The 288358-nt window shown below is 45.2% G+C and overlaps 2 protein-coding genes across 3 annotated transcripts; both read left to right on the top strand.

Annotated features, from left to right (window-relative positions):
- The first annotated feature begins 101317 nt into the window (after positions 1 to 101317).
- LOC119161465 (sterol O-acyltransferase 1) lies at positions 101318 to 185644 on the top strand. 2 transcript variants are annotated; one of them, XM_037413951.2, is made up of 14 exons: positions 101318 to 101555; positions 137905 to 137999; positions 140993 to 141123; positions 142233 to 142289; positions 143947 to 144054; positions 147549 to 147697; positions 153144 to 153271; positions 158783 to 158858; positions 161462 to 161561; positions 163134 to 163407; positions 170316 to 170414; positions 173369 to 173501; positions 174483 to 174625; positions 185243 to 185644. In XM_037413951.2, the coding sequence occupies exons 2-14, from the start codon at positions 137946 to 137948 to the stop codon at positions 185354 to 185356; spliced, it is 1566 nt and encodes a 521-aa protein (XP_037269848.1). In that variant the 5' UTR covers positions 101318 to 101555; positions 137905 to 137945; the 3' UTR covers positions 185357 to 185644. The 2 variants fall into 2 exon arrangements, with proteins under 2 accessions (XP_037269848.1, XP_037269849.1); XM_037413952.2 differs by lacking the exon at positions 101318 to 101555 and adding an exon at positions 128127 to 128252.
- Positions 185645 to 192585: 6941 nt separating this feature from the next.
- Positions 192586 to 255191, top strand: LOC119162199 (FGFR1 oncogene partner 2 homolog). Its single transcript, XM_075879227.1, has 7 exons — positions 192586 to 193116; positions 200424 to 200474; positions 202005 to 202076; positions 204381 to 204598; positions 225280 to 225397; positions 237944 to 238038; positions 254403 to 255191. The coding sequence occupies exon 7, from the start codon at positions 254448 to 254450 to the stop codon at positions 254997 to 254999; it is 552 nt and encodes a 183-aa protein (XP_075735342.1). The 5' UTR covers positions 192586 to 193116; positions 200424 to 200474; positions 202005 to 202076; positions 204381 to 204598; positions 225280 to 225397; positions 237944 to 238038; positions 254403 to 254447; the 3' UTR covers positions 255000 to 255191.
- The last annotated feature ends 33167 nt before the right edge of the window (positions 255192 to 288358 follow it).

The following is a 288358-nucleotide window of genomic DNA, read 5'->3' as shown; positions in this document are numbered from 1 at the left end:
GGAAGCGTGGCTTCGCCGATGAACCTCCTCACCCCACAGCGGCGGCCGGGCAAGCACTGGAACGTTCTAGAAGGAAAGGGGCGTGTTCGGCCGGGGATTCACTCGCAGGATTTCAAGCTGGACGGTTGTGCCCTCGCGATCTCCGACTTCAGCGTAGCTCCCGCCGACTGGTTCGACCTCCGCGGTCTCCTGACGCCGTGCAGCTCTCGCATTGTGGCACCCCGCCCTTGGACTGCTTCGACCGGATCCCCACTTTCCTATCTCCTTCTTTTTCCTCTCGTTGGCTGTCTTCTTCTGCTTCTATTTTCCTTCTATTCTTTTTATCCCTCCTTCCCCCCACCCCTATAAGGCACTGCGCCGTGTCGCCTGAAGGCAGACAGAAATTAGGTGCCTTTTTCTTCTTCATTGTAACCACTACCACCACCCTGTTCGGCCGGGTTGAGTCATCGGTCGGGGACGGCCCTCGTGCAGTCTCGCGCCTCTCCCCAGCCTTCGTTGCGTATCGCGCCGACGAAATGACGAGAACCTTCTGAAATGTCGCGCGGAAGGTATTTAAGCGAGCAGCGGAGATGAGAGATCAGGAGAAGACGGAAGTTAGCGCCAGAGCGCGTAGGGTATACCGCCGTGTAGTCGGCGAAGGTTTTGTCCGTAGAGACGAAGCGGGAGAAGAAGACGATTTCCACCTGAGGGGTGACGACTCGAGCTACAGGCAAGAGTGTGTGTTTACCGCTATCGAGCGAAGACGCGTGGCGACAGCTGCGTGTGTGAAGCCGACGTGTTCGGGCGAAGAAGTTTGAAGCTTGGAGAGTGGCCAATTGAAGACGCGAGGTTTCCTGGAAGAGAAACTTCGAGGGCGCGGAACGACAACAACGCTGGACTTTGAGTGAGTGATTTTCGGAAGAGTATCATCCAGACTTTTGTTCCAAGAACTTTGGACTGGATAGGTTTTCTATCTCTTTAGTCTTTAAGTGTCTTGGTTGTTCAATGCATGCAACAGCATTGTAGTGCGTATCGTTGTTTGTGCCCGTTGTTTTGAGTGTGGCTGATTGTACTGTGTAGTACGTTGTTTGATTGGTGACGTATTGTATGTAACTATTGTGGAATGTGCATTCTTGTGTATTGTTTTCGATCTGTCATTTTTGAGAATATAATATTTGTTTTGTTTATCAACTCTCGGCTCTGACTTGTTCTTTGGGCCACAGCCGGCGTGGTCCTTTTTGGCGCTGGCGCGCCAAAAAGGACCACTTTGAAATTGTCCACGCTTTCGTGGTGCGTTTCGGGGGGCCGATACTTCGGCCCTTGGAATTAGCCCGGCGATCGCCTCCCTAATTAACGGGACCTGTGTGGCAGCGACTACATAATCTTTGGCGACTGTTGAGAACAAACCTGTACATATGATCTCAGTAAACGAAAAATGTCTCATTATTTCCTAAACCATGTGTGTGCGGAAGTATTGTTTTGTTAATTTTAAGAATATGTTAAGTGAGGGCTTATGACCCTCATATTCATGTATTGTGTCCTGCTGGAGCAAGTACAGTTCTGTCAAATCATTTATATTATTCCCAGATGCACGCATAACTTGCACAGTAAAGCGTAATGTATTTATTGAATTGAAAACGTCCCAATTTTATTTCTGATACTTTGGCGCAGACATGTTCTTATCCCGGAGTCTATGCCTAGTTGTAATCACGTTAATACCAGTTAGAATATTTGCTTAGCACCCATTTCATGGTGTAGGCACTAAAAACAATGAACGTCTTCTCCTGTATCACTATTTTCACAGTAAATGTTTCGTTTGGACGGTAGTCTGCCTATCCAAAGTTAAATTATGAAAACTTCCTACAGCTTCAAAAACTTGCAATAGTTGTGCAATTTCGCATTTTGTATCTTGAGCAATTTGCGTCCTGAAATTGAAGAGTAATCACAGCGTATCGCTAAAGAGCGTGCACATGGTGGGCGCAGTGAAAGACAACAAGCGCCGGCGAAGCAGGCGAGTCCTTGCCGTGACGTCACATCACCGCGATCACAGCAATGTTAGTGTTCGTTCTCGGGGCTAATAGTATAAATAGCCGACAACAAGGGAGATCTGCAGGGATTGGTAGGCAACTGCTATAATGAGGAAGATAGGTTGAACTTGAAATTCAGTGTGGAAAAATCACCAATCATGTTTTAATGATAACGAAGGCAGTCAGCATAAGATACAGGAAGTCACGCTAGAAATAGTCGATAAATACAAATATTTTGGTGCATGAATAAATAACGGGTAAGAGTACCTAAGGGAGCACAAAGTATACGTATATATAATGACTATATAAGGGTAACAGGAATGCAGCTGTAATGCAAAATAGGGCACTGTGGAACTTCAATATGTATGACATTTTGAGAGGGATTTATAAACGGTTCATAGTCCCGGGTTCGACGTTTGGTAATGCGGTCTTGTGCATGAGATCAGACGTTCCAGGAATATTAGAAATAAACAACGTGGCATATGTAGACTTGCTTTGGGAGCACACGGGAATACTCCCAATCAGGGGGTACCGGGTGACGTGGGATGTACATCGTTCAAGCGTAGGGAAGCTAGCAGCAAGATAAAATTTGAGGAGCGATTGAGAAATGTGGGAAAGGAGAGTTGGGCTAGGAAAGTTTTCAGTTACCTGTACATGAAAAATGTTGACACTAATTGACACTAAGGAAAATAAACGAACTTGAAATTTGTCAGACACGTATTGAGAGAACAGCCGAATACCAAGCTTAAAGAAAACATCGGTTAAGAAAAAAGTCAAGGAAACAGAGAAGGACATGTGGAAGATTGAAATGCTTACGAAAGCAGCACTGGATACCTACCGAATTTTTAGGCAGGAAATTGCAAAAAAAGATCTACTATAATTCTTGGGGTAATTCCCTGCTGTTCGAGACCGGAACGAGAGTATTGCGGACCAAGACGTCATGATCATCATGATCATCATCATCATCATCATAATCAGCCTGACTAAGTTCACTGCAGGACAAAGGCCTCTTCCATGTTCCGTCTTTTAACTTGGTTCTGTGCTTGCTGCTGCCAATATATACCCGCAAACTTCTTAATCTTATCTGCCCACCTAACCTTCTGTCTCCCCCTAACCCGCTTGCCTTCTCTGGGAATCCAGTTAGTTACCCTTGATGACCAGCGGTTATCCTGTCTGCGTGCTACATGCCCGGCCCATGTCCATTTACCCTCCTTGATTTTAACGACGATATCATTAACCCCGGTTTGTTCCCTAATCCAATCTGCTCTCTTCTAGTCTCGTAAGGTTACACTTACCATTTTTCTTTCCATTGCTCGCTGCGTCGTCCTCAACTTAAGCTGAACCCTATTTTTAAGTCTCCAGGTTTCTGCTCCGTAGCTGAGTATCGGCAACATGCAACTGTTATATACCTTCCTCTTAAGGGATAGTGGCAATCTACCTGTCATCACATCATTGTCGAGACGCTGAGAGCGCACATTCGGCATTTATCACGGCTACCGTCGCATCATTTAGCGTGTTTGACAGCTCGGAGGCCCCATTCTTCGTACTGCGGTATCGGGACAAAACATCAGGACATACTACCGCCTGGCTTCAAACTTGCCATGCATTCAGCAACTGCGCCATGGAGTCTTCGTCAACCTGACGTGCGCTTATCAGTTCCTGGAATCTTTAAAAAGGCACGCATGTCAACGCTAGCCCTGAAGCAACTGACTTTGCATCTGTTGGACGAAAGGTACTTCGACCGCATACATGTTTACACCGATGGCTCCACTAATTCCAACAGCTCCACAGGAGCAGTGGTTGTTCCATCTGAAAATGTGTTGCTTCAGTACAAGTTTTCTCACACCACGACGTCGACAGCAGCAGAGCTCGCAGCACTTCAAGGTGCAGTAAAGTACATTCTTCACCAGGAACCTAACCAATGGGCCATCTTTTGCGACTCCAGGTCAGCCTTACAGTCACTACGATTTGTTCTGCAGCACGGGCTACATGAACAATCAGTATATCAGATAAGGCACGACTACCACGAAGCGCTCGCGGAAGGTCACGATATTGTATTTCAGTGGTTGCCGATTCATTGCGGAATCGTTGGCAATGACCGCGCAGGTGAAGCTGCTCGATCGGCTCATGACCAAGACCAGCGCACGCCCATACCACTCTTGAGAACGGACGCTGCAAGGCTACTACAATCACTTGCTCGCCGTATATCTCTCCTACAATGGAATACGCAGGGTTTCTCCAACACGCACCTGTATTCGATCGACCCGAACTTGCAACTTCGTTTGCCATCCGGGTTCCCACGATGCGCTGAAACTTTACTGTGTCGTATGAGGTTGGGCGTGGCATTTACGAATTCGTACTCTCGTCTCCTTGTAATGGCGAGCACTTCGGCATGCAACATCTGCGCCTGCGAGGAAACGCTTGAGCACATTCTATGTCATTGCCCGGCATACCAGACCGAACGACGTATTATGGAAGCCAAGCTCTGTCAGCTAGATTCACGGCCGCTTACAGAAGAGAAGATCCTGGGACCTTGGCCAACGGCTTCCCATACGCGCAAAGCCACGAAAGCCCTCTTGTACTTTTTAAGGAACACCAAACTTCACGACCGCTTGTGAAAGAACTGTGCGAGGCCGTGCTGTGTAGTTTCGAGCTGACTATTTATGCTTCTCTTTCTTACTCCTCTTCTTTTCTGTCTCTTTTCGTTCTATTATTCCCCTTTTCCCCCACCCCAAGTGTAGGGTAGCCAACCGAGCCAAGCTTGGTTAACCTCCCTGCCTTTCCTCTCTATTTATCTCTCTCTCTCTCTCTCTACCTGTCATGATTTGAGAGTGCTTGCCAAATGTGCTCCACCGCAATCTTATTCTTCTAGTTACCTCAATCTCGTGGTTTGGCTCCGCGGTTATTGTCTGTCCTAAGTGTACACAGTCTTTTACAACGATCAAGTGCATTATTACCTATCTCGAAACGCTGCTCTCTTCCGAGGTTGTTGTACATAACTTTTGGTTTCTGCACATTAATTTTAGGACCTACCTTCCTGCTCTCTTTGTCTAACTGCGCAATCATGAGTTGCGATTCGTCCCCTGAGTTAAACACCAATGCAATATCATCAGCAAAGTGCAGGTTACTAGGTATTCTGCATTAACTCTTTTACCTAACTGTTCCAATTCTAGGCCTCTGAAAACCTCCTCTGCATAGACAGCACGCGGTAAATAGCATTGGGGAGATTGTGTCCCCCTGCCTTACATCCTTCTTGGTTGATATTCTGTTGCTTTTTTATTAAGCACCATGGTAGCAGTTGATCCCCTGTAGAAGTTTATTCCAGGATGTTTATACATGCTTCGTCGACGTCCTCATTCCGCATTGTCTGCATGACTGCTTATATTTCTGCTGAATCAAACACCTTCTCGTAATCTATGAAGGCTATGTATAGTGGTTGTCGATATTCTGAGCATTTCTTTATTACCTATTGATAGCGTGAATGTGGTTGATAGTTGAGTAGCCTGTTCGAAATCCTGCTTGTTCCTTTGGTTGATTGAATTTTAGTGTTGTCTTTATTCTGTTAGCAATGACCTTTGTAAATAGCTTGTATACTATGGAGAGCAAGCTGATCGGCCTGTATTTCTTCAAGTCCTTGTTATCTCCTTTCTTATGTATTAAGATGATGTTAGCATTCTTCCAACATTCGAACATTTTGGTACTCTTCCCATCAGGAGACACCTCGCAAACAGGCACGCTAGTTTTTCGAACACAATATGTCTTCCATATTTCAGCAGATCTGATGTTACCTGATCCTCACCAGCAGCTTTGCCTCTTTGCATGCTGTCCAAGGCTTTTCCGACTTCCTGTATTATTACTGGTGAGGTGTCATCTGTGTTACCGCTAGTTCTTATATGAAGATCGTGGTTGTTTCAGCTACTGTAATGATCTCTGTAAAACTCCACTGTTAATTTAACAATGCTATCCTTATTTGTAGTTATTTTGCCTTTCTTGTCTCTCAGTGCATACATCCCATTTTCACCTGTCCAAAGTTTTCCCTTCGCTGATTTGACGCTGCCTCCATTCTTCAGAGCTTGTTCCATTCTCTCCATGTTATTCATTCCTACATCAGATACCTTACGCTTATTAATCAACTTAGAAAGCTGTACCAACTCTATTTTGTCTCTTGTACTTGACGCTTTCATGCATTGGCGCTTCTTAATGAGATTCTGTGTCCTGCCCAACTACAGTACCTCCAACTTCCACTGTGCACTCCGCAATGATACTCGTCAGATTATGACTCGCTGTGTCAACGCTAAGGCTGGTTTCCTCGATAAAAGTTGAGTACCTGTTCTGAAGTGAGACTCTAAATTCCTGTACTTTCCCTCCCAGTGCTAGCTTGATTGATATGTGGGGTTTAACGTCCCAAAACCACTATATGATTATGAGAGACGCCGTAGTGGAGGGCTCCGGAAATTTAGACCACCTGGGGTTCTTTAACGTGCACCCAAATCTGAGCACACGGGCCTACAACATTTCCGCCTCTATCGGAAATGCAGCCGCCGCAGCCGGGATTCGAACCCGCGCCCTGCGGGTCAGCAGCCGAGTACCTTAGCCACTAGACCACCGCGGCGGGGCTCCCAGTGCTAGCTCGTTGATTGGCTTTTCGCGTATCAGTTTCTGTCGTTCCTTCTTCGAGTCAAGTCGAATTCGAGACGTATTATTCTATGGCCACTGCACCGTCCACGAGTGTTGAGAATTGGGCGAGTTGGTTCGTCGTACTTGAACTGGTATAGCGCATTACGGGGAAGAAGAAATTCTTCCCGTAACATTCTTCCCCGTAAAGCGCTATACCAGTTCAAGCACTGCATCGTACCTTGCCAAGGATTTCCACATCCTGCGTGATGCCTGGGTGTGCACTCAGTAGAAAGTCTGATTCGTTCTTATTTTCGCCATCAGCGCTCCTTCATGTCCACTTACGGTTCCGTCGCTTTCGGTATAAGGTATTCAAAATCCGTAAATTATGGCATTTTGCAAATTCTACTAATGGCTCCCTTCTGGCATTTCTAGTGCCGATGCCTTAATATCCTACTGCCTGGTTCCCAGCCTGCTTCTTCTCGCCTTTTGCATTAAAGTGTCCCATCAGAATAGTATACTGTGTATACCATACCCATTGCCGATTCCACGGTTTCATAGAAGCTTTCAACTGACGGGTCATCATAGCTGGATGTAGGCACGTAAGCTTGTACCACCTTCATCTTGTATCTTACGACATATAAGTATAATTACGATACCTGCCACCCTTTCATTATTGCTATAGTATTGCTCTATGTTGCCAGCGATGTTTCCATGGATAAGGAACCCCTCTCCCAGTTCTCTTCTGTCAGCCAAGCCCCGATAGCAAAAGACGTACCCATGCTATAGCACTGTATAAGCCTCATATGTCCTTCTAACCTCACTGACCCCTATTATATCCCATTTACCACCCTCTAGCTCCTCGAATAGTACAGCTAGACTTCCCTCACTAGATAAGGTTCTAGCGTTAAATGTTGCCAAGTTCAGGTTCCAATGGCGGCCTGTCCGGATCCAGAGATCTTTAGCACCTTCAGCTGCGTTGGATATCTGACCACCGCCGTGATCAGTTGCTTCGCAGCTGCTGGGGACTGAGGGTCGTGAGTTAATTGACGTATGCATGTGGGAGGTAGTCACCAGATACCGCACCAGGGTGGCCAATCCTTCTCTTGGATATACGTGTTGGGTGACCAAGACGTCATCATCATCATCATCACCATCAGCCTGACTACGTCCACTGCAGGACAAAGGCCTCTCCTATGTTCCGCCAGTTAACCCGGTCCTGTGCTTGCTGCTGCCAATTTATACCCGCAAATGTCTTAATCTCATCTGCCCACCTAACCTTCTGTCTCCTCCTAAGCCGCTTCCCTTCTCTGGGAATCCAGTTAGTTACCCTTAATGACCAGCGGTTATCCTGTCTACGCGCTACATGCCCGGCCCATGTCCATTTCCGCTTCTTTATTTCAACTATGATATCCTTAACCCCCGTTTGTCCCCTAATCCACTCTGCTCTCTTCTTGTCTCTTAAGGTTACACCTACCATTTTTCTTTCCATTGTTCGCTGCATCGTCCTCAATTTAAGCTGAACCCTCTTTGTAAGTCTCCAGGTTTCTGCTCCGTAGCTAAGTACCGGAAAAATACAGCTGTTATATACCTTCCTCTTGAGGGATAGTGGCAATCTACCTGTCATAATTTGAGAGTGCTTGTCGAATGTGCTCCACACCATTCTTACTCTTCTGGTTACTTCAATCTCGTTGTTAGGCTCTGCGGTTATTACCTTCCCTAAGTAGACATGGTCTTTTACAACTTCAAGTGCACTATTACCTATCTCGAAGCGCTGCTCCGTTCCGAGGTTGTTGTACATTACTTTCGTTTTCTGAAGATTAATTTTAAGACCCACCTTTCTGCTCTCCTTGTCTAACTCCTTAATCATGGGTTGCAATTCGTCCCCTGAGTTACTCAGCAATGCAATGTCATCGGCGAAGCGCAGGTTACTAGGTATTCTCCATTGACTCTTATCCTAACTGTTCCGATTCTAGGCTTCTGAAAACTTCCTGTAAGCACGCGGTAAATAGCATTGGGGAGATTGTGTCCCCCTGCCTTACACTCTTCTTGATTGGTATTCTGTTGCTTTCTTTATGAAGCACTATGGTAGCAGTTGATCCCCTGTAGATTTCTTCCAGAATGTTTATATATACTTCATCTACGCCCTGATTCCGCAGTGTCTGCATGACATGACGGCTGATATTTCTACTGAATCAAATGCCTTCTCGTAATCTATGAAGGCTATGTGTAGTGGTTGGTCATGCTATGAGCATTTTTCTATTACCTAATTGATAGTATGGATGTGGTGAATTGTTGAGTAGCCTGTTCGAAATCCTGCTTGTTCGTTTAGTTGATTGAATTCTACTGTTTTCTTTACTCTGTTAGCAATTACCTTTGTAAATAGCTTGTATACTACAGAGAGCAAGCTGATCGGCCTGTAATTCTTCAAGTCCTTGTCATCTCCTTCCTTATGTATTAAGATGATGTTAGCGTTCTTCCAACATTTTGGTACTCTTCCCGTCAGGAGACACCTCGTAAACAGGGTGGCTAGTTTCTCTAACACAATCTGTCCTCCATCTTTCAGCAGATCTGATGTTACCTGATCCTCACCAGCAGCTTTGCCTCTTTACATGCTCTCCAAAGCTTTTCTGACTTCTTCTATCATTACTGGTGGGGTGTCATCTGGGTTACTGCTAGTTCTTATAGTATTAAGGTCGGGGTTGTCTCGGCTACTGTACAGATCTCTGTAAAACTCCTCCGCTATTTTAACTATCCTATCCATATTGGTAGTTATTTTGCCTTCTTTGTCCCTTAGTGCATACATCCGACTTCTGCCTATCCCAAGTTTCCTCTTCACTGCTTTGACGATTCCTCCGTTTTTCAGAGCGTGTTCAATTCTCTCCATGTTATACCTTCGTACATCGCATACCTTACGTCTATTAATCAACTTCGAAAGCTGTGCCAGTTCTATTTTGTCTGTTGTACTTGACACTTTCATTATTTGACGCTTCTTAATTAGGTTCTTCGTTTCCTGGGAAAGCTTGCCAGTGTCCAGTCTAACTACCCTGCCTCCAACTTCCACTGCACACTCCGTAATGATACTCGTCAGATTATTATTCATTGCATCTACGCTAAGGTTGGCTTCCTCACTAAGAGCCGAGTACCTGTTCTGCAGCGACACTCTGAATTCCTGTACTTTCCCTCTCAGGGCTAGCTCATTGATTGGCTTCTTGCGTATCAGTTTCTGTCGTTCCTTCTTCAAGTCTAGGCGAATTCGAGACCGTACCATTCTATGGTCACTGCATTGTACCTTGCCAACCACTTCCACATCCTGCACGATTCCTGGGTGTGCACTCATTATAAAGTCTATTTAGTTCTTATTTTCGCCATTAGGGCTCCTCCATGTCCACTTGCGGTTTTCTCGTTTTCGGTAGAAGGTATTCAAAATCCGTAAATTATTGCGTTCTGCGAATTCTACTAGTAGCTCTCCTTTGGCGTTTCTAGTACCGATGCCATAATCTCCTACTGCTTGGTCTCCAGCCTGCTTCTTCCCTACTTTTGCATTAAAGTCGCCCATCACTATAGTATACTGTGTTTTTACCTTACTCATTGCCAATTCCACGTCTTCATAGAAGCTTTCAACTGAAGCGTCATCGTGGCTGGATGTAGGTGCGTAAACCTGTACTACCTTCATCTTGTATCTTTTATTCAGTTAAATTACGATACCTACTACCCTTTCATTAATGCTATAGTATTCCTCTATGTTGCCATCTATGTTTCTGTGAATTGGGAACCCCACTCCCAGTTCTCTTCTGTCTCCCAAGCCCCGATAGCAAAGGACGTGCCCATTCTGTAGCACCGTATAGGCCTCATCTGTCCTCCTAACCTCACTGAGCCCTATTATATCCCTTTTAACACCCTCTAGCTCCTCGAATAGTACAGCTAGACTTCCCTCACTAGATCACTAGACCAAGACGTATACCGAGCCAAATACAAAGGCACAGACACGTTATGTATAGTGCGTGCGGAGAGGAGGAGAAAACGGCTGAACATTTGATAATGTTCGTTAAGGGCTCCACCCTATGGTTCAAAATAATAGCACGCAATTTTTCAAAGCATTGGGGTTTAGGGACAGTGAAGGCAAATTGACTTTGAACGGGTAGAAATACGCAGGAGGAGGTTAACTGATTGGTGGCTATAATCAAGGCGCGAGTGAAATTCAATCCTTCTACACAGAGTGAATGCACTCAACTTTATCGCTAGGTGGCATGAGCCGCCGACCGATCTAAAGGGCACAGCCGGATACATCCGTCCACCCATACGCGGGTTTTCTGCGCGGTGAACGCCACGTCAAAGCGGCGGGCGTGTGCTACGGTCGTGATATTTCGGCTGCTATTTGCTAGCGTTGAGGTAACGTCGACAAGTTTTATTATTGCGTCATTCCAACCCTATACAGAAGCGACTCACGACACAGATAACGCGTTTCGCAGCTCTGGAGGGGGCATCTTGTATAATTTCTTATAGCTGCTTTGTCACGGCAATCATCCGCACTTACGCGCACGTTAGAGGAGCGCATTTTGCGTGCACTCATCACGAGCGAAGGTACCTAAATTAGTTTCATGTGCAATAACGAATGTAAACGCGCTGAAGAGGGGGATGAGTTGCAGATCGCAAAGAGAACCAATAGATGGTATGATTGATTGATTGATATGTGAGGTTTAACGTCCCAAATCCACCATATGATCATGAGAGACGCCGTAGTGGAGGGCTTCGGAAGTTTCGACCACCTGGGGTTCTTTAATGTGCACCCAAATGTAAGCACATGGGCCTACAACATTTCCGCTTCTATCGGAAATGCAGCCGCCGCAGCCGGGATTTGATCCCGCGACCTGCGGGTTAGCAGCCGAGTACCTTAGCCACTAGACTACCGTGGCAGGACAACGTATATGATGCGGTACGATGTGGGTTCGGTAGCCGTCCGGCCTGTTCTTACCGCGTTCCAAACTGTCTCGCCTGCGCGCGCACCTCCTCCCCCATCCCCCGTTCTTCCTATTCATGTTCCAGTGTTCGGAGCCCTTTCTTCTTACTCTTGTTCCGGTGATCGGCTAATCCTTCGTAGGCTCTCACTGGCTCGCCTTAACGCGCATCTTCACACACTTACATGCACAAATTAAATAGGTATCTCATGGTAACAAGCTTGCACACTTCGTGTAATTTATTTTACTTCGTGCAATCGATTTGCTTAAGGGGCAGCGTTCTGCGCCCTGCTGTTTCAAGCATTTTCGCGTGAAGTGGAATGACTCCGCCGGCATGGCTGCGGCACCAAAATGAAAAGTTAACATGCGTAACTCTCAAGTCTCGTTCACTTGGTAAGGTTCACTTCCTAAATTGATGCGCTAGTGATTCGCATAACGACTGATGATAATAATACGGTGTTTGTCACACACTCACTTCTTTTTCTGCGATACGTGGTATTATCGTTCGTCTCCGCCAGAGATATGAAAACCTGGCGATCAGCAACAACAATCTCAAGATTTAGGACTGCCATACAGATTGGCGAAATAACCACGTATGTAAAGCACACGAAAGAAAAATAAAACTCACAAGGGCCCTAAACTGCATTCGTCTATGATGACTCGACGGCGAAAAACACGTTCATATTTTTCATACGATGCCTTGACCCGCCCCGTACCCCCTCCGAGAGCTTTCTGTAACTAATGTTGTCATGCACAGTCCCCATGATTGAAGGCATTGCAAGGTTTGTGGATGTCACCTAATTTTACATGACCGCCGTGACTGGGCGACGGAGGTAACGCAAAGTGAATGTGAGCTGATGACGTCTTCATATGACACACACTGAATGAAGACTTGATGCCGTCACCAATGTTATCGATCTGAGACGTCATCACGTGATTTTTTCCCGCTACATTCGTGCTGTTGACGCGGGTCACCGGCGATTATACACCCTGTTTGATGAGGCAGCTAAGGATTTTCTCTTAAGAAAAACAAGACTATAGCCAAAGTAACTAAATTGATGACATTGCACCACCCACCATATATACGCCTCAGTTTTGTTAGGAGCGATCTCTGTTAGGAGCGCCATCTTTAGCCATAGCGGTGAGTGTGTAACACCCTTTTATGTGCCTGTGGGGCGTCACCTAGCACGTGAACGTATTACGAGTGGGCAGCTGACCAATAGTTCCTCGTATACAACCTGACGGCACCAAGTCTGCCAGTACGACATCCTCGTTAATGAATAAGGAAAAGAAGTGTATACCTAAGGGCTCGTTTTTCCGTGTTTTGACACAATATTAATGAGATCTAACAGACAATAATGCCAAGGAATGTATAGTGGAAGATATTAGAACCAATGTAATGAAAATAAGAAGACAGAAAAGTGGGTGAAAAAATAACTTGCCATGAGCAAAAATCGACCCTACGACCTTCGAATAACGTGTTCGGTGCTCTAACCACTGAGCTATTGCGGCGGCTATCCCACCAGCCACTTTATTAGGTTTATAGTGAATTTAAACGTGGGAGTGTCAGTCAGCGCCATCTGTAGCCATAGCGGCGAGTGTGGAACACCCTTTTATGAGCCTGTGTGGCGTAACGTAGCACGTGAACTTATTAGCGAGTCACAAGATCTTTGGCTGGTCAGGGATATCTGTAAATTTAAGCCTAGCGTAGAATCACGCCTTCCGGCCGTTCCGCTGTGAAAATAATCATCTTAAACGCAGTCGCTTCTCTCTCATTGTCTATCTCCTCTTCACATACCCTTCGCCCGGTTTTTACTACTGTTCTTGGTAAGATGAATTGTTGAAAGGTCAAACTTTTTTTGTTACGCAGAACCGATTCACAGCTCGAGGCAGTCTCCGCTCATCTGTTCAAATTAATTGCTGTCTGCTTAAACGTGCTTCGTCGATGTCTTTCTTTCGCGAGCAGTAGTTCTGTATGGCACTGGTAAACGAAGAATGTGCAAAATCTTTCCTGAAGCTACACAATGAGTGATTTTAGACTTGTGTCTAACTACGGTTAGAGATTGTCTGTTTTTGTTTGTTTTTTATTCTACCACTTCATTTCTTTCGTTGCGCACAGAGCATCTGATCCAACATATAAAATTTAAAAAAAAACTGGCACTAAGACGTTCTACTTGCTTCATTTTGTTTTGGTGAACCGCACCAGTGAAAAACTTTCATAGCTGCATCCAGTAGCATTGTGGAGTCGGCGAGAAGCAGATGCAGCAGGCGACACTAGGGCGCCGTTGGCGCATGCGCTCTCCTCCCGCGGCAGAAAACGAATTGTTCTGTGCGTCACCGCAAGGATCGCTGTGCACGTGTTTGCCACAGTTTTGGAACCATCTCGATTCTTTGAGTAATAAGACAAGCATCAAACAAGGTTTATAACTACAGTTCGACGGGTCAGACTAGAAAGGGATGAGGCAATAGAATATATAAAAACGATGATGACAGAAAGATTTAAACACAAAGAAAGCGCTGCATGCACCGTACGAGATGAGGATGGACCAATTAGCTCAGTGGCTCCACTGGGACAACGAGAGTGGGAAAGAGCAGAGAAAGGAGTTCCTAATACAACAGGCCCTGACGGCGTCGCAATCATGCTATTATAAAAAAAACTAGGACCAAACTCTAAGCGAACATTAAGAGAGGCAGCGAGCAAAGCAATATTTGATGATTAAGCTCCCAATGGGTGGAAACTAAGCAGGTTGAGCATGATCTATAAAGGAAAGGGGGACAAAGCCGATATAAACAACTACCGTTCTATAACAGCGACATCAGTAGTTTACAGGCTGATGATGCAGATAGTAAAGAAAAGACTACAGACATGGGTGGAGAATGAGGGGGTGCTGGGAGAACTACAAAATGGGTTCCGTAAACGATGGAGGTTCAAGGACAATCTGTTTTCATTGATGCAGTGTATTGAAATAGCGAAAAAAGAACACAGGCCCCTGTGGCTGGACTTTCTAGATATCAAGGGAGCTTACGATAGTGTTATTTAAGAAGACTTGTAGGGAAAACTGCACACACTAGATCTGGAAGACGGAATAACTAACCTTCGGAAGGATATCTATAAAAGTAACAAGGTAATTATCTGAACCTATAGAGATAACCTACATAGAAATATATAACCTACAGAGATATTCTGAACCTATAGAGATAAGTAACAGGTATCTGAACCTATAGAGATACAACCCGGGCTTCGACAGGGATGTACCTTGTCAGCTTTGTTATTTATGCTATATCTCCAGGAACTAGAAGCCAAATTAGAGGGGAGTCGACTCGGATTCAACCTTTCTTTTGCCAAGCAAGGAAAACACATTGAACAGTCATTACCAGCATTGATGTACGCAGATGATATAGTATTAATAGCCGACAACGAGGAAGATCTGCGGGGATTGATAGACATCTGTGGTAATGACGGAGATAGGTTAAATTTAAAGTTCAGCAAAAAAAATTGGCAATCAAGATTTTTATGATAACAAAGGCAGTGAGCATAAGATACAGAAAGTCACGCTAGAAATAGTGGATAAATATAAATACTTGGGCGCATGGATAAATAACGGGACTGAGTATCTAAGGGAGCACGAAATATACGTAATGACTAAGGGCACCAGGAATGCAGCTGTAATGAAAAATATGGTACTGTGGAACTGCAATAGATATGACGTTGTGAGAGGCATTTGGAAAGGTGTCATGGTACCGGGTTTGACGTTCGGCCGGGCGGTCTTGTGCATGAAATCAGAATTTCAAGCAAGATTGCAAATTAAACAACGTATCATAGGTAGATTTACTTTGGGAGCACACGGGAATACCCCAAATCAGGGGGTACAGGGAGACGTGGGATCGACATCGTTTGAGTGCAGAGAAGCTAGCAGCAAGATAGAATTTGAGGAGCGATTGAGAAAAATGAAAGAGGAGCCTTGGGATAGGAAAGTTTTCAGTTACTTGTACATGAAGAATCTCGATACTAAATGGAGGAAACGAACTAGAAAATTGTCAAGCAAGTATTTAGACAAAAGCAGAATACCAAGCCAAAGTGAAACATGGGTTAAGAATAAGGTGAAGGAAACAGAAAGGGACATGTGGAAGATGGGAATGCTTACGAAATGATCACTGGAGACCTACCAAACTTTTAAGCAGGAAATTGTAGGGGAAAAATCTACGATAGTTTTCGGGGTAGTTCTCTGCTGTTCGAGGCCAGAACGGGAGTACTGCGGACCAAAACGTACCGAGTGAAATACGAAGAAGGCACAGGCACGGTATATAGTGCGCGTGAAGAGGAGAAGGAAACGGCTGAACATTTGATAACGTTCTGTAAAGGGCTCCATCCTATAGTCGAAGATAATGGCGCCGAATTTTTCAAAGCATTGGGGTTTAGGGACAATGAAGGCAAAATAGACTTTAAACTGCTAGAAATAACCAAGAGGAGGATAACTGATTGGTGGCTAAATTCGAGACGCGAGTGAAATTCAATCTTTGAATACACAGCGATAGTACTTAACTTTATGGCTAGGCGGCGTGAGCCACCACCCTATATAAAGGGCACAACTGGACCCACCCACCCACCCACCCATCCATCCATCCATCCATCCATCCATCCATCCATCCATCCATCCATCCATCCATCCATCCATCCATCCATCCATCCATCCATCCATCCATCCATCCATCCATCCATCCATCCATCCATCCATCCATCCATCCATCCATCCATCCATCCATCCATCCATCCATCCATCCATCCATCCATCCATCCATCCATCCATCCATCCATCCATCCATCCATCCATCCATCCATCCATCCATCCATCCATCCATCCATCCTTCCGTGCTGCGCGGCAGCAGCCGCGCAGCACGGAAGCTCACCGCAAAAGGCCCACACGGGAGCCGGCGCTTTGGAACTTCCTCTATTCGCACTTCGTTATTTGCGGATGTCATTGACTTGCCGTCTGTCCATCTCTGTGACTAGAAGCGAGGACTTCTCTGTGACATATGACGAGAAGCGAGGGATTAAAGTTTGCTTCTTCGCATCATGCTGTGGTGGCTCGTAGCGAACCAATTTGAAAAATTACCATAGTAGAAGGCTTTTCATTGGGCACGCAAGAACTTCCAGTGCCTAACTGCAAATTATTATGTAACATAGAGAGAGACGCTTGAAAAGTAAGTTAAAGCCGCGTGCACATCACATTTTTTACTCGAAGGTGATGCAGCAGATGGGTTTCAATGTCAAAGAAAACACACCTTCGTTGACACAACACACTTCGTTCTCTTTATAAGCCATATCATTCTGTCATAAGACTTACAAAAAGCAAATTATTAGTAAATTATACCTGATACGAAATTCTAAAATCTTTATTACCATTGCGTGAAGAAGACTGTTTAGTGACTTTCATTTTGAATGTGAGCTTAGCATGAAATGCTTGACATAGGAGCTTTAACCACACGTTAACCGCGATGAATGTATTTCTCATCATAATTATTTTTTATATTTTTACCGCTGTCATTTTTGAGTAATGGCTTAGGACAAACTTTGAAGTGCAGTTCTGTATTTTTTATTGTTTGTCACTTAAAGACATATGACAAATTATCTCATACGGAACACGCATATTCAAGCATACGACGAAGGTATGCTTAGTACACCGTTTATTGTAAACATGCCGACGCCTGTCCCAGGCTTCGCTGTATAAAGTACAACAATATGGCGACCTTTGCTGCCACTCAGTCAACAAGAGCATTCCACGACTGGTCCTCCATGGTTTTTCATTCGTTCTCCAGCTACCCGTGGCTGCCCAGAAAAACCTGCTCTTCCTTTCTCACCGCAGCACTCAGGTTTTCAGGGGGGTTCTTCAGTTCCTTCAGGGCACTGGGCAGCTGTCTGTAGAAGGTGGTCGCCACGTCCTCAGCCATAGACGTCACTTTTTTTTACCCCATCTTTAATTCCCTCTCCTCCTTCCCCTGTAGACGCCGAGACATTCTTCCACTTAGGGCTGCAGAAATGGCGTCTTTTGCACTCCTCCCGCTTCTCTTCTAATCACTCGCAGCATGTCAGCTTTGTCTTTGTTGAGCCTTATAGTGTTTGGAAATATCAATGCTGCTTTTTTTACATGTATAACGGTTTCATACCACGCTCGAAAACAAAATTTGTGCTTGAATAGCGCTCATATGCGCGCCCATTTGGAAAATATGAATTCATATGCACTTACAGGCATTTAGGTACGAACACCGAAAATAGGCATTTAGAGGCACTTTAAAAACACCATAAAAACCCTTCTTAACCTCTAATTCATGCTCATATATCAAAGTGGCCCAATAGGAACGCAAGGAACAAAATAGGTATTTCCCTATAATGTGGTCTCTCATGATGGCATACCACAGAGAAGGAAATGACCCACACCCTAAGGAGCTTCACCCCTAATAAGCTGCTACTTCCTTTTCCTATTCCACTTATAACTTTATTATTATTATTATTATTATTATTATTATTATTATTATTATTATTATTATTATTATTATTATTATTATTATTATTTCGCACCTTCTTTTTTCAGCGCTACTAAAACGTTCGAGAATACAATTTTACGAGAAGATAGAACACACTTGCATAGAACAAAAATAATAAATCAATGAGAAAAAAACTGCAGTTATGAGGCTGCTAGTGTGGTGCTTTAATTAAATATGTTACTTTATCAAATGCAGTAGGGTATATGGACGAAACATACGAGATACTGGACTACATAAACCTAAGTTCCAGTCTTCATCCGGCCTACATCGACGCGAAGCTTCACTTCTCTATCACAATTGGACAAACGCTGCTTTTACAAAAGCATATAACACGTTAATCAGAGTGATTAACATTGCGGCATGAGATGGTTCTTGCAGCACCGGAGAAAACATCTGACAGCAGCTGTGTCACTGTCCTCGATTTTCCTCAGGGAGGCAAGTACTTGCCAACGCATTGCATCGACTGGATGCTTTTTATGCAGGTGCTATATTACAGCACCGTCCAAATCTCTCGACAGCCTGTGGTATTGGGCTTCTTTAGGACGACCGGTTTTGCGTGAACGCCTCTGACTTACGGTGGAGTTCTACACGCTGCAGTGAATTCACTGCCTCTCTCTGTCCCATTTTTTCATTTCCTTCTGTTCTCCCCTCGCTCATTCTATTCCGCTTTCCTAATCCCCCAGTGTAGGGTAACCAACCGGAAGTGTTTCAGGTTTAACCTCCCTGACTTCATTGTCCCTTTCTGTTTGTTTACTTCCTAGATATGTGTGATTTAACGTCCCAAAATCACCATATGATTATGAGAGACGCCGTAGTGGAGGGCCCCGGAAATTTTGACCACCTGGGGTTCTTTAACGTGCACCCAAATCTGAGCACACGGGCCTACAACATTTCTGCCTCCATCGGAAATGCAGCCACCGAAGCCGGGATTTGTTTCCTTCCTCCCTTCCTTCCCTTGAAAACCCTATCGTTGTTTACAAGCACAGGTGCTGGATGGCTTCCGGTTCTGTGCGCCAGCGTAGCCTAGCAGTACTGGTGAGGAACGAAACCCATGAAGTAGTCAGTTCATTTTCAAACGTTTTCTCCCTCCATCTGGTCAAATATTTCAAATACACGTTTTTTAAAGCTAGATACTACGTTAAAGAGTTAGTTCTTGACTTTTAGCACCTCCATTTCACATGAAAGCGGAAAAAGAGCCTTTCCTTACTTTAGCACAACCTAAAACACAAGATTTCTGCTTTGGGTTTAGAACTTGAACGTCGAATATGAGTGCTCCGTAGTCTCTGCGCATGCGCGAGGTGAAAGAGGGAAAAAAAGAAAGGACGGGGAGGAAAAATCTTTTTGCCGGATGTGACGTTGCGTTGCTTATTATCTTCTTTTTCTGGAAAGCGACTACTCTCGAGCTCGGGGTCCCGCCCGGCTTTTTGTGGACTTGGAAGTGTGGCAGCTTAGGCTAGCTGGTATGACATGACGATAGTTATAGCGCGAGAACAAAACGACGACAAAGAGACAAGAAGGATGTGTCTTTCGTGTCCTCCTTGTCTCTTTGTCCTCGTTCTGTTCTCGTGCTAAAACTATAGCTTTATGGACGGCGCGCGGAAAATGGAAATATGGTGGTCACGGACGAGCAAATTCCTTTTCCTTCCTCCATGAGAGCGGTGAAATCTCACGCTGTTGTGGCAATGTGTTCCGTGTTTCTGTCTGCCAAAATATTAAAGCAACTGCGAACGACGACCGCTGGTGTCAGACCTTCAAGTCCTATCGCCCACGGTAAGCCTGGTGCGTCGTTTTCACGCAGCTTGGCAAAAGTGCTTATTCATTTCTGCTGCTCCTCGCCGAATGTTGCTAGTTAACTATCTGCCTACCTTGAAGGCTTCTTTTTTGTCGTCAGATGTCTGGACGTTCAATTTCTACCGCACTTCCTGAGCGCGGCACGCGGAATTCATGGGCAGGTCGGCGCAAACGGTCTTCGTAAGGTAAGCAAGCTACTTCATTGTTTGGTTTCGCTAAATATGCAACGGTAAGACAGCAGCATGTGTGCCGGCCCACGTGCTTCCCCACGTTGGAATTTCTTACCAATATCGCGTCATTTGGTTCCCCTGTCATCGCAGACGAATGCGTAATGTTTCGAAGCTGAACCACTTATGGCGAGCATAAATTTGCCGATGCCCCGAACATTATTCTCACTACAGGCGGCACTCTTTGTTCAGCTGCGTAGTTTTGGTTCCACTGAGTTGTAAGCGTTTCCCGAAATGCGTCGTTTGATTTAAGTGGGGAAGCATGAAGAGCTGATGCACGTAATTGTATACAGTGAAATCAGGCAAACCCGTATTTGGACACTTTGTCTGTAGCATTAAGTATAGAGTTAATGGGAAACGCTTTATTAATTGCGTTTAGGGTGTCAGCCAATAGATAGCTCGCCCACAACATCATAGATGCAGCTTCGGAATGTACTGGCACTCCACGATTGAGCCGGACAGCGAACGAGCGACATTACTGCGAAAAGGATGTGGTCAGAACGTCTGCATGTCCAACGAAGGATGTATGAGATGTTTTGATGGTATTGAAAGGGTCGGGAAACGAAAATGAAGCTGCCCGGCAGTAAATCACCCTGCTTCAATAGGGATGATGCATACATATCCCAAAGTATCTCTCTATAAGTAACCCTGCCCTTTCGAATCTCTCAAGCTCCTAAACATCCACGGGGCCTTGCCTACCACCATAGTCAATGAACATGAGACGTGAGTCGAACGTCATGGCAAGAAAATTTATTAACACAGCGGTAGCCTTCGTTTGCTCCAAAATGACAGATTTTTTAGGAAGCCAGGACATAGCCAAAAAATAACACAGCAATTCTCGTGCTCTCAGCTGTGTATACCATAGAAGTACAGCGAGTGATCTGCTTATTTCTGCTTTCAAATAAATCTGTGCTCTGTCACATGTTGCCTTCACTCGCTTGGTGCCGCATCTAAGTTTTGTTTTTTTGTTTTGGCTGGTTTCGTTGGATTGCGTTCTGCAGCGTATTTTGGGTGGCTTCGTCCTCACTGTGCATACCGCATGCGTCGTCATACGATGCCACACAACTTATCAAAGTGGAAACAACATTCGTGACTACTTTGTGGTGCTGCCATCGAGACGATGTGATGCCGCGAACCTCGGTTAACTGTGGCTGGGTCGCCATGTTTTGTCGACGGCAGAGACTTTTGCCGACCTAAAGCAACGTGAGCTGGGAATTGAATGTAACGATTAAATGAACTTTGTCGAGGTATAGTGTGAATGGACGGCCACGATTCTGAATACACACGCAGTTGAAGCGTTTCGGAAAACGTTTCATACCACCTTTTATTTGAAATGGCAAGTGATGTGTCTTCACATACTTCTGTCTCAACACAGCGGTTTCAGTGACATCAAAGCATGCCATCTATAAGTGCAACCTATTAAACATGCTCACTAGTTGACTGTGGGGAAGCCATGGGCTAATTATACGTTGTGCCTGGCTTACGGCTCAGCTGATAGTATTTTGAATTCCGCGTTTATTAAGACGAAAGCCTTAAGCGCCTCTTGTGAAGCATAAGGTTTGCCTTGAAAATTGTTCTGAGGAGTACGAAAATTCACATGACCTTGGTGAGGTTAATAAAAAGATAATAAATTAGAAAACGCATGGTTCAAGCCAAAATCGAATGCGGGCACTCGAGCATTCTGCAACAAAGCCACTTCAGTGCTTAAAAAGTGCTGCAAGATCCTGTAGAGTATTCATTGAGCTCATCTAGCAGGTGTGTGGCCAGTGAGTGCCCAGACCTGGCCAAAATAGACGTTGTTCAGTGATCTGACTAATGAACTTTAATGTCTTGTTAAATTATGAGGAAATGACAATTCAGAGCAATACACTCAGGCCAAGCACCTTGGTTGTGGTATTAAGATGATGGCACGTGACCACAGTTACGGTCGCTGTGGCACTAGAGCTCCTTTTGGATGACTTTATGTGAATATCTTCTGTACAGTTGTCACACCCAAGTTGTCTCGTTAACAGATGTAATCACGCATGGCAGAATTGCACCTGCCGTCAGGCTACATGATTTTGCTTGGATGCTGAAAACACTTTACAAGAGTGTTGCAAACAAAGGAACTTCTGTGAGAGCAGCATTAACAGTTCAAAGCTTTCGTAGAATACTTACAAGTACTCTGATAAAAACAATAGTTAATGAAGGCAAGGAAGGTACTGGGGAAATTGCCTTCACTGTTTTACCGTTTTAGAGGAGAACTGATGCAAAAATTTTGCAGCTTTTGTTTTTATTTTTTTCCCCGACACAGCAAAACAAGGTTGTTGGCATGAAGCGGGCAGCTGTCATTCAGATGTGCGTTTTAAAGCCTTTATGATCATGTATCCTTAATGGTGAATGTTTACGTTCTTTGCGTTTTGGTTATCATTTGGGGCGCTGCTGCGAAACGTATAGTTTGAAGTGCAGAGTAGACGATTTGCCTGTATCAGTCTGTCTGTCAAGCTGCTGTCTACTTCATTTCTGGTTAGCTGTAATGATTTAGTTTTTTTTAGTTTCGGTATTGAAAATTGCATTTTAATAGCCTTACCTTGAGCGACAAGCTGACAAGGTTGTGCCCCCTGATGAAACTTCTAAAGGCAAAGTTCCTGCAGCACTTTTAGCCGGTGCGTCAGTTGAGTTACGACGAAAGCATGATAGAATATTATGATCGTCATGGCTGCACACACTTAATTCGCGGCATACCTATCTGCTTTGGCTACAAAGTGTACTGCCTGAATGCAAAAAATGGCTACCTTGCAAACTTTGAAGTATACCAAGGAAAATGGGAAGACACTGTAACAAGCACGCCTTATGAAATGGCTTCGGAAAAGTGGCATTGCCTTTCCTTGAAATGGTAGAATTTCTAGTTGGAGTTCGTCAACCGCCATTTCATTTTTATTTCGACAATCTCTTCACCAGCCTGCACTAAGGTGCCTGCAAGAAAAGAACTATGGAGCAGTGGGCACAGTGAGGCAAAATCGTGTGCCGAAAGAACCGTGTGCCCTATCGCTCAGCCTGATTTCATCACGCGCATGACCCATGGATACGAAGAGCATGCACTTTCGGATGATGGGATAATGATCGTACGCTATATGGACAACTCTGTCGTAACAATTGCAAGCAAAGTGCATGGCGTAAAGCCCATGTCCTCTGCAGATAGGTATTCCCGCGCGCAGAAGAAAAGGATCAAGTCCCTCACCCGAAGGTCGTTACTCAGTATAACAGCTTTATGGGAGGCACTTCTCAGATGGACGCAAATGTAGGTACCTACCGAATTGCAATCTGTGGAAAGAAATAGTGGTGGCCTATATTTACTAGGCTCTGCGACGTAGCCATAAGTAATGACTGGATGCTTATCCGCAGCTCAGGATCAAGCATTGCTCAACTTGACTTCCGAAGGCAAATTGCTCAAAGCTACCTGACAAGATGGAACGACAAGCCAAACAAACCTGGTCGTAGAAGAATGTTCACGCTTCGTGACAGTGCTCTTTCTGGCCCACGGTATGACCTAACAGCGCACTTTGAACTGTGCCTGATGGCAAAAGGCGCAGGTGCGCTGAAGACAGCGCAGTGTGCACACAGTACATGAAATGTGACGTCGGCATGTCCATTCTATACTTTTTACCATATCATAGTAAATAAGTGCCCAGCAGCTCAATAATTATATTTTTCACATTGTATCGAATCCAGAAATAAATTTTTTCGGTGTGTGAGGTCCAATTTGCGGCAGTTGTTGGCTTGCAAAAGCCAATGCATCAAAAGTCATTCACACCCGTAAGCCGGAAAGTTCGTGATGCGGCAATGGATGACGTGAGCGCCAATCTTGAGAGGTCGAAAAAGCTCGCAGTGAGAGAACTTAGCAGGGACGACATTTCCCTTATGTATGACGGTATGTGGCACAAACATGGCTGCAAAATAGCATGACACTGGACTTAGTTTGTATTTTGCAGTCTTATGAAACTTCTTCCTAGCTTGCAGTTGCCACAAGGCTCTGCCAGATGGAGCCGAAGTTTGGCAAGCGTTTCATGGCCCTGTCTGTGAGCGAAATGTCTGTGAGGAGTCTGCTCGAAAAAGCAGAGAGGGACAAACTCATGGTGCTGACGTATTTTAGTCGCAGTGGCCACTACAAGAAGGATTGTTCTTTTTGGTGTGAACATTTCATCCTAATGATATCTTTCATAAATAAAAACTTAATTTTAACCTTAAAACTCGTTTTTCTCAAAACACATATTTTGCCATTTTTCCAATGTGCCCCTCCTTTTTCGGGCACTTTTTGTGCTCGAATCTGCATGAAATTTTGTCCATATTTTATCAAAAGTATGACAAATGCAATTATCTAGTTTCAATTTCAATATTTCATTGTATAATAAAAAATTGTATGTGTACCTTTACTAGGTAGGTGAAATATAGACTTTTTATGCCTATTATTTTTCACTCATATTACATATTTTGCATGTGCTTCCTAATTAGTTATTTCCACTCTATACTTTATTTGAAGCATAATGAACTATGAATGGTCAAAAATTACGGAAGTTTAAGGATGTAAAGAGGGGGGGGGAGAGGGCAAAAAGGTTAAGGGTCTCACATTATCTTGCTGCAGAGCTAAAAATGTGTAACTTGCAAGAAAACTAATTATACATTTGAAATCAACATAAAAAGTTTCATAAACAGCTCAAGTTTCATTGCTCTAGGGTGAATATTTAAAAAAAAGTGTCTTCGAGTAGCATCTCCCCTTAAAAACAGTCTTAAGGCAGGAGGACACGTCGACAGGCGAGAAGGGAAGTTGGCACAAGTATTTATCGAGCATCAATTCATACACGCAGTAGGCAAAAGTCTGGAACATGGTTAGTAGGGTAGCAGGAAGACCATGCACATTCACTCCTTGGTAAACACACAGGGGGACAGCTTGAAATATCAGGTGAACTTCCTCGGCGCACTATAAGTGAGGCTTTCCGAAGATACAAAATACAAAAGCAGAAAATAGAACTTAAGTGGGGCACGGGTCTTAGAAGGCCAAAAATCGCAAAAAATTGACTTTTTGAAGCTGACATTTTCGAAATCTGCGCCTATTTTTGCACTTATCTGAGAAGTTTCTAGCTTCTCTCGTCATTACTTCTGGCGCAAAATCAATTTATAACATCCCTGTGAGATGAATGTGAGCGCAAATTGACGCTAAAATCGCGCCTTTTCCGCGCCAAACTGTTGTCGTTACACACGAGCTATTGTGTTCATCTTGGCCTCGTTTGGAAGGGTCTTTGTTCATCTTCAATTTCCCGCCACCGCTGGCTCACCTTGCTCATTGGTTTTTTAGCAAAAACGCGTCATAGAGAAGCACTAGCGCGCGATTCAATTGGCTGCTTGGGGCACGTGACCAAAATTAGGCATCCGATTGGCCAAGGAGCGCTTTCGGCGTCTGCTTCGTTATCGTGACGCGCACGGACATGCGCCATTTTGTCTTGGTGCTACTGACTGCTTGCGGCAGTAAAGAAGTTCCGTGCTACAGTAATTTGTGAAGCGGGTGTGGCGGTGGTTCGTTCGCTGTGAACTTCAGAAAGATCCCCGCTATGGCTCAGGACAACGAGGATAACGAACTCGACGCGGTCAACGGCGGTCGCCGAGTCACCGGTGTAGGCCTAACTCACGTACGAGCCCGTTGGTTGCCGACAACGTTACTGAAAACGACTGTGTTTTGCAGCCTCATCAGTTAGAGGAGGGGAAGTAAAAAGCAGAAGTGAAGCTACCAGGGATATCAATCTTTGTAGTGACGGAACGAAGTGCAGTCTTATCGCTAAACCCGCCGATGTTGTGGTTCCCCCCGCCTGCCGAAAGGACTTTTAACTGCGTGACGGGTCGTCAGAGTGGAGTACGCCACGCATCGACCAACAACAGAAAGTCAATCCGTTCGCAGTGAACATGCTCGCGGCCTTCGCAATGGAGGCTACTGGCAACAGGTAGACTGCTTTTAATGACGTGTTCGCAACGTTGTCGGGATCTCCACTCGAAAATGCGGCAGTCTTACGTGAAAAGGAAACTAACACCTCGGCACTCGTGTAGCCTCGAAATTGATGAGCGAGGGAGCAACTTTGGTTCGCGACACTTACGGGTAATTTAATCTGGACAAGCCGGAACACGTCGCCGCGTTATTCGACGGATCGTGGATGACGCACGTACGTTTGTCGCACATCGCCGTCAGTACAGTCACCGAACTGATAAGCGGCCTCGCGGCAGACGAGCACGCAGCGACAACTTGCTACAGGAGTAGAAGGAACGACACGCTTGTACAAACAATCAGTTCTATTACAGTCCCGGTGCATATTAACTGACTAAAAGTATGCGTGCCATGATATTTCTCCCTCGGAACGGCGAAATTAAGTTTTAACAGCATTATTCTCGAAGCACAGATTTTGACCACTTTCTTTTGGTTGTTGGGTAAAAGTTGGCCTAGGACAGCTAGAGCTTTAATTGTTTTTGCACAATGTAGCTAAATGTGCACAAAAAAACAATGCTGGGAGCCTATTGTTAATGGGCAGCTTCATTTTTTTATTTTAATATAAAAGTTTCTGTATTTGGTTAGATGCAATGAACTTTACTTTGCTGTAATTCGAGAAGTACTCGTTCAATTTTCAGTCAGCTTGCAGCATTGCACTCCTTAGGCTTTCCAGCATTTATTTATATGTGAATAGCTATGTAATGATAAGTGCATACATTTTTACTGTTAAAAATGTTAGAATTCTTTGTTTTTTTCATTTTCTCAAAGTGGCAATTTCGTAAACCCTGCGTGAAAATTACTGAAATATATCTGAAACTATTACAGATAGCAGAATATTTTATTTTACAGCATCAAGCTATATATTTGGAGCACACAACATAGGAAGCAGATTTTCATTTTTCTTGATGCAAGTTTTTCAAACTAGTCTTTTGTGTGACCACACAATGGCCACATTCAAGGCTGTGAAGTTTAGTGTACTGTAAAGTAAGAAATAATGACCCATACAAAAAAGTGCTTCTTATGTTGCATGTCTTATGCTTTCTACTGTCAATCCCTATGTTAGTTAGAATTTTTGACAGGTGGTTATTTTTCTATTATGATAAGAACAATAGAAATTGTTATCTTGATTATTTCATTAACTAATGAAACTACAGAAAAAATAACTACACTTTTTAGAATCCGGGGAACAAAGTAAGCATGCCAACTTTTGTCACACTTGGTTCAATAATAAATGAGAGAGCCCTAAAAACCATGTCCCCCTTAAATGTATAGAATACGAGGCCTACAGCCAACCTCTCAGCTTAGCTGAGCTGCTAACAACACTAAACGCTGCAGTAATTCTCCCCCCGGTTCCAAATGTTGAAAAACCTACCCCTTGAAACACAAATAACCTTACTCTCCTTGCACAATGCTATCTGGTTGTCTGGCACATATCCTTACTTGGAAAGAGGTTACTGTTATTTCCATTTTGAAAGAGGGCAAGAACCTTTCCTCCTTTACGAGTTATAGGATCATCACGGCACTTGCTAGCTGCCTCTGTAAACTTTTCGAAAAAATGATAAACCGCTGACTTGTACCTATTCTTCAAACAAACAATCTGCTCAACCAATTTCAGTGCTGGTTTCGAGAGGGTACATCCATCATCGACGACCTGATATGTAGAGAAGCACAAATCCGAGAAACTGTCGTCCACAAACAGTACTTTCTGTGTACCTCGATATCGAAAAGGCTTAAAGCACAACATGGTGCTTTGGAATATTAGGAGACTTGTCTCCCCGTGATGTGCGTGGCAGAATGTTTATTATTATGAAAAGTTACTTGTCCAGTCGGACATTTCGTGTCCGAGTTGGCAGCATTCTTTTCCAAACATTTGTCCAAGCGGGAGTGCTGCAAGGTGGTACACTTTTCATTATAAAAATGAATTCCTTGCGCTTGTCTATCCTCAGCAATACATTTTACTGCACGTATGGTGATAATGTCCAGATTGGCTTTGTCTTGTAACCTGTTAATGTGCGAGTGGGAGATTCAGCTTGGTTTGAACAAGGTCTCAGAATCAGCAGAGGAAAACTGGTTCCAACTGAATCCACAAAAAAAAGCATGTCTGCTTTGTTTTCAAAAAAAAAAAACCATTCATTCCTAACCTGAAATTCAAGTGCGTGGTCAACGTCTCCTAATGCCAAAAACAAATTAATAGGCCTTATCTTGACACCAAGCAAACCCTCGTACCACACATCAAGTACAGTCGACTCATGTTAATTCAAACTCAAACGCACCTCTGAATTTTGTTTACTTATCTAAAGTTCTCAGATGTACAACTTCAGGTGAGGTGACACCACACATTATAATTAGACATAGAACTTGAACCCTAACTGCATGCAATGAACAGAAAGCAGAGATGTAGGGTCCACAAGTTTATTGGCCATTTACTGCTGACCAGACCTTTTTCAGTCATCGTGAATTGCCAACTGCTTTTTCACGATTTACCATGCGTGTGCTTCATTTCAAACATTTGTTTACTAGCAAAGCCCGTTTCCTTGAAGGCGTGAGGTGCTTATTTTTCATTTTTACACTGTTATCATTTGCATGCATAAGCATGTAAGTTTTAAAATAGTAGTGGCAAAGCAGCAAATTTTTTTCTAGTATAGAACCTCAAAAAGTATTAATTAAACGAATGGTGGGTTGAAAGAATAGAGGGCTGACCAAAAAATTGAACTTTATTTTAATTAACTGAAAGAGTGAATTATAAAGAGTTTGAATTATCGAGAGCCTACTGTATTCAAGAAACAGGTGCATAAAAGCCGTGAATGTTCCGTAAGTGTTGTCACGCGCTACGTGGGGTAGTGACAAGAAGTGTCTGATGAACTTGTATCGCAGCCTGAAACGGACTCGCCTATACTAAGGGACCATAAGGTATCGGCCTGCGACACCTACTGCCCTAAAGATTCTTGACCTTTTACATCATTTAAGCATTCACCTCTCTATGGGTGCTTCTCGCACTTGCCCCATTGAAATCCTGTTTGTGGAATCCGAGTGGTCGCTCCTATGCAGAGATATTACATGTCCTTTCTATATAAGTGAGTGCAGACAAGGAATGCCCTTCACATTTTACAATTTCTGACATGTCCAGTTTTGCTCGGTTTGAAAACTGGCCTTCGTTGAGACAACCTTAGTTACTTCGTTTGAGGCGCCGAGAAGAGGAAACCGGTGTGCCACTTGAACACCGTTTGATGGCTCCTGCAGTGTGTCTGCCACCATGGAAGTGGCAGATGATAGATTGCCACGTGTCCATTGTACATATATCTACACATACTCTCGGGGACTGTACCGAATATCTATCGCCAGGACGGTGGCCAGAATAACGCAACTTCAAATAAGAAAAATTATGTGCTACTTACTGCTAAGCAATCTACGTGGTCGCTGGCAACGCCGGCACACGCTTCCAGCTTTAGTTACTAACAAGCCACAGCCGTGTTTTCAGGCTGAGAAATTTACATTTCCGGCGAAGCGTTGGTGGCTATAGGAATGCATTTCTGTCTTGAAGTTTGTCGTCCCGCCGATAGCGCAGCGATCAGCGACCGATGGGCGGCCAGCGTTACTTTATCTGGTCGATCGCGTCTTACGAGTGTAGGGCGGGTGTCTAGAATATTTCAAGTATATTCTAGGCATATAGTTAGGGTCTAGGCGCTCTGACTGATGGCGCAAACTGCACGTAGCTTGAGTTTTTCGCTGAAGTTAGTGCACCTGACAAAACTGAGGCTGGCTGAGCATTTTGGCACAGTGTGGCACAACAATTGGGAATTGTATCAAATCGGCGCAGCTGTCGCACCCATGCTCTTGCCATTATTTTTTAATTAGTTATGAAAATTGTTTTTGATCACAATTTGGCTGTACAGATCCTGCTGAATGAAGTTATTCTACAGCTAGCAAAGAGGGTAAAATGCAAGTTTTATGGCTCTAGCTTTCCTACAACAAAGGTTTTTTTTATTTTATTGTTAATAAATATTTGTGTTGTCCTATAGTTGCATATGGCACTTTCTTACACTCGCTAAACAATCCCAGCTGTGGCTGCTGCACTTTCAATGTAGGCGAAAATGCTGTACGCCCGTGTGCTTAGATTTGGGTGCACGTTAAAGAACTCCAGGTGGGTGAAATTTCAAGAGCCCTCCACTACGTCGTCTCTCATCATATTGTAGCGGTACTACAGCACAGAGGCTTATGAAAACAAATTTATTAGGGCAAACTTGTGCCTTCGAGTTGACTCTGAGAAAACTGCGAGTCCGTCGAACACCAAGAAAATTTTGGAACGCCTCTTCTTTTCCTTCACCAGAACCCCGAGTGCGTGACGCACGCGAGCTTGGTCTGGCCAGGTGCTCATGCTGCCACGGTCTGTGTGCGGCACGGTGAAGGGTGGTCTATTTGAATGTGATCAATATATCGCAGCACTATGGTGATTTTGGGACTTTACACAATACACATCAATCAGTACACTCGCTGAACATCCAGCCTTTGAACAAGGCAAAAATTATTAAAATTTAGTGTACCAAAGCTGAGAAGTGCTTGACAGAAAATGACAGGTGGCCAAAAAACAAACTGAGAAAATGACGAAAAGAAATCTGTTTTAAGAAAATGTACACAAATGAAAATGCTTCACTTTGCATATAAGTGCCTCAGAAAACACCAGGGGAGTAGTCTGGATATGCAACTGGTCCCACTGTACGTCCCGCATTTAGCAGTCCTTTCAAGCAGCTTGTTATTTAATCATAGGGTAGTCGTGCATGAAGCCTCCTACGGGTCTGAGTCATTGCGTACTGTCGCGAGCTTTCGCAGCTTGCACTAGCTCGTCGATAAGATGCAGATCTTGTCATCACTCACTTCCTGCTGTTGCACATGATTGGCGTTCATCAAAAAGGTTGTGTCTATCCTTGTGCCGTGCTGCCTATCGCCGACGTCGTCCGAGGCGGCCAGAGAAACGGGCAGCGGAGATGTCGGCATTTCGACCGACAGATCGTGTCCCATCACCGCACCTGCTTCCCCCTCAAGCCGCAACTTGGTCATTGGCCACCAGTATCAAAATCATGACGCACAGAAGTAAGACTTGCGAGGCTAACAACAGGTCGAATTCACACTAAACATTCATACCTTTTGTCTGGTGGCAATCTAACATTGTGCGAGAGATATAGTGAAGCACTAACAGTGCTTAACATTTCAATCTAATACAAGGTGTCGGACACGCCCAGAAGAAAATACTTTCCATTACCCTACTGACAACAGATACCACTTCAGCCAGCAATGTTCGTTGGTTGGGAATCACTTTTAATGTCACATACCCAGGCATTCTGTAGCAAAAACTCTGAGAGGTCGCTGCTGTGGTGGCTATATAAACGAAGCCCTCGGACGCAAGAGCATTCATAAGGCCCTTGCACTAATGCCATATATCTCAACCATGGTTTTATTATCACGACCTTTTGCCATGCATTATCATAATCAATGTTCCTCTTGTCTCCTCCCTGCCTTCCCTCTCTATTTCTCTTTCTCTCTCTTGTCTCATGACATGGCACTCTTCGGCCATAAAATTGCCCTTGCACCACAAAACACCAAACATCAACATGCTGGTAACTTACATTTGGGGGTCATCACAATGCAGGAATAGATCAAATGATGATTGTGTGTCAACATTGTGACTATGAGGTTGTCAAACTCACACGCTGGGCAATGTGGAAGTAGTGTGTGGCACAATTCAAAACAGGTCGAGACAGGTCAACTGTTTGGTTGTATGTACACATTCGCTATTACTAAATAAATTCTCCATGAGACATTATTGTTGTGTTCATTAAGATGTGTGTGGCGTGTGCTCTACTATTTTGGTAAAATTAGGTCAATCTCGGACATAATTCAGCTAATAGCTCTTGTATAGCGAGTTTTGGAAGCCTGCATGTTTTGGCTTTCTGTGATTTTTTTATTCCAACTGGCTGCAAAGGCTGTCAATCTTTTTTGTTCCAGGTTTTGAAGGCTGAAAGCAATATGGAGCAAAGATTTCCCGAGGCCTGTGGACAACATTGTTTCAACCGACTTAAAAAGTTGAAGCACAAGTGAATAGATTATATTTTATATGTTTATTTCACCCATTCTTTGACTTCCAGTCACTAAGAGCACATGTACATTTCAATGTGTCAATTCAGTGGAGGTATAACATATGTTGGCAGTAGCCATGTCTTTGTAACAGTTCACAACTGCAAATCTTGCTGTTCCAACATTTTTACGATTGTTGGTAATGAATACATTTAATTAACTGAGCTGTGCTCTTGAAGACGATGTATGTAAGCCAAACAAAAAGGGAGTGCAACTGATATCAGCAGCCAAAACAATAGTGCTTCTACGGCAGCATGATGTCTAGAATCGGAGGTTGGCATAGTCTACACTCCTTTGCGAAAGTCGGGCTTTTTTATTTTTCTTATAAAACACCTAGATTACAGTACATCAAATGTTTGAATAGCTTGTGTGCTGCAGGTTTGCTCATTACAAACACTACCAAACAGCTGAAGCAATTAAAGTGCTAGTTTTGGTTGGGTTAAGGTGATGAGATACTGTACCAGTGATGTTTTCTGCTGAAGAATTGGTACCAAATGTTGGGAAATGCTGTCAGGGAAGGCAGAGAATTAGATGCAGTGAGGAAATTAAGAATTTTGCAGGGATAAAATGAAATCGGCGTGCACAGGATAGGGTAAACTGAAGATCCTTGGAAAACGCCTTTGTCTAAGCACTGAACTAGAACAGGCTCAGAATGATAACTGAAACAAACTAGAGAAATTGCAGCCAACATGTCAGTGGTAACGCTTGAGTGGTGAAACATACAACTGTCGCAAATATATCATACACAAAAGAGATTATATAAATGTGTATACCGTGTGCATGTTTAGCCTTGCATCTAACACACAAATTCCTGCAAAAGAAAGCTTTTTGAATGCCTCGTTTTTTTTGTCCCCCTCCCTCTAAAGGCTGCCATCAGTTCACCAAGCAGTTGAAGAGACACTAATGACTGCCGCAAAGCAGTATTCAAGCTGAAGTACCAAAGGAGCGGGCTACTTCAGCACACTGTGCCGACCTACAACAACCACTTCGAGATACTTTTTTGTTGTGGCTGGAGCCAACACTAACAAAACAAGATATTCACACTAACAAGAGACAAGGCGGGAGCTACATATATCTAAATTTATTTAATGTTTTGCCCACAAATATATACATAAATTGTTTGACAATTCATTTTAGTGTGTGTGCATGCGTTTTCCTGAAGACGTTTATGGGCGAAGCCTCAAATAATATTAGATGATAGTTGCGCCCGTTCTCTATCCTGTTGTGAATGTTTTGTGAGAGTGCGCTTCTGCGTGCATGTTTGTGCGTGCATTCGCTTGCGTTTTTGGGTTTGGCTGCATTCGTATATGTGTGAGTCAGGAAGCTGCGAGTCATAAAACTGTTTTTAAGAAAATATGTGTTTTTCATTTTTACTTGCTTTCACAAGTTTGGGTTCTCCATACTTTGCAACAAAAACTGAATATTGCCAATAAGGTAGGTTAAGAGCACTTTTAAAGAGCACGAGGTGGCTACTAAAGAATTGGCCTCGCACCTACTTGTTCGACTGCAAATGTCATTGAAAGACGACAGTCTTCTGTATGGAGAGAGTGAATAGAATAAAATATTGTGAGCGCTGACTATGATGTTTTGCGTGAGAACATCGGTGAATGGGATTCTAAAGGCTTTGTGTGAGACATGATTGCCATCTGGCGGTAATCGCAGAAAACGAAAGGATGGCCTTCATTATAGTGAGCACACACAATCTTGGAGGCTATATTTTGTAGATTTCAAGGTTGGTAGCAGCACTGTATTGTTTTAGCAAAAAGCAGGAAACTCTCCTTTTCATGCATAGCGTCCCATTGTCGGTGCAGCGTAATAAACACTAAAGTTCTTAGAATTACTTATCTATACCTTTTTCTAGTGTAAAGAAACACACCGCATAATATTAGCGTGTTGATATTGTGCCGCAGATATGCACAATATTTGCTTTTCGATCGACAATCGCACAAGTATGAATGCAGAAACCTGAGCAATATTGGTGAGCGCTGTGAATGTGGTTGTACACGAGCCACAGACAGACCAAAATTTTTGCGTTAAAGTATCTCAAGGAAGACTATCGCCCTAAACAAAAAAGTGCTCAATATCTAGAGCCCTCTGGAAATGCTCACCTGGCTGCTAGCCATTGCATTTTGCACGAGGGCTTCACTAAAGCTCTCATGATGAAAGAAGTCATCTAAAAAAAAACATATTTTCTGTAAATGAGCTTTCACTTATAATCCGTTGCACAAGTGGAAGCGCTGGCTTGGGAGCAAAAGTGGCTTGACGGGTGACGACTACGGCAGTCAGTGACATAAGTCTTACATGGCTTGACAATGTACTATCAGCGTCAAATGAAACCCGAACACCGGCAAGCTTTCACGATGGTATAGCGCACGCTGTCCACTTATCACTAAGAACAGTCAAACATATATGTGCAAAGCTGCTGAACAGGATGCGCGCACCTGTCATGGTGATAACTGGATGGCACGCACTACACCATCGCAAAGGCTTGCCGCTGTTCCGGTTTCATTGGACGCTGATAGTACATTGGCGTCAGTGGTAGGTGTTTTCAAGTGTTGGAACGCCATAAGCTATGAGAACTGGAAAGTTATGTATATAGTTTAATGTGACGGTAACGTGAAAAAAAGTTATCAAGACACCTAGACTCGATAATATCGATTCTGTTTCTGTGAAGACAGCCTAGGAGACTGAATGAGTTGCTGCTGTTTTATGAAATAGAATATCAAGGAATCTGTTAAATCTCCGGGCATACCAGATACTCGGCCGATGGCATTTTCTGCAATTGTTCTAGATTTATCAGGACAACAGCTAGAGCGAAATGTTGGTGTTGAAAGTAGCTTGCACGAGGGAACAATTTTGGAAAGGTGCGCCTTGTTTAGTTCTTTGTAATGTGGTGTATCTCGGAACATATGCCAGTAGGTTTGCTCGTTCACAGTTTCTTCTTGTGCCGATAAAGTACTAAAGTATTTCGACGTGTTCAACGGGCAGTTGACAGTAGCTAATTTCTTATGTATAGTGTGGTTACAACATCCCTGTATCCAGTTGATATTAAAAGAAGTGAGTTTGAATTTACCTATGGATCATTTAATAAACAGGGTCAATTTCAAGTGTTGCTTCAGAATTGTTATTACATATTGTAAATGAGCCTATCATACAGCTAGATCGAAAATGAATAACCTCTAGTGGCTTTGTTCTTCAATTTTTTGTGAGTACACATGTACGGTTCTGAGTATTGGTTGGTCTGAAATGTCATCTTAACAAAAAATCAAGTACTGAATTAGTAGTTCTATGTGTTGTTCGTCATCACTGTGCTGGCGTGAGAAAAGTTGTTTTAGGGAAACAACTTTCTTGTGTAGTGGGTTATTTTAATGAGTGAGGAAGAACGATGACAACTACGAAATTGCGAGGCAAGGCGCATGGGATTGCAAGCTAGCTGTGCGCGAATCGGCTGATGACTAGTGGTGGTCCATAGAGGTGGCGTACCACGATTGGGCCACCTATGAGGATTATGTGGCGAAAAGCTTTGTGGCTGGGGACTAGCCGAAGCAGCTGCAGACTCAAGACAGCGGGCCAATGCGTCAGACGCTGGCGATCTAGGTTCCGGCCAGGGAAACTGGCTGTCCACGTTACTGCCGTCCGACCACCGAGCTGGGGCGGCGTTGCCAGCACGAGTACTGCATCTAGGGGCGCGGCCAGGCCTGCTGCTCTGTTCCTTGCCGAGAGCATCGCGGATCTCGGCAAGGCGTTTCCATGGTCAGTCGTTCCACACAGCGACGGACGTGGCCTGACCAATGGTCACTGTTGGGCCAAGCATCGTGTCTCGACGCAAGCTGTTCTCTGGACAGGCTAGCCATTCTCTGCCTGGAGCATTGCATCTCCGATGCAGGCTGACTACTCTGTAGTCGAACCCAAGCCGTCAAGCGTCATCGTCGCCACTGCGTCGCACATCGAGACAAATTCCGCTCCACATCGCCCGCTGCCGCCTTCTGCCCAGCACCTCAGCGTTTGTCTGGCCTTTTATCTGATCGCGAGGTTATGAAAATTTCTGCATTAAGCTCGCATTTGTTCATTTCCTCATTCAGTCAGACAGTCTTGTTACTCAATTGATTTAACGCTTTTGCTGGTTCTGTGTTGTAGGTTTCTATTCTGTGTTTATCATGAATGTCGGTGTGTTTTAACACATCGTCTCAGAGCCCATTTCTCTTCAAACAGCTTGGAAAATGAGCGTTTGTGAACAGAGTCAGAGGCCTCAAGCATTCTGCATATACCGAAACACAGCCACCTTAGCTGAGACTCTTTCCCCACAACCAGATAAATTTAAGGGCGCTCTCATAGAAAAAGTATGGCACTAAGGGCATGAAAAAATTAGCAGGTTTCTTAGGCTAGGTTGATGTGATATTGCCTCATCAAGAATGAAGCAAAACAGAAGCAGAGTTGTATTTGTGTACAAGATTTGGTGCGGCCTACCTGTTGTCTACAGCACTTTACACCTGAAAGGCCAAGATGCCGTTTCCTCAGCCTCTCCGTCTGTTAAAACTTCTGTGGAAGCCCAACTGCGGCGGACAAGGATTAGCTCTTTTCAATTCCTTCATTCTTAATATGCTTCGTAGGCATCAATATATAAGGACATCTGAAATTCTGGATGCTAAAAGTCTTTAGCACTGATTTTTTTATTACTTTCTGGCCATATTTTAGGTCTAAAACAGCATTATTTGAGCTCCCAATTTCGCCACATCAATTATTTCATTGTTGGAACCAGCAGTTTTTATTCAATTATTCAATATATTTATGATTGTAGCAGAGCTTGAAAGGCCGCTTTGCCGCAATACGAGGTGATCTGAGGTGAATGGTATTAGAAATAGGGCCACTGCAAATCGGACGACGACTTTGTCTTTGCGATGTCTAAATAGTTTCGAATAGGAAAATTCCAGTGCAAATTGAATTTAATAGCAAGCACATTAGAACCATATTTGAAGTTTTAAATATTCACACATCCCTACTAGACACCTTTATTCAGGGGAGCGTTTCAACCAAAGCTTACGTATAGTTGGGGGTGTGTTTGTATGTGTATGCATTATACACATTAAAAACTGAATATGGGGGAAAGGGGCCCACTGGCTCCAGCGCAGCAAAAGCACAATGCTGACTATGATATCACGATTTAGCTGAGCATCTTGGAGCTCGGTTGCAATGGTATCCATCACAGGACTTGGCAGTCAGTCGCCTTCAGCTCACTTCTTATGGTGTCAGTGTCGTCATGTGCAGTGAATAGCACAAGATAGGGCACACAATCTTTAAAATGCATGTAAATTACCTTACATGCAGTATTTGCTGTTCAGATTTTGTAGATTATATGCATGTTTGATATACGCAATTACACATCCCACAGGCTAGCTATAAAAGTTCGTGTCAGTGCCCTTCAACACTGTGCATGGGCACTTCCCTCAAAAAGTAGAGTACAAAGCTTTTAACAATACGGCGTGCACAAGCATGTACATTCAAATGCACAAGTGGCTTAGTTTTTTCTCTGTGCAACTGCACATTAGAACTACGAAAGACACCTGAATAAATTGAATGCAAGAAAATCTGAATCATCAAACTCACGATTTTTTTAAACAAACAAACTTCTCTCAATACCTCCTTTTTTAGGCGTTTTCGAATAGCAGTAGGAGCATAGAGTGCTCAAATTCTGTGCACAGTCATGAAGTCATATGGGCTTTCAGCAAACGGCGATGTACAATGCCAAATAGCCGAGGTCAGACTCGTCTACAACAATAGCCAAAGAGGAACAGTCACACAACTTTAGAAGTATGAACAACACAGTCCATAGTTGTAAAATAATGTATTGTGCAGTTTTGCTATGAAGTTCATGTGCTTGTCTAAAAAAAAAATCCTCCCCGAATTCAGTCCTTCCTCGAGTCCTTGGTTGGTGATTCTTCCATGGCCCATTCGCACATGAATTCAGTGTGTCTCGGTTCACAAGGCAACATAGTTTGCCTAAGTAGTGGTAACTTACTGCATGGCCAACAAAGAAATAATTGTTTACACCAGTCCTCCCCCACATTCTCATGTCAGAGGCTTGCTTCGCTGTAACACAAGTACTAAAATTTTACAATCATAGCTGCATGGTTACTAGTGCAATACTTGTCGTGAGAACTACCGCACTTACTCACATAATTTGCGCACTTGTTTTGCTATTTTGAAACTCTGCGAAGGGGGTGCGCAAATCACGCAGGGACTTTACGGAGCACATCAGAAATAACATGCATAACGAAATAATTCAGTAAAACCTCGTTAATTCGAAATCCCACTTCATTCGAAGTATTTTCACGGTCCCGTATTTTGCAATGTAAGTTTGAGTGGGTAATTTAAAGCGGCGGTCACCAATAGTCCGGTTAATTGGAAAATTTTGGGTGCAGTGCGCCAATTCTTGATTGCGATTTCGCCGCAAATCCGTGGAAATGACCGCCCTTAAGAGCCACTAGGCAATGTACTTTAGCGATACTAATTAGTGGTGGCTGAAGCACTCTTGCCTTGCTACTGCGAGCCCGAAAAGTAAAATAAAAAAAAACGTTCTTGTAAAAACAAAACACACTTGGGGAAAAAAAAGACGTGCTTCACTGCGATACATAAATGACATGCGGGCAGCGTGTTCCATGTTTCTCGCAACGTCAGTGCGTCCCGATTTATTCTTTCTTTCTGGAATTTAAAGAAATTGATAAAGGATAGTCTTCGGAAATTGGCAATGTATGGGAACCTCCGATTTCCGGTTGCTCCAGCAGCTTGCACGCTTGCACTGCTGGAGGAGTTCTTGCCTGCAACGTCTACTTCGAAAACTTGGGCCGGAAGCTTCAATGGTGGTATTTTCCAGCCAAAACACATGCCGAATTTCGTCACACCGTCCGTTAATAAATTCTTTATTTTACCAAAAAGAATGAGCGAATGGTTCCATCAGTATGTGCTGACGCAGCGAGGGACAGGCAACATGCTGTCGTCGTTTTTTGTCCTCGCGCTATAACTATCGTCATTCCACCGTCGACCTCCGCGGTGCCGCCGTGGCGTGCACTCGTGTCGTGGCCGGCCCAGCCGAACTTGTGGCACCGCCCGCGTGGTGCCCAGACGAACGCACGGCACGGCACGAGTGCACAGAAAACGCCACTGGTGCCGCCAGCCGAAGATGTCATATATATATATATATAATGTGAGTGTGTTTGCATACAGGTATATTACTAAATGAAAACAGGCAACCCTCAAAAAAAAGTAATTTCCGACGTCGGGGATTGAACCTAGCCCTTCTGGGTGAAAACTAGAATTCTTAGACGCTAGACCACGGCTGAACCTGTTGTGCTACGTTTTGTAAGAGGTACAGAAAGAGGCTCACAGAGGAAATGTCTTGGCTGCTTTTGTTTTTTTAATGCCATATTCTCTTGTTTTTGTTTCTTTTTACTCTTTTTTTCTTCCCACCGGCGGCCACGTACGTATATCAGCCCGTCTCCTGACAACTACGCTGTTATTTCAACCCTGCTTTCTTTCTTCCTTTCTTCTTTTCTTTCTTTCTTTTTTGGCAGCGTCTCCTGAGTCCTGCGCCGCGCGGCTAGAGTGTAGCGCGGCGCAGCAGTTAGTCCCACACAAAAGTGGCTCCGGTGCTGCACAGAAGCGAAGTCACTTTAAAATAATTACTCACAGCTATTTAAATGTGTAAATTATTAAAATATAACACGTTAAACGTATAAAAATGATACTAAAAATGTTTGACGAGTCAATTAGCCTATAATTGTTAATTAACCATAGACAACAAGCGTTTTAACTATAGGGAGCGCTATGCGCGCTGCGCCTGCGAAAGGTAAACAGTGCGAGATGGTAGCTGACTGCGATGTTTGTTGGTGGTGACAACCTTAATGAAAACTCCGGCGAAATTGTGGTAGAGTGTACTAAAACAAGGGGAGTGCCCAGACCGAGCTCCAAAAAGTGAAGCCCAAAGAGGGTCAATCCGCTTGTGGCACTGCGATCGGTAGTGTGTAATGTGTCATCGTTTCAAGTGGTCGAGGGGTAGAATGCTCGCTTCCCGTTCAAAAGACCCAGGTTTGAATCTTACTTGTGGACAATAATTTTTTTTAATTTTATTTGCAAAGGTGCCTTGGTTGGCTTTTATTTTTTTAAAATCCAGTTTCAGTTGCTACATATTGCTACAAAAAATTCCACAAAATATGAAGTAAAAATAAACTTGACAGCGAAAGCATTTATTTTTAGCGCTACCATACGAGATTCAACGAAAACTTAAAAGCATGGCTTCCGATATTTTAGCGAATAAGAGAGACTGTGTGCTGTCACTCGCCAGCGGTCGTCGCCCACTGGCTCACTTAGAAAAAATAACTGAAAGTAAACGATCTTCGGTCAGCGGGAAATTGCGAAGGTTTGAATACTGGTAAAGCAGCGACGGTCTGTCTGAGTTTTCAGTGTTCCTTCTGACCCAAAAGACAAAAGCTATTGGCGTGTAACATTAATTACAGCGATCACGAGTTGATAACGTCGTCTAGACGTACCGCTAGACACTCCGACTATTCAAACGAAGCGCTTAATCAAAAAAGTGCATGACGTCAGTTCCGTGTGGCACAGCTGCCATTTTTGGGAGGAGGTGGATCACGCACGGCGCAGCAGTTTCTGCTTTTTTTTTTCTTCGCTGAGCTTGCGAGATAGACGATATATTGCGTGAAGATTTGGAGCGAAGAAAGCAAACATGAGCTTCGACTCCGAGTAGCTAAATGGAGTTCATAACCAACGAAACGCACAATGATAGTGTTTGTTTTGTTTCGTCTGTTTTGTTTTATTTTCGTTGTAATATACTGGTCAATGGTCACAGTATATCCATTGTTGCAGCCAATCACCGCTCACAAAAACTAATTGCAACCAGACTCACCAAAAATATCTGTTCTGCTACTCGACCAGTCTGTCTGTATGATAACGTGCCAACGATTACGCAGAGATATATGCACTTATCACGCCCCTCTTCCCGATAAAGCATCGATGGTATGACCCCCTCCTCCTTTTTTTTTTTTTTGACAGCCAAGCTTACTCTATGAGGCTGTCAGCAGCTCCCGCAGATTTCTTCAGAGTGCGGGAAATCCGATGAAGTAATCTAAATAAACAAGAAAATAACATCGAAGGGGTAGTGGAGCAAAGGAAAACATTTGCGTATCTGTGTTACGTTGGAAATTCAAACGCGCTGGCATCTTACATTATTCGAGCGCGGCCAGCATTACTGCTGACGTCATCGATTGTGATCGACGCTACTATGACTAAAGCTCCTAGAAAAGTTTTAGGGGCTTCAACTACGACAGCCTGTGACGCTAGAGGATGTCTGAAGCGATGCAAAACGAGCAGAGACCGCGTGCGGGCCTGTTTTAGGGGCGAAGCTCCTTACGCCGTGTGCCGTATATATGCCCCGTGTCGTCTAGGTCGTCGTAGTAGCCAGTTGCATTGCATTGCATGTCAACAAAAACGGTGTCTCAGCATATTTACGGAGTTAATGAAGATAAGTGGGGCGAAGCGTCCGTCAGTTCGTCCATCCGTCCGTCCACTTCGCCCCACTCGTCGTCATTCACCTCGTGAATGTGCTGTGATTTCTCCCTCTTTCTTCTTCTAGTTTTGCTAGTCTTCCAATCTGCCACGCATACTAGATGACAGTCTTAATCGTGGGCGGCTAAAGTACCTTTGGGTGGCACAGTACGATTGCGAGCGCGAGGGTCAAGACAAAGTCAGATGTCAGAGATGTTATCAAGGCGGGCTGCAGATGGAATAGTCGCAGCTGCGCCGGCTACGTATGCAGTAAGACAAATCATTCTCGTTTACTGCGCGTATAGGGGTGCATAGTGCGCGGCCAAAGAGAGAGAGAGAGAGAGATAGAATAACACAGAGGAGGTGCTGAACAATTTTTCCTTCATCGAATATATCGCTTTGAAAGAGGGATCGGCCGAGAGATGACAAAGAAGAAGGAGTGAAGCTCTGGACGCACAACCAGTTAACAAAGAGCTGAGAAATGCTTGTCGGTGATACGCCCAAATGAATCTGAACACACGTATACGCTTCTCAGCGGAGTGCGGTGCAAATACGTTTGGAAGATGAGTAATTGTTGGCGCGTTTACTGTTATTATTTCTTTGGCTATTTCTGCCCCTAACACTCTTACGTCATACGATACGCGAATAGGCCTTGAAACACGCCCTCTATAAAGCAGCGCAGAAAATATCGCCGCTTCCTGTCCGCAGTTGCTCGTTCATTACACGCGATCGGGACTCACTTACGTCGCTTATCACGCGTCTATATACACACTGTTTCAATTCATTAGCAACACTGTCCTTTATGTTCTAGATTATTCTTGCTCCACCCCCTCCCTTTCCTAATTATCGGAGGTGCAGGTGTACTCACTGAGCCAGGCGCAGTTATTTGCGCCGCGTTGGGTGCATCATTACATTCAGGTATACACTCCGAGTATAATGCGGTTCATACTTCCACCGCAGACGAGTATGGGACCTCAGCTTGCACTGCCCGGTGTCCAGCTCTGCGTGCGTCTGGCAAAGCAAGATAGGGAACGCGTCCGACGGACGCACTCGCGTCCACGCACTGCGCGCCAGCTGCCATGACTTTCTGCGTTTCGGCTCATCCAGACTGAGCATTGATGTCTACGTTATTATTATTATTATTATTATTATTATTATTATTATTATTATTATTATTATTATTATTATTATTATTATTGTCGTTGCTGCTGCTGCCGCTGCCGCTGCTGCCACTGCCGCTGCTGCTGCTGCTGCTGCTACTGCTGCTGCTGTGGCGGGTGTGTTCTTTGGACGGGTACCCGGTTGTATCCACGCCGGAGGTGGTGCCGACCCTCTGTAACCCAGCGTCTGGGGGCGAGGTACCTCAAAAGAATGAAGATCACACGAATGGACACTGGTCCACTCTGCCGTGGTGTGTTCCCAAGGAAGGCCAAGGAACACCATAGCTCACTTTGCGAACAGAACACTGCCGGAATGTCTGGGAGATTGGTAAGCTGCTGTAATCTGAAGACTCAGAAGCGCTGACATCAGGAACGCATTTCTTGAGACAGGACCTGACAGACTAGGCAGCTTTGGCAGGAGGTGCTTGCGTCCCTCTGTAATCCAGCGTATGTGCATGCAGCGGCCACGGAGTCGGTCCTTGCACGCCAGGCAGAGAAGTTTCCGGTCCGTTCCATGATCCAGGTGCCTGGACGGTATGGGTGGCGGTGCGCCTACGTATTCCAGCCTAGTTGGAGCCGCGACCTCGGATCATGCCGTCCCCCTCTCCTAGAGGTCCGCCACGGGCAACGTGTGAGTGGAGTCGGATGCTCACACGGCTAAAAGGGGGGGGAACAGCGGGTAGTCCACCTCACCTCCACGGTTCTCGTGTAAAGGTTCCCGCTGGTGTGGCGTTGCTATGCTGCCGGTGGCACCCTGAGTCGCTTTTCTTTGTTGGCGTCAGTGCACGGAGCACGGCGCTGGGCTTGCGACCCAAAAGGCTTGGCTATTTGATATTGGAACTTTCGAAGAAAACAGCAAAAGCAGCAGCAGCTGCTGCTGCTGCTGCTGCTGAGAAGTTTGGGAGATGAGATGGTATATTCGGTGGTTTGATGTGTTCGGTGGTTGTCATCTGCAAGCAGTGCTATGGGCGGTGAAGTTGCTCCAGTGTTGTGCCGCATTCTAACCGAAAAACCGCAATAATGGTTGCATAGCACAAAAAAATAGGAAGAAGCAGAGTGAACAGGGGGGGAGGGGCAAGCAAGGGCAGCGCTAACTGTTGGTTACTAAGTAATAACCAACCAGCCAACCAACGGTTGGTTGTATTCATACGACTAGCTTTTTTTTCTATTTTTGTTTCATGCTAATTCTTCACTTTTGGGTGGGGACGGAAGGGGGGGGGGACGGCAAAGTAGCTGTAATTTGAATTTCGATCATTCGATCTGTATAAACCAACTAGCTGCAGCAAAAAGGGCTGTACTACTCAGTTGTGTCGTATATGCTAGAAAAAAATTAAATACTGCTAGAAAGGCTTTTTAAAGATGCTTTCGGGGTACGCAGTGTCCGATATGCTTTGATCGTATGACTTTCCTGCCTGCTGACGTGGAACGGAAACGTGCAGCATGTGCTATATGATGGTAGGTAGCAGTATAGACCGAAGCACTCCATTGCTCTTAGCAAGGAGGTGAAGCCTAAATTTCACAGTGCACATGCCGCTAAAGTAGTAATACATATTTATTTTGAGAGTATGGCTATGTATGCGTGCTCAAGCATAATAATAAGTTGGGGTTGAGAAGTGTGGAAAAAAATTTGGGATACTGAAGTTTAGGTGGTGGAGTCTTTAACTCTGTAGCTGACTATGGATATTGCCCCGACATTTACAGCTGTCCAGCAGAATGTAAAATAAGCGATAAATATTGACTAAATAATTGATTATGTAAATTGTGTTCCATGTCCCTTCTATACTACGGTTACTCTGCGTTAAGGAATCTGTGTTCCTCGGGAGGCCAGCTATAAAGACATGGCACCTTGTTTCTTTCTTCGCCTTTAATTTTTCTACTCTCTTTTTTTGTCTAGGAATAGATGGGAGGGAAGCCAGATGTTGCGAAGCAGGCGAATCATCGCCCCCCCCCCCTTTTTTTTCCCTGCGTGTCTTCGAGTAACGAGGAAAAGGGGCAAAATGAGTTGAGGGAATTGCTTAATTGTCCCTCTCGAACACGTGCGTTGGTGAGTGCGTCGGTGGCGCGCCTTTACAAGCGTGGAAATTTCGGAAAAAAAATTACTCACAAAAAAATTACCCACCTTTGGTTGTGTTTTCAGTGGTTTTTGAAGCGCTCGTGGAAAGAAAACAAAAAAAGTTGCACATGAAGTAACTGCATATCTTCCGCGTTTGTCGTGGCCTTATAAAGATGCGCACCGCTTGCATAAACGTGCTTTGCGCGAGACGAGGTGAGCATTCTTTTTGGTTGTGACGCGAGCTGTGCACACTATGAATTGCACGTTCTGATTGCGTTAACAAACATGACCACGCGGCCACTTTCATTTCTTCAATCTTGCTTTTCTTTTCTTGTTTTTCGCTCGCACTCGCAAGTTCATAGACGGGCGCAATTATGCAAACGCCGCTTAGATTAGCGCGGGACGTTGAGTGTCCGTAAACAGGGGCGTCTGGTCTCAATTATTCAAGGCGCCAAGCAAAAAAAAAAAGTCTTCACACGTGCGCAGTCACTGCACGTACTACACTGAATACGTAATACGGGCATTGGTATGCGCACAGGCGGGCTTAACGGGAACCAAGATTCACCACAACCCCCCCCCCCCCCCCTAATTGGCCTGGTTGTCGAATCTAGAAGAAAACAGGCCTTGCAGTGTGCGGTCGCGAAAAATCAAAATCAGGAGATCACGTGCGTCTCACAACTGCGTATACCCTTAATACCAGGCTTTGCAGGCTCAAATACGGGAAGTGCATGCTCCCAGTGGAATGGAATGTGAGAAGACCTCGGTCGCCGTGATGGCCAGGTAGCCATACCCCCGAACGACAATCAACCGCGGCACATGTATGTACGGCTGTGCAAAGGTATACATGGGGCACCCACATTTAGGTGATCAAGGGGCATTGTGGCCCCCTCCTGCCACCCTTCTGCGCCCCCCTATGCGCATGCAAGTAGCACACATTGCTGCTTCCACAGAAACGCCGCGTGAATTTAATTTTCTTCTGTTCAGTCGCGCCTTAAAAACAAATCCCCGTTGTTGCAGTAAACATAACGGTTCAAAGAACAATAACGTATGTCGCTGTTTAAGTCGTCAAAAATATTTGAGACACAAAAGGTGACGTCGCGCAAATAGAGGAAACATTAAATTCCGTAATTTATTAACGCGCATGTTATGAATTTACATCATCATCATCATCATCATCATCATCATCATCATCATCATCAGCCTGACTACGCCCTCTGTAGTGAAAAGCAAAGGTTTTTCTCATGATCCGTCAATCTACCCGGTCTTGTGCTTTCTGCGGCCACCTTATACCTGCGACCTTTTTAATATCATTGGCCCACCTAACTTTCTATCTCAACTTTGTGTGTTTGCCTTCTCTGGGAATCCAGTGAGTTACCCTTAAAGAGCAGTGGTTATCATGCCCACGTGCTACGTGCCCGGCCCATGTCCATTTCTTCTTGATTTCACCTATGATATACCTGACCCAATCTGCTCTCTTCTTGTCTCTTAATGTTACACCTATTATTTTCCTTTCCATCACTCGCAGCGTCATCCTCAATTGACGCGGAACCCTCTTTGTAAGCCTCCACGTTTCAGCTCCGTACACATAGGTACCGGCAAGATACAGCTGTCATATACCTGTCTCTTGATGGTTAGTGGCAGATTACCATTCACGATTTGGGAATGCTTTGTTTCGGCTACGACGTTACTACCTGTCCGAAGTAGACCTATTCCTTGAACACTTCCAGCGTCCTCCACCTGTCGCAAAGTGCTGTTTTCTGTCGAGACTTTTGCACATCACTTAATTTTTGTGTATATTAATTTTCAGGCCTACCCTTCTGCTTCCCGTGTCCAGTTCAGTAATCATGAGTTGTAATTCGTCCCTCGAATCACTCATGAAGGCAATGTCATCAGTTAAGCGCAGGTTACTAGGATACTCTTCTTTTTTTATATTTTTTGCAATATACTGCAGGCCATGTGGCCCAAGAAAGAGTATCAAAGTACAGAATTAATGAAAGTACAATGCATAATTGAAAGTCTCAAACGAAAACGGCTAACAAGCAACTATAGATCGAATATTATTAGGAAACAGTTATCATGTAGTCCTGTATTGATTAAGATAAGTCCACATGATGAAAAGGTATTAGGTTCCACTCTTCAGTAGATCGGGGAAAGAAAGAATATTTAAAGAGTTCAGTTCTGGCAAGATAAAGAGAGCGTGCGAGGGAGTTTGAATGACGAGTTTTTCTATAGTCTCAGAAATAGTTACCTTAGGTTTAGGATCCACGAAAAATTTATCATTGAAGAAAGAATGGAGAAACTTCAGTCGGGCGATCTTACTCCTCATTTGTAGAATTTCAAGTCCGTTGGAGTGTAAAAGTTTAGTAACAGAGTCATTGTGGCTGTATTTAGAAAAAAATCAATCGCATGGCATTTCTCTGCATTCTTTCGAGAGCATCAATGCTGGTTTTGGTGAAGGGATGCCAAATGATGCTGTCGTATTCTAATTTGGGTCTGATGAGAGTCGTATACGCTAAAGTTTTCACGTCAAGGGGTGCATGCTTAAGCTTGTGGCGAAGAAGGCACAATTTTTCTAAAAGCTGAAGAGGCGATGATAGAAATGTGGGTGCTCCAAGTAAGGTTGTTAGTAATGGCAACTCCAAGATACTTGTACTTGTTAACTTCAGTCAAAGGGTCTTGGCCAATAGAGTATGAAAATTTCAGCGGCACCGTTTTACTGGATATGCGCAGGAGCACATACTTAGAAGAGTTAAACTTCATGCCCTATTTATTCCTTCACTTAAAATACCGTTTAATGCTGAACTAAGCAACAACTGATATTTAACTGTATTGTTATCATTAAAAGTAACGCAGTCGTCTGCGAAAATAGGAATATTCACAGGAGCTTGTATGGCATCTACTATGTCGTTACAATAAATAAGGCATAATAGAGAGCGAAGCACACTACCTCGGAGAACCCCACAGGTCACCGAGGAAGAATCAGATTGCTGTCCGTCAATCAAAACCCGCTATTCACGATGCATTAAGTAAGCAGTTATCCACGACAAGATGAAGCTAGGAAGTCCAAGGAAATGCAATTTGCAGATTAATTTGTCAATGAGGGACAACATCAAAATTCTTTTGAAAATCTTGAACTATGACGTCCATTTGGCCACCTTTGTCAGGACATAAGCGAATAAATAAATGACTGTACTCAACTGGGTAACTGTCGATAGTCTCTTCCTGAAGCCGTGTTGAAAGGGAGTTAGAATTTTAACTCTTATACCTAAGGCTTCCTGGTCAACAGCTTTAAAAATTTCCTGTAAACACGCGGTGAATAGTGGAGGAGTGGACGTGTATTCCTGCCTTACACACTTTTTTACTGGGATTCTGTCACTCTCTTTACAGAAAACTATGGTGGCTATGAAGCCACAGTAGGTTTTTTCCAATATGTTTATGCAGGGTTCGTCGATGCCCTGATTCCGTAGTGCCTGCTTCACTGCTGATATCTCGACTGAGTCAAACGCCTTCTCGCAATATATAAAAGCTATGTATAGGGGTTGGTTGTATTCAGCGCATTGTTCTATTACTTGATTGATAGCATGACTGTGGTATATTGTGGAATAGACTGTACGAAATTTCGCTTGGTCCTTTAGTTGATATAACTCTATGTCGTCTTAATTATATTAGCCATTATTATTGTAAATAGCTTAAAGAGAACAGACAGTAAGATGATTGGCCTGTAGTTTTTCAAGTTCTTGACGTCTGCTTACTTATGGACTAATATGAAGCTGGCGTTCTTCCAAGACTCTGGTACCCTACCCGTGAAGAGACACTTCTTATATAAGGTGGTCAGTTTTTCTAACACAATTTCTCTGCCATATTTCAGCAGGTCCGTTGTTACCTCATCCTTCCCAGCCACTTTGCCTCTTTTCATTCCTTTTAGGACTTTGATTACTTCCCCTGTCATTACTAGTAGGATGTGTCAAATTCCTCTGGGCTAATAATGCTTCTTACGATATCATCCTAGTTGTTTCGGCTTCTGTACACCTCTCTCCAACCACTTTCACTATCATATTCATATTAGTTATGACATTGCCTTCCTTGTCCCTTAATACATACATCCGATTTTTGCTGGTTGGTCGGGATAGTCAAGACCAACGAGACAACCACACTGAATAACACGTGGAAGTTTTGTAATGAACTGGAGGGCTAGAGAAAAGAACTTCACAAGTTAAGTGTGAGAACAGGTGGTCACATTTCATCCAGCGATTTAAAAAAAACGAAGAGGGCTCGTTGGTCTGCATGGTCAGACTAAAGTGCCTGCCACACTGGGCAACACATTTATTTGATAATTTATTATTTAATTTTTTATTTATTTATTTATTTATTTATTTTTATTTATTTATTTATTTATTTATTTATTTATTTATTTATTTATTTATTTATTTATTAGTATATTCTCAAGACCTACAGAGGGTTACAGAGGAGGTGGGTACAATATGAACGCGGCAAAAATGATGACAGCAGTGAAGGAAATACATCGCAATTGTTTAAAAAAAAGAAGAAAAACAAACAAAAAAGATGAATATAAAAAAGCAAATAACAGTAGCTGGCAGTCACACCATACCATGCTCCGCAACTACCGACTTGAACAGCACTTGGTCCTTAGTGGCAGCAATAAAGGGGGGAAGATGGTTCCAGTCTCGCTTGTCTTCAGAAAAAAAAAAGATTGCAAAAAGTGGTTTGTGCAGCAGAAAGGAATAATTACCTTATTCGTGTGGTCAACACGGGACGAGAAGTATGCAGGTTTCGAGAATAATTCCTCTCGAAGTATTTGCTATGGAAAAAATTTTGTGAAAGAGCGACAGACAAAATTTTTTTTCCTAATGGCCAGATCATGAAATTGTAGAGTAGATTTCATAAATGTCACGCTGGCAGTACGAGCGTAGTTGTTATGAATGAAACGGGCGGAGCGCTTTTGGACAGCTTCTAGAGCTTCAGTTGACGATGATTGAGCTGGGTTGCAAATGACAGACGCGTACTCTAATTTTTGTCGGACTAACGTTTGCTATAGAGTTGTAATTTGAGGTGTGATGGTGCTTGACGAAAAAGTCTGCGGACGTAATCAAAAAAAACAATTTACGTCGTTATTAATGTAGGTGATGTGAGAATGCCATGATAAATCATTTGTTCTCCCACCAGAGTATTTGTATATACTAACTGGGCTAATTTAGTTACATTTATGTGTAGTTGAAAAGTTACGAAGTTGTCTAATGGCAGTTGTCGAATGAACTGGAAGGCTAGCGAAAAGTACTTTGCAAAATAAAAGTGTGAGAAATACGAAGCAATGGTCACATATTATCCACCAATTAAAAAATAGAAGGCTTATCCATGATTGAAACCAGTGACCTCTAGCACTTTAAGCTAAAATATACCCTTAAGCTAACGAGTCAACATGTAGCCCTCAAACAATTCGACTTTTTTCTTTATTGCTTGCTAAAGAAACACAGAACAAGTCAATGTAACATTACCGTGCAGTGTCACGTGTATGAGTGCTGCAACATCTTCCAGTACATAGGGATTAAAAAGGCAGACGCTTTAGGCCGAATATTTCATCCCAGCATGGGAACTATATACCTTGGCTTACCTCGTTCCTCGTATGCTGTCATCAAATATTCTATACTTTCGATGAAGTACTCTCGAGTGGGCCGGGCTTTCACGTCTATTTTTTACACTGCCATCCATGTTCTACACACACTGTAAACAAACAATAGCATGAACATATTGTTGGCACACCGGCTACGTTTATGACAGGCAGAAAACGGATGCCATACTGTGTAACTGGCAGTTCTTTCTTCAAAGTCCTTTGAAGGATGTCCCAGAGAAACCTGAGACAAATTCCGCGTGATGTGGAGCGCCATCGGCGCGTGGGTCTGGATGGTCAGACTGACGTGCCGACCACACTGGACAACACATGGAAGTTGTCTAATGAACTGGGGGCTAGAGAAAAGAACTGCGCAAAATCAAAGTGCGACAAATATGAAGCAATGGTCGCATAGATCCTCCAATTAAAAAAAAAAAGGAGAGCTCGTTCGTGATTTCAACCCGGTACTTGTCGCACCTTGGGCCAGGATCATGCCCTATAGCAGATTTTTCGCAGTGGCGCACGGGCGTTACCAGGTTTCATAATGTGACCCTGACTGGTCTCCTCCAAGCCAGTTGCCCCAGCCAACACATTGGGCCAGTGAAGCGGCCGTGGCCGTAGCTATGGTTAGAAGCCAACGTGGCAACACCCATTCAAAGGTGACCACCCTCTTCGATCCAAACTCGCGCTGGCTACGCAGCATTGTCGTCACAGCAATAAATAAATATTGAAACCGGCCCACTCAGGCCGGAGGTTAAAAAAATATAGACCATCTCCCCGAAGGCAACCCTGATGGGATGCGAAGCAGCAGCGGTGCGCACGGTGTTCACCCAATTGAAACAGGCGTCGACGCGGGTGCTGGAAGAACGGTTTGAAGCGAAACTTGGTGTAGCATTTACTCGAGTAAACGTTTGTTTGAAACGCAAAGACACGGGAGACGGGACGCGTTGAAGACGCTTGCGCTCGGCTTCCTTAGCTCGCGTCTCGGTGTTACCCACGTGATGTATTATCGAACGCGATTAGCGTTTTTCACTCGCACCTCGTCGGTGTCACTGGTCTTCCACTGCTGACGCTTGCGTTCGGCTTTCCTGGCTGCGCATCGTCGGTGTGAACGTCGCCATTTGCGAACGCGTTCGACTTCTCTAACCCTCGCAACGCCGGCTGCAGCCAGGAAAAGTACGCACAGACTAGCGGGAAGCATTACGCGACGGCGTCCCGCCCGTCCGCGCGATCGCGCGGCAAGCAGCGGCGCGCTGTCCACATTGTCAGCGCCACGAGATTCTCGAGGCGTGCGCAGCGCGCGCACTCGCCGGCATAGAGTTTCTTAAATATACACTAGAGGGAACTCTGGCGCTAGTGTATATAGGAGCTGCGACGCACGGTGCTTCAGCGAGCATGGAAATGATTGGTAGTACATGGATTTGTCTAATTTTTGTACTTCTGGCTCTGCGTGTGTTCTCGTAGCTTGGAGCTGTTTTTTTTTTCCACAAAACAAAAATCAGCAAATTTTCAGCGGTGACGCTTCACCACCTTTTTATTTTAGGCTTAACATTTAAAATCGGGTTACCAAGTTCAAAAGGGTTCGTTCTTTTCTACGAAACAAAACCGAAATACAGCAATAAACGAAGCCACAAGTGCGATTCACCCGCAAGTTGCCCGCAAGTATGAAGACTAGGCAAATCCGCGTATTACCAATCATTCTCGTGCCATCATTACTATGGTCGCTGAACGATCGCAGCGCCAGAGTACCCTCCAGTTAATTTTACAAAACCCTATGCCCGCTGGCTCGCGGCTTTTTCTTGCCGACTGATGGCGAGAGGTGGCGCGGGTGAGATGATGACCACGTGAGGAGTGGGCTCGATTGTTGCGACTGGTGGAGAGGGTGAAGCGATGGAACGTTGCGGGCCTTGGGGAAGGTGAAGCGAGTATGATGACACGCGGCTAGTGGCGACGGGCTAGCGAGAGAGTGGTGTCAACGCGCACGCACTGCGAGGGAAAGCGTGACCTACTTGGTGCCACCCCAACACCTGTGGGCAAGAAAGCGTGGTGCGGACGGAGAGACAGCGTTACACAGGCTCGTCAAAGAGCTGCTTCGCATCTAAAACTTATTGTTTAACCGAGACTACTGAAATGTGTCACAAGCCCTGACGTTTTATCACATGTTGGACCGACATGGTGGGCTTCACTAGCGGGCCCTCCTTTCTTTTTCATTTCTCCATGGTAGCGCCCGAGCGCCGCTTCTATGGCCGCTGCGGAAAATCGTGTACACCTCGCGACAACTTTTTTGCCGCAGCACAGCCAAGGCTACAAAGTCGAAGCACGCACTTTTTACTGGGCTTCTGCATTAAGTCCACCAACGCTAATAATAATATATTATGTAGCATCAATGAATTCACAAAAACAAAATATATAATTATTATGGTGAAGAACGTTCGCATTATAATGAAGAAAGAATATTTTGTCTGTTGTTTTCATTATTTGCTGTTTGTAGATTTCTGGTTTTCTGGTGCCATTTCACTTTTTTTTCTGCTCCACAAAACAACGATGGCGTCGCTCGCCGGAAGAACGGTTGCAGCAAGTTCCTGTCGAAGCTAGTGAACGAGCATGAATACGTGTTTGTTGGGTGATCTTCATTGATCGAGCTGAGAGAAACAAAGATCACCCAGAAAGAACATGTGTGTGAGTGATACCATGTGGAGGATAAAAGAACAGCGCAAGTGGGTCTCTCAACCCGAAAAAGATGAGCCAGATGCTTTAAAGCCAAAATATGATTGCAAACTTTACGTAACGACAATGGCCCTTTTCATGAATTGTGTTCCATACGTGATCGACATTCCGGTTGCTTCTTTACTATATCGCTGATAGAATCACGCTGAAGATCGCAAGGTGTAACAGCATAGGCGCCAGCGTCTACAGTGTGAGCGTCTCTTGGCGCTTTGCCATGACAGCAATTATCGAGAGCAAAATCACCAGTGTAAAGCTATAGTATGCGTACGACTGGGCAACAGGCGTGTTCATCTCTATTATGTGATTGACTGGGGCGAAACAGCGTTCTTGAGCGAGAAAAGAGTGTGTTTCTGTATACACGCTTGCATTTACGAATGTGAGACGCCCGCTCCATTCCCGCTCGGGACCAGTAGTGGCCAAGATATCTGTGACCGATGCCTTCATGGCCACAAACAAGACGTGAGCGTCGCAAAAAGGTTATTGCGTCTCCAAAAGAAATAAAACGATGATAACGACCCTGTATTCACCAAACCATTTTGACATCATCAACCAACTATTTTAATTATGTAGCAAGGAACCGCTGGTTTGATGGCCGATCTCACATGATGGGTAGCGCCAGGCTAAAGGGGCAATCGATAAATCAATCAGTTTAGGACATGGTTTTTTGCATCGCGTTGCATTTTATATCACACAGTTCCTGCTCGATCATGCCCTCTTATAACGCGATAGCGTAAAAAAGCTCGTTTCGCCGAAATTCTGGCGTCTGCGTCGGTGTAGTTGGTTGTGACTGAAAAATCATTATCTTATGCGTGACCGAAAAATAGAGAACGATACAAGTAAAGTAAATAAATGATAAAGAATTCTGGAGCAACGTTTGGATCGAAATATGGTTATTTGAGACTAAGTGGGGATCGAACCCTGGTCCTTTGCGTGGCAAGCGCATGTTTTAACACACGGCTACGGCCATGCCTCCGCTTATGAAAACGGTGAAAATAACTTCCTATGTTTGAAAAGGCAGTGAAAGTATCTTTCATGCTTCACAACCACACGCGTCCTGTATACATGCTTCGCAACGCAACACGAAATATTGTAGTAATAATGCGTGGTACAAGCGTCCATTGCCAACGGGCGTCAGAATATACGATTATTATAATGAATCCGTGGTTGAAAGCCGGTACCCTACTACAAAAAGGCACACACTCTACTGTGCCTATTCCTTAAGGCCACGTAGTGGGTGCATATCAAATTCAAAAAGACTTAATGCACCAAGTGTTTGAAGTACACACTAGGATGTCGCTATCGCGTTCATCTCTTAAATGTGAAGCTTTAGGGTCCCCTAATAATTTTTTCAGAAATAATTCTTACCACTTCGGCAAACTTGCTTGATGGGTTAATTCAATTAAGAATATTTTCTTGTTTTTCATAAAACGAATGCAAGCATTGCTGTATGCTGCTCGCTTTGCACGCGGGCTAGAACTGCTGGCAGATTACCGTTTTAATGGAATGTATAAACGAGAATAACAACAATTCCAGGTGGTTTTCCTTCGCTGGTGCATCCATGAATATCTCAAGGCTTGTGATATCTTTCGATTAATGTTACATATGACCAATCTTTTTAAACACTGTTCGAAAATTGCATTGGATGCTCGTGCGCATAACAGTACACTGGTTGAACCGAAATCGCATGCAAACGCACTACTTGGCGTCTTAACAGATGTGCAGGAGCTCTGCCCACGTAGCATTGCCTTTGCAGCCACAGAAAGTTGTCGTGAGGAACAGACCAACAAACCAACACACAGTCCTGAGTCAAATTTTACGCGGTAGGGAGCGTTCTTGGCTCGTTGGTCTAGATGGTCAGACCAATCAGTTTCACACACACCACAACACATGGCAGTTGTCTCCAATTGTCTAAACTGGAAGGTTAGAAAAAGGAACTTTACAAAAATAAAGGTGTTATGAACACGAACATTCGGTCACCTTTTTCCCCCGACTAGAAAAAAAAAGGCTTCTCCGAGATTGTTATCTACAAGCACTGCTGACTGGGCAAGTTGGTGCATGATAATATGATGCTTTAGCGCTGCTTATTTTCGAGCGGGAAGCAAAAATGCTTTGCAGTAAAGAAGTGCAATGTTTATTGCGTACCTTTGCCCCACCACGGTGGTCTAGTGACTAAGGTACTCGGCTGCTGACCCGCATGTCGCGGCATCGAAACCCGGCTGTGGCGGCTGCATTTCCGATGGAAGCGGAAATGTTGTAGGCTCGTATACTAAAATTTGGGTGCACGTTGAGGAACCCCAGGTGGTCAAAATTTTCGGAGCTCTCCACTACGGCGTCTCTCATATTCAAATGGTGGTTTTAGGACGTTAAACCCCACAACTCAATCAATCAAATTAATATTGCGTACCCTTACAACATATTATATAGCTCGTTCCACGTCACGCCACACACTTAACAAAACCGTACACGTGTGGTACAGCACACGCTACCAAGAAAACTTTGTTGTGATCTGATCACAAATTAACAATCCTATATCAATTCTTCACAGCAAACGCTCCAGAAAATTTAGCTCTTTTTGAGGTAAGGCCAAAGACGGCGTACTCACTCACAGCTTCAACCATATTGTGATGGCGTTCGTCTCAATAATTTCCCCCGTCAACTGGTTACGACTGCGGCCCAGGATGACACACTGGTCACAGATTAGATGGAATCCACACATCTTGCAATGTATAGCCAGGAAACCACCAGAAGAAATCTTGTTTTTTACAATGCAAGAGTACTCGCGCAAGCAGTCATCAACAAACCTACCAGTCTTATGTAAACCGCCCCACCCTACAACAAAAACATTTAGACAACAGCTAGGGTGCATTCTACAAACTTAGTTACAAGCTTCTTTCCACAGGTGAATTGCATCGCCTTCTTGGGGCTCGTAAGCTTACATATACGGCTTTTTTTGTCTGGAGCAGAGAACACAACGCGGACATTTCCTCTGAAAGCTATCTTTTTCAAATGGTGTGAAATTTGATTTAAGTACGGAATGACACTGGTTTTTTCAGCATCGGGCTCACCATTTGTCTGCGGTCGTCCCCGCATACGTGGATCATGCAACAGACACTGAGCTACCGACACTTGCACCAACACTGCATGGTAGCCTGCTAAGAATTATCGCTTGCTTTGTCTTGCGAAACTAGTGGCCATAGTGTGATGGCATGACTTCAACAGGGCATTTCTAAAACATAACCTAGCGATTCCTCATTTTATAAGCTTTGAATGCGCCAAATTGTATTGCAAGAAAGGCTTTTCTGACTATGGTTCATAGCACCAGCAATTGCGTTCAAACGAACAAGACAGACGAAGGTCCAGAAAGCGAATTGTGCCTTGTGGTATTTCGAACGTCACTTCAAGTGGTACAAGACACTCGTTAATTATTGGCAGGCTTTCTGCGTCCTGCAACTCAATGCAAATTGAAGTATACTCAATAAAAGCAAGAAACCGTCCACATACCGAAAAACATTGCGCACCTTCGTCTGAGCGAGCTTATCGGACAGAACAACATCAAGGCGGGCGAGAAAAAGATCGCCCAGTATGGGTGCAATGCACGATCTTATGCATACCCTCGTTTTCTGTAGTTAAACAGCATCGTCCCATTTGATAAACGTTGACACGAGATAAAGATGTGAAAGCTCTAAAAAATCAATACTAGATATAAAGGCGTCATTCTGGAACGTTACGGCACCATATTATTCAATGGACTGTTCCACTACTTAGAGCAGGTCTTTATGATAAATCGAGTAACAACGATTATTGATGTCAATGGAATATGCTTGGTAACCTTTGTCAGCGTTAGTTTGTTAAAAATGATTATTTCATCCAAGTTTCTTATCTGGAAGGGATCTTAATGGAGAAACACTTGAGCTGGGCTTGCAAAAACAGGGCTACTGGCTTCTGCCAGGAGCCATATTCTGACACAATAACCGTTAGAGCAACGGCAACTTTATGATTTTTTGCGCTGAATTGAACCAACATGTGGTTCTATTTGCTATTTGCTAAGGGCTGCTCTAATTTACCGAGGTTGAAGTTCTTGCACTGCTTAATAGCTAAGGACTTTACCTTGCTCAGTGACAAGTCATCGCACCGCTTCAAGACTTTGGCAACGGCACTGCTGGCTTTTTCACAAAACAACCCCGTAGGAAGCACACAGATAAGATCACAACTAGGTTGCCTTGGTAGCGTGTGCTGTGCCACACGTGTACTGTTTTGTCATGTGTCTGGTCGCTGCTCACGTAGTCGCTTTGCACGCCTTCTAAATGCAGCGAGAGCTTTTTGTTTGTGGCGTAATAGATGCGAAGCTGTTGCAATAGGTCATCGTCGTCGTGCTCTTTTTTCCTCTGAACTTCGAACGGTTCTGTCAGAGGAATTGTTCTTCCTTGGGGAGGAAGAATTTCTACGACAATGCTCGTGCCACTTCCTGTCGGTAGTTGATGGACGTGCTCGGTTAGTTTTCCACCGTTCCTGTGGGTATTGTTAAGTTTGGCCTGGAAATTCATCTGGGCAGACGCCATGGGGCGTAAGCCGGTCCACTGGAGAGGCTCTTAATCCCTTCGGCGCCCAGTCTGACAGACGCTGCCAAGTATTTGAGCGATTATCCAGACCAGGTGGCGGGCAGAGGCGAGTTCCCGTCCTTCAAGTGCGGACTCTTTTGTCGTCCCTTCAAGCAGCAGCGTTACTAATGGACTCGGCGACTCATCGGGCAACGGAAAAGCTGGCGTGACCGGCGACAGAGCTGACGGCGGAGCGGCGCTTCTTTAATCCTCCGTCAAGTAGCCGACCGGCCGACTGCCTATGCCCGCCAGGCATTGTCCCTGCTGGCCGGGGGACGAGACGTGGTGTCGCCAAGACGCCGCGACGCCACAGAGAGGACAACAGGGACGGCGTCTTCCTGGGGGAGATCGCGGCGGCTGCCGCGGATAACCCCGCTAATTGAGCGAACAAAATCGGCGGACCCTTTGAAGTATGCGGCCAGGATCGTGGGCACTCTCGACTAAAGGCACACACACGACGAGGAAGAGCCCTGCTGGCGCCACCACAGTGCAGTGTTCACGTGGACCTTGCATGCTCGCCCCCCCCCCTCACCTGTGTGTGCGTGATTGGTGTTCGACTCGGAGAGGAGGAGCCCGACTGGGCATAAAACGACGCGGCAGAGTGCTGGACGTCGCTCTGAACTATGTAACGTTCAACCACCACGCTCGTGGTTTGTGAAACCACTATCCCTTCTTTTCTGTAAATATGTGTAAATAATGTCATAAAACCCCATGTTTGTTTTCCGTATCCTCTTGTCAGCGTTCAGTTCCTCCACCCGGTTACATCACCTGGAACTTCTTCATCAACCTTTACAGTATGCATGTGGGTTCTTGTACATATTCACTCCATTATAACACTGCAATTAAGTTATGTAAATTACACACACCTTGATACCTGTTGTATATATTTGCCAACAATCTCATCATTTTTATTGTAAATTCTTTACATATATCATCATGTACACTGTGCCTATTGTGATCGGTGTATGTATGTAGTGTAGGTAGTCATTAGTAAAATGTATTAAGGACCCCCTATGGACATGGACACTTTTGTTTAAAGGTGCCATGTGTGTTGTGCTTTGTCATGTGTTTCTTATTGTGCATGTTGAGCACACTGGTTCCAAGGGTTTGTAGCGTCCCACAGTAAAATAATTATTTTTCTAAACAGAACGCTTCCGTGGCCACACTTTACGATAGTATTTTTGTCTATGTCAAATATGACTCGCTGGGCATGCCATGAATAATGTCACAATCCTGTCACGTATGTCAGCAAACCCTTTTCACTGGACACGTGTGGACATATTCAAATACCACGGCGGGAAATTTACCCGGGAAGGACGAGAAATGACACGGCAAATCTTAACACGGGAGCTTTAATAAAAAGCTGACATCGGCAGCATTGACCCGACAAACGCAAAAACAAAAAATTACATCATCTCTCGCTGAAGGGAATCATGTGTAGATGCGAAGGAGCGGGTGCTTACAATTTTAGCTCGTTCACACTGAGCATTCCAGCCGCCGAAAGCGCACCGAATCCGACTGAACGGCGGCAATATCCGCCGAAAGGGCCCTCTGCGTGCCGACCTCTCCCGAACCGATTCTTGTGGTGTCTGCCTACGGATCGACTCACCACGAACCAAAAGAGGGCTAGCTAAGGAATTTGCAAAAAAATTATGGCATATTTACGGGGTGAATGATGATGAATGGGCGAAGCTCCGGAGGGATTCATCGGTAAACTGTGAATCTTCCGTGTAATTCGCCCAGTCGATCATCATGTAAAGACGTGAGAAACGCTGTGTGTGTATATACACAAATCAACTTTTATTTGTTCTTAGACGATGGATGGCTTGCGATGTCCCTTGCCTCGCGCGCTCGCACATCGGGATTCTGTCTGCGAGCGCGCGCTGCTGCCGCTCTCCGCTGTGCAGCCTTATCCATCCGGCGACTCCGAGCGCGCGCCAACAGCGAACGGATTTTATTACAACGCTCCCCCTAGCGTACGTCGCCGCACTAAATCGAACGATTGCCTTCAACCAATGGCACGCGCCATATGTGACATCATTCCTATTTTATAAGATCTCGCGTCTTTCATCAACTACAAGTACCGCTTTCTAGTTTATAACATCTTGCATCTTTTCATCATCAGCTACAAGTACCACCATCTAGTAAACACTACAAGAACTAAACGAGAGGTGGCTACATACAGGAGACGTTACCGCCATCTAGTGAACACTGCAAGAACTAAACTAGAGGTGGCTACATACAGGGGACGGTACCGCCATCTAGTGAACACTGCAAGAACTAAACTAGAGGTGGCTACATACAGGCTACAGGGGACGCACAGCCCACGCCCTAAGGAGCTTCGCCCCTAAAAAATGGTGGCCATGTCCAACTCGCTCGTCATGTAACAGTCAGGTATCGTGAACCCAACAGAAATGATCATTTAATTGGTGCGCAACCACCCTGTCCTATACGACAAACACCACCCCAAGCACAAGGACAGTTTGCTAAAGGACGACTTGTGGAATAATAGAGGAAACGAGCTCGGATTGACTGTAAGTACGAGTTCATGTGCCTATGTTGGTTTGTTCGTTAAATTGCGAGCACCTTGTGATGCAGTTGCCTTTCTCGTCAAAGTTGCAACGAGCGGTGAAACGTGCAAAACAAAAATATCTAACTCTTCATGGGTGCACTGTAGTTGCGAGCCACTGACAACAACCAGGGAACAGCGCGTCCATCTCATGCTCACCCCGTAGTTGATTGTTCACTCTGCAGATGGCGTGCTATGACTATTCGGCAAATTTGGTGGTGCGGTGTGAGTCTAGTGCAGACGACACTGCGTTTCGGCGACAGGATAATTTCTCTCGCTGTATAAAGCGGATGCTTCAGTGTGAACTAGAGATCCATTCGTATCACCTGCACTTCGTCAACCGGTTCACGGACGTGAAGCACTTCGACCATGAGTTCTACATGGCGGCAGCGCCACCGTAGTATTCATTTCGAAAACGTGCAGCTGTCGTGCAAGGCTAGTTCATGAAATCTCTGCAGCTGCTCGTGAGATAGTGCCGAGTCCGTGCAGCACAAGATGGCTGCAGCTGCAGCAGATGACTCAACCGATGGCATTCATGTCTGTTTTAGCGACGTACAACAAGTACGAATGAAACGTTTTCCACACATGCCAAGCAACTTAAGCGGCGTGGTCTTTTACGAATCACTGCCTCCACAACCCTCGAAACAGTTGACGAGTAGCATAGGGCTTGCGTGACATCTGCACTCCCGTATACGTTTGCTCGTCTCTTCGATGATGCACTTGCTGAAACGTTACCTGCACGAAGAGAACACCCAGAAGGCACCGCCGTGAGCTAGTTCTGGAAGTGCAGAGCGAATAGAATTAACCTTAAGGGTTACACTGGTGGTGGTGTTAACACTGACGCTCATGGCGGCGTTGCGCAGGAGAAAAACATGGGGAGGCGCAAAGCAGTGATGTACAGGTGTTTTCTACTGAAACATGCCAATCGCTGCTAATGGGTAATGAGAAAAAGACACTGATTGGAAACAGAGACGTATGCAGTCCGCTTTTAGTTAGCGCATGCATGCTCAGAATTTTTATTCAAGAACGCACCACAGAAATGTCCCACCGGCACTACCTTGGAGATCAAGATGCAGTACCTATATATACGAGTTCGCCAGTGCATGGTTGTGCAGCTTGATCAGTCGGTTTCGTTTTGTTTTTATTTAAACCAAGAAACTCGCTAGGAGACGCTGTCTGCATCGGTTTTGCGAGGGGAGAAAGGGATGAGTGCAGGAGTTGAGAAACGGGAGGAAACCTACATGCGCAATGGGGATGTAAACACCGCGGGATGGTTGCCTAGACTGAAGAAATGGGAAGCGAGCGTAGACTGGCAGACGCTGCCTGCGTCGGCGTTGCGAAACCAGAAAGCGTGGGGTATAGGAGAGAGAGAGGGATTGGACACGCATGCGCCGTGGAGTACGGACGCCACCGGATAAAGCTCGCTCATAGGATTCTTCGCATCTAACATGCCAGGGTTCCAGCAGGAATCGAACCCCAGCATTATGCAGGACAATCAAGTATTCTCCCGCACAGCCGCGCCAGGTCTTCGAACTACTTTTCGAATAGACCCTAATGTTCGAGAAATGTCCATTGTGGGTGGCTATCCAATTTTTTAAACATTACATATGTACTCTCTTATGATACTGCCTCACGTCGGGTTAACGTTAATTGTGGTTAGGCGCCATCTACTGAAGTTGATTTATGTAGAACGTAGAGTTTATATATTACCTCTGTGATGTAGCAGTGTCCAGAGCTACCATACTCGCGAGCACCGGCGCCTTGTTTAGACGCATGCACGCGCGAGAGAAACAGACACGACCGCGCGGCGTGGATCCCAAACACCCACTGGTTTTATTCGGTCTCTCTGGAGGTTCCGGAAAGCAGTAGAGGGTGGCGCTACCTGGTGGCTTCGCTTGGCTGCTGCCGCAGCACTTCCCACTTTGGTGATAGGGTGATTCTATGGAGTACCTTGTCACTCTATCTATCCTACTTCTAGCCGCCCTACTACACTCGGCGACAACTTTTCTTGGCACTGAAGGGAGAGCTACGGAGGTGGAGCTTGTGCACATGTAAAGTCGTGCGTTTTGGCGCACGTCTCGTAACGCTGTGGAAAGTGACGGGGGCGCACCATCAGCGTTTCATGTAAACGCAGATGCCGCTTAACGTTTGAGGTGCACGCAAAAGGTGGGACTTTCTCACACATTCAAAAACACGAACTCACAAGAGATAAATTAAAGGAAATACAAATATCTCACTGGTGTGAGCTGCGTCCTGTCCCCACGCAGAAAATAAAGGAGGAATAATCATATTTCTCGTGGAAAATACGGGCGCTACTTTGGAACTACATCCGCTGCCGGTGGGATGCACACTATTTGGCTCCATAGCTTTCCCTTCAGTGCGAAGAAAAGTTGTCACCGAGTATAGTGAGTTGCCGAACGGAGTTGCAGGTCGAGGTGAGTGGGTGCTTTTGATAGCCACCCGCTGTGCGTCAGCCGGGAGGGTACTTCGGCAACTTGGGCTCGCATTGGAGCTGGGGTCCTGGCGATAATTCTCTTATTGGAAGTAACACGGTCACGGTCCATGTGTGCTGGCTTGGCGTGGTCCAACGGCACAACCTTCTTACGGCTGTTTTTCTTGGTTGTGAATTGTTTGTTGCCACGGTGGAGGCCTTGAAAGGGTCCATCATAGGGTGGCTCAATGGGTCATCGGACCGGGTCGTGTCGTACGAACACATATGGGCATGATGTGAGCTGTGGGTAGACGTGCACCACACGTGACCCGGGGGGCCGTGGAGGTACCGCGCGCAGTTTGCTCATGACGTTGCGTAGGCGAAGTTCACGGTCGCTGCAAGCTATGGAGGCCTCCTATGAGCCGCGCGCTAAGAGCTTTCCCGGCAGCCTGTGTGTTGTGCCGTAGACCAGCTCAGCGGCACTGCAGTCAATGTCCACTTCAGGGTGGACCTTATACACAAGAGAACGAGTGGGAGCCCTCAGTTGTGCTCCTCGGTTGCCATGAGCGCAGCCTTCGGCTGGTGGTGAAAGCGCTCCACCATCGGGGTGGTACGCCATCGTGCGTATGCGTGATGTGGCCATGAGCTGATTGATGGCGGCGAAAGTGGCTGATTCAAACTGTCGGCCATGGTCTGTTAACGTGGAGGGCACCCCGAAGCGGGCTACGCAGTGGTACAGGAAAGTAGTCGCAACCGTCTCGGCAGTGAAGTCCGCGATAAGGATGGCCGCCGTCCAGTGGGTGAACCTGTCGACACAGGTCAGCATGAAAGATTTTCCGTGGTAGGGTGGCAGTGGACCAACGATGTCCAGGTGAACATGATCAAAGCAAGAACCCGGAGTGGGGAGCGTTCCCAGCGCTGTCGAGCTATGACGTCATATCTTAGAGCACTGGAAAGATACACAGTCACCTGCCCAGCGTCGGACGTCCCGATCTATGCCCGGCCACACAAATCTTGCCGTCACCAATCCTAGTGACTCTAATCCCCGGATGAGACAGTCTGTGCAAGGACTTGAACACCTGGCAACGGAGGCTCTCGGGCAGGAACTGGTAAGTTTTACTGGCCCTCGTGTCACAACAAACCCTGTCCTTGGATCCGGGAACTGGGATCTACTCAAGATACAGGGCAGTGGTTGTGGTCAGCAGGTGTTTCAGTTAATAATCGTCCCGTTGAGTGACTGCCAAAGAGGGAAAAGCAACGAAAAGTGTGGGCATGACGGTGTTCAAGGGATTCCGTGAGAGGGCGACCGCTGCCTCGTTGTCGCCGCCTTTGGCGTGGTTTATATGAGTTGTGAACTCTGATATATAGGACATTTGGTGCCATTCACGTGCTGTGGGCGTTACACCGTCAGAGCTTAGCGAGCGCACTGCATAATAAGCGGCTTGTGGTCGGTGAGGACGAAAAAAAAAGAACTATGGACCATCTCCCCGAAGGGAACCCTGATGGGATGCGAAGCAGCAGCGGTGCGCACGGCGTTCACCCGATTGAAACGGGCGTCGACGCGGGTGCTAGAAAAAAGGTTTGATGCGAAACTCGGTGTAGCATTTACTCGAGTAAACGTTTGTTTGAAACGCAAAGATACGGCAGGCGGGACGTGTTGAAGACGCTTGCGCTCGGGTTCCTTGGCTCGCGTCTAGATAGTGCTGACGTCGCCATTCGCGAACGCGATCGGCTTCAACAGTATAGCCTTTTTGGGCTTCGCTAAGCCTCGAAACGCCAGCGACAGCCGAGAAAGGTGCACGCACACCAGCGGGAAGCTTGGCGCGACGACGTCCCACTCGTCGGCGCAATCGCGCTGCAAGCAGCGGCGCTACACTGTGCTAGAGATTCTAGTACACTCTAGCGGCGCGCTGTCCCCATTGTCGGCGCCACGAGATTCTCGAGGCGCGCGCTCCCGCCGGCTCGCGGCTTCTTCTCGCCGACAGATTGTGAAAGGTGGCACGGGTGAGTAAAGGCTTTAAGGGTGAGATGATGCCAACATGAGGAGTGGGCTCCAGCGTTGCGATCGCTGGAGGGGGTGAAGCGAGAGAGAGCTTACACGCGGTGAGCGCGCGGCAGGCGAAGGAAAGAGACGTCACCGCGCACTACTAGGAGGTTGGTAGTGGCGTACCTCATGCTTCGCTGCGGCTCTGGCTGGCGGCTGCCTCGTCAACTCTGGAAAACCCTGCAGAATGCAAGTAAAATGTTCTGCACCGGATGGCTCGCGCAAAGTAGGGCTCAGCGGAGAGTGTTTAAAGGCTTGCCTTGCACAGTAGCCTGCGACACGGGACCTTGAAGGTAGCGGTTGCACACGTTGACGAGAAGGCCGAAATGCCGAAGAAAATCTGCATCCAAGATGACCAACTTCACTGCTGCCACGATGAAAATCCGCTGTATTTGATGGCCAAATCGAGTGGCGCGTATAGGTGATGATGGTTGTGTTGACCACCTGAAGGGGGGACCCTCTGGCGACACGGTGATTAGGGGCCCTCAACCGGCAATACGCTCACCTACCCACCGGTGTACACCAGGAATCGAAGGCCACTGACGCGTTCGGTGAAGAAAAACATTGATGGACGACGTACGTTCGGGGGCGTATGAGACACTGGTCATCCGCAGTGCCGGCCGCTCCCGTTTCCGCACATAGTCGCAAGGAGGAATGCATTTGCGAGCAGCATATTGCCATGCTTCCTGTCATACCGGCAGATTCTCTGTTGCGCCTCTGGGCGCTGGTGCTCTTCGGGGAGTGCTGCGGGTCTGCATCGCTGCATTAGGTATCGGCGAGGCGGAGTATCTGCTCCCAGATGGCATACAATACGGTCATAGGCGTGCGGCCGGCGATGTCAGGCTGTAGCGTCGCAACGGATGACGGAGCAACCGCCAGCACTGAGTCCGTGAGCTCAGCGAGTCGAGGGAGACGTTTGTCGGCCGCCGAGGCGTGGACCACGCGCACGTTCACCGAAAGTTGCTGTATGAACAGCTCGCGAAGCAGTCTGCTGTCGGCATCAGCGGTGGTTGCGCCGGTCGTGTGCAACAGCAGCCTCATGTGGCGCAACATGACGTCCAGTTCCCGATCTCGGTGTCGTGTAGTAGCTGCTGCAGTAGCTGCTGCAGTCGCTGAGGCTCCGACGGCGTGAGGTGGCTGATGAGCAGCTGTCTGAGCGTTGTGTACGCGTTCTCTGCAGGTGGAGTGACCAGCAAATCGCGTATTTCACTCACCATTTCCGGTGGGAAGCTAGCGACCACGTGGTGGTACTTTGTAGCTCAGCGGCAATACGACGAGTGGTGAATTGGGACTCCATCTGCAGGAGGCGGAAGACCATAGCTGTGGGTCCGCTGTCTAAAACAGTGGGAGCCTGATGTCGACGGCGCAGATTGTCGGCGCGTCAAACGAAATCTCCATGGGGTTGATCACTTGAAAAAAGTCACAGCTTCTCAGGAAAGGCAAAGCTATGAATGCGATAGCAACAAATAGAAAAATCACGCGCAGACTGGCAAGCAGATCGAAACGTGCCCCGCGGTTCTCACGCACAAATGACAGACAAAACGCACTGACACCCAAGGGGGCATGGCCAGTAGCCAACGGTCGGTTAAGGCTCGGCAACCAGTCGGTGGCCAGGTTAGTCGACGAGACAACCAAAAAAAGTGGTCGGCCCGTGAGTGGTCATTGACCAGGTCGGCAGTAGGTCGGCCAGTGTGCTTGGCCCGACGTCGTAGGTTCAGCATTTGCCGACGCCACTTAGCCAGGTAGGCAGTAGATCGGCCACCGTGATTGGCTCGACGTCGTAGATTTACCATCAGCCAACGCCATTTGGTCAGGTCGGCAGTAGTTCGGTCAATGTGCTTGGCCCAACGTCGCAGGTTTACCTTGGGCCGACCTCTTTTTTAGGTCTGTCGCAATTACAAGCGCAGGTGGTCACGCTTGTCAATTTGCCCGTCGTGTAAGCAGGAACACAGGTCAATTCTACGTTTTTTTTCAATTTGGGCAGTGACATTTCTTTAATTTTGGTGTAATTGAAGTGTAAGTGACACATTAAGGCCGTCTATGGTGCAATATTGTAGCTAAAAATTCGTTCTTACACATAAATTTCAAACACGTGTACCAAGAAAAGGTAACAGAATTGTTCCACATAATTGTATTTATTTTTTCACATTTCTAAAATACGCTATGACGGCCTAGATGAAGATACGCATCTGTGGAATAGCACTTGCGGCTGCAATCACTTGGACAGCTCATTTGACAGGAGACAACCGTCAACGTGCGAACAGCGTGGTTCCAAGTTCAGTGAGTATATATGCCCCGATTCTTCGTAAAATGACTATTAGGATGACTGAGAAAGCGCCATGTCGTGTCCTTTGAACGGTGTTATACATCCATAACCCCCTAAGAAGCTCTTCCGCCTCCCGTGCAGTAATAATGTGAGGCTTAGAGGTGTAAGGCTTAAAGAATGGAATGTAGCAAAATATTTGTTAACAAGAAAGGTTACAATATTCCGCCCATATTTTTGTTCTATTTGCTGCTAATGAGTGGTGCAAGTTTGGTCCTATAATGCTCTCACTGAATAGAGAACTGCGCAGTTTGATTATCGACACCCTGACACCAACGTCGTGGGGTGCTCTGAAGAGAAGCACAGTATTTGTGTCGCAGTATCTGAGTACATTGCTACACTATTCGAGCTATAGCAATAGCATGCCATGGTTTGCGAAACTTGTACAACTGCACGCAAAGCTAAATTTGAACACTACACTTTGATGAGGTTGAAAATATTGCTGTGCCGTGTCACTAAACTAAGAGCTTTGTTTCTTATAGCGAGTAGAGCATACTGACGGAAAGCGCTCATTTTTTCAACCAATTCAGCTCCTTTCAGCGTAAGTCATAGTGTTCACACTACTGTTTTTTAAAAAAAAGTAAATAGTTTCACCTATGTTTTGCTTGGTTAAATTGTCTGTTGGTTTAATTTGTTTCAGGAAAGAAATGAGTCTCTCAAAATACTATTCACCTTCTGTCGTACTTATAGCTTGGAAGCATGTCAAATTCTTTTCCAAGAATGCTTGGAGTGGAGCTTCAAAGCCTTCTTGGCTTATATCATCAAGGACTTTTCTCGTATATATTAACTTTTTTTGTATTTGCCGGCTCTTTCATGGTAAATCCTGTTGGTGCATCAATACAGGACGTCTGCAATGTCGTCAAAAATGCTTGGTTGAAACCCAAGACAAGGAAGGCGGCTGATCGTGCAGGCGTCACGGAGACACTATCCACGATTCGCCGTAAGTGTTTGCGCGAATAATTTCTGTATATAAAAAGATTTTAGGCCCCTGTACTTGTGATGTGAGCGTCATTGATGCTCCTATAGTTCATAGTATCTATGAACTACAGTGCCTGCTACTGGCGTGACCTGAATTTTTTTTTTTTGTGAAGGGTGGTGGGGTGCAATAATACTTTATGTAAGTTCGTGAGTGGTTTTGTAGGCTTGCATGTGTATGTATACAATACAGTGCAGATGCAAATTAAAAAAATCAAGAAGGGATTAACTCCCTCCCCCGGGCTACGCCCTAGTGGCCGTCAGCTAGCCACGTGCCAATTTTCACGGGGCCAGACGTGGCTCTACGGAGGTTGGCACTCGGCCAGGTCGGCCAATGTGGTCGGCCCTACGCCGGTGGTCATAACGTCGGCCAACGTGAGGTCAGTGTTAATCCCGATGCGTTGGCAGACCTCGACAGCTGACCTATGGCCATCGTCAGCCAGGTTGGCCAACGACCTTGGGCCAGCGTTGCACTGAGCACTTTTGTACCGTTGCGCAGGTAAAGATGAGCGTGAATAAGAGTCTCAGTTGTTTCTTCCCTGTGTCTGAAAAGCGTCCTTTTCGCAAACTAAGACTGTGCAACGATTGCACTGACCATTGTGCGCCTGGTAACTACAACAGAATCGTTCCTGTAAAAGTCCAAAGCCAGCCCTGACGTATATTTCTCCCCACCGTGATATAAGGGCGTGTGAGTGAGCGAATAACCACCTCCTCTCCGCGAGGCAAAGTACGCGTGGTTGATGAGAACGCCGACTGGTTGTGCCCTCGTGATCTCCGACGACAGTGCAGCTCTGGCCGACTGGGTTGGTCCTACGCCACCTCCTGACGCTGGTCCTCGACGACGATGACAGCGTAGCTCTGGCCGACTGGATTAGCCCTACGCCATCTCCTGTTGCCGAAAAGAGCTCTCAACAGTGGTGCCCCGTCCTCGGACTCCTGCAACCATGTCCATCTTTCCTGTTTTCTCGTTACTTCCGTCGTTCGCTGTCCCTCCGCCTCGCTCTCTCCTTCCTATATCTCTATTTTTCTACCTTTTAGTTGTATTCTTTTAATCTCTTCTCTACCCCCCCCCCCCCCCCCATCCCTCGTGAGCTAGTGTTCAGTGGTCCTCCCCTTGAGATACAGTTACGGGACTCACTTTTCTCTTCTTTTCATTTAAAATCACTCCCCCCACCCCGACGCCGGTGACAAAATCCAGCCGAGAGTGTCCATACAGACGGTTTCGCCGAAGCCTGCCGCTCTCTGGCAACATTGGCGTTCATCAGAAAATCACCCCTGAAAACTTCCGGTTTAGCTTGTTTTTGCGTGCTTTTAGCGTTTGTTGCTAGCCACGGCTGCTTGTGTTCGGATGCTTCATGCGAATAAAATTATTCTGATGAAGCGCTGGCAACTCGAGCACAGCCGTGTCAAGCGAGTATACAGTCCACATGCTTGAATTATTTTATATGCTAATCAAACGAAATCTGGATATGCTAATATCCAGATTTCGTGGATATGCTAAACGTGGATATGCTAATCAAAACGTTCCGTTTTCTGACCGATGACAATAGAAAGACGCCGGCGCGGCAGCGATCACTCGATTGAACTGGATTCCCCCTAAGAGCGCGTAGGTTTGTTCATCAAAGGGGCACAGAGGCAATACTCAGACGTTAGACTAGTCGAAGGTCCCCAGTTACCGGGAACATATCAGTCACTGTCGTCTTCCATCCGTGGCAGATAAGTGTAATGACGCCTGAAATAGGTAGCAAAACGTGAAAGCTAACACTGAAAATCCATCTTGAAGGTGTTTTCTTTTATAGTTTGGGCGATATCAATGATGTGTACAGTTCAAAAAACACGGGACACAATGTAGCCGCGCTTAACATGAATCTCCACACAGTGTACGTCGTGGTGTCCACATTTCCAAGTCGTTGCATTTGATTTTTTTTAAAGTGACGCCGGCAAGTGGCTTTCGTCTTTGCGAGCAAATGACTCAACGCCAGTCTTTCTGCCACTAATGAACGTCGCCGCCTTCTAGCTAACTTATCTTCAGAGTGTGAACAGGGCCTGTAGGTTTAAGTAGGCTCAACTTGAAAGTTTGATTCGTGAATAGCTTGCTCGAGAGTAAACCGCAATAGTTCGCGTGAGCCTGCAGCCGCAGTTGACGTCGTAAAATCAGTAAGTTTTATAATTTCTTATTCTAGTACTTCGGATCGCGAGAGATTCCAACTACTGCTGATTTCTTTAAAAAATGCCCTTAAAAAGGTTGTGTGCTTAGACGAAAACACAAATATGTTCGCAGTTTCACAGAAGGAAGGTTTTCAGTTCTAGTCGAAAAGCTGAATAGAACAACTTCACTATGAATCGATCTACTTTTCTCCTGCATGTCGAGGAAGTGGGTGTGCTTAGAAGACGCGGACAGGAAAAAGAAAAACAGGTGTACGCTGTCAATTCCTGGTCCGAATCTTGAAAATGCATCAACATAGTCGACATGCAGAACCAGCTGGCCCAATTAAGTTCACTGACAAACTTCTCGTGCAATTCATCCATATTCTGGTTACATAGAATCGACCACTATCAGAAGTAGCAAAGAAACCGCGCTCATCGGAACGCCACGACGGATATTTTGAGCAGCCCCCGTCGACCACGCAAGCCGTGTTACCTGCAGCAGTTGCCGCGCCTGCACCTGCCGTGTGCTACGTCGAGCCCCTTCATTTAGCCGCTAGACGTTGCTCCAAACACATCTTAAGGAATGCGCCAGAAATAACAGAGCAGCAAACTCAAACAAACCATGAAACACTGCTTTAATCATTGAAAAAGCATTGCCGGAAGTGCCACACCAGAAGTCTACTGGGGTAGGCCGTTCAACGTGAGCCAGTTTGTTTACAAACAACGAAACGGTTTAAAATTGATATCGCAAGAAAAAAGGCACCACTGTTTGGACGTGTGAACGCGTGGGAGAAGCAGACACGACCGCGCGGCGTGGATCCCAAACATCAACCGTTTTTTTTTTTCGGTTTCTCCGGAAGTTCTGGAGAGCAGCGGAAGGTGGCGCTGCCTGGCGGCTTGGCGTAGAGTTACTTTATATGCTACATTTAGGTAGCAGTCAATTGACATATGAATGTGGGAGGTAGGGGCCAGATACTGCACCAGGGTGGCATATCCTTCTCTGGTGAGGGAGTGTGTTACCGGCGGTGGTCAACGGTGCGGCCGCACCCCAAGCCTCTTAAATCAGAGTCTCGCTTCAGAACAGGTACTCGGCTCTTATTGAGGAAAACAGCCTTAGCGGTGACGCAATGAATGATGATCTGACGAGTATCATCGCGTAGTGTGCAGTGAAATTTGGAGGTGCTGTAGTTGCACAGGACACTGGCAAGCCGTCCCAAGAAACGAAGAATCTCATTAAGAAGCGCCAAAGCATGAAGGCCTCAAGTACAACAGACAAAATAGAGGTGGTAGAGCTTTCGAAGTTGATTAACAAGCGTAAGCTATCCGATGTAAATGGGTATAACATTAATAGAATTGAACACGCTCTGAAGAACGGAGGAAGCGTCAAAGCAGCGAAGAGAAAACTTGGGACAGGCAAAAACCAGATGTATGCTCTAAGGGACAAGAAAGGCAAAGTAACTACCAATATGTATAGGATAGTAAAATTAGCGGAGTAGTTTTACAGAGATCTGTACAGTAGCCAGCACAACCACGACCTTAATATAATAACTAACAGTAACCCAGATGAGATCCCACCAGTAATGATAGAAGAAGTCAGAAAAGCCTTGGAGAGCATGCAAAGAGGCAGAGTTGGTGGTGAGGATCAGGTAATATCAGATCTGTTGAAAGATGGAGGACACATTGTGTTAGAAAAACTAGCGATCCTATTTACGAGGTATCTCCTGGCGAGAAGAGTACCGGAATCTTGGAAGAATGCTAACATCATCTTAATACATAAGAAAGGAGATAACATTTTGACTTGAAGAATTACAGGCTGATCAGCTTTCTCTCCGTAGTACACAAGCTATTTACAAAGGTAATTGCTAACAGAATTAACACACCATCAGAATTCAATCAACCAAAGGAAAAGGCAGGATTTCGAACAGGCTGCTCCACAATCGACCACATTCATACTATCAATCAGGTAATAGAGAAATCCTCAGAATATAGCCAACCACTATACATAGCTTTCATAGATTACAAGAAAGCGTTTGATTCAGCAGAATATCAGCAGCCATGCAGGCACTACGGAATCAGGGCGTTGACGAAGCATATATAAACATCCTGGAATAAACTTCTACAGGAGATCAACTGCTACCATGGTGCTTCATAAAGAAAGCAACACAATACCAATCAAGAAGGGTGTAAGGCAGGGGGGATACAATTTCCCCAATACTATTTACCGCGTGCTTATAGGAGGTTTTCAGTGGCCTAGAATGGCAACAGTTAGGGATATATAAGAGTTAATGGAGAGAACTTTAGTAATCTGCGCTTCGCCGATGACATTGCATTGCTGAGTAACTCAGCGACGAATTGCAACTCATGATTACGGAGTTACACAAGGAGAGCAGAAAAGTAGTTCTTAAAATTAATCTACAGAAAACGAAAGGAATGTACAACAAACTCGGAAGAGAACAGCGCTTTGAGATAGGTAATAGTGCTCTTGAAGTTGTAAAAGACTATGTCTACTTATGACAGGTAATAACCGCGGAGCCGAACCACGAGACTGAAGTAAGTAGAAGAATAAGAATGAGCTGAAGTACATTCGGCAAGCTCTCTCAAATCATGACAGGTGGATCGCACCTATCCGTCAAGAGAAAGGTATATAACAGCTGCATCTTGCCGGTACTTAGCTACGGAGCAGACACCTGGACACTTACAAAGAGGGTTCAGCTTAAATTGAGGATGACGCAGCGAGTAATGGAAAGGAAAATGGTAGGTGTAACCTTAAGAGACAAGAAGAGAGCAGAGTGTATTAGGGAACACACCAGGGTTAAGGATATCGCAGTTGAAATCAAGAAGAGGAAATGGATATGGGCCGGGCATGTAGCACGTATGCAATATAACCGCTGGTCATTAAGGGTAACTAACTGGATTTCTAGAGAAGGCAAGCGGGTTAGGGAGAGACAGAAGTTTGGGTGGGCAGATGAGATTTAGAAGTTTGCAGGTATAAATTGGCAGCAGCAAGCACAGGACCGAGTTGACTGGCGGAACACGGGAGAGGCCTTTGTCCTGCAGTAGAGGTAGTCAGGCTGCTGCTGCTGCTGATGATGATGACGATGATGATTAGGTAACAGAGTTGCGCCATTGATAGAACTCGCCGCTCGCACCCCTATTCGCCCAGCGCGTTTACGTGCGCAAAAAGCGTCTATTTTAGGGAAAGCCAGCTTTACGGCCACGTGGGTTTGGGTGACCACCTCACCCCTGGCACCACCCCCACCGCTGCCCGAGCAGACCGGCGAAGAGATACCGCTGAGTACGAGTTCGTTGGTGTTTTTATTATGTCTTGTGTTGTCCATTTTTAGTTGACGTCCGTGTTAGACGTGTCTGCGGAGCGCCGTGACTCAGTGCTGCGTAGTTGCGTGCACGCTCACGGGATGCCACAACTACGTATGCTCAATATTCTTGCTTGCGTGTGCTACTTGTAAAACACGAAAGGACAGTTCTAGCAATTCTTTTATCGAGCCACCTGCTTAATTGTTTAGAGTGGCGGAAAACTACGTGAAACGAGCGATTTGCACAACTTAAGTTGTCACAAATCGTGTACACAATTCTTGACGATATATGTCAAGGCTTTCTTGCGGGCTATTTCAAACAAAAATATCTCCCTATGGTGACTTCCATCAAACAAGCTGTAGTACTAGTAATATCTAAGACCAGTATTTATTAGAGTTCTCCTTTTTTTTCGAAGTGAATGTCATTGCACCAGCGACAGGGTAGGAAGGAGCGAGAAAACGCAAGGAGCCGCTTGAGCTGAGTCGGCTCCTACATTCGGAAGGCGTCAGCAATGTCCGAAATGATTGGTTGAGGCAAGGTTCAATTGAAAAACGTAAACTACATTATACCGAAGTTACAAGTGAATCCGTGGTCTTTACACGTAGAAGGAAACGTGGTTTGGTGCAGGAGCTCGCTCGAATGCGTCCGAGGCCACTGGTGTCTCGGCTCGCTCTCCTCTTTCTGGCGACGCGTTGCTACGCGTTCCCGGCTCACTTTTCTTCTTTTTTTAATATTCGTTGATTGAACGCCGCCTGACAACAGAGCGAACGGACGCGCTCTGGGCTCACGTGGCGTTTTTTTCTACGGACGCCGAGATGCTGCCGGTGAACGCGGCCGTGTGAACGCGAGTTCTGCTGACAAAAGGGGTGGCTTTCCTGCATGACATGGACGTCTCAGTGAGCAAGATGGCGGACCTATGCGCAACTTTGCTACCTAAAGGTAGCATATGCAGTAACTCTAGCTTGGCTTTGCTGCCACCAGCTTACCACTTCTGGTGTTGCTGTTGGCATCGTTACGCGACACTGAACGAATGGTTATGTAAAACATAAGTGGCTCTTTGACGTATGTCTATGCGTGAGTTATCAGATACCTTTAACCCCATTTTCTAACATTAGTTCAACAAAAAATTACAACACAGTCACCTTCCACCCGCAAGCTTCGCATAAAGTGGATTCCCAAGGTACGTGGGATCACCCGAGTTTTTTTATCGCAACGATCTTGCACAATTCTATTTTCAAAACAGAGAGAAAGCACAAAAGGGAAAAAAAGGGAGGGGGTGAAAGTGTTGCCCGTTTGTTAACTAGTCGAGCGCGCCTGGTCCCCGTGCATGCTATGGGTGCATGTTCATATTGATGATGCTGCTGATGACGATCCTTTTTTTTTTCGCAGAGTCACAAAGCGTCTATGGAAAATAAACGACGAACTCGGTAGTATTATTCGAGAAATAATATAATGATAACAAGAAAGCAAACAGCGTAAATGAAAGCATCAATGAAGTGCCAACGAAAATACAGCAGTGCGTAACAGCAGTTAGTCAGTCTTGCAAGAATTTAATGGCTTGATGAATGGTTGATTATTTTAAATAGGCAAAAATATTATTGAATACCTTGAAAAACATCAATAAAACCAAGAAAGCAAACAAACATACGGATATCTTTCCTGACATAAATTAAAGCGTGGTATCATATGAGGCCTATACACCAGAACACAGTGAGCTCAGTGCTTGCTGCCATATTGAAAAGCGTGTGGCGCCGTCTGTGGCAAGCGCGGCGAAGCAACACCTTCAACTGCCAGGCGAGCAGACGCTCTGCAAATCAAACGCTAAACTTCACAACTCGAGTCCGGCTGTAAGCATGTTTGCACTGTTCCTGTGCTGGAATTTTATGCTGATTTCGTGTGAAACATCGAGGCGACGTTCCTCGACAGGAAGATTTTAAACGACAACAAGATTTTAAAATACTACGGTGACGCCTGCCGAAAGCACGCGTGAATTCCCCTAGTGACAGTCAAGGCATGTCGCAGTTCGACTGAGTCGAAAGTCATGCTTTCCGTGGTGTTCACGCATCGCGATAATAGGCCGTTGCAGTTGTACTAAACATGCGCGGTGCGTGCATCCATGCGTGAGTCATAATACGTATATCCCATTATTGACATGCGGCCTGCGAAAGAGTACGTCAATAGTTTTGTGCCTCATACTACAGGCATACTGCACGCAAACCGCTGCTGTAAAGAGGAACAGCTGGAGTCGCGCTTGAATAAACACAATAAGTATACTTACTTGTACGCTTCACTGGGCTCGTAGTTTTCCCTGCTGATTGCGATTATATCCTAAGGTTGTGGAGCTCGGCGTTTTTATTTGTGGACGAAAATCTGTGCAATCGAAAAACACCGCCACGGCACAATTCCCGCGATGCGCCGTGAACTTCACAGGCAGTGCTCAGCAATCTCTTCCTCTTGCGCTGGTTCTTATCGCATCAGGTGACAGCGCAGTGATACCCAGATTGCATTTTATAAGCGGGCGCAACGCGAACAGGGGCTTTTTCGCATTTTAAACTCCCAGAGCCACTGCATTCCATGCAAGCGAAGCGCCTTGGCAGTTGCAAACAAACTATGGCGTCTCTGGCAACCAGGGTATACCACAGAAGGCGCCTGGGGGCGATATAGGCTAGCTCTCGTCTATAGCACCGTAAGCTAGAATATGCTTCAGTCAAATGCGCATGTTCTAATTATTTTTTGTTACCATTTCGCACTGTGAATACGAAATTATCGTTCTATAGAAAAGATAGTAATGTCAAAAGTTCGTCACTTAGCGCATTGATTCTGTTTTTTTTTATTTTGATGAGTGTTTGTACTCGTTTTATGCAGCACAAGCTTCGAATTTATGATCTACGTACCCTTCGAATATGTACGTCCGCATGCCTAACCTTCATTCACACCCGCCACAGGCTGTGTTAACCTAACAACAAAAAAGTCATAGCTTAAATTTGCCGCAAAAACGAAGCAATGAACGCGATAGCAACAAATTGGAAGGTCACGCGCAAAATAGCAAGCAGATATAAACGTGCCGCACGTTTCTCACACACAAATGACGCACGAAACGTACTCACAGGTACAGATGAACGCGAATAAGGGGCTCAGTCTCGTTACTTCGCTCTGTTGGAAAAGCCAGCCCTTTTCGCGAACGGAGACTGTGCAACAATTGCACTGACCTCTGTGCGCCCGGTAACTACAACATAATCGTTCCGGCGAAATACCAAGTCTAGCCAACACGTACGATCCTCCCCACTGCCAGATAAGGGCACGTGATCGAGCGTACACCCGCTTATTCTTTACGCGGGCCAAAGTATACGCGTGAGAGATGAGAGCAGCGGCGTGCTCCCTGCGCCATCTTGCTGATAATTCTGAACGCACAATTGTTCCTCCGTGAGATCGCTGCAAACAGCGGTAGTAATAGACATGAATAGCTTGCCGTTTGAACGTCAAAGGAGGTGCCCCACGTTGGCGCAGTGTTTAAAGCCTCGAATTCACGACGCAGAGGTACCACATCTGATTCCGCGCACCGGAGTTTTTTTTTTCAGCATTTTTTTTTATTTTTTGCGTTTTCATATATATAGATACGTATACATATACGGCGCATGACGTCGACAACGACACCCACGCCGGCGGCGAAATCAAGCCGAAGAGTTCATGTAATTGCTATCGCAATAAAACATAGTCGCCTAATACTCATCCGATGTTTTCTGTAGGAGTTAACACAGATTTCACAATCAAACTAATGCAAATGTCACAATCAGAACAATAACCAAAAGATTTCTTTATTTATTTATAAATAATAAATAAATAAAGATGTAACTAAGCGTATGAAATACACCCATACAATACGAAAGTGGGTAGCATATTCAAGCAACCTCGCACGAACAGGAACAAATACAAATAACTATGAAATACCAGAAACATTAGTTATCCTAGCATACTTGAATAAAAAAAATTCATCAAAAAGGTGAAAGCATACCAACAGCTGCATAAGAAAACGGGTTCGTCCGGGATTTGAACCCGGGACCTCTCGCACCCGAAGCGTGAACCATACCCCTAAACTACGGTGTAGAAGTAAGTGCCCTGGAACAACGAGCCAGACATGCAACGGCTACACATACACTAAAGTAATGATGAAGGTGCCCCGTTTCTTTACATTTATATTGCAATTACTACTAATGACATCATATATCTTCCGTGGCATTGTTGTTTGTTAGTTCTTATTAATATTATGCCACAACCATGGTACTGCCTTCAATAAAATCAATCGTCTATTTCTGCCTCTGTTCGGCTTCCTTCCTCGTGTCCCATTGCGAGGTTGTGCCACTCGACCAATTGATTGGTCGACTGGTCGATCGTCGAGATATCTAAAGAGCACAATCACGGAACTTCTGATTGCATAAACGTCCTGAGTGACGCCATTGTTAGAGTGGCACATCACTGTTGACACTGGTTCAGGCAGTACTGATGCCGGGAAAATAGTGCGGACCGCGAAGCGACACGGCTTAAGATACTACGCCGTGGTGATTGAACGTTTGATATTATTGCATAATGGCAGTCCCTCTCACAGCAGCATTAAAAAAAGAATATCTAACCCCCCCCCCCTCCCCTCTATTCACAAACGCTCCTCGACTCGACTTTCACCCTTGACTTGACAGAGTTGAGCACTGCGCCGCTGCTCAGCTGAAAATAACGCTGCGCTACTCAAGAATCGCAACGTGTAATCGTTGATATGCAGTCGCTTGCCCTGTTTAGAGGCAACGCTCCCATCGGCTTTCTCAAGTGAAGGTGAAGCATGGAGTGCAGGGGCGTTCTAGAATACGGGGGTAAATGTGCTAGAGTTGCAAAAGCATTCAGCTATACATTAGATGCGCAGCAGCTTATGGCGGAGCGGAGATGAATACGGTGGTGTGCGGCGTGACCACACTTACTGTGCATGCGCGACAGCTAGCCCAAGCACTGCCAGAATGCACTGTCACGCGCTAGCGCATCAGGGCCGGCGTAAATGGCTGGGTAAGCCGCTGTGGCCTCTCCCCCTTATGCTCTCTCAGCAATCACGTGATGGCGTCGGAGAACGGGATTCTGCAGACGTGCGATGAACCCACGTGCCCTCGTGTGGCGTTCTCCAGCAACAGTTCAGGATGAGTAGCAGCAATACAAACTACAGTGAATTCGTGATGTGCTCCACTTGCAAGGACGCGTTACCATCGGGCACCCGTGATAAACGGAACTTTAAGTTGACCCATGCGCTTCTTCGCAAGTTACTCATGGTTCCCGTTAGTGGGAGATGGTGTAATTTATTGCTTAATACGTGATATCTGGGACTTGGAGAAGGTGGTATACATTGATGAATTTGTGCTAAAGTGGTTGTGCAGAAGGTTATGTGAGTGAAATTTCTCAAGAAACTCATTCCAGAAACTACTTATCGATGTTCGTCCCTTAAACTCATAGAAGTCGTAGAGGTATCTCCAATACCCCTGCGCTAACACAGGTAGCAGTTTTTTTTTTTTCGTTTTCATCATCGTCTTCTTTGGAACACTGCAAAGTGTAAAGCAAAGCAAATGGTGGGAGATGAAAAAGACGACAAATGCCCCAATCGAATGTTTGAAAGAATTTTATTTATTGACTATTTATTCTGTAGCTATCATAATTTTTGTGTTGTTTTCAAAATTTGGAATTGTTTATTTACGCCTTTTTTTTACTTTACGTGTCTGCCGAAGCAACGCGCCTTCTTTATGTCCTATAGTTGTATGACACCAGAGCTCGGTGGTTGTCGGAATTCTGACACTAATAGGAATGTAGAAGATAATGACGCTGAAGTGCAGTTCTGTCAGGTCTGGTCAGGTGCTTTCTCTCCTTTGCTTTTACTGTCAAAAGCCAGAAAACATCGATCACTTTTTTTTACTTACTTGCCGCCGTTTCACAAGCCACAGGATGAAAGATTCAGAAACTATATTCAGAAAATAAACATTGCCCTTGATTCTGAAAGTATCTTTTCCCTTAGGGCTTCTTCCCTGGGCCACAGCAACAGGAGCATCTGCGAAGCAGTTTGTGAATTTCTCATAGGCACAAGAAAGTTTGCTTGTTAATATTTTTAATACTGAAATTCTAGTTCATCTTTGGAATTACCATTCAATTATTCCTTTCAATTATTAGTTATTTACCTACTTTATTCGTATGTCACCTTATGACTATCCACTGTTATATTCCCTACATGACTGAATAATTATTTTCTTGATTAAAGAATTTAAAAATTCATCTTTTCTCTATTACACAATAAACGTCGATTTAAGGACCAATCCCCCACAGTGGGTATGAGCCAAGACATATAGGAACAAGCAAGCAAGCAAGCTTGCCCTTGCAGATAGCCCCGCCTCGGTAGTCTAGTGGCTAAGGCACTTGGCTGCTGACCCGCAGGTCACGGGATCAAATCCCGGCTGTGGTGGCTGCATTTCCGATGGAAGCGGAAATGTTGTAGGCTGGTGTGCTCAGATTTAGGTGCACGTTAAAGAACTCCAGGTGCTCGAAATTTCCGGAGCCCTCCACTACGGCGTCTCCCATAACCATATGGTAGTTTTGCGACGTTGAATACAACATATCAAATCAATAAATCAATGCTCTTGAAGGTATGAGCGAAAGTAGTTTTGGCGCAGTTAACGAGCTTTCAGCAACCTATTTTGATATTATGTCAAGGTGTTGAATAAGTAGACGTATAGTCTATTCAATTGTAAAAAATCGTTCTCTAGATGAATGCTAAAACTTGCTTTTGAATCTTTCAAACGCACTTATATCTATGGCTGTTATCGTGCTGTTTTTGCAGCATTTATAAGTGGTAGCATCGATATTCACGATATCTCTCTTTACATCCACTAATCCCTATAGTGTCCTATATATGAGACATAATGCCATTTTTTCTATGTACTCATGGGGCGCTCAGAAAGCATCAATTTCGTGCTCTTGAAAAGACAGAAAAGCAAAATAAACTAATGTTAACACGTCACACGGAGTCTGTTTCAGTCACGTTGCGTCTCTCTCTCTCTCTCTGTCTCGCTGTTCTTCATATAGACAGCATGATTATAGAAATCTAATGAACACGTAGCAACTTTCAACACGTTTATTAAGTCTGAGAACTTTTGTTCTACGGCCTAATTTCTGATTACACACTTCCAGCACGGGCCGAGTTTGCGGGTTGCCTAAAGCGTCAGGCGGCAGGCATCAACAGGGCGCCGGCTGAATTCGAAAGGAAGCTAAAGTTCATCGTGCTGCTGGGTGGTAGGCATGCTTCTAACACGCATTCAACGTTAGCCGTGTATGCAGTGCCAATGTATATATTGTTTATCGTCCTATGGAAGTCGCCGATCAAACTTTCTAATCGCCCGTTCCCGGCTCATTAAAAACAAAAAAAACGATTTGCTTCCGGTTGTGACATCCGCCATTGCCGATGGCAATTCTAGAAAGGCGTTATCATACTCTGACCTTACCCCCCCCCCCCCTTTTTTTTTTCATGAGTGCATACGAGGAAAAGGGCACCAGTTCGAGCAAACTGAGCTTTTCCCCGTAGTGATTACGCTTATTTAGCACTCGTGGTTTTGCGTTGGTCTTATCGCTTCACACACTTCGCCCAACGAACAACGCTTGGCGCCCACACGCACCAGTGTCATTTTCAAGTGTTGCGCTTCGCAGCCCTCGTCCGTATGCGCGGCACAATCTACATCATTGTCAGCATCATCCTTCATATTCATTGTAATTACGCCGATGCGGGACGAATGCTTCTAGCAGCAATGCCCAAACATACATCGCTATAGCGCGAGCCGATGCCAAGTCTCCTGCTTTCGAGCTTCCCAATTTCATCCCCCCTTGACATCCTCAAGTGCGCTTTCTTTCTTTTGATACCACCCTGTATGTAACTCTTAACAGACCGCCCCTTATCTGCTTTACGCACTGCATGGACTTCCCAGCTCCATTTCCTCTTTTTTTACTGAGCGTTTGCCGCATCTGTTTTTGCTCTATCTGCACCGATCTACTCTCGCATCTTGAGGATACGCCGAAAATCCTGCGTTGCATCGCTATCTGCGTGGTTCCTCAAGATCCTAGCTTGAACATGCTGTGCAGTGTGTTCAAATTAAAGCAAGTGGTTACATGAATAATTGAATCCCGATAGTAGACTTTGAAAATTGTGTCTTATATGGATAAAATATAAGTTTCTTTACTAACGTAAATGTAATGCAATGTATTGCTATTTAGAAAAAAAAAAAAACTCGGCAGATCCCACGTACCTTGGAATCGACGTTATGCGAGGCATACAGAGGGAAGGTGACCGTGTTGCAATTTTATTATTGGGCGACACGTCATGAAATCACGCTAAATATATGTACAAATGTTGCACGCACAGAGATATGTTGAAGAGTTGTAGACATTTATATAAGAAATTGTTTGCTTTTGCGCAATAGTGCTAACTGGAACATGCATGTGTAATAGCAGAAGCTGATATGAAGCCCTGATGCTCACGAAGATGCTGGCCCTGGACACTGCTACATAAATAAACTTCAGCGCATGACAACTAACCACTATTGACGTTAACCCGACGTGACGACTATATCAAAGGAGTACATATGTAATGTTTATAAAATAGGTTACCAGTAATATAGGCAATCGCACAGAACTGTGGGATACGACGGCTTCCGGTTCGACGACCACGTGGATTAGCAGCGGCACGCGCGCATTTTTGTACCACTCCGTTGAAAAAAGCGCCTCTTAGTGCAATGTCAGTTCTTTATAAGTTGGTTTCTTGTTTCTGCTTACCTTGACTGCGACGATGACAAGCTGCGATAGCCATGAATGGTAAAGAAACTTATTATCACACCAAAATGGTGTGCAATGCTTTTATGCTGCTCGGGGGTACTGTCAGTTTGACAGGCCTGATCGGTCGATACAGAAGACAGTTTTCATTGTATGATACGTTGCTGCAGATAAAAGTTTTAAAGTTCTCAGGGGATGGGGATGACTGTATAGCAGTGTGCTAACAGTTCATTTTGGAATCGCTGCTTCGGTCGACATCATCGGTTGATCGTCATGAAGCGCAGCACGTATTGAGCTCAATACTTATTAAGCTATATATATATATATATATATATATATATATATATATATATATATATATATATATATATATATATATAGTGGGAGTAATAATTCAATGGGCCAGTTTGTCTGTCTTCGTGAAGGTATGGGATATGGCACAACGGAGGCGTCCTCCCTTCATCAGGGGATGAGTTATACTGATCCCCTGATGAATGGAGGACCCCTCCCGAAACTGTATATATATATATATATATATATATATATATATATATATATATATATATATATATATATATATATATATATATATATATATATATATATATATATATATATATATATATATAGTGGGAGTAATAATTCAATGGGCCAGTTTGTCTGTCTTCGTGAAGGTATGGGATATGGCACAACGGAGGCGTCCTCCCTTCATCAGGGGATGAGTTATACTGATCCCCTGATGAATGGAGGACCCCTCCCGAAACTGTATATATATGTATATATATATATATATATATATATATATATATATATATATATATATATATATATATATATATATATATATATATATATATAAGGGAAAGAAGTGTATACCTAAGGGCCCGTTTTTCCGTGTTTTAACACAATATTAATGAGATCTAACAGACAGTAATGCCAAGGAATGTACAGGGGAAGTTATTAGAACCAATGGAATGTAAATAAGAAGAAAGAAGAAAGAAAAGTGGATGAAAAAATTACCAGCCGTGAGCATTCTATTGGTTCTAATAACTTCCCCTGTACATTCCTTGGCATTACGGTCTGTTAGATCTCATTAATATATATATATATATATATATATATATATATATATATATATATATATATATATATATATATATATATATATATATATATATATATATATATATATATATATATATATATATATATATATATATATATATATACTTCACCGCATAGAATAGAGAGGGCGCTAGTGTAAGTTCAACATGGCTGTCGTTTGGGGGCTCGTGCAGCCGGCGGCCGCCACCGGTGTGCCCGGCACTTCGAACTGCTGCGTAGTATTTTCGGTTGCTGCCATTGTGGCTTTGCTTAAAAGGTCATTGACTCTAGCATGTATTACACTTGGTGTTGAGAAATGCGTGTACGGTATATTATTGAAGGAAAAGAAGTTTTGAATGACGGGCACATTTTTTGCTAAGGAAATACACGCACGAGCCACGCGGGGTTCGAATTCAGGAGCAACGAAACGATGAAAGTAAGTTCACGTACTGCACTGACTCATTTACTTTAGTGAGGGGGGGGGGGGTATCTTTTTTTTACATGGTATTCTCGCCGGCTTTGCGTGTGTGAGCGCCTCCTATGGGATTGCAGTTACTTTTTCTTTACCCGCAGGTAGTACAGAAGCACCTGTTGCTTATTAGGCTTGAACGCTACGCACAAATGAAGCGCTTGCAGCTGAAGCGCGTGGCGCAGAATATGCGAACACAGTCGTTCACTCTTCTAGGTCACGCGAGTGGAAGGCTGCGCTCTTCAGAGGCTTACCCCTGTATTCAGAAACGCTACTCGACTCGAATTTCATCCCTCACTTGACCGAATTGAGCACTGTGACGCTACTCGGCTGAAATTGACGCTGCGCTTCTAAAGAATCGCTGCAGACTATTGCCGATATGCAGTGACTTGGTCTGCCATAAGACGGCGCTCCCATCGACTTTTTTAAGTCAAAGTGAAGCATTGAGTGAAGGGACGTTCTAGAATACGGTGGTTAGTATGTCCGAGGCATCTCGCACAGAAGCAAAAGTGGCCCTAGTAGCACAAGAATGCGTCCCATAAACAGTGATAAACTAAAGGGGTGGGACACTTCAGCGAGCCTTTGTGCCCACCTGAAGGAGAACACTGCGCGCTCTTACATTGCTTCCACTGAAATGCCGCGAGTACAAATTCTTTTCTTTTTTTCTTTCCCCTCTTGCAGGGTTACTGCTCGTGCAAAGCGGGAAACCTCGTCTCTGACTACACGTCATGTGCACAGCGGCACCCAGCACATCTCGTGATTCTTCTACCTGTAGCTCACAGTGAGCAAACAATAAACAGTAAACCATTGCTGCTATAACTCGCAGTACCTGTCCGACTTCGGTATTTCACTACCGAATTCAGCATAACCTTAGTAAAAATTTTCAGCAAGAAAATATAAAGCACCAGCAAACCATCAAAGTAAGACCGACTGAACCGCTGGCTGCACGGGCATCCCTCAAACGACAGTTACGACGGCTGCCGCATCGTAGCGCCACCATGCGTTTCTTAGCCGAAGCCAGATACTTATTTGAACGCTAATCTTGACCAAGCGGAGCGGCACGGCGCCACGTGAGCAATACAGTCAGACATACACGGCGCTGAATAATCAAACGCTGCGCTTGTTTAACCCATAGAGTTTCTCAAAATTAACTAGAGCGCATTTTGGCGCTGCTATCGTTCAGCGACCATGGGAATGATGGGTAGTACACACATATGCCTAGTCTTCGTACTTTCGGGCGGCGAATCGTACTTGCAGCTTCGTTAATTGTTGTTTCGATTTTGTTTTGAAAGAAAGTTTCAACCCTTTTGAATTTCGTGACCCTATTCGGAAAGGTAATTCGAAAAAAATAGGGTGGTGAAGCACAATTGCTGAACATTTGCTAATTTTCGTTTCGTGAGAAAACAGCTTCAAGCCACACGAACACACATGGAGCCAAAAGCAGGCCAGAAGTATGAAGTTTAAACAAATGTGTGCACTACCCATCATTCCCATGCTCGCTGTAGCACCGTGTGTTGCAGCTCCCATAGGCACTAGCGCCAGAGTTCCCTCTAGTGTATATTGGGAAACTCTATGGTTTAACCCACTTCTTTCTTTGTGTGCCGTCCTGGCGCACAGTTTGACCAAGACAAACGCAAACGGACTTGTCCAGCGCTTCATTTAATTGATTGATATGTAGGGTTTAACCTCCCAAAACCACCATATGATTATGAGAGACGCCGTAGTGGAGGGCTCCGGAAATTTCGACCACCTGGGGCTTTTTAACGTGCACCCAAATCTGATTGATTTGTGGGGTTTAACGTCCCAAAGCCACCATATGATTATGAGAGACGCCGTAGTGGAGGGCTCCAGAAATTTTGACCACCTGGGGTTCTTTAACGTGCACCCAAATCTGAGTACACGGGCCTACAACATTTCCGCCTCCATCGGAAATGCAGCCGCCACAGCCGGGATTCGAACCCGCGACCTGCGGTGTGCACCCAAATCTGAGCACACCAGTGCTTCATGTTAACTTACTCTTGAGTGAATCTTTCCTGTTTTTTTTTTTTGTCATATATATGGGTGCAATGGCCGGTGCTCATCTCGTATGGCTGGTAGATGTTGAACGCGCGTTCCCACAATATCTTTGCTAGGCGCGCCTATGCGATTTCTCTCTCGATATAATATTCGCGGCAAATTCATGCGCAAGCGTTTTAGTAGTGCATAATACACACGTACGTGTGATAGAATGGTCTTCGCACACTGTTGCGCTAACGTTCGGTACCCAAAGGCTACCTGTCGCTGTGCTCTTTTCACCACCGCGGCCCACCTCATTTTTCTTTCTTCGTGGGAATTGCGGTGGAAGAATACTTGATGAAAATCGATACATGCGCTTGCCTTTCACGCTCAATTCGGAGCAGCCAACGGCTGAACAACCGACCATGGTTTAGCAGGATGCAGATAAGCGGGCCACCGCGTGCGCGCATCGCGAATAATCTGAGTTTTACGGTGGAGTGGTTCGCCGTCGTTTACTTTCCCGAACCGGAAGCCAGCAGCAGGTGGTGCATGCCACAATCCCTCACTCCTTTACTGGTCACCTATTGGGTAGGCAGCACCGCAACCACCATGGACGTTTCACGAAGATTAGCGTGTATTTCAAAAGTAGTACCGAGACCTGGCGTAGCTCTGTGGTAAAATGCTTCATTGTCACGCAGAATGCTTGGGTTCGATTCTAGGTGGGACCCTTAACGCTGGCGCTTTAAAATTGCCCATGTGTGTTCTCGTCGTTCCTGGGTAGATGCTAAGTGTCAAACACCTGTGGCACATACCCGCATACCAGCGGCACATGCCCACCCGTGGGTATGTGCCACTGTGTAGCGGGAAGTGTTTGACGACGTACGTGACGGGATTGTGACATTCATGTCTTGACCAGCGCGTCATATTTATCAAACCATCTTACCCTCCCATGCTAATTTTGGTTCACGCCAAGCTAAGGAGATGACCACATGAACACCCAAACGTAAGCGGCTAGATAGATAGATACCCTCAAAGTCGCCGAAGTTTGCTAAGAAATGCTTCGCGTTTAACATCGCCCAAGCTCTCTATCAGATGGTTAATCAGTTAAGCTGAAACATGAGGCACCAGTGTTAATCACTGCGCTAACCTCGGCGGTGTAACTGAATTGTTTCTGAATTTACTATTTATTTATCTATTTATTTATTTCAAACATCTTCAGCGCACAAACGAAAAGAAGGGAAGGGCAAAAGTTAACGCATCATAACAATTTGATTGTAGATACAAAATACACATATAAAATGTCACGATTTTACTTTTAACGAATTTTAGTTACAAGAACGGAGGCAAAAGCATACACACAATCAAAACACGTAATTGTCCCGGACGTGATAGAAAAAGAGATCGTTGAATACACTGCCAAGACAGATACAATGGAAAAGCATATAGCGCAAAAAGTAACTAATTCGTAACACGAAATCACAGGAAGCATAGCGAAAACATGCAGAACAATCAAAGATGTAAAACAAACACTGAACGATGTTCACTTTGAATTAAACTGCGAAGTGGGATCATGAAGTTATTAGTATTATTTATGCTTGTGAGTGATGCAGGTAGTTTGTTCCAACCGCTGGTCGTTGTGGGGAGATAATAATCTGCAAGACTGACGGTGTCGCTGTCTGGGATGTTCAATTTTTCGGTGATGGTCGATGCGAGATGAAATGAATATCGAATGTAAATATGAGTTGGGGCAGTAGGCTTTATAGAAAAGACGTAGTCGAGATAGCTTTCCGCGGTGTGATAGCGGTGGAAGGTGTTGTATTTCATGTTAGAAAACACTCGCAGTTATTCGGTAATTGTCTGGCATGAAACAGACTGAGCAATTTTGTATTTTTTGTGTGATTTTATGTGGTTCTTATATGTGGTGTCACATACTGACGATGCACGCTTCGGATTAATAAAAGTTGTGTACAGTGGCAGTTTTAACAATGATGGTTGCATGTGTGAGACACCTCCGCTGAAAGTATTTTAATGTGCCAGTGCATGGTCTTGGTGGCTATGTGATCAACGAGTTTTTTATGAAAGATTACTGGTAATACGAATACCCGAATATTTGTATGATGTCGCACATTCTGTTGGGATTGCCTTCTTCATTTCTAGTAGACCAGTGCCGAGTAATCAAATGTTCCCAATTTCCGCATATACGTTTTTGTTCCGCGTGCTATACTTCTACGTTTCTAGTGCAACAGCGAGGATTAGGGACCCTGGCCCTATTTTTGTGGCACACACAGTTCGTGATGACAGTTTTTTGTTTTCTTTTTTTGGTTGATTGATTGATTGATTTCTGGGGTTTAACGTCCCAAAACCACCATTTGATTATGAGAGACGCCGTAGTGGAGGGCTCCGGAAATTTTGACCATCTGGGGTTCTTTAACGTGCACCCAATTTTTTTTTTTTGTGCAGATATTGAATTGTTGTATTATCCTTTCGTCTATAGCCATATAAAGCTGCACTTCAAATGTAATCGCAAAAACAGAACTGTAACATGAGCGAATGCTCACATGTCTACAAAAGAAAGTTGGACGACGGACGTATGTTTGTGAATAAGTATCTCGCATCAGAAGACAGTGAGAATTTCAGCTAATGCGCTGTTTCGAGTTGGTGCGCTTTTTCAGAATCGGGGAAGCTCTATACGTAATGGTTAGAATGATGATATCTCTTCGCTTTTCTTTCCTCCTTTTTTTCTCGTTTTGCTCTCAACTTCACTTAGAGTTCCTAACCTGGAAACTTGCATCTGGTTGATTTACTCGTCTTTTGCTGTGTCTCCGTCACTATTGCAATAGAACCTTGGGCTGATAATCATGAAAGGTGCTAATTAGTAGAATCTATGGATAACTATCGTTTTTTAAATTATATTCATACATCTTAATTATAGAATGACGTGAGAGTTCCACCTTTTTTCCCTGCTGCTCCTCGACCCACTCGCTCGACTCTGCAAGAAAAACGCTTCTGTCACCTCGAGCAACGAATCGAACTAACGGGGGGCCACTGCCCTTGGCCCCGCTTAGTACAATACGTGCACTGTATTAGCGCGGCTTCGTGCACTAAAGTCGTTAGGCTTATAGGTTGGAGGCAAAGCGCGCGCGCCATACCTTTCGCATGGCGGAGGCCTTTTGAAACCAGAATGGGAGTGAATTTCGCCTCCCCGACACCGTAGACGTAACGACATGCGGATTGTATTCTTACGTGAATGATTGTTGCTAAACTATACCAACCATTCGTCAGTCGCATCGAAGCAGAATATACAAAACTTGCGATTTCCGCATTCGCTTACACAACATTCTCGCGATTTATTTTTCACCCTCCCACCATCGCGGTCTTTGGTTTGTGAATAGCGTGCACGGCTGCTGGATGCAAAAAAGCTTTTCATACAGCAGCCGTGCCGTGCGTATGAAGCCATGACTCATGGCATTATATATGCACCACGTCGTCCACAGCTATGGTGAATTCAGGAGTACGATATGACGCAATAACTGCGTTCGTCCTTTGTCCTGCCTGCCACTCATACCTGAGAACTTTAACGATCATGAAAAAAAAAGTCAGGCGGGCAAACACAGCCTCAAGATAAGTGAGCGGCGTTTATGTCGCATGATTCTGCAATGTTCTCTTGTGGCAGCGCTTGCTTGCCTTATTTTCTCGGTCCCTCTATTCGCCTAACTTTCGGTTGTTTGAAACTTCAACGGCATATACGGTGCATTGAATATCTGTTCCTGAAACATCGCGCCAGTGTACCGTGGTTTGCTGAATATGTCATCAAGATAAACAAAACAATGCGCTATTTGCAATAGACCGCCACCCTCACCCCCCCCCCCCCCTTCATTTCCGTTACGTTTTTCAGCGTGTACGTACAGGCACAGAAACACCATGGCCAAATTTGCGTGACAGCGCTCATGGATCTAGTGTTGAGTGTCCAAAGCGGTTCAGGTTACAGTCACAGCGGAAAATTAACAATAAATAATCAGGAAAGATAAGGAGACACAATGTTATAACCCTGCACTGAGGAAATCAGCAGGAAGTTATCTTACACGTTTAACATGAACAAAAGTGAAACAAAGGAAGAGTGCTAAAACAATTGCATATAGTGCAGCACCTCATTAACTGCGTCTGATGAGACATTTGAAGTGCCCCTAAATGAAAGGCACGAATTGGCTGCGTAAGAGATTCTGCCAATAATGCGTCACAAACGGGCGAGTGCACGCTCAAAGTGCAGTAGTCACAGCCAGGTACAGCTTGATTGGCGAGCAAAAGAACTTCATGATTTCCCAGCTCACAAATGTTAATGTTTATAAAGGCATCGTTTATATAAACATCAGGTCTGCACGGTGTAGCCGCAGCACAGTCACAGCGAAAGCTAGAAGAGCGACCTCTCAGAGCCTTTTCTAAACACTCTTTGAGTAACTCCTAAACAAACACACAGCTGGGTACCCACTACGCCATAAATATTCATAATTTCTGTGCAGTAGGTCAATATTCACCATGCTATCCTTCGTCATTTTTTGGAGAAGCCTTACATCCGCTTGTGATGTGTGGTGCGCGTTCAAAGTGCGCGCCTTCGAAAAGTGCGCGTCACGAAAAAAAAAAAAAACAAAAGGAGAAATACCAGAGTGCACGTGCGGGGCTGCTTAAACAAGAATGACGACGTTAAAGAGCGTCGAGCACGAGGATGCGTGGCAGGACGTGAAGTAAACAAAAGGTAAAACATCCAATGGGCAGCGAACACGGAGATTTCAAGGCCCAATGGCTTGACACCACGAGACAGCAGTATCTCCAATGAGAACGAGACAAGTGGGCCAGAGCTGAAGCAGGAGCCTGAGCAGACCAGAGCAAGGGGAATTCGAGGCAGGCAGTGCAAGCGGAAGGTCGTCACCGGACCGGGCGCTGAAGATGGGCCGTTGGGTTCCGGACCCGAGCCTACAGGACTTCCACCGGCCGGGGCCTCCTGCTGTCGGGTTCCCGCTCCAAAGGACCGTGGCCATCCGGTCCTGAACTCCTTTCCAGGGCCTGCGGACTTTGGTTCCGGCAGGCGAGCTACAGCCGTCGGGCTCCGGGCCCGAGCTGTGCGCCCAGCTGCTTGACTAGGTCGACCCTGGTTCTCTGACGCGTCACCACCAGCCTGCGTTCTCTCGTCACAGACGGGTCCACACTCCTAAAGCCAGAGCCACCACGTTCCGGCCTGGTCTCTCGACGTGTCGTCAGCAGCCAGCGTTCCTTCATCCCCGTCCTGCCCGCGTCCTGAAGCCGGAATCACCGCGTTCCGGTTTGCTCATCGTCGGCGGAATTCAGCGTGTGGGTGAGACCGAACAGATATCTTGCGCTACTCCCATCACTCAGCCCCTTTCGAACGTTAGGTTTAGTTACTGACTTTGAACGTTTTTGTTGGGTGTTTACAGATGTGTTTCGTCATGTCCAGTCAACTGTTTATTAAGTGTTTTGTTTTGTGAGGAATCTTTGTCTTTTTACTTTTCAATTAAACTTTTTGTGTGTTTCTTGGAAACCGAACGGCTTTGTCCTTATTAACAAAACTCTCTGAGGCTCAGCCCGGGAGAAAAACAAATCAGCAACAAGAACCCTGCATCACAAATTGGCGTCCGCGACAGGACAAAGTCGTTTGTTTTTCATGTAGATTTTTCGACGCGATGAAAGCCATGAAAAGCACTTCGGAATTATTAGATCTGGCGGAGAGTATAAGTCTCAAGGGAGCGGAGTTCAAGGAGTGGTACGACAAGCAAATGGCGCAAGCGCAAGAGGAACGGGCTGCGATATGTGACGCTAAAAAGCAGCAGATTGCATTGCAAACACACGCTAAGAGAGAGGAGTTCGAGCGAGAAACACGGGCTAGGAGAGAGAAGCTCGAGCGAGAGACACGCGCTAAGAAGGAGCAGCTTGAGCTAGAAATGCGTGAAAAGAAAAGGCTGCTCGAGATAGAGATGCGCGAAAAGAAGAGACTGTTGGAACTAGAATATGAGGATTTGCAGCAGTGGCTTGAGAGGGAAAACGCTGAATATACGTGGTCTGAGAGCCAGAGTAGTCAACCAGTGGATGAGGTGTGCTCTGAAAGCAGTTACATCGGGAGCGATTTGAATTTACGTGAGACTGACCCTGTACCTCGTCATGACCTTTCGCTAGAGAAAGAAACTCTGAAAGAGTATGACAGGGAGGTAAACAGTCAAAAGACTAGGAGACTCGATAAGCTTATTGAAGCGCAGGAATGCTTCGTGAGCATGGAACAAGAACGTTCCATTCAGAGTAAAGGGTATTTTGAAACCTGTGAGAGGTCAAGCGCACTTTATTCAGAGGTAGGATTGCCTCTGAATAGCTCCGCTGAAGGAGCAATAAAAGGTCTCCTAGGTAATGCCGGCGAATGCCATAATGAAAGCTCTGATGTAGCAGCTACCTATTGTTTTGGGCCACTGGAGATAGCAACAGACGCTACGGACATGGTTTTTCACCATGATTATAACTTGCCCATACAGAGAGATGGCTTGTGTTCTCGGGAAATTGTAGATGATGCTTTTAGAAGAATATTGGAGCAAAATGCAAAAGCACTTGTTGAAGAACAGAGAGTAGAGTTGCAATGTAGGTCAGCTATATGTGACAATGAGGGTAATCACGATGACCCAGGCAGAAGGGTTGAAAGTATTGATGAACAAGCAATACAGAAAGCTGAAGGGATGGAAAGTGAACCAGAAGGCAGTAATGGTCCAGCAGGTTATTGTACGAGGAAGGACGCCGACTGGTGCTCTTTGGCATCTTCGGTTGAAGAGGTCGCTTCTGTTAAGATGTCTCAACGATTAGCGGCTTACGAGCTCAAGCAAGGCGTTCGTGGGAAGGATGAAATGATTCAGGCGTGGTTGTACTGGTGCGCCTGGAGGCAACGCCTCCGACTGGCATACAGACATTCCAGCGTGTATGCTTGTGATTTCGAGGTTGGGAACCTGGTGATACACAGCTTTAGGTTCATACGAGCTTACGGTCGAGAATTCTTCCACTGGCTTCCGATTCCTTACTCTTGTCAAATGGTTAGAGCAGTTAAACGTCTTGTATGGGACGCTATAACTTAAGCGTCAAATTCGATTTCCCGCTGGTTTCTTTTGGATCTTGCTTGCGGACCATGGAAGGGTGTTGCTTGTAAATATTTGAAGAAGTTACATGCAATGTAACATTAACATGATGTATAGTTTTTGAGATGATAGGGTATATATGATAAAAAAAAAAAAAGGGGTGGTGTACTACTAATTTGGGGATTTTCACAATCCGCTAGATGTGTCCATACTTTTTCTCACTTCTTGCGTATTTTGAGGTTAGTGAATGTGGACCTTTGGGCAATGCAGTGAACTGTGTGGCGGACATATGTGGGTAAATTGTGGTGCAGTGCGAAACGTGCACTCAACGGCAGTTTTTTTTTTCTTCTCGAAAAAAAAAAAAACTTTTCTTATTGTTGTTGGTTGAATGTTACGTTCTGTGGACTCGGTGTTTCGACGTGAGACATGTCAACGAAGAAGCAGTGTGGTGCCATCGGTGTGATGTGTTGAACTGCGTGGTGCAAATATGTGGTGTAATTGTGACGTAGTGCAGAACGCGCACTCATCGGCAGTTTTTTTTTCTAAAAAAAAAACTTGAATGAAAGGGGGGCGTATGTGATGTGTGGTGCGCGTTCAAAGTGCGCGCCTTCGAAAAGTGCGCGTCACGAAAAAAAAAAAAAACAAAAGGAGAAATACCAGAGTGCACGTGCGGGGCTGCTTAAACAAGAATGACGACGTTAAAGAGCGTCGAGCACGAGGATGCGTGGCAGGACGTGAAGTAAACAAAAGGTAAAACATCCAATGGGCAGCGAACACGGAGATTTCAAGGCCCAATGGCTTGACACCACGAGACAGCAGTATCTCCAATGAGAACGAGACAAGTGGGCCAGAGCTGAAGCAGGAGCCTGAGCAGACCAGAGCAAGGGGAATTCGAGGCAGGCAGTGCAAGCGGAAGGTCGTCACCGGACCGGGCGCTGAAGGTGGGCCGTTGGGTTCCGGACCCGAGCCTACAGGACTTCCACCGGCCGGGGCCTCCTGCTGTCGGGTTCCCGCTCCAAAGGACCGTGGCCATCCGGTCCTGAACTCCTTTCCAGGGCCTGCGGACTTTGGTTCCGGCAGGCGAGCTACAGCCGTCGGGCTCCGGGCCCGAGCTGTGCGCCCAGCTGCTTGACTAGGTCGACCCTGGTTCTCTGACGCGTCACCACCAGCCTGCGTTCTCTCGTCACAGACGGGTCCACACTCCTAAAGCCAGAGCCACCACGTTCCGGCCTGGTCTCTCGACGTGTCGTCAGCAGCCAGCGTTCCTTCATCCCCGTCCTGCCCGCGTCCTGAAGCCGGAATCACCGCGTTCCGGTTTGCTCATCGTCGGCGGAATTCAGCGTGTGGGTGAGACCGAACAGATATCTTGCGCTACTCCCATCACTCAGCCCCTTTCGAACGTTAGGTTTAGTTACTGACTTTGAACGTTTTTGTTGGGTGTTTACAGATGTGTTTCGTCATGTCCAGTCAACTGTTTATTAAGTGTTTTGTTTTGTGAGGAATCTTTGTCTTTTTACTTTTCAATTAAACTTTTTGTGTGTTTCTTGGAAACCGAACGGCTTTGTCCTTATTAGTCGGCTTTGTCGATAAGCTTCAATAAGCTTATCGAGTCTCCTAGTCTTTTGACTGTTTACCTCCCGTCTCCGATTTCTGGGGCTTAATTTTGAGTCCTGCTTCTCGAATCCTATTCATCAGTTCACTCAGAGTCTGCATGTGTTCCTCCCAGGTTGTCGTAGCGACGAGAACATCATCGATATAATGAACGACGTTCGGGATGCCCTGAAGGAGACGTCTCATTAGCCGGGTAAACACTGCGGACGCTGTTTTGATACCGAATGGCATATAGAGGAAATGGTAGTGTCCCGATTGGGTGGAGAATGCCGTTTTTAGCCGGGATTCTTTGTCCAAGGGCACCTGCCAGTATCCTTTCGTAAGGTCAAACTTGGAAAAGAATTTTCTAGTGCCGATCTCTGTAAACAATACATCCGTTCTCGGAATTGGTTCTGCGTCGGAGACCAACACATCATTGATGCGACGGAAGTCGATGCAAGTACGGTAACTCTTATCGGGCTTCTTCACCAGCACCAATGGTGTGTTGTGATAGCTTGTGTGGTGCGCATCGAACGACAGTTTTTCAACGGGAAAAACTTCTTCGAAAGGGGGCCATTGTGATGCGATGGTGATGCGACTGGTGCGCGTAATTGTGAATGATTGAAAAGTGCGCGAAATTAAAGGATGACCGAGTGCACGTGCTGGGTCGCCTGAACAACGACGACGCCGAGGACCGGTACACGTGAGAGCGTGGAACGCAAGCATCCAAGACCATAAAGCAAACAAGGGCCAATGGCTGATCACCACGGAGTTTTGTTAATAAGGACAAAGCCGTTCGGTTTCCAAGAAACACACAAAAAGTTTAATTGAAAAGTAAAAAGACAAAGATTCCTCACAAAACAAAACACTTAATAAACAGTTGACTGGACATGACGAAACACATCTGTAAACACCCAACAAAAACGTTCAAAGTCAGTAACTAAACCTAACGTTCGAAAGGGGCTGAGTGATGGGAGTAGCGCAAGATATCTGTTCGGTCTCACCCACACGCTGAATTCCGCCGACGATGAGCAAACCGGAACGCGGTGATTCCGGCTTCAGGACGCGGGCAGGACGGGGATGAAGGAACGCTGGCTGCTGACGACACGTCGAGAGACCAGGCCGGAACGTGGTGGCTCTGGCTTTAGGAGTGTGGACCCGTCTGTGACGAGAGAACGCAGGCTGGTGGTGACGCGTCAGAGAACCAGGGTCGACCTAGTCAAGCAGCTGGGCGCACAGCTCGGGCCCGGAGCCCGACGGCTGTAGCTCGCCTGCCGGAACCAAAGTCCGCAGGCCCTGGAAAGGAGTTCAGGACCGGATGGCCACGGTCCTTTGGAGCGGGAACCCGACAGCAGGAGGCCCCGGCCGGTGGAAGTCCTGTAGGCTCGGGTCCGGAACCCAACGGCCCATCTTCAGCGCCCGGTCCGGTGACGACCTTCCGCTTGCACTGCCTGCCTCGAATTCCCCTTGCTCTGGTCTGCTCAGGCTCCTGCTTCAGCTCTGGCCCACTTGTCTCGTTCTCATTGGAGATACTGCTGTCTCGTGGTGTCAAGCCATTGGGCCTTGAAATCTCCGTGTTCGCTGCCCATTGGATGTTTTACCTTTTGTTTACTTCACGTCCTGCCACGCATCCTCGTGCTCGACGCTCTTTAACGTCGTCATTCTTGTTTAAGCAGCCCCGCACGTGCACTCTGGTATTTCTCCTTTTGTTTTTTTTTTTTTCGTGACGCGCACTTTTCGAAGGCGCGCACTTTGAACGCGCACCACACATCACACCGCTACACACTTGTTAGGAATTGTGCGCCAATTGTTCACGCAGTGGCTGACGACGATGAAGAAATATGCCTGAAGTGGGTATGCGCCATAATTAATAGGTGATCAAGAACACGTTTTCTGTAGTTACGCACATTGTGTGACGTCTGGCTGTTCCTTTGATGGTATAAAACGCTTTATTACCTATATTAACGCGATTTTTTTCTCAACATCAAGCCTGCCTAAGGCCAATTTAAAAACGAGTTTCAAGCAGTGGCGTGGCTCAGTGGTAGAATACTGGGCTGCCCCGCTACGGGCCAGGGGTTGTACCCCACTGTGTCATTTTCTTTCGATACAGGTTACGGACACCGGCGGCGGCCAATTACTGCGCCGCGCGTGACCCGTGTTTTGATCTTAACAGCTTTCGCCGTAAAAGTAATAGCTTCTGCGCACTTTACAAGCCAAGACCATGGCAAGATTAGGAGGCACAGCGTACCGGAGGGCTCCTGGTTGAGTTTGACCAGCTGGGGTTCTTTAACCTGCACCCAAAACTAGGCACACGGAAGTTCCCGCACTTCGGCGCCAATTGAACCCTTGTCATCGAGCTTAGAAGCGCGACACAGCTAAACTTCCAAGGCGGGTGAAATAGTGTAAATTTACAGGTACAATCGGCTGATGTCAGTTTATAGATTCGTAATATTAGTGAGACGATTGTGCTTACAGTGAACATTTTTGCGATAAATAAATAAATAAATAAATAAATACTGCATATCCAATAAAGGCCGAAATGTATAGGCCCGTGTGCTCAGATTTGGGTGCACGTTAAAGAACCCCAGGTGGTCAAAATTTCCGCAGCCCTCCACTACGACGTCTATAATTATCATAGCGTGGTTCGGGACGTTATACCCCACAAATAAATAAATGAATAGATAAATAAATAAATAAGAATAGCAGTTCAATACAAAGAAGCAAGCAAAAAGGACGTTTGTCAAACATATAGTTATAATTGCCAGCATTTTTACGTGCAAAACCACCCTATAATTACGAGGGACGCCGTATGGGAAGGCTCTGAAAGTTTCGACCATCTGGTGTTCGTTGATGTACGCAGCCCCGCAACCGTGGTGTAAGGTACTCGGCTGCTGACCTGCACGTCACGGGATCAAATCCTGGCTGCGGCGGCTTCATTTCCAATGGAGGCGGAAATGCTTTAGTCCCGTGTGCTCCGATTCGGGCACACGTTAAAGAACCCCAGGTGGTCTCTCATAATCGTATGGTGGTTTAGGGACGTTAAACCCAACACATCAACATTTGATGCACACATAAATTTGTAGTTACTACACGGGCCTCAAGCATTTGGCCTGCACCGAAATGTGGCCGCCGTGGTCGACATTCGAACCAGCAATCTTCGCGTCAGCAGTGGAGCATCGTAATTACTAGACCACCGGGTGAGGGTGGCTAACCAAGATGGGCTGCTGGAGAAGCTAACCAGCTCAAGACGTACAGATAGAGGCAACACAGAATGGAATATACGCCTACGATGAAAAGCTTCCTTTCCCGCGTCAATTCGCACTTCAATATCTTTAGTACTTGACTATCTGTTAGCCAATTTCTTCATACGTGCGATTTCAACACAACGTCTGTATTACAGGTGCACATATGTATACATAACTGCTTCTGTAATTTTCGAAACGCCCAGAAAGCTTTATATCAGCTTTATTTGCTCGATATATTGTTATGTCATAAGTCTTGCGGAGACATAGAGCAGTATGCGTGTCTTGCATCAGAAGCATGTATGTATACATATCATAAGTATATGAATTTAATTCATGGAAAAGCTGTTATCTCGGTATGCTCTCGCACAGCAATCACGGAATATTATGCAGGTGACTTCAGCTGACAGGGGTCTATCGCTGCATAAAGGTCGCTTTTTAGGCGCGAGACTGGTATGGTATTATGCTTAGCCTTTGTTTTCTGATAGAGCGAAGTGACCTGCTGCTGCAGCAGTGCTCAGGAATATCCGCGCATGCGCAAGAGGTTGCTGCGTTTGTGCCTATCTTTCTACGCATTTCCATAAAAAATTGATTGATTGATATGTGGGGTTTAACGTCCCAAAACCACCATATGATTGTTAGAGACGCCGTAGAGGAGGGCTCCGGAAACTTCTACCACCTGGGGTTCTTCAACGTGCGTCCAAATCTGAGCACACGGGTCTACAACATTTCCGCCTGCATCGGAAATGCAGCCACTGCAGTCGGGATACGATCCCGCGATCCTCGGGTCAGCAGCCAAGTGCCTTAGCCACTAGACCACCGTGGCGGGGCTAAGAAATTAAAAGATGGAAAACGAAATGGCAGTGCAAGTTTTGCATGTGAATTTTGTACTGACATGCATCGCGATGTCGGAAACTGCTATACCAAGAAACCACACGACTACATATTGGAGGTGAAAGAATTATGCAGATTTTAGGTTCGCACAGCAAATCAGGGATTCTTCGAGCGCCGCTCGCTGTAAACGCATCAAGCACTGCTTTCCAAACGCATACAGCAAAATGCAGTGTAAGCTTTGTACACGTGGCATGTCTGTAAGACGTCTAGAGGGCACATTCCTTGGGTTATTAACTGTGGAAGCAGTTTGCGAAATAGGGGTTTAAGCTCAGACACACTCAAGGAAAAAAAAAACGTCGTCCTGAAGATCCAAATTTCAGTTGTCCACAATTGTCATTTGTTTTTCTCCTCGGATGTTTGCTTCTAATGGATTTTGATAAGACGCATTCCGGCCTTTTCCGTCTGTTAATGCAAAACACACACATGAACAAAAAAAACTTTGTGCACGTGCAGCAGCTTTACAGTTACTGAGGTTTCAGTTCATTAAGCCGGCACATCGATTGCGCGAGTGCCAGTACGTACTAATACCCCACTGTGTTTGTTACTTAATGACCCTGAAAGTCTATTTCTTGGGAAATGCTGCCACGTGCTTACTGTTGGCAATCTTTGAGTTACACCATATCGCATACTAGCTGTTTCGTTCTTAAAGCCGGGACAGTCTGAAATGCTCAATTGACAGGGCGTGCTCACTCACGGTTCCCCATCAGGGGGGGGGGGGGGGGGAGGTTTGTCGCAGCGCCCCCTCCATACTATGTGAATGTATGGGGCAGACTTTGCGCCCCCCCCCTCCCCCGAGTCACAAAGCCCCTCTCTATATTACGCCAATGGGTAGGGTTGACTTCTGTGCCCCCCCCCCCCTTTTTGGATGACACGGTGGGGGGAGGGGCGCTCCCTCTGCCCCATGCGCACGCCCATGGTAAGAGCTAAAGCGTAGGAATTCCGAGCGATTGGTTCAGAACTTGAAAGAGAGAAACATCGCACAAGAGATGAGAGCGTTTGCAAGGCGCCATTGTCTGTCACCTTTCCTACCCGTTCCTGTTCTTTCGCGCTGTGTTTTGATTGAGGGTGAGCGCGTTGTATTCGTACATGCCAAATGCATCGGCGCTACCGTATCAAGCAGACACTTCTCTTCCCAGACTTCCTCGTCTGACGCTGCTGTCTCGAAGACCGGTTACAACTTCTACAACAATAGGCATCCCCGACGGCTACACAGCCTTCGATCGCGCAGCCGCTTTGTGGCAATGATCAGACGTTTCTGTTTGATCCCTTCGTCGCCAAAGTGCATTCCTGCGAAACTTATTAGGAAAGCATATATATATATATATATATATATATATATATATATATATATATATATATATATATATATATATATATATATATATATATATATATATATATATATATATATATATATATATATATATATATATATATATATATATATATATATATATATATATATATATATGCCTGTTCTAGTAAAAGACGCACATGCAGAATATATATGTGCTTTTGTGTTGTTATGGTGCCCCAAATATGCGCAATAATTGCTTTTTAATTGGCAATCGCACACGTATGAACACTTAATCTTGAGCGACATACCCAATTTGTGGTAATGGTGGACAAACAAACAAACAAACGTACAGACAGACAGACCAGAGTTTTTGCGTCGAAGGGCCCCAAGAAAGACTATCGTCTCTTAAAGTGGAAAATTGTGACGCTTAGCAGGAATTGAACAGCAGCTGCTGCTCCGGAAATGTAACTCAGAAGTGTGGCCGCTTCGGCTAGTTGGTATGGCATGACGATAGTTATAGAGCGAGAACAAAACGACGACACCGAGACAAGAACACAGTGTCCTTCGTGTCTTTCTTGCCTCTGTGTCGTCGTTTTGTTCTCGCGCTATAACTATCGTCATGCTCCCGAAAATTCCGTCGCTCACTCTCTGCCATCGTCTGGGGTTATCCTTCGGGCTGAGTGGATGTTGCTGCTTGTTAGAACGGGGCGGAGGTCGGGGGAAGGTGGTCGACCGCTGGGAGAGGAGGCGAGAGAAACCGTTGTCGATCCGCCGGAGCCTTGCCACCGATCGGCAATCGGTGATGTGGGTGAGAGTGGCCCCCTGGGGGAGTGGGTGCGGGCGTTTAGTTGTGCCTCCGCCGAGTGCATGTGCACCGGCGGGCGTCTAGTCATCCTTCGTACGCCGAAGGGACGCGCGTCAGTTCCGCCATCCGCCGCACCGAAGGGGAGCACCCCGAGGCATCCGCGTTTGCTCGCTCGTCGGGGCGTTCGCACCGGCCACTTCAGCACTGACGGCTGCCGCAGGCGCACGCTCGCTCCACAACCCGCACGGACGCACGCCGGTGCTCAAGAGAGAGGGACGACGCAGCCGGGCACACGACTCGGACGAATCAGTGTGTCACTTCTGCTTCCTCCCACATTAACCTAACCGAGGGACACCCCGAGTCACAGTGCCGACGGTCGCAAGCGAATCGGCAAGTTTTCATCCCAGGTACGTTGTTATACAACCGCAACGTCATTCGCGCAGCGGTTGCATCATGCGAGTCAATTAACACTGTTTGTAACGTTATTTACAGCTGTCCCGCCTTGAAAACTGTTAGCACTAATAGGACTTAGTTTTCTCTTTCAGTTTTTTTTTTCTTTTTTGTGTGTGTGTGGGTGTGCGTGCTTCTGATCAGCGAATTCGAGCGCCTTGTGCTAGCAGCGCGCAACGCGTTTTTCGTTTACAACACGCTTACGCACCGATCCCCGGTGAAAGGAATCATTTTTTTTTAACTCTCGGTCAATGTGAACGACCTAGCGGTTCCTTTTCCTGATTTCACTTCATTTTTCCTCGAGTGCTATAAGACCTGAGTCCGCTGCCTTCGCTCGCTACATTATACTGTCGCGTAGCAGCCTGTTGTGTTGCGTATCTGTGTTCCCTATTTTTTTTTTAAGTTGGACTCTCCTCACCCGAGCAGGGAGGCAGCTGTATGAAATCTGAGCCTGTAGTGAAACGACTTCACGTGCCTCTGTTTTAACGGATGACGGCATCGTCTTACGCGTTTTCCACTGTACAACGCAAGATGCCAGTCTTCTATTTTATCCAAACTATTCCACAAATGGCAGATATCTTATGACACGTATGATTGCCCCGTCACGGTGGTCTAGTGGCTAAGGTACTCGGCTGCCCGCAGGTCGCGGGATCAAATCCCGGCTGTGGCGGCTGCATTTCCGATGGAGGCGGAAATGTTGTAGGCCCGTGTACTCAGATTTGGGTGCACGTTAAAGAACTCCAGCTGGTCGAAATTTCCGGAGCCCTCCACTACGGCGTCTCTCATAATCATATGGTGGTTTTGGGACGTTAAACCCCACAAATCAATCATGACACGTATGATTGCTTTCTTTACCGCAATAATTGTTAGTTAGTTTATCAGAAGTCACGTGCGTGCTCATTGGTAGTCATCTGTGCGTGTGTTTTCCGTTTTGCTGGTTAATAAATTTTTCGACAGACGGTTGTCGTCGAGTTCCAACCCGGCGACAACCCGTCTGCGATCGGATGTGTTGTTTTTCGATCTCTGACCTGTCACCGGTCAGTAAGAGCTCCGGCATGCTACTGGAGCCCTTCTCGGGGCCTCCCGAAGCAGTCCGTGCTGAAGACACAAGGCCATGTCGCAGTACACGCTCTTAGATTGGTAGCTAAGCCATGCGCAAGCAAATATAGTCATGTAACTAAAACACCAAATAAACCGAATCAAGAAAATATTGACCTATCCTTGGCGTGTTTGCACTATTTCAATTGCTTCTGAGAGCTAAAGCGGAAGATATTGCGCTTACTGCAAGACTGCTGAAAAAAAGAATGACAGCAGCCGTGTCCCGGTGATTCTCTTGAACTTGCTCGCAATCGCCTTTTAAAGGAGAAAAACAAACTGTCCCCCGCACATTTATCAACAGACGATGAGATTTGGCTTTGCTTCTCGCACAAGAAAGATTGAATGTGTCGTGAAGAGGTCTTCCTGCCATGCTACTCCGCATTTGTCAGCTGAGAAGCGAAATTATACGCGCAATGCACGGCACAGATAACACTCAAGCGCTCCAGAGGCAAATCGCCTCTCTACTTCCAAGACAGCAGTGAGACAGGAAGAAAGTTTCCACCGGGCTCTTATAGCAAGCACAAAGGGCGATAAGACAGATGCGATTGTCGCTGCAAGAGAACTCTTCCACATCCCTGAATGCTCTCTTGCGAATTTATCTCTTCCTGGAAGCTCCGAGGGTGCCATTCGAAAAAGGCGCCAATGTTCTCGCATCACTGTTCGTTTTGGCGCTCGCAAAGACGTGATCCAATGACACACAATGTAAAAAGTTTCATGAAGGCGCAGCGGGAAACGAGGATTTTCGCAAGCCGTAACGCTTCCGTAAATAATATTAATAATGATGGCGATATCATCGTGATTTTTCATTGTATAGTTGGCTTTAAACTTTTCGCCCATGGTTATTGGAGGGGCGTTCATTTGCTACTCGTATCAGCTAACTGCAGCAACGGCACCGAATAATTTGGGCAAAGAGCATCAAGAAAGCAAGAGGCGAAAGCAATGTTTTTTTTTTTTTGTAATCAAACAAAATTATCGCGCTTGCGTGCCTTTCTTTGCACGCTTAATTTGCGAGAAGCAACATTTTACTTTTTATATCTTTGTAACGCAGGTTTGGACACGTCCTTGTGAAGCGGTGATTGATTCGGCTAAAATATTTTCAATACAACGTGAACCATAAGCGCTGGCGTAACTGGGCCGAGCAAAGCGCGAACGTATGTAAATCACTGCTTCTTAGCTATTGTTGTCACTGGACTTGGGTGCAATGTACTATAGCTCAAGTGACACTCTGGCAAGTAGTATACATTGCACTAGCTGAGTGGCATATATCGATGTCTGCTTTAACGCGAGATCGTTAAAGAGCTTGTTTCGCAGAAATTCCGGCGTCGGCGTAGTTGGTTGTGAGCGAAAAATCATTTTATGCGTGACTAAAAAATCGAGATCCATGCAAAAAAAAAATGAAATAATAAAAGAATCCTGGGTCCAAGTGTGGATGAAGCCCGGGTCATTTGCGTAGAAAGCGGAGGTTCTACCATCGTCTGCTTGTGAATTCAGTTAAAGTAACTTCCACGCTTTACAAACACACGCGCTAAGCTTTAGGGTCCCCTATTTTTTATTCAGAGGATTTGACCCAGCGACAGCTACAAACATTTATTGGAATGAATGCGCAGGACGAAGCACACGTAAAGCGATAGTCGATTGAACCTGTGAACTTAACAAGATTTCATTTCGTCTGCACTCTGTTTTGCGCAGTGTTCTGACTGCTCGCTTTCTATAACTGGGTGCCAAAGCAATCGTCTACCATGCGGATGAGCATTTAAAATCCTTTCGAAGCGATACTTTGTTTGCCGAGACTGACTGGCCAAGTACTTCTAGTGCCAGTGAAGAGTCCAACCTCTGTTATGCATAATCGACAAAGAAACCCCGGCATAAAAAAACTGCACTTATGTCAGTATAAATAAGGTGTTAAAACAAAATTTTCTAGCACACTGGCATGAATAATACCCGAAGCCTCTGTAATAAAATGATATTTGATGGTTCCTTCTATTTTGGTGCATTCCAGTTGCTTCATTTATATGCTATTGTCCGAGCACGTTCATTTCTGGCCGCTCTTCCCAGAATGGCGCATGCCATTGTGACATGAGTGTATGCGTAAGCCGGATGCACGCTCTCAGCATCTTCTAGACTAGAAATTTATTTTTAAAACAATTTCAACGTCTGCGAGCATACAGCTGAACTGGTGCACTTGCGAATGGACAGAGCTCGTGATCAACACAGTGCCTCAATTTTTCGCTCGCTGCATAATGTTATGACCTGTGCTCTAGATCAACATTGCGTCACATGGATCACTTTAAGTTGAAGACATATACAAAGTGCTTCGCATGTACGTCAACGTGCATGTTGAAGGTCGCTTGGCAAGGGAAAATGTAAAGTCAGGAGCTTTCCCAATATTGGAATGATAGACGCAAGCACAGCTTTGCGTCTGCCTGGCCGACATATTATTTTCCTGCTTTCCATCACATTACGCAATTCTCTCTCCTCTATTTTTTCCTTCCAGCATGTCAGGAATCGACCTTTACGCGCGTGCTTAGCAGCGCAACACTCCAACTGCTACAGGACACAATTAAATGTGGCAGCTTGAAACAAGCCACTACGATGAAACATCAGATTACCATATCAGAAACTGCTGATCACCGATAATTCCACGATCAAAAAGGGGTCTATTATTGGAAAACCACGCATACCAACACGTATGACACCGGCAAGCCTTTGAGGGTCGCGATTCTTTGGACTCGCGGATGCCTTTTCTTATACGACGTTGTAGTTGGCACGTTAAGCTTCACTCAACAGAGATTCATTTTGACTCGTCTGAAGTTGCTATGCGCGCCGGTCTGTTTTTAAAGTAAAAGGCGGCTGTGTGGTATGCGGTCGTGTGGGCGAGGTACGTCTGCACCGAATCACGCGGCGATAACTGCCTGTCATACGTATATTGCGCCTCGATAAGGCTTCCACGAGTTTGAAGGACGCCCCTAACGGTGATTTCGATAGCGTACGATCAGATACTACACTACGCCTCATCGCCGTTAAGCAACTGCGCATGCGCGTCGAATCACGCCCACTATAGGGACCCCCAGCGCGGTGGGACGGGCGGTGCGTGTTCAGCAGAAGAGCTGAAAACAAAGAAAAGCGGTGGCAAAGCGTCACTGTTCTGTCATCTTTTCATTGTCTTTGCAGTCAGACATCGTGCACGATAATGCGCACTATATTACTGATATGTGGGGTTTAACTTCCCGAAACCACGATACGATTATGAAAGACGCTGTACGGGAGAGCTCCGGAAATTTCGACCACCTGGGGTTCTCTAACGTGCACCCAAGTCTGAGCACACGGGCCTACACCATTTACGCCTCCATCGGAAGTGCAGCCGGGATTCGATCCCGCGACCTGCGGGTCAGCAGCCGAGTATTTTAGCCATTAGACCACTGCGGCGGGGCAGAGCGCAGTATATATGATGAAGTGCGATTATCCCCTTTAGCTGTCCTATTTTCGGAATTTAACTGCAGAAAATGCACGATACGCTTGCTGTTTGCTCAAGTTGAATGCCTAAACACTATGCATTGGGTATATCGACCTCCTTGTAGCACCTGATACCCGCAGTGGCGAACACTATCGACGCGTATAATTTAAGCCATCCACACCCGTATCTCCATGTATAACAAACCATTTTATTCAATATGATCTTGGTGAACCGTGCGAACTGAAACGCATTTTTAATTTTTTTCTTACAAGCAGTCGATATTGCACCTGTTACGAAAGGACATCTTTGAGGCGCATTCTTTATATCATAGCAGTCGTGCGACTCGGTTCACCTTTATTTTCCTCTCGCTCTCCGACCTATAACATACAAGGCCGATCTGAAGGGGATGTAGCAGCGCTTTGGCGTTTTCCACGAAATGGAGCGTCGAGAAATCGAAGCGGTGGTGGTCGCCCTTCACTGTATCTGCAGTTCTGTGAATGGGCAAAACTTCTGTCCCCTTAGCGTTGCGGAGACTTTGTTTATACGTTTGCTCGCTTCTCACATACGTATACGCTGTTTCATCGCGCGTTGTTCATCGTGTGCACTGTTCCAGGTTATGCTCGTACGATTGGTCTTTTACCGGGGCTCGGTGTGCCTGTTTTTGTGATTTAAGTGGATAACGCTTAAATCTCGTAACACAAAACAAGGAATATAGGCTTACAGCCAAAATGTGCAACAAAACGAAAAGAGGTGGACTTGTAGGATGATTGAGCTTCGCCTTCAAAGCTGGAATGTGATAGCGTAGTAAGGCCCCGTTCCCATCGCCTTCTCAACGACTCGCGCCCTGGATTTTGTGCCGGCCAGTTGTGCCCCCGTAATCTCCGGCGACAGCGCAGCTCTGGCCATCTGGCTCGCCCTACGCCATCCCCTGCCGCCGACAAGAGCTCTACCCGAGTGGTGCCCCGTTTTCGGACTCTTTCGACCACGTCCATTTTTCCTAATATGGTTGAGTTGGTGATATATTATTGTTTCGAAATGAGAGCGCACTACTTAGACGCGGACAGAAATTTGAGTTTTCCGAATAAGTTTTCAGTTGGTAGTAAGCGCTTGTCCCTGTATAACTGTTCTCGTCTAAGTAGTGCGCTCTCATTTCAAAACAACCATCTTTCCTATCTATTCCTTATTTCTGTACGTGGTTCGCTCTGTCCCTGCCCCTCTCTCTATACCTATACCTTTTATTTCTCCCTGTCCTTTTATTCCCTCCTTACCCCCACCCCTCGTGAGCTACTGTCGAGGTGCCCTCCTCCTGAGAGACAGTTACGGGGTCACTTTTTTTTTCATTTAAAATCACCCCCCTCCCTTCTCAATTGCTAACCACGACTTCCGTTCTCGGTACATGCTTCAACCGAGTCGTAAGGAAATGTACCCATTGCGCGCGGAACGTTGCTCATGTCAAACTATCCTTGAATGGGTACTGCCAGTACAGATAAGTGCCCATTACGCCGTAATTCCTCCATTTGCCAATCAACGGAAGGCTGACTACGTGACGCACCCGTAAAACAAACACATTATGTCGTAGTGGGCACTTAGCAACTGAGCTTGCAGTGGGCATTTAATGATACAACATTGAAACGGACAATGTTACGCGCACCGTCGTTCATTTCCTTACAGCTCAGACATTCACCGAGTTCAGAAGGCGATGTGCACGAGGACACTTTCGCAATCTGCTCTTAAAGGCGAAGCTTAAGCTCCCTCTAATTTGTATTCATTTATTTGAACTTTTCACGATTTTCACTCGTGGACAAAATCATTTTTCGTGCACAACTAACGGTGCTGACACCAGAATGTCTGCGGAACGAGCTCTCTGTAACGCATCCGCGTTAAAAAAAAAATGTATGAGCGCCTTTTCGATCTACTTGCTCATATAGGCTAGACTATCAAGTGTAATTTGTCGCTGTGGCTAAAGATTCAGCATCACTCGCTAAATTTCATTACCTTGTGAATTTTTCCAGAAGTTCCACCTAAAAAGCATGTTCGTTTCGCGCAAAAAAAATAAAATATCACAAGTATGTCGTGTTTCACACGCATAGTGTGTGGAAGTCCGTTGTATAGGCGAGGACCTGGTGATTCGCGTTTTTTTTTTTTTTGCTATGATGACTCAACTGAAATGGGAACAGTAATCAATGGGAATAGTAATAAGGTAAATTTATTAACTGTTTAATTAGTAGATGTAGGCACTTAAGTCAAATGAGAGCATTGAACTTTTTGATGCGAGAAACGCATTGCGACTTTGAGATTTCTGAAAAGCGGCCTTTAATAATAATGACAAAATAATGAAAATGTCCTAAATTCTGCGACGAAACCGAAACCAAAGTACCGATGAGTGCAACAAGCAGATGACTACAATGACATCACTGTTCAAAACAGTGGTTTCAGGGGTGCAGTTTTTTCTCGTTAGTTAACGTATGTGCGTCATGCGTGCTGTAACCGCAAGCGCAGCCGACACACCCACACAACGAAATCGGTTGATGTAACAACGCTCCCTCATTTCAGTTGTGGTCATTTGCGTTTCAGTTTCTCCGCAGCATTGGGGAGGATTTCAATATTTCGCAGTTATTACTAGAGGCCACGTTTCCAAAACCTCAAAGCGGCAATCGGTTCTTTGCATGAAAGACTAGAATTCTCCAAATTGACCGAACGATCTAACTCCACTAATTAAAACGTTAATTCAGCTTTTCTTGTTTGTTCTTTATGATGTATTCAAGCTTCTTAAAATGCCTGCCGCTACAAAAAAAAAACAACTGTCATGACAGTGAGCAAATAGCGTTGTTTTGGTGATTTTTAAATAATATTGGACACACTTCTTGCAACACTCCGTATATATCATATTGTAAGATATTAAGTGCAACCTTGACTCTCGCAAACACTGCCACAAACACTTGCACATCCACCCAACCGAGTAGGTGTGTGTTCGGGTGGATGTGTGATTGTCTATTTTGAGATCCAAAGTAGCGCTAAATATTACAATGTGACGAATAACCAATTAGCCCAGCAAGTTTCAACAATATATATATATATGTATATACCGGGTGTTCAAAATTAAGCTTTATGATTTTTTTAAAATTAGGCGCTCGAAGGCACGTGAGAACCACTTGTGCAAATAAGTTAAGCGGCCAGGGGGACAGAAAGTTAGATGATAATTATCGCTGTCAGCAGCCCAATTAACTAAAATTTAATAATTAACTTTTTACTGGCTGCGGTAAGTTGGCATGTTTATATTGAAAAAATGTAGGCAGTGGTGTTTGTACACAGTTTCAGTTGGAAGATTTTTTCTAGCACGCCTGTGTTCCGAGATATCCGGCTCCAAAGTTTAATTGTCTTTCGCACGATTACGCATGCAAGAGGGTGAGGGTCCGCGCAAAGCTCCTCCCTAAAGTGACGCATCTGTTGCGTGTGGTGTTTAGTGTGTGAAGAGGGTGGAAGCGTAGGCATAGGTGATAGCAATTACCCTTGCCCTCTTCGGCCGTCGAAATCAAAAATCGAAGAACGCTTGCAACCAGTGTCGTAACACGCAACTGCAGAGCCTCTAACGATAGTGGCAGATACCATGCCGAGATAATGGTGCGAGCGGAGAATCTGGATGCCAGTGCGCGTGCGTAATAATCACTAGAGAAGCATGCGTGGTCGTTGCCTGGGCTACGCGAATAGCGTGACTGCTGATGTCCGAGTACTGTAACTTTTATTGAAACAAGAGCAACAACTCCACCAATAATAACTGAAACAGTTTTATCCTTGCTAACGCATATTTCCTGCTGCTACATAAGCATATTTCGGTCATGCACAAATCTCATCGAAACTCTTCACCTCTCAAGACGTCAATGCCCCAAAAAGTGTTCAAAATGCCTGCCTTCGGCAGCAACGCAAAGCATGAACCGCTGTCGCGTCGACTCGATGACTCGGCGCAGTACTTCTGCAGGAATACTCGCACAGGCAGATGTTATCCTGTCCTTCATGTCATTAACATCGCTGGGCTCTGTTACGTAAACTCGATCTTTAACGTAGCCCCAAAGGAAAAAGTCGAGCGGAGAAAGGTCAGGTGATCTTGGTGGCCAAAACATCGCTCCTGCGCGCCCAATCCACTGTTGTGGAAAACGTCTGTCCAACCAGTTCTTCGCCCTGGTAGAAAAATGTGGTGGTGCTCCATCGTGCTGAAACCATACTTGGCGCAGGTCATTCAGGGAAAGACTGCAGACAAGATCATCAATGACAACACCTAATATTTCTTCTGTGTACATCTTTCCGTTCAAGTTGTCCTCAAAAAAGTGAGGTCCGATGATCCTGTCCCCGAGTATGCCGCACCACACATTCACACTCCAGCGAACTTGATGCTTGTGCTGCCTCAGCCAGTGTGGGTTTTCTTGTGCCCAATAATGGGCGTTGTGAAGATTAACACTTCCATTTCGGCAAAACCGAGCTTCATCAGTCCAAATTATTCTGTGCAAAAAGTCATTTTCTTGATCAGTTTTGATGAGGCCCCAATTGCAGAAGTCAACTCGCCTTTCAAAGTCCGCCTCATTTAGGTCCTGATGAAGGTAAACGTGATATGGATGGAACTTGTGCTTTCTTAAAACATTTGTGACTGTTCCGATGCTGCGACCGCACTGATCGGCAATCTGTCGGATGCTGAGCTCTGGCATCGAGGTTACGCACGCGACAACGTCGATTTCAAAGTCTTCATCGACGATTGCCTTCCTGGTCCGTCTCGGAAGGTGGACAGAGCCTGTTGTGCAGAAGCGTCGAAACAGGTTTGTGAAAGTGGGCCTTGTTGGAAGGGGACGGTGTGGGTGGCGAGACGCGTAAAGCTCCATTGCTAACGAAGCGTTGCCATTCATTTCAGCCATTGCAAGCACCACGTCTACTTTTACTTTGGTAGAATACCTCACGCCAGAAGCAGCCATATTAGCTCGAAAGGACTCCACGTGGATTTCCTTGGTAGACCTTCAATGCAGAGACGCTGTGCTCTAACCGGAGGCACCCTAGTGCAGGACGGTCCTGCTAACGCGTTCACAAGAAGATGTCTCAGTGTGATCTAAAGTCACGAAAAAACGTCGCGAAAATGGTCTCCTGTTATCGCGTTCATCAGGATCATGCGTAAGGCTCATGGCCAGTGATGCCAACTTAGCGGATTCCCCGCTAAGTCTGGCGGATTTTATTTTATATTGACGGGGAAAAAATCAGTCTAGCGGCTAGTGGATTTTCTGACGGGTCATTTTTGTACATAGCGGGTTTCTGGTGGATACCTCACGCAGTGGACCAATTCAAAATCGCCCTGCAAGAAACCATTTCCGTGTTCTCTAAAAATGCGGAAATTGTTTAACTTCAGAGGCTCCTGTTCACTTGCTTCGCCTATCTCAGACAAACAAATCCGTGAGGTCTCAAAGCGGCGATCGCTTTCTAAGAAATAAATAACGGACGAGCTGCGATGCACCAATCTTTGGGCTCTGCGCGCCCTCTGGTGTGAAGTTCACTCCTATAAGGACGCCTGCAGCGAAAACCCATTCGTTGAGCTGGCCGGATTTGCCATGTTGATGCTCGTGTTGCCGCATTCAAATGCCGAAGTAGAGAGGACATTTAGTCAGCTCAACATAGTAAAATCCAAGCTAAGGAACAAGCTGAAGCCGGAAACAAATGCCATCCTCGTCGTAAGAGCGGGATTGAAGTGACACCAGAGAAGTTGTTTTGATTACGAACTTCCCGCGGCATTTGTTAGTGCAATCGGGACATCTACCGCGTATGTGCAATCAAGTCACCTGTCTGCTCCCTCAACAAGTACCAGTGGTCCTGTAGAGATGGTGCCAGACGACAACAGTGGCGACAAAGACCTCGATGTGTTTTTCGTTGACCTGTGAGTTGTTTTTTCATCAGTGCGAACATGAATAACGTTTAGCCTCATCTGTGATGATGTTCACCAATGACGACCACCGCAGCACTGAAGCCTCAAGTGTTCTAGTTAGACTCCTTGAAAGACTATTTTATATGTTATTTCAGCTCTCGTAGTTTTGGGAAGCTTTTAGAAATGATAAAGGTATTTATCATACGAAATTGCAGTATTTTTGAATAAAATAGGCCCTAGTGGGAAATTTAGCGGATATGTTTTAGAATCTAGCGGAATCTGGCGGATTTCTCATTGCTTTTTAGCGGATGTCTGACGCTCAGCGATGGCAACACTGCTCATGGCGCACCGCGCTGTCACATTTTGATTTCGCCGGCCGAAGAGGGCAAGGGTAATTGCTATCACCTATGCCTACGCTTCCACCCTCTTCACACACTAAACACCACACGCAACAGATGCGTCACTTTAGGGAGGAGCTTTGCGCGGACCCTCACCCTCTTGCATGCGTAATCGTGCGAAAGACAATTAAACTTTGGAGCCGGATATCTCGGAACACAGGCGTGCTAGAAAAAATCTTCCAACTGAAACTGTGTACAAACACCACTGCCTACATTTTTTCAATATAAACATGCCAACTTACCGCAGCCAGTAAAAAGTTAATTATTAAATTTTAGTTAATTGGGCTGCTGACAGCGATAATTATCATCTAACTTTCTGTCCCCCTGGCCGCTTAACTTATTTGCACAAGTGGTTCTCACGTGCCTTCGAGCGCCTAATTTTAAAAAAATCATAAAGCTTAATTTTGAACACCCGGTATATAGTGTGTGTTTGTGTGTGTTTAAGTAGATGCGCTTTCACATAACAAACGCTTCTCTCTAATCAGTCCGCTCTCATTACGACAATACTAATACCCGCTAAGAAAGCTCTTAGCCAATGCATCTGACAATATAGAAATGGTTTGCCTCTTCAAGCACAGCCGGAACGCACAGATAAGCGGTCCCGGATGTCGTACAGTCCCCCTCTCCCCCTTTTTTTAACGCACATTTTCTGTTCCTTCACTGACAGGAGCCATTGCATATAATGAATATCGATGGCGGCGCCTCAATTACCGGCTTTTTCATTCCTCCCGACGCCAACAGCGTGCACTCGAAGCGCTTAAGCTCTCGCCATCGATTTGTCTTAAACTTCTAGAGGAACGAGCCGCCAGCGGAATAACCGGGAAGGTGAAATAAAAGAACAGCGGCACACAGCCCACTTGGGGAAGAGTGGGTGCGGGGGAGGTATTGTTGACAATGATGGCATTGCTCGTCTACCTCCGTCCTACTCTGTTGAGATGCTGCCCCTTTCTCATTCCGCCGTGTCGGTCTTGCTTCTTCTCCTAGGTTTTCTATATTTCTTTAACGTTTCTCCCCCCGTTTTGTTGTTTCTTTCTTTTTTTTACTTGTTTTACTTTTCTTTTTACCCCTTCCCTCCTGTCTCGACAGGCTATAAGAAGACACCGAACATGTGTAAATATTATTATGCCTTGAAAAAGATGGGGCTCCCATCGAAACGTCGGCAGAATAAACAGTTATGTGAAAGCGCATCTAGTACAACCGAAGTTATTCTTCTGCATATATATATAAGGGAAAGAAGTGTATACATAAGGGCTCGTTTTTCCGTGTTTTAACACAATATTAATGAGATCTAACAGACAGTAATGCCAAGGAATGTACAGGGGAAGTTATTAGAACCAATGGAATGCAAATAAGAAGAAAGAAAAGTGGATGAAAAAATAACCAGCCGTGCTCACGGCTGGCTATATATATATATATATATATATATATATATATATATATATATATATATATATATATATATATATATATATATATATACTTCTGTCGTATGTAACAAGCGACCGGTCGACCTACTCCTCTGGTACACGGATGATATCGTATCGCGTAAGCGTTCAACGGCCTCGAGCTTTCCTGTGTGTGCTCGCCTTTATTGCAATAACAAAGCTCCTCGTCGAAGGGCGATGTCCGGTGGGCGATCAGGACTGCACGTGGATATAGATTATACGGACCATTCGATGCACGCCCTTCGTGCGACGTCTCTCAGGAAAACGATACATGTTAACTCCTTCATAATGACCTGTTTATAATCAAAAGAACGAGGGAGTAGCAGCGCGAACATATAGACCTATTACGCATTTCTAAACAGCGGTAGGCGCCGTCGACATACTGAGGCGATTGTGTACTGACGTCGCTACAAGCGCCTCACTATGTCTATGGCGCCTATACCGCTGCATACAAACATGAAATAGGTATATATACTCACAAGAGAAACGGCGCGGACACACATGCCCTGTGGATTATAATCCGTGCTTTGTAACGGTCAATTTCGTTTTTTTTTCCTATGAAAGCAGGATCATTAAACACTTTCGTCATTCGGTCTACATAAAGGAATAACAACCTCACGAATTTCACGTATTCCACAATATAGATCTTGATGTGCCATTTAGATTAATAAAAAGCTGCTTTTACAGGTTCAGACTGCACGTGTGCCGACATTACACAAGGAGAGGCCTTCGACTGCTTAGCAGCTCCGCCGTGGTGGCCTACTGGCTAAGGCACTCGGCTGCTGACCCGCAGGTCGCGGGATCGAATCCCGCCTGCGGCGGCTGCATTTCTGAAGGAGGCGAAAACGCTGTAGGCCCGTGCACTCTGATTTGGGTGCACGTTAAAGAACTCCAGGGGGTGGAAATTCTCGGAGCCCTAAAATTCGGCGTCTCTCGTAATCATGTGAAAGTTTTGGGACGTTAATCCCCACATATCAGTCAATATCAGCGCAGAAAACTTGCGCAACCAGCGTAAGACGAGGGTGTACTCTCTGCGCCCTTCCTTGGTGATGAACTGTGGCCTTGGAAATCTCGAAAAACAAAATTGTGGGGCTCGTCGCCTGGCTTAGCTGAACCACGTGCTCCACATCGGCAGTGGTCAAACGCGCCACGCGTAGACTTTGTTCATCCTAGACTCGCATACCGTGCCCTCAATTTGTCGTGGTGGAGAGGGGTGAGAGGAGTTGCTCTCACTTTTTGAGTCTCGTTACCTAACTCTTCCTCGTTTTTCTTCTCCTTCTCTGTTTCGATAAAAGTGGGACTCTGTGGCCTTCGCTATATCGCCGCGGCGTGGTGTGGAAAAAAGCCGCGCGCGAATCTCGCAACGCACAGTGGAAACACAAGGCCACGCGTAGAAAACACATGTGATTGACACAATGCGCGAAATGTGACGCAACGCAGGGGTGAAAAGCGTTCGGGTGGTTGCACTTGGCCATTTGCAGTGCGCCCGGAGAAAAACCGAGAGCGATGCCCGGGAGCTCTTTTGCGGGAATGTGACCCTCGCGGAAACGATGTTTATATCTTCTTTTGCCTTATCAGTTTTTTTTTTTTCGAAAGCGAAATTTTACTCCGACGCGGAGATGACTTCAAACGACTCCAGATGGTTTAGGTGCACCTTAAAGAAGTCCAGGTGGCCGAAAATTTTGAAGCCCTTCATTACGGTGTTTCTCAGGTTTTGGGACGTTAGAGCCTAACAAGTATTAAATGACTCCAGTTCTTTGCTGCAATACCACGAGCCTGTGCTCTCCTGAACATTTTGGCGGGAAGCCTATAGCCTACGAAAACGCTCGTGTTCATAGTTCGAGTGCCCGTTAAACAAACCCAGTTGATGTGATTTTGTTCGGAGCCCTCCATAGCTTCATTGCCACTTCGGGGTACGAACCCAATGACCGAGTCAATCAGTCAATCCAGAACGCCATAAATTTTCTTCCTTCCTGAGGCTGGAAGCGTCAGGGTTAACTGACAGGAGTCTCCGCTAAAGAAGCAAGCAATCCAGATATAATTCTATATTTATGCATTCGCAGATAATCCTGCTGACATCGTAGAAATGTTAATCTATATAATAAGGTCGGGTTTTACGAGCCAAAACCACGATATGACTGAGGCACGTATGCTGTGGCGGGTGACTCCGAATTAATTGAGACCACGTCGGGTTGTGTTACGGGCTCCTAAATCTGTCGCGCGGGTGTTCTTTGATTTCGCCCGCATCGAAATGCGGCTGCCGTGGCAGGCAATCCAAGCCGCACTTTATGCGCGACACCGTATACACGTGCTAAGATGCCACGCCTGGCGTTGACCTGCTCGTATATATATACCACATCAGATAGACCATAACCTACATATGCACTCGGCTATGCATTTGTGCTTCTGTGGCTGAATGCATTCGTCTTTTACAGTCGATTATTTGATGTGGTACATTAATGGCGGTCAATATATTTCAAGAAACGCGCTTTATCATCACAAAACAAAATTTGCTCACCGGGGCGTCGCGGTGGCTCGGTGATTATTGACCCGAAAGACGCGGGTTGGATCGTTGCCGTGGTGGTCGCCTTTCGGTGGTGGAAGAGCCGGTTGGTTGTACATAAGTTAAACTTTTCGCGCGTTACTGTCAAAGAAAACCGATGAAAAAAAAAAGAATGAAACAGGACAATGAACGCATGCGCTTGTGTGTTGTGTTGTTCCGTTTCATTCTTTTTTTGTCATTCTTTTTTTTTATCGAAAGAGAAGCGTACACTCCACGGTTTTAGTGCAGGTTAAAGAACACCAGATGGTCTGAATAATCCGCATCCCTACACAACGTCACCTCTCATAGCCTGAATAGCTTTGGAACGTTAAACCCCGTAAAATTTCTTCACTGCGTGCGTGTTTGATTTGACCTGGCGATCTCCCACTGGCCTGGCTTCACGTTACCACGTGGACACATTTCAAATCCGTGTCACTCCACTTTGTTATTTTGACAAGCATTCGTGTGTGTGTTTGTGTGTGTGCAGGCATGCGTGCGCATATAAAATATGATTCCGAGGCTGATCACTTACACTATTGGACTAAGTATGGGTGTACATTTTGTTATTATTTTAAGTGATTTCTAATTTAGCTTGTTCGACGGAAGTCTATATATAGCCAGTGTCATTTGAAAGCGCCGGAACAGTTTCGAACGGTTTGTATCACTAAAAATTTGTTCTGTGTATCTGCGCATGCATATATGTCCCGTTATACCCTAAAAACTCTTATCACATCACAACTACCGGCTTTGATAGCGTAGTTCTCCACCGTTGGTGTTCGTAACCGCTGTCGCGCATAATTGAGAAAAATATAACCAGAATTGAACGGGATTTGAACCTAGGCTCTTTGGCAGCCGAGTGTTCTGCAACACAGCCACGGTGATCCTTGAAGCTCATTTGCAAAAATACTCTATAAAGGAGTCATTGTGGGCAAGAAAAAAAAATAAATTTATTCTTTCACAAAACAATATACAAGATAAGGATATACGGAAGGAGGCCCCATAGTGTATAAACTAAAATGGGACCTCCTATGGAATATAAACATAAATATGTGATTGACAACGATAGTACCAAAAATAGTAAGATAACAAAATTGTGAGACACACATAGAGCAAAATGTTACCATCCACTATGTGTCATCGGTAATGTAAACTGTTAGTAAATAACAAAAAAGGAAAAAACAGCTTGAGCTGAAAATGACAAGCCGAAAAAAACCAGTTTATAGAATGATTGTCGCATAAAAACTTTTCGATTCATGGCGAATTGACGGGTTTTTCAGATTTTTATCCAATTTTTATTAGATCGTGTTTATCACGCTCAACAGACATAATATAGCTCGTTATAAGAGCGAAAATAACAATCGGTTGTTACTCATTGCTAATTACGTCACAAGTCGGTGGCTTAAGGCACCGATTACGCTCGGCCATAGTTAATCATCAATCACAGCCTCAATAAAGGGCACGTAAAAAGATGTGTAGCGGGTACCTCGCTTCTCTGCCGCATGTTTAATAATGGCAGTGTGGGCACTGCCCTATTCCTGAATGTCCAATGATATATGGCGTAGCGGGTACCCTGCAGCTGTAATTGCCTCAAGACTGTTTGCAGTGCACCCAAGGCCACTCCTCGAGCTTTCGTTGTCACTGCGTGGCGTGTTCTGCGCAGGCCTGTCGACTTTTTTTTTTCTTTTCCCAGCGGGCGCAATGCCAGATCCTTATACGTGCGCAGTTGCATGCAGTGCTGCCTCCGCTAGTCTTCGGCTCGCTATTCTGTTCACCTTGATATCCGTGACATTGTTTGACCTATAAACAAGTGCTCACTGTCGCACCACACAGTGACGTAACGAAAGAAGAAAAAAAGGTAACACGTGCACTCGTCGCCATCATTGATCTCAATTTTATCGGTGGATGTACGAGTGCTATTGTTTCCGATCTTAGCGAGTAAGCCTTTGCAATAAAAAAAGTAATAGGCTCTTGATAAATGACAGTCCAGTGTAACATTGTAACTATTTTGTGTGCGCTCGCCAAAAAGGACTTTGAAGTGTAATGTTAAAAAAAAGCCCAGCAATAGCTGAAACAGATCAACATTTTAGGGCATCCAGTGAGGTTGATACCGACTTTCTTGGCTCACAATTCGTTTAAACATTATCATTGATTTGTGTCAATTTACTCGACAAGCCGACGCCCTCAAGCGACACTGCCCATCCACCTCTTTCTTCCTCTCCTTTGTTTATGTAAAATTAAGAAGTTGGCACTTTAAGTGCTGCCGGCTATACTCTTTCAAGGAGGACAGGAAAAAATGAAAAATTTTCAAGGCGGTCAAATATGTGAGACATTTGCAAAGTTGCGGACGAGCACATTAAGGAAGGCAAGTATTAGCCCCTTCAATCATGAAATATGATGCGCTGTCAAAACGCGTGAAATTCACTTTTCGTAATTCAAAGGCACTCAGTATTGCATTCTAAGTAAGGAAATGAAGGAAAGCGTTGTTTTGAGAGCTTTAGTAAAGTTATTGAGTGGAACTAATTATCTGACTATTTTTGGACCAGTTGGCTTCATTACTTTCATGTGAAATTCACTATTGGGCCCGAAATCTATACACAGTTTGTTTTTTTGGTTGTATTTGTTTCGAGTTCTAGAACGCGTCCCATAGAACAAAACAAACATGGTAGTGTATCCAGAAAAGTGATCCTCTGCAGTCATACGCAACATAATGAAGTTAAGTGATCACCAGTTGTCCACTCGGGAGGCCAACACGCATGTGCACCCATTCAGACTATTTGGTTGAACACACGGTGCGTGACGTGCCATTGAAGTTGGCTTGTACATTTTTACATGCCGTGACTGAAAGGGCTAGTCAAAAGATGTGCGCAGCCCTGCCGCGGTGGTCTATAGTGGCAAAGGCACTCGGCTGCTGACCCGTAGGTCGCGGGTTCGGAACCCGGCTTCAGCGGCTGCATTTCCGATGGAGGCGGAAATGTTGTAGGCCCGTGTGCTCAGATTTGGGTGCACGTTAAAGAACACCAGGTGGTCGAAATTTCCGGAGCCCTCCACTATGGCGTCTCTCATAATCATATGGTGGTTTTGGGACGTAAAACCCCACATATCAAAAGATGTGCGCACTCATCAAAAATTGTGTGTGTGTGTGTGTGCGTGCACACACATGCGTACATACGTGCATGCGTACATACGTGCATGCGTACATGCGTGCGTGCAAGCGTACATGCATGCGTGCAAGCGTACATGCATGCGTACATGCATGCATACACAGCAGCCAATAATTGAGAACCGTACCGATGCACATGACGTAGACTGATGCAAACGCAGTTTTGCAATCAAGTATTCTGCCTCAAAGCCATGCCAGGTCTCGGAAGTACTTTTTAAATAGACCGTAGTGTTTATGAAACGTCAGTTGTGGTTGCAGTGCTGGCTATATATCCTAGTTTATACATTATATATGTACTCCTATCATACAGCCATCACGTCGGGCTAACGTCAATTGTAGTTAGGTGACATTCTCTGAAGTTGATTTCTGTGGCATTTTCTAGGGCCTTCATTCTCGTGAGCACCAGCGCTTCATATCAGTTTATCGCTTCTTGTGTTGCTAATACTCACGTTCCTGTTGGCATCGTTCCTCAAGTGCAAATATCTGCAATTGTTCAGCGTACCTAAGTCCGCAAATGCCCCACCGCGGTGGTCTAGTGGCTAAGGTACTGGGCTGCTGACCCGCAGGTTGCGGGATCGAATTCCGGCTATGGCGGCTGAATTTCCGATGGAGGCGGAAACGTTGTAGGCCCGTGTGCTCAGATTTGGGTGCACGTTAAAGAACCCCAGGGGGTCAAAATTTCTGGAGCCCTCCACTACGGCGTCTTTCATAATCATATGGTGGTTTTGGGACGTTAAACCCCACAAATCAATAAATTGCCTATGTGCGCAACATTTCTACATTATTTTAGCATCGCTTCAAAATGCGTCGCTCAATAAAAAATTATAATACGGTCACCCTCGCTCTGCATGCTTCGCATATAACGTCATTCCCGGGTACGTGGGATCTGCCGAATATTTTACATAGCGAAACACGCATAGTCGCTTCTTTTCCTTCTTTGGTATACTTTAATTTCCAACTGCTTTCAATAAGCATGTGGCAACAATATGCTGTGCATATTTAAAATCTAAGTTATTTTTGTTTAAAGAGGGTTGCTTCATCATTGCAAGCGCAGCACTCATTTTTTCTTTTTTTAATATCGAGGGTAGCATCGGAAGTATTCTGATTAGAAAGAGAACTAATATATATATATATATATATATATATAGGATCCTGACAAAGGCCGTGCCACGGCCGAAACGTAGAGTAAACAATTATCAAATTTTCGTAAGTGTGGTCTTTTATTCCTATTTATATTTGCACCGGACCCACAAAATTTCTTTTTTTGAAACATATATATATATATATATATATATATATATATATATATATATATATATATATATATATATATATATATATATATATATATATATACTAAACCGACGTGCGTACCCGAGAACACACGTACCTTGCACCCTTGCACGTATTTTATATCACGTGTACTTCTCATTTGACCAGTATTGCATCATGCGATGGCGTTCTTATTCCTCTTCACTCCGACACGTCACTCACTGAGGACAATGTGCACGCGCGTGCTTTTCACGGCGGCGCAACGTGCGGCGTCGGTCGTGCAAGCTGTCGTCACGGCTCTTTGGCAATCAGCTCGTTCACACGCCTTGCGCACTCGATTACTTTATCTCGCCGATTACTGCACTGACCGGGCGCACGTTTTTAGGTATCGAGGAAACCCGCTTGTTTTTTTTTTCTTTTCTTTTCCTTTCCTGGTGCGTAACCGTTCTTCCTCTTCGTTTCTTTTCGTCACGCAACAGGAGAGGCCACGATGATGTAATATGTGCGCAATACAGATGTAGCCACTTCCGCGAGCTCAGTAGTATATTCAAGCGCTCACATCAGCAGCGATAACTTCGGGATGATGCAAATGTTGCGGGTGCACTTAAGTGTGAACCGATGTAACCACGAAACTCTTCCCTCTGCCAGCAGCGCAATTTCATTTATTTATTTATTTATTTATTTATTTATTTATTTATTTATTTATTTATTTATTTATTTATTAGGACTCGTTTGATCGCTAGTTAAACATTTTTATTTTGGGGAAAAATAACACGTTTCTGGTGCTCCATTCGTGTGGTCATTGTTCACCCATGCCATTATTAAGGAAAGGAAGTAAATTATTAAACGCGGAGCATTTCTTGGCATACTGCAGGCGCGTTGATCATTATCTATCTATCTATCTATCTATCTATCTATCTATCTATCTATCTATCTGTCCATATATATATATTTATATATGTATGTATATATATATATATATATATATATATATATATATATATATATATATCCTACGTCTAGGTGCTCTCGTGATTATCCCCCTAACTTGGGTTAAAACAATGAAAATGGGTACAACTGTGACATGAATAACGTCACCATCCCGTTGCGTATAAGTAGTCAATTACTTTTCTGCCAGACAGTGCCGCATACCCGTGGGCGGGTATGTCCCACTGGTATAAGGGTATGTGCAACAGGAGATGAAACTTCATATCTATTCATGTAACGGTGAGAACACACGTTGACCCGAGTTTATCTTTGTATACGAATGCAAAAAAAAAATAAATATCATGGTCGTAGCAGGAATCGAACCCCAGCATTCTGAGTGGCAATGAAGAATTCTACCACAGAGCCATGCCAGGTTTGGAACTACTTTTCGAATAGACTCCAATATTCGTTAAACGTCAATTGTGGTTGCAGTGCTGGCTATTCAATTTCATAAACCTTTCATACATATATTTATCGTCTCATCGTAACGTCTCCTTCAATAAATATTACAATGTATGAAATCCTTACCAAGGTACCTGCGACCGGCCCTAAAGTTGTTTTAATTTGCACCCCATTATGTAATTTTTGTCCACGCATTCATCGTACAACAGCCCGGCTTCTTTATGAAGCAGGAATATCAAACACGGTGCTCACAGACCTCTCTACCGGCGCGGCCCGAACGAGGTGGCCTTCGTTCGACGTTTTATTATTATTATTATTATTATTATTATTATTATTATTATTATTATTATTATTATTACTATTATTATTATTATTTGAGGTTCAAAATAGTAATGAACTACAAAGACGTGACTGGTCTCGAGCGTTTTGTTACTTTTTTGTGAAAAAAGTCTGTCGAGCACCTTTGTCGTGGAATATCGTTGACTTACATGTAGTACACTGGGTTTTGCAAAGCGTTGCTGCTTTTCGTGTTCACGTGCAACACTCGCTGACGTACATGACGCGTTTGTTACACTGAACGTATGCAGATGAAGTATCAAGCTTTTCTATTCCGCGTCGGCAAACGTATATATAGTCGCAACTCGTTAACACTGCAGTCGTGGGTGCAACGGTTCGTGCGGTTTTCAAATATATAGTTTCAAACGCAATAAAAAGAGCACGGCCTCTGCTAAAACGAAAACCGTAGAGATGTAGTCGGCGTGGGCCTGCCGAGAGCACGCTGCTATAGTATGCGCATGGCATGTATCCGTACTCTTCGAACCATTGGTTTTACTGTTTGTTGTTTTGCATTTTCGATGGAGGCGGAAATTTTGTAGGCCCGTGTGCTCAGATTTGGGCACACGTTAATGAACCTCACGTGGTCAAAATTTCCGGAGCCCTCCACTATGGCGTCTTTCATAATTGTAAGGTAGTTTTGGGACGTTAAGCCCCTCATATCAATAAACGAAATGCTGATTGTTGTTTGTTTGCTTTTCAAGTCGCGATGCGTTTAGGAGCAGTTTTTTTTTTCTTGTATGTAAGAATCGCTTCGTTCGGTGAAACGATCAATCATGTCATGGAACTTCTTGTTTGTGACATATATATAACCACTGACTTTGTTGCGAAATACGAATGAATACCGCTGAGCTGCGTTCGACATTAGGCGTGCGCCAACAATGAAGCCTAGCATGCTAACCTTGTACAGCGCGTATGCGTACACAAGGAAAGAAGTAAAAGACGCACACAGGGGCTAAGGGAAGTGTGTGCGTGTATATATATTGTTACGCTGAAGATTTATTCACCGACAGCAGGTCTTGCTAATGGCTTAAAGAGCGCACAGTCATGCAGGCCAACGGGGGAAGCTCGAGAGACCAACCCACAACAGCCACGTTGCCGTCTTCCTCCTTTCGGGTGCCATTTCAGCTGTGCCGAAGCGACAGTTCTAGACACGTATCATCACCCCGGCCAGTAAGGCACCGTCTCGGTGCCTGTTAAATGAGCGAGTCCGCGATGTAGGGCTTGAGACGGGAAACGTGGACTATTTCTGTTCTGGGTGCAGCAGCCGATGAGTTTGTGGTAGCGGCCATCTCGTAGGTCACAGGTGTGACCTGACGAAGGTCTCGGTAGATCCAGCGTATCGTGATAGTAGTTTCTCGCAGAGGCCGACATGTCGAGATGGGAGCCACAGGAAAACAAGAGATCCCGCAGAAAAAACGGCATCCCTATGTCGATGGTCGTAAAGGGACTTTTGTGCTGACTGCGACGACGATAACCGAGCGCGGGCTACCGCGCGTGCCTTGAGAGCACGATCGCATCCTGAGCGTACGAAGTGGAGGATGGGTGGTCTGATGAAAGCAGTGTGTCGAAGGGCAGTAAGGGATGTCGTCCGAAGAGTAGATAAAAAGGGGAGTAGCCCGCTGTTTCATGACGCGACGAGTTATAGGCGAAGGTTACGAACGGAAGAGCTATGTCCCAATCAGTGTGGTTGGTAGATACGTACATGGAAAGCATGTCTGTCAATGTGCGGTTTAGGCGCTCTGCAAGGCCGTTAGTCTGAGGGTGGTAAGATGTGGTGAAGTTGTGACGGGTAGCACAAGATCGGAGTAGATCATCAACCACACGAAATGGAAAGTAGCGACCACGGTCTGTGGGCAGGTGAGACGGAGCGCCATGCTGCAGAATAATGTCGTAGAGCAGGAAGGCGGCAACGTCTGTTGCGCAGCTGGTTGGTAGCGCTCGAGTGATTGCATACCGAGTGGCATAATCTGTGGCCACTGCAATCCATTTATTTCCAGCTGTAGAAGTAGGAAAGGGACCTAGCATGTCCAACTCCACTCAATAAAACGGCTCGGCTGGAACTTCAATAGGTTGAAGAAGACCGGCAGGGGGAGTCGTAGGCTTCTTTCGGCGATGGCAGAGGTCGCAAGATGCGACGTAATGGCGAACGGAGTGATAGAGACTCTTCCAGAATACTCGTCGTCGAACGTGGTCGTAAGTTCTGGAGATGCCTAGATGTCCAGAAGTTGGAGCGTCATGGAATTGTCGCAGAACATCCTTTCGCAGGTGATGTGGTACGACGAGTAAAAGTTCCGTGCCGTCGGGGTGTAAGTTGCGGCGGTACAAAACGTTGTCTTGAAGCAGGAATCTGCTAAGGGAAGGGTCAGTATGACGTGATTGAAGGCGGTCAATGATGGTGAGCAGCGATGGATCTCGGCGCTGTTCGTCGGCCACGGTCAGAAAGTCAGTAATGGCTAAAACGCAGGCATCAGATTCCAAATCAGTGGAGTTAGGTGGATCAAAGGGATTCCGAGATAAGCAGTCAGCATCGCTGTGCAGCTTTCCAGATTTGTACACAACCGAGAACGTGTACTCTTGTAATTGAAGTGCCCATCGGCCGAGTCTTCCTGTAGGGTCCTTAAGCGTCGACAGCCAGCAAAGCGCATGATGGTCCGTGATGACTGCGAACGGACGTCCGAATAAATACGGACGGAATTTCGTAATGGTCCAAACGAGAGCTGAGCATTCCCGCTCCGTGATTGAACACCCGCTTGCGACAGCAGGCGACTAGCGTAGGCTATCACACGGTTGGTGCCATACTGTATCTGAGCGAGTGTAGCACCAATGCCATAGCCGCTTGCATCGGTGCGAATCTCTGTTCGAGGCGCTGGATCAAAATGAGCCAACACAGGTGGTGATGTGAGGGCGGTAATCAACGACGCGAAGGAATGCTCTTGGTCCTTCCCCCAAGAAAAGGCCACGTTCTTTTTGAGGAGATCCGTGAGGGGCCTGGCAATATCCTTGAAGTTGAAGACAAAGCGGCGGAAGTATGAGCAGAGCCCAATAAAACTGCGAACTTCTTATGTAGAACGCGGAACCAGGAATTCTGGGACTGCACGGACTTTGTCAGAGTCGGGTTGAACCAGTGGCGTTAACAAGGTGGCCAAGTAGTTTAATCTGCCGGCGTCCAAATGAGCATTTCGACAAATTCAGTTGGAGACCAGCGCAACGAAAAACGTCAAGAATTGCCGAGAGACGAGACAGGTGGCTTTCGAAGGAGGGCGAGAAAACGATTACATCGTCCAGATGGCAAAGGCAGGTCGAGCATTTGAAACCGTGGAGAAGAGTCCATCATACGTTCAAAAGTAGCCGGGACATTGCACAACCCAAAAGGCCTGACCTTGAATTGGTAAAGACCATCGGGTGTGATAAATGCGGTCTTCTCACGGTCGCGGTCATCGACCGAAATTTTCCAGTATCCGGATCGAAGGTCAAGGGACGAGAAATAGTTGGCACCGTGGAGGCAGTCGAGTACATCATCGATTCGCGGTAGAGGATAAACGTCCTTCTTGGTGATCCGATTCAGGTGGTGATAGTCGACGCAAAAGCGCCAGGTATTGTCCTTCTTTTTGACTAAGACCACAGGAGATGCCCAAGGACTCGATGAAGGCTCAATGATGTCTTTGCTCAGCATTTTCTCGACCTCCGTCTGTATAACTTGGCGCTCAGCATGTGACACGCGATAAGGGCGTTTGTGGAGTGGACTTTGCCAACATAAGCGTCTCGTCCCACCTGTAGTGCTTGCTGACGCGCTCGAATAATGCGAGTCATTCTTCGACGTCCGTGCAGTCCGTCCCGAAAAACGTGCCAGGGTCAAGAAGATGGGGGGGGGGGGGGGGGATTACAGGTTATGGAGCCGGCGCGGATGGCGAGGCCTGAGTGCCGGTTTCAGGCATCGCGGCTGGAGAAAGCTGGCGTCCACTGCGGAGTTCCAGACGGGTTGTGTGAAGACCCCGCACCTTCCACCAAAAGATGTTACGGGGAAGGTTTATTCACCGACAGCAGGTCTTGCTAATGGCTTAAAAAGCGCAAAGTCATGCAGGCCAACGGAGTAAGCTCGAGAGACCAACCCACAACAGCCACGTTGTCGTCTTCCTACTTTCGGGTGCCATTTCAGCTGTGCCGAAGCGACAGTTCCATACACGTATCAATATGATGATTGATTGATTGATTGATTGATGTGGTTTAACGTCCCAAAATTATATGATTATGAGAGACGCTGCAGTGGAGGGCTCCGGAAGTTTCGACCTCCTGGCATTCTTTACCCATATCTGAGCACACGGGCATGAAACATTGGGGAAAACACCGAGGGACACTGACGATGGTGTGAGAGAGAGAGAGATGGAGAAAGGCGAGGAGGTTAACTAAGCTAAGCTTGGTTGGCTACCCTACATGTGGGGTCGGGGAAAAGGGAAATAACAGATTAGATGGAGAATAAAGAAGAATGAATGAACAATTAGTGATAACACACCAAACACAAGCATACACTGGTAGCTCACAGATACTCGTCGAGTCCTCTCGCCTTCAGGTAGCCCAGTAGGGCTTTCGGGGCTTTGTGTGTGCCCGAAATTGTGGGCCAAGGTCCCAGTATCTTCTTTTCGGAAAGCGCTCTTCCATCAAGACGATCGTGTTTGGCTCCGAGAGCACGTCGTTGAGTCTGATAAAGTGGCAGTGAAATACTTACTGACATTGCGCTTTCCACACAGGAGCCTTGTTCCCAAAATTGTGATTGTGCACAAGAATTCCGTGCTGGGGCCGAAACGTCAGTAGGCGTTTTCCACCTCGGTCAACGTTCGTCGGTGTACTCACCTCCTATATTGAATACTTACAAGTTATGCGTAGTGGAGCCCTCCGCTACGGCATTTGTCATAATCATATGGTGGTTTTGGGACGTTAAACCCCACATATCAATCAAGTTATGCGTAGTGTCACGTGTCGTTAAAGATTCCGCATAACTTATTCTTCTAAGCTACCGAACTGAAACTGACGGGTGTGCCTTTTGGAACGCTATACGCTTTCGTGACAATGGCTTTTGACGTCACGAGACGGGAGTGGTCTCCTCCGTTAATATCGCGCTCGGCGGAAGGCGCCAAACACTCCTGATGTTTTCAATGCCAAGAATTACGCCCATCCTCCCAACGAGGGCTGCAGAAGTTGCGCCTTTTTCTTTCCACGTTTTCTCCTCCCGCCGTTTGGCAAATGCCTTCGCTCCGTAGACTATGCATACTTTCGTAAGAGTTATGTGTAATGGGTGAGGGCCGTGTGCAAGAAAACCTTTAGGTTCTCGTTTCTCAGACGGGCACAACTGAGTGGACACGACAGTAGAAAGGAGGAGGCCAGAGATGGTTGATTTTTTTTTTTTTTTCAAAGCTATCGCGTATTACGCTACAAAATGCGCAGTCTGTCAATGAGCGACCCAAATCGAAAACTTCTAAGCGTGAATCACGAGATAAGCGGCACAGCAGGAGTGGTATTTGTTAAAACCCTCGCCCGCCCAGCAGATAAGGCGACGCGGGACGCATCGTACGAGCGCCTGAGCAGCGCACACTGGCGAAACCCTTCAACGCACGGTCCGTGCCCTCCTTGCATGCGGACGGCTTCGTGACGGTCGACGCTCACGGCTTTAAGGTGAGCTTTGTTGTACGCAACCACAACTTACCTTTTTGCAGTCCGCGCACACTAGTATGCGTGTGTAAGTGTCTTATCGTCTCTACAACGATGCACCGGTGCCTGGACCACTCGCCGTTCTTGTTTTATGGGCGTTTTACGGCGTGAAGACGGGTCTAAACGGCTTTTTTTTTCCTTGCACGACGATAGCTGTCGCCCTTCCATGGCTCACTTTTAATGCAGTGTGAATCGGAGAGCGGTTGTGATAAAAAAAGAAAGAGAAAGTATATTCTAATCGTAGACGCAGTCAGAATTGAGCGATGAACGGCACTATGATTTAAAATGTTGTCCTCGGTATGAGTTTCTTGCAATAGCGCCGTGCGATATAGGCATATGTATGTGTAAAGCATTTTGTGTCATCTGACAGTAGCGATTTCATCGTCTCGTCTAATCTGGAAAACTCTTAAAAACCGCCAAAGTGGTCTGGTGTTTATGGGGCTCGGCTGCGCTGCCCCGAAGGTCTCGGGTTTGAATATCTGCAGCGGCAGCCGCATTTCAATACAGGCAAAGTGCTCGAGGCCCCTGTGCTTCGATTCAGATGTGCGTTAAATAACTCCAGGCGATCAAAGTATTCGGAGCCTTCCATTATAGCCCTTCTTATATTCCAAATTCTTACAACTAACAGGCACCTAGTCACAAAAAGAAAAAGACAAGTTGCAATGCCTGACAGTTTTCTGAACGAAATACCGAGACTTCAAGTGAAAAAAAAAACAAGAGGAATGCGGTGCAGTACTCGCGCGACGTAAAGTTTTGACCTTTCACTGCCTTTCAGAAGACGTGGCAGCAGAGCACAAGTGGGCGTTTCTTCGGGGTTGAATCGTCTACCGCTGACAGCGTTTCGCACTTCGAATCGGCGTTCTCCCCCCCCCCCCCCCTCTTTTTATCGCAGTCCCACTCGCGCTTTTCAGTAATAAAACGGCGTCAAATTATTCATTACGTGTCGTACGAATGTTGAGCAAGATAAGTCGATCATAGTTGTTGCTGCGGCCCTGGTTGTTTTATCGATGGAATCATCCGAATGGTTGGAATGGCGGACCGAACGGCATGTTCTTAACGCGATAGCATTAAATAGCGCGTTTCGCAGAAATGTTGGCGTCATTGGTTGTTAGCGAAAATTCATCTTATGCGTGACCGAAAAATTGAGAATGGTGCGAATAAAATCAATAAAAAAATCATGGGTACGAGTAGAGATGGAGCCCGTGTCGTTTGCGTGGCAAGTGCATGTTCTACCTCATGGCCACGCGTCTGCTTGTGAAAGCAGTGAAAAGAACTTCCTCTGCTTGGAAATGCAGGGAAAGTAACTTTCATTCTATACAAACACACGCATTCTGTATACATGCTTCACAATGCAATATGAAATATTGCAGTAATAATGCGTGGTGTTCATTACCTTGCAGTTCATATTGCAACTGACGAATCGTATGTGATAAAATATGGGGGTTGCGTAGCACTTCCGATAGGGGCCAGGAAATTTCGGGTAAAAATGTTTCATTCTGTTACTTTTCCTCGCAAAACGACATGTTGTGCATTCATATGAACGAAGCTCTGTGTAGAACACGCATGTGTATTTCGTCGTACCCTTCTCGCAATTGCTCTTGTGAAAAGGATCGTTCAAAGTGAATAATACCCCTTGAGAATTCACTGGCTGCAGTAATTTCAGTTCAATATGTGCCGCAAGGTAATAATGCAAATGGCAATTATCATGCATTCATAAATTATCGAATAGTGCACTTCGATTTCTCGCGCAAACAATGCCCGCTGATTTGAGGAGAAAACAAGTTGAACAAGTTGAACAAGTGTACAGTCACGTTAGTGTGTGTGTGTGTGTGTGTGTGTGTGTGTGTGTGTGTGTGTGTGTGTGTGTGTGTGTGTGTGTGTGTGTGTGTGTGTGTTTACAAACACGTTCGACATAGCGCTTCTCCACTATGTATACGCAGCGTTGTGTACGTTCCTCTCCGATAGGAACGGAGGCGCCTTTCTCATTCCTAGCCAATTTCAAAACGAGTTCCCTGTACGAGTTCTTGTACTGTGAAAGGAACACATTAGTCATATTTAGAAATTTTTAGAATATAGAATAGAAATATATATATATATATATATATATATATATATATATATATATATATATATATATATATATATATATATATATATATATACATTCAGACGTTGCAAGAAAGCAAAATCCATTATCGCCGAACTACAGAGTTGAAGTGAATAATCGTGAAAGCAACGTATTCTTGTGTGTAGCATTATTCAGAGAAATTACTCACAAAAGATAGTAAAATTCTGATTAGTGAAACTTGGTAGTTTTCAAAGTAGTTAGGGAATAGTGCTCACTTGAATAATATTACATTACTCAATTTTCAGTTAGCGGGCGTTCATATGTGCATATAATTTGTCGCATCAATATATTTCAATTACAAAAGTACATACTGAATAATAAGCGAAGTGCAATGTTCCACGTAGAATAATTAGTGGCCACGAATTCATGTAATTACCATGGCAAATACGCATCACAGCAACGTACCTAGATGCATGAATGAATCACAGACGAAGACATACATGCAAATGCGCACATAGAATATCAATACTTAGCTGGTATCGTACACTGTAGCAGCCGTTTGATAGCTATTTATGCTCGTGTTTTGGAATAGCACACTGCATACTAGTTGGCAGCCATAAAACTTGAAAAAATAATCGACGTTTTGCACGCATCATCGTCTGTGCTTCCCTTGTTAAAGAACCCCAGGTGATCGAAATTTTCGGAGCCGTCCACTACGGCGTCTCTCATATTCATAAGGTGGTTTTGGAACGTTGAACTCCACATATCAATCAATCAATCAATCGTCTGCACTTTTACATATATGTGTGGCATCGCTTAACATAAAAGTTTTATTCCAAAGTAATAGGCAAAATTAGGATTGGTTTAAATTTTTTAAGAGTGTCGTGATTACTGCAAGATATACGGTGGTGTTTACGATATATCTGGCAACATATCTGGCTTAGTAGTTACCTAGTTGCAAATCTACCACGCTCTGTTTTCCTCGCACATAAATTACTGCCTACTTTTCTGCCGCACCGCGACCTTGGGAACAAAAAACAAATCATTCATTAAAATAATAGCACTGTGCTATATTGCAAATGTCCCACGTGGTATGTGCGTGAGTTCCTTGTTCCACCGGTCGCTATAAAAACATCAGTATAAAACATGTACAACTTTTGACTAATTTATAACTACTTTTTTGCAAAGAAATGATTTAAAACATTTGTTAAAGATTTGTCAGACATAAGTGTACAACACACCCATTCACAGACCTGAAGTGGGGACAGATGGGTCGTTCCTCGTTTTCGTACAAACTATTTCTTACGTTCCTTTAGATACACATTACCCTCCATACTTAATAAATATGAAAGCATTGACCCTAACGTTTTTGTGTTTAGAAAAAGACAAATGTGGGGATTTTCGTCACCCTTGCATAGTGTCCTTTGTAGCTTTTTTATTATGTATAATACGTCACCAGAAATAAATCATTCTGGAGACGACTTTACACTTTTTAACGCGTTCATGAGTATTTTTCTTGGGTGCAGATACAGTTATTTCTATTTTTACTTCAACTGCTCTATTTTTGTTATATTCCTTTAATGCTTTGTTCATTTCTCCTTGTCTAAAGGCACTATATTTGTTAAAAGCTTAAATTCCCAAACTGCTTCCATGTATATGGTCCCTCAGGCATTCTCAAGTGGTTTTTTTTTTAACCATATTTCGCCTGAGGAATCGCCCCGCCGTGGTGGTCTAGTGGCTAAGGTACTCGGCTGCTGACCCGCAGGTCGCGGGATCAAATCCTGGCTGCGGCGGCTGCATTTTTGATGGAGGCGGAAATGTTGTAGGCCCGTGTGCTCAGATTTGGGCGCACGTTAAAGAACCCCAGCTGGTCAAAATTTCCGGAGCCCTCCACTATGGCGTCTCTCATAATCATATGGCGGTTTTGGGACGTTAAACCCCACATATCTATCAATCAATCGCCTGAACAATGTCCAACTTGTTGAAAAAAAACATGTTGGAAAGAAAGATTGATTTGATTTTTTTATTTGATTACTTAAAAAGAACAAGAAAGCATTCCTGCTTATAAAAGCAGAAGTATCAAGTCTTACTAGCTGCTGCGAAGGAGGCAAAATACGCTCTAAACAAGTAAATGCATGCGTTGCTAACTGTTAGCTTTCTTAAACTGTGCTGACCAAACAAATGCCATAGGTAGCGGGAGTACTGCTCCTATGGGAAGAATAAGTATTATGGTATTGTAGTTGTACTGCACGAAATAAGTCGCCAAGCTGCTCTCATCGGGCTGTGGTAACGTGTTTAGCGTAGCTTTGCCGTTCTTATGCGTCAGATGACATCAGCTTTGTTGTCACAATCATGCTTGTCTCGATAAAGCTATCAAGATATGCATTTCTTGCGTGGAGGAATTGTAAGAATGAATTTGACCTGCCTGGCCATTCCCGGAGTGGGAGTTGGTCGAGTTTTTTTCATTCCGAGGAGTTTAAAAGAATGAAATTGTGGCAAGTTGATATTCCCCGGAAGAGAATTGGTATGGAATGGAGGTGGCCATTCCGCAACACTTCCTCACTATACCACCGCGAAGGCTTGCCCCTGTTCGGATTTCATTCGACGCGGATGTTACATAAGCTCTTCTGCGCTCGTCGTTTCGGCGTGCGAGAATCATGACACAAAGAAATATTCGTTGACTGAGTGTATTACGGGAGCCGTTAGCCTTTCGACGTTTGCCAATTTGAGTGTTTATATTTTACATACATTGTCCAGAGATGTTGATCCACGAAGGAATATTGCGTATATACTCGTGTCAGTACGCCTATAACGTGTTGCGGAGGCCATTTTAGAGAAAAAAAAATGCTCGGCAGCATCGTCAATGTTATAAAGTTCACCGAAAGGTATTCTCTTGTTCTTCCAAGTGTTCTTTAGTTGTCACGAAATAAAGGATTAGGCGGTTTTACTAAGCTGTAACGAAGCTTAGTTATGGGGTAAAACCTACCAAGTCCTCAAGTATTCATTCGCAAAAAAGTAGGTGCACATGTGCACGACTACCCCTTGATGGAGGCCAAATATCCTACAGGCGATAAACATGCCCCAGAGAGGTCTAACTTAAGAGCTTTGCTCTGCACCAACGTGGAGATATTTCTTATCGTGCGAGACAATGAAATAACAACAAATCGTGACAATGGCAAGTTGTTCGATAAACACTGAAAACATAAGAAAACGTAGGTATAACAAAGACAGCGTGGGCAGCGCCTGCTCACACACTGTGCACAAGCCGCTGCTTCTCGAAAAAGAAACAAATGCGCTATCTGCTACAGGCTGTAGGAATGGCCATTCGAGATACCACTTCGCCGTAGGCTATGAAGAGCACTTTCTGTAACCACATACCCTCTGTCAGAAAATTTTCAGAACCGATTTGTCCTTTTCATATTAAAGCTCTGTTGTTGGATGCGATTGAGTTGGTTTGTATGTGCACAATGTAGACACCGCCTTCGAAGTATTGCCTTGCTGGGTGCGTGACAAAGCAGCGTTTAGCAAGCAAATGCTGTTTGTTTTTATTTTTATCTACATTTTCGATGTTATACGCGATTGGCATGACGGCCACAAAGTGTAAGCAGGTAGGTCTGCTCTATAGGAAAGAAAAAAATCATTTCATGCGACAGAGATCATTACTCAGTAAGCATGCGGTGACGAAGCATTAAAGGGGTACTGACACAAAAACTCTGGCCTCGCGTTCATTGGCTGCAATGCGTTGCTGGGGGCCTGTTAGTCATAACACGACATATTGTTTGCGGCAGCACGTGACAGATAATTGATTACAGGCCCCACATTATCAATCAGTTTCAGTTTTGGTTTGACAGAGTTCCAAAAACTGGGCGCAACAGTCACCACCTAGCGTGTGCAGCTCTTGACCACGTCAGCACACAGAATTGTGACGCACTTCCCACGGTCAGCATCAAGAATTCCCTTCGAATAGGAAACGGGACTGGAATGTCGCCAAACACAAAACTTTCTGAGCTTGCGCCACGGTCATGCACTTGCAACCAGCCGCCTAGAAATATAGATTTCGGGAACTGACGCGGCAAAAGAAAAATGGCGGCTATGACGTCATCATACCTTGTTTTGTTGTCCGCAGCAGGGTGACGTGAGGCAAGTAGGGGGGTCACCTCGAGGTCACCTTCGAGGGTGTCTATAGTGCTATGGAGTCGGTCGCATACACAAACTTCAAATATAACTTAAAATACCTTCCAAGCAATATTCGCTGTTGATATCTTGCAGATGATATACGAATGTTCTCGAGAATCGACCCCGCAGGTTATCTCGGCCCCGAAATTTTCTGTTAGTACCCCCTTAAAGAAAGGAACTGTTTCCCTGGATGACACCAAAGGTTTTGTCAGGGCAGATATTCGTTGCAAAACTATCCCAGATTCAGCCGCCAGTAAACGTCACGAAGCACCGATGCAAACATGAGAGCGTCATTGGGCGAGATTTGCCGCCTTATCGCGTGCATAATATAAGATCGGAATTTGAAGAAGCTTTGTGCGCAAGCAAAGTTTGCGCAAGATTTAGGAAAAGAAATGTTGCGGAAATTTTCCCCAATGCACTGCATCGATGAACAGCACTAGACGAAGTGATTTCAGTTTGCACTGAAAGATCCAGAAGTGATCACATTGCTGTAGTTCAATTAGCGTTTGGGCAAATGGGACACTAAGAGCGCCCTACTTCTGCGTGGTGTCCCAGCTAATCAAGTGTAGCAATGTTTGGGGGGGGGGGGGGGGCAGCAAAACCTTTTACAAAGTATACTGATTAGACAGGTGCGATATTTGGGCAACATTTTCACCAACAACACTAATGTTGGTGTATTTGCCACTTTGCTTATAAAATAAAACGCCAAATAAAACACAATGAGCAGCAACTTGACTAACATTAGCTGGGACACCCTGTATATTTATTATAAAAGAAAAGTTGCGACGTGTGCCTGTGCTGTAGCCTATTCGGCGCTTCGAAAAGAGGCAAGGGAAAGTAAAGGAAAAAGATGAAGTAAGGATCATCGTATAACAACTAATTGCATCGGTATAAAACTCAGCTGGTAACACTTGTTGCAGTTTTATGTCTCGTTTACTGTCTTTCATAAAAAAAAACACAATTCCCTTCATGGTTTACGTGAAATATTCTAACCGTGGCTTAGAAAAAAAAGCGAAAAAACTTTCAGAACGTGCGAATAAATTATCCCCTTCCTATTGGCCCGAAGTTCGTGGGTTCGATCTCGGCTGTGGCATTCTCATTTCGATGAAGGCGAAATGCTGAAGGCCCGTGTGTTGTGTGATGTCGGTGCACGTTAAGTAACACCAGATGGTCGAAATTTGCGGAGCCCTACTCTACGGCGCCTGTCATAATCACATTTTTGTCTTGCGACGTAGAAGCCCATAATATTATTCTAATAATATTATGAATGATTACTTCAGGTCTTTTCCGCAAGAGCACACAGAAGACACAGTATATAGGTTAGTAACCTTCAGCCCGGCGCCGTTTATCTTACTCGAACAAAGTGGGGTGACAGCTATCTGAAAATCAGTTTTTCTTTTTAGTTTTTTTTGTGAACATCTAAGGAAATCTGCTCGAAAGGAAGATGAGGCGACAAGGCGACTGAAGACGCACTATGTTCCAATGCTTATCCTTTCTACAAGATGAAGCGCACACATAATAATGGCATTATAAAATAGCGCTAAATCTGTGAATACACGGAAGCGTAAACACCTTCGCGTAGTGGGCGCAGTGTGAAGGTGAGCTGAGCATTTTGCGCCCTTGGTTGAGCTAAATAAAAAACGATAAAAAAGAAAAACGCCAGGCCTGCGTGGAACGCACTGCACAGTCACAGCGCAACCTTGAAGAGTGGCTTTTCAGAGCCTTTTCTAAGCCTTCTTTGGGTAACTGCTACAAGCACACTTGCTGGGTATATGTTCACTACGGCATTAATAATTTCTGGGTAGTAGGCCGACATTCGTTATGCTATTTATCGTCATTCTTCTGAGCAGGTAAACACTTGCAAGGAATTTGGTGCCAATTGTCCATACAGTGGCTCACGATGATGAGAAATTATGCTTGAAGTGGGTATGCTCCATTCGTAATAAGGGATCAAAAACAAGCTTTTGTGATAGGTTAGGGCATTGAACGACCCCCTCGTATATGCTATTTTCGCATTGTGTGAGGCCTCTTTGTTCTTTCGCTGTTCTAAAGCGCTTTATTACTCATATTAACGCAATTCCTTTCCCGACATCAAGCCTGTTTAAGGCAAAGTTTGCCAACAAGTCCCAAGTACCGGCGTCCCTCAGTGGTAGAATACTGGGCTGGTACGCACTGGACCCGGGTTAGAGCCCCAGTGTGTCCTTGGAACTAGGTTTTTTTTCTTATTTCGTGATAGTGGTTATAGACACCAGCTGCGGCGGACAACTATACGGAGCCACGTGTGACAAGAGTTTTAATCTTGCAACAGTTTTCGCTGTAAAAAAGTGTGCTTTTCGGGCGTCTGGAATTTCTGGGCGCACTGTAAACGAAGGCAGTTGACATATTATTTGGGGCTCGAGTCGTCAGTTTTCCGACATTCCTTACGTATGCAACTACAATGTAGTGGTGGTGATAAGGAGGAACAAGAGATAAGCAGCGCCAACACTATCCATCGTCACCTCAGCTTGGGTTTTTGCTGGGTACGACGCCTCGGCATATAAGCACCGTTGCTTTCAGCCTACAGTGATGCAGAAGCATTCCAGGAGGCAACACCCACGTTGTGGGCTAATATTTCTGAACCATTTGAGAAAAATGTTTTCGTACGGTGTGCACGAAAAGCTTCGCAATATGTCTTTTTTGTGCTCCCTGCAAAGTACTTTAGCTAGCTGAGTCGCGAATTTGTTCGGGAAATCCTATGCATTAAGAGCGGTTTTTTTTTTTTTTTGATGGGAAACAGTCATGTTTTCTGCAGCGGCTGTCTTGTTTGCCCCTTGTCCCCCAGTGGAAATTGGAGAGCAAAGACGCAGTCCTAAAAGCGCAGCTGTTCTTTCGTAATCGAAGTGGAAACGAGCAAAAGTGTAACGTTGTGCAGCGACAGCCACAGCGCATCTATAAGTGCTCGCTTCCGGGTATTAAGCCGTCACAGGCGCAGCTGCCGTGCGGCGCCTGTGGCTTAGAATTTCGTGGGCTCCGTGGAAGTTTTTCCATACGGGAGCACCTTTTTTGAACTTCAGCCCGTTAACAGCAGGATTTTTCTGTACTTTGTGTACCCTTATTCAAACTTCACTCACCTGCGCAGGTCTTAACCTTTCGTGAAAACAAGTGTAATGTTATTGTAGTGCACACTACGAGACCAGGAAAATGCTCATCTGAATTTTGATACCTCTGAAAAGCGATTGAACATTCTGTTGGGGGGCTACCCTTCTGCAATTGTACTGCAGCAAATATATAAATGCTTTCTACACGCTTGCACAACTCTTCCTATTCCGCTAACTGCTAGGTCTATGTGGTATACTGTTGCAAGCTACACAGCCTGGGCTGTTTGTTTTGCAGGCTGACTGCACATATTCTACTGCTGACCAGTAGACGGCGCCATGGAGCCCAGCGGAAGTGCCGAGCAGCTGCTCAGCCTCAAGACCAGCATCGAGGTAAGAGCCGCAATGAGGTCTGGCACTCGCGCAAAGCAAAACTTGTTGAAGATCTTAAACTGCTGTTCACGGATATTTTCGTTCGTATTCTTTTGGTGGCGTTAATAAAACTCAATATGTACTGCATTCAAATCAACGGAATGTCGATATACTATAGAATAAGTATAACGTGGCTGTTCATTTCTCGTTTGTACGTCACTTACTATCATTGAATATAGTGCTCCGCGCTAACACTGGCGGGTACTGAGTATGAATACCGGTGATGCGCATGTGGCTGATATTATACAGTCAAACTGCGATATACCGAGCTTTACGGCTGATAGCTGTGGATTTATCAGCACTGTATTAGTTGTGTGCATGCATGTTCCTATTTTCAGCAAAGTGTTCGAATGGTCTTTTAATATGGAATTTAGAGCTGGGTGAATATCCCTCGCACGGTTACCGGCATGCACATATGGTCTGACCTCTGACTCATGATTTAGGTTCCCAGAGTTGTCCTAATTGTATAGGCACACAACAAACTGCCGTAGCTGATTCTGGCTTTTAGAGAGCCAGAATTAGTTCCCCGTAGCCGAAGTACACGCCAATCTTCAGGTTGAAAGACTACCGGTTCTTCGCAAGCGCATAGTTCAACACAGGGATAAGGCTACATACTTTTAGATAGTTTGTTTTTTCTGCCATCTTATTAATGAAGTGAGCAGTTAAATTTCATAGTTCTGTCTGTCTGTCTGTCTGTCTGTCTGTCTGTCTGTCTGTCTGTCTGTCTGTCTGTCTGTCTGTCTGTCTGTCTGTCTGTCTGTCGACGACTTTTAGCTCTCCTGGCCGTTTGGATTGTGGCATCTATACCAAATTTGGATATGGCATAACATGACTGTATGACGAGCACGACTGACTACTCATAACATGAAAGTCATGACATGTGTGTCGCTAAGGTAATGATTTACATTCTATAGTCTTGCATGGCTTGCAGTGGTCTCGTTCACATGGCATAGTGCAAACCTGGGATGGTATGACATGACTGCATAACGAACATAAGTGACAGACCATCGCGTGGAAATCAAGGCATGCGTGTCATGTAAGAACATGAAATCCTAGGTTTATGATGCTGTTGTAGGCCCGTGTGCTCAGATTTGGGTGCACGTTAAAGAACCCCAGGTGGTCTAAATTTCCGGAGCCCTCCACTACGGCGTCTCTCATAATCATATAGTGGTTTTGGGACGTTAAACCCCACATATCAATCAATCAATTAGGTTTATGATGTGCTCGTGGCCGTTTCACTGGCTTCACAACTACGAAATTTGGTGTTACGTAACGTGAATGGATGACGAAGGTAAATGACACGTTGTAATGATAAAGGTTCGTTCTGTTTTGCTTATCTGATGCAACGGTTCGGACCGTGATTGGTTCCGAAAAACGACGAGGCTGCTTATAGGTTTATGAAGAACACTTTATGTAAAACATGAATAAACGAGCACATGGAGGCGGAAATGTTGTAGGCCCATGTGCTCAGATTTGGGGGCACGTTAAAGAACCCCAGGTGGTCAAAATTTTCGGAGCCCTCTACTATGGCGTCTCTCGTATATATGTGGTGGTTTTGGGACGTTAAACCCCATGTATCTATCAATCATTCACTCATAAACGAGCACACACACACACAGAAAACAAACAAAACAAACAGCAAAAGCAGAACGCAAACTACAAAAGTTTCTGAAAAGCGAAGCGTCCTTGCGACAGTCCATCTCGGCGGATGGAGACTCGCCCTTCTAACAGATAGACACGCTGGGCCATGCGAATTGAAAAGCGACCCAGGATGGCTTCAGAGAGTTCGGCAACGCCTTGTGCGAGGTGACGAAGAACGTCTTGTCGCGGGGAAGCGTCGGAGGTGGAGGACGTCAGCGGCCACCTGAAGCCCGTAGCATCAACTCGTGGATCGCGTCCCAGAGCGCCGACACTCGGGCCTGGTCACCCGACTGCATCGAACGCCCAGCTCCATCTCTCTCTTCCTTTTATTTTTTTCCGCACTATGCCCCTCGTTCTCACGGCTCTTTTGCGCGTGCATAAGCGTCCTCGTCCCCTTCCTCACTACCACACACACAGGTCCACTCGCTCGTTTGCGCGCGCATCAGACGCGTCCAAACATGATAATCAAGGCATGCGTGTCGTGTAAAACATGACTACGTTTTACGCTCTTAGCCCACTGGTGGCCGTTTCGCCAACTCCACATATAGCAAATTTGGTATCACTTGACTTGAACAGACGATGATAGTAAATGACACGTCTAAGCATAATAATATAGGCGTGCGTGTCATGTAAAACATGACTACATGCTACGCTCATAGCGTGCTTGCGGCCGTTCCGCTAGCTTCACATATACCAAGTACGGTATTACGTGACGTGAATGAACGGCGAAGGTAAATGACGCGTTCAAACATTATGATGATGACATGGAAGTCATGTATGGCATAATCTACGTCCGTCTCGTTGTGCTGATTTCAAAGTGACATATCAACCGCAATTCCTTATCTGTGCTTAGCATATCATCGATTTGTGCTGTACGTGGGATCTGTCATTTTTTTCTTATGTAAAATCGAGCAATCGATCGACCATGAGAAGTTCGTGAATCAATAAGTAACCTGTGAATTCTTTCATAGGATTTTATTTCAGTGTCTAGTATAGATGACTATCAGAATGTATGGTAGATCACTACTGTGTGTACATTTATTATGGATGTCGCCGCTATGAAAAGTGATTTGCTCCGCCGTGCGATAAGCAGACGACGTGCATTTTTAAACCAGTAAGAATGGTAATGTGTCTATATACAAGTTCGAAGTGAAAATCCTCCGGGCTGGTATTCTTTTTTTAAATAATATAATAATAACTATAGGACAAGAATAGTTGCAGTGGCATCTGTCTTTTGCCCATTCACACAGAAAATAAAACGAAAACGACTAGCTGAAGCTTCTCTTGTGGTTTCGATGATGTTCCTTTTGCAGAGGCTACGCCGGAGCGTCAACCTTGAGTTGGATAATCTGAACGCAGTGCTGGACACATTGGCCCGCAAGGAAAGTGATCGCAACAACAAAGTAAATGGCACCCACACCGAGGCTCAGCTTCGCAAGAAAAGGTGCGATCGTCCTCTGAACCTGGAAATTATTCTGGTAGTAGCTTGATGTGGTGGGCTCCTTGGCTATTGTTCATAATTTACACTTAGCAAAAAGAAAAAAAAACTCGCCGGGACACCTACGCATTCGCCTAAGATGACTCGAAGGTGAAAGCCATCTCTTTTTTTCTTCTCCGTCGATGCATTGATTCTTACCCTCCTCTTTTTCGAAAGCTTTCTGCGCCCTTACATGTAAATACATGACCTCTGTGATTGGAGGCGCTGCCAGATTTCAGCATCTAATTTGGTTTTCTACTGCCTCCTTGATTGGCCCATCTTTGACGAAGCGACGATGTCGTCACGAGTTTGTGCGTTGTGTGACCTAAGACCACGTCATCGCATGTGTTTTTACATCACTCGTGTTGACTCCGCCGGTCAATTTCCGCCTTTGATAAGTCACCCAAAGCTTTCGCATTGAAAAAAAAATGTCACTAGAAAACAAAAGACAAGACGATCGCAATCTGTTGATCCGACTAAGTTCTTTATAATGCTGCTTCGCGGCGCTTCATTCGTGTTTTTTGCAGAAAAAAAAGCAATGATTAGAACATCTAAAAACTAATGGCGAAACGTCTGTTCATGCTCTAAATTTGGGCGACGGAGTTCCCGCAGGCGTGTATCTTTCAACTCTCACTCCGTGAATAGGGTCGAAAGGAGTCAGTTTAACGCAATGCATGGAAATTAGCATTGCGCTAAACGAGGACTAGCCGTCGTCTTTTCGGGGACAAGGGTCCTCAATGGTGGTGCTTAGTGGTGGCGCTGAACATGAGCTCGATAGTTTTTTAGGCCATGGTTACCGCAATAAAGGCGATGTGGAAAAAAAAAGTTGTTTTAGGCAGTCCAGCTCACAAAGGTCTGCCATTTGCTGCGGTTTGATGGGTGCAGTGAGGAGTAGGAACCAATTGTGCACATCAACTCTGCATAGAACCTTTAGGTGCCTGCATATAGTCGATGGCGATTACACATACGACACTATTGCAAAGGTTACGCCCACCGGCGTCTCTTCCATGCATACAAACTTTCTAAAACACGTGCTCTAAGCTGTCTAACATATTATCAACCCTTTTTTTTTCTAGCTCGCCTGGACAGGACCTCCCGGAAAAGTTTTTCGCCATTCGAGAGAGTCGTATTGTGTGAGTACCGTCTCTTTGGCTCTGTCGTGTGAGCCTCCTTTTGTATTTACCATCAACTCAGCATGCGTTCCTGCCATAGAAAGAGCTTATTGTTTATTCAAGTACATAAGTGCTACATTTTCATTTCGAGTGCACAGTACGACATCATCGTTTGTACTCGGTCATCGCTAGCGCGTCTCTTATGCTTGTTCCAGTATCGAGAATATCTCCGTGTATATATAACAACCGACGCCTGTGCATAAATTCCTAAAACTTTCGTCGGAACGATACTCTTTCCTCCAGCAGGATGTTTTGTACCATCACGCTAATGTTTGCCCATGTTTTAGACTGCGCGGGAGTGTTAATATTCGAAAAAATCGCCGAACAGCGTTATACTGTGCTTCTAATGCCTAGTTCACACTGAAACATCCACTTTCTACAGCGACCGAAATTCCCCTGCCGCCGAAACGCAGCGTCGTTCGCACTGGATGCGCCCTGCGCCGCCGAATATGCCATCTACTACGGGGTGAACGCGGGATGGATGCGCTGTCACCCGGTTGTTGTCGCGGCTTGCAAACGCTACTACGCTATCCGGTGGTGTATACTTCGACAATTCTCGTACGCAAGGAGCAAGAAAAGACAGTAGTGCTTACTTTGCTGGCAAGTGGCTGTCTTGTAATGCACGAAGAGCACAAAAACCACCGACGCCAGCGGCGTTGGTGGGTTTGTTTTGCTCTGCAAGACCGCAACAAGCTCGGTCACGCCAACAGCAAGCTCAGTCACCTCTTTCACGAAATACGGAGGCGAAGGAGACACAGAGTAGGTTAAACTCCCGTTGGTTTCAACATTCAGTTACGTGCACTGCGGCATAACAAGTGAGTAGGGCTTGGCCGCCATTTTTAAAAATTCCTTGACTAGCGCTCCTATTGGCCCGCGGTGACCGATTCGGCGGCAGACGCCGCAAAAATCGGTCCAAGAGCGATCGGCGCGGAGAAGGCCCTTTCGGCGGAACTCGCCGCCGCCGAACTGGATTCGGAGCACTTTCGGCGGCCGGAATGCTCAGTGTGAACGCGGCCTAAGGGTGCACCAGAGGTTTTTTTTTTTTTAATCGAGGGGTTATATTTTGCTAAGTGGTGTTATATGCTCTTTTAAAAGCGTGATAACGTAGACCCATACGGATGTTTTTAAAACCTCGAAGGTCACCTTCGCCCCACAGCTGAAGTAGGCTCAAACTATATGAAAAAAAAGAAAGAAAAACACACACACACTCCCAGTGCTAGACAGGTGCATTCAATGTCTCCAAAGAACAAGAAATATAACATTCGCCAATTTCGGTGTTGTACGGTCGCCCCCGTGGAACGAAACGCACGTGCTATAGAAGACGGGCCTCTGCTCCAAGACTTATTGGCTCCATGGCAGTAATAGCGTTCACCGATGCTGTGAACGGTTTTTTTTTTTTTTGAAACGAGGAGACTACATTTTCAGAGCATCCGTAGGACAACAAACCGCATTCGGCTACATTTATCTCACACAAACATGTATTTTATCTGAACGCCATTTCATTAGGAGAAAACAACTTGTTTTTAAAAGTCTGCTCCGTTGTTTACGTTTGCGTTTATATCACATATTGAAGGCGTCAAGCGCTTTCCACAAATTTTGTTCTGTCGTCTTTTTCCAGGGAAATTATGGCTAACGAACACATCCGGACCGTGTTTAACATCTTCGTGGCTTTTCTGTTCCTGGTTACCGTAATATTGATCACCTCCTACTTTTACGATCCTCAAAGGCAAGTGTGGCTCACGTTTTTATCTTTTGTGCGCGAGCGCAGCCTCGCAACCTCCTTTGCGCCGTATTGTTTCAAGCGCGCACATACCCGGTCATTCAGAATCTTAAAGTACGCTCCAGAATGCTTTGGGTAACGAAAGTAAGGTCATCCCCGGTGAATCGCAACCATAGTGAGAAGCATGGTGAAGCTTTCTTTATATGCAGCTTGTCTGTTGGCCGATAGATTGGTGTGATGATATGTCGGCTGCTCGTTTAGGATATTTTCTCTACTTTTGTTATACATTTAGACCTTTATTACATTCTTTCTCTCTCATATTTGCAACGGCGCACATGATGCAGAGTGGTTATCCCCGAACAGCGACACTAGCTCTAGAAGCGTATATCTTTCGGAAAAAACGGCGCCGGCGACTAGAACCAAACGGAAAACAAGCAAAAGGAACACACGATATCCTGACGCGCGTCAAGGCACGCCTGGATATCTGTGGGGTAAAGGACAAATCACTTTAGCTCGTGTCGCATATCAGCTCGTATCAGTTTACTCAGTTTTTGAAGAAGAATGTTTAGGGGTTTATGAACAATATTGCGTACGTTGCCGCATAAAACTAAAACGTGTTCGCCAAATAAGTATAGTATTTGCGGTCAGGCCTGTAGAGTATACTCGCGTATACACCTTTCATTTTATATGCCTAACTGTTTGCGTGGTGCGCCTCTTGCCTTTCTGTTGATATAAAGCTTTGAACTATATACACTCGCAGAACGTCAGCGCATCGACAAAAAGATACTTCGGATTTAGTTGGCGCAACGGCGTACTGCTCGCATAGATGTCGCACTTTGTTGTTGCTGTCTTACGGTTGAAACGCTCGAACGTTTTGGCTCGGCTTCTGCTGGTGACATCCGGTAACAGTGCACCTAAAATTAAAAAAGAACTAGCTGGATGAACAAGACTACTGTTCTACTGCAATAGGAATAATATGAATTATATGGACACTCTCGGCTGGCTTTTGCCGCCGTCGTCGTCGACGACCACCGTCATTCACCGTATATATATATACAAAATGTGTGAAATCGCGATAAAGAAAAATAATCCAGGAAATGACTCCGACGCGTGTAATCGAACGTCGGACTCCCTTGCTTGTGAGTCCACGACGAAGCACCTGCGTCAACGTTGAAACGGCATGCTATTTATATTTACCACTTCCCGCTGGCGATCCCATCTCGAGGGGAACTATCGTGTTTTCAGCATCACCAGTGAGATGGCGCAACGAGCGCGCGTCGCCAGATCGTCACGACACGGTGACGCGCGCTCATGCGTTGATTTCCCACGCGTACTTTAGCCCGCAGAGGGGGGGAGACGCTCATGCGTCTCCTTGCTTATCTCGGGTTGGGGAGAATCGTACTCCGTAAACTTTGAAACAATTCTGTTGTAGTTACCGGGAGCACAAAGGTCACTGCACTCGCTGCTTAGTCTCCGTTTTCGAAAAGGGCGCTCTTTTCAGACACATCGCGCTGCCACGGTGGTCTAGTGGCTAAGGTACTCGGCTGCTGACCCGCAGGTCGCGGTATCAAATCCCGGCTGTGGCGGCTGCATTTCCGATGGAGGCGGAAATGTTGTAGGCCCGTGTACTCAGATTTGGGTGCACGTTAAAGAACCCCAGGTAGTCAAAATTTCCGGAGCCCTCCACTACGGCGTCTCTCATAATCAAATAGTGGTTTTGGGACGTTAAACCCCACGAATCAATCAATTTTTAGACACATCTAAGTAACAACTGAGAATCTTATTCACGTTCATCTGTACCTGTGAGTACGTTTCGTGCGTCATTTGTGTGTGAGCAATACAGGCACGTTTCGATCTGCTTGTCATTCTTCGTGAGATGTTTCAATTTGTTGCTATCGCGTTCATTGCTTCGCCTTTGCGGTAAAGCTGTGATTTTTTGTCTGTTTTTTATCTTTGATATGAAGTACTCACTGGCAGTTCTCTGATTCTGGACACCGACAGCATGCTTATCAAAATCGTCTGTTAATTCAATTTAAGCTCTCCAGTCGGAACGATGTTTAGCCAAGCTCTCTATATGAAGATCGCATTCAATAATGAATGTAAGCGTAAGCATCAGCAGCCACAGCCTCCAACCAAACCAGACTAATTGCTAAGGTCTCCCAGTATGTGTCATGGTGGGCGCAGCCCCGCCGCGGTGGTCCAGTGGCTAAGGTACTCGGCTGCTGACCCGCAGGTCGCGGGATCCAACCTGGCAGCGGCGGCTGCGTTTCCGATGGAGGAGGAAATGGTGCAGACCCATGTGCTCAGATTTGGGTGCACGTTAAGGAACTCCTGGTGATCAAAATTTCCGGCAGCCTCCACTACGGCGTCTCTCATAATCATATGGTGGTTTTGGACGTTAAACCTCACATATCGGTCATGGTGGGCGCAGCCTCGCAGTATATTGCCACATTCCCTCCTCAAGTTTTGCTATCGCCCCGTTTTGCTGTCAGTAATTTTCCACGCAAACCATGCCTACAGTATTCTAGCAGCTTCAGGAGTGCAGTAGATTTTGTTAAGACTCCGCCCACTTTGTGAACATTTCAGATAGCTCTGTAACCAACGTGGCCGCTAGCGATAATGCTAGAATAATCGACGGCACGTGTATAAATGCTGACGCGCTTCTCCACTTGGCAGTTGATCGACGGCCGACGCTCTGTTCGCTGCTATCAAGGCCAGTGTCTTGCTGTAACCTCACTCTCCTTTTACGTGGTCACGAGTTCGGCCCAAATAGTTTATTATTCGACCCGCAGTTTCCTCTATTCATCGCCGTCACGACCACGTGACAATATAGAATAGTATTACGCGAAATAACGCAAGATATTGGCCGCTGTGCATTACTGCAGGGCTAAAGTAAATCTTTTATCGACAGTGGTGCGGCTGATAATGTTTGCATTTTGACATTTTTCCAACTGCCTACATTAATTTTGGTGGACAGAAAAATTTCTTGGTCTCAAAAGTAATACTTAAGAACTTGGGCGCCACTTCTATACAGCACAAGCGCCATTTTGAGTTCTCCAAACTGATTTGAATTTTGCCTGCCGAACGTCGCTGGCGCGTTATCTGCATGCCGCCTTGGTTCACAGGTTCGTTCTCATAAAAACACAAGGGAAGTATTTCCAACTGATAATATGCGTGGCAGCATTGGTTTTGTCATTTCGCAGAAATGGCAATGTAATTGGTGCTGCAGTCATTCACACGCGGTTTTCTTCAGTGGACGTAGAATGTCTCATTCATTGTTGAGGCGCGCGCACATACTCAAAATGAAAGCACTCGCACAGCGCCTAACTTCCGTCAGCTACAAGTTATTATGGCTGCTTTTTTTTCGTAATAAAGGCAAGTCGCCTTACGTGCGCCTGGATATAGGTTGGTGTAAATGTGAATTCCGTATGCATGTGCAAGACATATCGGTGATACTTTAATCTACAACCTACGTTCTCTAATCCAACTTCCTCGCGCAGGCTTCGCGATGACATGTCGACCATTGTGGTCAACTCAACGGGAATCGTGGGTGTCTTCGGCCATCTGATCGCCATCAACTTGGCCATTCTCTTCATCTTGCATCCGTCGCTGCAGCTCTGGGCCAGCTGTCGAGCTCTGGGCAAGAGCGGTAAGATCCGCGATCGTGAGCATGCTATTCGGTAATGATGCGCTATGGACGTCCGTTTTCGTGGAAGGAAATTAGTTGTATGCCCAAGTCGTAATGGTGGACTTCTCGTGTGTTCTGTGTAGTTCTTGTGTCTGGTGTGCGCTGTCATAAACTACCATAGTTCTATAGCTGTTATACTTAGTTTGGTTATCAAATTAAGCTTATACCGTCCTCTATTGAAGAGTTGTTGAGCTTCCAAAGCTCCGTTTACACCCCGTAAGACCAGCATATACTGACATACATATATCATATTGTTCATTTCATGCACATAGATGGTTTCGCGATCGCCATAGTATAGCAGCAAGCGTTCTACCTAAAAAAACTTCTGGTCACTTCATTAGGCGAAATGCTGGATGGCCCTACACTATGTAATATCAGCGCACGTTAAAGGAACACTGAAGAAGAAAAACGATTTTTCGCCTTTTAGTAATATACAATTTCGCAATCCTGTAAACACCTTCTAAGGCCTCACCTTACGCACCGGTTGCAGCGCGCTAGCGCGGGAATTTCTGACACGGCGTCGTGCCCGCTCTTTATAGAGGTGCGTGGCTACGAGAAGCTGCGTGCTCGCTCTCTTCATAGGGAGAGGTCACGACGTCGTCCCCTCTCTCTATAGAGAGAAAGGGTGCGTGACTACGCGAGGCTGCGTACTCACTGTTCTAATCGGGAGAGGTCACGACGTGTGCCCACTCCATATAGAGGGAAAGGGTGCGTGACTACGCGAGGATGCGTACTCACTGTCCTAAGGCCCGTGTACATGGACGCGACGGGGGCGGGCTGAGTTGAGTGGCGGGTTCAGCTTACCTCGACGCGCCCGAGTTTATATGAACTCGCCCGGACGAGTGGAGGCGAGCGGTGATCGCAGCGACGCTTTGCGTCGAGGCGAGCCGAAAGCCCGTCTTCCGGTACTGGTTTCCGCTCCTCCAAGCCTGCGCTCTCGCCTCTCGCCGCCGTGGGCTGCGGTTGTTTACGCAGTTGTCGCTCCGCCACCGCGATGGCTGTCTTGGTATTTTTTCTCAGTTTGCACAAGCTGTATGTGCTTATCTTTATGGTTGTGTTGGTGTCTTGGCTAACACTGCACAACGCGATGGCAGCAGTGGTTCTGTTGCCATCTGCAATTATAAGTATTGGATTAGTGCATTTGCCATAGGTCTTCATTGTAATCAGGGACGGGAATATTGACAGTACAACTATGTGCATGGTCAATTTATGATCTACATTTATCCCGCGTAGCATTCCTTGCCGAGTACCCCAGCACCTTAGACTGTGGAATTCCCTGCCTTCAAACAAAAATGCGTGACGGGCGGAGTAACACATTTAATTGTTATAACCGAAAAGGAGATAATTGGTCAAACAGAATTTTATCGCCATAAGAGCGCAAATTTCCTTAATTGGTCATACGTCATTATCAATAAAAAACAAGAATGACCAAAACTTAAAAATATCACAAGAACGAAGTTACGAAATAAATACATGGCTCATTCCACGATAAGCGTTCCAGGCAGTACGCTCGACCATCTCCGATAAGAATATAAAAATTCATGGTCGATCGTTTGACTACACTAATCGCTTCCATTTTTGTTTTGAGACCAGTTTTTGGAGGGAATTTTTTCTAACTCTCAGAGCAATTTAAATATCGTGGCAGCGCCCAATAACTAGGTTGTGAAAAAAACTCGTGGGTAGGAAGAACACAACGTTTCCTTGGCACAACGCGTTCACAGCTACTAGGTTTTCTCAAGATGTTCTTTGAGGGGAAGCAATGCGTTGTTCTTGGGCGATGTTTAAACATTTTTTACAGCTCTTACAACTTTTTATGAGATACTGCAGCTGCATAATTTGTTTCTATTACTGGCGGTAAGCGCGCGTACCGGCCGACAGAGAAAGAGCAACGTCGGAGTGATGGGGATAGAAGAAGCGGAGACCGCGACGGGCGGGAGAGGTCACGAGCCGTCAACTCAGCGCGACCGGTTATACATGCCCTTTCTGAGCACGGCGAGTTCGGTGAACCTACCCCCTGTCTCCGGGTCGACGGGACTCGCCGCGACGACTCTCCGCCCCGACGCGTCCGCTTATACATGGGGAGGGCGAGTCCAGAAAACCTGTTTATTTCGACTCAACGCGCCCTCGTCGGGTCAATGTAAACGGGCCTAGTTATAGCGCGAGAACAAAACGACGACACCGAGACAAGAAGGACACGAAAGACGGGTGTCGTCGTTTTGTTCTCGCGCTATAACTATGGTCATGCCATACCAACTAGCTCAAGCTGCCACACTTCTATAGCCCCGTGTACATGGACGCGACGGGGGGCGGGCTGAGTTGAGTGGCGGGTTCAGCTTACCTTGACGCGCCCGAGTTTATATGAACTCGCACGGACGAGTTGAGGTGAGCGGTGATCGCAGCGACGCTTTGCGTCGAGGTGAGCCGAAAGCCCGTCTTCCGGTACCGCTTTCCGCTCCTCCGAGCCTGCGCTCTCGCCGCTGTGGGCTGCGGTTGTTTACGCAGTTGTCGCTCCGCCACTGCGATGGCTGTCTTGGTATTTTATCTCAGTTTGCACCAGCTTTACTTTATAGTTGTGTTGGTGTCTTGGCTAACACTGCACAACGCGATGGCAGCAGTGGTTCTGTTTCGGCACAGCGCTCGCCGCAGGCGTATCCGCAAGCTCTACAGCCGTGAAGCATTTCTTGAAATTCTTCCAACAGGTCCTTATTTGCTCCCAAGTCCACGTCAGGCCCTGTTCCTTCAAACATATTTCCAGGTCCATGAAAATGTCCTTATTTTGTCCTTATTTTTTGCCGCTTGCTATCGAGCAAATCACTCAGGTTTTCTCGTTGACTAAAGCTAGCAACGTCATTATTTCATCGTCTGTTTACGTGGTGCGTGGAGCCCGCGAGGATGTCATCGTGCCTAGCGCGCGCGTACCGGCCCACAGAGAAAGAGCAACGTCGGAGTGAAGGGGACAGGGGAAGCGGAGACCGCGACGGGCGGGAGAGGTCACGAGCCGTCAACTCAGCGCGACATGCCCTTTCTGAGCGCAGCGAGTTCGGTGAACCTACCCCCTGTCTCCGGGTCGACGGGACTCGCCGCGACGACTCTCCGCCCCGACGCGTCCGCTTATACATGGGGAGGGCGAGTCCAGAAAACCTGTTTATTTTGACTCAACGTGCCCTCGTCGGGTCAATGTAAACGGGCCTCTAGTAGGGAGAGGTTATGACGTCGTGCCCTGTGCCTATAGAAAGAATGGGTGCATGGCTACGCGAGACTGCGTGCTCACTCTCTTCATAGGGAGAGCTCACGACTTCGCGCTCTCTCCCTATAGAAAGGAAGGGTGTGTGCTCACTCTCTTCATGGGGAGAGGTCACGACGTCGTGCCCTCTCCTCATAGTGAGAAAGGGTGCGTGGCTACGCGAAGCCACGTGAAGCTGCGTGCTCGCTCTCTTCGTAGGGAGAGGCCAGCCACGACGTCGCGTCAAAAAACACCGCGCTGACGCGCTGCAACGGGTGCGTGTGGTCAGGCCTTTACCGCGAGGTGACGCTCGGTAAGCGAGAAGACGCGCGAGAACAAATACAACAAAATACGCGCGAAGACGACGCCTTGAGATTCCCGCACGTAATGGCGTGAACTCATAAATTCTGAAGGTGTCTACCGGTCCTACGATCTTCTAATCGATAAAGATGCACAGTCTGTTTCACGCTTAAGGAAAATCTTTGAACGCATGAATCGCGTCGTGGCTAGCGTTGCAGTGATGCACCGGCTACAGATGGCGCATACAGACACTTGAAGGACCATAGTGTTGAACCATGTCATCTGCTATAGCGGCACGCAATTATTACGTTGGCCGCAGCACGTGTTATGCGATCCGAGATTTCAGCAGACTGTACATTGTCATCTGTTGGCGCCGTATACCTAGCATATGAAGTTTCAGAAAATTTCTTTAAAGCCTGTGTCGCGAAAATACAAAAACCACAATTTGAAAATTTTGACATCGCGCGCAAAGATTTAGGCACGAAGTTTAAAAATGAAACTTTAACCTTGATTTTAACATTAATAATTAACATATGATAGTGAAACATATGTCTTTAAAGTTCTCAGAGTTCACTCTATATCAATCTAAATTATGTCGTTGTTTCTCTTTAGTGTCTTATTATAGACAGCAGATGTTCAAAATTTCCGGAGCCCTCCACTGCCGTGCCCGTGATAATCGTATCGTGACTTAGAGACGTAAAACCCCTGGCATCATTATCCGGTCACTTCATGTATCAACTTCTAACACAGACGCGTAAACAGTGTTTTTCAGTTTCTTCAGAGTAAGGCCAGCCTTAAGACGTTGTTGCATGAAAAATGGCACAAAAATCTGTAGTATAGGCTCTTAGATCTTATAATTTTGTCCATAGCATAGCAGACTTGTTTGAGATATTGGTCTAAACACAGAAGTGTTGGAAGTTTGCGAGCTACTTGCCAAGGTTTGTTCCCCTCCAGTGCTATAGTAAATATAGGCTACGTTGGTGGACAAAACCTGATGTCATCCAGCGCCTATTTATTATTGAGCCGGTGCATAAAAGCTGCTGCGTTAATGTGTGAGTAGACATAATTAGTACGAAAGGAAGCCGACATAACGCTGGTAGCAATGCTGTAAGTTGGGCAGATTGAACGATAGGTCGGAAAAAGTGTTGAGTTTCCTCTGACTCGATAATGTAATATAACTCGCCATTACGGCTCACTCGAACTCACACTCGTCAGTTTTCCTCGACCTGATCTCACTTGGATTGAGAAACATTTTAGCGAGTCTGAATCCGACTCACTGGGACTGAAAATCGCCAAAATATTACTAACTCACACTCGGGGCTCAATATTAGTTTGAGCGACTCGACTAATTAGTCACTTCGCCAACCTATTAGTGTAATTAACTGGTATTTACTAAAGGTAGCCCATGCGCGTGCTTTTCAATCCCTCCGGTTAGCTTTGCATGGTTACAAAAGTCTCGTGAAGCCCCGCTGCGGTGTTCTAGTAGCTAAGGTACTCGGCTACAGACCCGTAGATCTTGAGGTTGAATCCCGGCTGCGACAGCTGCATTTTCGATGGAGGCGGAAATGTTGTAGGCCCGTATGCTCAGATTTGGGTGCACGTTAAAGAACTCCAGGTGGTCGAAATTTCCGGAGCACTCCACAACGGCGTCTCTCATAATAATATGGTGTTTTGGGGACGTTAAACCCCACATATCAATCAAATGTTTCGGGAAAGGCGTTCTAACTAGTTTATTTGACTTTTATTTGACGCGTATTCACCTTTCTTTTTTTCAGTGATCTTCGCCGCGTTTTTTGACTTTCCACCATATTGTTAACTTCATAATTGCTTTACTCATTTAGTTGTCGTGAACATCGAGCGTTCTAATATTTTGCTCTGTGTCAGGGCCCGTGGACTCTGTTTTCGGCAGCCTGTTCGTCCTGTTTTTGGGCGGCGTCACCGCGTTCCCTGTGCGCTACATCTTCGTCAACGAGCTGCCGCCGCTCTCCTCCTGCATACTCGCCTTCGAACAGGTATATACGCACAAGCATCGACGATGTCGCCATGTCTATATTCGTTTCACAAACGACTTCAGCAACGGGTCGCCTGTGTGTATGCAGAAAGCTCGTAATGACTTGATTACTCTACATGATCAGCTGCAGCGCTCACGCGAGCATTGTAATGGATAGAACAAAAATAAAACGAGTCTACTGTATACAGTGTGCCTAAGACGATCCACTCATATGCCCGAAGGCGTTGCCTCGATAGGTGCGTTTAGGTCGTTCGGGTGTGGTATGAAAGAAGTGTGTGCGTTTCCTTGGAACATACGTGGCCTTGGAACGTGGTGTGTTCAAGACAGTGTGAGCAGTGATATGTGAACGCGATTAAAAAAAAATGGTGGGCCCACACTTTCATTCTGTATATCGATTCGGTATATCTAATATATGCGCCAAAATCAAGCTTTCAGAAAAAATTTCTCTGTTACCATTTTACGGCGTGAACTGTTTGAAAACTCTTGATCACACCTTTTATGAATAGTCTATCCTCGTATTCTTCGGTATGTCTCAGACCGGACGCAATCGGAAATAACTCGTCAAGTTTATATGGTAAACTTACTATGTTTGCCAAAATGAACTACTCTGTCATAAAGGTAACCCACAGTATTGCGAGCTTTGCAGCTGAAGGGAAATTCATCCGGTTCCAGGCCTGGGACCAAATGAGCGCCGATGCTTCTGCGCGAAACTAGTTGCCGCAGCCGGCCGGTGGTGGCGCCGAGCAGACGCGTGCTATGGTGTTCTCTTTAACCGTGGACCTCTCTGTACACTGCTGATGTATAAGGGCCTTATAGGGGGACCTCGGGCGGTCAGTTTTTCGGGAGCCCCTTACCACAGCGGACATCAAAATTATGGGGCTTTTAAATGGTAAAACCAGTGTACGTACCTGTACAACAGGAACGGAAGCGCGTTTCTCGTTCATTCAAAATTTCGTAACGAATTCGCGTTACAAGATCCCGTAATGCGAAAGGAACGCGTTTCACTTAAACCTCGTAATGAACGTTTCATTAGATTAGCGTTACATTTGACTTTTTAAAATGAAAATATAGTTTCACCTATTCGTGAAGCGAAATAAGTTACCTATGTTATACGAATTTGACATCGCTCACATAGGTTATACAAGAGGATTCTAGATAACCACTCGGAGTCGACTTTTTTTCTTTTTTTTTTTTGAAGACCACCGGCCGTGCTACACAAGCACGTCTAACTGGAAACTGCAGCTTGCGTGCGCGTCAATTTCAAGTCCCACACAGAGGGCACTTTCCAAGTCGCTCATCAAAGGTGCAGTCAAAATACTGCCCTTCAGATAGTTAAATAGAAATCTCCACACATTCACCTATTATATAAGTGCATGGGAGCACCTATATAAGAGGAGATACAGAGAATGATTATTATATAATTCGTGCACCCATTATATAGGCGCATGAGTGGGTAATTATTTTTCACACAAGAAACCGCATCGATCGAGAAAGAAAATGCTAAGCGTTTAATGAACGCTCATTCAATATTTAAGTGTCAGTAGAAATTAATATCCTGAAAACGAATTTGCAACTTAGTGAGGTCTTCTGTTTGCTGTCGGCTGACATATTTTGGGGTATTTCTTTGTTTTCCTGTCTTCTTTTTTTTTCTCTATTTGTATAACCTTCCTCTGCTCTTATACATCTTCCTTTTCCCCACCGTAGTCGCTCTCACCTTCTTTTTTTCTCTTTTAATTTCTTTCTATTTCTTTTTTTATCCTTCTCTGTGTCTCTTATATATTTGTTCTACTTTTTTTGGCTTCTTTTCTCCCGGACTACCCTTTCCTAAACCATTGCCTTTCTAAGCTCTGCTGTATGTACTCTGCTAGCTTGCTTACATGTTGCAGTGAAAGGCATAGCTATAATTTCCTCTACATCGCACCTAGTTCAAATAGTCACTCTGCTAAGACATAATATACGAGCAAACTGAAAGTCAGCCAGAATGGTATTTGCATTGTTAAGGTGATCTTGCATCCTTACCGCTGTTGCAGCATATGACTGAATAACGCCCTTACTTTACAATTCGCTTTAAGGATGAATGCTGATAAGTTTAGTGCCATGTGATTGGGCCGTGATACGAGCACAGTGAACACATCAGTTCTGTCTGTATGACATTTTTTCGAGGGGTTGTGTCTATAATAAATAAATAAAATAAATAAAACTGGATAGCAGAGTGGTTGTGATGCTGTCATTCGAATCGCGTTTACACGGTATCGAATCTCGCCTCGCCGAAAGTTTCTTTCGCCAACGATTCCTTTCTTTCTCTTTTCCCATATTTTTTTACTTTTTCTTTCTATTTACACGTTTGAGTTATTGCATCCCACACCGGACGAATCAGGACACCTGTTCTAAAAGTGAAGCAGAAGAGGAGGAAGAGAGCATGTGCTGGCTCATGATGGTGATTATTTTCTGTTTACGACAGACGGCGAACCTCGAGCATAGCAGCCCTGCTGTAGAAAATGGGGTCTCTCTTTCATCGCGCACTTTCCTGCGCCTCCAGCGGTTGCCTTAAGATGAAAACCAGCAAAAACATAGTCACGTGCCTGACGTGGTCGGGCATCCACCCTGTTCTGCATGTTGTGCTGCCTCAGTGCGCACGCCTGCTGAAAGCCGTGGAACGTTTACAAAATTAACGCCGTTCCCCCTGCCGTTCCGTCGTAGATGTAACGCGTTGTCGTTGCAGTTCCGCCGATCCTTAATGGAACGGTGGCGTTCCTCCCAACGAGAACTAGTTGCCTGAACGTCGTTCCTGGGAACGCCCTCTCACACAACACTGGGTAAAACCCCATTTTTTAAGAAACCGTAAACATCCGTGATCATATAAGTATAGCGATTTAATATACGCTAGTACAGTCAGCATTAAGGCATGAAAAATTATTAAAAGGTGACTCTCTATTTAAGATTTACCATGTATACGTAGTCGACGCCGTTGATGTGCGCAAGACACACGTCACGCACAAAGCGCGCCTGGCGTGTGCGTGAAAGTACGCTGGAATATATTGTGCCGATGGTTGATATAGCCGCGGCTTCGGCACTGCTATTGCACGGCAGCAAATTCGACCGACCGCATCTCGGAACAATGGAATAGAGCACTAATTGAGTTGTTTACGAGTAAAGCAAAAGGATAGCAGCAAGTTTTCAGTCACCCGCCGCGGTGGTCTAGTGGCTAAGGTACTCGGCTTCTGACCAACAGGTCGCGGGATCAAATCCCGGCTGCAGCGGCTGCATTTTCGATAAAGGCGAAAACGCTGTTGGCCCGTGTGCTCAGATTTGGGTGCACGTTAAAGAACCCCAGGTGGTTGAAATTTCCGGAGCCCTCTACTACGGCGTCTCTCGTAATCATAAAGTGGTTTTGGGACGTTAAACCCCGCATATCAATCGAAGTTTTCATCCCCCCCCCCCCCTTCGAAGCCAACATTGATGACGTTGCTTTGTATTAGCGTCTTTGTACAACCGCAGTAAGTTGGAAATTTTCCAGACAACCTTTATCGAGAGGAATCGCGGTTAGCGTTTGACGACGTTCCCGCACCGATTACGTAGTGCCGCTTATTGAAATGTCACAAAGTGGTGACGCGAGTACTAGCGCTAAAAGACAGTGAAGTTGCGTGCATGCAGGTCAATCGTTTCCTTATGTAATCGATGTTTTCTATATGTCGCGTGTAGTCATTTTATTGTTGTTGTTTTTTTGTTTTTGTTGTTGTTCATGATGTTAAAGTTGCGAAGACTAAGGCAACAGTGTGCACCTCTGCCATTAAGGGTCTCCAAACACGTCTTTATAACCAAGTTTCAAAGAAAACAATGCGAGTAGGCTGTAGCATTTCTGTTGCGCGTGCGTTTAGATTGTATTTCTCAGAATTTCGCAAGAGGAGCAACATTGTCAGCTTGAAGGGGCAGCCAGCGTCGCACATGTATGCGCACCAAACTCGGGGTGTTCTCATGTGTGTTGTCAGTAGTTAGGGCTTCATATATGCTATGGGCTGCAGTGAGATTATCTATGAAAACTTAGTGCATATTCCCGGCGAGAAACTTCATGAGTGCGTGAACGACAAGCGTTTCCATCAGCGCCAACTGCTTCGTGCGGTGAGTGTTTCGTGCAGATTCCGATTTGCAACGAAGGACCACGTTGTCGCCGCGATACCCCCGCTCAATAAGCTCGACTCCTGAATATGGCCGTGCGCGCTGTAAAATGAAATCTTCTCAGCCGGAACAATTGGCATTTCTTTGTGTCGCGTCCTTCACTCATAGGCTTCACGTGACCTTAAAAAGGACATCGAACGGCGCGTTACGCAACTCTTTCTCGTGACTGATTATGCGGTGTATACGTCGGAGAAACCGGGGGCATCTCGGCTGCTCTGCAGCTCGTATCAATGAAGGCCACACCGCTAATGGGGGTGAGAGCGTTGTTTTACCTTTCTTTTTTTCACCCTCTTTGATCACTAGAGGTGCAGATACAATGACTTGTTTTCTAGTTACACTCGACGCACGTGTGTAGGCCAGGACAATCGCCTTTGCGCACGAAACAAATCTGCTTCGCCTTTGCCTAATGCGTCCTTCTGTACAATTACTCTCTAATGCCTTGCGAGAACCAGACGATCGGCCACTTTTCCAAGCAAGTGCTACTGAACACCGTTTCCGTCGTTATCCGACCCATCAGGCAGTGAAGGCCCTTTTGTGCTTCTTGAGGACGGCTAGCCTGTGTGAACGCCTTTAATTAAGGGGCGCAGTGCGGCGCAGTCTCCTCTCTTTTACTTCGTCCTTCTCTTCCCCTCTCCTACCTCCCCAGGGCAGAGGAGTGCATGCATGCAGGTTAACTTTCCGCTTTTTTTGCTTTGTTTTCTCATTGTACGCAATTTCATTGTTGCCCGCTTAATGAAACTGATCGTAACAATTACTGACTTAGACTAAAAACAATGTGGACTGCTCCGAAATTCCACTGTTTTTTTTAACTTTGCAGCTGTATCTGCTTGTGCGCACAATAAGTGGCCGCTTGTTTGGGCATACAATTCTCCACCGTCGTTATACAAACAGAAAGTGATTCCCTGACCCACTGCCCTGAATGGGTTCACGTTAGCGCACCGTGTTATTTCTGCAACGCCAACGTACCCTTACCCTTCTATCTAATCAGCCGTTTCTAAGTTGCGCGTTGTGATCACGACAGAGACATTCATCACTACCCCGATCCGACTCGCGATTGGGTGTTTTCGAAATTCAGAGAAACGGGGAAATTTTCGTCACAGTAACAGCATGCCAGCTTTATCTTCGTCTTTGATATGTGACACCATTTTACCATGCACAAGCGTTTAGTTGCCGCATTAAATAGGACCTAGAAGTAAAATTAGCTACTACTTTACGAAACATCGACGAACGCCGTGATATTATGGAGTTGAATAAAAAAAACAGATCGGCCTTCGAAATCTGCTCCTTCACGAAAGCCTCTATGTAACAGACTCACCGTTTATTTATTTTTTTCTAGGTACGTCTACTGATGAAAGCATACGCGTACACGAGGGAGATTATTGGCCGAGTGCTCACGCACGCGGAACTTAAAGGTGAGTAATCGTCGTCGTTGTCGTCTTTTGTTTCAAGTGCATCGGGTTCAGTCAAGCGTTACTTCTATGCGGCAAAGTCCGTGGCGCGGAGAATCGCGGAGCTTGCAACGTCGCTTATCCTTGGGACCACTTACACTTGTTCATGAAACAACTTTTGTGCGGATATTTCTCCGCAGTAGTAGACAGTTTCCGCTAATTAGCTGACATACCGATCAATTTGGAGCCCCCATGCTGGAACGGTGCCACCCTTTGGCTACGCCCCTGCTCGCCCATAACCTAACGTCATCCAGCGGGCCTTCAAAGTTGCAATATGCTTCGCCGCATTGCGTTATAACATTGCAGCAAAGCTGACTTTCAAATTGTGCTACGGCGCGCTGGCGGTGGTAACTATCGGTTAATGCCCTTTCGGACATGCAATTTGAGTTGCTAGTTGAGACATAGAAAACTTTCAGCGTTCAAAACTTCAAATGTTGTCATACATTGGCTCTATAAGGCTTGTGGCAGTCCCGTTTTGAAAGCGTTAGAAATTTGAAGCATGTCTGAAAAACCAGCAACCTTGTTATTCTTATCACTGACGTGTTGTCATATCTCATCCGATATAGTTTTCTCACAACCTGCTTGCTCCGCCGCGGTGGTCTAGTGGCTAACGTACTCGGCTGCTGACCTACAGGTCGCGGGATCGGAACCCGGTGGCGGGGGCTACATTTCCGGTGGAGGCAGAAATGTTGTAAGCCCGTGGGCTCAAATTTGGGTGCGCGTTAAAAAACCCCAGGTGGTCGAAAGTTTCGGAGCCCTCCACTACGACGTCTCTCATAATCATGTGGTGGTTTTGGGACGTTAAATTCCACATATCAATCCCGCTCGTAGATGGACCATACTGCGATGCCAAAGCTGCTCTTCAAACCATTGATGGCTTCGTGAGACAAGGCCCATATCATAATTTATCAATAGAAATTGCAGAGCTTCTTGACATTGCTGCGAAAAATGGACATCATGTAGCTTTCCAGTGAATACGTGCTCACTGTGGCGTAATGGAGAATGACGATACTGATGATGAAGTAAAAAAAAGGGCTTTAAATTATGCCCCGGAAGTGTGCAGTGCGTTTTCTCTAACAGGCCCTAACGCCTTACTTCGACGCGTAAAGCACAACCCCATCTTAGAGCAGTGCAACAAACCAGAACACAGGCACAAGAGGCTGCGCTAATGAGAGCGAGAAATGAAGCTTTGTACGCCTCACAATATAAAGCGAAGCATCTCATGCATTATCCACCGCATTCGTCTTGTCATGGCTTACACGAGACATTACACACACACTTTAGCGGTTGTAATCACACAGGTCTCGATTGTGGCCACTGTTACTTGCCAGGAACGCTCGAACACATATTTCCCACCTACACAGCATACGCGAGAGAACGTGAGCAAATAATCTCTTCGATTGGACGATATATTAGTCGACCATCTCACTGATGAGGTTGTGTTAGGTCCTTGGCCTGACGCCTGCAGTGCAAGTGTGTTTATAGGAGCCGTTGTAGCATTCTTAAAAGCCACTGGACTGGATGCACGTCTTTAGTGCTACTCCCGCGTGACAAGACTATATGCTCATCTCCCTACCTTATCATCGTCATTTAACAACCTTTTGCTCTCCTGTCACCTTTCCCCTGGAGTAGCAGGCCAGGGCAAACTCTAGCTCAAGCCGACCTCTCTACCTTTCTGTCAATAAATTACCTCTTTCTAGCTTATTGGAGGTCAAAACTGACATGTCTATCTTCAGATAGGAATTGAAATGGGAGGGGGAGGACAGTACAGCCGCCCAAATTTTTGATGCGCGAGCTTACTTTTTTGTGCGTCGCCACCGTACGACGGAGCTAAGTTGCAAACAAGGCGAGAGTAAGCGCATGCCCATGACGCCCCATCAGCTGGGCCCATCGTCTGCTTGGCTGCTCCATCGTGAAAACGTCGCCCTACATTAACTCTCTTCAGACGAAGAAGCTGCGCGTCTTGCTCAATTATTGATTGGCCCCACGGAGGTTGCTTTGTGGGCATGCGCTTATTTTCGCCCTGTTTGCAACTTTCCTCCGCCATTCAGCACTGATGCACAAAAAAATGGCGCTCGCACATGATATTGGAAGATTAGGGCGGCTGTTCGTTCTTATGTTGTGCCTAGGGCCCCATAAATGTGCTCCGCGGGCTGCATGCTGCCCGCGGGCTACTAGTAGCTGACCCTTGACGTAGACGAAGAAGCGCATAGCCAGAATGTGGGTTTTTGAAATGGTTTTTTTTTTTAATGGAGCGTTGCGTGGCAGGAAAAGTAAATCAAGCTCTCTCAAACAGGTTTGCATGTTTTGCAAACGCGCGTAGCCGCGCATCCTTTTTCAATAGCGAAAAAAAATTCAATAATTCGTGCTGCTGGATCACTTAGTACGGTATGTGTACTAGTACTATGGTATGTGTACGGTAGTACGGTATGTGTACGGTATGTGTACTTAGTACTACCCGCCTGTTATATTTCTTTCGCACTGGAATTTAGTACTTTTGAGAATGTGACAGATCGTGTCATAACCTCAAGATATTTGTTCCCTCCACGCGTCACTCGACCATCCAGCGAAGAGTGAGAACCACGTGGAGCTGACGCTACCGGGGCTGCCCTGCGTCACCTACTTTCTCTTCGCGCCCACCCTGATCTACAGGGACTCCTACCCCAGGCAAGTTAAAGCTTTTGTTGTGGTATCGTTTCAGCAGCACATATGTATACTTTCAAGATCGCAAGGACGCCTAAGTGGGTCGCGTTTTGGTCTGAGACCACGAAGTCGCACGTTCTGTGCTAAAGTTCTGCAAAGTGACCCATGAAGAAGTAGTGTTAGAAGTTTGTGTTAAAAGCTCGTGCTAGGGCATTAAAAGGGTCATGAAACACTTTTTCAAGCAATCATTGAAAGAACTAACTGTCGAAGTTTATTACCTCATGAATAGACTGGCCAATGATTTTCGGAATTTTAAAGTATGAGCGGAGTTGCAGGATCACGCATTGTCTCTCTCCTTCCATCATCTCAAGAGCCTCGAGTACCGATCGGCAACATTTGCTTACCATGTTCTAAAAGTGTTCCGGGGCCTTTAACCTGCAGGGCATTCGCACTTTGTAATACGTTTGTAGTACGCTTTCCTCGCTTCACTGAATGTTAAGTTCCACCATCATTTTATCTATATCCTGTTCGATTCTGCTCATATTCTGCTGGTTTTGCTTTAAATGGCCCTTCGACTGTGCGGAAGATACGCGAAATATAGCCGCTGTCCTGTCCTCGCATTTGGCAGAACCAATTTTTCTTAAAATGATTGTAGCTTGCAAGCATAGAATGCGTTAATCTACACAAGAATACAGTTCACGGGTAGATTCAGGCTCCATCGATAGCAACGTCCGTCTGCGTAAAAAAAAAAATGGCCTTTTTAAGTGTGGAGCACCTTGGGGGACCGGGCTGTCGTGTGCTTGGCGTGATGCTCTGTGTGTATCATATTGAGCACGCGCTCGCACCAAGAAGTCTTCTTCTTGTTATTCGAGAGTATTGAGGATGATCACTTATCAGAAAAAAAAGTGTGCTTGGCGTAAAGCAGGCGAAATTCACGTATAGAGATTGAGAAAAAAGCGAAAGCAAACGCGAAATATAGAGAACAGAAAAAAATGGGATGAAAAAGACAGCTATACAGAGAAATTGATAAAGGGAGAGGAAGAAATTTAAAAAGACATGGAAAAAAACAGACAAGAAGAAAGCGGGGCAAAAAAACGCTGACGAAAAGAAAAAAAAACAAAAGATAGTTGCTCAGCTACGTAATTCCTTCAGGCTTGCCAACACCAGAGGGCAAACTCACCCAAATTTTTTTTTCATCTGCCTCATTATGAATTGCCTCTTTTTCATGCAAGCCCTAACGTTCTATAAAAGTGCGTGTAAAGCTCTTAATATGTTGTTGGGGAGCCTAGTAGCGTTATCAAGTTTTCGTCACGGTGGATTGTCATTTACAGTGCTCGGCTGCTGATCTGCAAGTCACGGGCTCGATTCTGACCGCAGACGTAGCGTTTCAGTGGAAGCGGAATGGTAGAGGCCGCAGTGCAATGTTAGTGCACGCAAAGCACCAGATGGTCGAAATTTACAGAGCCTTCTATTAAGCAGTCTCTCATAATCATATCGTGGTTTCGGGACGTAAAACCCCAGATATTCAAATTGTGTTATGGAGCGTGCGCTGTTCCGGCCACCAGCGCTTAGTTGCTCGCACCATGAATACTGCAGGACGCCGAAGGTTCGCTGGGGCGTAGTGCTGTGGTACACGGGCCAGTTCTTCGCATGCGTGGCCATCTACTCTGTCGTGCTGAACCACTTCATCAAGGACCTCTTCTGTGACGCCGGCAAGGAAGGCTTCCAGCTGCTGGGCTTCACGCTCACCGGGTGCGCCATTCTGCTGTTGGGCAGCATCACCATGTTCCTCGTGTTTTACGGCTTCCTCCACTGCTGGCTCAACATTTTTGCCGAGACCATGCGCTTTGGAGACCGACTCTTCTACCTGGTGTGTTTCCTCCTTGTAACGTGACTCATTTTAGAGCCTTAATTATCAAAGCTGTATTGCTCATCGCTGAGATCACAAAGACGTTAAAGAGTGCGCCTAAAAGAAATGTCTGAGCTTGGGGCTCCTTCGGTGATTTCACATGGCGGCTGCGTGAATGGATATTCCCTGTTGGCGAGTATTCACACAAGACACAAGCTTTGTGCCTTGTGAACTCACCCGGGTTCACCGGCCCATGCTCCGGTTCTGGTTAAAAGCGTCCCGGCATTCTATTACTATAGAATGCTCCACTGTGTGTTGAACAACAGTACGTTGCTCGGTTGGGTAACCACACGCTGATGACCTCACGCAGCACAATTTCCCCGGAAATACCCAATTTTTATCGGCAGAGGCATGCGGAACGGCGAGCGTGAAATTATTTTTCAGTGTGCGAGCACTCGAGTCTTATGGCGCCCAACAAATTCTTCGTGAGAACGTGATAATGAATGCGAAATGGGGGGGGGGGGGGGGTCCGCACGTCAGCGAGATCTCACACGAATTTGAGGTTTACTTAATGTGCAATTTCAGTTAGACAAGCCTGTAATCGTTCTTAGAAACCGTTTCATTAAGCAATATCGCTTCAGTCAGGTCTATTATAGCTGTGCACGTTAACAACTACAGCTCCGGCTAGGTCATGGTAAATAAACCGAACAAAATTTAACCCGAAGTCCCCCCCCCCCCCTTCTCTTCCTCTCAACACACACACTGCGCCGTTTGTGGGGCCTTTTGTTGTATATTAACGACTTCCAAGAGAAGGCAAATGCGTGAGAGGGTGACTGAAAATGAGGTGGGCGGGTAAGATTAAGAAGTTTGCAGGTGTAACTTGGCCGCAGAAAACACAGGACTGAGTTGATTGGCGGAACATGAGAGATGTCTTTGCCCTGCAGTGGGCTTAGTCAGGCTGCTGCTGCTGAATGATGATGACGTAGCAACTAGTTTAATTAACGTGGAGTCCTGGATATTTCCGGGATCGATGTGTTCAGTTCGCGATTAAAAGTTCTTCAATGAAGTTTTTACGTCGAGGCCTTTTAGCGAATCATTGCTTATGAGTTGATCGCCTAAAACTATCGTCATCTTAATGGTTACGTGCCACTGTGCGGCCTACCAGAAAACTATTAACCTAAAAGAAGAGTGTATGGTTCATGAAAAGTGGGTAAAACCCACTACTCATTACCGGTCTGCTGAAAGGCAAGAAGGCAGCATAGGGAGCGGGAAAGGCAATGTCGGCTGCGAGAATACCACAAAGCTAATGGGGAGTGATGACGCACCCGTAGACCTATCTGGGGTGCGGGCGCTCGTTTTCAATGTGGGAGAATTTTTTTTTTTTCAGAATGTGGACGCCCGGGTCATGTCTGTGGCTTTCTGTGGTTGAACCTCGCTGCGCAGAGAATCAACGTACAAAACCACCCAGAAACACCTAGATAAATACCTAGTGACGAGTTCCTGGGCAGGGCAAAGATAATTTGAAAGTTTATTGTGATATGATACAAGATACCCTGGAAAAAGTATTGGAGATACATATATACAAGATACCGCAGAAATTGTAGCTGATACGTTACCCGACAATTGTATCTCAAGATATAACATTCGAAAATTTGTTGTTACAGACCCCCATAATGTAATGAATGCCTGTGCACTAAAAAGTCTGAATTTTTTAATGTTACTAATTTCACTTTATTGAAATTTCTGTTAGTATCTAAAAAGATTTATCGTTCTGGGTCAGAGTGAATTAGCCTACTCATTCAAAATTTATCAGGGTTAACTTTAGCTGCTTAATATAAGAGGTTCTTAGACATTGCGCTGACCGCGGTGTGGGCTTGTCATTTTTATAATTGATGGGAGTCGCAGGGGAGTCGCTGCTGAGCTTGCCATCTGATCACACAGGCTTCAATAAGAATCCTTCCCCTGATGACGCAAATATCAGGGTCCAGTTTTACCTTGTCCTTGAAAGACCCATTCTGCAATATTGAATGGGAGATTGTACAGCAGCAACAATGCTGGTCCCTTCATTTTTTTGTGGCACATTGTGCATATGCCTATGCATTGCATGTAAAACTGCAATCACTTTTCATATTCTATTTATCTGCTAACGCAAAGTGTTCGTTATCCATGGGCTCACTAATGTAGAATATTTTTTTCGTAAACAAGAGAACATGGGCACCCCAGAAACACCTGCCTTATTTTATTGTAATGGTGGCGACTATGAAGCGGCAGTCACTCTGGTAGAGATGATGTCTAATAAAGGCTAATTTACTTGTGCCCTGAAAACTGAGTAGCTGAAAGTACTAGCAAAGTGAGCCAGTACCGCCGCGGTGGTCTAGTGACTAATGTACTCGGCTGCCGACCCGCAGGTTGCGGGATTGAATCCTGGCTGCGGCGGCTGCATTTTCGATGGTGGTGAAAATGCTGTAGACCCGTGTGCTCAGATACGGGGGCACGTTAAAAAACCCCATGGTGTAGAAATTTCCGAAGCCCTGCACTACGGAGTCTCACGGAATCATATGGTGGTTTTGGGGCATTAAACCCCACACATCAATCAATCAATCAATCGAGCAATCAATCAAGCAAGCAAGCCGCCCACTGATAGCGTCAATGAATGTTGTCAGCCTTCGGTAATCTCATCAGCAGCAGAACGTGACCTGTTTTATCAGTGATCGCAGCTTCCAGCATTATCTCTGGTGCTCGCCTAATATAAATATAATATGCGCGTACTGTGCGTAATCTTAATAATTTTTGGGGTTTTACGTCTGAAAACCACGATATGATTAAGAGGGTCGTAATGGTGCAGGACTTTGATAGTTTGTAAATTGGGTGTTCTTTAACGAGCAATTATATCTGAATAAACATGACCAGGATTTGAAGACATCAGCATGTAGCGCCATCTCTTGTCGGCCAAAGCGGCAGCCTACCGTAACAGAATGGGAAATAGGCGAAAAAATCGTATCTGACGAAATAAGCTAGATATGAGAAACGACTACCCATTCTGAACAGCAAATACTTATTTGAACAGTTTGATGCCAAAGTGAGTATCGCACTACAAACCGTATAGCTTTCCAGAATGTTTAATGTTTAACAATGAAGTCCCATATATTTCTACGGGTGGTGTTCGATTGTCCTAGGAAGTGCACGCTTTGTAGTGCGGTGCTGCAATTTTACCAAAATGTACCAGTGTGTCTTCTCTACATATAAGCCGGAGTCGTTTTTGATAACTAGCTTATTTTAAGAGATATGGTTTCTGTCGCCCATTTCCCATTGAGTTACGGCCGGCTTCCGTTCTTGCCGCCGATAGATAGCGCCACGTTCAGATGTTCCCATTTCCTGGGAATGTGCGCATCTAGCAGTTCGCCTCCACCAACTTGCGGCCGCCGCGGCAGGATTTGCGTGCAATCTTTCGGAACATAGGCAGACAGCCTCAAAGATTACGAAACAGTGTGGCGTGGCTTGTGCCGAGCGGGCATCACAGTATTTTTGTGGTTAAATCCTGATCACATCAGAATAAAGAAATAGTAATAAAGTGCATGGCTGTATAGTCACACAAATTGTCGCATGAAAACGCCGCTATTCACGCGATTGCCACTCAAAGCACCAGTTACATGGCCATTAAATAGTAGACAAACAATAATTGGGAGGCCTAAAATGAAAAAAAATTGACTAAAATAAAAAGCTGTTCCACATCAAGCATTTATGGTGAATAAGTATAGCCTCCTTGGTCCCTGGGTACCGTTGTTTTAAAGGCTACAGATCACCACAGTTTGCTATCCGCATGTTCAAATTTCTCTTGACACACTGAGGAAGAGTTGCTTACACGAAAGCCTCGAGAAGCAGCGCTGTGTGTTAAGTCATATTTGCGAAACGAGCCAGCAAAAATGACTAAGCACTGCACGAACGCTCCGCTGCGTCCTCATGAGAAGTGAAAGCTTTTTTTTTTTTAGTTGTAGCTTGAACGACAGACTCCTTGTAGACCATATTGAAAGTCATTTCGCTCTAATTTTGTTGCACTCAAATTTAGAGACTTCTAAAGATCGGAAGTATCAAATTGGGTACCATCGCATTTCCAGACAACCATTCAAATTTTTTAATTCATAACTTATCTGCGCTTCTTTTTAAGGACAGGAAGTCAGAGTACAGTTTTGCAGAAGCTTCTTTCTTTTTCGTTGGTGAATTCTTGGGACTGAGGAGAATAGATACTTCACATAAGCAGCACTGTTAATAGCTAGCACAACTAAGCCTGAAGGTGCAACTTAGTTGTTAACTTACACAACAAAAAAATCGGTTCGTATAGAGGATTGTCTCAAATGGCTCTTTGGGACGCTTATAAAAAAAATGGACAATTTGGTATGAGAACAATGTTTCTCGAATTCCCTTCGATCTTTTAGATGGCTCCTAACTATTTCCACTGTTATAATGCACACTCCACTCTGCCATTTAACAGGCAGTAAGCAGAAGGCTTCGTGGTGAATATGCGTTGCACACAGATATAACGCCATATTTGTTGCCAAAATCACCTTCACAGAAGAGTAGTCTCAAGTGAATATAAATGTGTAAAGAGTAATGAAAATCAAGCAAACAGTTCACACCAAATATAGAACAGAAAACTTATATTATCTGCATTAAAAAGACATAGTGCACTTACCAGGCAAAAAAAAAAAAAGGTCAGAGCCCCAGGTAATGTACAACATGAAAGAGGACAACTGAGGATGCATTTGTTCTAACAATGACATCGTGATTTCAAGAGCTATATGAATATAAATAGCAGGGAGAAAGCAATATTGTACGACGAGCTATTATCTGATAAGTAAACCCTTGTTTTATTAGATATAGCATCGATACTGGTGATGCTATACTTAGGGCCTTATTAGCGCGTAAGTTCATCGCATGTAATTTAATGTTACATTTACCAGATTCTTCAAATCACTGATGTGTGAAAGCCACGAGATGCTTAGAAACCCCGTGCTTCAGATTCCGTAACGAAGTACCTCGCAGGAGAGCGGAATCAGAATTTGTGTTGTGATCGCCACACGCATTGTGTTGAGAGAGAGCGATTCAAGAAAGAAAATGAAAGGACTTGATTTTCTGCCCATTGTGGTACGAAGTGCTTGCTCATAAGTGGCTAAGGGTAAGTGTCATAGCAGTGACACAACTTACAAGAAAAAGAATAAGGCCCTTAGGAAAGTGCGCGAACGTCTACGCTCACGCGCTTGTTTCTGTCGAGACTGCACAAGCACTGTCATGGTGCTCCACTTCACCTAAAAGGACTCGCACACCTCATCGCCCGCCTTCACTGGTGCTGCACTCTGGCATAACTTTGCGTCCAATTCCTTAGTTTGATTCAGGCGACTTAGAGGCGCCCGAACCAGCTTCAGAAACGGAGTTCAGTCAGCGATCATTATTTCACACGGTATTGTGATAGAAGTTTCTTGTCGATTAAGGTGCACGATACATTATTGAATATATCGGAAATAGAGGTAAAGATACCCGTTTGCGATACGTATGACGATGTCGATGCAAGATACCCAAATGGAATCCTATCTACAATACATGTATTTTCAATACTGCCCAGACCTGCGACCTATGAAAAGCAATCTAGAAACAACCTTTGTTACCTAGCCAAGGCCTATAACAAGATTTGAACACCCCGCCATGGTGGTTTAGTGGCCAAAACACTCGGCTGCTGGCCCGCAGGTTGTGGGATCGAATCTCGACTGCGGGGGCTGCTTTTAAAGTGAAGCAGCTCTTTGACTAGCCTGTGTAACGCTAGCTGTCCCTCCGCACAGGGGTGGTGCCAAGTAGGCCGCGCCTTCCCTGGCAGTGCGTGCCAGTGACGTCACTCTTTCCCTAGCCTGTCACCGCTCGCCGCGTGTCATCTCTCTCGCTTCACCCTCTCCACTGCTCGCATCGCTCGAGCCCACTTCTCACTAGGCACTGCGCCGTGCTCCCAACCGGGTTGCAGAAATTAGGTGCCTTTTCTCATCTTCTATTAACCACTACCACTACTTCTCACGTCGCCATCATCTTCTCAACCGCACCACCTCTCCCTTTGTCGGCGAGAAGCCGCGGGTAGGCGCGTTCGCGTGCCGTCGTCTAGCTCGGCCGTGGATCCCCAGCGCCGACAATGTGGACAACGCGCTGCTGCTTCCCGCTAGGGTGCGCGTGCGCGTACCTTTCCCGGCCGTCGCCGGCGTTGCGGGTTAGCGAAGCCGATCGTGTTCGCGAATGGCGACGACGCGCCTGGAACACCGACGAGGTGCGAGCAAGGGAAACCAAACGCAGGCATCGGCAGTGGAAGACTAGCGACACCGACGAGGTGCGAGTCAAGACCGCCGATCGCGTTCCAAGATAGAGACGGCTTGCGGATAACACCGACGAAACGCGAGCCGTGGAAGCCAAGCGCAAGCGTCGTCAACGCGTCCCTCCCCCAGTGTCTTTCAGTTTCAAACAAACGTTTACACCAGTAAACGCTACACCGAGCTACGCATCAAACCGTTCTTCTGACACCCGCATAGACGTCTGTTTCAACCAGGTCAACGCCGAGCGCACCACTGCTGCTTCGCATCCCATCAGGGGAGATGGTCCACAGTTTTTTTTTATTGAGGCGAAAATTACTGAAGACTGTGTGCTGAGATTTGTGTGCACACTAAAGAACACCACATGGTCGAAATTTCTGGAGCCCACGGCGTCTGTCATAATCATATGGTGATTTTGGGATGTTAAACTTCAAATAATATTATTAGAAACATCGTACAAGAAAGCAGATTTATTTTTAGAATTATCAATGTTTCATGCCTTGCGTGACTTATTGCAAGCTTCGCCAATTTATTGTTACTTCATTCTGTTTCCTGCTCCGGCGTCGTGCTCTTCCACCACTCGTACAGGACTGGTGGAACAGTACTACTTACGCTGACTACTACCGGTCTTGGAACTTGGTCGTCCATGACTGGCTCTTCAATTACGTCTACCGGGATGCGTACAAGGTGAGTGTGCGCAGCAGTACACCTTTACATTTACATTTACATAAAAACGTCGATAAGTGCTTTCCTTCTCGTTTACAAGCACCGAATGGTGAGGGCCACTTCAATTGAAAACGCCTTAAATTATTTCTTGTCCACTCAACGGCGTTCATCTTTCGTTTTGAGGAGCATATACAGGCTGTTTTTGGTGCTTTTTAAGACCATAACATTTTATTGCACCGTATACGTATCAATATATATGAAAACTCAAGAAAAAAGTCAGAGCTTGCCGGAAAGGCGGAGCAATGAATGCAATAGCAACAAATTGGAAGGTCATGCGCCGAATGGCAAGCAGATCGAAACGTGCCCCGCGTTTCGCACGCACTAATGACGCACAAAAGGTAAGCACAGGTAGAGATGAACGCGTAAAAGCGTCTCAGTTATTACTTCACTGTGTTTGAAAATCACGCCCTTTTCGGAAACGGAGCCTGTGCAACAATTGCAGTGGCCTTTGGCGCCTGGTAACTACAACATAATCGTTCTGGTGAAAGCCCAAGGCCAGCCGAGACCTACGATTGTCCCCACCGCAAGATAATCGCATGCGTGAGCAGCCATCCTACCCCTCTGCGCGTGGCAAAGTGTACGCGTGTGAGACGAGAGCGCGCGTCGCCGCGTCGTGACGATGTGGTGACGCGCGCTCGTTGCGCCATCTTGCTGGTAATGCTGAAAACACAATATAGCCCCCGAGATGCCCGCCCCCCGCGGTAAGTGGTAGATATAAATATCTCGCTGTTTGAACGTTCAGTCAGAGGAGGTGCCTCTTGATGGTTCAGTGGCTAACCCCTCACACTCATGACTCGTAGGTCCCACGTTCGATTCCGCGCGCCGCACTCTTTTACTGAATTATTTTTCTTTTTTGCGATTTTGTACAGAGATACGTATACATTTACGGCGAGTGACGTTGACGCCGACGCCAGCAGCAAAATCCAGCCGAGAGTGTACATATATTTGTTATCGCAATAAAAAGCCGCCCGCGCTCAGCGCCCAGCTCGTTGCGATGCGCCAATGCGCGCTTATCTCCGACGCGTACTGGGGGGCTAGGTGCTTGTGCGTGCGTGCTTATCCTTCAGCGGGGAGAATCGTGTCTTTGCCTTTAGCCGGAAAGACTGCGTTTAGTTGCTGAGCGCACAAAAATCACTTCGCTTGCTGGGCAGGTCCCGTTTTCAAAAAGAGCGTGCTTTTATAACACAGCGATGTAACAACTGAGACACTCGTTAGTTCGCACTAGGCTTTGCGCGTCGTTTTTGCTTAAACAGCGCGTTAAGCATCCAGCTGTAAACGCTTTTATTTAGCTCACGTCCTGTGCACGTTGTTTTCGCGCATCATTTGTGCGTGAGCGGTGCGCTGCACGTTTCCATCTGCTAGCCGCTCTCAGCGTTACATTCCAAGTTGTTACTATCGCATTCATTGCTTCGCCCTTGCGACGAAACTGACTTTTTTCGAAGAAAATGCTATTACACTCGGGTATCTGGCGTCTGCACACTCCAACTATTCACAATGAGGCTTAAATACTTTGTCGTACCTAAAGTTACATTGAAATGGTGAACTAAAACCTTTGAATCGATAACTTGAGGACATTTGGTGACAATTTATGGCAATACCATTTTTAGAAATCGCCAAAAACACGCAACTTGAGATAATATTAATCGAAATTCACCTCGCTTCTGTATGCCTATGTAAGTGTTTGTGCCTTACACGAAAAAAAAACGAAGACAAAAGTTGCAAATTGAGGAGGCGACATCGAAACTGAGCGGTGCACAGAAAGTGCCGCCGCTCTTTTACGTCAGACTGGAAATCCACGTGACAAGCTATGAAAAAAAAACGAATAAAAAATCGTGGTGCTTCGTTGCAGAGTTCAGTCGTTAAATTCAGCAATTTGTCTAAAATACAAATGTGAGCCACATATGTGTTGCTAGTGCTATTTCGAGTTGATCTGTTTTGTTTGTTTGTCTTCATAGTGTACCTTCAAAAACTAGTTTTGAAATCCTTCTTATTTTTTATTTAACCTTACAACGTTAAATCAGGGCAGAACAACGGTGGCACTTCTCGCAGGCAATCGATACTTCGCGCTTATATTTATCGTTTAAGAACAAAAAAGATAAGCGTTACTCACCAAATGCAAAGAGTTTGCTGTCTGTTTGTGTATTTGAGACGACTTTATTCACTCGCGTGATTCATGGTGCATGCATATGATATCAAGTCATTATAAAATGAAGCAAGAGGGGTTGGCACGGTGCCTTTCGGATATGAGAAGAGCAGTTGACCTTTCGCAAATATCCACAACAAAGCTGCCCCAAACTGCTCATATCGATCTGAAAGAGCCAGTTGGCCTAATAAAAACGTATACATGATACTGCGGAAGACCCGTTTTCTGAATGATTTCAAGTCAAGTCAAGTTTATTAAATAGTTCCGTTGAGTTACACGGTTAGCGTTTTACAGCAGGAGGTCCCAAAGTTTCAGAGAAACTGACAGGGGAACCTCCCTGGTCCTCTTATAAAGATACAAGCAGTTGGGGAACAGAAACGACGGAAATAATGCAAAAACTGTACCGTAATAGGACCTAGTGCACCTTGTGCACAACTGTAATGCACTGTGCTCCAAAACTTGAAGCTTAGATGGCATGGACGCGCATCTGAATAAATCTAAGTTTTTGGTTATTTTTTCTTCTATATTAAGGAAAACGAATGTTTTCTGATCAAAGTTAATCAATGATAATAATGTAACGACTCAAGCACGAGTCCTTCACAGAAATTCACAAAGCCTCGTATGCCCGAGATGGGCCATTAGATTTCACACAGAGGCACTAATCGGATGCTCCTCATTATGCACGCCACACAATGCGGTCAGTGTGCTCAAAGAAGCGTTAAAGTGCGCTGCACGAAACGTCGAATTTCGCAAGTGCGTGTCTTCTTCGCAGGCCTTCAACTACAACAAGAAACGAGCCATGCTGGTTGTTTTCTTCCTTTCCGCCCTGGTTCACGAGTACATCCTGGCGCTCAGCTACCGATTCTTCTTTCCCGTGGTCCTTGTCGTCTACGGCACCATCGGAGGTAAATGAGCGCCCTACTTTATGCATGAAATTGCGCGCTAACGCAACAGTGACACAATGACCTTTCTGTTTCACAATAATAAAAAAAAGTTTCCAGCAATTGTGTGTACTGCTTGAGTAATTCTTGCTACAACGAAAAAAAAAACTGGAATAATTTTCAGTTTGCAACTTTCGTTTAACATATGAAAGCTGCAAGAGCGAGGTTTTTTTTTTTGTTTAGATAAAGAAACTGTGCTTGCAGTAAGCTGCGTACTCCACTGTGGATATTTAAAAGAAGAGGTAATTAAATAATTGTCATCCAACTTAACGATTCCTACTGGATGCATGCTACAAATGGAGCATTCAAGTCGGTTTGTGTACGTGTATTAGAGCAATCATAGATTTGAAGGTACCAAGGCTGGCCACTTGGTAACTGAAAAACATAGCTCTACTTTTAGGTAACGCACCCTGAAAGCTGATTTTTCTTGCAGTTAAATAACCCACCGCAGTCGTCTAGTGTGTGGACGGTTATGTTACTCGACGGTTATTATTCGGTGATCTCCGAAAATCAGATATACAACATGGTGGACATGGCTAGCGCGCCAGACCTGCATTCGGCGCAAGTTCCGCTTCGCCCTAGTGAATTCTGGTCACACTATATGCAGGAATGCACCACCGTATCTTCTAACTGACCTTCCCGTGAGTGGCCCACATCATGCACCAGTAACATAGCGATGTTTTTGCGCCAGGGCTTAAGAAAGACTGCCAAAAAAAAAGACCCGATGCTGTTTCAGTATACAATATATGCAATTATATTCGCACGTTTTGACGTGCCAAACTTCATGATCTGATAATTATTCCCACCGTAGGGGAGATAACCGCATTCAATTTTGTCGTGTCTTAAACGTATGCTCCACAATTGAATTGTCTCCAAGCATGTAACGCGTGCCACTAACGTTGGTCAACAAATATATTAAACGGTCTTTTGTGCTTTCCTTTCCAGTGGCGCTGATGTTTGCGACGAAGAAGAAGACTGCACGCTTCTGGAACGTGTTCCTGTGGATCACGCTAATTGCTGGATGGGGCATGATACTCATTTTCTACACAGTTGAATTTTACTCCAGGATAAACTGCCCCACGTCCAAAGTACGTATACGATTCGTGTTAGTGCGATCCCTTGCCTAAACTGCAGAGCCTATACTGTATCTAGGAAAGGTGTATAAAGTATGGGGTCTATACGTAGTTTGTTCAATCGATCTCATGTGACTTGGGTGCTAAATGTGAGAAAGAGACGCAGACGAAATAGACTCATCGAATACTTCTGCAATCTTTATTTCGCTGCAGTGCGCTTGTAGTACATGGCCAGTCAACGGCTTACATGCATAGGCACCGCTTCATGAATACAGAAGCGAAGTGAGTGTTGTGGGTGTCCCCTCGTGGTATTCTGTGGCGTCCAGTTATAAATGTTCCTTTTTTAAGTATTTACACTGGTTGTCGCCACAAAAAATGGGGGGGGGGGGGAGAAAGAAGCACCTAATGCTACACAATGCGTGTGTCTTACTAAGCAAATTCAAGGAAATATTCTCAATGCAATGTGTCCACAAACGGCGCGACGCAGTATTTACATGCACTGGCCGACGAGGTATGGCGATGGTTTTTTATATGTAAGAGTGCCTGAGTGAACAGTGGTCGTCCTAGGAATGCAAGATTCTGTATATAGGCTTATGGGACACGTCTAGACGCGCATGCATGTATGGCTCATGCGGTTGGCGTATACGTTGGTCTTTCGGCACTCATTTGTCAGTAACCACTGGTCCACTGAAAGGCAAGAAGACAGCAGTTAGCATAGGGAACGGGAAAGGCGACTGTGGCTGCGAGGACACCCCGAAGCAATGGAAGCACTGCGCCAATGATGACGCACCCATACAGACCTATGAGAGGTGCGAGTGCTTGGTTTCAGGGTGAGAATGGATGGATGGATGGAAAAACTTTATTTTGTCAGAAAGCAGCGGAGGATGATTCCGTGTTAGATGGCCATCAACACAAGGTTGGCGGCGACCTGTGTGGCCCACTCCACGACCCTTAACTGGATGACTGGGTCTGAGCTGGTCAACACGGCCTCCCAGTGCTCAAGAGAGGGATCACGCATAATATCCACCGGCGGCGGCACTATGCTACATTCCCAAAGTATGTGATCATATGTTGCCACAGCCTGACACCATTTGCATTGCGGCTTAATCTCCTCCGGGTACTTTTTGTTCAACACGTAAGGGTTGGGAAGAGATCGCGTCTGCAGTTTTCTCCAGACGCATTCCTGCGCCTTAGTCAACCGCTTTTGCGGGGGCGGATAAAACCTTCGCTCTAGTTTATATTGATTCGTTATGTCATGAAAGGACACCAGCCCATCTCTCGCGGACCTCCCCGGAACTGGCGGCTCACCTACCCGGCTGACAAAACTTCGAGCATTCAGGTGAGCCGCCTCGTTCCCAGGGTTCCCAAAGTGTGCTGGTACCCAGGCAATTTCTATTTCTCTAATTTCTCGTCCCGTGGCCCCATGCAGAAATCGTGCGGCGGTCGCCGATATTCTACCCCTCGCCAGATTTTGGATGGCTGTCTTTGAATCACTGAAAATCAAATCTGACTGCGAATTAGTTATAGCTAGCGCTGTTGCCGCTTCCTCTGCAGTTTCCGAGAAGCGGGTTTTGACCGATCCAGAGGCGACCAAGCGCCCCCGCCTGTCCACCACCCCAATCACAAAAGCGTCTTTGTCTTTATATTCCGCAACATCTGTATAGGCTGCCGCGTTGTACTCGCCGTACTCAACGTGTAAAGCTCTGGCTCTTGCTTGCCTGCGCTGCGTATGGTGAATCGGATGCATATTTTTGGGCAAAGGTTTTATGTACAGGGCCTTATGTAGCTCTCGCCGCACCTGAATTTTAGTGTACCCAGTGGGAGCCTCTGCTCCAATGCCAATCCTTCCAATATGATCCTGCCCGCTTTGGTTGTCGAAAGCCTAGCGTGCTGCATCACCAGATGCGCCTCCCATAATTCATCCAGGGTGTTGTGTACTCCTAGTTTTAACAGCCTTTCTGTAGGCGCGTTGTTAGGCAACCCAAGCGCTGCCTTGTAAGCTTGTCGGATCATAGCCTCGACCTTACCTTTTTCTGCGGCATTGTCACACACTTCGGGTGAGGCCCCGCCGATCCAACATCGACGTGCGGCAGACTCGCAAGCTTCCACTTTACGCTTCGGCCTGCGACGCCTGAAAGGCCTCGAAGTGGCACATTTCGAATTTATTTGCGGGTTGGTTGACCCGTGCGGGGTTGCACGTGTGGTGATGTGTGGGCCTGACCGACGCACTCATAGAGCAGACACGGAGTTTGATTACACATAAACAAGCATTTATTTGAAACAATGGCAAAGGCAGGAGATTACAAAAAATAACAAAGGAGGGAAACTGATACGCGATGGAAAGAACAGCTACATAACAAAATGGGCCAAAAACACTACAAAAGATACAGGCTAACGACAAATATGCGGAACATTAATAAAATAACAAGATGGAAATCGTAAAAGATGGTTACAAGGAAATAATTACAGAATGATCCTGGGTCGCGCTTTTGAATTTCTATGTGCGTCGCAGCGTACACAACTACACAGTTAAAAAAAAAGGCTGGTTAAAACAATTTAGCAGTTTAAAAAAAGTCACAATAAAAGTTCCATACGGACCAGGCCAGCTCTTGGTGCACGTAGGGGAGTTGACGGGTGCCGCTGAAGGTCTCGCCGGCTTGGTAGACGACGAGGGTGCCCGGAATTGCAGCCGTCTCAATACGTTGCGCGGGTCACTCCGTGCTCGCCGCCTACGCGAGACTCGCGACACCGACGACCGCACTTGTTGCTGGCTGTACGTCAACTGCTCTTCCGATGCAGTTCAAACCTCCTCAGGGGCGTCCACGTGCTCCCATCTCATCTGGGAGTAATTTTCCCTGTTGAGACCGCTGGTTTCCTTTCCGGTCAGGGGCAGGGAAGACGAGCTGGCGCCACGCTGGGTCGTTATAGTCGCCGGATGTCGTCTCCCAACACAAAAACGCCCTTCCTCGGAAGATGGGGCCCGCGGATGCTCCGAAAATTGGAGTCGTTTGTGACATAGCCCCTTCTTAAGAATATTACTGCGTAATGTTCAAGAAAATCACAAACGCGCAATGTTCGAGAGCTTGCAGTGTTCCGGTTGTCCACCAATGTGTTTTCTTTTTCGCGCACCATTTCACTGACGTGGACGACATCGCAGAGAACACCTGACACACTACGCTTCACGGTCACCATAAGATGAATGTCATACCCCGCGCACCACGACACGGACACACACATGAAACGCGAAGAAACACACACTGCTAGAATCGAGGGAGCTGCATTCGAAGCACCCCTTCGGGCCATCATGACACTGATCACAAGATAAGCACAACACATAATTCTTCCAATGCCAGGAGAAAACAAAAATACCGAGCAATTCTAAATCAAAGTGATACAGAAAGGTTTCAGACAAAATTAAGAAGGTACGAAGTATCCATGTATGCAAAAAACTTAAAAATGCGGCCTTATGGCATGAATAAAACAGAAACCAAATAAAGCGAATGTCAAAGGCCGCTATACGCGACGCGATCATCTGCGTTTCATTGAACCTAAGTACACTCAGGCCTCCTCATCGCCGACTCGGCTCATGTATACAGCCCCTACATTCTCTGAACCCTTTTATGTGTTGCAAAATCGAATGACAGAAATGAACATTATTTCAGACAACATCTCATTAGACTTGAAGGTTACGTTTACGTTTCTATGTACATATACATAACTTTTATCCGCGCTCGAGGTGGTCGCGCTCTTGGGGGAGCCGTTCGAAACAAACGGGGCAGAGAAAAGCGTGTACGGCCGCTACACGGACGCCTGTTTCCCGTTAGCCTACCCCATGGTAGCAAGCCATCGTCAACACCGCGTTCTACGTAAATGGGCTTCGCAACCGTGTCGCGTCGTCTAGGCATAATGCGCTCCTTCCCCGTGCATTCCGCTCCTCGAACACAAGAATGGAGTGGTGGGGGTTGGCTCCTCCAAGCAGCAGGTACAATCGCCTGCCTCACCCCCCTACCCTTCGGGCGGTTTGGGGCATGGGGACGGGCTCGCCTCGCGAATGTCACCACGCGCAAAAGAATCTTTTGTTGCGTTGTGTCACGTTTGGGGCCTCTCATTTGCTTTAGTTTTCTTACAGCCTTGGCTGCTTTCTGTACTTTTCGGCGTCTTTTTCGTTTGGCACATTTCCTTGTGCACTTTTTTGAAGCGTCTGCTTCCATCAAATCTTGAGCATAACTACTCTGGTTGGTCTGAATTGATACACTGTGAACACAGTCGGGATTATTTCTTCTTGAATCAATGCTATCCTCACTTGAGGACAGCTTAACCGGCTCCTGAACAATGCAAATGGATTCCTCAGGGCTGCGCCGCTCGCACCTGAAAGAACTATCAACAATTGTACTGTCCAGTCCACAATGCACTTCAGCACATGGCTCTGACCCAATGTAATTACAGGGGTTCTCGCCTGCCGATCTGGTAGTACTGCGGACTTCAGTGTCAGCTGCCATAGAGACGAACATACATGGTGGCTGTGGCGAGTCACCAGCAGAGGGTTTTTCTGTACCATTCGAACCCTGCCGGCACAGCTCCTCGTCACCATGTCTCCAGCTTTCATTGGCCACTTTTGCCACAAAAGCGCTTTCTTCAGCTAACACATTAGGTTCAGGAATGAACCTACTGTCCGCCTCCCAAGTACTACCGGCCTGCCCGGCCTTCGGCGGCTCTACACATTCGGGCTCTTTGCATCTTTTATACATTAAATCAAAAGCCTCAAACTCGCGCCGCCTGCTTTGAATCTTCAGGCGCAGTTTCTCAACGTACTCATGGTACGACTGTGCCAACTTGTTCGGGGCATGGACGGTCGCACTATTAGAAATTCCAGAGCCTGAGCAGGGGTCCGGCTGCGTAGTGAGCGGTACTAATTTCAAGCGCTCTTTCGCTTCTTCTATTCTGAGTGTGGACCGCTCTTTCTCTCGTTCCATCTCGAGTTGCATATTTTGCATGTACCTAGTGCGTTCTGCATCGCGCTCCTCTTTAAGTCTATTTCGTTCCTTTTCGACGAAATTGTATAACTGCTTGCCTACAAAGCCAAAGGCTTTGCCCCGTTCAATTAGCTTCTCAAACTCCGTGTCGTCCATTGCTAAAAACAGTTGTCCACCAACAAAGCAATAAAAAGACGTCTACATACTGCACGCTCAGAGATACGTCAGTCTCCCAGGCATCACCACGCGGTCGGCCAGTCCTGTCGCGCGGACGCCAGATAATGTCACACACTTCAGGTGAGGCCCCGCCGATCCAACATCGACGTGCGGCAGACTCGCAGGCTTCCACTTTACGCTTCGGCCTGCGACGCCTGAAAGGCCTCGAAGTGGCACATTTCGAATTTATTTGCGGGTTGGCCGACCCGTGCGGGGTTGCACGTGTGGTGATGTGTGGGCCTGACCGACGCACTCATAGAGCAGACACGGAGTTTGATTACACATAAACAAGCATTTAATTGAAACAATGGCAAAGGCAGGAGATTACAAAAAATAACAAAGGAGGGAAACTGATACGCGATGGAAAGAACAGCTACATAACAAAATGGGCCAAAAACACTACAAAAGATACAGGCTAACGACAAATATGCGGAACATTAATAAAATAACAAGATGAAAATCGTAAAAGATGGTTACAAGGAAATAATTACAGAATGATCCTTGGTCGCGCTTTTGAATTTCTATGTGCGTCGCAGCGCACACAACTACACAGTTAAAAAAAAGGCTGGTTAAAACAATTTAGCAGTTTAAAAAAAAGTCACAATAAAAGTTTCATACGGACCAGGCCAGCTCTTGGTGCACGTAGGGGAGTTGACGGGTGCCGCTGAAGGTCTCGCCGGCTTGGTAGACGACGAGGGTGCCCGGAATTGCAGCCGTCTCAATACGTTGCGCGGGTCACTCCGTGCTCGCCGCCTACGCGAGACTCGCGACACCGACGACCGCACTTGTTGCTGGCTGTACGTCAACTGCTCTTCCGATGCAGTTCAAACCTCCTCAGGGGCGTCCACGTGCTCCCATCTCATCTGGAAGTAATTTTCCCTGTTGAGACCGCTGGTTTCCCTTCCGGTCAGGGGCAGGGAAGACGAGCTGGCGCCACGCTGGGTCGTTATAGTCGCCGGATGTCGTCTCCCAACACAAAAACGCCCTTCCTTGGAAGATGGGGCCCGCGGATGCTCCGAAAATTGGAGTCGTTTGTGACAGGCATCCAACTTCATATAAGGTGTCGCGTAAGTAATCCTGCTGAGCACAAACGCCTGTATATACCAGCTTACAAAGTTCTTTTTCTTTGACCCCGCTCTTACGGTTAGCGATTCTTCTGATTAGCCTGACAGTAGCATTGACCGTGGTTTTAAGTTTTTCAAGGGCCACCCTATTCTTCCTGTTAGTTTGCAGATATAGGCCAAGAATTCTAATCGTTTGAGCTTCAGCTACCGGCCTACCCCCTACCTTTACCTCTAATGGCGGTGGCGGAATATAGTGTCTTGCATGTAACCCTCTGGGTTTGTCCCGAACCACAAAGAGCTCGGACTTGGGCTGAGAGCATGAAAGTCCCGCCTCCCCTGCCAACTCTTCGACAATATTAACTTCCTGTTGCAGTGTTTCTTCCAGATGCGCGTCACTACCCCTGGTTACCCACAGAGTAATATCATCTGCATAAAATGTGTGTTTGAGTCCCGGTATCTCCTCTAGCCTCGGCGGTATTTTAATTAAGGCGATGTTAAACAGGAACGGTGACAAAACTGAACCCTGCGGCGTCCCTTTGCCTCCCAACGTGAATGAGTCCGATTTGATATCACCTATTGAAATTTCTGCGGTTCGGCCCTCCAAGAATGATGTGACGTAGCGAAATGTCCCGACCCCTGGGCCAATTTCCGATAGGTTATTCAATATTGCCTCATGCGAAACAATGTCGAAAGCTGTATTCAGGTCAAGCCCCAATACAGCTTTGGTGCCCGTGCCATGCCCGGGATCGACTACATCATGTTTTAACTGTATCATGACATCCTGTGTGGACAAATTGGCCCTGAAACCTATCATAGTTGGGGGAAAGATGGCCTTATCCTCTGCATAATTATGAAGCCTGTTGAGAACCACGTGCTTCATCAATTTGCCCACGCATGATGTCAGCGATATAGGGCGCAGGTTTTCCAAGCAGAGTTTCTTGCCTGGCTTCAGAATAAATATAATCCTAGCATGCTTCCATTGTGCTGGGATCTCCCCGGCCACCCAATACTCATTTATCAAGTCAGTGATCGCCCCGACTGATTTGAAATCTAGGTTTCTCAGCATTTTATTAGTAACTTCATCCGGACCTGCGGCAGACGTAGTACGCAGCTGCCCCATGGCAAACTCCACCTCCGCAATTGTGAAGTCTTCATCTAGGTCTGAGTTTTCTACCCCCGAGTATAGTGTGGTAAGCAACCGTCTACTCCATCAGCTATGTGCCGATTCCGGAGTTCCTGTATAAACTCTACAATTGTGCCTTCATATTTATGCATTAACCGAGTCATTTGTCCCCGTTGCGCCGATTTTGTTGCTGCCGGATCCACAAGATGCCTTAACAGCTGCCATGTCTTTTTGCATTCAAACTGTCCATTCATGCGATCACAAATCTGGCCCCACTGCTTGGCTTGCAACTCAATTGTATAATTTTCGATTTTACGTTCCAACTTGGCAGTCCTTCTGCGAAGGACGCCATTATGTTTTTGCCTCTTCCACCTTCTCAAGAGACTCGCGCGCGCTTCCTACATGTGTAATAATCTCGAGTCAGCGGTAAACCCCTCCTGCTCGACTGGCACTTCTACAGTGGTATTATTTACATCCTCCTTGAGCGCCTGTACCCATGCATCCAGGTCATTAATTTTCCCATATAGAGTGGCTGCTCTGTTTTTCCTAAATCTGTCCCAATCTGTAATTCTATGCCCCCTCACTTTGTCTTTATGCTACGCAGCGCTAAACGTCGTGGAAAGGATATAGTGATCACTTCCTAGGGCTTGTCTCGTATTAATCCACTTTGCATTACTGGTGCCTCTAAAAAACGTAAGGTCTGGGGAGGTATCCATGCTTATGCTGTTGCCTATCCTCGTATGATCTTGTGGATTATTTACCAGCGTCCATCGCAGACAACTTGCCAAAGCCGATTGCCCTTTGGGCTGGCTCGAATATAACCCCACTCCGGGTGAGGCGCATTGAAATCTCCTACCACTATAAGCGGAGCGCGAGCTGCTAACCGTTGAGTTTGAATCAGGAGTTGTGGCAAGCCCAATCCTTTATCTTTTGGAGAACTATACACATTAAGTAAAAACACTCTTCTCATACTTTCGTTTAGGCAAAATCTCTAGCAGGACATAGTCTTCCCTGCTGCTATCTACGGAATGCTGAATGGCAGTGATGTTGCGATGGACTAGCACGGCTGTGAAGACACGTGATACGCCCCTCGAATCAATTCCTGGCGCTGTAAATGCCTTAAATCCAGGTAATTTTACGGAACCACTAGCCTCCTGTAAGGCTATTATGTCTGGTTTACTGTCCAGATTTTGTACGTGCAACTGCAGGTTACCCCGCTTTTGGCGAAAGCCCCTGCAGTTCCACTGCCAAACCTCAATTTGCTGGTGAGGCGCTATGATGAGGCACCAGGTTGACTAATGGCACTTGGCCACCCACGGGAGGCAGTCTTGTCTCCAATAGAGTATGAAGCTGCTGAAACATGCCCATGACCTGGGTTTGGGAATCCCTAAATTCAGTGGAAAGCATGCCGAGACGCTCCTCTATTGTGTCTAATCTGGCTTCGATCTTTTCGACTCGAGTCTCCAACCTATCCTGTCTTTTCCCTTGTTTGCCTACTTTATCCGCAAGTGTTGTTACATCCGGCTTAAGACTAATGACTTTAAAAACAGGCTGTAGCATGTCTACTGGTGACGTTTCGGCGAATCGTTTTGCGTTAGCTACCTCATCCCCCGGCAGTGGTCTCTTCACTGTCCTCCGATTCTCCACTTCCATAGCTGCACTCTCCTGTACGCCAGCAGACGCCTCTTGCGTCGCTTTCTGTAGGCCTTGCACTGCTGGTGCCTGTGTCCCCTGCCGTTCGTCGTTTCTAAGTGCGCGCTCCATCTCTGAAATTCTGTTTTCCATTCTTTTAATCAAGTCTCCCTGTCGCTGAACCAGCGCTGCTAACTCCCTCTCTCGAGCGGTTTCGTTCTGGGAGGCGGGTGAGAAGTTTCTCGGTGGAGTTTGGACGTCCGGGTCATGTCTGTGGCTTGCTGTGGTGTAACCTCCCTGCTCTGATAATCAACGTCGACATTGCCTAGCAACACTTAGCTAAAACCTATAGCGACTAGTCCTAGGGCGGAGCAAAGATAATTATATATTGTATCACGATATGATACAAGATAACGTGACTCCTTTGCAATCTTTACCGACACAGCAGTGCTCCAGCCTTTTAAAATGTAACTCGCCGGCGTTATTCTGAACGCACTGTATACAAAAGATGTGCAGCTTTGTTTAAAGAAAGATTGCACGCTGCACCTCCCGCGGTTCCAGTGAAAAACTTTGTGGTGGTGATGTACGTTCACATCATACCGATTAGTTGGGACGTTTTAGAGTGGTGTTGACCGTCTGGTAGGACTAAAACTCCATCACTGCCAGAGCGTTGCATATCACCTGTACATTTGTTAAGGTAAACAGCCCGATAAACTAAGGCAGAGTGTCAGAGAGCCTACAGTGTCAACTCTAGACTGAGTGAGTACCAAAATTCTCTTTGGGGTATCGCACCTTCGACACAATTGGCCATGTGCTGCCGGGACTGTGGATGCACCCCACACTTTTCGAGAACGACGGTTCTTTTCCGCCACCACGACCAGCTGACAAGGGAAATTTTTGAAGCCTACGGAATTCAAAAGGCATGCAAAAACTGCTTCAGTGAACCGTCAATCGCTCTCCTTGATGAAGAATTATCATTTTCAGGTTATTGCCACTAACAGTGTTAGAGCAAGATTCCTCGTGTCTACAGCAGTTATTTTAGTGTATTTAGTTTCCTCACCATGCAAGATCATGCGCAAATAACTGTATATATATATATATATATATATATATATATATATATATATATATATATATATATATATATATATATATATATATGATCATTAATTCTTTCAGATATAAGTCAGCGCTTGTCCGGTGTCTTCTTACTTCTCTGTCTTCGTTTTTCGTGCTGTTTGCCTAAAAACATGAATCGTTACCGATTTGCCTGATTTTCAATACTACTCATATCACCTGTATTTTATCTGTGGAGTCAATATTCTCGGCGGCAAAAGTTAAGTTCATGATCCCCTAAGTGAGAGGAGAAGGAGGAGGAATAAATGAGGAAGGACAGGGAGGTCCCTAAATGAGAACTCGTTTTTGGGCTAGTGGCCTCTGCATAAGGTATTTTACTTTTTTTTTGAAAATGCACACCAATACTAGCTGCGCGTGGTCACAAGCATTGCTATCAAGGCAAAGGCTTGGGAGTATTACGGGCACGAGTGTTTAAATATCTACAATTGCGTTTCGCCAAAGTACTCAACCGCACGTATAACATCCTTTTCAAATCTCTCTGACGCAGAGTGCCTTGGCGGACTTCTTCATCCCGCGGTCTTTCTCGTGGTCGTGCAATTCATTCAGCCACTCCAGCTGGTTCTCTTCATCCTTCTACAAACAGAAGCCCTCGCTGACGTGACGTGTCGCCACGCGTAGTGTGTCGGCGGACACGGATGTGCGATCACTGTGTGTACATTCCCAGTTGTGGCAGCCAAGTTGCCTGAACCGTGTAAATATGTAACATATATGCTTTTCGGATCACGTGGGAACGACAGTTTTTACGGGGCAACTGAGTTAAGTCTCGTGACAAATTTTAATAACGTGCTTCTATGCACAGCCCCACTTGTGAAAAATCGTATTTGTTGACTTATTTTTGAAGACGTTTTACAAGCACTGTTGTGTTCGAATAAAGTATTTCAAAACTTTTTTTTTCCTTTCGGTGTGTCTTGCGTGTTCTTTTTTTACGACTGTAAGAACACAGAACCGAGAAAGCTGCGGTCATTGATTCTATAGGAAGTTCCATGCAAAATGGAGCTGCAAACATGGTGCTCTAGCCACTGTTTTGTGTGAATTTGCCAGAATTTCGCCCTTGTGGCTTATAACAGTAGGACTTTGTAGAGTTATCATTTGCTGCGATACTTTCAGTTGTAAGTTCTACAATGTGCACTTTGAAACGTGCACTTAGAACATGCACTTAGACTGTGCACTTCCTGGAACGGCTGAAGATTTCATTTTTAAGGGTTGTCGATACAAAAAGAAAATTGCCGTCTGTCATCAAAGCGTGGATGAATGTATCTTTTGAAACGTAGGATAACGGCAACCACTTTATCAGGAAGGTATGGACTTGATATGTTCGCATATTACACCAGGGCGCCGCGCATAGATGACATAGTAGAAAATCTGAGACGTCTGTAAATTAGAAAGGCTCGAGTGATTGCATAGCGGGTCGCCTAATTAGTAGCAACCACAATCCACTTGTTTCCGGAGGCAAATGTTCGGAAGAGACCGAGATTTTCGAACCGACACGTAAGAAGAGCTCCAATGGGATGTGGATGGGCTGAAGATACCCGGCAGGAAGTCCCGACGGCTTCTTTCGCAGGCGTTGATATTCGAAGCGAGGGCTCACGATATTATAGCTGGCCTTCGCATTGTGGGGATCTAATGGTTAACGAATCAAGCTTCTGTACTTGAGTGCCCTGTCGGGTGCCCTGGCCGAAGCTTTTGTCACGAGACTCGGCATAAAACGTGGTCTGACTTCACTAGCTATCATTCACACGTTGACTGTCTGTAACGTGGCTACCTCTGCTGAATTAAACGTAACGTGAAACAATTACCCAGCGGTTTTCAGGGAAAATCAGTAGCTGGTCTGTGGTACCTATACGCATATTGAAAAATGCACTGTGCGAGAATATTTAGGCGTAAAATGGCCTTCAGAAGTCATTCCTGGCTATAAACCTCGCCGACTGCCATTTTGTTGTTTGTGACGTCACGTGCTGCTTTAGTCTTTCTGCACACGGAATGTCTCGTGACATTCGACGTGTAGCCATTTGTGGGAACACAAGTACAAATGCTGTTGCACGTCTCCAATCTTATTTGCTTAGAAAGGTGAATGCAAAGACGTCTTTTGGGAGCAGCAGCCTGAAAAAAAAAACGTCGTCAGCTTGAAAAAAATAAGAAGCAATGTTTACGGCTCACCTTTTTTTTTATTTAAGCATTTTGAGATCCTCTCTGTGTGCAGCAAGAGACGCAGCATGCAATACGTCGGTATTGTGATTATCAGCCATTACATGCCTCACGTCGATACGTCTCACGTATATACGTAAACACACGTGGACTGTGCGGACTGCGCCGCGCTGAGCATTTAACATGGTGGTATGCTCACAGATATGGCAGCAATTTTGCATAAGGTCTATTGATGAGTTGAGCTCTACCGAAATGTGCCTAGATGTTGGGGGCTTCTCAAGAAAATCAGTAACACAAAAGCACACGTCGAGAACTATATATGTTCCAACAAATTACCCTTAATAAAATGGTATCTTGCCACCGGTGAGATGGCGAGTTCTTGGATTCACAAGAGTGGCGTATTCACCATTCTAGCAATTGGCTAAATTCTCCTTAAACGGCTCAAGCCAATCGGAAGGCAAAATAAATTGAAATAAGTTTACATTGCCCTGGCGCGGTGGTCTAGTGGCTAAGGTACTCGGCTGCTGACGCGCAGGTCGCGAGATTGAGTCCCGGCTGCGGTGGCTGCATTTTCAATGTAGGCGATAATGCCGTGGGCCCATGCGCTCAGATTTGGGTGCATGTTAAAGAACCCCAGGTGGTCGAAATTTGCGGAGCCCTCCACTACGGCGTCTTTTATAATCATATGATAGTTTTGGGACGTTCAACCTTAGATATCAATCAATGAAATAAATTTACATTTCTATATACAGTTTGCTACTCAATTTACATTGCTCGGGTAACCTACGGTTACTTACTGATATGATACCCAGTGCTCCACCCACTCCTCATGATTCACTTCTTGTAGATGCGTGTGCTTTTTGAATGAACATGGTTAGAAAGCGATACAAAGTGGTAGTCGAGACTCGTAAGAACACGTCATCTAAACATTATAGCGCAGCACGCAGCAATTCACAAATTGTTGTCACTCGGCTAGAAATCGCTCCCTGTTCTCTCAACAGCTGCTGTCATAAGCCCAAACGACGGCACCATAAACCCGAAGTATACGGCCAGTGGCTTATTTGAGCATCGTGAGCTGCATATACTCTGTTTCATAGAGTTTCCTAAATGGAACTCTGGCGCTAGTGTCTATTGCAGCTGCAATGCACGGCGCTTCAGCGATTGTGCATGGTGTGAAGGTGATTTATTGTACCAGAGCTTTACTGCATCGCGCACAGATCTGAGCCCAGTCCGCTAGCTCGTGCCTCCGCTGCCCACACGATGCTGCTATCCATGCGCCGATTTACTTCTTGATTACAATAGGCCCACGTAGAAAAAAGGAGCCATCCTGGCGACTTAGTCATCTTCAGGTGTTGTAGAACCGTGATACGGATTGAGCCTTTAAACGTGTACGGCCTCGCGGTTACGACGTCACATATCAGAATGTGGTGTGAGAAGCTCAATGATGTAGCTGACCGGGGAAGTCTTTTCGAGGGTGCGGTAAGGCCCGTCGTACTTTGGAAGATGTTTAGAAGAAAGTCCCAGTGTGCGATGCGGCACTGACAGCCACACAAGGTCACCGAGCAGAAAAACAGGAGTCAAATTGTCGGCATCGGGAATGGCTGTCTAGCAGTTCTGGTCATCTGAAGTAAAACGGCGAGCGAGCTGGTGACATTCTTAGCGTGTCTGCTGGCGTCCAAAATAGGCGGCATTCGGAGGCATCTGGTCGATAGGGCAAAATGGTGTCAATCCTGTGCGTAGGGTGACGGCCGTAAAGAAGGTAAAAGGGGGAGTAACCCGGTCGTGGCTTGCGTCGCGGTATTATAGGCGTAGGTTATAAACGGAAGAACCAGGTCCCAATTATACTGATCAGGTGTGACATACATAGCAAGCATGTCACCAAGAGTTCAATTAAAGCGCTCCGTAGTGTCATTGGTCTGCGGATGGTAAGCAGTGCATGTGCGATAAACAATAGCGCAGTCAGCAAGCGATTTTTCGATGACCTCGGACAAGAAGGTGCGGCTGCGGTCACTGAGCAATTCCTGAGGACCTCCATGACGCAGCACAAAGCGGTGCAGTATGAAAGTGGCGACCTCTTGTGCTGTAAAATTCTGGAGAGCAGCAGTCTCGACATAGAGAGTTAAGTGGTGGACTGCTGCTATTATCCACTGATGTCTGGCAGATGTGAAGAGAAGGGGCTCATAAATATCAATACCGACACAATCGAAGGGTCAGGACGAGCATGGGAATGCTTGTAGTTCTCTGGCTGAGATGCGCGGGGGAGACTTGCGGCGCTGGAATTCACGGCAAAAGCGGACGAAGTTACGAACGAAGGTATACATACCGCACCAGTAGTATTGGTGCCGAATTCTTTCATACGTCTTGAAAACTCCAGCGTGGCCACACTGTGGGTCAGTATGGAAGGAGGAGCAGATCTTTGACCTCAAAGCTCGTGGTACGACAAGCAACCATGCGCGCCCCTCTGGAGCATAGTTGCGACGGTAGAGCAGCTTGTCACGAATCGCAAAATGGGAAAGTTGGCGCCGGAGCGTTAGCGATGGTGGGACTTTAGAGGTATCTGAGAGAAGGTCGAGGAGAGATGCCGTCCAGGGGTCGTTGCGTTGTTCCACAGCAATGTTATCAAAGGCAAGCGAACACAACGTGCGCTCGCACGAAGGGTGATCGGTCGGTTTCAGGAAGAGAGGTGAGCGAGAAAGCGCGTCAGCGTCGGAATGTTTGCAGCCTGAACTATAAACCACGCGTATGTCGTACTCTTGGACCTTCAAGGCCTAACGGGCAAGACGGCCAGATGGGCCTTTGAACGTAGAAAGCCAACACAGCACATGGTGGTCGGTGACGACGTCAAAAGAACGATCATATAAATATGGGCGAAACTTGCCAAGAGCCCACACAATGGTCAAACCCTCCTTTTCTGTCACGCTGTATAGTTGCTTTCGGCCTTGGTGAGTGTGCGACTCGCGTATGCCACGACGCAATCTGTGTGGCCAGGTTGACGTTGTGCGAGCACAGCACCCCGGCCTACGCCACTTGCGTCGGTGTGGACTTCAGTGGGAGCTTGGGGGTCAAAGTGGCGAAGAATGGGTGACGTCGTAAGGAGACGTTACAATGTTGCGAAAGCCTTGTCGCAGACTGGGGACCACGATGACATATCGTGAGTGCCACCAAAAAGTTGCGTCAGATGGGATATAACCGACGCGAAGTTTCGAGCAAATTGGCTAAAATAAGAACATAGGCCAATGAAACTTTGAAGTTCATTGATGGTAGCGGGTTTAGGAAATTCAGTAACGGCGCGCAGTTTATCAGGATACGGGAGAATGTCGTCCTTGCACACAACGTGTCCGAGAATGGTGAGCTGACGTACAGCTAATCGGCATTTCTTGAGATTTAACTGTAACCCAGCGTTAGTTAAGCATGTAAGCACGTGCTGAAATCGGCGCAAGTGTGTTGGAAAATTAGGGGCAAACACCACGACGTCATCGAGGTAACATAAGCAGATGTTCCATTTAAGACCCCGAAGAACGTTGACCATCGTTTTTTTTTTGACACGTAGCGGGCACGTTCCACAGTCCGAAAGGCACGACAGTGAATTCATACAGGCCATCAGCTATGACAAAAGCGGTTTTGGGGCAATCGACCTCGGCCATTGGCCCCTGCCAGTAGCCCGTCCACAAGTTTAATGAGGAAAAGAATTCAGCACCCTGTAAACAGTCAAGAGCATCGTCAATGCGAGCCAGTGGGTCAATGCGAGTCAGTGGGTAAACATCCTTTAGTGTGATCTTGTTCAATCTCCTAAAATCGACGCAGAACCAGATGGACCAATCTTTCTTTGTGACGAGTACCACTGGAGAAGCCCATGGGCTCTGCGAAGGTAGGATGACGCCTCGGCAGAGCATGTCGTCGACGTGCTCTGCAATAACCCGACGTTCTGTAGAGGACACGCGATATGGCCGTTGTCGCAGTGATGAGTGAGGGCCAATATCGATGCGGTGTTCAACTATGCATGCACGGCCTAGTAATGCTTGTGCAATGTCGAATGAAGGGCGGAAGTGTTGAAGCACGGTGAGGAGCTGCGACCGCTGCGAAGGCGTAAAATTTTCGGCAATTGACGGGCTGAATACATCCGTAGACGCTGTATCAGGCGTGTAGAGGACACCCAGTTCATACATAGCTGTTGAGAATACCTCGTCAGGGACGGAGACAATTTTTGCAGAGTCGATCACCTCGACTTTACCAAGGCACTCGCGACGAATCAATCACACCGGTGTCGAAAGAGGGTTGTGAATGAGCAGTGAGTCAAAACCTTCAGCCAAACAAAGAGCAGCAAAAGGCAACGGAGAGAGAGAGAATAAACTTTATTGGGTTCCAGCATGCGGGATTCCCTCCGGCCGCACAGGGCGTGGGGAAGGGCTCTTCGTGTAACAAAGTTTTCAGGCGGAATGAAGAAGACCATTCCGCCAGATATGGGACTGCATGACACCTGTCGTGCAGTTCCGGTGGGATATGGGTGTCTTCCACCAGGATAAGCTTAGTGGCAGATTGATGATCGATGGAGGTCAAGTCGGCGAGGGAGGAGAATTCAACCTCCGCTCGAGCACAGTCAATTGTGGCATTGTAGCGCGAAAGAAAGTCCCACCGTAAAATGATGTCTTGGGGGGCAAGACGAAAGCACAATAAGCACTATCGTGTACACAATGTCTTGGTCACACGCGCTGTACACGCTGCGGTCGGTTGAAGAGGCTGATCACTTGCTGTTCGAAGCGACAAGTCAAAAAGAGGCGTCGTGACTTGAAAAAGTCAGCGACCAAATTCGGCATTGATTGCAGATACAGCGGCACCGGTATCGACAAGAGCGACTGTTGCGAAATTTTTTACTAAGACGTCAATGAGGTTGGATAAAACAAAAATCTGTAGTTTCTTTTTTGCCACAGGAAGCGCACAATTGAGAAGGAACCTCACCAAACCTGTGATAGGATAAATATACTTTCGGCAGCCGACAGCTCAGCTTCGTGATTGCCACTTATAAAATTACGTTAACTTCTAGTTCTTACTTCAATCTATACGGAGATGAACATGCTGAGACTCATTGGCACATACCTAATCTGTAATTTCGACAAAGGTTCGAATAGTTTAAGGTAAATTAAAAGAAGAATGTGTGAATAAAAATTTATCATCATAAATAATAGATTGTTACAATAAAAATAATAAAAATATAAATGCCAATATGAAGTACCAAAATAATTTATAAAAATTAAGCTTATGAAAAAGATTGTGATGCAAGCGGAGCAAGAAAGCTAATGTGTCGTTTTTTACTATTGATTTTTAACGAGCTAACTCCACTTTAGGCAAAACTAAAAAATTGCAGCTTTTCCATCTGACAAGAAGATCGGACTTGCTCTAACTATTTTTAATAGATTGATTGATTGATTGATTGATAGATAGATAGATAGATAGATAGATAGATAGATAGATAGATAGATAGATAGATAGATAGATAGATAGATAGATAGATAGATAGATAGATAGATAGATAGATAGATAGATAGATAGATAGATAGATAGATAGATAGACGGACGGACGGACGGACGGACGGACGGACGGATGGACAGATAGATAGATAGATAGATAGATAGATAGATAGATAGATAGATAGATAGATAGATAGATAGATAGATAGATAGATAGATAGATAGATAGATAGATAGATAGATAGATAGATAGATAGATAGATAGATAGATAGATAGATAGATAGATAGATAGATAGATAGATAGATAGATAGATAGATAGATAGATAGATAGATCAAAGTGCCTCTGGACTGCCCCAAAATGCTCACTTCTTTTAAACGGACCCGGCAAACCGGGGATTCGGAGCTACGTGGTTGTAATAATACAACACAAAGTCACCGTGCTAATGCAGCCACAATGTGCAAGGGGCAACCAAGCGAGTATATATCTTCAACAAAAAAAAAAGGTGGAAAAACATGTATTAACCTCTGTTTACAGTGTCTTTCGTGGTACTGGTTTGAGTATTTTGCTGCAATTTGTTGCCATATACTTCATCATCATCATCATCGCAACAGCAGCATGTGGATTCGCCATCACGTGCAGCATACAAGGCCGCAGCGCGCGGCATCCGTGCTCTCGTTCCAACAGTGGAATCGCGTCGTTCGATTGCGTCGTTGACCCAGCTGACGAGAGCTACTCTGTTCAAAGAAGGTGAGCCTGTCTGCGTGTATACCTTAAGGTTCCGATCGCTAGAGCTGGCTGGCTTGCTTACACTTCATTTTATTTTAACGTTCTTGTTTGTCTGCAGTGTGCTTATTGCGAACTATGCTTAGCCGTCATCTTAGTCTCCGCGTCTTGCTTTAGGCTAGATACTGGCCATTGCAACCTCGCGCATGACAAGCGCATTCGGCCGAGTCTCATTATTATTCGCACTTAAAAAAAAAAGGTGGTTAGGCTCTGGCGAAGCATCAACTTGCAGAAGAACGGTGAGCTGCTACCATTCATTCGTCGATATCAGCGCCTCCTCTGTTTTGACAATTCTAACCAGATGCGCCCTATCCAACCGTTCACTACCCTCTCCTCTAGGCTTTTTCCTGCCCTCGCCCATCACCTAGCTTTCGCATGTGCTTTTGCGGTCATCAGGACGCTGTTACTTTGTTGTACTGACTGTAGTGACAAGACATTCTCTTGCCATGCCTTTTACTTTTTTTTACCTTCCTCCCTTCTTCCTATCATCTTTACTTCCTTATCCTCCTTTCCTAAAGGCGTTGGGCCGTGCTCCCGCATCGGGAGGCAGAAAATAGCGTCCTTTTTATCTCTTACTCTTTCATTAACCTCTCTCTCTTTCTCATAAGGAAGGAAGTTCTTCATACAGTGCCTCACGACCAGAATCATTTTTGTTCAGTTGTGTACAAATCCGTGGGGCGGCGTCTTGCATTCCTCGTTTTCGCAATGCTGGCTCTGTAAGTGATACGGTGACCGTACGTGGCGCTATGAGAGCAACCAATGGAGACGCGTCAAGGTGACGCCGCTGCATAACTATAACTTATAGCGCTGTGAGGTGGCGGCGGCATTGCTTCTAAACGCTAAGAACGAGAATGAAGGAAGAACTGTTACAGGCGTGTGATATTGGAGAGGGGCACACATGACTATCGCGTAGCCAGGGGAAAGCGCTCGTAAGCACGTGTGACGCAAACAGCGCTACCCCTCATCAAGGGTCACGGCAAGACCACTCCCTTAACTAAGGCGGACCGACGGCTCCCGTTGAAAAGCGCACGTTTGCACCGGCATTCAAATAAATAAAAGATGCGTTGCCTCTGCAAAGTAAACCTTATCGCGTTCTAAGGGCCAAATGCGCGTGATCATGAGACAGGTCTTAGTGAAAGGCTCCTGCGAATTTCGACTACCTTGCTTCTTAAACGCAAACTTTAGTCCGTGAACGCTCTGTTTTACATTGGTGGAAACTTCGTCGCGCACGGCCTCACGATGCAGCGGGCGCTGAAGTCATTCGTCAACAGCAGGCCGCACAGGCACAGACACTCCAAACACGTAGTCTTGACCCACGGCGTCTGCCAAGGTGCCATGCGCTGGCCCCATTGTCGCGGAGTATGTTGCTTTTTGTAAAAGTGCTCGGAGACTGAACACGCTGGGAGCACAATTTTTGTGCCTCTTTCTTGGCGGAGTGCATTAGGGTAGTCCATGCAATGAAGAAATGTACGCACGCGCTCTCAGTACCCGGTTTTGAGAAAGAATAAAACAAGTCAATTGGTCAGAAAACGTTTCTGGGACCTCGCTGTTGCCAGTGAAGGCTGAGAGATTCGCGTCGTACAACGTTTAGTAGAGGTAGTTGGCTCAAACTTCTCAGTTGCTATAAAATCTGCAGACAGGCCTGAGTAGTACGCTTTCAGTGAAAGTGGCCAGCGCTCACCTCACTAGCATTGATTGATATGTGGGGTTTAACGTCCCAAAACCACTATATGATTATGAGAGACGCCGTAGTGGAGGGCTTTGGAAATTTAGACCACCTGGGGTTCTTTAACGTGCACCCAAATCTGAGCACACGGGCCTACAACGTTTCCGCCTCCATCGGAAATGCAGCCGCCGCAGCCGGGATTCGAACCCGCGCCCTGCGGGTCAGCAGCCGAGTACCTTAGCCACTAGACCACCGTAGGGGGGCCACCTCACCAGCAGACGACGTGGTTCAACACAACAATTTCAACCGTCTGCGCATGCGTGTGTTTTCACCGCGGCCTGACTTCGGCGCTTTAAGAATCACGATGCCCCGTGCTGCGAGTTTTCTTTCAAGTGAAAAACAAACTGTACACGGCCCGTGAACGTATCCTCTCGATCGAAATGCGATGGCCGCGGCAGAGATCCAATTCACGTCTTTCGGACCAGCAGCAAAGCGCCGTAACCACAAGGAAACTACGGCGGGTATTGTTTTTCTTTTAGAACCAGAACGCGGCGTCGACGCGGTGTGGCACTTTACGGAAGTTTCGTTATATAGCCCGGGCGTTTCCCGTCGCACCTGCTAAAAGATAGCTTTTCCACTGGGCTGGAGTTTCCTTTCGAAGGTTGACGTTTCTTCTACTTGTGAGCTTCATTTAGCTGTTATGTCAAGATCGGTCAAGCTTTCGCCCATTCTCCGTTAAGCCATAACTGTGCATTAAAGCGTCTCGAGCACTCCATGCGATGCTCCCTTTACTGGAGAGCATGAATTGCAAGCCCTTATCCGCACGATTGTCAGAGAGAAACTCTCCGGCCTTGTTCCGCGCAACCCGACTATTGCCTCTGTCCTCAATCCTTCTGCCAATCTACGTGAGATTATGAAGGACGAACTGGCATTGATGACAAGCGCCGCACTCGCCCCTTCTCCTGTGCTCTTTTTTTTTTTTGCACCTTCGTACGCAGAAGTTGCATCACGGGCCCCTGCACCAGTTTCAACTGTGCCTGCGGACGTTGAATGCGACCATTTGGCTGCGATGACAACGCAGGCGCCAAGGCCACCCCACTATTCTACATGGTGTCTTCCGCGCCCCGTCTGCTTCTACTGTAACATAAGGGGTCATATATGCCGTTTCTGCCACCGCCGTCAGAGTATGAACGACGTGGTTATTCAGCTTACAAAAGAAGCTTTGCCCCGAGACCCAATGCCTACAATCCAACACAGTATCCGTCCACCTCCCGTCAGTCGCCCTCTCATCCACAATCTCAGGTCGGGCCTCATCTTTATCGTTCATCTCGCCACCGTTCTCCGTCACCGTTTCGGTGTACGTCATCACCCCTGCGTCCCGCGCCAATCTCTCTGGACAGCCATTCGGAACTAGAAGACGCAGGATTTGAAGGGGAAACTGCTCGTTGTCGAAAGGTTACAACTCCTCCGTCTCATCCAACTAATTTGTTGCCTGTTTGTTTGGAAGGAGATTTTGTTGACGCCCATATAGACACTGAAGCTGTGCCATTTCGGTAATCGATCGTTAACTGTGTTTTCGCCTGCGTAAAGGGCAAACTCTTTATATCGGTCCAACGTTATTTGGTGATAATGACAGTACAATTTGCCCTACCGGACAGTGTACTGCTCGAGTTCTCATCGATGGAATCCGTCATCACATACAGTTAACTGTGCTCACTTCGTGTGCTCATTAGACAATCTTAGGCTGGGACTTCTTGTCAGCTGCGTATGCTGTAATTTCGTGTGGTCGGCTTCTCATTCGTATTACGGACACTGAGCTTTCTTCTGCTGCTTACCTTTCGTCGCCCAACCTTGTCACAGCTGCGGATTTCCTCCTGCCTTCCGGACAAGAACGTGTCCTTACGATCAAGTCAAGTGACAATATAGATGATGGCGCAGTGGTTGTTCTTTGCCAGCGCTGAATTTTTCAAGCGATCGCCATCGCATTTTGTTTAGTGCGGTTGTCACGTGGCTATGTGACAAGGGGACCACTGTTGCCAGCATTACATATGAAGCGCCTGAGTGTGTCGTCACTAATTCATCTACTTCGTGATTCTGGAAATGTATGCCAACACAAGGTTCAACTGCTCTCAAGGCTACTTTCTGTAAACATCTCAAACCAACACAAACTGATGCCTTGCCATTGTAGAAGCACAGAACTTGCTTTGACGTTGTTTTTTTTTTCGAAGGGCTGGGTGAAACAACAGTGGCCGCTCATGGTATCGACACCGTCGGATCTCCTGTAATTCGCCACTGCCCTTACCATGTGTCAGCTTCAGAACGCAGGTCATAAAAGAACAAGTCATCGACACGCTTGCACGCAACGTCATCAGGCCTTCGACAAGCGCATGGTCTTCTCCTGTCGTGCTAGCAAAAAAAGATGGCTCAGTACAGTGTCGCATTGATTACAGAGCACTCATCAAAATTACTCCCAAGGAAGTCTACCCATTGCCTAGCATTGGCGACGCTCTTGATATTTTACAAGGGGCCGAGTACTTTTCAACTGTCGACTTGCGCTCTGGTTAATAGCAGATTCCAATACACGAGTTCAATACAGAGAAGACTGCGTTTTCTACGCCGGGTGGGATATCTGAATTCAATGTGAAGCCATTTGGTCTATGCAATGCCCCGTTCACAATCGAACGAGTGATAGACATGGTACTGTGTGAATTAAAATGAAAGACCTGGCATTGCTACCTGGACGACATCGTCATCTTTTCGTCCAGCTTATCGCAGCACCTGGACCGGCTATATGATGTCCTCGCATGTTTAGCTAAGGCCGGTCTCCAGCTCAACACTAAGAACTGTCGGTTTTCCAGTCACATCATCAAGGTATTAGGTCACGTCGTCAGTAAACATGGCGTTGAGCCCTATCCCGAGAAGGTTGCCGCGGTACTGCACTTTCCTACGCCAACCACACCCGAAGACCTCGGCAGCTTCCTTGGCTTGGAGCCGTACTTACGCCGCTTTGTGCGTGGTATCGCTACTGTTGCGGCTCCTCTGCACAAACTTCTGACCAAGAGTGCGCCCTTTGTCTGGTCAGATGACTGCGAAGCCACTTTTCACACTCTCAAACGATGCCTCACGTCCCGGCTTGTGCTTCGCCATTTCGACCCTGCAGCACCTACTGTGCTACAAACTGACGCAAGTGGACTTGGCATCGGTGCTGTCCTTATTCAGTGGAACCACGCTTTCGAAGAACAAGTCGTGGCCTACGCGAGCCGTACTCTTTCACCAGCTGAGCGAAATTACAGCATCACTGAGCAAGAATGTCTCGCCATCGTGTGGTCCGTACGAAAGTTTTGCCTTTATTTAATAAATACTACCAGCATTTCACAACGTTGACTGACCATCATGCTCTGGGTTGGTTATCGTCTCTTAAGAATTCGTCGGGACGCTTTGGCCGTTGGGTGCTATGATTGCAAGAGTATGACTACCGCTTCACATATAGGTCGCTTCATCAGCACCAGGATGCCGAAACTTTGTCGCGTTGCCCACTCACGCCAAGCGCACAATTGTCACCTTCCCGTCACCAACCACCCGAGTGACCAAGACTGCTGGTTCGAAAGAGTTCGTTCCTCGGTTGACCTTCTTTCGTCCATAGATCTCGCCTCGCTTCAACATGCCGAATCTTCTGCCTCACCATCATCAATCGGCTCACTGGCTTATCAAGTGCTCAAAACAGCCGCTTAAGACGACAAGTTGTCCGCTTCAAGCTCCAAGATGGAATAGTATGCCGGCAAATTTACCGTCACCTCGGTAACCCATGCGTTCTCTTCATTCCTCGCTCGGTCTAGAAGTTTTTACAATTTTACAAGTTTCATTACGTATATAGTCAGCGCTCACAATATATATATATAATATATATATATATATATATATATATATATATATATATATATATATATATATATATATATATGCAATAAATGTTCAGTTGTTAGACAAGCGTTAATCCTGTCTCTTTGTTTTGGGTGGATTTTTTGTGCGCTGCCCACTATGGATAAGTTCCAACTCGCCCATCTTTCTGTTCTGCTAAAAGAAAAAACTCATCTACTGACAATTGTGATGAAAATAACGTTGATGCTTTACAAACACGCATCCTGTAAACAAACTTCTCCATACAACGTGTAACATTTCAGAAATATTGCGTGGTTCAAGCGTTATTGCAATCGAGCATTAGAACATGTTGTTATTAAAACGACTTCGTGATTTTTATTCGGCCCGAATTACAAAAGACGAACACGTTACTGCGGGTATTCCCTTAAGGCCTTGTGGTGAGTGCATAGGAGCTTAGAAAACATTTCACGGACATTATTGCTCGTGGTTTAAAACGTCATCGTGCGCAGGATTCCCCTTCGGTCAGGGCGAAGGTTCATCGTAGCGCCCCCCCCCCCCCACCTTCCCTATCATGCCAATATATGAGGCTGCCTTTGCGGCCTCCTTACTTCACTTGCCCTCTCCCTCGCATTACTATGCTTCTCTTTGCCTACCATTTATCTTCTCCTCAGCCTCACTTCTCTTTCCTAGTCCCTAACTTTGCTGTGGATTTACTTATCCCTACCTCTCCTGCCTTAGCATGGCGTAGTTACACTCGTCCTTCTTGCTCTCATAGCTTTGCACTCCCCCGCTTCGTCAGGTGGAGAAACGTCGTCTACTTGAAGCTTAAGCAGCCCCATCGTTTTAAAATAACAAGTAAAAAGGCTGCCTTTCTTTTACCACAGAAATAATATTTCATCTCGTGTGCCTTTCTTTCTGTTATCGTAGAACACTCGGCGTTCCCTGATCACAAACAACGTGCTCGAATAAGCCATGGCGATTGCCAATGTAGGGCGAAAAGAAAAAACACCCCTTTAAAGGCAACGCTCCTTGGCACCAATCCTCGTGGTTGTCCGCGTCCGTCACGCTCAAAAAAATGAAAACTGAGCCTGAACACCTGTGCAACGAAAAGCGAGAACATCTGTGTAAAAATTGGACTTTGTGCGTACATCTGTCGTACGTGTACATCTATCAAGCGTTTATATGACAGAACAATACATGTACACCTGCACCGCCTGTCTGATCAACCATCCTTGCATTTTAACCGTGCGTCCATTCATCCGTCCGTGCATGCTTGCATGTGTCCGTCCACTTGTGCGTCCAACCGTTCATGCATCTATTTGTCTCTCCAATGCGTGTGTCCGTCCACCCACCCGTCCGTTCATCTGCCCGTCCTTTGTACTAGTCGGGGATTCCAATGTAGACATTATGAACCTATAGCTTCACTTACTCGTCATCATTCACTGCATTTGAGCTCCCATCTATTTGTAGCATACGCTGTGCATTGATCTCTCAGCCTGCTTGCGTCATCATGATTGAACTCGACAACGTCCGCCAAAAGCCCGTTCTTGTGTACTGACGAGGCTATAATGATTCTCTAAATTAGGTTCGGTTTTATCCAAGTATGAAGTACTAGCTACAGTCAACTTCAGGGCTGTGGCGCAATCAGCTCCTTTATTTTGCATTGCTGAATATTTTTCTACTGTGGCTAACCAAAACATGGTATGTTGCATGTCTGGCGTCCAAGCCAAGAGGTACCGCCACTGTCAAAACAAAACGACGACAGCGCACCACCGGCGTAAGTAATCAAAACACCTTCTAAGCCTCTTTCCACAGTTCTGATTTGCAAGGCTTAAGAGAAGCATGCGCCTAAAACGGTGTCTGAATTATTTTTGGCCATTGAAAGCACGTTCAGCGCGAATGTTGAAAAAAAAAAGTCTGGAATGGGCTACGTGAATGGGTTCGGTAGCATGATGACATTTGCAGTCGTGACGACACCGACGGCTATGAAATGACGTGGTTGTGTTCATATCAGTATGCCATCCGCCAAATTCTGTGAACGCAGGTATGCGATATGTTCTGCTGAAAAAGTGTGTGGAGTTTAGAGGTACATGTTCATCACTCCAGCGACTTTATCATGCAAATCGGTTTATTTATAATTCAGCGCTGGAAAGGTCCAGTACTCCAGACATTCAGTACGTGCTTTTTTTTCATATCAACGCTTATGCATGTGCAGCACATAAATATACCAGTATATGTGCTAAAGCGCTGCTCAAGTGTCTTTCCATTTATAGGAGCAGTGGTTTCATCACAATAAATCTGTGTACTTACAGTGAGGTAGTGTGGTTAGCGTTGCGATAGCACTGCTTGGGGTTAGAAAAGATATTGAGATTCAGGAGGGATGTCAGGGGAAGAAGAATGAGGGTTGGATAAAGAACAGCTTAGCATTTTGTAGCACGCCATAGAAAGGGGTGTCCCCTGGGTTCAAAATGTCCGCATTCTAACTTTATTTCGCTTTTGTTATTCCACAATGAAGATAGCTAAGTGTTTTACTGCATATAGCAAGGGCTGGGGATGTAAAGTTAGGGTGAAGAGTGATGCGAAAGTAACGACGATTAGTTTAGTTTTGTGGCGCAAGTAAAATGGGTGGCAAGAGAGCACTACTTCTTTTATTCGATGTAAGCGTTCACTAGACATGAAAGTAGGGAGGAGAGAAATGACGAAGAAGGGGTGAGCTTAGTTTAGCTACACATCTAGTAGAGTACAGCGAGGGGTGAGAATAGGAATTGAGGATGAGGAGTGATGTGAGAGTTAGGATTATAGGAGGATATACAAAGCACGCGTAGCCTTGCGTGGTTTAGGGAGGAAGTGTTGCTGTAGTGGTTAGAAGATGAGAAAAGGCACCTTATTTCTGCAGCCCGGTCGGGAGCACGGCGCAGTGCCTGCAGGGAAAGGAAAAGGGAGAAAAGCGGAAAGAAGAGAAAAATATTAGGTGAGTAGTGGCACGGTCGTCATCAGCATGAACAGCAGTCAAGAAGCAAGGGTAGGGGTGGCAAGGGACCCGTCCTCAGCGATAGAGAGAGAGTGGGAAAGGAAATTGAGGATATACTGTGTTGAGAGTGAGGAGGAGGTAAATGAAGCAGAGAGTAGGAAGATATGTGAAGGCCACGAGGCGGGAAACGACGATGGGAGAGGTCGCCACTGCATCACTAACGAGCTTCTTCTTTCCCGCCATGGACGTCGATTACAAGTGTCACGTTGATAAAGATGTTTACGGGTAGAAGTTACCCAGTCCCTCTTTAATGGGCGCGCCACTCTTCCATGCTAGGTAGAATAACGCGGTCGGCGTTCTCCGCAAATACCACGCGGAAGCCCTGAAGGACGCCAGGATATTCTACAAGTAAGTTCACTATGAGCAACATTTTACAGTGGCACTAACAATGTCGAATAAAAAGGAAGTGTTTCGAGAACACGCACGGTGGGCGCAAAGGTTGATTCAGGTCGCCGCGACTGAGTATCACAAAACAACTTCCCGCGTGAAGTGCTCGCAGTCTCTCACGGCAGACTACGTGACATAATGTTACATTGGTTTGTATATTTACATGAGTATACGAGAAAAAATACATCATTAGGAGATCATGCAGCCTTTCTGCATATGAGCATTTATATTTGCATTCACAAAGGTAATCAGTCCATGAACGCTATCAAAGTTTTTCAAAAATAATTTTCTAGAAATCCTAAAACGCTCAACAACCCCTTTTATGGTGCCTATTTTTCAATTGCGTTTCAGCATGAAGAGTATCTTACCAGTTACAAAAATCTGATCCCGGCATGGTAAAGTGCAAAATGCCGGAAAAAATTTGTTATCCGAGTTTTCTCTATCTGCTGTGAATAAGAAGCCGTGTGCTCACATGCTGCAAACAGTAAGTGCGTGGGCGGTTCTGTTCGAGTGCAGCGGTTTTACGGCGATTGCGTGCACTCCGCGCCCATGCATGCACCATAGCACGATTTGGTTCACAGGCGGCCGCGACAGCAACGCCACTTTTCACCATGGCACTTTGTTTCACGCCATAAGCAGCACAGAATTGAGGGTGGCTGGATAATAATTTACATACTGTCATTTCGAGAACTAACATAGACGACAGGATCCGACTACGCGGCAACGTCCAACAAAGTGATCAACTCCGTATTCCATATATTTCCAGGTTCAAGTCTTGTCCTCTAAGCTGCGCAACAAAATAATTTCTAATAATTTTTGCGTGATTTAAATTATTGTCACAACGCTAAAAGAATGTGGCGTGCCACTATATTTCATGGTCTTTTCATTTGAACTATGATCAAATCGCACGTTCTGGCCACTTGTCGGTCGTTTTAAGTAAGTTGGCGCCGGGGACCTGTGCACGTTATCAGTAAGATTCATTTGTTTTATGTAAGCTCTAGGAAGTTTGATCGTCGTTATTACTCAAACGGCGTCGCACGCTGCGCTGTCCGTCTCCTCAGTGACCAATTTCGCACAGATTGCTTGATGTTAAGGTAAACATGAGCGTATGCCACACCTCCTTCTTAAAACTGGTTGCTACTTCGTTTACATTCAAATGAACTTGCCAGTATCTACAGCTTCACAACGTGCCTAGACCAAAGGTTAAGACCATAGGACTCTCATCTACTGATAGATAGAAAACAAGTCTACGTGAACGAATATCTCGCACCATGCATCCCGAAGGCGATCAAATATTATATAACGACTTCCGCTAGTCAAGTTGTCCAAACGACGGCAGCATAGGACCCATGGCACAAAAACATTGTGCTGAAGAGGGGAAAAGTTTCTGTAGCAAATACCCGCAAAGCGGCGTAAAAACAAGGTGTAAAGACTAAAATGTAAAGTTTTGATTCGCGACATTTTCGGTAAGTTCTCAACCAGTTTTGACGCCAAAATCACGTATGCATAACGCAAAACGCCTGTAATCTTTTAGAAAGGTACGTCAGGAGAAGGCACATGAGGTCGGGATGTGCAAAGGATTTAGGAAGGCAATCTACCAGTTGTAAGCGATGTACATGGATGTGGGCAATCAAATAGGCCAGCTTGCGGAACAAAGGCATCATTATTTCATGAGCGCACAAGGGCGAGCGTGTCAGTAATCGATTTGGAGTACTCTCCGAGCATTGTATCTCGAAGCTGAAGCAGCAATGTTCTCCTCGGAATTGCTGGCTGCACGCGGAAGTCTTCCACTCATTCAGGAGGCAGTGTGTTCCACGGACAGAGTTCGGGCCACGTTGAGGCATAGGTCAAGAGTTCCCGTGAAAGAGCCGGAGCGCATTCAGAGCGACAGTAACTCCGTGGAGCTTGAAGAGTTGTTGCGACCGAATTTGCGGAGTAGACAGGAACTTGGCATAGCGTATTAGCTTTAATACATGTGTCTATTTGAGGGTGTCGGTGGTAGCCGCTCGTTTTCTCGGTAAGGTTGGACGACATGGACGAGCTGGCAGAATGGTCGGAATTGCTTCTGCTGCTCGAAAAGACAGCTCCGAGTCATAAAGATGTCCCTGTACGAGCGACTCATCGGATAGTGACAGCGACGCTGACAGTGTTGCATTACATCAAGAATTCGACAGAATTCGACAGGAGAATGAAATAACAGTATGCAATGTAATGTCGGCAACTCATCACTCGATAGACAGACCTTCCTTTTCTGCCTTGTTTCAGCGCCCCGTGTTGAGTTCCAGCTGTGTATCTGGAGGCGGTGCTCCGCGTCAGACTGGTGTACTCGCTTGTGGAGTCCGTCGACTGCACCGACTCTGCCATTTGAATTGAAACAAGATTGGTGTGTACCCACTCTGACAACCCTGGGAAAGAGGAACTGCACCACGTAGCCCAAAGTCTAACAAACCGAGAAGCGCATCTCTCAGACCCGGTGTTCCCAGGTGAGGCACCGACTTCATTTAATGACATACCACACTTAACAATGAGCGTCGCGTGTGCCATTTGCCCAATGAAAGCCTCACGAGAGCACACGCCATGAGCATCCACCACATTCAAGCCTACTATTACCCATAGTTCTTACCGGCTCGTGTTTTTTATGTGCAGATTGGTTAACACATTATTATTATATGTGCGGATCGGTTAACCCAGACGCGAGAATTGGTCACAAAAAATTACTTTGTGGGGCTGTGAAGGATTTTATTCTTGCAAAAAATCTCAGTCCAGCTCGCTCATGATCAACGTGGTAGGAGCTTATATATAAGCTGCCATCAAACAAAAAAGAAGCTAGCGATTGCTCCTTGGCACGAATGGTTCACTGCTCACTTGGAGTCCCTGGGGACGACGCATTCTGTGTGAATAAAGCGGATTTCTCTTCCTAAGATAAGTTTCAAAATTCAAACTTCACACAGCTTTTTACACAAAAGAAACTTGTCAAAGCACTCACCGGGCCCCAATGCGTATGTCTTAAATTGCACCACTGAGCACTGAACTACAATAAAATAAAACTTCAAAAACCGTGATTGCACCGCGGTGCTTTCAAGTCTTCTCAGGTGCACACCTCAAGAAGAAACCTACCCTTGTTGGGAAAACTACAGCGCAGGTAGCATTTTAAAATTTTGATCTCAGCGCACGTTGATGCTGCCGCAACAGGCAATGTCTCCGCTGATCTGCCTAGCACGTCACGTCGACGGCGGCGTTATTTCTTTGACAGAAGGGCCTCGGGGGAGGCGACGACGGGCCAGGGAGTGCGTACGGGTTTCATGTCGGCTCCCCGAATGTTTTATGTTTGTGGTGAAACTTCCGCTCTCCGATCAACGACATATCGCTCAGCAGTTTTGGGAAGGTCAGCGAACCCTGCCAATACTAAGTTTCTTGCAGGTGAGCCGTTTTTTATGATCACTGCAGTGCATTTATTGCGGTGTCACACTGGCACACGAACTAAGTCGAACGCAGCAGTGGTTGACGCCGTCGCTCGCGCTGCACACAGTAAAATTTTTGCACCCAAAAGGGTGTAAAAAGGTTGCTTTTACGAGAAAGCACCCTTTGCAACACCCTTTAACACCCATAAATGGTCGATTGAAAAAAAGCACCCCTTTGTTTGGGTGCTTGCCTCGATAGCACCCTAAAATGGGCTCTAAGGGTGCTTTTGTGCCTTAAAGGGTGTAGGTGCCGATTCATCAGATGGAATATGCAGCATAAGAAGAACACATAATTATAATATTTGGGATTTTACGTCTCAAAAACCTCGATATGATTATGAGGGCCGTTGTAGTGGAAAGCTGCAGAGATTTTCACCATTTGGTGTTCTTTAATGAGCGCTCATATCGCACAGTGCAAAGGCTTCTACCTTTTCGCCTCCGCCTTAATTCAACTGCCACGGCCGGCATCGAACCCGCGACCTTCGGATTTGCGGCCGAGCAGCGCAGCTACTGCACGAATATGTGGACCTTGCGTTATATGACGGCCTAATTGACTTAGAATGTGTGAAGGTGCTCTCCGAATACAGCAGAATGTCAGCAGAAGCAAATCGCGTTTCATCTATAATGGCAATTAACTGCAATCCATGTTACGAAAGCTTTCCTTAGCGTTGGTTATAAGCTGCATGTTTGCTATGGATTATATACACACAAATAATGTTCGCCCGAGTATGGGTGCGTGTGCGTGTAAGCGCGATTGTGTGTACACCCGTGCATGTGTGCGTGAGCGTGTATGTGCGAGTCCGTGCTTGTGTTAAGCGTGCCTGTGCACATGTGTACGCCCATGCATGCGTGCGTTTACGGTCGCGTGTGTGTGTGGCCGCTTGTGTGTATACGTGTATGTGTGTGCACCTGTGAATAAGTATGCGTGTGTATCAGCCCGTGCGCCCTAGAATTTCGTGTGTGTGGGTGTGTGTGTGCGGGGGGGAGGCACTGCTTCTTATTGTTTAAGGTCCCACACCTGTTGAGACTGGGAGTCTATATGGGAGGTGGCTTAAGGAATGGCGGTGGTCAACGCACTGTACACGGACTATTCAGTACATGGAAATCAGCTGCACATTTTCGTACTTGATCGTTGCTTACGAACTTGAACTTGCTGTGGTAGCTGATTAGGTCCGCTGAGGTGCTTCTATGCCCGAAAACGTGGGTTATGACCAATTCCCACGGAAAGCTGTCACTGCATTTATGCACAACCATCGTTTATATTAACAACGTTTAACAAGAACGTGCCGTGCCTTTGCTACAGGTGCTTAGCTAGCTCATTGGGTAACCATATGGAATTATGTGCTGATCATGTGGTCAGCAAAAAGTTTGTTATAACAACCTCGGCACGTTTCGTGGTGCGTGACAAGCCTTCTAAACATCCGCGACTGTGGATTAATTTGTTCCAGCTTCGACTACGCATTCAGTGTTTGCGGCACCATACGCGGAAGCGCCGGACACAGACAATGCAAAAAGAAATTCCTCTGGAAAAAGCTGTAGCGATGCTCTCCCGCTAATGCCACCGAGGACGAAATAATTATTGTTTCTGGCCATTCCATGGTGCACTTTGTTTTCCACAAGTTTTGCTTCACTATTTTTCGCCCACTGCAATCGCATTCCGTCAAAATACTCAAGGAACCTGAGGCTGGTAAATACCTACGTCGCTGTGAGACTGACTGGAAGGAGAGTTGCCATTTACAAGGAGTCATTCGGCGTCGAACGGCCGTCCGCCGTATGCGCCATAGCGTTTGCCTTTCGGCGCCGTCCTGGCGGGTTTCCCGCTCCGCCCCCCCCCGCTCACCCCGGCCAGCGTAGCTCCCACAAGGGCGGCGTAGATAAGCGAATAGTTGCGTCACCGAACACCTGCGTCGACAGCTGCGGCGCCGCCGCTCCTTCTCTCTCTCAACGTCGCTCTCTCTGTCTCATCGTCTTTCAAATGCGTTGCGTTGGTCTGGGGTCTTGGTCGCTGTGTGTGTTCTAGCGAACAGGCGCATATTCAATGGTGGTCACGCATGACACCGTGTTCGAAGTGACGCTCGGATTAAGGAATATTCATGGAGTGGCGGACACGGACAACGTGGGCCTGTTAACGGTGAGTGTACTGTTTTCGTAGGTAGTAATCATACAGCGCTAGCTGGGCGTCTGCAGCAGCTCTGCCGAAGTAGGCTGCCAGCCATTTACAACAGCATGCGTTCGCGGGCCTGTTGCAGATGCCCGATTAAACGTGTGACTTAACGAATTCACAGTGCTATGCGCGATGTTGTGTAAGTGCCTGCATCACTCATACAGTGAGTGATGTGATCACTTAACAAGGGCGGGATTAGTTGCTGATCGCACATTGTCTCTACACTGCACAAAGTGATTGATATTGTTTTAAGATGTGCTTTGGGCTACATCGTAATAACATTTCTATTAATACTCAAATGTGCAACGTGCTTCTGTAGGTGTAAGCGTAAAAAAAGAAAGAAAAAGCAAAAATTATGTACAGAGGCGCACTGTACGAAATGGCTTTTTTTTTTGCTTAAAGACGGTATAGTTGGAGGTGCTGATATGCCGCAATGCTCCCAGCACGCGCGCCTCGGTCTTTTAAGCTATTTAGGACAAGTGCCACCAGCAACAGGGAAAGATCTGGCAGACTTCCAAAGGCGCGTTGTTGTGGCCATCGCCGTGCGTTGTTTTCCCTCGTTTCTGTTTGCTGTTTTCGTGCTTCGCTTTCATCTGCGATAATGTTCGGCGTTATAACAGAATCGAGAGAGTATACGTGACTGTTGGAGCTATGTGTGGTTGCTCTAGCATAAGCCATGGCTGCTGCAACGTAGTCGGCGTTCGCGCGCGTTGGTGTCGTTCGAACGCTCTTACTTGCGTGATTGTGTTTAACTGAGTATTTAGGCACGGGCTGCGTTTGTAAATCCCGTAGTCAATAATCGCTAATAGCGTGCCTCTGATTGCCATCAGAGGATGGGCTTGGTTGTCGAATTATGCCAGACGCTTTTTCTGAAAGCAAGCTTTGAATTTTTTTTTCAAAGAAGTACTTTCATACGTGCATGGCAGCACCTATTGCAGGCCCGCAACTCATTAAAAACTGGACGAGCTATCACATTTTTTATCAAATTACAATGAATTAAGATGATTGAATTATAGATGATTGAATTATAGATGACGAATTTCTGTGCTAGATTAGGTGCACAAAACACATGTTCGCAGCCCTACGTCTAGAAAGCAGGCAAATAGGAAGCACAGCGTCAAATTTGGATTAGATTCCATTGACGGAGCGTCTTGTGAGGGTAGAAAGAACGAGAAAATTGTTCATTTTTGATGCCCTTATAGAGGCAGTCAGAATCGCACTGATCGGTGACTTGTAACAATTCCTCAGATTGTTAGAGGCGTGATTAAAGTCAGTAAATCTTTTACTTTTTTTTTGCAGACCTCTTCGCTAGTGCCACGCCGAAGATCATTTGTTCTCATGTAAAAGAGAAAGCAGAGATGTCTTCACTGTTTGCACATGAAGAGGTAAGTTTCTTGTGCATTTTGATTAATGTTACATGTTCTGAACGTTGTACTTTAGGAATTGTTTTTCACACTGGCTCACTACCCTAGAAGGAATTTGATTCTTAGGTGAGTTCAAGCTTTCGTAAGTGCCATTTTTGAGCTGTAGTCTTACACTTCACCTCATTTCGGGAATTTGCTGTATGCTGGAAAACCCTTATCTTTATCATACGAAATTATTGGAATGTATGGGTTGTATGCTTTGAGTTCCGTGTAATGTCAATTACACGCCATTTCGAAGGATACACACTACACATTCTTTATATATGGTGCTGCCAGAACAGCACCAACATCATTTTATGAGAAGTCATATTTGCTTTTATTACAGGATGAGAGGGTGCCGCTGACGTCCTGCGTAGTCTACCCCCCGACCCCAGCCTAGCTAGAGCAAGCCTACTTCCTGAACCTCCACATGGATAACCGAAAAATCTTCCGTGTCAGTAATGACGAAGAAGGAGTGACAGCACTGATGAGTTGATTTTTTTTATTTTCAACATTGTCTACGGCCGCAAGGCCTTTAACAACCACCGTGATTGAGCGGCTTTTTCTCGGCGTGAGTTTGGAGTTTATCAAAGAAGTTGTTCAGGCAGTACGACGCTGAAAATTTTAGTGTCACAATGCCTGAACAACTTTTTTTCGAGTGTGGTCATGGTAGATGAACAAACATTGTTATTTGTGTAAGTTATTTTGCTTAGATATAGCTGGACCATTCCATGCCAAACGTCCCAGCCACTTTGGCGACCATCTGAATTGTATTTGAAAAAAAAAGTGCTGGCTTACTGCGTTGAAAACAGTGAACTGCTAGAATATTTCAGCGAGAAAAAAAGTTTGTTCATGTGGCTGGCTTATAACTTCCTGGCATAATGCCGTCTGTGTGCTGTTTGTGGAAAATTTTGTTTTAAAACTACCGCTTATTTTTTCTAAAGCAAATTCGGTCTACCTGTTAAGTAAATGTGCTTCTGTAAGGTATTTGAAGGTCAATAATAATAGTGCAATTTTTTTGCCACATTCGCTTCCAAGAATAAAGCCAAAATGTGTTATGTATGCATTTTTTATTGCAATATTGCACTTTGTATGAATATCTGAGCAGTGAATACTTACTCCACAGAAGGTATATTTTGAGGAAAAAATATCTTTAGACCTCTCAAGCTGCTGAAGTATACGAGAAAATATCACAAATTTCACAAAATTGTGATTTTTGTCCGTATTGAGATGCAATTTGCTCCATGTTGTGATATAATAAAAAGTTATCATTATACCTAAATTGTAAGAAAATGAAATTCTTTCTGTAATAAAAATCTTATTGCAAAAAGGACAGGAAAGAGCGCTGTCAACTGAATTTTATTGAAGGTTCTACGAGCGTTTTTATACTGAACACAAGACCAGGGCTCATCTGCAACAACACATGTGTGACCATGACAAAATAATTTTAACCGAGAAAAGAATACTCTTTTTCGGAAAAGATAAGTGAAGGTGTACTGATGCATTGATCCTTGACCTTCCTGATAAAGAGTTCTAAAATCTCTCATTTTTCTGCTTGCTTTTTTTTCAAAAACCGTGTTTTATGAAACCTAGGACTACACTTACATTCTTTACGGTGTCCGGCCATGAGACTACTATAGCCCTTCTTAACATTTAAAGCATGCTGTCTTGCTTGATCATTGAAGCATTGCGCAGTTTGTCCTATGTTTACTTTTCCACATGTTAGCGGTGTGTTATACAAAGTAGATTGGCATTCAGTAAACCTATTCTAGTGACGAATGGTGCAAGATTGACTGTTCCTGTTGCTGTAAGTACATGCACTTTTGAAAGCTTGAAAGGGGTGGAAAACAACAATGTCATATCTGCTGGCTCTTTTCCTAAAATTGTGAGACACCTTATGTACGTAGTACCGTGTGACATGCAAAGGTGATTGGTCATTCTCTTTTTCTTTTGGTCCTGTTTGCTTTAACTTTACTTTCTGCAGGAGGGTTTCGCAAACAAGTGTGATGATGCTGTTGGGGTATTGGCTGGTGCTATCAGCCCAGGAGTGCTAAGAATGTTCTGCCTTTTGATAGTGGGCATTCAAAATTAGTAGAAAGAGGAATTGATACCACATGTACTCAGGCCACCCTTCAGAAGTCATGTTAGCACAAGGGTGAGGTCAGGTTTAAAAACCAGATTAAAAGACTAAAAGATGCTGGGTATCCCAACAGAATCATCACACCCGTTTGCAAAACCCTCCTGCAGAAAGTAAAGTTAGACAGGACCAACAAAAAACAATGACCAAAACCTTTGCATGTTATACCACATCATGTGTCTCACAATTAAAAAAATAGCCAGCAGATATGATATTAGCGTGTTGTTTTCCACGCCTTGAAAGCTTTCAAAAGTGTGTGTACTAAACAGCAACAGGAATAGTCAATATTGCCTTATTCGTCACGAGAATAGGTTTACTTAATGCCAATTTAACGTTTGTAGAAGTATTTTTTATCAGGTAAACCAATGATCAGTGCATCACTACACGTTCACTTATCCTTTCCGAGAGGGAGTATTCTTTTCACAGTTAAAGATTATTTTGTAGTGCTCACACGTGTCGTCGCGCATGAACACAGTTCTTGTACTCCGTATAAAAGCGCTCGTAGCACATTCATTAAATTCAGTTGACGGTCGGTGCTCTTTCCTGTCCTTTCTGTCTCTTCCTAAAGTTGTCATGCTGTGACTAGCACACAACCACGATGAACCAACTCTCCCAAATTAAGCTCTTGTTACGTAACACGTAGACCGAATTTTGTATGAAAAGAAGGAGCGGTGCTTTTAAAATAAAATTTTTCACATACAACACCTAGACGGCATTCCAGGAAGTTCAGAAGGCAGCCACGTGACCAAATATTTTTCCTCTCCTAAATATTCCAGAAGTTCACTATTTTCAATGCAGCACGAGTTTTTCGAATACATTTGAGATGGTTGCCAAAATGGCTGGGACATTGGCATAAAGTGACCCAGCTGTGTCATTAGCCATAATTATGCATTATCTCTTTTGTTTTTTGTGTGTTTTGACTCAGTTTTGTGTTCGTTTTTAGCTTATTGTGTTTCTGATCATTGTATTGGTTTCTTAACTATTCGCTAAAGTTATATGTGCGAACTTGTATATGTTTGCATGTACATCATTTCTCATAACCAATTGTTATACATCCAGGAATACAAAGCTTAATCCACTGTGATTGTATACATTTGAAAACACTATCCATATATATTTTCGTGTGGATCACTTCTTGGGAACGATTGTGTACATGAAGGCGTATATAGTGAAATCATGGTGATTGTATATATTTGAAAGAATCATAAGTATATATTTGCCTGTATTTCATTCCTATTAACCGATTGTGTACATGAAGGAGTATTAAACTGGAAACCACTGGGATTGTAGGTACTTGAAAGAATTATAGGGATATATTAGCGTATATTTCATTTGTAGTCTCTATGTACTTGAAGCAGTATACTAAACTGAAACCAGTGTAATTGTATGTTGCAAAGAATTGTCAATGAAGTGAAACTGAATAAATATAATAAACATTTGAGGTGTTGCATGTGTAGTGTACGTATACGTGAACGTATATCTGGTGAAAAAGTTGTGTGGCAGAAGAAAAGTTTATGTTTTATTTGCCTATTAAATAAACGCAATATGCAAGGGCAGCAAGGCTTCATTTTCTGTAACGCACATTATGCATATACTGTGAAGTATATATAGATCCAGCACAAGTTCATACACGATAGTACGCGTTTATATTTTTGCCCAGACGAAATGAATGGAGCTCGACAGGTGGCGCACCATTGATAATCAGGACCACTTTCTTCATGTAGTGTGTAATCAGTGCATGCTGATATCTATTAGTGCAGTCTGAAAGAATACTGGCACCCCTGCCATGGGCACTCAACACCCTTGTGCACCCTTCTCGCAGCCTCCTCAGAGGGTGCTAAAAAAGTGATGGACATCGTAGGCACCCTTCCTTAAGGGTGTTTTTGTAACACCCTACAGTTTTTTTACATGTACGACCTATTCTAAGGGTGCATGAAAAAGCGCCCTTTTTGGAAGGTGCTGAATTAACTCCCTTAGGGTGTCGTCCATGGGACAAGCTCATTTACACCCTTCTGGGTGTAAAAATTTTTACTGTGCAGACACGGTGAGCGACTAGGCCGAGCAAAGTGAGCAGAGTGACGCCCTCTTACTACTTGCTTAACGGTTCTATTTATGACCCCAATGGAAGTTTTCCACGTTTACGGTGAAGAAATATCGCCGATGGAGGTTCAAAAAAGAAGGGGTGGTTTGAAGTACGGGCCAAATACAAGGGAAGCAAAACATGCGTCGGAAGCACTCACTCTGCTGAGCAGACAGCTTACACGATGACCGATCAATACAGGTATGTAAAATGAGCACCTAGAAACGTGCGAAGACTCAACATAACGACCAAGAAACCGAATTGGCCAGTGGGCGACATCAAGGTCATCTTACGTCCTGCAGATGGCTTCAGCACCTCGACTTAGCATGCTGCTCGGATCGGCGACAGCATACGCTCCGCAACTGGACTGAAGCAAGAAGAAACAAGATGCATTATCTTTCTGTCAACGAAAGACATATTATAATAGTAGTAAGCACCCCATCAGAAGGGAGAACTAGAAGATACTGTGAAACCTCGAAACTACGCATGGGAGACAAAGAATACGCAGCGAGCGCGTACGCAGCCACGCCAGAAATACAACCAAGGGCATCACACGTGGGATACCCGACGAAGACTCCCCTGAAATTATAGTGAGACACATCGGCAGCAAGCACAACCCGATGTTATTGCATGTGAAGATGATGGGAAACATGGCAAACGCTATCGTCGTATTCGAAGGAAGTGTAGTACCGCACATCAACTACAACGGAATGAAGCACCATTGCGTGCTATACAAGAAGCAATACCAGACGTGCTACGCATGTCGCCGACTCGGACATTAATCCGACGTTCGCCCCAACCCAGTAAGTAAAAGATGCAGATGTTGTGGCTGCAATGATTCATCGAAATATCACCACTGTGAACCGAGATGTCTCTTTGCTGCAAGGATGATCCAACCAGACACAAAAAATGCCACGCTAAGTACAACACTTTTTACATAGTGAAGAAACGCCAGTGGGAATGAACGCAACGTGAAGAAGAAGCAGACAAGGACCATACAATCTATGGAGAAAGAGGACATGATTGTTCGGCGCTGCAGAGAGAGAGACGAGGACGATCCGCCTCACGTTTGGACGATCCGCACTAGCGCCAACCTAGACTCGGTGCTGGTGCCTAGAACAGACCCAAGTCCCAGGGCACGTCTACACAGTAAAAATTTTTACACCCAGAAGGGTGTAAATGAGCTTGTCCCGTGGACGACACCCTAAGGGTGTTAATTCAGCACCTTCCAAAAAGGGTGCTTTTTCATGCACCCTTAGAATAGGGTGTACATGTAAAAAAACTGTAGGGTGTTAAAAAAACACCCTTAAGGAAGGGTGCCTTCGATGTCCATCACTTTTTAGCACCCTCTGAGGAGGGTGCGAGAAGGGTGCACAAGGGTGTTGAGTGCCCATGGCAGGGGTGCCAGTATTCTTTTAGACTGCACTAATAGATATCAGCATGCACTGATTACACACTACTTGAAGAAAGTGGTCCTCATTATCAATGGTGCGCCACCTGTCGAGCTCCATTCATTGCGTCTGGGCAAAAATATAAATGCGTACTATCGTGTATGAACTTGTGCTGGATCTATATATACTTCACAGTATATGCATAATGCGCGTTACAGAAAATGAAGTCTTGCTGCCCTTGCATATTGCGTTTATTTAATAGGCAAATAAAACATAAACTTTTCTTCTGCCACACAACTTTTTCACCAGATATACGTTCACGTATACGTACACTACACATGCAACAACCTCAAATGTTTATTATATTTATTCAGTTTCACTTCATTGACAATTCTTTGCAACATACAATTACACTGGTTTCAGTTTAGTATACTGCTTCAAGTACATAGAGACTACAAATGAAATATACGCTAATATATCCCTATAATTCTTTCAAGTACCTACAATCCCAGTGGTTTCCAGTTTAATACTCCTTCATGTACACAATCGGTTAATAGGAATGAAATACAGGCAAATATATACTTATGATTCTTTCAAATATATACAATCACCATGATTTCACTATATACGCCTTCATGTACACAATCGTTCCCAAGAAGTGATCCACACGAAAATATATATGGATAGTGTTTTCAAATGTATACAATCACAGTGGATTAAGCTTTGTATTCCTGGATGTATAACAATTGGTTATGAGAAATGATGTACATGCAAACATATACAAGTTCGCACATATAACTTTAGCGAATAGTTAAGAAACCAATACAATGATCAGAAACACAATAAGCTAAAAACGAACACAAAACTGAGTCAAAACACACAAAAAACAAAAGAGATAATGCATAATTATGGCTAATGACACAGCTGGGTCACTTTATGCCAATGTCCCAGCCATTTTGGCAACCATCTCAAATGTATTCGAAAAACTCGTGCTGCATTGAAAATAGTGAACTTCTGGAATATTTAGGAGAGGAAAAATATTTGGTCACGTGGCTGCCTTCTGAACTTCCTGGAATGCCGTCTAGGTGTTGTATGTGAAAAATTTTATTTTAAAAGCACCGCTCCTTCTTTTCATACAAAATTCGGTCTACGTGTTACGTAACAAGAGCTTAATTTGGGAGAGTTGGTTCATCGTGGTTGTGTGCTAGTCACAGCATGACAACTTTAGGAAGAGACAGAAAGGACAGGAAAGAGCACCGACCGTCAACTGAATTTAATGAATGTGCTACGAGCGCTTTTATACGGAGTACAAGAACTGTGTTCATGCGCGACGACACGTGTGAGCACTACAAAATAATCTTTAACTGTGAAAAGAATACTCCCTCTCGGAAAGGATAAGTGAACGTGTAGTGATGCACTGATCATTGGTTTACCTGATAAAAAATACTTCTACAAACGTTAAATTGGCATTAAGTAAACCTATTCTCGTGACGAATAAGGCAATATTGACTATTCCTGTTGCTGTTTAGTACACACACTTTTGAAAGCTTTCAAGGCGTGGAAAACAACACGCTAATATCATATCTGCTGGCTATTTTTTTAATTGTGAGACACATGATGTGGTATAACATGCAAAGGTTTTGGTCATTGTTTTTTGTTGGTCCTGTCTAACTTTACTTTCTGCAGGAGGGTTTTGCAAACGGGTGTGATGATTCTGTTGGGATACCCAGCATCTTTTAGTCTTTTAATCTGGTTTTTAAACCTGACCTCACCCTTGTGCTAACATGACTTCTGAAGGGTGGCCTGAGTACATGTGGTATCAATTCCTCTTTCTACTAATTTTGAATGCCCACTATCAAAAGGCAGAACATTCTTAGCACTCCTGGGCTGATAGCACCAGCCAATACCCCAACAGCATCATCACACTTGTTTGCGAAACCCTCCTGCAGAAAGTAAAGTTAAAGCAAACAGGACCAAAAGAAAAAGAGAATGACCAATCACCTTTGCATGTCACACGGTACTACGTACATAAGGTGTCTCACAATTTTAGGAAAAGAGCCAGCAGATATGACATTGTTGTTTTCCACCCCTTTCAAGCTTTCAAAAGTGCATGTACTTACAGCAACAGGAACAGTCAATCTTGCACCATTCGTCACTAGAATAGGTTTACTGAATGCCAATCTACTTTGTATAACACACCGCTAACATGTGGAAAAGTAAACATAGGACAAACTGCGCAATGCTTCAATGATCAAGCAAGACAGCATGCTTTAAATGTTAAGAAGGGCTATAGTAGTCTCATGGCCGGACACCGTAAAGAATGTAAGTGTAGTCCTAGGTTTCATAAAACACGGTTTTTGAAAAAAAAAGCAAGCAGAAAAATGAGAGATTTTAGAACTCTATCAGGAAGGTCAAGGATCAATGCATCAGTACACCTTCACTTATCTTTTCCGAAAAAGAGTATTCTTTTCTCGGTTAAAATTATTTTGTCATGGTCACACATGTGTTGTTGCAGATGAGCCCTGGTCTTGTGTTCAGTATAAAAACGCTCGTAGAACCTTCAATAAAATTCAGTTGACAGCGCTCTTTCCTGTCCTTTTTGCAATAAGATTTTTATTACAGAAAGAATTTCATTTTCTTACAATTTAGGTATAATGATAACTTTTTATTATATCACAACATGGAGCAAATTGCATCTCAATACGGACAAAAATCACAATTTTGTGAAATTTGTGATATTTTCTCGTATACTTCAGCAGCTTGAGAGGTCTAAAGATATTTTTTCCTCAAAATATACCTTCTGTGGAGTAAGTATTCACTGCTCAGATATTCATACAAAGTGCAATATTGCAATAAAAAATGCATACATAACACATTTTGGCTTTATTCTTGGAAGCGAATGTGGCAAAAAAATTGCACTATTATTATTGACCTTCAAATACCTTACAGAAGCACATTTACTTAACAGGTAGACCGAATTTGCTTTAGAAAAAATAAGCGGTAGTTTTAAAACAAAATTTTCCACAAACAGCACACAGACGGCATTATGCCAGGAAGTTATAAGCCAGCCACATGAACAAACTTTTTTTCTCGCTGAAATATTCTAGCAGTTCACTGTTTTCAACGCAGTAAGCCAGCACTTTTTTTTTTCAAATACAATTCAGATGGTCGCCAAAGTGGCTGGGACGTTTGGCATGGAATGGTCCAGCTATATCTAAGCAAAATAACTTACACAAATAACAATGTTTGTTCATCTACCATGACCACACTCGAAAAAAAGTTGTTCAGGCATTGTGACACTAAAATTTTCAGCGTCGTACTGCCTGAACAACTTCTTTGATAAACTCCAAACTCACGCCGAGAAAAAGCCGCTCAATCACGGTGGTTGTTAAAGGCCTTGCGGCCGTAGACAATGTTGAAAATAAAAAAAATCAACTCATCAGTGCTGTCACTCCTTCTTCGTCATTACTGACACGGAAGATTTTTCGGTTATCCATGTGGAGGTTCAGGAAGTAGGCTTGCTCTAGCTAGGCTGGGGTCGGGGGGTAGACTACGCAGGACGTCAGCGGCACCCTCTCATCCTGTAATAAAAGCAAATATGACTTCTCATAAAATGATGTTCGTGCTGTTCTGGCAGCACCATATATAAAGAATGTGTAGTGTGTATCCTTCGAAATGGCGTGTAATTGACATTACACTGAACTCAAAGCATACAACCCATACATTCCAATAATTTCGTATGATAAAGATAAGGGTTTTCCAGCATACAGCAAATTCCCGAAATGAGGTGAAGTGTAAGACTACAGCTCAAAAATGGCACTTACGAAAGCTTGAACTCACCTAAGAATCAAATTCCTTCTAGGGTAGTGAGCCAGTGTGAAAAACAATTCCTAAAGTACAACGTTCAGAACATGTAACATTAATCAAAATGCACAAGAAACTTACCTCTTCATGTACAAACAGTGAAGACATCTCTGCTTTCTCTTTTACATGAGAACAAATGATCTTCGGCGTGGCACTAGCGAAGAGGTCTGCAAAAAAAAAAAAGTAAAAGATTTACTGACTTTAATCACGCCTCTAACAATCTGAGGAATTGTTACAAGTCACCGATCAGTGCGATTCTGACTGCCTCTATAAGGGCATCAAAAATGAACAATTTTCTCGTTCTTTCTACCCTCACAAGACGCTCCGTCAATGGAATCTAATCCAAATTTGACGCTGTGCTTCCTATTTGCCTGCTTTCTAGACGTAGGGCTGCGAACATGTGTTTTGTGCACCTAATCTAGCACAGAAATTCGTCATCTATAATTCAATCATCTATAATTCAATCATCTTAATTCATTGTAATTTGATAAAAAATGTGATAGCTCGTCCAGTTTTTAATGAGTTGCGGGCCTGCAATAGGTGCTGCCATGCACGTATGAAAGTACTTCTTTGAAAAAAAAATTCAAAGCTTGCTTTCAGAAAAAGCGTCTGGCATAATTCGACAACCAAGCCCATCCTCTGATGGCAATCAGAGGCACGCTATTAGCGATTATTGACTACGGGATTTACAAACGCAGCCCGTGCCTAAATACTCAGTTAAACACAATCACGCAAGTAAGAGCGTTCGAACGACACCAACGCGCGCGAACGCCGACTACGTTGCAGCAGCCATGGCTTATGCTAGAGCAACCACACATAGCTCCAACAGTCACGTATACTCTCTCGATTCTGTTATAACGCCGAACATTATCGCAGATGAAACCGAAGCACGAAAACAGCAAACAGAAACGAGGGAAAACAACGCACGGCGATGGCCACAACAACGCGCCTTTGGAAGTCTGCTAGATCTTTCCCTGTTGCTGGTGGCACTTGTCCTAAATAGCTTAAAAGACCGAGGCGCACGTGCTGGGAGCATTGCGGCATATCAGCACCTCCAACTATACCGTCTTTAAGCAAAAAAAAAAGCCATTTCGTACAGTGCGCCTCTGTACATAATTTTTGCTTTTTCTTTCTTTTTTTACGCTTACACCTACAGAAGCACGTTGCACATTTGAGTATTAATAGAAATGTTATTACGATGTAGCCCAAAGCACATCTTAAAACAATATCAATCACTTTGTGCAGTGTAGAGACAATGTGCGATCAGCAACTAATCCCGCCCTTGTTAAGTGATCACATCACTCACTGTATGAGTGATGCAGGCACTTACACAACATCGCGCATAGCACTGTGAATTCGTTAAGTCACACGTTTAATCGGGCATCTGCAACAGGCCCGCGAACGCATGCTGTTGTAAATGGCTGGCAGCCTACTTCGGCAGAGCTGCTGCAGACGCCCAGCTAGCGCTGTATGATTACTACCTACGAAAACAGTACACTCACCGTTAACAGGCCCACGTTGTCCGTGTCCGCCACTCCATGAATATTCCTTAATCCGAGCGTCACTTCGAACACGGTGTCATGCGTGACCACCATTGAATATGCGCCTGTTCGCTAGAACACACACAGCGACCAAGACCCCAGACCAACGCAACGCATTTGAAAGACGATGAGACAGAGAGCGACGTTGAGAGAGAGAAGGAGCGGCGGCGCCGCAGCTGTCGACGCAGGTGTTCGGTGACGCAACTATTCGCTTATCTACGCCGCCGTTGTGGGAGCTACGCTGGCCGGGGTGAGCGGGGGGGGCGGAGCGGGAAACCCGCCAGGACGGCGCCGAAAGGCAAACGCTATGGCGCATACGGCGGACGGCCGTTCGACGCCGAATGACTCCTTGTAAATGGCAACTCTCGTTCCAGTCAGTCTCACAGCGACGTAGGTATTTACCAGCCTCAGGTTCCTTGAGTATTTTGACGGAATGCGATTGCAGTGGGCGAAAAATAGTGAAGCAAAACTTGTGGAAAACAAAGTGCACCATGGAATGGCCAGAAACAATAATTATTTCGTCCTCGGTGGCATTAGCGGGAGAGCATCGCTACAGCTTTTTCCAGAGGAATTTCTTTTTGCATTGTCTGTGTCCGGCGCTTCCGCGTATGGTGCCGCAAACACTGAATGCTTAGTCGAAGCTGGAACAAATTAATCCACAGTCGCGGATGTTTAGAAGGCTTGTCACGCACCACGAAACGTGCCGAGGTTGTTATAACAAACTTTTTGCTGACCACATGATCAGCACATAATTCCATATGGTTACCCAATGAGCTAGCTAAGCACCTGTAGCAAAGGCACGGCACGTTCTTGTTAAACGTTGTTAATATAGACGATGGTTGTGCATAAATGCAGGGACAGCTTTCCGTGGGAATTGGTCATAACCCACGTTTTCGGGCATAGAAGCACCTCAGCGGACCTAATCAGCTACCACAGCAAGTTCAAGTTCGTAAGCAACGATCAAGTACGAAAATGTGCAGCTGATTTCCATGTACTGAATAGTCCGTGTACAGTGCGTTGACCACCGCCATTCCTTAAGCCACCTCCCATATAGACTCCCAGTCTCAACAGGTGTGGGACCTTAAACAATAAGAAGCAGTGCCTCCCCCCCGCACACACACACACACACACACACACACGAAATTCTAGGGCGCACGGGCTGATACACACGCATACTTATTCACAGGTGCACACACATACACGTATACACACAAGCGGCCACACACACACGCGACCGTAAACGCACGCATGCATGGGCGTACACATGTGCACAGGCACGCTTAACACAAGCACGGACTCGCACATACACGCTCACGCACACATGCACGGGTGTACACACAATCGCGCTTACACGCACACGCACCCATACTCGGGCGAACATTATTTGTGTGTATATAATCCATAGCAAACATGCAGCTTATAACCAACGCTAAGGAAAGCTTTCGTAACATGGATTGCAGTTAATTGCCATTATAGATGAAACGCGATTTGCTTCTGCTGACATTCTGCTGTATTCGGAGAGCACCTTCACACATTCTAAGTCAATTAGGCCGTCATATAACGCAAGGTCCACATATTCGTGCAGTAGCTGCGCTGCTCGGCCGCAAATCCGAAGGTCGCGGGTTCGATGCCGGCCGTGGCAGTTGAATTAAGGCGGAGGCGAAAAGGTAGAAGCCTTTGCACTGTGCGATATGAGCGCTCATTAAAGAACACCAAATGGTGAAAATCTCTGCAGCTTTCCACTACAACGGCCCTCATAATCATATCGAGGTTTTTGAGACGTAAAATCCCAAATATTATAATTATGTGTTCTTCTTATGCTGCATATTCCATCTGATGAATCGGCACCTACACCCTTTAAGGCACAAAAGCACCCTTAGAGCCCATTTTAGGGTGCTATCGAGGCAAGCACCCAAACAAAGGGGTGCTTTTTTTCAATCGACCATTTATGGGTGTTAAAGGGTGTTGCAAAGGGTGCTTTCTCGTAAAAGCAACCTTTTTACACCCTTTTGGGTGCAAAAATTTTTACTGTGTACAGCCAGTGCCGACACCACAGCAACGCGAGCTGGCAGACCCTGTAATACTGACAGTCTACCCAAAGCCTTCAGAGTGAGCTAGGCGGAAGCCACTTCCGGGGAGCGTGTGGGGTCTGGCATTGTCTTATCTAACAGTCAAAGGGAACACGACATAATCATGCGAATCCAAAAACCATTCGAGCAATTGGAAAAGGATAACAGTAAATAGAAAAACGTAATATATGAACTTAGGGAAGAAAATGCTAGTCTAAAAACCGAGGTATCTAAAAAAGGCGCAATGATTTTATTTGGAGAAAATACAGGGGACGTGCTTTCTGTGAACGAAACGCTGCCTACCCCCTCGAAACGTAGGGCAGTAGAAGTGGACCTGGCGCAAGCTGAGAGTCAAACACAGAAAACAGAAGAAACAACAGGAAATGACACGATAGACGAGAAGCTTATGTCGAAGAAGACATGAGGACAATTCGGAAAAAAATATAGGAAGACAAAACACGCATAAGGCAGAAATGGAAGCAATGCTTATTTAGCTTACAAACGCGATGCAGCAGCTAACGACTGCAATGCAGCAAATAAAGCAACAACTCGCCACCCTGCACATAAGGGTCGAAACCAATCAGCCGAAAGCTACCAGCTATCCGCTGCACGCCCCTGAAACCAAGAAGTGTGGCAGCTTGGGCTAGTTGGTATGGCATGACAATAGTTATAGTGCGAGAACAAAACGATGACACAGAGACTGTGTCGTCGTTTTGTTCTCGCACTATAACTATCGTCACCCTTGAAACCAGCTGGGAAACCATACCGCAGATCAGAGAACGCAGAGACATGGGAGAACACCGGAAAACTATTATATTCGCTGTCACTCAGGAATACAAGAATTGTGTAATTTGGCAATGCAATTGTAGAGGATACGCTTGTAAGCAGGGACACCTACAACAGTTCCTCATTAACAAGAAGCAACCGGACGTGATACTTCTACAGAAAACGAACGGTAAAACCACAAGGAGGCAGTTTCAGACCACAGGGCGCGTAGAAGGAGGCTCTGCCCAGCTCCTTCTTAGAACAACTGTAGGCCGTCCAGCAAGCCGAGGAAGCCGCCCCAGCCCAAGAGCTCGTGGCCGATGCCTACGCTGGGGCTCAGGCCCATTCAAAATCAACTTCGCTAGACTTTCTTTGTTTGTTTGTTTTCATGAAATTGTGGCTCACACCCACTCAGCGGGCTTGGGCAAGAAAACGTAGTGTGCTGTTTTTGTGAGCATTACAACTATGTGTAATATTTAAAAAGCGACAAAAAGGGGGGAAAGTAGAAAAATCTATTTCAGAAATTTTGAGATTTCAGCTGTTGAGTTGACCACACAGGTTAGTTTACTTCACCTAAATATTCAGAATCAATGTTAAAACACTTTTTGATGATGCAGAATAATAAATATTTCACTAGGAATTATAATGTAATACGTTTGGATGCCTGAATATAATCGCAGACGGCACTGAAAGCATTCCTGTGGCAATGCCCGAAAACTGAGGCATCAATGTTTAGTACAGGTACCACTGTCAACCTAACAGAAAGGGAATAACTAAAGGTCTTTTTTTAAGTATAGAGTATCGGCGACAAGATAAAAGATAATGATTAATTGATTCTATTTCTGCGCAAAATGCGCAGAGGGGTGATATCACCTGACCAGCTCTGTGTAAATATAGGACAGATGCTTGGGCTAGTTGGTGATTGAAAGTCAATATATTTCCACAGTGCAAGACGACGAGTAGTTAAGACGTAACTACAGAAGAAGAGACAAGGACAGAAAGAGCGCTTTTTCTGTCCATGTATCTTCTTCTGTAGTTACGTCGTAACTACACGTAGTCTTGCGTTGTGCAATGATAGGTTTAGAGGGGGCACATGGCATCAAAATCTAGTAATCTAAACTTCGAGCTTTCTGGATTGACTACTGGGGTCGCCATGGAAACTTGTGGTGATCATATTCTCTCCATCTAGTTATTGTTGCTATTGTATCAGTGCAGATTGCTGATTTTCGATATTTAATTGTGGCAATGTAATAGACTTCTCGTAGTACGAATAATATTGGACCATCAAGCACGGCTCGTGCTAAGGAATGGTCTAATCCATTTGGTCTTAATCTGCAGTGTCCTGGAACCCACAGTAACCTCAGGTGTCTCGACAGCGGCAGTACTAATGTTCGGAATGTCCTTAGAGTTCGAGAGTTCCCAGAAGCTGTCAGGGCATCACAGCCTGAAGGGAATCCGTCATTATGACTGCGCTGTCTTGATTAGACAGAAGTATTGGAAGTGCTAAAAAACCGCCACGAGCTCAGATTCAAAAACTGCAGTAAATTCAGACAGTCACACTGAGAAGGACCAGTCAAGTAAATCCCAAGCAATGCCTACTTCTGTCTTTTGATTATTCACTGAAGCATCTGTTGGTATTATATAACTTGTTTCTGCATGCACCTTGTAATCTCTTAATATGTTATTTCAATATTTGACAGACTGGAACGTGACGTTTTGGGGAAAAATAGTATCATATTCAATTATAAGATTACAATTCGTGTCATTTGTCGCAATTACATTTCTAATATTCCCATTATTAATAAATTGTATTTCTTGGAGGGCTACGTGCCTTAGAAAGACTTGATGATCATTATGACAATCCTTGATTTGTGCGGGCATGCAGTGACTATGAGAGCTGGGTCACTAACTGTGTTGGTTCTTGAACAAGATCAACCTCAGTACCTAAGTTCTCAATTACCTTTATTCTGACAGCGCACTTTCGATAAGGTCGTCTGAATGTGTAATTTGTGCTATGCTCGTAATGCATCCTCCTGCCACCCGCGCGCGAGGCTACTTTTCTTTTTTGGGTGCACACCATAAATATTCCACAATAATAATAATAATAATAATAATAATAATAATAATAATAATAATAATAATAATAATATAATAATAATAATAATAATAATAATAATAATAATAATAATAATAATAATAATAATAATAATAATAATAATAATAATAATAATAATAATAATAATAATAATAATAATAATAATAATAATAATCTATTGGCCACGCGAGCAGGTGAAGCTCGAGGCACCTGCGCCTTCGTGGTCTCGTTCAAACATTTGGACGCGATACTGACCGGACAGCGCTGCCGACATCCGAGCTGAGAGGTGCAGCCTTGCCTTGGGTGGTAGAGGTAAGCTGGTCTGCATACAATCTGATACCGAACGGCTGGGTTGGCTTGTTCTTTTTCGGATTGGTTCCTTGTTGCAGCATTTATATATATCGGCGGAAGAGTCACCTTAATCTCGCGCCGAGTTTTAGCATGAGTGCTGACCACTACCATTTCTCGCGCGGCATCTCCGTACGGCACAGTAGGTGCATGACGCGCACTACCCCCCAAAAAAAAGAAGATGGTTCAGCTGTGACTAACATTGATATTGCTACGTAGCTATCGCATAAAAGGTGAACCATTCTATGATCAGAAGACGAAGAAGACTGGTTTACTTGGTCTGTGTGCTGCGCTCCGTATTTATCGGTGTAAATACAGTGCCAAATAGTCACGTCCCGTCTCATTTTACGTAGCAATATATTGAACGCTAGCTCTGTTAGCTTTTGTCGCTAGAACATTCGCGTTCAAGCAACATTGTCGCTGGTGTAGAGTTTCGTTTGCCGGCGCGTTTCATGAGCCCTCAGTGTCAGCCTAGAGAGCGCGTTCCTTCGGGGCAGGAGCTTCAGTTTCACTTTCACATTGTCTCAACAGGTCAGTTTCTAGTTTCTGCTTTATCTGCAGTATGAACATCGGTGCCAGAAAACTGCGACTGAAGCCAGAACTATCCATTTAATGAGAAGAAATACGCGGGGTGCTTCCATGCTCTTGGCTCTTTCACGTTCGCTCAGCGCATACAGACGCATTAGGGCCTTTGCATTTGTGTGTCTGCCTGGTCAGACATTGCTTTTTTCTATTCAGAGCTTCTTAAAGAAACATTACGGGACTGCAGCCCCAGTTTAACGAGTCGCGTAAAACGCAAAAATATTGTCGAAACAACCGCTCAGCAAGTTAAATTCAAATGTGGCTCATTGTTTCAATAAACAGGCTTTTTAAAAGACAACGCCCCAATACGGCGCCGCAGGCCATATACTGCATTTTAATTTTGTCCATTGTAACTTTAAACCAGTTGAATATATCCACAGGAGACGATATCGTTCTATAAAATAAGCGGTCTTGACCCTTTCTGACGTTCTGTGCAGCAGCATTACTGAAACCAATGGCAAGCATTTCTATGGTATGCATTGTCTGCTATCAAAGAGCTTCCGCTGGGTCTTTGAATTGACGTGCAATACAGTGACGGCGAGGCACAGGCAAGCTTCCTATTTCCTTGTGGTTGCGTAGATGGAAAATGTATTCTGCCTTAAAATAGAAACTACCCGTTTCAAACTTTCTGCATGTCTTGCCAGCAAATCATACTATACAACAACGTCTAAAACACAAATCGCACCCTCACTTTGCTTTCTCGCCCCCTCGCTTTACCATGCTTTACTCTTCTCCTATGCATTTCCCTCCTCCTTACCCTCACTTCAGGTTCCCGTCCCCTCACTATGCTTTATTCTTCCCGTTACCTTTCCGTCCTCCTCACTTCGATTCCCTGCCCCCTCGTTTTCCAATGCCTCAGTCTTCCCGTCACATTCCCCTCACCCTCACTTTTCTTTCTCACCCATTCGCCATACTATACTTTTCCAGTTACCTTTCCCTCCTCAACTTCACTTCACTTTACCGCCCCTTACTCTACTATGCTTTACTCTTCCCGTTACCTTTTCCTCCTCCTCCCTCAACTTCGTTTTCCCACCACCTTGCTTTACTATGCTTTACACTTCCTGACACCTTTCTCTCCTCCTCACACTCACTTAACTTTCCAACCTCTCGCTTTTCTGTGCTATATTCTTCTGATGACGTTTCTTTTCTCCTCACCCTCACTTCACTTTCCCACCCCCTCGCTTCAATATGCTTTACTCTTCCCATTACCTTCCCCTCCTTCTCACTCTCACTACACCTTCTCACCCCCTCGCTCGCTTTACTCTTCCCGTCACATTTCCCTCCTCACACTCACATCGCTTTCTCACCTCTTCCTTTACTACACTTTAACTGAATGTACGAACAGCGCAACCTACCGTAGTTACGGCGTAACTGCGGAAGTGAAAAAGCAATAGTTTTTCGCTTCCGTAGTTACGCTGTAACTACTTCTAGGTTGCACAGTTCGTTTGTTGAGTTGGGTCCTACCAACTTGCCCTCACTCTTCCCATCCCACTTTTCCTTCTCACCCTCACTTCACTTTTCCACCCCCTCGCTTTACTGTGCTCTACTCTTCCCATCACCTTTTTCTCCTTCTCATCCGTGCTTCACTTTCTCATCGCTCGCTTCACTCTTCATGTCACCATTCACTCCTCACCCTCACTTCACTTTCCCACCCCCTCGCTTCGCTATGCTCTACTCTTCCCATGACATCTGTTGTTCTCTGAATGACCCACGCCGCTGTCGCCATGGCTGGCATATCATGCGCATAATTAACCCGAAAGTGTCGAGCTATCCAGTCCTTGCAAGCCCTTGCGAGAAACATCACTGAGAGGGAGCTTGCTGAACTGCTTGCGTCTTCATTCGTGCCCCCTTCTTCTTCGAGTACAGCGAGTGTCACCAGCGTCCCGGCAACTGACGCGCTCGCCCTTCCTACTGTGGAAACTGCCACCTCAGCTGGCATTCGCTTTCTCTGCGAGGAGGATTTCTCTCTCACCGAACTGGAACGGGTTCTCCTCTGAAGGTGCAAGTGCAGCGCCCCTGGTTCGAGCAGAATTCCACATCAAATGCTGAGAAACCTGGACGCCTCCCAGCACCCTTTCTTGCTGAATGCATTTCAACAGAGCTTTCTCCAGTGCTGTCTTCTCAGATCAGTGGAGCTCCGCTACTGTGATTCCTGTCCTCAAAGAAAGCAAACCACCACACTCGGTCAAGTCATATAGACCCATCTCTCTTACCTCAGAGGCAGGATAAACAATGGAAGAGATGGCCCTTTATCACCTGCTGAAGATCGGGGATGCTCGCAATGCTTTACCATCAGAACAGTGTGGATTGCGGCCTGAAGACGCGACAGCCAACAGCATCGCCACGATCGTGAACACCCTGGAGCAAGCTCTACACAATGGAGAAATGGCCATTCTACTCCTACTTGACATACAGTCGGCTTTTCAATCGCTCCCCCACGAATCCATCATCGGTCCTGTGCACGGGCTCGGTGTCAGGGGGAAAGCTCTTGTACTATGCTGAGGTCTTTCTCACCGACCAGACGTTTTCTGTGCGCGTGGGTGGGGCGACAAGTGCGTTGCGTCCCGTCATCTGCGGTAGCCCACAGGGCCACGTCCTCAACCCTTTTTTGTTTATTTAGTGCTCGCGCCGATCACCAAGTGCCTTCCAGTAACGTTCACTCTCGCGCTGGGACCTCACGACGTCCCTCATGCCTCCAGCTAGATGTTTCGCCCATAGTAATTGGCGCAACGACGTCCGCTACCTCGGCCTCACGATAGACAATTGCCTCTGATAGTTTCTAACGGTGCGGCGCGTACGCCAGACTGTGCGTCGCGTGCAATCGGCCGTGTGCCGTCCACTTGCTCGTGGCAATGGCTGTTTCGCTGCCTTCGCCTGCCCTACATACGTGGCGATTTCTCTATCTAACGTGCACTACGCCATGCTGAAATGCAGACTCCAAGCACCACAATGGCGACTTATAGACCAAGACCATCGCCGCGCTATTTGTATGTGTCAGAAAATGATTCGTAGTTTTTGTGTGGCCGAGACACTCGCGGAAGCTCGCTCGTGGCGGACCTGCGCGCACTGTGCGACTTGGAGCTTCTTCACCGGGCACCCTATGCTGGCCCCCTGCTCGCGTGGTTACGTGCTGTGTCGAATTCCTCTGTCAGTCACCTCCTGCACGTTTACGACGGCGTTGCGGCTGACGATCCCGCTCGCCCATCGCGCTGGCCACTCCCTCACCAGCGAGCACCCCTTCGAGTGAACCTGCACCTGCCGGGAGTCCGATCTAAGCGCCACACCCCGCTCAGTGCCATGATGCAAAAGGTGGTGGCGTGAATGTACGGGGACCTGGCCGGGAGGACGCAAGTGTTTACTGAAGGGTCCATCCGGCGGGATGGCTCTGCTGCGGCTGCCTGTATAGTCCCTCAGCTTCGTGTGGAGCAGCAATGCCGCTTGTGGTTTTGTTCATACTCAACAAAAGCTGAGCTAGTCGGGCTTCTGTTGGCTGCCGACCTCCTACGCGAGTCGCCAGCCATCACGATCGCAGCAAAATTCTCTATTCAAACCTGTCCTGAGCCAGCTCGCCAGGGAGGACCGTGGCTCGCTCCTGGCTGAGCGAGCTGCAGGCAGCCTACTTGCCTTTCAAGAGCACGGCTGCGCCGTTGTGCTTCAGTGGCTCCCTTACACGACGGCATCACAGGGAACAAGGATGCCAATGATCTTGCCAAAGATACACTCCGCCGAGACCCCGCTAATGGACTACTCAAGCTTCTTTGACTCGGCACGCAGCAACCTCGCTGGCTGTTAGCGCGCGAGCATCCTGACGCTCGGGTTGCCGCAGGGATGCTCCCCTGCTTCCATGCCACCGACTAGTTTTACCCACCTCAATCGAGGGCTCCTTCTGGGCCGGAGGACCGGCTCCGTGTGGCCAGCAGAACGAAAGCATCGTCTGCGCGGCGCGATCTCACCGAACTGCGCTTATTGCGACGCGGTAGAAGCATTGTCCCATCTCTTGTATGAGTGTCCTGCTTTTGGTGACGCACCAGTAGCTCGTCGAGAAATACCGTCTCGTCGGACTGCCATGTGCGATCCTGCAGGACATCCTACATCCCACCGGCTGCGATGACCATCGCCGCTCTGCCCTTCGAGCCTTACTCGACTTTCTTGAGGACACAAACTTGAGCGAGCGACTTTCATAGGCCGCTCGCCATGCTGAATCGTGTGCTCCTCCGATCATGCGAGTTTTCTTTCTTTTTTTTTCTCCTTGATGTAACCCTGCTCTCTTTTTTTTACTTTACTTTCTTTTCTCCACTCTCACTGTCCCTTCAGTCCCTATCCCCCGTGAGTGTATCGGTTGAGGTGTCCTCACACGAAATACAGTTATCGTGCACTCCTCAACCCGTTTTCTTACCTTTCTGCCTTTTCTAAAAGATCATCCCCCCATCGCCTTTCCCTCCTCACCCTCACTTACCTTTTTCTCCCCCTCGCTTTATCCTTTCCGTCACCTTTCTCTCCTCACCCTCACTTCACTTTCTCGTCCTTTCGCTTTACTATGCTTTACTTTTTCCGTTACGTTTACCTCCACTTTCCAACCCCTCACTGTGGCATGCTCTACTCTTTCCCTTACATTTCTCTCTTCCTCACCCACACTTTGCTTTCTCACTCCTCGCTTCACTCTTGTAGCCTTCTTTCTGCCTCAACCTCACTTTCGCTCATACTCCCCCTCACATCACTTTCTCATCTTCTTGTACTATCATCGACTCTTCCCGTTATGCTTCTCTCCTCCTCACCCGCACTTTGCACTTTCACCCCTCGCTTCATTATTCTCGTCTCTTTTCCCTCATCACCCTCAATTTTCACATCTCATTTTCCGCATCACCACGTCGCTTTACTACCCTCTACTCTTCCCATTCCCTTTCCTTCCTTCTCACCGTCACTTCGCTTTTTCACCCCCTTGCTTTGATCTTCCCGTTACTTTTCCCTTCCCCTCACCTTTTTTTCGTTTTCACAGCTCCTAACTTTACTGTGCATTTATTTTCCTCCACCTCTCCTACCTTTGCATGGCATAGTTACACTTGCATGGCATAGTTACACTCACGTGCTTCGTCAGATCGAGAAACAGCGCTCCAAACTTAAAGCGGATCGTTGTTTTAAAAAAGTGAGTTATAAGGCTGACTTTATTGTCCCATAGAAATATTCATCTCGTGTCCATTTTCGTTTGCTTTATGAATGAGCGCCCGGCATATCCTGGTCACGAACGGCACGCAGCGCGACATTCCATTCTTGATGGGAAAATGGTTAGTGCCGTGCTTACAAGAACGCGCAAGCAAGCCATATGGCGATTGTCACTGCACAACAAAACGACGCCCTTTCATGGGTGATGTTTCTTAGTGTGGAGGCCTGTTGTCGTCCGCGTCCGTCAAGCTCCGCAAAACCAAAATCGATTTTTAACACCTGCACAAGGACGAATCGTCTCGATGTGTATATCTATGAAGTACATGACAGAGCAATAAATGATCACGTGCGCCACCTGTCCATCCTTCAATCCGTGCATGTGTCCGAGTGTCCATCTGTCCATTCGTCTGTGCATGCACGCGTGCTTCTGTTCGTTCATTCACCTGTTTGTCCATTCCCCGCGCGTCCATTTGTCTCTCCATGCATGCATTGGTTCATCTGCCCGTTCTTTATAGAAGTCGGCAATTTCAATGCAGACATTATGTACCTTACAACCTGTATTCGCTTACTCGTCATCATTCACTTCGCTGAGATGCGTGAATTTTTACTCATTTTTTTTAAAGAATGCATTACCAAAATGTCCCAAGATTTCCACTTGTTGTTTTTTATGGGCTATTGGAAGTTGTCTTACAGCGAATGGTCCAAGACCGCATCAGAATTCTGAGCGAGGCTACGCCCTGGCTGACCTCGGGTCATGGATCTTCCTGCCAAGGCAGATTTTGAAATTGTAGTAAAGAAACAAAAATTTGCGCTTTCTGGCTTGCTGCGTCTTATACTGATCTTTTCCTCTGTTGTATATTAGCTATGTGTGTAAAATCTCCGAGATATTGAATACAAGTTAAATATTTTAGAGCTGTGCGAATTGCAAAATTTTGAGTTCAAAGCAAAATGAAATATTTCAGTGCATTTGCGAATCAAATCAAATATTTTTCTCATATTTCAAACCAAAATTGCTAAAAAAGTTGGAGACAATTTCTAAGCGCATTCTTATGAGACAGCTGCATGAAAGCATTTTTTTTCACTAGGTTGATGAAGTGCTACCAGGGCGGTGTTTCATAGTTGCCTTATCAAGAACGGGGCCATGCAGAAGCCAAATTGTATTTATATACATGAACTAGTGCAACCATAGTGTTGCCAACAACACTTTACATGTGAAAGCTAGAGATCCTATTTGCACTGTCTCTTTCAACTCTATGGAAACCCAACTGATGTGGCAAACGAAGGTGTGCTTCCCTTCAATTGTACTTTCATTTCTGCCTCGTAGACGTTAATAAATAAAAACACCTGAAGTTTTTATTTCCGGAAGATCGGATGCTTTGGCATGCGATCTTTCGCGCTTCCTGCCCAAGTTTCAGGACCAAAAAAGCATCGTTCGCCTCCCGCCCCCCCCCCCCCCCCATTTACCACATCTAGCATCTCCATGTTGGAACCAGCATTTCCGTGTGTCAGTGCAATTTTGGTCGTAGCAGAGCGCTAAAGGAAGCTTTGCTGCAACATAAAAGTGTATTAAGAAAAAGCATAATAAGAATCTACAGATGCCACATTTAATGAAACATGAAGTATTTTTCTTTTGGAAGTCCTGATTAGTAAAACTTCCAATGTGAATCGAATCAAAGAAAACACTGTCCCAAAAATATTCTAAATTTCAGGTGTCCGCACACCCCATTCCTTTGGTGGGAAGGGCTTCTGATTCACCAAGCTTCATTGAACAGCTCTCCTACATAGTATATGTCAAACTTTCGAATGGGCTTTATAGAGCATCTAAACAGCGATAGGTGCTTAGTAAAAGCAAACATTAAGGGAAATAATTACCCGTTGTTTAAGTAAAGAGGGTCTTCTGCCCTTTCAACTGTGTTGTTACATCAGTCAAATCACCAGTTGACAGGCAACGTTAAAGTAGCAATGCTACCCTTTCGAACTTAATAAACATCATTTACGTGGCTATATTTCTTATCCTCTTCCTTTATCGCTTCACTAACATACACACAGAGATCTATTACTTCGCCAAAAATTTTCATAGCGTACAACGGCAGCGTCATCGAACAGACGAGATTGCAGAAACGATTGACAACTTGTATTTAAAAAGCAAATAGCCTTACTAACTTACTCTTTTAACTACCCCATCTTCAATATAATTTCTTTTTTCCTGTGTCAACACCAAGCAGTTCATATAAAAAAATTCTTAAGGGCACGTGCTTGCTACGGAGAATTCCAGCTATTTTACACAGCAGTTTGCAACGTTTTTCAAACTTAACAATCACCACTTGCTATTATTTAATCAACTCAGAACGTATTCCGCAAACGGACGTTCCCCCAAATTTCTAACACCCCCTCTCTCCTTCTAATACAGGGCTGGTCAACATGCTTTCGTCTTCTTTGAAGGAAGGGCGATGCGTTCCACATACCAGCTTCTAAAGATCGACTATTAGCACCCAGGGCTTACATGCACGGTCATTTTGAACCACTGTGCAGAAGAAAATATCAGAGTTGTTCGCGAGAGAACATGTGAAAGCAGGCGTTGGGGTAAACCGATCCAAGTTGCCGCTTCGTAATTAGTTCTGCAAATGCGCCATTTATTTCGTGAGAATTTTTTGTTTTTCGTCGCTTTCTTGAGCTTACCTCATCTTTACATTTACTATTCTACGTCATTAGGCTCACCATATAGGTGCAAATATTAGTACGTGCATTTGGCTCCCGCGTAGTGACTCCTGTTCACTGCTATGTCTATTCGCCGGAGTTTTCGTCACTAATACAAACACCAATGAAATACAATACAACCTCAAATCAGCACCATTTTTCAAGCTAACAGTATTAAAATTCAGTAAGACAAAAAGAAGTTACGGCAGAATAAGCGTTTGAGAAGTAGAGTAAACCAGAGCACTAGGCTAGTCTAAACTCGTATGGACAGAAGTTTGAATCAGTGCTGTTTTTTTTTTTATTGTGGAGTTCCAAACGATTAAGAGATGACCAGACGAACTACGGGTAATCTGAAGTTGAGGACTGATAAGCAGTCATATAATATTCTGCAGCGCTAAAAAAGTGCGACGGAACCCCTACTAAGAAATGGCAAAACTTAGGCCAGCTGTGCAATCCACATTGCTTCAGAGGCTGACCTTGAAGAGATAACGAAGAGAGAGGTGCGCGAGAACCTCAAGATTTTATATGCCTTTTGACTGCACAATGTATAAAAAATTTAGTCTACCATCTGAAATTTATCCGCTTCATTTGGACTGACGTTTACTCCCTTATAAGCAAGATATTCTGGCTGTGTTTCTTGCAGAGTTTACTTTTTGATTGGACTTAGTTATGTTCTCTGAAACATGGTACCAAGAACACAGTGAAATGCTTCTCGTAGACGGGTATAGGCAGTTTTTTGGTAATCAAACGGGAAAACGTCGGGGGTGGTGTCACATTGCATGATAAGTTCGGCATACAGTGTGAAGTGCATGAGGAAGTCACCTCCACTACACCACGCTATCAAGTACTCAGTGCTAAATTGGTCAGAAATCAGTTTGACGTGATTTACCGACTGCCTACTGTAACAAGTTTAAATTCTTAGAATTCAGTGAAAAGCTTTAGAGTATGCTTTTTTTTTCTCAAACACAAAGTGCTTCTGTCGGTAGCGACTTCGGCATTAGCATGCTCGATGATGGCATTTCCCCCGCGCAATCACTAGCCTAATAAATTCACTCCGTTTCTGCACCATTATCACAACGCCTACTCTTGTGAGAGCAACTTGTCAATCCGCTCTTGATAATTTTGTCGTTAATGCTGGTACGTAGATTCACTCGGGCGGTACTATCAGCTATATTGCCAGTGACCACTGCCCAATATACATAGCATGTTGATTTTATCTTCATGAAGAACGCTTGCCTCATACCACGTTTCATTAAATATGTCTGTCAAGACAAAAATATGGAACACTTTCGCGCACTTGTGCTGCACACATACTGGTCCTCTTTATATGATAAAAAAGGGGTTAGGGAGTCATAAGGTGGGTTCCTGTCAATTTTCCCTCGTCTTTATAGTTTATCGTTTCCGCTCAAATAAGGCCAGGTAAAGAAACGTACTAGAACGCTTTGGTGGCCGCCTCAACACGTTAAGATACATTTAGGCTATTACCTACATTTTTACGCACGCGTAAAGAAAGGGATCTCACTGCACTTAAGAAGTTGCGGAATGCAATAAACAAGAAAGTGCGAAAGGATAAGGGGCACTACTATGAAACTTTTTTCGCGTCGGAATAAAGGACAAATCCAGAAGAAGAAAACACATGGAAACTATCAATTACGTCGTATACACCCAAAAAACGGGTGTCTTTTGACGAAGTAATCCTAAGTAATGAAAAAAAAAAGGACAGATGTCGCTTGGCTGAATGCTTCAATGATCATTTCGGCAAAATTATGACGTCATCAGATAGCGCAGTCAGCGGTATTGATGTTATTATAAGTTTTTTTTATGTGGGGTTTAACGTCCCAAAGCCACTATATTGATTATGAGAGACGCCGTAGTAGAGGGCTCCGGAAATTTCGACCACCTGGGGTTCTTTAACCTGCACCCAAATCTGAGTACACAGGCCTACAGCATTTGCGCCTCCATCAGAAATGCAGCCGCCGCAGCCGGGATGCGAACCCGCGACCTGCGGGGGTTATTATATGTACGCATAGCATTTTTCTCCCGGTCCCTCTAACGACACCAAGATTTGCCGTCCTTTTTTTGAGCCCTAAACAGCAATGCTGTCGATGCAAACCGCGTTCCAGTCAATCCAATAAATTTTGTAATTCACCATATTGCAATCCACCTTGCATTTGTTTTCGCTCTTGTTTTAGAAACTGGCTATTTTTCAAGTGCTATGAAGAAAGGCAGGGTGTCAGTGGTATTTAAAGGTGGTAATCATATTGACTTGGGGGGCTACAGGCTAATTTATATTCTCTCTGTTTTTTCTGAACATTTAGAAAAGTTGAGCTCTACACGAATCAACAGCTTTTAAAAAGTGACATTCCATCTGACTGTCAGCATGGCTTCCGCCCCGTGCGGTTGACAGCGACAGCGTTTTGTGAAAAGGAACTAATATTTAATAACGTACACTCCGATAAACTAACGTTAGGTATGTTTAGAGACTATAGCAAGACATTCAGTCGCTTAAACTATGAAATTTTAGTTAGAAAGCTAGACGACTATGTTATATGTGGTGTTGCAAACGTGTTATTTCGGTCGTACTTTTCTGGGTGGAGTCAGTGTATTGCTATTGAAAAGTCCTATCCCTCATGTCGTTAAACTAAAGCTGGAGTATCCAGAGTAGCGTATTGACACCGGCACTATTTATTGTCTATGTAAATGATATCGCTAAAATTGTCAGTTATGCATTCATTCTGCTGTATGGTGACAGTACAAGCTTTTTGTCTCTGCCCATGAACCTATTGATGTGTTGCCAAAATCTTTTTTTTTAATCTCTCAGCATAGTCTCGTTATAATGTGCTCACAACAACTCAAAATCAAAAGCCATATTATTCAGAGCTAGAGGGAGGCAGCCTTGTTATAGCGAACAATTCTTTTCGGCTGGCTCTCCCATAGAAATTATGAGAAAATACAAAGAATTCGGCGTCACGTTTTCAAAATATATGAATTAAACCCATCACGTTGAACGAGTCAAAATTGCTGTCATCTGCCGCTGGCATGTTGTCTCGCTGTCAGCTCATTTTTTCGGAGAGGGTCAAATTACTGATAACGCCTTCTTTAATGGCGCCTTAACTATTGTGCACTGGTTTGGGTCACCACCATAAAAGGTAACGTTCGGGCACTCCTTCAACTACAAAAACGCGTACTTTGACAAACAGCTAATGTGCCTAGTTTTCATTCCACTGCGCCACATTTTCAAAAACATAATATATTGTGTGTGACAAGTCTTTACGAATACTGACTTCTATTATCGTTTTGTTCTGGCTTCAACAATGTCAAATCCTTCCAAAAACATACATCACGACTTGAATAAATAAATATCTTGCGCACTCATTGCAAAGACATTTGTCCCGTACCATACGGGCGCACAAATTATCTGATACAATCATTGAGGCATAGGCTACCTTCATTACTGAATAGATTAGAAAGCAAGAGGCTTATTTCGAATACTTCTTCACGCAAACAAATTCTAGAATACTTTTGCAAGTACGAATACAGGCATAAACAAAACCAATTCTTACATTTTGGCATTTTATTATTATATTTTGCCCTCATTGTTTCAATAAACAGTGTTATATCATATCATTGTACATCACAGCCATGTTTATACTAGTGATTTTTAGTGTTATATCTACCACTGACTTTAATGTATACCAATGCATTTTGAAATTTTTTTCACTAAATACATTAATTTTTTATATTTATAAATGGCATGTGTGTGTAACTGTCATTCAATACATTCTATTTTTTCGAATACATTGAAATTGTGAATTCTTTTTTCTATGAATATAGATTCAGAATGAGCATGCTAGTTTTGATGTTACTGCTGCAACTTCAAGGCACATTCAAGCTGTAGGATGCAGCTTTTTGCCTGACGGACCCCCAACCATTTCGTTCGAAAATAAAACTCTTTCTCATTTCTGATATTAAATAGCGCATCAGCCAACCACGCAAAAGGTGCATGGTTCGGATGCCAGTGCAGGGCAGTTCCCAACCTTATATTTTATTAAGATCACTGCTGCTTTACAGGGCCACCTTCCGGCTAACGTCATCGACGAACAATCGTACAGGATTGCCGGCTTGATCCTACAGCTCCAGTAGGCAAGGTAGCAGCGCGTCTGCAAGTATGTTTCTACAAGTATTTTCTGTTTCTTGTACACGTTACTTATTTACCTGGAGACGAATCATGAAAAAGTAATACTGTTTTTCTGTTGCTGCTACCTCGCCCACAATGTCTATAGCGTATTACTATCATTTGTCTGCCTTTATTGAATATATTGATTGATATGTGACGTTTAATGTCCCAAAACCACCATGTGATTACGAGAGACGCCGTAGTGGAGGGCTCCAGAAATTTGGACTACCTGGGGTTTAACGTGCACCAAAATATGAGCACACTGGCCTACAACATTTCCGCCTCCATCGGAAATACAGCCGCCGCAGCCAGGATTCGATCCCGCGACCTGCGGGTCAGCAGTCGAGTACCTTAGCCACTAGACCACCGCGGTGGGGCTTTACTGAATTTATTATGCCTCTGGAGTGACGTTGAGACAAATGTTAGTCCAAATGGATGTAGTGTTTCTAATGCGCGTGGCAAAGAACCATCGTCAGAAAACTTGAGTGATTGCAGCCTACTTCTCGAGGTCCTCGCGGGTCAAAAAGTTGATGGAGCGAATGGATAGATTAGACAGTTCACAGAAAGACATAACAAATACATTGGCTCAATTTAAAGATCGACTAGAATCATTGGAATGTGGTTCAGAAAAACTAACAGTATGTCAAACCAAGGTTGCTGCTGTTGAGTTGCACGTGAGCACAATGAAAAGTGCCATCACTTCCAGCACAGAAAAAGTAGATGACCTTGAAAATAAAAGTCGGAGGAACAACGTTATCATTCATGGTTTTTCCGAGCCTACAAATGAAAAATTGTCAGCGCTTACTTCACGCATAACCGATGACTTCTTGAAGGACAAGTTAGACTTAACAGTGACCAGAATCGAAAGATGTCATCGACTTTTCTCGAAACGGTCCAATAAAACAAGACCTATTTATTTATTTATTTATGTATTTATTTATTTATTTATTTATTTTATTTATTTATTTATTTCAGAATACCCTCCGGGCCAAAGGCATTATGAAGGGGGGTGAAACACAATGTTTGACTCATACATTGTTAGCTATGGTAATAAAAATAAATAAATAACAATACACAAGAACAAGATATAAGCATTGTGTCCAAACAGAACAAGTAAGCAAGTGTGGGCGTTTGTACAATGCTAGTTAGCGTAGAACGAAACACGTGATGATCGGTCAAGATGGCCACAGATCCGGGAAGGCGGTTTCAGTCTACTGATGTTCTAGTAATAAATGAATCGCTGCATGTTTTGGTTAGACATTACATAACACCAACTTTATTAGGGGCGACGATCCTTATAGCGGCACCCGTTCATCCCTTGTAGTCGTAGTAGTAGTCGTAGTGTGTGACCAGTTCTACATTTTCACCTCCAAGGCGGTGCCAGTGAGAGATTTCTTCTGTGCGTTGTTGAACAATAAAAAATTCGCAGCGTGCGCGTTAACTTAAAGCCGAATTCTCCTGTCTCTCATTCCCCATTAGCAGTCATTGGCATGTACATTAAGCACTATCTGACAAGAAAGGGTTGCTACGTTATACTCGCTGGGCATAACCTCCTTGGTTTTAGAAAGGTTTAGCGAGTGTTGGGCCGCAGTGCCATGAATACAGTGAACTAGTATATACCATGAACTCGAGGTGGTTAAAGGTGGGAAGTAGACAAAAAGCGCAAGCCGTAAGAAAGTGTGCGTGTGCCACCTCTCGTTTAATCCTTGGAATGTCCGCTGGATGGTGGTACATATGCGGAATATATGATGAAAAGATGCGAGATGGTGGTACTTGGAATGTTAAATAGATGGACGAACGCACACACAGACAGATGCACGGATGGCTGCACCGACAGATGGACGCATGGACGGACGCAGGGGCGGACGCACAGATGGACGTGCGGACGCACGACCAGACGCATGCACGGACGGGCAATTGGACGCCCGGACGGTCACACAGACGGACGCATGGATGGACGGAATCTAGAACGAATGAACGGACGGATGCTTCGCCCCACTCTCCATCATTCACTCTGTGGATATGCTGCCAATTTTTGAGGATGATCAATTGTAGATGATACGCTAAAAGGCTGCAAAATAAGTGCTTTGCGACGAGTTGGAATATGATGATAAAGCATACGACGAGAGACAAGAGACGGCAGTCCGAGCGAATTTTTCATGGCAGAAATGCTAGAGTGGCGACTGTAGTTGTGAAGAATGAAGCGAACAGAATTGTTTTGGATTAGTTCAAGAGCATTAATTGAACCCGGATCCCATACTGCAGTGGCGTATTCTATCTTGCTACGAATCAGCTTCTTGTACATTACTAGTTTAAGTGAGGCAGGTGCGGAAGAGAAGTTGCGACGAATTTATCCAAGCATGCGGTTTGGATTATAATAATGGAGCGGATATGGAGTGACCATCCTAAACAAGTGGTGATGTGTACACCTAGATAACGGCAAGAGGTGACTGATTCGAGTAGGATGCTGTTAAGTGAGTAAGTAGCAGGAGAAGATGATATTCGAGAAATGCGCAATACTTTGCATTTGGAAATATTTACTTCCATTTGCCAAGTCTTGCACCAGTTAAAGATGGAGTCGATGTCATTTTGAAGGGCAGTGACGTATTTAGGCTGTAAATTTCGCGGAACACAACGCATTCATCTGCAAACAATTATGTTAGAACAAACACATAAAGGCAAATCATTTGTGTAAAGTAGACATAAAAGGGGTCCTAAGACGAAACGCTGTGGTACTCCAGAGTGAACGGCGCGAGATGAAGAATAACACCTATTGGCATTTACAAACTGCGCACGGTTAAGTAGGAAATGTTCTATCCATCTGATGACGTTATTATCAAGGTTTAGTTGTTTGAGCTTTAAGAGCAGTAATTTATGACTTACTTTGTCAGAATCCTTAGAGAGGTCGAGAAAAATAGAATCAGTTAGTGACCTACAATCTAAAGTAACATGAAGTTGGTGAATGAAAGACGCCATGCAGTTCTATTTCGCAAGATCAATTTTTGAGGAAACCGTGTTTCGCGTCTTAGTAGAAAGAATGTGTTTCCGAAAATGAGGCGACGTTAGTGTAAATATTGTGCTCTAATATTTTGCAAGAAATACTGGTTAATCATATGGGGCGGTAGTTTACGGGTGAAGTTTTACTACCTGACTTGTGTATCGGAACCACCTTTCCGACCTGCCAGTCCTGCGGGAGAGCGCCATTATCGATAGATTGCTGAAAAGTCTGTGCAAGAAACAATGAAGAAATGGCACTGGTGCTTTTTTTTTAATTTAAGAGTAACTGAGTCTGAGCCAGGGCTTGATGATGTCTTTAGTAAATCAATAAGTCTAGAGATACTAGAGGGCGAAATGATAATAGGATCCATGGTTGAGTAGTTGTAACCGGATTGATAAAAAGGTGTCACGTCAGTATACCTTGTGAAGCTGTTGCAGAAGACGTTGTTTACTATTTCGGCGCAATCAGATTCGGCAATAGGCATGCCATTATTATCGATTAGATGCCACATGCTGTTATGGTTAGGATTAATGACGCGCCAAAATTTTCTTGGGTTGTCGGTTTACATGCATGGTAAATTATGTTGCTGGAAGTTAGCTTTCGCTTGTTTGAGGGCTGTTACGTAGGCGATGTTTGCTGATTCATAGTTATTCCACCGGGTGCTCGATGACGAATTTTTTGCAAGGCGATAGAGTCGCTTTTTTTATTAGACAATCTTTTTAGATGATTTGTGTACCATTGTGAGCCAGAACGACATGAAATATTACGCAGTGGAATATACTTCTCTGTTAGTTCTAAATTTTACTCATAAAAAGGTTTCTATTTGACATTATGCTTCAATTTTCGAAATCAATCATGAAAGAGTCAAAATAGTGGATCATCCGGCATTAATCGCATCAAAATTAGCTCTATTATAATTCCTAATGCGCTTTTTCAGTTTTTTTTTTTGCTTAGTGGGGATAGAAAGAGCAAATGAAATAGCCAAATTATCACTTAATTCAGGTAAGTAAGATAAATCAGAAAAAAAAGAGATCAGATTGAGTAGAAAGAATAAGGTCTAGTGTATTTGCACTCTCATTAGTTATGCGAGTAGGCTGACGGACAAGTTGCGGTGAGAAAAAACAGAACACAAGTCAAGAAATTCTTGACTTTGCGAGGAATATGGTGACAAGGCAGGCGGATCAAGAGTCCGTGATATGGTAGGGTAACTAAATTCACCCAGTAATGCTATCGGTGATGAAGGATACTGTGTCACAATGCAACTGAGTACATGGTGTAAGTCTGAAACAAAGATAGGGGGATTTTTGGGCGGTCGATAGCAAATGCCAACTATTATTTTCTGATGCCCGAATACAACGCATGCCCAGACAGTTTCTATTCGTGTCTCAACATTGATTTGGAATGATTTTAAAGTGTTTGATATGGCAAAAAGAACACCTGCCCCATGACGGTCAATGCGATCATGGCGATAGATAGAAAACCGACGTGAATCAATCGATAGCTCGTCGTCGCGCACAGCAGTGTTGAGCCAGGTTTCTGTTATAGCGATAATGTCAGAGCCAGCAGTATGTATTAAGGAACGTAATAAATCGTGCTTGTTAATTATGCTTCTAGCGTTCGACAACAATACGGAAGCACTCTCATGATGTGAGAATACATCACGCCCCCTCGCAGAGCCCTATGATGAAGCTGATTCATCATGTAAGGGACCGCTGTTAGCAGGCTGGTTGATAACTTTTACACACTTCATATCGGCATCATACACATAGCCTGTCTCGTCCACAAACAGCTTATTATATCGTAATCGAAAACGAGGAGACTGAGGCAAACTTTTAGCGAATTCCCGCAAATATTTTCTTGCTAGTCGAGTATAATGGGCGAGAAGTCTTTGGATACAGATACGTTGCCAGACCGCAGTAATTGGCAAATTCGTAGTTTATCGCAAGAAACTGCAAATTTTCAGGAACTGTGTGAAACTAAAGGACACGGGCTTATATGTAACTGAAGATTTTTTTTTTTTTTTTACAAAAGATGTGCCAGGCCAGAAAGACTCTTTGTGACAGCACAGTTGCAAAGAAGGAACGGAACGAACGTGTGAAACTGGTTTTCGATGAGGTGTCTGTGAATAGAAAGCTGTTTGTTTGGGATGAGGCCAAAAATGATAATGTTGCCTTTTCTAAACACGTGCCAAAGTGACAAGACAGCCCGGGCTCTTTGAAATTGTTAAACGTGAATTACCGCAGCCTATCGAACAACAAGCTCGATCTAGAACACCTGATAGACCTTCATGAATCCGACGTAGTCAAACTTACAGAAACGTGGCTTCATGATGGTATGGTGTCTATGACAGCAAAATTTTGCCTTCCGGGTTCAATTGATTGATTGATGTGGGGGGTTTAACGTCCCGAAACCACCATATGATTATGAGACATGCCGTAGTGGAGGGCTCCAGAAATTTTGGCCTCCATCAAAATTGCAGCCGCCGCAGCCGGGATTCGATCCCGTGACCTGCGGGTTAGCAGCCGAGTACTTTAGCCACCAGGCCACCACTGTGGAACGCCTCCCGGGTTAACGTGTACAAAAAAGATTGTAGTTCCAGAAGGGGCAGAGTTGCGTTGTTGGTGAAAAATAATTACAAGGTAGCACGCATGTCTTTTGCTTCTAGCATTGAAGCTTTGTTTTGTAATCTTTTCAATGAAAAAGAAAGCATTATTATTGGAGTTGTGTATTGGCCCCCAGCCTCAATCCCCGAAGTGCTAGAAAACTTATAGCTGTAGATTTCACCTAAAACAAATCAATCTACCAAGCTTATATTATGTGGATACTTTAACCTTCCGGACATCAACTGGTCTCCGTTTAACGCAGGATGTTCTGACCCCAATCGCGATGAAGCGCTCATGGACATTGCTATCCATTTTGATTTAACGCAGCTATATAGTGATTACACTCGTGTTCAAGACAGCAGTAAATCTATTCTTGATATTGTATTCATAAATGATAATATTTCTGGAGATATTGACTGCGAAGTGGTTACAGGTATTTCAGATTAAATGACAGTCTTGGTTCAGCTTGACCCACTGAAGTACAAAAATGTTGTTAAATGCACACGTGTGGCAGTCTTTCATTCTTCTGAGGATACAGCCATCATAGACAGATTGGAGATAGCCTACGACGAGCTTCGCAAAAGTGTTATTCTGAGTTTGAGCGATGTTATCGCTCTGTGGTCAAAGTATAAAAACACTGCACATGCATAGACATGACTTTTTGTTCATTTAAAGAAAAGCAAGGTACATACGGTTAAACCCTGTATTAAACAAGATAAGGTCCACATTAAAAGAAAAGTTAATTGATTTCGAAAATCACTAAAAAAGCACAAGAGTATCCAAAAACGTTTTCTAATCACCGATCTGTCTCAACAACTAAAAGAAAGAATGAAGTTTGAGCAATGCAGTTTTTACGATGTAAAGATACTAAAATAATGAAGGAATCGCCATCTCATTTTCGGCAGTTTATAAAGCCGAAGTCATCCAATATGGGCTCGTTTGTTACAAATAACGTCTGTACAACAGATGAAACAGAAATAGCCGATGCATTTAATGAACCCTATCCTCTGTTTTTACTTTTGATTACAAAATCATCCCCACTTTTAGCAACTTCAAAAGCCTGCCCCCCATCGAAAATATGAAAATCACAAAAGCTGGTGTATTTGAAATATACTAAATTTGAATATAAAAAATATTTTGCAACGGACAATTTTCTAAATGTCTTTTTAAAAAGATACGCAGAATGGTCTTCTAAATTTCTGACAGTTATTTTAATGAATTCTTACCCAGAAGTGTCCTGCCCAAACATTGGAAATAGCCGAAAATTAAGCCTTTATTTAAACCTGGGAAATCACAATTGGTCTATAGTTATCGCTCAATAGCTTTGACTTGCACATGCTGCAAGTTATCAGAACACATATTACATAAACACATTTCCTGCTTTCTCGAGTTACACTCAGAACTTTCACCAGCTCAGCATTGTTTTAGGCTGGAGTTTTCCACAGCAACACAATTGGTTGAAATTGTCCATTACTTCGTCCTAGCTATACATAACCAGTCACAGATAGATGCTGTCTTTTTAGACTTCACCAAGGCCTTCATCAAAATCTCTCATTGTAAACTACTTATGAAACTTTGCTAAGTATTAAAAAACCCACAACTTTGTGATTGAATACAAGTATACATGACTTCTAGAAAACAGCTTGTTTTTAAAAAATGCTTCTAAAAAAAGCTGCCTGTTATTCGGGTGTTCCACAGGGATCAGTCTTGGGGCATTGCTGTTTCTTCTTTTTATAAATGACATTTTTTTAGATGACTGTGGTGTAAAAATAAAACTATATGCCGACGATTGTGTTTGTATAGTGAGATAAACGCAACTTCTGATCAAAATTGACAAAATTTTGAATTAGATAAAGTGATGCATTGCTGCAGGATAAGACAGATGGCTGTGAATTATGACGAATGTGCTGTAATGACCATAAGTAACAAGAAAAAACCTCTCATATACATATACAGTAGATCATAAATCATTAAATTGCGTCAATGAGTACAATATCTACGTCTTTTTATAACTGATAGCATTCACTGGGATAGTAGTATCACTGCTGTTTATAATAAGGCATTGCCTAAACTTCATTTTTTTAAGAAGTCCTCTCAAGTGTGCATCTACCAGTTGTAAATTCACCACTTTGAAAGCTTTAATACTGCTGATTTCAGAATATGCAATCCTTATTTGGGACCCCTTTCCACAGGCGGACACACTTAGGTTGGAAAAAGTTCAGAGTTAAGGCTGTACGATTCATATTATTAGCAACGGTCTCTAATATGTTACTCAGTTAGATCACCAAGCAGACTTAAAACGTTAACAGATAGAAGTGAAATCGCTCGCCTTAAGTTCCTATTTAAAATCGTCAGGGGCAAGTAACCAAGCCAAAAAATCGACTATATTTCATTTACCAGAGGTTTTTCTACAAGGCTACGACACCGGTACTCATTAGTGCCATTTAAATCCAAGAATTTTTTCTGCTAATTGTATGTGAGTGGAATGAACTCAATAAAGATGTACTAACGGTAGTTGATTGTAACGAATTCAAAGCTCGGCTTGAATCAAAACCCTTGGTCTATTTTTATTACGAGAAGCTTGTCTACATTGTTTTCTATGTACCATTGTATAGATATTTCCCGTTGACATTGTCACTTGAAATTTGTGTTGTCTAAATTCACTGTGTGTGTTAAGAAACTTTGTTATGTGTTTTGTACCACCTTGCTTGAGCCGCTATTATCGAAAATAAATATATAAATAAATAAATTACGTCACGAGGAAACCAATGCAAAAAAAAAAAACGCCAGGCCTGCACGGTAGGCGCAGGAACGTCACAGTGAAAGCTAGAAGACCAGCCTTTCAGAGCCTTTTGAAAACCCTCATTGGGCAACTACTCCAAGCACACTTGTTAGCACACCCACTAGGGCATTATTAATAAACTCTTGGGTAGAGGAAAGCATTCGCTGTGCTATTTTTGTCATTCTTCTGAGAATCGTGGTATCTGCTAAACAGTTGCAAAGAATTTTGGGCCAATTGTACATGCAGTGGCTGACGACGATGAGGAATTATGGCTGAAGCGGGTACGCGCCACAGTTAATAGGGGAACATGAACAAGCTTTTGTGATAATTTGGAGAATTGAACGGCCCACCCGTTGCGCTATTCGCATTGTGCGACAACTGGTTATTTTTTTCGCTGTTTTAAAACACTTTATAAGTCGTATGAAGGCAATTGCTTTCCTGACATCAAGCTTGCCTAAGGAAAGTTTGCCAACAAGTCAAAAGCACCGGCATAGCTCAGTGGTAGAATACTGGGCTGGCACCCAGCGGACCCGGGCTCGAGCCCCACTGTGCCATTTGTGCTAGGTCATGCCTACCTATGGCAACTCTGACAAGTTATAAGCACTGGCGTAACTCAGTGGTAGAATATTGGGCTGACACGCAGTGGACCCGAGTTCAAGCCCTACTGTGTCATTGGTGCAAGTTTTTTTTCTAATTTCACGCGATGTGGTTACGGACACCGGCGGTGGCGGTGAACAACAACTGCGCATGACCCGAAAAGTAATCTCATAACAGCTTTCGCTGTAAAAAGGGGGGGGGGGGGGGGGCTGAGGTGTGGCCTCACTAGCGACCCGCTCTCTGACCAGAGATTGATTGGCCACCCTGGTTCAGTACGTGGCCACTACCTCTCATATGAAAATGCTAATAGGCCCTCGGTCCTCCGCCCTCAGTGCCCAGCAGTCCAAGGGGGCTGTCAGGCCTGCGATGCTACCGTGAATTAGTTGACCGAAGAGAACGGGTGGTGGGTGCGTTATCTACAATAATATTGCTCGCAACATTGAATATACTCATCAGTGAGAAGGTGGCAAGTATTGTAATTTACTTAAAAAAATGTACAGGATAAAGGTGGTACAGGCCTGCGCTCTTATACATCGAGCCGTAATGGTCATTTGAATGAACGCTTATACGAAGCCGTATGGAGTCAGCAATTCATAAAGTAAAGACACAGTATGTTATATTGATCGGCGACTTTAAGGTCAAAGTTAGAAACGGGCCGGACGCCATGCAACGGAGAAATATGACATCAGCTCTAAAAATGTCAGAGGAGAGTAAATAGTTGAGTTTGAAAAACATCATTAGTTACGGGTCTTAAGTACCTTACACAGAAATTTGGAGTTTCGCTTCACAATAGATTCGAGGCACTAAATAAGGTAACCGACATTGGCATTGACACAATGAACGATAAGCTTACTAATGTCATCAAGAGTGTGCAATGGAAGTCGGAGGTACAATCACTGGACAGGACACTGGCAAACTATCTCAGGAGGTGAAAAATCTTACTAATAGACGACAAACCATAAAATCCTCAAATGCACATGACAAAATAGAGATAGTGGAGCTTTCAAAGTTAGTCAATAGGCGTATGGTAACTGACATAAAAAGGTATGACGAGGAGAAAGTTTAACGTGCTCTAAACAGCGGAAATAGCCTGAAAACTGCGAAGGCAAGCCTGTGCATTGGCGGAAATCAGATGTATGCATTAAAGGACAAAGAAGGCAATATCAAAACCAATATGCATATGATAGTTGAGGAGACGGAAGAGTTCTACAGAGAGCTGTACAAAAGCTAAAACAATGAGAATTAAATCTTAAGCTAATAACAACAATAATAGCTAATAGAACTTGGATGACATTAGAATTCAATAAACCAAAAGGCCAAGCAGGATTTCCTACAGGCTTTCACAAAATAAACCGTATTCATATTATCACTAAAACTGCTGATTGGGCGAGTTGCTTCATGATTAATGCTTAACTGGCTTCACCTCTTTGCCCTGGTTGGTTTTAAGATCAATTATTTCTTTTTGACTGTTTTCTTTTCAGGGACTTACTTAGTGGCGTAATAATTTCAGACTGCGCAGTTACGTTCGAGTGATTGTCTTTTTGTCTCGCAGCTGTGACGTAGTTTTCATCGTTTTTTTTTTTGTTCATGTTGTCTCTGTTGTTTCAACGCGTGCCTACAAATGGCCCTGCGTTCGAAAATATAAATCAGTTGTGAGTTCAGCGCGGTTCGCGTGTGTCCTTCTTGGATGTCCCATCTTTATTTGCGCTGGTAAATCTAACTTAATCCTACTATCAACCAGATTATTCAGAAATGCGCGAATAATAATCATCTCCTATTCATAGTCTTCATAGATTATGAGAAGGCACTTGAATCAGTCAAGAAATCAGCAGTGATGCAGGCACTACAGAAACAGGGCATCGACGAACCCTACATTAGCATACTGGAAGAAATCTACAGTGAATCCAGCATCACGGTAATCATCCATAAAGAAAGTGACAGAATACCAAGAAAGAAAGCTATAAGGCAGAGAGACACGATCTCTTCAATGCTATTCAGCATGTTTTTACAGGAGGTTTTTCAGGGTTTAAATTCGGAAGAGTTATGAATAAGAGGAATGGAGAGTATCTTAGTAACCTGTGATACGCGGATGATTTTCTTTGATGAGTTACTCTGCAGCGGAATTACAGCTCATGAATTCAAAACTGGACACGTAAAGCGGAAGAGTAGGTCTGAAAATTAAAAACACAGAAAAGTAATGTGCAACAGTCTCGCCAGAAAACAGTGCTTTGTTAAGTGAAGAGACGTTGGAAGTGGTAAAAAATATGTCTACTTAGAACAGGTAGTAACCCCACAGCCGAACCATGAGAGATTGGGTGGATCCATTCGGCAAGCATTCTCAAATGATGAAATGTAATCTACCACTAACCCTTAAGAGTAAGATATAACAGGTGCATCCCTCCAGTGATAACCTGCGAAGCAAAAACATGGAGGCTTACAGGAAGCTACCGCTTAAATTGAGGACACCGCTGTGAGTGATGGAAAGGAAAATGATAGGAGTAATCTCAAAAAACAAGAAAAAAGGAGAGTGGGTCAGGAAACAAATGGCTATTAACGATATCATAGTTGAAATCAAGAAGCAATAGACATAGGCCGGGCACGAAGCGCGGAGGCAAGACAACCGCTGGTCATTAGGCGTAACGGGCTGGATTCCCAGAGAAGTCAAACGCGAGGGGGGAAACAGTAGGTGGGCCAATGAGATTAAAAAGCTTGCAGGTGTAACGTAGAAGCAGAAACCACAAGACCGGGATGATTGGCGAATCATGGGAGAGGCATCTTCCCTGTAGTGGGCGTAGTCATGGTGATAATAATGAAGATGATGTTGATGATGACCAAAACTAGACTGCGTGTATTCTTCCTAATGTGCATTTCAATTTCCGCCTATTTGTGGCGTCATAATCTTTTGTCATAATGAATCAACTCGACAATGCCCCTACAAAGTCCATCCCTCATGAGCTGCTGAGACTGTACCCATTCTTTAAATTAGGTTTCATTCTGTCCAAGTGGCGCCAGCTACCGTCGACTTGAAGGTTGCACTCTAAGTCGCAAAGGAGCGAATAGGAGCGAAATTGGAGTAAGTGCTGCATTTTGTCCCTGAAACCAACAGTTAGTCCGTGGAGGGATTAACTGCAAGACGAGAGTGCCGTGTGCAAACAGAGGGAGGAACTGTTAGACCATGCGGAGCAACGCTTACTCCCGTGGAACTTGCCGGCACAGAGGCGACCTCGAAGGAATGGTCAGCATGCGCGTAAGCAAATAGTTCCCGAAAGCAATGAGCTGTTAACAGTTTGAGTTCGTGTAAATGGTCTTGAGAACTATGGCAACTACGTGAAGGGGAAAGTAATATTGTTTATATAGCATAAATATAAGCAAATGTGTAAGCTCCCATCCTCAAAAAAAAAGGTGCTCGCGCTCAAGCTGTATCAATGCGTAGCGTGGTGTTCTCGTCAAAGCAACCCTAGTTGGTGTAGTGCTGTGCATGTGTCATCGTTACGTGGTTGTGATTGCTGTCTCTTGAGGTGCACTAAATCATCTCTGTGCCATAAGAAACGCGATCCGATACTAGAATGAAGTGCTACGCTATCGAAATGCTACGTGCCAACTGTAATATCACCTGAAAGGTGAGTGTAAATATGACTGCCATCACTCCGCAAGATTTACGTTTGTGCTGTTGATGTGTAACGAGCACCGCTTGTTTAACACTCACATTCTTCGCGAAGAAAACCCGCATGGTTAGTGAGCTCGCACTATACAGCGTTGCGAGAGCTGCCCCGTCTGCTATAGAATTACAAATGTGCATGAGCCAATGAAACGTCGCCATTAGCTCTAGCAAGAACAGATGTTCATAAATTGTTTTATTTTCAATGCAAAACACATAAGCATTGTTCTACAGAGATTTCCTCTCCTTTAAAAAATTCATTTAACCCTCACACAATGCCATCTTTTACAATGTAAGCAACTAAGGTCAGCAGTGAACATTGCATGTAGAGCTTGGCTTGACACCACTGACACAGGCAGTCGGCGATCACGTCGGCAATTTTGCTCGTTCGTAGCGATGCTAGGCATGTTTCAGTTTTATACCTCTAAAATGAAGTCCAAGCTTCACTGATAAACAAGTGGGCCCACATGCATATCGCAGTGAAAGCTTGAGGCGTTCAACTAGAGAACGGGCTTCTTGAACTTCATAACACGTTTTGAACTGTTCCATTGCAATATGCCGGGTTCTGTGAAAAAGCAGTTTTCGTTGAATTTTTAAGCGATTGGACGTAACTACAAGTGCAAAAACAGTTCTGTCTAAAGTAATAAATGCTTCTAAAATCACTTTTTCCAGAAATCTATGAATGAAAGCGTTGCGCCTTCCGAGAAAAGTCAATAGCTTGCAGCTACGAACACGCTCTCAGCAACTGTCGATGGCGTAGATGCACTTCGTTAATTTGGCTGGACAGCATCCATTCCAATGAAGCATTGTTTTTTTATTGTCTCTGCTAGAGTGTATATTTTGTACTAATAAGAGGTGCTGAATTTATGTGTGCGCACGATGGTGCAGCATTCACAGGATTCGCTGAATAAACTTGGCTGTTTCTTTACACGTTCTCGTTTTTCTTTTTCTCATTAAACAGACATTTTCGCTGAACAACATTACCAACCGCGTTCTGTGCTCTATAAAGCGAGCAAGCTTGGCACAGCGACATCAATATATACGGGTACATTTATATATACGTATACGCTCATCAAGCACACAAATGCACCTGAACCACGCGCGCAGAAATACCTACTCAAACGTACTTCACATTTGCATGGATGTGATCACCTAATGGTTGCTTGCCAAACACTGACGGCTTAAGACCAATAAGAAATCTTTTAGAGTTTCAGCAACATGGAAGAACGCGCAGCGTCCAGACGGTGCCTACATATGCCCCGGTAATTTTCACTCTTATGAACTTGAGTGTGGTATAATGGTTTGCGTACGCGACTGCTGATCCAATGGTCACGAGCTAGAATCCTGTGTATCTGTCGTGAATTTTCTGTAGTTTATTTTTGAGTTTATTTCTTGGGTATTGATTGTATATGTCGTCAAATGCATTCGTCAACCTCCAAGTTCCCGGTAATTCAGCCAGAAATTTTAATGAATTGATTTTTTTTCGACAAGGAGCAACTGATGGGACTAACAGTTGGTCCCTACGCAGTCAGTTCTTCCCATACAAGGGTAACTTTTACTCGACATTTCGTTCCTCAAAACTGCTGAGGACTAACAGTGCGTCCACTGACAGTTACTCCCGAAAGGACGAATCGTTCATCCTTTGGGGAGTAATGGTTGTAGCAATGCAGTTACCACCCAAAAAAAGGAACCACAGACCCCTTTTCATCTTTTGCGGCTTTGAGTGTGTGGCGTGATCAGCTTCATTTGTTTATATTTTGGAATATCTTTCTACTGGATTTATTCCAAATGCATGACATGTTGCAAGTTGTTATCCGAGCCATGAGGTATCGCCACTGTCGAAACGAAACTGCAACATCGCACCGCCGGTGTGGGTAATCAAAACGCCACCTAAGCCTTCCTTCCCATCGTTTCGATTTGCAAGCCTTCCAAGAAGTAGGCGTGAAAAACTGTCTCCTAATTAACTTTCGGCCATTAGAAGTACGTACAGCGCGGACGTTGAAAAATGCGTATTCACGCACTTTTGGAATGGGCTGCGTGAGTGGGCTCGGTAAAACCGGGACGTGTGCAGAAGCAACAATACCAACGGTTATGAAATTGCGCGATTGGCTTCAGATCAAGATGACGTGTGCCAAATACTGTGATTGGAGTGATGCAATATCTTTAGCTTCAAAAGTATGGATACTTCAGTGGTTCACGTCAATCTCACCAGCGACATCTTAGCGCGAATTGGTGTATTTATTCATTCAGTGCGAGAGAGCTCCCGCATACTCCGAACATTCAGTATACGCACCCTTTTACATAAAAACGCTTATGCATCTGCGGCCCATATGCAAAGTACCATATGTGCTAAGGCGCTGCTCAGGTGCCTTTCGATTTATGTAAATATTGAGTTCATCCCAATGAATGGCATAGCCCGAGTGGCCTGACGTTCAAGTGTATAGCCCGAACGTCATGCCATTCGGGCTAGGCAATGTGGCTGCTACTTTCGAGCGCATGATTGACAACATCCTGTATGCCTCAAATGGCAGACGTGTCTGTGCTACTGACACAATACTGCAATATTTTCAAGCGGCTTTTGCAACAGCATCGCTTCGAAACGCTGCTCACTAGCCTCAGTTGTGTCGGTTCACAGCTACACCTAAAGAAAGGCTGCTTTGATGCTCGGCAACATCTAATCTTATAGGTCATGTAGTCTGCCCCGCCGCGGTGGTCTAGTGGCTAAGCTACTCGGCTGCTGACCCGCAGGTCGCGGGTTCGAATCCCGGCTGCGACGGCTTCATTTCCGATGGAGGCGGAAATGTTGTAGGCCCGTGTGCTCAGATTTGGGTGCACGTTAAAGAACCCCAGGTGGTCGAAATTTCCGGAGCCCTCCACTACGGCGTCTCTCATAATCATATGGTAATTTTGGGACGTTCAACCCCACAAATCAATCAGGTCATGTAGTCTCTAGGAATGGTGTTCTCCCAGACCCGACGAAACTGTTCGCTGTTGCCCAGCAGCTTTCTGGGCCCATGCTCACGTTTTTTTGTTGTTGTTGTTGTTGTTGTATTCGAAATTTTTCATCCATCATATTCAGCTTTTCTGTACCCAAAACAGACAGTGGCCCAGCCGGTCCCATGCCTGGGCCGCTGTCTGTTTTCAAGGGCGTTTTCAATGGAATAAGTAATTTTTTATCTGTTTTTTTTTGAAAAATACAATTTAGAGGTTGAACGTTGACAAACGTAGACTACAGGGTGCCTCTGGGAACCTAAACGGATGAGATAACTGCAGCGATTATCTTGTGGAGAGCTTCAATTCTGTTCCCAGAGCAGTTAAACATCATACAATGGGATTCTACGGAAATGGCGAAAAAGTGGCCTATTTTTTCAAGACAAAGACGTTCACTGCGCTAAATCTGAGCAGGTTATAATAAGGGTCACTGCATCGTATGTAGTTCTGACACTCAACTTTCGACTGAAGTTACTCTCAACTTGCTGAAGCTGGCAGAACATTGTTCCCTAACGCGCGTTTTGCAATGCGTTACTTCAGATGCTTCTGGTGTGCTTATAAACCCTTGCTTACCGACAGTGGCTCTGCGTCATTCGTGGCTGACATCAATAGAACAAAATTTCTTTCAGCATCGGGAGCGTGGTCTGAACGCGATTGGTTACCGGCACTTAGATTACGAAGAGAAGGCTGCTTACTTCTTCAACCGCCTTGGGCATGTTCGCAGGCCGCTCACCAAGGACCAGCAAGGCTGATCAACCCACCCGCAGCAATGAGCAACACAGTCAGCGTCCAGGAGATTTTGGGCGAGGCGCGCCGCCTGGTGGAACGTCTGCGAGCACAAGAATGCAACGTTGACCGCCTGCTGGTTCAGGCGCAGGCCCTGAACCAGGGCGCAGAGGCCATGCGCAAGTACCCCCAAGAGCTGACCCAGCAGGAGATTCGGCGCATGCGTCAGCTTCATGAAGAGAATGCCGAGCTTGTCACTGCCCTCAAGGAGCACCAGTCGGCTCTCCATTTAGTAATGACGAAGTATCGAGAGCACGTGGCACGTCTGGGCTCTGTGCGCCAGGCCGAGCATTGCCTTGGTGAACCGGGCTGCCACCACCTCCCTGACAAGATCTGCGAAATGGTTGAGGTGATGCGGCGTGCGGCAGAGATTGACGAATCTTCTGGGACTCGCCAGACAGAGACCCTGGTACGCCTAGCCACTGAGAACGCCGTGCTGCGGCAGCAGCTTCACATTGGTCAGCGTGCCGGCTCTGACGGACTCGCTGATGTGGAAGTGCAAACCGATTCAGGAATTGTAGCCAGCCCGGAATGAAATACATTCCTTGGTTTCTAAAGGAAAACGTCATTTGTGGCCGAGGGTGTTAGTCGTGCAGTTTCGGGGCGCAACATCATGGCGCTGACATAGGTTCAACGCCGCGCGTCGGGTTTTTTTTTTTTATGGTCCGTGAATTGAATCACCGGTACCCTACAAGATGTCAACACAGAAACAAAACAAAGAAATTTATGTTTCGGTTCCATTTTCAATTTTTCGCTGTGATCTTAAGCAGTATTTTTGTTTTTCTTCACTTTTTATTACTTTTAGAGCAAATACTGCATGCGTATTACAGTCTTCTTGTGTACATTTGTAATTCTCACTTTACTCTTTTGAATATCCTAGGAAAAAGTATGATCGATCAAGTTAGATTTAACAAATCTTGTTTTTATTACGCGTATTGTGGTGTAAACTCCTTTATTCAATCTCATGATTTTGTTGCGATTTTTTCAGGTTCCTACAATTCACCGATATAAAGAACACGAATTAAGAGAATAGCGACAAGGCACAGTTTACGACGAAATTGTAGTTTTTGCCGTTGCTTCTTTAAATGTGAAACATTTCTTTACTTTCTAGCTATCTATTTCTCTAACATTTATTTATCTATCCGATGAATTTAAAAGGTAAATATCGAGGTCCCAGCTGGAAGCAAAACAAAGCATTCTGCGTGGCAATCAAGTACTGCACCACAGCGCTAGGTATCGACACTGCTTTGGAAAAACACCCTATGCAGGCGCAATGTTACCGAAACGGCATTTATTTATTTATTTATTTATTTATTTATTTATTTATTTATTTATTTATTTATTTATTTATTTATTTATTTATTTATTTATTTATTTATTTATTTGAATACTTTTCATGCCCAAAGGCTTTACAGAAAAGAGCGGGGGTTATACAACAAAAAGTAAGCGAATTGTTACAATTGCTGCAAAACGGAGAGTTTGAAGTTTGCAGGGTCGATGAGGGATGCGGTGGCAGCGGAAAGGCAGTTCCAGTCTTTGCTTGTTCTGGGAATGAAGGAATCCCTGTAGTGGTTTGTTCGGCAAAATGGCACACCTACTTTAAAGCAATGATCGAAATGAGGTGAAATGTAAGAGGGGGGAGAAAGATTTGTGGATGCATGACTTACAATTTAAACGCATAAACAGCACATATGTACAAAGACACATGATTCACGTCAGCTTAGCGTCAGTTACATACTTTATCATCATTCGCTAAAGTTTGTCGATGTACCACTAAACATAGTTGCTGTTCTCGCAAGCATGGTGCTACATATCCGCTTAGCTCTTCTGGTGTTGTGATTACTAATAACCATAGGGCTGGTGGCATCGTTAAAACTCTGTAAACATCTGGTTGTTAAAGCATGCGCGACTGTTCAATATACGTCTTAGCGACGACATTTGTACATCTATTTAGCATGGTTTCATAATGTTTGGCGTTATTAAAAATTACCACATGGTCCTATGGTCGCGTAGACAGGATAACCGCTGGTCATTAAGGGTAACTACCTAGATTCTCAGAGAAGGCAAGCGGGTTAAGGGAAGACAGAAGGTTAGGTGGGCAGATGAGATTAAGAAGTTTGCGGATATAAATTGGCAGCAGCAAGCACGGGACCGGGTTAACTGGTGGAACATGGGAGAGGCCTTTGTCCTACAGTAGACGTAGTCAGGATGATGATGATGATGATGATGATGATGATGAGTATAATGTTATATCTATTGTGCTGCGTGATCAGAAAACGACCAACATGCCTTCTCAGCATGCGTCCTTATGGCATATTACCTTTGAAAAGCTTGGGACAGCTGAGCATTTATAAATGTGCATTTATAATGTGCATTTATAAGTTCGTAATATTCAATCTTCCATTCAGCTCATTCATATTTTTTTCATCCTCGAGCTGTACTAGAAGTGTAACAAAAGCTCACTTTAACGAGCTTATGGCGCGAAAAAAAAAACGTTAAGCTCGTTAAGAATGAAACTACTCGCCCAACAAGTCACTCTGCTCAATTTAACCTCCCGCCATGTAACAATGTACACGGAAAACATATGCTGCAGACCTGGGACACACTCTCTATACTAGTGATTAATTCGACAAACTTTCCTAAAGCCCTGGGACAATATTTTCTTTCTTAGTTGCAGACAGCATAAAACATAGAAGTTTTCTTAGTATTTTGTACAAGGTTGTGAATTGTACACGTATGTGGTTGCCGCTCTTTCTGTGCAATTATTTACATGCAATATTGTTTTGTAATTATGTAACATATGATCATATTTTTATCGTTCTCACAAAGTACGTATTTTTCGGGTCACCTAGTCATTTTTGTATACTAACTCACATAAAATGGATTTTTGTATTGATTGCTTCTTGATCAATGGCTTCGTATCCTTTAAGTGTATCTGTATGTAGCCCGAATACTTAGTCCTTAGGTACTCTATTGTATGAAGTTTGTTGGTTGATATGAATATTTACTACGGATTTGATCAAATAATTTTGATTTTTTTCTGTATTTGAAATATTTCCATGATACTTTTTCATTATTTTTCTTGCTGTGCAAGGATATCCCCATCAGTTATCTTTTTTCTTGAACCTTCAAGCAGCCTTTGGCAATAGGTCTGACAAGTGTTTGTTATTTGTGAATAGATTATACAATAAACATTCATTCATTCAATTGTTGACCGTCATAAAATTCTGTGCGCTGTGTCTGATAGGCCCCTGTGATATAACGTAACCAGAGACTGGTGCTCCAAGTTACAAAAAGAAAATCCTGTGATTCAGCAGCTTTTTGCACGCACTAACAGGGGATCTCCATTAAGGTGCCATTTTATACAGATATAGGTGAAAAAATTGGGGGACCCCTAAGCTTGACCTCTAAAAGTTGAACGCGATAGTGTTAATCGGTCAATAGTGCATACTTCAAGCACTTAGTTCAAACTTTATATTTATTGATGTCTGTCGAGAAGCTTAAAGTGCGGAATACTACAATGTAATCGGTAAAGTTGCACGTGGCTTGTGTCAGTGAAACTTTCAAATATAGCTACATTCTCTATACTGCGTAGCATGCTTCAAACCACGAGTAATTATGCGCGTCAAATGTTTTGGAACTTTCTATGCACCCGTAGAACATGTCACGTGTACTCATTGTTGTGTATGAATGTGGTGTCGATGGTTGTCGGGGTCTAGCAGTTCAAGCTGACCCTCTGTGGTGAGGAACGTAAGCACGTCATTACTGTAGCACGTCGCCACTTTCATAGACTAGAAATAATTCGCTCCTTGCCTATTCATCCGCTATCTATTCACCCGAGTTTTTATTACTACGCCAAAACGCCAACGAAATTGGATGTACCCTTAAAGGTCACAAACTGTTCGCGCTTCATTTTCATGTATCCAACCGCCCACGACGTATACGTTCAACGTGAGAATCAAATGGAAGTAGCCGATTAGTCTAAAAGAGGTGCGCGCAACTCGTCCGTTCACAGGAAATGCCAAAGCAAGAGTGCGATCACTCGAAATCAGCAAAACTCCGGCACTGCGTACACTTGAGCCAACAATGTCAAATTCGAGCGGGAGAGAAAGAAGTTAGAAGAAAATAAACAAGTGAGAAGAAGGGTCATCCGAGCACTAAGCTGAACTATGCGTGGTGGACTATATGGGTTGTTTGGTATCACTTTGTTAGGATATGGGCAATATTGTGCACAGTTAAGCGCGGGAGAGCTTTTTCTATTGTCCGCCTTGTGAAGCATAGTGGGCGTGTTGTACTTAAAATCGGCGGAGCAGTTGAACTGTGTTGTATTGACGCCCGCCTCTGGCGTCGGTGGTGTTGAAAGGGGGCCCCACCTGCAATAGATTTTGGCTTATTAATTGTTGGGCGAAGACGACTTTTGTTAGTGGTAAGCGTTGATCGCGACCAAGGCACGTAAGCTGGGACATGTTGTTAGCTTGTGTTCATTGTTTTAAGTTTTAGCACGCTTGTTCACTTCGCGCTAAAACGTAAACTTGTCTAAGACAGTTTGATTTGCGGTACGTTCTACTTTTAACAGCTACGGGACTACTATACGTTAAGACTACTGTGAGACGTGTTTTCCATGCGGGTGACCTGAAGTATATAAGTGCATGCATCCGCAATGGCACGAATCTTTAACTATCGTGATACTCGAACTATTGCGTGTTTCAGTATGTTACTTTGTATTACGTAACGCTCGCAAAGCCTGAATATACGTCGGTATATGTTCATACAGCTTATTGCGTGAAATTTAAGCTGGCGTTTAATTTCACCCGCAACGAAGCTTGACTGATGCGGCACGCACACTCAAATTTCAAGGAGTTCGTTAAACTTGAACTGCATTCGAACAAATCAGTGTCTTTTCACGGCCAAGTCACTGTCCCTTAAGTGTGCACTCTAAAAAAAATCAGTCGAAAGCTTGCCAGCCACAACTATGGGGTTAGTAAAAGAAGCTGCTGCTAACTTTATTGGTAACTTACTTTATTTTGTGGCCTTTTTTACTACGTCAGGTTGCAGACACCTAAAGGTGCAAAGGTTCTTTCGCGCACTGTTACTAACTTTTTGCCATGCACTTTTTTAACAAGGTGGTATTACGCTAATACTTTTTGTATTCTTTGAACAAATTCCTACGCTACGTTACATCCGCCGCTCAATGTAATTGTACACTTTCTAAAAAACAGGTAAACTTAAAATATTTATCCTAAAGCATAGGCGCCCACCAGCACCAGTTAGGTTCCCCAAACGTAGAACAATACCTATAAGCAATCATGAGCCGAATATGTCGCGTGGACTTACCGTTGTGTATCAGTGTGGTTCCGAGAGTCGCCGGGGTCTAGCAATTCAAGCTGACGCTTTATGGTAAGTGTTGCAAACAGGTCACTACTTTCATACGAAGTTTCTTACCTTTCACCACGTTTTAGAACTAAAAATAATTTGCTCGCTACCTTTTCATATACTATTTTACGTTATTAGGCTAACCATAGATGCAATTAGTAGTATGTATAAATGACTCCGGACTGAGGGCCACTGTCTACTTCTATGTCTATTTACCCAAGCTTTGATTCCCACCCCTATTGCCAACGAAGTGGGATACAACCTTAAAGGCAGCGTCTCTCTATTCTTTAGACGTTAAAACCTCTCACTCTTATCTTCATGGACTCCAAATGCCCGCGACGTTTACGTTCCACGTAAGATTCACATGGAAGTAGTCGATTAGTCGCGAAGCAGGTCAGTGCAACTTATCCGTTGACAGGAAACGTCAAAGTAGGAATGCGACCACTCTGCCATTGCGGACACATTGAGGCTGACAATGTCAAAATGAAATGTAACAGGAAGAAGTTAAAAGAGAATAAACGCGTGAAAAGCAGGGTCCTCCAAGGCACTAGGCCGGCCTAAGCTCACAAGATCAGAAGTTTGAAATCGCACTGGGTGTTTTTATCCTTACTTCTTTAAGAAAAAAATGACTTTCAATTAGTTAAGAAATGAAGGCCAGGCCACCTACGATTGAGGTGGTATTCTACAGCACTAAGAAAGCGCAACAGAAGTCTTTATTTAGAGGTACCTATAGCACAGCAGCTTATCATGCCATGACAGAATTTGGTTCGAATGCAGAAGCCGGACAATTCCAAATTTTATATTCACCTAAGACACGCGTTAAAGAATCGTTAAAAAAAAGAGGTATAAGGTGCAGCTTCACTGGCAACCAGCTGGTGGTAATGCGATCCCTCACCAGGCCAGAATTACCCGTCCTGGTGCAGTACCTGGTCCCAACCTCCCGTGAATACAGCAGTTGACCTTTGACCCTCAGTCCCCAGCGGCTGTGAAGCAACTGTCCAATACGGTGGTCAGACCTGCGACGAAGCAGAGGGTGATAAGATTCACTGGGTCCGGACAAGTCGCCATTTGAATCTGAACTTGGCTACCCTGAATGCTAGAGCGCTATATAGTGAGGTTAGTCTATAGCTGTGCTATATGAGGAATTAGAGGGTGTTCAATGGGATGTAATAGGGCTCAGTGGAGTTAAGAGGACACGTACGTGAGGCTTATACAGTGCAGAAGAACAGACACGTCTTATGCTGCCGTGGATTAGTTGAAAGAAAATAAGTAGGGGTGGGGTTTCTCATACACAAAAATATCGCTGGAAACACGACTGAATACTATAGCATCAGTGAGAGGATAGTAATTATTATATTTTGTTTTAAAAACGTAAAGTATGAAGGTAATGCAGGCCTACGCGCCTACATCAAGTCATGATCATTTGGTAGAACGTTTCTATGAAGACGTAGAGTCGGCCATTAATAAAGTAAGGCACAGTATACTATTTTGAAGGGCGACTTTATTGACAAAGTAGGCAAGAAACGGGCCGGAGACCAAGCAGAGGGGGAATATGGCATCGGCTTTAAAAATGTCTGAGGGTGGTTATTAGTAGAGTTCGCAGGGCACAATAATCTACATATCTTGAATACTTTCTTCAGAAGACGGGCTAATAGTAAGTGAACGTGGCAAAGCCCCAATTGTGAAAGTGCATTAGACTTCATTATGTGCGCCTACCCAGGCATTGTACAAAATGTAGAAGTAGTTGGCAAGATCAGATGCAGGGACCATATAATGGTAAGAGCTCGTATTCACCGAGATTTAAAGCAGCCAATCAACTAGCAGTGAGAGGTCAAGTGCAGGAATTCAGATTTTTGCTTCAGAGTAAATTCCAGGCACTAAACGAGATAACCGATATTAGCGTTGACACAATGAACAATAATAAAAGAGTGTGCAATAGAAATCGGAGGTGCAGTCACTAGACAGGTCCCTTGAAAATGATCTCAAGAGACGAAAAATTTTAATTAAAGGTGACAAACCATGAAATCCCGAAATGCAACCAGCAAAATAGAGCTAGTAGAGCTTTCGAAGTTAAGTAGTAGGCATAACGTAGCCAACATCAGAAGGTATAATATAGAAAAAAATTGATCATGCTCTAAAAAGCGACCAAAGCCTAGCAGCTACAAAGGTAGACTAAATTGCAAAAAGTGGCAGAAGCCTAAACCCTGCGAAGTCAGACTTGTGTATAATGCAAAAATCGGATGTATGCATTAAGGAACAAGGAACGCAACGTCGTAACCAATAAGGATAAGATAGTCGAGGTGAAAGTAGTCATGTTCAGATTCCAATCGCGGCTTGTCCATACCAAGGGATTCTTAGCACCCTCCGCCGCGTCACAGGTCTGACCGCTGCCTTGGACAGTTGATTCACAGCTGCTGGGGACTGAGGGCGAAGGGTTAATTGCTTTGTTTATGGGAGGTTCATGGACAGGCTGCTATTGGAATCTGATCATGGTTACTTTCAACACTAGAACGCTATCTGGTGAGGCTAGTCTAGCTGTGCTATTCTAGGAATTAGAGGGTGTTGAATGTAATAGGGCTCAGCGAAATTGGGAGGACACGTGAGGCTTATACAGTGCTGAAGAATGAACACGCCCTACGCTACTATAGATTAGTCGACAGAAAAGAACTAGGAGTGGGGTTTCTCATACACTAGAATATCGCTGGCAACATAGAAAAATACTATAGCATCAGTGAGAGGGTGGAAAGTATCGTACTTAAGTTTAACAAAAGGTACAAGATGAAGGTGGTACAGGCCTACGTGCCTACATTGAGCCATGATGATCATTTGGTTGAACGCATTTATGAAGATGTTGAGTCAGCCATTAATAAAGTAAAGACACAATATACTATTCTTGTGGGTGAGTTTAATGCCCAAGTAAGCAAGAAACAGGCTGGAGACCTTGCAGCGGGGAATATGGCATGGGCTTTAGAAATGCTATAGGGGAGTTATTAGTAGAGTTCGCCGATAGCCATAATTTACGGATTATGAATACCTTTTACAGAAAACGGCCTAACCATAAATGGACGTGGCGAAGTCCTAATAGCCAAACTAAAGATGAAATTTACTTCATTCTGTGTGCACACTCAGACATTGTATAGGATGTAGAAGTAGCTGGTAAGATTGATGCAGAGGCCCCGCCGCGGTGGTCTAGTGGCTAAGGTACTCGGCTGCTGACCCGCAGGGCGCGGGTTCGAATCCCGGCTGCGGCGGCTGCATTTCCGATGGAGGCGGAAATGTTGTAGGCCCGTGTGCTCAGATTTGGGTGCACGTTAAAGAACCCCAGGTGGTCAAAATTTCCGGAGCCCTCCACTACGGCGTCTCTCATAATCATATCGTGGTTTTGGGACGTTAAACCCCACAAATCAATCAAATCAAGATTGATGCAGAGACCACAGAATGGTAAGAGCTCGTATACACTTAGAATTAAAAAAGTGATACGCAAGAAGCCCATAATGAACTATCGGTGAGAAGGAAAATACAGCAATTCAGAGTTTTGCTCCAGAATCGATTCTAGGCACTTAATGAGATAACCGGCGTTAGCGTTGACCAGCGCTTCCGCTGTTTTTTCTGTGCTTATTCCGTCGCGCCCGTTTCAACTGCTCTATGATTGGCGCTCTATTTCTCTGAGTGACCGCGTGGTGGCGTCACGTGGCCTCTCTTTACTTAACTGCTATGGGTGGATGAGGCGCAGCCACTGGCTTTTTCCAATTTTACGTGATTACTTTCCTTCGTATTCGGTAATTTCGCATTTGTGCGTTTGTTTTGGTAACGTATTACGAAAAAGCGTAAGGTGTGCTGTTCTTTGTTTGCAAGCGCTCGAAGGAGTGCTCTGCCGAATATCGATCCCGATCAAAGCATAAGCGGAATTCACAGTAATGAAACAAGTGATGAAACATGAAAAAATGAAGTAATGAAACAAGACATAGCGATTTCATATGTACAAAAGACAAAAATAAAAAGAAATGAGTGATTACAAGTTAAGAAACAACCGGATGAACTGAAGCCACTTGTCAGTCCAACCTTGAAGGTGCGCGCGTGTCGTGCAAGCTTTTCAGAGCTTCAAAAACTTCCGTGACGACGGCTTCCTTTGATAAAGTCTAGCCACAGATGTTTTATCCGTAAAGTCGACAGCATAGTTTGTGAACAGCGGCGTCATGAACTTTCTGCACACAAGCCAACAATTACATCCACACTCTTCACGACGCACGTCTGTAGAGGCTTAAGGAGAGCTGCGCCGTGCAGAAGCATAGCGTCCACAAATCTTTTCAGGGCATGCAGCACACGCACGAGCTCCGCAATGGGGTTGCACAAGCCACCTCTGTCCTGGTGGGAAAGCAAGCCGTTCGTAGCAGAACTGAATGCAGTTCTGAACACGTTCTGAATGCAGTTCTGAATACTGAATACGTTCGTAGCACTTGTGCTGTTTCCTTTTGCCTTCAAGACTAACAATACGCAGCGCTCGCAGTCAGTCTTTTCACTCACGACAACGAGATGTGTACCCTGCGATGAGAGAAACTGCTGCTATGTCTGGAATGGGCAAAAACGGCTTCATCGAAGTGCAGATTTCCTGTGGTAGGTGCTGCGCCGAGTTCACTGCTGCGACCGCACTTATTGTTGATGTGCTGCTTGACTCACCGCTCCTGATAATGCTCCCCGAGGAAGCGAAGGAAGCTGAGCTCTGCACATTGCTTGTGTGGTAAGCCACAATGATTCCCGTCTTCAGCATCTTCTCAAGGCCCGGAAGAGCGCTACTGACATCAAGCATACTATTGCAGCCAGCGCTGCGTCGAAGCGTCCCCAACAGGGATTCGATGGGGTCGCTTGAAAACTTTCTAGTCGACACAAATTTGAACCCTTTATCTATAGAAATCTGATACACTGGACGATGGCGACTGTGGTGAATACCAGTGCATGGTGAGTTTCTTTCGTTAGAAAGTTCATTGGTGCGCTTGCCATCTTGAGCTCTTCAAAGTATTCTAAAAAAACGAGTTCCAGCCAATGAAGTCTTGAGTCCTCAGGATCATGCCTGGTGTCCGGATGGTTCTGGTGAATATGCTGCTGGCAGTTGCTGATATCCATGAGAGTAAACCATCTGCTCACATTATTCATGAACTCAACAGTTGGCCCGATGCTGGCAAACTTTGCGTTGCACGTGTGCCCGGCATGATCTTTCATGAAGGACAAAGCCGCTGTGACGGCTGGTGAAAACAACTGGACGGCAGGCTTGACTCCCATTTTTTTTTTCATATTAGACGGCTAGACGTATTTCCTCGTGAAAAAACAGACCGGCTTGATAATCGAGCTCCGCTGCATCTTTTAAAGGTCCTTCATGTAGGTTGAAAAAATTTAGCCATTTCTTCCCGATATTCGTGCCGGAAATTGCGATCGAATGTTTTTGAGGATGTGACACTGATCAAACGCCAGAAACAAACTGCGGCTTGGGTTGGCAGGATGAGGCACTCGGGTTTTCAGTTGCCCACCTGATATTTCCATTGCAGCGACGTTTACTTTGTGGTTGTCCATCAGAACTCGAACTATCTCGAATCACAGCTCTTTCTGTTTTCTTAATGACGTACTTGATCGTTTCCGCAAGTAGTTCACCAGTGCATGATCTGGTAAAAAAGTATCTTACTGGGATCCGAAACCTAGCGTGAAGGCCACAGATGAAAAAGCACAAAAGAGAGTTCACAAGTTCGCTTCTTTCCGAGTTCGACAACACTTGGTTGAGAGCGTCCATATTTACGTACATATGTCTCCCAAGAAGGCGTCTCGTTTGTGGTATTGAAGCCTTTGCTTTATTCTCATTTTGTGTATGCTGAGGCTGCAAATTTTGGCTTGTTCCATTCCGAGGCACTTGATTTCAGTGTTGAGCCTCTGCATCACTTGCTCACTGAAGCTTACTTCTCCGGCAGTTGTTCCCATGTATCGTTGTAGCGTAGTTCAGCCCGGGAGTGCGAGGAGTTCGGTCCTGATATACTCGTATGACTTCGTTGAGAGGCTTCTCAGAACCACGCACGGTCGTATAGTGGTTTCACACCACTTTGGTTTTTTTTCACCTTGTAGTTTAAGACTTGGTCCATTATCACTCTGGCTTTAGTGCAGCCCTGATAGCATTCTATGGCTACTTGAAGAAATTCGTTTATTTTGCACTCTTTCTTTAATCCATGCAGCTTTTTTGTAGGCATCTACTGTTGCCTGCAGCCTTTCATTTCATTGCTTTCACGCCCTTTATTTGTCGCGTCGTTTTTCCGCTCCAAGAAGGCTGTTGCGGAGCTTCTGCTGTCGGCTTGAGCATTAAAGGTCCTCAATGCACGCGCACCTGCACCCTCTTCCGCTGGCCTCACATCAGTTGGCTCAAGAAAGTTTGCGGAATGACAGTAGTGACTAGCTGCTGCTACAAAAGGCAAGTCTTGTATGTCGCTTGGAACAACACTTTCTGCTTGTTGCCGGCTACTGGGCTCAGTGGCTTCTTCAAGCGTGTTTGCATGAACTTCTTGCACCAGTGCAAAGTGCGAATAGATTTCCTGACTTGGCAGACTTGCCAACGTCTCCGTTAAGGAATTGTGCTTTGTTTTCTAAGTGCTGCTGCAGCCTTGGTGCTGCTGCACCTTTGGTGGCTCCTTCCTTATGTAGGATGGGTAATGCGGAAAGACACTCGGCACCGCATCGGGCTTTACCATGCGTATTTTGGTATTTTCACTAAAGTCAGTTTCCCCAAAATGTAAGCTGCCCACGGCCGAATAATTCAAAGCGGAATGCGGAACCCGGTGCTTCAGTGCGATAACTTGTAGCCATCGTTCACGTAGCTCAGTGTTCACTGGAATTTTGTGAAAGGACACACCTGCTTCTTTCTTTCACTGGCTAGAAGTACAAAACGAAACGCAACAGCAGCGCATGGTGACCGATGAAAAAGCAGGACGACATCACCGCTGAAGAAAACAGACGGACCTACAACTGCCACTGCGACCAAACGACGGGTTAAACCAACGCCTCCTAGATTTCCCGTGCTTGCTGGATGAGCGCGAAACGACGGTCATTTATGGCAGCGCTGCCTACGTAGGGGTAAGGGTATTTGTACTCGGCCTTTGAGATTGGCAATTTTTGGCGTTTGCCACTAATTTTAGAGGGTGCCTTGTATTAAAAAAGTTGCTTGCTGAATGACGGCGTCACTTATGTAGGGTAATTATAATTATTTTTACGCCTTTTTAAAACTTTGTAAGTTATTTTTGTTGCATATAATCTCTTAAAACATGAAAACCTATTTGAAGACACCCCCTACTTGAGTGGCGCCACCACCATAGTTCTGACGACCGCCGCTTCCCAAGGGAGCGCCGATAATCCGGCAGGCACGGGAAATCTAGGAGGCGTTGGTTAAACTTGTCATCTGCAAGGTGACTGGGACGCGATTTATCATTACGGTAAGAGGCATATTGACAGTTTATCTCACCTTTATTATTTAATACGCATGAATACTACTTCTTTTCATGTGATGTCAACAACTCCGAGCAAGGTTCGCGATTACTCTAAGCAGACGACAAAAGAAGCGAAGAAAGCCCGCGTGCGAGCGGTGGCGAGCGTCGTCTGCTAGAAGGTTAGAGTTACTGTATATAGGTTAATAGCGCAGAGCCGCCAAGCGGCGTCAAGGGGCAGAATCGAGAGAGTAAAGGGAGAGGGCACGGCGGGCACGGCGGCTCTCACGCGGCAGGCACAAAAAATATAGGAGGCGCTGCGTTGACACAGTGAACGATAATATTGCTAGTACTATCAAAGAGTGTGCCATTAAAGTTGGAGTTTCCGTCAATATACGGGAACCTGGCTAACTATATCTCAGGACACAAAAAATCTTATGTGACGACAAACAATGAAAGCCTCAAATGCAACCGACAAAATATAGCTAGTGAAGCTTTCGAAGTTAATCAATGGGCGTAAAGTTGCCGAAATCAGGAGGTAAAACGTGGAAACAATTGGGCAGGCTGTAAAAAGCGGCAGAAGCCTGAAAGCTATGAAGAGAGACTTGTGCATCGGCAAAAATCGAATGTATGCAGTGAGAAACAAGGAAGGCAATGTCATAACTAATATAGATATGATAGTCAAAATCGTGAAGGAGTTCTACAGAGGGCTGTACAGAAGCCGAAAGAACCAGGATGGTATTGGGAGAAACTATAATAGTCCAAGAGAATTCGACATCCTACCAGTAACAACCGGGAAAGTAAAGCACTAGAAGGAATTCAAAGAGGCAAAGTAACAATGAACCTCCTGAAAGATGGCGGAAAAATTGTGTTAGAAAAATTAGCCACCTTATATACAAAGTGCCTCTTGACGGGAAGGGAACCAGGATCTTGGAAGAGCACAAAAATCATCTTAATCCATCAGAAAGGAGACGTCAAGGCCTTGAAAATTTACAGGCCGATCAGCTTACTCTCCGTTCTCTACAAACTATTTACAAAAACAATAGCTAATAGAATTAAGACAATATTAGAGTTCAATCAGCCAAAGGACCAAGCAGGATTTCGTACTGGCTATTTCACAATACACCATATTAATACTATCAATCAAGTAATAGAGCAATGCGCTGCATACCACCAACCCCTATGTAGAAAACAGATTGAAGATGGAGCTCGGAGGCGAGGAAGAAGAAGTGGCCAGGGGCACGCTCTATATATTTTTTATTCTCGCTCTGTTAACAATAAACCGAAGACGTATTGGGTCTGCGGTCTCTTTGGTCCTTCTGAAACATGGTGCCGTGACCAGGATATCTGAGGACAGATGAAAAGGCTTCAACCCCATTCGCAACAGTGGGTTGAAGAACGAAGCAGCGGCGTCTAACTCGAGGACGAACCGTCGAGGGAAGGACCGTGACCGGCGACTGTTGGCGACGCACATAAACAGGCAAGAGCTCTTTCAACACGTTTTAAGCATGAATAAAAAGGTCCTATTGAAAAAGCGGAAGACACTTCGAGCAAATGTGACAACGCTTACGAGTGAAATTGATAAGAAGATAGAAGAAGACGCCGATCGAGCGCAACTTATGACGCTTCTAAACCAGATGAAGAGCGTGTCACAAACACTATGACAAGCTAACGAACAGATTGAACCGTTCATTAAAGAAGACGACGCGGAGGTAGAATTTCAAAGAGTTTTGCATTATGAGATGAAGATTGCCGCTGCAACGACAAAAATAGAGGAGCAATTACGCGAGTTAGAACAAGCGACGCAACTGACTACGAGAATAGTTACAGAACAGGCGAGCTCAGTGCAAGGTATAAACCAAATCTCGGAGACGCAAGAGCTTTTTAAGTTGCCACGTCTTGAAATGATCTAGTTTGATGGGGAAAAAACAGCATGGCCAAGGTTTTGGCATCAGTTCGAGACATCAGTGCATAACAGAGTGAACATGCCGAAGAATCAAAAATTTAATTACCTTCTGGCGTCTCTGAGCGGGGAGGCTGCGTCCCTCTTCTGAAAGAAAAATTCGGACGACAAGATCATTTAAGAGAGACCTACATAAAAGAGCTAGTAAACGTGGAAGCAGTGAAGAGTCCTAAAGATGTAGAAGGGTTGAAGAAACTCTTCCTGAAGTTGCAAGTGAACACACGAGCATTGCAGTCGTTAGGAGTGGAAATGGATAGTTATGCCACAGTGATAGCTCCTGTTGTAAAATATGCACTACCAGTGGATATGAGGATTGAAATGAAAATGAAGGAGATAGAGAAAGGCGGCAACAAACCAGTACCCACGGAATCAGACTCAGCGTCAAGAGACAGCACGAGCAGTTTGAAAGAAATTACGGAGTTTTTAAAGATATATATACGCAGCAGAGAACAAACTCAAGAGGAAAAATACGACGTTACCCAGTCACCGCACAGATGAGGCGGACTAGAACATGTACGCTTCAAAGCACCTCGATGAAAAAATGCATCTTCTGTGAGATGACTGGACATTACGCGGAAGATTGCAGAAGAAGCATGACTATGCAACAGAAGAAAGAAGCCTTGCAACGGGAGCGAAGATGCTTCAGGTGCACCAGACCTCACCACAAGGCGAAGATATCCCGCGCTAAAGTACGCTGCAAAACATGCAAAGGCAGGCACGCGACATTCATGTGTCGACCACGCACGCCTGCAGGAAAGTCAGCACAGCAGCAAAGCGGTGATGATGTTGAGCAAGTGTGTAAAAGCGCGCAACTTGACCGGCTAGACAACAGAAAGTCCTGCAACATGCACGCACAGCAGTCTGATGAACACAAGTGCATACTACTGCAGACAGCCTTTCCATGGACAGAGGGAGAAGACAGCGGGCGCTATGCACGGATTCTGCTGGACAATGGGAGCCAGAGGACATTCATCCTCAAAAGACTGTCAAGAAAACTAGCGTGCAAGGTAAAAAGATCCGAAAGGATTATCGTACGATCATTTGGAGGAGGAGAGATGGAACTAGACGTAAAAGTCGTCGAGGTCAGCATGAGGAAGGACCCCACATCGGAGCCAGTCAGGATCGAGGCGCTGGAGATGGAAGTTATATCCTGTGACGTGCTACCGTCGCCACCGTTGACAATACATGAAAGAGCAAGATCGATGGGAATTCGTTTGGCTGATAAAAGTGAGAAGACGGACAAAGAAAGAAAAAATATGGAAACTTTGATATTAATTGGAGCAGATTATTACTGAACTGTAGTCAGTGGTCGCATTCGCGAGATCCATCTAAAGGTAATGGCAATAGAAACGATGTTGGGATGGGCGGTCCAAAGTTCTGTAGGACTTCATTGTGTGCCAATGAAATCATTGACGGTTATGGTACTCAAGGTCAGTGCCAAGCCGGACACGACTATATGGACGAACAGCAGTGATTCTGAGACTTGGAAAACATGGGCATCAAGGAGAAACCGGCAACAAAGCTTAGCGATGAACATGTGCTGGAGTACGTCCGACAAACAATGGAGTTCAAGGCAGAAAGATACCAAGTGCGGCTACCATGGAAGAAAACGTAACATTGGGCGACAACAACACTATTGCAGAGAAGAGGTTTATCCAGGTGACAAAAAAATTATACAAGGATAAAGATGAGCTCCTAGCCTATGACAAATCTATCCGAGAATACTTCGAACAAGAAATAGCAGAAAAAGTCGAAGAAGATGCTGGATCAGATATACAGAACAAAATTGTATACTACATGCCGCATCAAGTGGTAATTAAAAAGGACCTAAGAACGACAAAAATGCGGATCGTATTTGACGCATCGTCAAGCCAGAATCCAGGCGAATCCTTGAATGGCAACTTGGAAAATGGGCCAAACCTAAACCCCGACATCACAAGCTTGCTGATGAACTTTCGACATCACAAGATCGCTATGTCAGCCGACGTGGAAAAAGCATTTTTGCAGATCAAGATACATGAAAATGACCAAGACGCACTGCGATTTATGTAGTGGGAAAGAATACCCAGTGAAGATATGCCAACCCCGAAGATAAAAACGTGGACGATGACGAGTGTTACTTTCGGAACTACACCAAGTAGCTCCCTTCTAGCGGCCACAATTCATCGACATTTGGATAAATTCGAAGAGAAATATCCTGCAGTTGTGGCGCAACGCCGGAAAGGAATCTACGTCGATGACGTTTTACTAGGAGCCGACGAATACTCGACATCGACAACGATACACAAAGAAGCACGAGACATTTTTCGTCATGAGGGAATGAATTTAAGAAAATGGACTTCAAATGACGCCGAAATAAGAAAGCTATTTGATGAAGAAGGAGATGATCTGTATCAAGGGATAAAAAACAGGGACAAATCAAGATTTTGGGACTGAAATGGAATTTCTTAGACGACTTGTTGAGCTTTCCCGACACTACACGGCGAAATGACAAGGACATGAGACAACTCTTAAAAATACAAGTCTTGCAAGCCACGGCAAAGCTATATTACCCTTGAGGTTTTTTGACACCATTTTCAGTTAGAGCAAAAATATTGCTGCAAAAAACTTGGATGGAAAAACTGAAATGGGACGACCCGTTACCAAGCCAGCATCGATCAGCTTGGAAAGACTGGTCGGGGGAGCTTCAGCACTTAGATGACTTCACCGTTAACAGATGCTATGACAACAGACACGCTGAAGTGAAAGTATCGGCACTACACGTGTTCTTCGATGCAAGTGCAATGGCGTATATAGTAGCAGCATACATTGTGACAGAATACTCTGATGGAAGCAATGAAGCCAATTTAATCATTGCAAAAGGTAGAGTCGCTCCAATCAAAAAGATTACACTAGCAAGAAGGGAGTTGTTGGCTGCCACAATATCAGTCAGATTGGCCAGTCATATAACTGACAACTTCATCAGGAAAGTAAGGCGTGTGAAATTCTGGACTGGCTCTCAAATTGTATTATGCTGGACAAAGTCAAACAAGACAAAAGGTCGGTTTGTTCACAACCGCACAGCAGAAATCAAGAGCAAGTCCAACAAGAGTCAATGGAGTTATGTTAAAAATGATGAAAATCCTGCGGATTTGATGACAAGGGGGATGAAGATGAAACGTTTGCTGAACAGTGAATTATGGTGGAAAGGCCCCACGTGGATCAAGAATGAAAAACAAAGGCCTGATTATGACATCACGCAAGAAGCGGACAGTGATGACAACAAAGACGACGAAAAGACCGTGGCAAGCTTAACTACCACCACGAGTCAAGAAAAGATCATTGATGTGAACAAGTTTGGATCATACAAGAAAACGTTACAAGTTACCGCGTGGGTGATGCGTTATACAGGAAACCGACTAAAAGAAAGGAAAACAGGTTCGCTCACAAGAGAAAAATTGGACAAGGCAGAGTTTGTGCTGACAAAGCAGGAGCAGAAAACGTTACAAAATGCAGTGACACGAATATATGACAACATTAACCTGTACGGCACGAACATCTTCGGAGTCAATAAAGGTGTCCTGAGAGTAAAAGGGAGGCTTCAGTGGAGTGATTTGAGCTTTGATGAGAAGCATCCTATTGTTTTACCAAGAGAAAGTCACTTTTCAGAACTCCTAGTTCTGAACGCGCATCAAGTGACAATGCACGGTGGCATTGCGGCAACATTGACACATCTAAGAACGAAGTTTTGGAATGTGCGTGCCCGACAGATGGTGAAATATGTGGTAAAGAAATGCATCACTTGTAGGAGATATATTTCTAGAGCAATGGCACAAGAAATTTCGCTCTACCAGCTGACAGGATAACACAGACGAGGCCATTCGACACAGTTGGTATAGACTTTGCTGGACCGCTAAGTACTCGAAAGGAGAAAGGCGACAAAATTACAAAGTTTTACATTGTTATATTTACGTGTGCAGTAACAAGAGCCATACAACTGGAGTTGGTCAAGAGGATGTCATCAGAAGCATTTATACAAGCATTCCGAAGATTAGTAGCTAAAAAAGGATTGTGTACAAATATTTAAAGTGATAATGCAAGAGCGTTCAAGAAATCTGAGAAAGAAATGAACAAGATATAAAAGATGGAAGATGAAAGGGTGCAACAGTATACCAGTAACCTGAAAATAAAATGGAAGTTTATTGTAGAGTTAGCTCCATGGTGGGGAGGATTTTATGAAAGGCCGCTCAGAAGCTTTAAGACGTTCATGGCAAAAACTATAGGTGGTCGACTTTTGGATGAAGAAGAACTACGGACTGTGGTTGTTGAAGCAGAAGGAGTAATTAACAACCGGCCTTTTACTTATGTGTATGACGTCCCTAACGAGCCACAACCCATCACACCAGCGGACGTTATAGGAGGCAGGCAAGTAATGAACAAGCAGGAAGACAACAGACTCGGAGAATACAGTTTGCTGAATTACTGGTGTGCAAGAAAACAGGCAACGATAACATGGTGGACCAGATGGGAAAAGGAGTACCTGTGGGAGCTTAAGTGTGCCAGCACGAAAATAGAGGGTCACACAAATATACAAGGAGATGTACTTCTGCTTGGAGAAGCGCGAAAAAGAACACAGTGGAAACTCTGCAAGGTCGAAAAGATTTTTCCAGGCAAGAATGGACTAGTGCGAACATGCTTGCTTTGTATACCTGAAGGCAAATCAGTCAAGAGGCCGATTCAACTGTTGTATTCGCTCGAAGGTTGCTTCGTTTGAATCTGGCCGGCGGGAAGATCTAGAAACAGATTGAAGATGGAGCTCGGAGGCGAGGAAGAAGAAGTGGCCAGGGGCACGCTCTGTATATTTTTTTAATTCTCGTTCTGTCAGCAATAAACTGAAGACGTATCAATTCTGCGGTCTCTCTGGTCCTTCTGAAACACCATATTAAAACAATAGCTAATAGAATTAAGGCGATATTAGAGTACAATCAGCCGAAGGACCAAGCAGGATTTCGTACCGGCTATATCACAAAACATCATTATAATACTATCAATCAGGTAATAGAGAAATGCGCTGAATACCACCAACCCCTATACAAGGCTTTTATAGATTACGAGAAGGCGTTTTACTCAGTCGAGACATCAGCAGTAATGCAAACACTACGGAATCAGGGCATCGAAGAACCCTACATAAACATACTGGAAGAAGTCTACAGAGGATCCACAGCCACCGTAGTTCTCCATAAAGAAGGCGAAAGAATCCCAATAATGAAGGGCGTAGGGCAGGGAGACACAATCTCTCCAATGCTATTCACCGCGTGTTTACATGAGGTATTCCGGACCCTAGACTGAGAAGAGTTTGGGATAAGTGTTAATGGAGGGTACCTTACTTTCCTGCGATTCGCTGATTACATTGCCTTGATGGGTAACCCAGGGGACGAATTACAGTTCATGATTACTGAACTGAACACGGAAAGCAGAAAGGTGGGTCTGAACATTAATATGCACAAAACTAAAGTAATGTGCAACAATCTTGGCAGAAAACAGCACTTCGTGATATGTGGAGAGACGCTGGCAGTCGTTAAAAAATATGTCTGCTTCATAATCATCATCATCAACATCATCATCATCATCATCAGCCTGATTACGTCCACTGCACGACAAAGGCCTCTCCCATGTTCCGCCAATTAACTCGGTCCTGTGCTTGCTGCTGCCAATTTCTACCCGCAAACTTCTTAATCTCATCTGCTGACCTAACCTTCTGTCTCCCCCTAACCCTTTTGCCTTCTCTGGGAATCCAGTTAGTTACACTTAATGACCAGCGATTGTCCTGTCTACGCACTACATGCCCGGCTCATGTACATTTCCTCTTCTTGATTTCAACTACTATATCCTTAACCTCCGTTTGTTCCCTAATCCACTCTGCTCTCTTCTTCTCTCTTGAGGTTACACCTACCATTTTTCTTTCTTAGGAAAGGTAATAACCACGGAGCCGACCCATGCTATTGAAGTATCTAGAATAAAAATAATGGGGTACATTTGGCAAGTACTCTCAAATAATGAGTAATAGATTGCCACTATCCCTCAAGAGGAAGGTATATAACAGTTGCATCTTGCCAGTACTTACCTATGGAGCAGAAACCTGGAGGCTTACAAAAAGGGTTCAACTTAAATTGAGGATGACGCAGCGAGCGATGGAAATGAAAATGATAGGTGTAACCTGAAGAGATAAAAAGAGAGCAGAGTGGGTCATTGAAAAAACCTGTGTCAAGGATATCACAGTTGAAATCAAGAAAAAGAAATGGACATGGGCAGGACACGAGCCCGTAGGCAGGATAACCGGTGGTCATTAAGGGTAACTGACTGAATTCCCAGAGAAGGCAAATGCACGAAGAAGAGACAGAGAATTAGGTGAGCCGATGAGATCAAAACGTTTGCGGGTGTAACGTGGCAAAGGAAAGCACAAAACCGGGTTGATTGGCGGATCACGGGAGATGCCTTTGCCCTGCAATGGGCGTAGTCAGGATGACGATGATGATTATGATGATGATGAGTCGAGGTGGTGGAGGAGTTTTACATAAAGCTATACAGAATCCAAAACAACCAGGATGATATCGTGAGAAATAATATTAGTCCAGAGGATTTTGACATCCTACCAGTAACGACAGCGGAAAAAAAGGACAGGGAGAAAATATGCGCAAAAAAGTAATGTGCAACAGTCTCGGCAGAAAACAGTGCTTTGCAAGCGTTAGAGAGACGCTGGAAGTTGTAAAACAATATGCCTACTTATGATAGGTAGCAACTGTGGAGACGAACCATGAGAGTGAAATAACTTTAAAAAATGAGAATGGTGTGGATCACAATCAGAAGCAATTCTAAAATCATGAATGGCAATATGCAACTAACTTTCACGAGGAAGGTATATAACAGATTCATCTTGCCTGTACGTATCCATGGAGCAAAAACCTAGAGGCTTACAAAGAGGGTTCAGCTTAAATTGGGGACGACGCAACGGGCGATGGAAAGGAAAATGATAGGTGTAACCTTAAGAGACAAGAAAAGAGCGGAGTAGATCAGAGAAAAAACCGGGGATGAAGGTATCATAGTTGAAATCAACAAGAATAAATGGACATGGACTGCGCATGTAGCCCGTAGGCAGAATAACCACTGGTAATGAAGGGTAACTGACTGGATTTCCAGAGAAGGCAAATGCTGAAGGGGAGACATAAAGTTAGGTGGGCCGATGTGATTAAAAAGTACGCAGGTATAACGTGGGAACGGAAAGCACAAGACCGGGTTGATTAGCAAATCATGGCAGAGGTCTTTGCCCGGCTATGAGCGTAGTCAGGCTAATGATGATGATGATGACCCTGAATAACCTCATTAGAGTTACGTGAGTAGGGGACAGAAAACTAAAAGCTCATGATAATTGAGAATAATTAAAATGTTTGGAGTTTTACGCCCCAAAGCCACGTGATAACTGAGAATAATTATTTGTAGCGAGTGCTGAACAGACACATGAAGTATCTGCAAATACAACCCCACTTGAGGTTGACGAACTGAGCTTTCCTAATGCATTTCCGCCGAACATAATGATGAGGCACCAGGAAGTCTTAAGGAGGATGAATAACTGTAGGTCTCGAAAAAAATACCAATGCCACAATTTTCGTCAGATTGTGAGACATCTGTAACCATGATAGTTGTTATAATTATCCGCTCTAAATGCATCTGCAGAAGCACGTATATTATATAGTGAGGCGAACGTTTTCCATGATTTGGATATATATCGTGAAAAACATTTTCATTATGCTGTATTTAATTACCAATGAACGGAACTTCACTCAGGTTAACATCTAATGGTTCAACACATAATTCTACGTAGCCCACCCACGCTGTATGTGTAGAGACAAACACCTTCGGTAGAGGAATGAAAGGCTTTAACGCAGCGAAAACTCATTCTTGACATGCTGGTGAATCAGGCGAAGAAAACGAAACTGTACGTGTCTCGAGATATCGAGCCCCGCGTAAATGCCGCAACTTCTTCTTCGTCGAAAGTAGCAACAACCTGCCCCGCGCAGGTACAAAGTTCCTGAAAGCTGGTGAACTAAAGAGTAGAGCAGCTTGGTAGGTCGTAGTAGATGCATTCCGTCTGCAAGTGTGATGGTACAAGATCTTATTTTTGATCGCGACTAGCGTGGACTTCCATCATTTTGGCTAGCTTCCACAGTTGCATGGTTGTAGGCTGTCGTGTAGAAGTACGACGTCTCCAATGTTCACTTCCGCAGTTGGCCTTTGCTGACGAGATGATCATAGTTCTTGAAGGTATTCTTTTTCCCATCGTCGCCATAAGTTCTCTAGATTATGCTTCCATAATCGGTACAATTGGCGCGATGACACCGAGGACAACTAAGACGACCTCGGGCTTGGGATCAAGACAAGCCGTTTTCCTGTCAGGAAATGCACTGGTGTCAGGGGTTCCAAATCTCTGACGTCTATGTAAATGCACGTGATTGGCCTGGAGTTTAGAACGGCCTCAACTTCTCACTGCACTGGGTCCCTTCCCATGTGGGGATTCTGGGCAACGAGGCTGCGGACTGTGCTGCCAAGGAGGCTCACGACCCCTCAACGGAGGTCACCACTTTTGTGAGCTCGGCAGACGTCGCTCACCTCCTAGTTGCCCGACACATTCGAGGCCGACACCCTGATCCCCGTGTCGCGGCAGGCAATCATCCAAGACGCCTCCCACTCAAAGACCTTTTTCGCGCCAACCTGCGGCTCCTACTATGGCTTCGCATTGGCTTTCACCATGCGGCTCAACGAATGCACCGACTCACTGGTCATGGCAGCCCCTACTGCGCCAACTGCGGCGATGTCGAATCTCTCGTCCTGCACTGCCACACCGGTAATACAAGCAGGAGCCCCATGCTCGCTGTTTATTCCCGACTTGAGCTCCCACGGGTCAACTCAAGCCAACTCCCCTTGCCTGCTGGACACCGGGATTCTGTCAGGCGTACCCTCTCTGCGCTCCTTCACTACATGGAGGACAGTGGACTCCGAGAACGCATCTAAATTTTTATTTTATCATCTCTTTCTCTACTTTTTCTCTCTCCTCTTACCACTACTTATTTAATTCCGATTTTCCCCCTCCCCGTGCACTACTGCTGAGGTGTCCTCCCCCTGAGAGACAGTTGCGGGGTGCACTTATATCTTCATTTCCTCGTCAAAATTACTCCCCCCCCCTCAACTTCTGTGAGAGTCGTGACGAGTTCGTCCTTCGTGAGGCTGCGCTCTCCTATTGTTCTCTTTAAGGCTAGTTTGACCATTTTGACTAGACGCTCATAGAATCCTGCTCACTACGGTGCTCGCTCGACAATAAACTTCCAATTAATCTCACTGTATGCGAACGCATTCGCGACTTCTTTCGACTGCATGGCTTTCCAGAGGTTAAGTAGTTCTTTCTTGCTTCGCTTGAACGTGAGAGCATTGTCAGAATATACAGTCGGAGGGAGTCGTCTTTGTGAAACAAAACGGCGAAAGGAATGTAGAAAGCTGGAAGCAGACATGTCTTCAACCAGCTCGAGGTGAATGGCTCTGATAACCGCGCAGGTGAAGAGTACACTGTGCGCTTTCTTCAACGATTGGGCAACCTTGATGAGTAGCGGTCCAGTGAAGTCGATTCCCACAACTTGAAATGATTCGGCTCTGTTTACTCTGTCGGGAGGTAACGGAGGGGTTTGTTCCTGAAATGGTCTTGCATGCTGACGATGACACACTACACATTCCTTAATTACTTTCTTGACTAGCTGCCATGCTTGCAGAATCGAAAACTGCTCCCGTAAGTCGATGAGTGTGTCTCGTACACCAGCATGTAGAAGTCCGCGATGGTTCTGAGAAACTATGAGTTACAAGTTAGGATCGCCTTTTTGGGAGAACGATTGGGTGCCGCGCGGAATAAGGCTTTTCACTGTAGTGAAAACGTCCTGTCACGCGCAAAGTACCATTGTTGTCTAGAAAAGTCAAGGTATTACGTAAAACGACGTCGTGGACTTCTTCTAATTGCCCTTATCTCTTCCGAAAATGCTTCTGCTTGAACTTGGAGCAACCAATACATGTCAGCGCCAGCTATTTTGTGGGAGGTGACAAATCATGTTGCGCTGCTCTCATGCTTTAGTTTGCTGACGAATGGCAAACCCCAGTAGTTATCCAGTGTAAACAATTATTGGAACTGTAATTAGCGACAAGGATAATTGGTTGCGCTAACTGAGATGTTTTAGTCAGCGTAGTCAGTGGTTCGTGGACTTCTACGTGGCGTGGTTTTCTGTCCTTTTTGGTCGAGAAGTCCAAAAGTGCTCCGACTTGCCTCAGCCAGCATTCGGTGCCTTTAAAGTGCTACGAAGGCCCATGCCACCATAATTCGAAAGATGCAAGCTGCTCGGCACTGGGTCCTCTGGTGATCATATCTGCAGAGTTTTCCTTCCCTGGACAGTGCTCCCACCCATATTTCTTTATAGCAGCTCAAATCTCGTCCAGTCTATGGCGTACAAGTCGCTTCTAACGGCGGCTGTCGCCTCTGCTTCAGTGGAGCGCTATTATTGAGTCCGTCCACAGACGCACGCGGCTGAATGAATCTGGAATGGACCACTTTACGTGTTTGTACAATCTTGATGCGATTAAACAAGCTAGAAGCTCTAATCTGGCCAAGGTTAATTCTTTGATTGAGGCAATGCGAGCTTTGCAAAGGATGATTGTAGAATGAGCTCGTTCTTCATGATCAAAGGTACATAGGTAGGCGACTGCACCATAAGCAAATGGGCTTCCATCGGCAAACACGTGAAGCATGCTGTTCTTGATCTGTGGTGCCAAGTGGTGCAGGTAGGAGCGAGGTAGGTTGATCCTGTAGAGAATAGGGAGCTCATCACACCACCTTTTCCATTCATTCAGTAGTACAGGTGGAAGAACAGTGTCCCACTCGACGTTGAGCTTCCAGATGCGCTGAAAGCGAACTTTCGCTCTGATTGCAAACGGGGTTAGACATCCAAGTGGGTCGTACAGTCTTCCGGTTGCTTGCAGTATAAAGTGCTTCGTGTCAATGCGGGATTTCACAAAGACAAAAACAGGTCCAGAGGAAAAGGACATGCTGTCAGTGTCTGGATGCCAAACCAACCCATGAACCTTGAAAACACGCAGTGGCTCGCTGACAGGAAGCTTTTAGCAACCTTGCTTCAAGTGCAAATGCTTGAGAACGACTCGTTCGTTTGATGCCCATTTATGAAGTTTCATGGCAGTGGCAGCAAATATTTCCGTTGTTTCCACGCGCACCTTTATAGCTTCATCAACGTTGTCCACTCCAGTTATTATACCATCTACAAATATGCAATGTTGCAGCCTCACCCCTCCGCAGTGGTCTAGTGGCTAAGGTACTTGGCTGCTGACCCGCAGGCCGCGAGTTCGTATCCTGCTGCGGCGGCTGCATTTCTGATGGAGGCGGAAATGTTGTAGGCCCGTGTGCTCAGATTTGGGTGCACGTTAAATAACCCCAGGTGGTCGAAATTTCCGGAGCCCTCCACTACGGCGTCTCTCATAATCATATGGTGGTTTTGGGACGTTAAACCCCACATGTAAATGTTGCAGCCTTGAGCGGTAGCAGGGTACTCCGGGGACATCTTGTCTAAATGATGCTAAATAGTCGCCGCACGAAGAAATGCGCTTGAAGTTGTACCGAAAGCGACCCGTGTCATCCAGAAAGTCACAATCTTTTGGAGCGGCTCGTTAGGCACCACAGGTTTCTCACACCATAAGTACTGCCAGACATCTCTATCGTCTTCCTTGATCAAAATTTGCAGAAATGCTTTTTTCCATGGCGGTTACAAAAGCGATGCGGTGGCGACGAAAGCCTAACAGTAGGCTTACTAGATCAGCGTTCAGGTCTGGCCCACTGTAGAGACTGTCATTGAGAGCAATATGCTCTTTTGCATGCGAAGAAGCATCGAAGACTACACGTGTTTTTGTTGACTTGTCTTCTTTCATCACGGTGTCGTGTGGCATATAATTACAGGAAGGACTTTTTGCGATTACCGTGTCATCGACCACTTCAGCCATGCCATTGTTGGCATATTTGGAGATGGCCTTGTGATGCGATGTCAGTGATTCCCTGTTTCGAAGAAGCCTTTTTGTGATCTGACTTGGCCGTCTTTGGGCGGCAGCTTCGTTGTCGCCACGTAGAATATGCGTTTTCCACGGAAGTCTTACTTCAGAGCGACCATTCACTTGGTTTATGGTTCCCTTGAAGTATGTCAAAACATGTTCGTCTTCGTTTGGAAGTTCTATTCCCACGAAGTCGTCATTAGAAAATTTTTCAATTGAGTCATCATCGTACACATCAACGTGCACGTTCTGAACCATAGCTTCCGTGCACAGCCATGTGAAATTAGTTGTTGTGGGTCCGTGAACTGTCCAGCCAAGTACTGCTTCTATAGCCTTTAATCCTTGGTTAAACACCTCTGTTTTGGTCTATCACAAATTTCGAGTAATGGTCAGCTTGGATTAGGACCTCTATTCACGTCACGTCAGCGTGATTGGCTGGCAAACCAAAACCAGCAATTACAAGTTCATGGGTTGACATTTCTTTGAGTGTGCTGCCTTGAACTAATGGAACTGGTTGATTAGAGATCTTCTGAAAGACAAGTGCATCTATGTTGTATCTTGATTCTTCATTTGAGCTATGAAGGTGCAATGTAACTCTTTTAAAGCTTTGCTTGTTTTTATAGCCACCGAAGGATCCCACTGACAAATTTTCGTGACACATCGTTTTTCATTTGAGTTTTTTCGCAAGTCGGCTTGTCTCTGACGTGCTCTGATTTTCGCAGTCAAAAAGAATGCGTGTGACAGCTCTTTTCCCACCGCAAGACACATGTACAGTCACTCTTTGAAGATAAATGAGCTGTTGTCCCGTGACCGCTGGCAGCTGAATGGGGGTTGCCACACTCTAAAAATTGGAACTCACGACGCTTGGCTCGCACATGGTCATGTGTCATCGATGAAGTTTGAGCCAGCTGACCTTTCTGTGGCATTTCTTCGCCAGGTGAGATTGTATTGTACATCTGAAGCAGCGCCAATTTTGCTGAAGCTTGGTCTTCATGTCTGTGATGGTGAGCGTGGCTTTGCAATTTTCGTTAGCATGTTCGTCGCTGTTACAGAAGAAACAGATGGTTGTTGTGCGGTACTCTAAAGCTGAGGCTACTTGTTTTGACTTCGTTGGTTTCAATGGCTTGTGGTACGATCTGCACGCCTCAGTTCATTTATCTCTCTCGTTTTGGTCCATGTCAACACCCCAGGACTCAAAGCGTTCTCGTGGTTCTACTTCTCTACTGAAAAATTCAAGCAGGGATCCTAGGCTACTCTGCGATGCGGAAGACGTTTGCTCACCTACTCCGTCGTTTTCTCTAGGTGAAAAGGGTTCGCTGACTTTTTCACTACGCCGGTAGTACTCGAGTACCAGCTCTCGCGGTAAACTTCAGAGGGTGATCGGTTGTAGAACTGTCGAAAACGGCTACTCAGTTGCGAGGTGTTCCGTTAAACTTTAGTAGTTCTACTCGCGGAAGTCTTGTGCTGTGGCTAGATGTCAGGGCATCTGCCACGGTAACGGTTAGGTTTGGCGGTGTGTGTTTTGCCGATGGCTGCAACTCTAGAATCTGGTATTTCAGTTTGGACGAGTAAGTAACAGCCTTATCTGTGTACTCGGCAGCCCGTAGGAATTCTTCCTCAGCATCAGGACCTATTAACTACGGCTCTATCTCTCGAATAATAGACTTCAGCCCGCCTGTGATGCATTCCAATGGGTCTGAAGGTGCCTAAAAATTGTGCAAGCTTCAACGTCCATAGACTACGAATATTAGCCTCGATGTTATCATACAAGCGATGCAATCCGCGTGCGCCTGCGGTTGACCAAACGGGTTGCGAGTCGATGAGAGGCTGAACGTGGTGTCTGACAATGATGTCTTCCTTGGCTAACCATGCAATGAGTATGGCCCTTAATTGCGTCTTCTTATCACCTCAATCTCGCAGGTTGTCCGACAATTACCGCAGCGGCGGGGCCTGTCAGTGCTGATCTCAAATAGGCAAACTTCCCTACATTCGTCAAAAGTGGGGTTCTCGTGGACTACGTTTTGAAACTGTTCCCAAAAGGGAGCCCAGTTGCGAGGTGTACCGTTAAACTTTAGTAGTTCTACTCGCGGAAGTCTTGTGCTGTGGCTAGATGTCAGGGCATCTGCCGCGGTAACGGTTAGGTTTGGCGGTGTATGTTTTGCCGATGGCTGCAACTCTAGAATCTAGTATTTCAATTTGGACGAGTAAGTAACAGCCTTATCTGTGTACTCGGCAGCCCGTAGGAATTCTTCCTCAGCATCAGGACCTATTAAGTACGGCTCTATCTCTCGAATAATAGACTTCATCCCGCCTGTGATGCATTCCAATGGGTCTGAAGGTGCCTAAAAATTGCGCAAGCTTACTCCATCGTTTAAAATAGCCGCTTCAACTTCATTTAAGAGCTTCGTTAAAAGCGCTCGATGAGTTTTGCGCTTGCTTTTAAGCGAGTCCCTGATGGCAGTCGGTTGAGTCGTAGCAGCCTCAATGAATGGCGGGTCAAGATCGTAACGAGACGCTTGTATGTCCTCGGTTGCTGTAGACGCCGTCGATGGATGGCTCCCGGCGGGTTTCCGGTACCACTTTTGTAGAGACAAACGCCTTCGGTAGAGGAATGAAATGCATCAATGCGGTATAAAACTCATTCTTGACATGCTGGTTAACCAGACTAAGAAAACAGAACCGTAACTCGAGCAATCGATCCGCGCGTAAAAAATGATGATGATGGCCTAAACGAATGGCTCACACCCACATTGGGGGACGGGCCAAGAAACAATTATTTAAATAGTACTTCACATATCAATGCCGCAACTTCTTCGTCGAAAGTTGCAACAGTATGAAACCGAAGTCCATAAGGTAAAAAAAGCAACTCTGACTTATGTATAGATGAAAATATTTTTATTAATTTTATGGAATTCCCAAAACTTTTTAAGAGTGATTGGACAGTTAGTGTTGGTGTCTTGAATCTTCACAATATAGAAGATAACCTCGTTTCTAAGTAGACGACATTTTTGGCTATGAGTTGCGATAATCTAACGTATAAATTCAGGGCCTCCGTTTCTAAAAGTAAGGGAGGGAATTTATAAGCTAGTGCACGTACACCAAAATTCTAATTCGGCGCTAAATCACTGGTGTCCGCAAAAGCTGCATGTAGATTTTGTAAATCATATTTAGTGTGTCCCTCCACATCCCCAATAGACTGTTGCACAAAGACTCCCAGAGCTCGTACTTATTTTTATGTTGTATGCCAGAGCAGGTGTTATAAAATATTCCGATATTTTACCGAGTCTAACTGTGGTATGTGCCACACGTAGCAAGTTATTATAATCGTAATTGGATTAAGTAAAGGTGAAATGTTATGCGCTCTTTGAAACATTAAAACATATGGATAGCCTGCAACCAATTTTAATGGCGCATATATACGTGTGTACGCGAATATATAGCAAATGTATACTACCATCTGAAGCGCCAAATGCTCATCGTCTGCATATACACATTTACATACTTTATCAAGACTGGGAATAGGGCCTAGCAATTTTAAATAGAAGGGGCGAGGTGACTGTTCTCTCAGGAAGCCCTCGAAACCTGGAATGTATATTTGAAGAATGATACACAAGACCGTATTGATTGGCGGATCATGAGGGAGGCGTTTGCCCTGCAGTGGGCGTAGTCATATTGACGATGTTGTGTAGGAAGATTATGAAGATTTTAGTGAACAATAAAACTTTCCTCCGAGTTAAAAACTCCCTAAACCACCTCAACATACAATTAGAGGTCTCGTAAAATTTTAACGGACCCAAGGATATTTTATCGTAAGCATTTGACCCACGAGCTTCTTGTTAATTTCACTCGCTTCTTTTTTTTTCCTCGCGCGTTTCGGGACTATACTATGCGAAGCCCTGAACCGACAGCGTCGAGAGGCTCATACGGCTGAACCTGATCGCAGGTTTGATTATGACTTAGTCTAAGGGGATGTTGAATAGTTACTTCCAATCGCTGTGCGGCTAATCTTTGAACCGAACTACATCCACACCCGCCCTGATTGTGATCAAAAATGTCTTTGCGAGACTCAGATCATACTACGGTGTGAAGGCATGCCTGACTGCGTGCGCAAGTTCAAGCCACAGCCGCTTCGACGGCGCCAAGCCAGAGGCGGTAGCCGCATTTCGACTAGAACTAAATTAAAACAAAAAAGCGCGTTTTTTAACTTCGTTTTTATACTCTCCTTCCAGGCCCCACCGCGGTGGTCTAGTGGCTAAGGTACTCGGCTGCTGACCCGCAAGTCGCGGGATCGAATCCCGGCTGCATTTTCGATGGAGGTGAAAATGCTGTAGGCCCGTGTGTTCAGATTTGGGTGCACGTTAAAGAACCCCAGGAGGTCAAAATTTCCGGAGTCCTCCACTACGACGTCTCTCATAATTATATGGTGGTTTTGGGACGTTAAACCCCACAAATCAATCAACAATAACTGAATTCATTGCCGGTCGTTGCCTTCGAGATAACGCCGACACAGCGCGCGCTCTCTTATCTGCGAACTGAGTTGGACGGACAGTCTTAGGGTGTACACCGTTTATTTTGATTATATTTTATTCGGTTTACGACGTGCATACGCCATGGCGGGACTTTTGAATTCTTTAAGGTCGATACGCCACGTGGTGTCGTTCACGCAAACTAAACCACTGGTGTTCAGAAAAGCTGCACATGATTACTTTGCTGGTTTCATCACAAGTCGATGAAGTGAAGGATTCGTAGCCAGAGACCTTGATCGGTGCTGATAGGTTTATTTCGCATATTACTAATTTAGGAAATCTATTGCAGAAAACATACCGGCGAAAACAGGAAATCCGTGATTTCAGTCCTGTGGCATTCCACTGGAAAACCGTCGCACTACGCACTTCGCGGAATTAAGGCGGCGGACGAGTCATTGTGTCTACGCAAGGTCGGCAAGCACTGGACTCAGGGAATCCAATACTTGCACTGCGCATCGTGCTGTTGGTGTGTTCATATGTGAGACTTGCTCATCGTCCAAATTTCACGGTCACGCTCTCAGGGCTTATCTGGGCGAGATGCGCAGCGTGGTGCTACCATTTCACTTTGCACCTTATCCACAGTAGTTATTCGTGGAAGTGATGGCCATGCTTCTTTCACAGTCTTCTTTTCGGGTGTAGTATTCGCAGTGCACCGTGTTGTTTGTCTTCGGCATTGCTAAGGATGTAGATTCCACCCAAAAGGGCTTTGCTGCAAGCATGCTTCGTTAGGTAGACTTTCTTGATGAGCGTCTGCGACGATAACAATGTCCTCTGACGACAGCAGCTGCTTTCCGGTCACTCGAATGGTCCCTGACAATTTTCTTCAAAACCAAAACTTCCTGCCTTATTTTCGGACACTCATTCGATGAGGCGTCATGGGGTCCTTGGCAATTCGGGCAGTTGTAAGATGCAGCCTTACACTGTTCGGCCAAATGTGTTGCACCGCAACGGAAACATATCTTACAATTTCCTGAGACGGCGCTCACATGACCAAATTTCTGACATTTTCGGCACTGAAGCAACTTAGGAACAAATGGCCACACAGCATGTCGGAAATGACCCACCTTTACATGTGAAGGCAGGCAATCACTCCTGAAGTCAATCTTCACGCATCGGGACTCTCCTAGCCGACATACCTGAAGGGTTTCGGGTCCATCATTGGCAGGCTTATAATGAGAATTGGCAGATCTTCATTCGGGATGGTCACATCAATGTCATACATGAGTTCCTCGCCTCCCTAGCTGAACGAACGTCCGAACGTTCATGCCACCGAGAAAGGCGACCTTGCTCAGAGAATCTAACGCAGATGCTTGAGTGACATCCACCGCGACAACATTCTTCCGGGGATTCACTCTGATGTCCTGAATACTTTTCGTCATCAGTGCCTCAAGCTCTGAAAATATCCCTTGCCTGTTCAGCAGTCTCATGTTGATTGAAGGCTGCGTGCAAGAAGAGGACGGTGTACTTCGGTGAGCTTTTCGTGGTCTTCGCAGCTGCGTCCATGGAGGCAATTAAGACGATCGACACCAGGGACTGCTTCGAACGAATACGGTTTATTAGAAGAAGCGAAGTAGCGCGCGCTCGCTTCAGGCAGCAGTCTTCCTTCTTCTTCTTCCGGCGTTTGATGATGATATTTTATAGAGGCCTTGAGCATCCTCCGCTCAGCTTTCCGATTCATTACAGTCTCGTATTCGTCATCGGAACTGTCGGCGCTCTCGGTGGTCTCAACGATAGTTGCCTCGCTGTCACTGGAAGCGCTGTTCCGCTTCCTCAAGGCTGCCGACACTGACGCCGGCAGACCGGGTAGGCGTGCAGGAGAGGGCCACTTCTATCTCCGACAAGCAGAGAACTGTATGTTCTCCGTAGAACTGCGAAAACAACAGAAAAGTCTGGAGATGAGCGGTAAACACTCAGCTACCAACTACTACACAAATGCTCTCGACGGATGGTGTTAAATACACATGTTACTCCTCAAGTCTAATACGAGCTTTTGCGTGCAGCCTGTTCTATAATTTTGTCAACAATGCGATCCAAGTTTACATCCAGCTAAGCTCCTTGTACCCATATAGAATAATATAATTTTGCATTGCTTGTTCAATCATTGACTTAAAATACATTTAACTCAACAGAGCCATTACAATGATTGCTCCAACGTGCATGATGTGATTCAGGAAGCATCTTTCTCATGTACTCACCTATTTGAGCTGTGAACATCTGAACATCTTCAAGTGTTCTGACTGGAGGTTTATTTCACTGCCTTGCAATGTCAAACGGCACATCCCAGTGCAGCTAAGGCGTTCAGCTTGAAAGTCTGACCAGTAAAACTGGGGCATCGTGTGGCGTCGTAACTTGCATTGTTGATGTACTGCCTCATGTAAGCGAGATATCGGTCTTTAAGGAGGAAAACACAGAGTGCACTGCATTGGAGTACAACTCGCGGTACACGCCTTGAGAACAAAAC

Source organism: Rhipicephalus microplus, chromosome X, assembly GCF_043290135.1.
Source record: "Rhipicephalus microplus isolate Deutch F79 chromosome X, USDA_Rmic, whole genome shotgun sequence".
NCBI classification, from domain to species: Eukaryota; Metazoa; Arthropoda; class Arachnida; order Ixodida; family Ixodidae; genus Rhipicephalus; species Rhipicephalus microplus.
This window is presented reverse-complemented; position numbering and strand designations above follow the sequence as displayed.

Coding starts and splice junctions, on each gene's coding strand:
- LOC119162199 (XM_075879227.1), top strand. CDS start 254,448: ATGAGCAACACAGTCAGCGTCCAGGAGATTTTGGGCGAGGCGCGCCGC.
- LOC119161465 (XM_037413951.2), top strand. CDS start 137,946: ATGGAGCCCAGCGGAAGTGCCGAGCAGCTGCTCAGCCTCAAGACCAGC. Junction 161,562..163,133: donor TACAGGGACTCCTACCCCAG/GCAAGTTAAAGC, acceptor TGAATACTGCAG/GACGCCGAAGGTTCGCTGGG. Junction 170,415..173,368: donor TCTACCGGGATGCGTACAAG/GTGAGTGTGCGC, acceptor TCTTCTTCGCAG/GCCTTCAACTACAACAAGAA.